This window comes from Schistocerca nitens, unplaced genomic scaffold (genome assembly GCF_023898315.1).
Source record: "Schistocerca nitens isolate TAMUIC-IGC-003100 unplaced genomic scaffold, iqSchNite1.1 HiC_scaffold_466, whole genome shotgun sequence".
NCBI classification, from domain to species: Eukaryota; Metazoa; Arthropoda; class Insecta; order Orthoptera; family Acrididae; genus Schistocerca; species Schistocerca nitens.
In genome coordinates, this window is record NW_026045999.1 from 3,363,725 (window position 1) to 3,652,082 (window position 288,358).

At 39.8% G+C, this 288,358-nt stretch overlaps 1 protein-coding gene and 1 long non-coding RNA gene across 11 annotated transcripts; both read left to right on the top strand.

Annotated features, from left to right (window-relative positions):
* The first annotated feature begins 11,664 nt into the window (after nt 1-11,664).
* Nucleotides 11,665-181,218, top strand: LOC126232185 (zinc finger protein 665-like). Of its 8 annotated transcripts, none has more exons than XM_049942484.1 (7): nt 11,665-11,790; nt 14,673-14,759; nt 38,455-38,541; nt 61,535-61,621; nt 101,600-101,692; nt 105,664-105,701; nt 181,146-181,218. In XM_049942484.1, exons 2-7 carry the CDS (start codon nt 14,691-14,693, stop codon nt 181,153-181,155), a joined length of 384 nt encoding a protein of 127 aa, XP_049798441.1. In that variant the 5' UTR covers nt 11,665-11,790; nt 14,673-14,690; the 3' UTR covers nt 181,156-181,218. The 8 variants fall into 8 exon arrangements, with proteins under 8 accessions (XP_049798441.1, XP_049798434.1, XP_049798438.1 ...); XM_049942477.1 differs by lacking the exon at nt 181,146-181,218 and adding an exon at nt 121,739-125,818; XM_049942478.1 differs by lacking the exons at nt 11,665-11,790; nt 181,146-181,218 and adding exons at nt 12,326-12,574; nt 121,739-125,818.
* On the top strand, nt 11,816-239,080 carry LOC126232187 (uncharacterized). 3 transcript variants are annotated; one of them, XR_007544690.1, is made up of 3 exons: nt 11,816-11,870; nt 224,064-224,150; nt 238,839-239,080. It is a non-coding gene; the product is annotated as an uncharacterized LOC126232187 (long non-coding RNA). The 3 variants fall into 3 exon arrangements; XR_007544691.1 differs by lacking the exon at nt 11,816-11,870 and adding an exon at nt 221,077-221,173; XR_007544689.1 differs by lacking the exon at nt 11,816-11,870 and adding an exon at nt 221,202-221,253.
* Nucleotides 239,081-288,358: the final 49,278 nt, after the last annotated feature.

Sequence of the window (288,358 nt, forward strand, 5' to 3'; positions counted from 1 at the left end):
ATGCTCAGTAATAACTGAAACATCTGGTTTATTAAAACATGCTACTATGTCCAAATCATTGTGCTTATTTCCTAGGCTCGTAAAGTTTTGGAGGATGATCTTGCTTTGCAGGTTGCATTGTATCCACATATTTATTTATTTATTTTTTGTAACCATAAATATCCCCATTAAGCAAATCAGATGTGCTTGTCAAACAGGGAAGAGGAAACAAAAAGCCAACACATGTACAAAATAATAATAAAAGGAAAGATTCCAAGAGTTCCTGACAGCAAAATGTAAAACTTAATTGTTTTTGGATATATAACTTCTTATATCCTTCATTCAAAAACTTAAGAAGGCTGTTAGTTTAGTGTCTTCAAGGCATAATGCTGTTTCATTGAGCATCGCAACAATCAAGTCTGAGATAGTAGTGTACTATGATACCACCTATGAAGAAATTCATGCACTGGATGTGAAGTGCACAGTTTAGTCTACCCAGCAGAAGATGGCCCTGCACTGTTCTATACCATCATGAATATACTTATACATTAGTGATATATTCATCACTGACAGAAAATTGAATAATCACATTTTTGCTTCAAGTTTCCGAAATGGCAGTTGATGAGATCATATCTGAAGAGACAGCTATCAACCCACACTTTCAGCATGAGGTAGGACTAGCAATTACCAGAATTCTGAAATGTGGATCTTGTAAACCTAGAGTTGCTCTAGGAAAACAAGTAAGATGTGACACGTGTTCCAGATCAAAGATGAGAAAGTAAAAGGTTGCTGTATTAGTTATAGCACACAAATATGCAGTGAATAAGAAGTGTGAAATGACTGTGTTCGCCGGCCACGGTGGCCGAGCGGTTCTAGGCGCTACAGCCTGGAACTGCGCGACCACTACGGTCGCAGGTTCGAATCCCGACTTGGGCACGGATGTGTGTGATGTCCTTAGGTTAGTTAGGTTTACGTAGTTCTAAGTTCTAGGGGACTGATGACCTCAGAAGTTAAATCCCATAGTGCTCAGAGCCATTTGAACCAACCATTTTTTGGCTGTGTTCAAAGCTATGTAGACTTGTTTAATTCCTGGTTTAAGTAATTCACATTATTTCATTGCTGTTTCCTGCTGTCATCCATTAATATGGTTCAAATGGCTCTGAGCACTATGGGACTCAACTGCTGTGGTCATAAGTCCCCTAGAACTTAGAACTAACTAACCTAAGGACATCACACACATCCATGCCCGAGGCAGGATTCGAACCTGCGACCGTAGCGGTCGTGCAGTTCCAGACTGTAGCGCCCTTAACTGCGCGGCCACTCCGGCCGGCCCCATCATCCATTAATACCTCAATGTCAACATCTACTTTGTTACTTTAAAACCTTCAACATGTTCACTGTGGCTGACACAAAGGTCAATAAGAGCTACTAACACCATGCTTTTAAGTGTCATCCACAGTGAATGTGCAAAACAAGAACATTTTTGCAATTTAATTGAAAGTCCTAATTCAGCTTCCTTTTTCAGGCATGTTTACTTTTAAATATTAAAACTGATGAGAGTTTCATTACTAGACCACTAATTTTGAAATCTGGATGACATCATTCCAGCACTGTAACAAAATGTGCACCATACACAACAGGTTAAATGCAATCTCTCCTCTCCACAAATTTGCACCTCAGATGTGTTGTATGTCATATAATACTACAGTTAATTGTCCATATATCTGAGCAAAACCAGTTCTTGCGTGTCCAAGTTTATCTCATCTAGGCATTGCACCTTTCCCTTAACTTTAGTGTGCTTTACAATAAAATTTGTATGAAAAGTTTTCTGTGCTCCTACACCTACAGCTAATGCTTGTATAACCCAGTGTGCCATTCAGGTGGTTTACTTGTGTGTCAATATAATTGTCAGGTTTGGTATGAAAGGGTGTCTTGAAATATATTTCCACATAAATTTTTTAGTATCTATTCTCAGTTGCAAAATATATTACGCACTGTCAGTGCCATTTCAATGCAAAAATTTTAAATCATGCTGGGGAATATACCAATAACACAGTTTCAGTACACCTCAGAAATTTGATTTTAGTTGCTTCAACCAATGAGAATTACGGACCAAGTCTTGCACTCCCCTGTTTTGTGTATTAACCCGTTGGCTGGCATGAATGTGCCGGTGGTCACAGCAGACTGCTCTGCTGGGACCAGCAGTGATATGGTAACAACCAGGTATCAGCAATTTTACACTTTTATCTTACTGAGGAAATATATTTACTTATATTTGATATTCCTTGCCATTTCCAGACTATTTTTGGGTGTGCAGTATTTTTATTTAAATGTCTTACAAACCCAAACGATTAAATGACTACAAAGTTATTCATGAATTCATTTTTAGATACATATTTAACTGTGTAAAGGATAATTCCTGTAACAGTAATTAGCATTCTAGCTGTTCTTTTTAGCCACAAATGCCTGCTTAACAAATTGACTACCATGCTGCTCACAGCAGAGCAGGACACTTAATGCTGTAGGCCTAACCTGGTGGTGAAACATCCATTACTAGTCATGCCAGGGTCAAAAAAGCAGACGATAATCTCTCAGGGAGTACTATAATCTAAAAACGTAAAATTATAACTAAAAAGGTCATTTCCAATTATGTCTACCAAGCAAATTATGCTTTCAGTCAGTGATTTCTTTTGCAATAAATGACTAGTGAACGCACATGCCAGAGGATGGTAAATATTCATACTTTGCCTCTGACAAGCAGCAAAGCCATTAGAAACAGCTATGCACATAGTCCAATTTATGTTGAAATTATCACCTGGCTATTTTAATTAAATTTGGTCTACTATAAGCAACATGATAAAGGAATCAAGAAACACACACACACACTGAATTAATTTCTTTATTAACAACGCTCGGATTTCCACATCACCATAGAGGTACCAAGCTTGATGCGTTACTCGTTTTTTTACATGGCGAGTTTCCCCAGTAGGCCTATAAACCATGAAACTGACAAAAAGCTACTTCTCGCTGTCTTCTCTTCTTTGGATTTTCACTTCAGAAACTGAAACATCCATTACAAAAACAGATTACATCACTCACAAATCTGGATTGAGTCATTGCAATTCATACCTATTCTACTGTAAAAAAATACTGACTATGATGAATGATGCAATTTTGAACATTCAAAAGTTTTCAAATGTGCAGGTTACTGACGTTAGAATACAGTTACTACACACTTTTTGATCAGTAAAAAGTTACGATGACTGCAACTTAAATACCGAAGCCATTTGTTATGAGAATACGCTATTACCACAAATAATCCACATAGATGCATTGAAAGAAACTTTACTGGGTAACATAATGCATCAGAATACTATAGGCAGAAAGAATGAAATTTCTGTAGATTTACCATACATTTTACTTTTCTTGAGCATTATAAGATTACTAACGGAAGTTACTTACCGTCCATTATCTGGAATATAAACTATCCGGGACTAGTGCAGCAGGGGATACAACCCGTCGGCTTTGAACAATGACGTCACAAGTCGCCAGAGAGCATGTATTACAGAGATGAAAGAGCTGACGAGAATGTTGAGAAACAAAGGAATGCGAGAGAGATAAACATTGATCTTGTCAAAAGCATAAGTGTTTTTTGACTTAAAAAAAAAAAATCTCACGAGATAGAATAAACTGATCCTACTTTATTAAGCAATATCTTGTCAAAAGCCGAGAAGCGATTGTTCTTAATGTTCTAGCTCCCTTCAGTACATAATAAGTGTTTTTTGACTTAAAAAAAATCTCACGAGATAGAATAAACTGATCCTACTTTATTAAGCAGCTCCCTTCAGTACCTAATAACTGTTTTTTGCCTTAAAAAAAAAAATCTCACGAGATAGAATAAACTGATCCTACTTTATTAGGCAATATCTTGTCAAAAGCCGAGAAGCGATTCTTCTTAGTGTTCTAGCTCCCTTCAGTACGTAATAAGAGTTTTTGGCTTTAAAAAAAAAAAAAATCTCACGAGATAGAATAAACTGATCCTACTTTATTAAGCAATAGAGTTTTTTGGCTTTTTTTAAAAAAAATCTCACGAGATAGAATAAATTGATCCTACTTTATTAAGCAATATCTTGTCAGAAGCCGAGAAGCGATTCTTCGTAGTGTTGTAGCTGCCTTCAGTAGCTGATAAGTGTTTTTTGGCTTTAAAAAAAAAATCTCACGAGATAGAATAAACTGATCCTACTTTATTAAGCAATCAGTAAAAAAACGAAATGGAAAGATAACAGCAAAAGCTGTTATGTTTTAGTTTAGTTTTTTTTATTGATTGCTGAATAAAGTAGGATCAGTTTATTCTATCTCGTGAGATTTTTTTTAAAAAAAAGCCAAAAAACACAATCCACATTACCTCAATATCATTACGAAAAATATTAAGTACCGGACGAATAAAAAACAAACAATTAAGTTAATTAAATCACACATTTAATGATGCACCGAATATCAAGCGATCGCTTTTAGATTAACATTCAATTATTTTAATGATAGTGCTTATTAGAACACAGAACTGCTTTATTATCTATGCCTCGAAGTGAAGACATTACGATCTATGACTAAGGAATGACGTCATTGTTCAAAGCCGACGGGTTGTATCCCCTGCTGCACTAGACCCAACTATCCTTTCTCCTCTGCAAACATCTGCTTTTGCAGCACGTATTATCAATTTTTTCCGTGATTGAAAAGCTTTAACGCACAGAAATCACAAAACCCGCCATTATACACACCCACCCACAATGCATTAGCATGTCATGTTCAAAGAATATCCGCGTTTCGAAAACTACCAGCGATATTGGCTAGCGTGAGAGACGACGTCATGTCATGATGTGACGTCATGATTCCTCGGGGCCCGCGAGACGCTTCTGGGTCTAGTGCAGCAGGGGATACAACCACCACCGGTGATACAACCCGTTGGCTTTGAACAATGACGTCACAAGTCGCCAGAGAGCATGTATTACAAAGATGAAAGAGCTGAGGAGAATGTTGAGAAACAAAGGAATGCGAGAGAGATAAACTTTATTTCACATATGTAAGGGCCAGTAGTATTTTCACGTTAACGATATCGCGTGTTTGTATCTTAGTATTTCTTCGCAAAATACAATGGAAAGAAATGAATGAAATTACTAGCAAAGAATACATCACGTTACATGTATGTCAGTCCTGGGGAGGTAGGTGGGTGTGAGTCGGAACTCCCGCACCCATTAGAAGATACAGATGCTTCAGTAGCTGATAAGTGTTTTTTGGCTTTAAAAAAAAAAATCTCATGAGATAGAATAAACTGATCCTAAGATACAGATGCTTCAGTAGCTGATAAGTGTTTTTTGGCTTTTTAAAAAGAAAAATCTCACGATATAGAATAAACTGATCCTACTTACGAATAGGTGGAAATACACGTACGTTACATTTGCAACCTGTTTCATTTTATATGTTTTGATTGTTTATTTAACCTTTGTGTTTCATTTGTCTTTTGCTGTTATGTTTTAGTTTAGTTTTTTTTATTGATTGCTTAATAAAGTAGGATCAGTTTATTCTATCTCGTGAGACTTTTTTAAAAAAAAAGCCAAAAAACTCTTATCAGCTACTGAAGCATCTGTATCTAATATCAAGCGATCGCTTTTAGATTCACATTCAATTATTTTAATGACAGCGCTTATTAGAACCATGGAGGTATAAGGAGGGGAGATGCCATGACGTCACAAACTTGAAGCCGACAGAAACCGAGCTCCGCCATTGCAGTTTGGTCAAAAGACTCGTTTCCGATTGTGCTACTGTGTAGAGCTGCGGAAGTTTTTTTCATTTTATAATGCCGGTTTGCGTTGTTTACGGGTGTACTAACCGTTGGAATAGTGCTACCAAGTTAAAAGGAATCACGTTCCATGCGTACGTGGCCCCGTTCGTAAAATATTTGTCGTTTATATTCGTGAGACGTGCGGCGTTGTTTACGTTTCGTGAAACTGTTTTCTTCTTATTTTATTTCAGATTTCCGATCAATGAAGCTCGTAGAGCTCTGTGGGTTCATATGGTAAGAAGGAAAGACTGGATACCTAACAAATGGAGCAAAATATGTTCCCAGCATTTTCGAGAAGAAGATATTGACCGAACTTCAGTTTCGAGTGTTCGGATCAGGGAAAATGCTGTACCATCAATTTTTCCTGCCTTTCCACCTCACTTACAAAAGGTAGTCTACGTGAAATCAGCATAATTATTCTGAATTCCTGTAAAACTAGGAAATAAACGTACAATGCCAGAAAGTATGAATGTTTTAATTAGGCCTCTAATTTCAGTTGTGTTTTTGTCTATAACCAATAACATGTGCGGATTACAGTGGAGTTATTCCATGTAACAATATTTTTATAGTTTTATCACATTTTTTGGCGTAAATTTCTATTTTTTTCATGAGAGTTTCTGTGTTTTGTGTAATTTTATTTCTGTGTAATAAGACTTCAGGCATTAAGTCAAGTTATAACTGCCATAATCTGCTCTTCCTCTTTGTCATATTTAATTTTACTTCTTTCGTCCGTTAATTACTTAATCATCCATTTTGGAAAATTTTAACAAGTTGAATCAGTATTCTTTGATAATAGTTTCACACCTGTAAGCATTGGTGTCTGTAGTGAAAGAACACTGCTTAAATGCCCCAGTAACAGCATTGCATTTACTCTTGTTATGGGCAGTGACAAATTATCATATTGGAAAAAAGTGCTTAATTGTGTAAGATAGTTTGTCTAATATATCATATGTTCAAGTGTATATTGCTACAATATCAAAACATACAGTGGATCAAAACCACCTAATTGGCACTTTCTTACTGCACTGAGAGTACATCGACACCCCCCCCCCCCAAATGCAGCTTTTCATAAAGGCAGGTTTCTTATCCCCTCACATCCACAGGTGTTTCTGTACTGTCATTGTAGTGCAAATAAATAGTAACAAGTCCAATCAGAATCTACAAATATTGTAAATGCATTATGGAATGCAAATAATTATAAGTAGGCTGTAAGGTGTAATTGAACAGTTTTTATTTGTTTTCTGTAGGAACAGAAGAAGAGACGACCACCAACACAAAGGCAGCAGACATCAAAATGTACAGTTAATTTAACTTCTACATGCAGAACTCAAGATGAAGCCACTACCAGTGGCTTTCAGGCTGAAGCTTCTCATCCTGCTAATCCCACCATACCATTGGATGTAAATCCGGAAGAAACACCAATAGTGAGGAATCTTAAGAGGGATGTGTCTGTGCTGCTGACAAAAAATGAAAATTATAGGAAGAAAGTCAAAGTTCTTCAGCAATCCAAGCGCCGTTTAATAAAAAAAGTGGCATGTTTGAGTACAGTGATGGAAGAACTGAGAAAAAAACATTTTGTGAATGAAGACAGTCTAAGTGTTATTGCAAGCATACCTGGAACGCACAAGCAGCTGTTGCAACGACAGGCAGCAAAGGCAAACTGTAAGAGTGTACCTAGAACTTCCAGCCCTGAGCTACGTTCGTTTGCTCTTACCTTAAACTTTTATTCCCCACAAGCATATAAATATGTTAGACGCTGCTACGACACGTGTCTGCCACATCCAAGAACACTAGCAAGGTCGTACCAGGGTGTGGATGGTGCTCCTGGCTTTACCACGGAGGCATTTGCCATTATTAAAGCAAAAGCTTCTCATCAGGACCAGACTAATAAAATTATATGTAGTTTGTTAATGGATGAAATTGCAATCAGGCAACACATAGAATTTGATGGAACACAGTATTATGGGTACATAGATATGGGGTCCTCTGTTTCTATGGATAGTTTACCTGTAGCTAAAGAGGCCTTTGTATTAATGTTAGTCGGAATTAATGGGTCATGGAAGTTACCAGTAGGGTATTTTTTGACATGTGGATTGACTGGGGAGCAGAAAACTCATTTGGTTAAACAATGCATTAGCCTTGCCAGTGCCTGTGGCATTCAAGTAGTGTCTCTCTCGTGTGACGGTTGTGCCTCCAATATGTCTATGGCCAAATGCTTGGGGTGCAATACTGACGTTGATGGATTAAAGATCACCTTTTTTGTTCAGGGTAACAATTTTGAAGTTGCATTTCTGTTAGATCCACCCCATATGCTAAAACTTGTAAGAAATGCATTAGGGGAGAGAAAACATTTTTGGGATGGGCAAGGTAATGTAATTTCATGGTACCTATTTGAACTACTGCATAAGTTACAAGTGAAAGAAGGTCTCCACTTAGGCAACAGCATTACGAGTAGCCACATCAATTTTGTGAATAACAAAATGAAAGTTAGGTTAGCAGCCCAGCTGCTCAGCACTTCTGTGGCAGACGCAATGCAGTACTGCTGCGATATGAAGATATCAGGCTTTGAAGATGCTTCTGCTACAATAAAATTTATAAGGATATTCAACTGCCTGTTTGATATATTAAATTCCAGAAGCCTTCTGCAGAATAAGTGGAAGCAGCCTTTGAATGTTCATAATTTCAAGGTTGTTAAAGAATTTTTAATGGAGGCTCAGACATACATCAAAACACTTACTGTGTGTCAGGGACAAGGAGTTGTGGACAGTAACAGGAAAACAGGTTTCATTGGCTTCCTAGTGTGTATTTCTACTGTCTTGCACCTCTATACAAAGCTTGGACCACAATCCTCTGCACCTTTGTTGAAGTTCCTCCCCATTTATAAGTGCTCCCAAGATCATTTGGAGATGTTTTTTAGTGCAATCCGTAGTCGTGGTGGGTGGAGTAACAATCCAACAGCTCGACAGTTCATATCTGCCTATAAGAGGCTCCTGATTCACAATGAAATTCGTGAATCAGACAGAGGCAATTGTATAGCCCTGGAAGAGATCCCTATTTTGACATACAGTGGTCAGACTATAGAACAACAAATCAATTTCACCACTGAACGTAGGCAATTATTAGAAATGGAAACCCATTTGGTGAGCCATGATCATGATTACGTTGAAACTGAAATGATTCTCTCTGAAGTGGCAACCCATATTGTTGTTTATATTTCAGGATTTGTGGTTCGTCACTTAGAGAGAACTTTACAGTCTGAAACATGCTTGTCAGTGTTGCGAGGGGAAGGGAGTCATACTGTCTGTTCTCTTATACACAGAAAGAGTAGAGGTGGTTTGATTTCACCATCTGAGGATGTTGTGGACATTTGTATGTGTTCTGAAAAAGGAATTTAGAAAATACAGTGCTGGAAATAGGAGGGTTCCTGTGAAAGATCTTAATACTAAATGTGTGTCAGAGATCCTTGGCACTTTTCTGTTCAACCTGTGTTTGAGGAATTGGGAGAGCACATGAAGGATCAGCACCCATTAGATAATCACTTGGTATTGCTGATCAAAGCTATTGCGAAAAGGTACCTGCTGACACGTCAGAAACATACTGCAAAATGTGTAAGAGATTCACTCCATGAAAAGAAATTGAGAACAGCATACACCAAATTAGTTGTTTTTAAAGGTCAATTAATTTGTGAACTTTGCTTTCCACACTTCTTTCCTCTGTTATTTAATTTTCCCTTTTAAAGCTGTGTTTGAGGGTACATATGAAGGCTTTACCCCCTTTTGGAGAACATTTCTGAAGTATTTTAATGAGGTAGTGTGTGCTTCTGGTGGCAGTGCATTAAACAGTTTCTTCTCCAGGGTATATATAGCCATTGTGAATTTTGTAAACGGCTGGACAATTTTTATTTGTGGTGTATTTTGATGATGAAATGATTACCTTAATTTGTAGCTACATGTAGTTTAAAGAGTACTGCATTTAGTAACGGAGTTCATTGTAATGAGAGTTTAGTGGTTTCAGAAGGAAAATTGTATTTCTTGACTTACACCACTATGGCTTTCAAGGGCTCATTTGTAAATTGATCCAGGAAATTGGACCACTCCTATGATACACAGCTGTGATCTGAAAGTGTTTTTTTTCACATTGTTCTGTGGGATTTTTTATCACCAATTCTAGCCATACTACATGTTCTGATAGATACATAATATTAAAAAGCCTATTCCATACTTATTTAATTTTACATTTGTTATAACACTGTCCAGATATAATTGTATTGTTGGCTTGTTATTGTCACAAAACATATTGTGTAACCTGAGGACATTGAACATAATGTAAGTGCTTTGTTGTAACCCAAATGTCAATATTAATATTGTACTATATCCCAAGAGATTAAAATGTTTCTCAACTACATTGTTTGACTTTCCCAAAAATTTTGTTAGTCTCACACTTCACATATGATCATATGGAATGTTAGTGGATAAGCTATAATGAGATTGAAACACTTACAATTTGATAATACAAGAACACAGCTTGATAATTTGTACTTTAAAATGTGTTTTAGTGAGATGAAATGTACAAAACATCATAGTATGCCATTTACTGTTTCTCTCCTATTTTATCCTTTACTTTTGCAACTTTATCCCATGGAAGTCTGTGGTATGTTACAGTAATTGTAAAAGGTGAGTGATAAAACATTATTGTGTAAATCTAATGCTAGTTTAAATGCTATGTGCAAGAAATGGTTCAAAGTGTAGCACTGGTTTAAGATATTTTGCTTGAGCCAACATTGAAGCATATAAAAAAAGAGGTAGGTTGAAACAGTCAAGGTGCCTCACTCTTTTCCATTATGTTTTACACATTGCAGTTAAATTTCAGACTATTTCACATAAGTACCTATCATCAGCAAGTGTTCAGCTTGATTTGCAGGTTGAAATTTGAGCATGCATGTTTGCAGGGCATCCTAATTTAACTATTGGTGATTTTAATAGCAGTGTTGTCCCTTACACAAATTTGTGTAATTGAGATTTGTTTAGCAGTTCATGATTAGCATCAAAACTGCTACTTAATGACGTATTGACTTATACACTAAAGGAAGGTTTCCTAATTATCATCTGACATATAGGCCTATTGTGCTATTAATAATCACACACAGAACAACAGTCGCGATTTCATAGTGTTCAGATGTTTAAACTACAATGGTACTGAAAACCCCATTGTGTGTACTTGTACAAGTTTGCTGTGTTGACATTCACAAAAGCACTATCATATGCTTATTCTTCTTGACGAAGCACAAACGATGTTTGTATTTACAAATGAAATTTTGTATAAGTGTGTAAACGAGGAAGAACATCCGGTATGTAAACTAGCATAGCTTTCGGGTTCTGCTTTCAGCTTACATCGACACAAATACAGTAAAAGGTGATTGAGTTTGAAAAGAGCTTTCTACACTTATTTTTCATCATTCTAAGTTCGTATCCAAAAGATACACTTGAGTTAACGAGACCAAATCAGTTGTATAGCTGGGGCAAAAACGCATTAAAAACAAAACGAAAACGCCTGAAAAAGCTATTCTGACGTTGTGTTATGCATGTAAACATTGTAACACTCAACATCATCTGAAATTATTTCGCAGACAAAACGTTAAATATGAAGAACACGCAATTCTAACAAGAGCCCTGTCACTGTTTTCACCAATCAAACATGGCGGCCGACCACGCCCACCGACTTCAAACAGACGTACAGCAGACGGCCATAGTGCCATCTCCCCTCCTTATACCTCCATGATTAGAACACAGAGCTGCTTTATTATCTATGCCTCGAAGTTAAGACATTACTATCTATGACTAAGGAATGACGTCATTGTTCAATGCCGACGGGTTGTATCCCCTGCTGCACTAGACTCTTATTTCAGGTTATGTTATCAGAACCAAGCACTTGTTATTTTCAGTGAGCCTGTGTTTCCGCATTTCTAACAGGAGGTGATTAGTGTTTAAACATACATAAGTGCATATTACGTACCTATTCTGCCCGTCAGTTACGAGAAATACCAGATCGATGTGTATGTACGTCATGTGCTTGCTGTTTACGTCCTGTCCGATAAAATTGCTAAATGTCTCGCGTGAGTTATCAAAAGAACCAGCTGAAATTTTGACATGTTGTCTGAAATTACCGGAAACGTTTCTGTAAACGGTATGGTAGTTAGAGAAAAGTGAAGGTCAGTGTGAAATACTTCGTGATTGACAGAAAAAAGGCACTTAATGAAGTTCGCACACCCGCTACATTAATATTGTTATATTGACTTGCGTTGTGCATGCGATGTTCGGTAAGAATATTAGTGAAGGGATGACTAGGAACGGTAATAGAGTTCATTGTAATCCGGTGCATAGCTCGTCCAGGTTGTAGCGCGAATAGTTGTATTGTCGATACATCCGATTCATTTGCCCACGTTAAGACAGAATTTCAGGGATTGATTATGATGGAATGAAAGAGAATGCTGTACAGGGAATTGATTGTGTTGCGTTTTCCGTGGGGTTTCAATGTGCCTATTTGCTCCATAGTTTAGCAAATAGTGTTAACTTCTTATTGTAGTAATGTGCACGTTGAAAACTATTTTTGTGAAAGAGTGGTGCATTACCTTTCTGGAAGGATATGGGAAATGTAATTGATTGTGTAAGGCGTAATGGGTATGTGTAATTGCCACTGCCAAAATCCGGCACACCACAACTCCACAGAAGATTGTCATGGATACTCTTACATCAGAAAGTAATTTCACTAAATCTTGTTAGAGGAATTTATCAGGTGTTAAATCTTGACAATAAAAAATCATTTACTTTTCTGTGCAACCTGCAGGCTGCAGTGTCTGATTTTGTAGTGCCTGGGTAAAGAGTCAGGTGTTGCTTTGAACTGGGTCGATAACAGATGACTGTATAAGGAAACAGTTGTTAAAAATACAAATTAAACTGACAAAAAAAAAAAAAAAAAAACTGTCTGTAGGGGTGGATCTTCGTGTTGTGCTTTTCTAAATACCATGAGCAAATATGGGTCTATAGATTAAGGATTGAAGGGGCACCAGTATGATTAAGAAATAATTCTCTTCTGCCCTTGCATACATTGCTGAGAATATAATTCTGAACATATTACATTATTCCATATATTAATGAATTTGCAGAATAGATTCTGATATACCTCAAGAGTGTAAGCTCCAGACTCAGTTTAATCTTTTGTTCTTCATTCTTAAAATAATTGTTGTCTATAGTAAATAGACATATTTGGTAAATTCACATTGTCTTAGTTGCTTCGCTTGACAGTTAGAAATTTATGTGAAGAAAGCAAGATATGTCAGTTACCGTGCTCAGAATGGAATTGTATACCACAAGCAAATGCTACTAAGTAACAGCAGCAACTGATAGTCTTGTATCTTTGTGAGTGTTTTTTTTTTCTGTGAAATTGAATTTTGTTTTTCATTAATGACAGTGAGACTTCAGTCTTCATAACCAGCAAGTTGTAAATCAGTTCTTTTCATCAGCCATTCGCTGCAGTCGACAGAAGCGTCCGATCTTTGACCCGTGGTGTAAGGGTGATGTCGTGTGTGACGTCATGACGGCGCGGAGTTTCGTTTGTGAGTGTGGCGTGTTTGTAGATGTCGTCGTGTTGTGCCCTCTGGTGGTATGTTCAGGGTTTTCGTTTGTGTGGTGTAATGGGCTCAATTTGCTTTTGTTCATTATCAAGAATTGTTCGCGTGTTGTCTATGTTTGTAGTGGAATTCGTTTAAGTGAGTTAACGATTTTGTATGAAGGTTAATTTAGTGTTGTTCGCTGTACATCGTGTGGTAATATTAGTAAAATTAATCGGTTGTTGTTTTTGTTCAGGAATGGATATGATGGATAAAATTAACAGTGCGCAGGTCAAGGGAAGTGTTCGATCCCAATGTGTGGCTGTGTATTGGTAGGGAGATGTTTTTGAGCTATATAGGCCAAGGGAAATGTTTGATCCTAATTTATGGGATCGGGAGCTGCTGTTGAGTTATATAGGTCAAGGGAAGTGTCCGATTCCAGATGATATTTTTAGTGGTATTTGGGGAGTTTTGTGATGTCGGGGTTTTTCGTAATTTTGTGTGGTTTTGTATGGGGGTGGGTGTCTAAATTTGTTTATATTTAGTTTGCCCCTACCAAAAAACAACACACACACTGAAGATTAGATGGGTAGACCACATAAACAATGATAAAGTATTGAATAGAATTGTGGAGAAGAGGAGTATGTGGCACAACTTGACAAAAAGAAGGAACCGGTTAGTAGGGCATGTTCTGAGGCATGAAGGGATCACCAATTTAGCATTGGAGGGCAGCGTGGAGGGTAAAAATCGTAGAGGGAGACCAAGAGTTGAATACACTAAGCAGATTCAGAAGGATGTAGGTTGCAGTAGGTACTGGGAGATGAAGAAGCTTGCACAGGATAGGGTAGCATGGAGAGCTGCATCAAACCAGTCTCACGACTGATGACCACAACAGCATCAACAACAACAATAACAACCACCCAAAAACACCCAATTTTCCGCACTTGTCTCGTTAGTGTCATTAGGATTTTTATGGAAAGTGCGTGTGTTTGTTTTTCGATGTATTTTCGTCCTCATAATGTATACGTACAGACTTTATATGCGTCATGTTGGAATCCTGGTTTATGGTCGTTTCCGCCATATTTGTGACGTAATGGGTCAAAGTATATGGGTGGGATCGGACGCTTCGGTAGTACCATTTTTCTTATACAATGACTCATTCGCTGCAGCCAGAAAATACTGCCTGTGCACCGTAATGAATAATAATAATGCAATGTATGTGACCGCTTCTTATTTCTTGTTCTTCAGTGGCTTACGAGGGCAATCATGGACTGCAAGGGATCTAATTGGCTGAAAAAAGAGAAGAATGAAGTATATGCTGAATCAGGCTCCTTGGTAAATAGCTTCATGTATTTGTTACCATTGTTTCATTAATTTTTATGTCCTATGTGGTGTGTAAACATGCAGATTACATGTCCTGTTGTTTTTCAAATGAAGCATTTGGTTGTTGGTTTTGATACGTGAGCTGACAAAGTTGTTCAACATATTTGAAATGGATTGGTGTCCTGTAGTATATGATGCGCTCTCTAGTATTTAATTTATTTCAAAATTTCTGTAGCATATTGTTTGAGTGTGATGTTGGCATGTCAGCAGTTAATGATTACAGGTCTGTTGTCTACTAGAAAATTCACGTGTTCTTAAATTATTGTGGTGTTAGCAATCAGTTGTTACAAATTAATTTTCTAATTCAAGATTGTTTGGTGTGTTGTTGAAGTCTAGATAGAAAGTGGTCTTATTAATGGATATGATGACGTAATATGTGGGTAGGACTTTACTTGCTAGAGTGCAGGTTATATGGCTAATACTGTAGATCAGTTGTATGGTCTGTTGGATGAACTGATCAGATGGTATATTTGTGGTCAATTTTTAAGTTGACCACAGTTGCTTACTCAGACAAGAGGGAGATATATGTGGATTTATTGCAAATACAATATTTGGCAGTCTACTCATCATGGTGCCTGGTGGAGTTATGACCCCTACAGTCTTGTTCTCTTGGTGTATTATTTTTGCTATTGCTCATGTAATTGGTTTTATACCCTCAAAGTTCTTGTGAGCAGTCTTAATATTCTTGATCGGTTTTTGTTTTGTCGGTAGGTATTCAGAATCTATTAAATGTAGGGAAGTGGTAGGTGGACCAAGAGCTGTTGTTGAAAGCATTTGAGTACCTTAAATACTATTAAATGAAAGTGTAGCTGGTGGTAGAATTTACAAGCTTAAGAAGGAAATGGTGGTAATGCTGATACTAAAAGACTAAAGGAGTGTTACAGTTGTAACTACAGAATGTTTGCAATACTGTTTAACCAGTAGATCTTCCCATTACCACTCTAAATATTAGGTATCATATAAATTACTTAAATGTTAATATAATCACAGAATTAAACTGCGTGGGCTACAATATGACACACCTGTAACACAAAAAATACACCTACGGATTTGATGCTCATAAAATAAGTAATTGTAGCAGAATGTCACTGTTACCTTCTGGCAAATTAAAACGTGCTAAAGTGAATGTTAGATCTCAATTCTTTATTCAGTTTCTCTGAAATTAGAAGGATTTTGAAGTTTCCTCTGTGTGGCTATCAATGTTTTATGGAAAATTCCCTCAGCATTGAGCTTGTTTTGAAAATATATCCTTTGTTTCTTTCTACATCAAAGTGCTGTAATTAAGTTGTTTTTTTAGCTAAATCAAAACACTCTTGTAACAAAGTAAAGATGAATGTCTCACATACCATTCTTTATGTGAACTTGGTGTCTGTATTGTTCTGCTCATTTTCAGGAAGTTCATCTTTCTAGTGGTATTGTAGGTCTTGCATTGGTCTCAAAACTTAAGTTGGTAAAGGAAAGTAGTTTTTCATTTAACACACCTGCCTTTGGCGGGGCAATCTTCTCTTATCATTTTTTTGGAACAACCACAGAAGTGAGGATTACATTGCACCTTTGTCTCATGTTAAATCTTTATTGTTAATGTATCTGTCTTTCATTAGCTCAAAGCTGTGTAACTGAGCAATTGCTGTTCCAGCTTTTCATGTGAGATTGTATCTGAAATGGTCCTATGATGACAGGCAAAACTCAGTTGCCTCAGTTATGTTTTCCAAAGAACAAAAAAAGTAAAATCAAACAAGGGAAATGTCAGGATAGAATTGAGGAGACCTTAGGTTGCAGGTGGGTAGAATGAATTGACTGCTAAATATTTAAGCTTTTTGACAGTCTTTCTTATGAAGTACAAAACAGACAGGCATGGCACTAGGGCATGACTGCATCTAATGTGAGTAGAAATCTGTTGAAGTGAGTGGTGGGGTAAAGAGGTGGCATGGGGTGGGGAGGTGAGGGATAGCAGGGTAGGGGTGGGGCTGATGCTGTGCTGCCTGTGGGATTGTGCAAGGACATGGGAGGGGGGAGGGGGACAGGATAGGGCTGCTAGGTGCAGTGTTGGGAGTCTGGAGGGGGGGGGGGGAGAGTTGAGCGAAGGTTAAGGCTAGGGGGCTTATGGGGATGAATGATATGTGGCAGGAAGAGTTCCCATTTGCACAATTTAGAAAATCTGGTTGTGGGTGTGCATTTTTTTATTTATTTATTTATTTATTTATTTATTTTTTGTGCTCCCAAAGATGTAATCTCCGTTCTTATGGGGCAACATCTTCAGCCTGTTGCAACCTACCCTACCACAAAAGACACCAATCATATCCTAGACTGAATCTCCACAGTTCCTGTTCCTTTACCACTCGGTACCCTGCTATGATTATATCCCCAACTCTCTTGTTACTGAACACCACTTTGCCCAATGTCTGACTGCCACCAAACCTACAGCCCCTTTTTGGTCACCATGACCAACTACATCCTCTCCTATAATTACTTCTCCTGTGAAGGCATGGCCTACAAACAAATCTGCAGTACATAAAAGGGCATTTGTATGGCATCATATTATGCCAATTTATTTATAGACCACCTAGAAGATACATTTCTAGCCACCCAGAATCGCAAACCCTTCACCAGATAAAGATTCATTTGACATCTTTCTGATCCTATTTGTTTGTTTAGTAAACCTGATCTGATTAGGTACATCAGGCACTCTATTAAATTGGACCACAGTTTCACATATACAGTACCCTTTTTATATAATATTTTCCTGGAGATAAGTTTTAATGACAAATAGTATTAAAATGATTTGAGTGTCTGAAGTAGCAGTGTGAGTAAATAATACTATGATCTAAAAGTTAATATTGGCAGTAGTTGTACTACTGCAGTTGCTGCCACTAGCGGTGCTGGTAGTGGTGGTGGTGAAAGAATTAGTAGGTGTGCAAGGTGTATTTTTTTTTCTGGTACAGTCAGTTATGGTGAAAGGAAATTTAAGGAGACTCCACCAGCTAAGAATACTGGGAAACAATGTGGTTTGAAGGAATATGCTAAGGGTCTGACTGAGGCATGCACAGCCTAAAATTTCCTTTCGAACATTTTACAGAAAGGGATCTCCCATGCCTTGTCTTGTCAGTCCCCTTCCATCTCCCTCATAACCACTGTTGGGCCATAAAGGAACACTCCCCTTGCAAATCAGTACCACCCAGGACGAGCAACTGAATCACATTCTCTGCCAGGATTTACACTACCTCTTGTGCCCCAAAATGAGAAATAATCTCTCCACCTTTCCCACAGTGTATTTTGTCACCAATTGAACTGATGAAATATCTGGGTCAAGGGAAGTGTTCGATTCCAGTTGATAATGTTTTTAATTGATTTTGGGAAGGTTGTGATCGTTTAATTTTATCGTTTGGTTAAGTGGCTTGTGTTCATTTTTAGTTTGTCCCCACTAAAAAACCCCCAGTTTCCCCCACTTGTCCCATTAGTTTCATAATATTTTTTGAGAAATGTGTTTTTGATGATTTTTAGATCTATTTTGGTGTTGGTTGTCATGTTTATGTAATGACGTCATAGCCGCGATATGGGAGTTGATGTGAATGGTCGTTTCCGCCATATGGGTGACATCATTGGTCAAAACAGATGGGTGGACTCCGATGTTTCTGTTAACCCCTACATGCAGGACATGCTTGATCCCTCCAGCCCTGTCGGACGTCTCCAACACAAAGGCAGGGCTACCTGTGAAAGGAACCATGTGATTGGCAACTACCAGCCTGCAACCACTGTGCTGTTTTCTACATAGGCATGACAACTAACACGCTCTATCTGCATGAGTGACCACTGTGGCCAAGAGAGAGCTGGACCACCCACTTGCTGAAAGTGCCCCCAGCATGTTGTGCTTCAGTTCAAAGACTGCTCCATAGCTGACAATATCTGGATTCTACCTTCTAACACAACCTATTATTTCATGTAACCCCTCTGGACTAACCTTGGCTAGTTCACGTCTATCTCTCCCTGCATCATGCCTCCTTATACCTCAACACCCACCCTAACAGATGGTTGCTCATGCCAGAAGCAGATGCTGTCATGTCACAGTGCCTCTGTGTTGTGTGTGTGTGTGTGTGTGTGTGTGTGTGTGTGTGTGTGTGTGTGTGTTTGTGTTTGTGTTTGTGTTTGTGTTTGTGTTTGTGTTTGTGTTTGTGTTTGTGTTTGTGTTTGTGTTTGTGTGTTTGTGTGTTTGTGTGTTTGTGTGTTTGTGTGTTTGTGTGTTTGTGTGTTTGTGTGTTTGTGTTTGTGTGTTTGTGTTTGTGTGTTTGTGTGTGTGTGTTTGTGTGTGTGTGTTTGTGTGTGTGTGTTTGTGTGTGTGTTTGTGTTTGTGTTTGTGTTTGTGTGTGTGTTTGTGTGTGTGTTTGTGTTTGTGTTTGTGTTTGTGTTTGTGTGTTTGTGTGTTTGTGTGTTTGTGTGTTTGTGTGTTTGTGTGTTTGTGTGTTTGTGTGTTTGTGTGTTTGTGTGTTTGTGTGTTTGTGTGTTTGTGTGTTTGTGTGTTTGTGTGTTTGTGTGTTTGTGTGTTTGTGTGTTTGTGTGTTTGTGTGTTTGTGTGTTTGTGTGTTTGTGTGTTTGTGTGTTTGTGTGTTTGTGTGTTTGTGTGTTTGTGTGTTTGTGTGTTTGTGTGTTTGTGTGTTTGTGTGTTTGTGTGTTTGTGTGTTTGTGTGTTTGTGTGTTTGTGTGTTTGTGTGTTTGTGTCCACATCCCAAGGCATAGGCTAGCAAGAAAAGGAAACTTTCACAAAGTAAATAGTCTCAAAAGTTTTATTTATTATTCTCTCCCTGCTTCATCCATGTCAAATTAAAATTTCAAAATAAAACTGTGCGAGTGGCTGACAGAGAATCCATGTTTCAATTAGAGTTGTATGATGTAGGCATTATTGATTTTAATATTAAAGATTGTAGTTGTACCCTGTGATTTCAATACACTACTGTTCTTTTCATATGATGAAGCACATTTCGTAAACAAACATTATAGGACTAGAAAATATGATTGAAAATAGCAGTGTAGGAAAATGCTGAAGTGCAAGGTGCTAATAAATTTTCGAATGTGTTGTCACTGATCATTCATATAACATTTAGATCACTACCATTGAAATGCACCTCACTGCCTGTCACTGAGGTTGTCACTTTCTGAAAAGAGCGAGTCATTTATTCTTTAGAAGTGACATAGACTTCAAAATGTGGTACTTTCTTGTAATATATCTAGAACTGTCTTCTTAATCTCCGACCGACTATCACCTCCTATATCCATTTGAAATTGCTTCTTGTCCTCATGCCAGTCTCCCTCTACACTTTTTACCCTCACATATCCCTCCGTACCAATTTGACTATTTCTAGAAGGATGTGTGCTATTAACAGGTCCCTTGCTTTAGTGAAATTGGTCCATATGTTTTTCTCTCATTTGTTGTTTTGACTACCCATCTAATCTTCAGCATCCTTCTGTAGTACGTTTCGAATGCTTCCATTCTCATCTTGTCTGAATTGCCTATCATTTATGTTTGACTTCCATACAAGACTGCACTGCAGATACCTTCAGAAAAGACTTCCTAACACACAAATTTATATTAGATGTGAACAGTCCTCTTCATTAGGCACACGTTCTTTGATATTGCTATTCTGCACTTTTTCTTTCTTACTTCGGCCATTGTCAGTTATTTTGTTGCCCAAATAGCAAAATTTGTCTACTACTTTTAGTGTCTCATTTTATAGCCTAAACTCCACATTACCTGATTTATTTCAGCTAGATTCCATTGCTTTGGTTGATGTTTGTCATACAATCTCTTTTCAAGATACTAACCAGTTTTACTGTTCCAATGCCTACCTCCCACACATCACTTCATTGACAATTTCAAGTTGCCTGTTGTGTTTGATAGAATTAAGTTGTCATTGGTAAACACAGAGTTTGTTTTCCTTTCCAAATTTGTCTAGATTTCATTCATGTCTTCCTCGTACAGAGTACATATCAGATGTAGGCTACAAGCCTGTCTCATTTCCTACTCAATGCTTCTCTGTCATGTCTTTCAACTCTTACAACTTGAGTCTGGTTTCTGTGAAAGTTGTAAACAAACGTTTGCTTCCTGTCTATTTACTCTGCTGCTGCCGAAATTCCAAAGAGTGCAGTCCAGTCCACATTCTCAAAAGTATTTCAGTAAATCTGCGAAAGCTGTAAACACAATTTTGTCTTTCTTTAACTCATCTTGTAAGGTAAGCCATAGGATCAGTATTGCCTCATGTGTTACATGTTTCTGGTACCAAAAGTGATCTTCTGTAAGGTTAACCCTCTACAAGTTTTTCCATTCTTGCAAGTATGACATATTAATCGGGTGGTCTGATAATATTCACATCTGTCAGCACCTGCCTTTTTTCGAATTTGAATTATTACATTCTTGTTGAAGTATGACTGTACCTCAGCTTTCTCATATCTTGCACAAAAGTGGAATAATTTCGACATGGATGGCTTTCTCAAGTATCTAAATAATTCTGAGGGAATGTCATCAGCTGCAATGGCCTTGTTACTACTTCACTCTTCCAGTGTTGTCTCAAATTTTGCTCATATTACCATATCTCCAATCTTATCTATACCTACTTCCTTTCCCCTTTCTAGAGCAAGTTCGTTCCCCTTTGTCTTACAACCATTCTTGTTTAGCCATATTCCATGTCCTGTCAACATTATTTCATAAATGTCTGTATTCCCTTTTGCCGGCTTAAATAACTGCATGTTTGTATTTTCTCTTCTCATCAATTAAATTCAGTATGTCAGGAGGTGCCAAGGTATTCATACTAGGTCTTACTTTTTACCTACGTTTCCTGGTGCCTTCACTGTTTCATCTCAAAGCTGCCTATTCATCATCTACTGTATTCCTTTCCTCTATTTATCACTTGTTGCCTAATGCTCATTTTTAAACCATCAGTGATTTTTGGTTCCTTTAATTTATCCAGACTCCATCTGCTTAAATTCTACTTCTACCATTTCTCAGTGTTATTTTGCAGTTAATAAAAACAACTCTAGCCAGTCCACATCTATTACTGGAAATATTTTGTAGTTTAAAATCTGGTTTTGAAATCCTTGTTTTTGCCTTTACATAATCTGTTTGAAATCTTTTGGTGTCTCCAGGTTATTCCACATACACAAACTACTTTCATGATATTAGAAACAAGTGTTTGCAGTGACTAATTCATGCAATGTGCAAAATTCTACCACGTGGCTTCCCCCTTTCATTCCTTTCTGCCATTGATTATTTTCCTGCTATTTCGCTTATTCTTCCTGTTCCTACTATTGAATTTCATTCCCTTCTAGAATTGGTTTTCATGTTCCTTAGCTACTGAATAATTTTTTCTCATCAAACTTTTCCCTTCTGCTGGTCTAGTTGCCATACAAATTTCTACCCTTGTATTTTCTTCATTCCGGTTTCAACTATGGCAGTTCATTGACATTGCTGTTGATAATGGCTTAGTAATGTTTCTATTTTCTTACTCATTACTAGGCCTGTCCCTAGATGACCCCTATTTGATTTTTTGTTGGAAACCCTGTACTGACCTGACTAGAAATCCTGTCCTTTCTGCCACTGCGCTTGAGATCTTATTACAACTGAGTACAACCTGTCCATTTTTCCTTTTTAAACTACCTAACCTTCCTACACTGTCATCGTCTTCTGCTTCTTCTTCAGTCCAGAGGCTGGTTTGGTGCAGCTCTCCATGCTACCCTATGCTTCGCAACCTTCGCCATCTCAAAGTACGTACTGCAACCTGCATCCTCCTGAATCTGCACAGTTTATTTATCTCTAGGTCTCCCTCTACGACTTTTACCCTCCAAGCTGTCGTCCTATACTAAATTGCGGTCCCTTGATGCCTCAGAACATGTCCTACCAACCGATCCCTTCTTCTAGTCAAGTTGGTCCACAAATTTCTCTTCTCCCCGTTTCTGTTAAGTATCTCCTCATTAGTTACATGATCTACCCATATAATCTTCAGCATTCTTCTATAACAGCACATTCGAAAGCCCCTATTCTCCTCCTGTCTAAACTATTTATCCTCCATGTTTCACTTCAATATGTGGCTACACTCTGTACAAACACTTTCAGAAATGACTTCCTGACACCTAAATCTATGCTCGACGTTAATGAATTTGTCTTCTCCAGATAGGCTTTCCTTGTTATTGCCAGTCTACATTTTGTATCCTCTCTACTTCGACCATCATCAGTTATTTTGCTCCCCAAATAGGAAAACTCATCTACTACTTTAAGTGTCCCATTTCCTAATCTAATTCCCTTGGCATCACTGATTTAATTCATTGCTGTTCCTCTTACATCCTCCTTTCAAGACACTGTTCATTTGGTTCAACTGTTCTTGCAGGTTCTTTGCTGTGTCTGACAGAATTACAATGTCATTGGCAACCCTTAAAGTTTTTATTTCTCCTCCATGGATTTTAATTCCTAATCCAACTTTTTCTTGTTTCCTGTACTGCTTGCTCAATATACAGGTTCAATAACATCAGGGATAGGCTACAACCCCGTCTCACTTCCTTCCCAACCACTGCTTCCCTTTCATGCCCCTTGGCCCTTATAACTGCCATCTGGTTTCTGTACGAATTGTAAATAGCCTTTCATTCCATGTGTTTGACCCCTACCACCTTCAGAATTTGAAAGAGAGTATTCCAGTCAACATTGTCAAAAGCCTTCTCTCAGTCTAAAAATGCCAGAAACATAGGTTTTCCTTTCCTTAATCTATCTTTGAAGGTAAGTTGTAGTGTCAGTATTGCCTTATGTGTTCAAACATTTCTATGGAATCCATACTGATCTTCCCCAAGGTCGGCTTCTACCAGTTTCTCCATTTGTCTGTAATGAATTCGTGTTAGTATTTTGTAGCCATGACGTATTAAACTGATAGTTTCGTTGAAACTTCCTGGCAGTTAAAAACTGTGTGCTGGACCGAGACTCGAACTCGGGACCTTTGCCTTTCGCGGGCAAGTGCTCTACCAACTGAGCTACCCAAGCACGACTCTCGCCCCGTCCTCACAGCTTCACTTCTGCCAGTACCTCGTCTCCTACCTTCCAAACTTTACAGAAGCTCTCCTGAGAACCTGCAGAACTAGCACTCCTGAAAGAGTGCTTCTTAAAGTTTGGAAGGTAGGAGACGAGGTACTGGCAGAAGTGAAGCTGTGAGGACAGGGCGTGAGTCGTGCTTGGGTAGCTCAGTTGGTAGAGCACTTACCCGCGAAAGGCGAAGGTCCCGAGTTCGAGTCTCGGTCCGGCACACAGTTTCAATCTGCCATGAAGATTCATATCAGCGCGTACTCTGCTGTAGAGTGAAAATTTCATTCTGATAGTTTGGTTATTTTCACATCTGTCAACACCTGCTTTCTTTGGGATTTGAATTTATATTCTTCAAGTCTGAGGATATTTCACCTGTTCCATACATCTTGCTCACCAGATGGTAGAGTTTTATCAGGGCTGGCTCTCCCAAGGCTGTTGGTAGTTCTAATGGAATGTTGTCTACTCCCTGTGCCTTGTTTAGACTCAGACCTTTTAGTGCTTTGTCAAACTCATAATGCAGTATTATTTCTCCCATTTCATCTTCTTCTATGTCCTCTTCCACTTCCATAATAGTGCCCTCCAGTACATCGCCCTTGGATAGAACCTCTATATACACAATCAACTTTTCTGCTTTCTCTTCTTGGCTTAGAACTTATTTTCCATCTGAGCTCTTGATTATCATACAAGTGGTTCTCTTTTCTCCAAAGGTCACTTTAATTTTCCCGTAGGCTGTCACAGAGTGATGTACTTCTCGCAAGTGAGAGACTGTTTGTTTACTCTTAGGACAATGTATCTTTGACTTGTTATATTGTATGTTCTGTGACTATGTAATAAAGTGTTGTTGGACTGCTAATCGCTGCTCTACTGTGATTCACGACATAAGAGTTTTGGTGCCGAAACCCGGGAGTAGACTTTGCCCGAGACAATTCCACGATTGTCGTAGTGAACCGAATTCTGGACACACGTCACGCGGCAATACTACGACGGGGTTTACTGCAGCGATTTGTTACACCATGCAGCAAGCTCTTCGACGACAACCTCCATCATCACACAGCTAAGTTCAATTGAATTATCACGCAACATGTTTTGTAGTGCCATTTGTAAAGGCAACTGATTACATTATTGCCGCTGTGTACTGCTATTGTAGCTGTTCGATTAGCGCTTTAACGAATTATCAGATCCTATGCTACGCCTGTAGATTGTTTGTGAATAGTGCTGCCATCTAGCGACCATCAATTGAACTACTTCGACTAGCGATCCAAAGATAACGCCTTACTAGGACCAGCTGATCGCTAGCCGACACTGCTTTAAACTTTCGAGTAATCTGACGGAATGGACGTGCCAGACCACAAACCAGAAGCGCAATTACACTCTCTAAAGAGAAAACGTATGAGAGAAAGAGCAAACATTACGCGACTCGTGGCGGAAGTTGCAAGGTTGCCCGACACATCGGAAATCGCGGATTATAAATATTACAATGACAGATTGGGAAGCGTTCTGGACCGCCTCGTTAAATTAGATGAGGATATTCACGAGTTGTTAGACGATGGCGAATATGAAGATGATGTTCCTAAATGCGAAGATTATATAGACACCGCGAAACTCACAATTTCCCAATTGTCTCACGAAATAGAGAAACAGCTTGCGAAATCGGTAGCAGACATAAAGATTCCCGACAATCCACCGGCACAATCTGTAACAATGAGTGTTCCCACAGCTTCAGTAAAACTTCTGCCGATCAAACTTGTGCCTTTTTCAGGCGATATTGAGACATGGGCGCGATTCTGGGAGCAGTTTGAGCAGTCGGTTGACAAAGATCCGATGGTAACTACAATTAATAAACACATTTTTCTTCGCGGCTATCTCTTGGGAGAACCAAAGCATTTAGTGGGCGGTATTGCGGTGACGGCCGAGACATACGCAGAAACGAAGAGGATTCTCCGAGCGCGTTATGGCAACAAGGATCGAATAATTCAAGCCCACTTAGATTATCTCGAAGCCATAAAACCAATTAAGCTGTCCACCCCAGAGGAACATAATTCAACATTCATTGAATGCCAGCGACGTATTCAAGCTCTCCGGGCACTTGGGGAAGACGTGAACGGATACGGTCGAGTCCTCGCGCCGAAAATTTTACGCGCTTTTCCGGATGATATATGCCGCCGCTGGATAATTCACGCCAAGCGTACAGGAATATCCGAAGGGGACATTTTGCAACTGATGGAGTTTCTGAACGAGGAAGTCGACGGGGCGCTTACCACGCAGAAGATACGCGGTGAATTTTCAAGCACTTCTAGTAACCTTCCCACAGCGTCCACACTTCACGTACACGCGAAATCTAAAAGATCGACTCCGAAGGATACCAGCGTAAAGGAACCATTCTGCGTCTTTTGTGAATCTGACGGTCATTGGGCGCAAGACTGTAAGAAGATCGTACGCGTTAATGATCGAATAGCTAAATTGAAACTAGCAAACAGATGCTTTCTTTGTCTTCAGCGTGGGCACAAAGTGTCAAATTGCAAAAAGAAAGAAAAGGCTCGGTGTGTTAACTGTAAAAGACTGCATCATGAGTCCATTTGTGAGGAACGAAAGGATATTAGGGGTCCTGCGGGTCAGACAAACGTTACTTCCGTTGGAAAGGTATCTGTCGCTCCCCACGGTTACACGTACCTTCAGACAGCCCAAGTATGCGTCTCAGGACCTACAGGATTGAGCACGACAACGCGATGTCTACTGGACGCAGGTAGTCAGTCCAGCTTCATAGCAAAGTCGCTGATTGATGATCTGAAACTGCAAATGGTAGACCGACAAGAACTAACCGTTTGTTCCTTTGAATCAAACCCTACATGCCCACGCCACCGCAGGCTTGTTCAGTTTAGTATGAAGGGGCTTTGGCAGAATTCTTCAGTGCCACTTACTGCCTTCGAAAGTACTCACGTTATTTCTCACCAGCCTTCAGTTCCACAACATATAAAGAGTTTACCAGATGCCCGTAAGATTACGCTAGCAGATCCGAAAACCGATTCAACAGATCTTCCCGTGGAGATTCTTGTAGGAGGTGATTTTTATTGGAAGATAGTGAAGCACAATTCACCCATACGCATCTCTGAAACCTTAGTGTTAGTTCCTTCTCTGTTTGGCTGGATACTTAGTGGTAACAAGTCACAAGCCTGTGTGCATGCAACCGTGGTAAATTTTGCTCAGACTGACCGATCTCCTCTGCACTCTGACAATGATGTAAGACGCTTTTGGGACTTGGAAACTATAGGGATTACTGCCGATCACGATCTACCTGTGAACAACAAGGATACGAGACTTCTTGAAGAGTTTAGAGCATCTTTCTCTATAAAGGATCATCGAGCAGTTGTTACACTTCCCAAAATGCAACATAAAGTGCTTTCGAGTAACAGACCTATCGCGGAAAAACGATTCAAGCACCTCAGGGAAAGATGTCAACGTCAAGAGACATTTAAGCAAATGTATTTCGATCTTATGCTAGACTACATTACGAAGGGGCAAGTAGAGGTCGCTCCCACCCCACTCTCAGGAAAGGAGCTATTTTATCTCCCTCATCGTGCAGTGAGGAAGGAGAAATACGGAACCACTAAGTGGAGAATAGTCTTTGATGCCTCATCTCACGAAAACAATGCACCTTCTCTGAATGAGGTATTAGAAGTAGGACCGAACCTATTACCAGAGATTCTGGAAATTTTACTGCGTTTCAGATTATATTCTACGGCTATCGTCGCGGACATCACACAAGCTTTCCTTCAATTAACCTTAAACGAAAAGGACAAAGACTTGACCAGATTTTTCTGGTTCAAGATTAGCCAGGATCAAACAGGAAATCTTCAAACGACGGATGAACTAACAGAATACCGTTTTAACAGACTCCCATTCGGCCTGACCTGCAGCCCATTTTTACTTTCTGCAACACTAAGAGAACTTGCCGACAAGTGTATGACAGCATTTCCCACCGTAGCGCCACTTATAAACAAGACTGCATACATGGACGATTTTGTGATCTCAGTAGAAGGTGATAATTTGGTGATAACTATATACTATGAACTTGTAACCCTAATGAAATTGATGAGTCTCCCCTTATCAAAATGGGCTACCAACTGTGAACAACTCCACACTATCTGGAGGGCAGAAGGGCGAGAACTCCACACCCAGACTCAAGTTTTAGGTGTAGACTGGAACACCGCAGGTGACTACTTCTGTATCGATCCTAGCGAAATCATCAGAAGGTCGTCAGAAGAGCCAGCCACCAAACGACTCCTTTTACAATGTACGGCTAAATTCTATGACCCACTCGGACTGTTTTCCTCAGTTTCTCTTGTTGGGAAATTGCTATTTCAGGACACATGGTGCCGAGGAATTGGCTGGGATGAACTTATGCCCTGGGACTTAGGGGCACGATGGCGCACTTGGATATCTAGCTTACCTTCATTGTCACATATACGTGTCCCTAGATGGATAGCTACAGCTCATGGAAGAGACTCTCAGCTGCACGTATTCTGTGACGCCTCGGAAAAGGCATATGGAGCAGCTGTGTACATTCATACTGTCTTAGATGATGACGTCGTAACCCATTTAGTCTGTAGCAAGAACAGACTTGCTCCTATTAAGAAGGTGACATTGCCTCGACTCGAACTTTTAGCAGCAGTAGTTGGGACCAGACTATTGTGTTACCTTTGCCGCGCAACAGACTTTAAAATTGCCGGTGCGATACTGTGGACGGATTCTACAATAACACTAAGTTGGATTTGCTGTGATCCTAACAAATGGAAGACCTTCGTTTGTAATCGTGTAACTGAGGTACAAACATACATGACTCCCACGCAATGGAAACACTGCCCAGGACTAGACAATCCTGCTGACCACCTCTCACGTGGACTCCTCGGCTACCAAATGAATTCTTTGGACATTTGGTGGCATGGGCCACCTTGGCTTACACGCCCCCCTGAACGCTGGCCAAACAACGATACTCCAACGATGGTACGACTTCCTCCCGAAGAAAAGAGGAAGAAAACGCAGAGCCAAGTTTTGTCGATATCTACGCCAACCAGCCTTTTGAACTTACTTAAATTCAGCTCATACTGGAAGCTCATTCGTATCACAGCATGGACTCTCCGTTTCCTACACAACATTCGTCAGAAGAATAAATCTTCAGGAGAACTTACTGCCACCGAATTATCAGCTGCCAAAATGTATTGGATTCAAGTGGGCCAGAGAGATTCCTTCCCCAACGAATTACATGCACTTCAGAATAACTTACCACTGCCAAGAGAGTCAAAAATCGCACGATACAATCCTTTCCTAGAAGATGGACTGATACGTCTAGGAGGTCGACTGCAGTGCACTAGCCTAAATAGTGAACAAAAACATCCTGTACTCCTTGACGGTTCCCACCACTTCACACAATTGGTTATTCGAGAGACTCACATCCGCCTTCATCACTTTGGTGTTCGTTCTGTACTATCCGAACTGCGAACCGAATTTTGGATCCTTAGAGCTCGTCAGGCCATCAAAAGAATCCTATACTCATGCCTCGCATGCAAGATCTTGAAGAATCCACGAGGGCAACAGATTGAAGCACCGCTGCCACCTGAACAAGTTTCACCTGCCAAACCATTTGCTGTAACCGGAATAGACTTTGCTGGCCCACTATTCATCAAAGTGGGGAAGGAAACGCACAAGTCATATATCACTCTTTTCACATGTGCTACCACACGAGCTGTACACCTCGAACTCTGTACAGACTTGTCAACGGACAAGTTTCTTATGGCACTTCAGCGATTCGCCGGAAGACGCGGACTACCCCACACGATATATACAGATAACGCGAAAACATTCCACGCCACGAATATGGAACTAGCCCAACTTTGGAAGGCATTAATCACCACAAAAACTTATCAGTTCCTCGCCCACCATGGTATTACTTGGAAATTCATTGTCTCCTGGGCGGCTTGGTGGGGAGGATGGTGGGAAAGAATGGTGGGCACTATAAAGCGTTGCTCACTGAGGAACAACTGAACACCACCTTGATCAGTATTGAAGCCGCGGTGAACTCCAGGCCCATCACACCAGGAGATGATTGTGATGCACTCACACCATCCCATTTTCTGGCGGGAGAATAACTTAAGACTATTCCGACGGGACCAGAGCCTTCAGCGAGCACGAATTTAACAAAGGAAGTCTGACTGAGACAGCAACTCTGTGACAGTTTTTGGAACCGTTGGGTTAAAGAATACCTATTGGAGCTCCGGAACTACCATGAAGTTAAATGCCCATCGGGACGAGTCATCCCCTTTCGCCCTGGCGACATCGTGCTGATCCAAGAGGACCTTCGTCCGCGACATATGTGGAAGAAGGCCAGGATAGAAAAGGTACTACCAGGAAGAGACGGCAGGGTAAGGACGATAATACTCCGGACACCAGAAGGTCACATCATTAGTCGTCCTGTGCAGCTGGCCGTACCTTTGGAGGTTGACCAGGGTGGGGAGGATGTCACAGAGTGATGTACTTCTCGCAAGTGAGAGACTGTTTGTTTACTCTTAGGACAATGTATCTTTGACTTGTTATATTGTATGTTCTGTGACTATGTAATAAAGTGTTGTTGGACTGCTAATCGCTGCTCTACTGTGATTCACGACATAGGCAGTAATTATCTTAACCCTAGTGACATATGCCTACCATACTATGATATCTAATACTCCACACTCTGACATATGGGCTGCCTGTCTTGCTTTTCCTGATAACATTCTCCTGGGTAGTCTCTGTCTGTAGATCTGAGTGGGGAATTTTTTTATCTCCAGAATGATCCTAAGATAATTTTGTACAGTAGAGATGCAAGATCTTGAGAACATAAACACACAGCTACAGTTTACCTTTACTTTAAGCCATTTCCAGTATTGGCAAAGGAAGTTTGTTAATGCTACAAGGCCAGGTCAATTGATCTTCCAGACCATTGCTCCAGCAACTACTGAAAAGGCTTTTACCCCCCCACCCCCTTGAGGAAGCATGGGTTAGCTTGATTTCTCCACAGATAATAATTATGGTTGCACATAACATACTGTTTTCAGTATCGTTGACATGCTAGCAACCCTACCTCGGTAATGTCCATGGTATGTTTGAGGTGGGGGCTGTATGCTATATTGTTTAAACTACTGTTTTTTGAGCAGGAGAAATAGTTGTAGCATACATATTTGTAGAATTACTTTCCTATCTGTATAAACATAAATAACAATTCTGAGAGACTTAATTGATACACATACAAAGAAAGATATGAAACTGTTGCTATGTCTCAGATTTAAGGCCGTAACTCCTGGTTTAAGGATCAGTTACTTTAACAATTACCCTAGCCAAGCATGCCTCCAGGCCTGCCAAGGGGACGTCACTTGTTTCCTCATAGATTTTCATCTTAGGTGAAGCAGTATGATACAGTTCTCCATGAAAGTAGAAACAAGGAACGCATTTGTGATTGGATGATTTCTGAGTGCTGGCAAGTATAAGAAATTTATTATGTAGTTGTCTGTAGCGGAGTGCATAGGTAATTCTATAATAATCATAAAGTTGGTGGTTCAGATCACACTAATAGCAACCAGTTCTTTTAGTTTTATTTAAATCCATATGTAAAACGAATGGCAATTTTTATTCATGCTGAATCAAAATTTATGAAAAAGTTAATTTAATTAAAAATTACATAAAAATGCAAGTATTGTTGAAAAATTAAATTTTGTTACAGAAATTGAAATAATCGGATAGAAAATAAAGTAATTTCCCATAAATGTATCAAAATCTTTGTTTTAAAATGTCATGTAGACCTAATGTAAAAAGATGTAATTTTTACTAAACCATTACATTTCAGTGTTTGTTAAATTTGCAATTTGTTAGTAGACATTGAATTTTTTTTAAAGTAGAAGTTCGTATTAGGAGATTTGAATGAGCAACTTTTACACTACTGCACTTTTATGCTATACTCTCAATTACCAGCAACTGTGTTAATAAGTAGGAAATATTTTGTAGTTGACAGCACTCAGAAATCTTCTGATTTTAAAAGTCAATTTTTTTTAGTTGTTTGGTAATGGCATAGTGCTGGTTTAGGAAAGTGATGGTCCAGCACTAAACTCTATATACTATGAATCTGAAGGAAATTGAAGAGGATGATCTGTAAGATCCCCTTTTCAGTCAAGTTCTTATTGTCACAGTGATGTGTCCATAATGGTTAAGGTGACAGCCCATAAAATGCAAGAAATCAAAGTTTATCTCATCAATGTGGCCCAAATAAATTTTTACATGTGTTACATAGAAGATTTTCTAATGTTAACCATTAATTAGATCACTTTGTGAGCATTCCTGATTAGCTGAAATCATCTGATATTCCAAATTGTATTGGCTGACTGCATTGCAGCAGCACTGTGAGTGAACAGAGCAATCAATGTTACTTAATCAATGACTGTAGGATCCATTTTTATTCTTGCAGAGGAACTGTTTCCTTTCCAAAATCATCATATCGGAGAAAAAATTATCTGATGTTTAGGTCTCTAGCTCCAAACATGTTTCCTGCGCCTTTTTACAAATGGAAATGACATGTGCATTTCTCTATTCCCTTGAGAAGCCATTGTTCCATAAAGTAACACTTCCATTGCCAGAGGTTGTTGTGCAACATCCAGGTGTTTTATTTAATCTGATGGCTGCCCCTTCAGGTCTAGCAGTCTACTCTGTGTAGATTAAGTTTGGTTTTACCTTCTCCCTCCTGTCGCCACCTTACTCAATTATATATCTGTCATTTTGGCATCCATGCTGTAGTCGAAAATGTGAAATGCATTGTAATTATGTCTTTTTGTTCCTGTCTTCTCTTTCGCTTCTGTGTACAACATTTTCAACAAGCATTTGTAGAGATGCCTTGGGTCCATTTTCCAACATTTTTGTTCAAAAGTTCTGGGATTTCGTTTTTTCATTTCATTTTTTCCAAGATATGGACTTGCTTATAGATTAATGGAACACTTCTTACATAAGCTGTGTCTTGATGGTTCTTATATGTTCAGTTTTGGTTTGCAATGGGAATCTAGTAGATTTGGCTTCATTTGAATCTATTACACAGATGCCTGCTGCCATGTAACTGTGTTATGTTGTTAAACAGATGCAGGTCCTCACTGTATTCCACAACATTCCCCATAGTTGGGTGGTTTGGCTATTATATAGTTTCTAATAACTTTAACAGGTTTGTTAGGCAGAAGTATATTCTTTTCTTTCAAAACTTGTTTTTAACAGTAGTGATCTGTGATGCTTTAGTAGTCTAGTGCTCAGGATCAAATATCTGTATTTAGAGAATTGATTATTTTGGGCATGTCTATTGCTAACACAAAAAACATTTTCCTGTTGTGTGGGTTTTCTAAGCAATTACACAGGCTAATTTTGGGAAAACATGTTTTGTAGATTTTCACAGGAATTTTTGTTCTCACAGCTGTGGCACTGTCACAGGACATGATTTTGAGATGAATGAGTTCAGATTGTCCTCTGGAAATTTAGATCTTCATTTTCTGTGAATTACCTAAATCTCTTCAAGGAAATGGAGGGACAGTTCCTGATGAAAGGGTGTGGCTCATGTTGTCTGTTTGCACAACCTCATATCATGTTGTTTTTCATTGACATAATTGTCCTCCACATCTTTTTCCCACTCTCAATGCATGCAATTCCAATTATGCAGTTCCCAGGTATATATAAAATCCTGTCACTGTGGTGTGATAGAGGAATTTGTATACATTATTTGCCAGACTATTTCTTAAGCATTAATCTGCTATGATGGGTGGAGGTTGGAACTCAAATGGTTATTCTTCCACCTCACACTTAAAAATTACTTTTTCCTCACATTTGATACTTAACTGCATGCAGATTATTTCAAATTTCAGTAACATGCAATGAGATAAATATAGATTTATCTCACTGCACATTACTGATCTTTCATGATGATAAATGTGTTACTGCCAGTGTTCTGTGGTGCATCTTTGTGGTGGGTCCTCTGTATGGAATATGAGATTTTGTAGCTAATTATTTCTAGTTTTCCTTCCAGTGTTTTGTGTACAGTGCTACTGTTAATGAAACTCTAGATCTTGTCTTGAATGTTTACACAAGAGTAAGACGATTGCTTATTGAATGTATAAGTGTGAGGCTACAAATTCAAGTGTTTTGGGTTAGGTCCCAAGTATAACCTGTCACTTTTTCATGTCTGGAAATTTTCTATGTGGAAAATGACAGTTTCCATTCCAGTGTGATGCTGTAGGTCCTCGTGTAACTTAGTGTGTTAGTGAGTTCAGAAGTTGGAGGAAGCCAGTGGCATACCACATCCAGTAAGACAGTGCATGCTAGAGCACTAATGTGTTACTACCTACCTCCAGTTTGATGAAAGCTTTATGTCTACTTTGGGTTTGCATTTAGTTTTTTGACATTTGGCGTGTATTTTATTCAGTACCAAAATTAGGTGATCCACACTTGATCTGCATTTACCTGCGTATTGTCTTTACAGGTGGTTTTCTAACCTAAAAAATGCATTCTGCATGTAACCTACTATTTGGTTAGCTTCTTCTTGACCATAGTGCCCTCATGGTCTTTAGAGGCATACCCTATCATCTTCCACCGAATAACACAGGTCAGAAAATAGGGAACTAAGATCATCATAAAATAAAATAAAAATGTTCTTATTGGAGCCTTCAACTTGGCACAGGCATAATAGTGATTGGGACAGGAAGATAAACATTGTTTTCTATAAAGTAAAGAAGTGTAGTTTGTGAGTGGAGTTCTACAAAACAAACATGAAATTTTGTTGTGCAACAACATTGTTTCATTGGTAGATTTGCTGATTGGCCAACCAAACTCACAGGAACATAATTTAGTTGCAGATGATAATCTATCAGTACATAAAAAAATATTGAGGATCATACATAACCCAGCCATGTAGAAAAATTAGGTAATGATAGAACACCACATCTCAGATGGAACCTTGGCGAACCCAAGGTGCTGATATGTCTCTTGTGCCATGTACATTTATACTCAATATATTTTGTTTCTCTAATCTTGTTACATAAATAACTTCTCGTTGCAAGTATCATTTGATGATGTAGAGATATGCATCACTTCTCTGTAGTGGTATGTATTGCCACATTTCTTCACAGTGGTGCGTATCACCACACAAGGCTGCTGTTTGCTTGAGAGTCTTGGATTTCCCAGTGATGAGCAACCCCTTACTGCTTGATTGGATGCTGCTAGGAGGTATTCTTCAGGCCCAACAGGTGAAGTGAGTTGTGTTGGTTTGGGTGTCCAATCAATAACACTCATCACATCTTGTCTCTTAATGAGGGAAACATGAATAATCTTGCAGCCAGTGTCCTCCCTTTCCTTTTAGCTGAAAAAAGTCAGCAATGTCAAGCACATTGGAAAGCTTATGGGCCTGTGGTATTTTGACTGGAACCCCAGGGGCTTCTGTTTCTTAGTCATTGCCATGGAGACCTGGTAAGTGCAGGTACTTCCGATGTAAGTATGTTACTTTGAAATGGCTTTAATGTGCCCATATTAATAACATAGTTCCTAAAGCCAACAATTCCTGTGGAGAAGTTTATTAGCTAAACTTTACAAATGATGGTCCACGTACTGCACTTGGTTATGGTAAAAAGTAGATATTTGTAAAATGTCTCTGAAGTGGTTTGGTGACAGGCAACGGGAGGATATTACCTCATAGAGAATGCACAACTGTTAACCAGCTCAGTCATGCTTTTAACATACAACATAATCAATTTTGTGTATGGCCTTTCCTTCACAGCATGCTTTTGACACATGCTGATGATTCTGTTAATGTTATATAATCATATATGTGTTTATACAGAACACATGTGCAACTTTTGATTTTGAAATTTTATTAATAATTATGTCTGGTATACAAATCTTGGATTTGGTAAGTGGTATTGTGTGGATAGTCCTGTCTTCATGTTCTTTTGCTGCTCACAAGAGGTTCTTGTATTGGGGTGTAGAGGAGTATTTCACTGCCTGTCTTCAAATATTATTAAGAGCTTTCTCTCATAGGTGGAATCTATGTTGTGACAGACTGATATATAGCCTACTCTGAGGTTTAGGTTAGCCTGGAAACTGACAGTTGTCTTTTCCATTATTTCCTGTTTTTGTACAGAGTCCTGCAGGATACAAATAAATATCAGAAACAAAAGAGCAAAAATAGTTGCTGAAAACCCAGTGTTACATTATGTGTTACATGTTTTTTTTTTTTTTTTTTTTTTTTTTGTTTGCCCCCTGCAAGCAGGGTTTTTCTTTGAAAATTCAGTTTGATCTCAATCTAGCACTTGATATGTCAAGGTAGTTGTTAGGTTGAATCCTGTGTTTGACTTGCCATTGAATCAAAAATATTATGTCATTGGCTACGCAAATTGGCTTTTCAGCCATCATAGTTTCCCATTACAGCCTGCAACATGTGTTACTAATATACACTTTGTGGTTAGAGGGGCAGGGGGATGGCCCATCAAAAAGTTGTACCAACTTTTGTTGGATTGTAATTTTGTTAGTGTTGCAGGTGCATAACTTCATTTCTTGTCTCAGGTGATTTTTAACTTTATGAATAAGAACTTTGCAAAGAACTTATTTGGCTTCCATGTGCAGAACATAAAGAAGTTTGATGCACTGAACTACCTTACTGCATCAGTGTTTCCGCATTCACACTTGGCAAAAACAAAGTGTCATCTTCAAACTTACATCTGTCAAAGCATATGCTTGCTGCACTCATGTACATTGCACTGTGACTCAACCCACACTGCTGATAATACTAGTTTTTTTATTATTGTGGTGGTGTGTGACATCATAACATGGTGTCAAATGACCCCTATGTCATAATTATAATCTGTTGTATGAATAAAATTAAATTTCATGTAATTTAAAGTTCTGGTGTTAGGCAATTGTAATGGATACATTCAAATGTCTAAATGACATTTGGAGCCCTCATAAACAGCCAGTTCTGTTTTCATGTAAATTTTATTTATAATATATTGATTGAACTACCCTGAAAGGGGGGCTGGAAGGACTGAAACCATACAAAAAAAAAAAGGTTAACTTAAATTCTGAGATAAAAATCAAGAAACGCTGTTGTGATGTATGTCAAGAGATTTGATGTGAATTCCATTTGAACTAGTTGTAGTTCTGACTTCCAATAAATATTTAGTAGTATCAGGTATAATATCTAAAAAGGAAACAAAAAGTGAATATTTGCAGTACATAGTGAGATCTGACATAGTAAAAATAATTTAAATAACAGGGTAGAGGAATAAATTTAAAGCAAATCAAATACTGTAACAAAAAGCTTGGGTTACATAGAATTTGCTTTTGTTTTGTAAGATTTTACGTTTTACTTTATGAAGGAGTTTCCATCTGAACCAGTCAGTCACATGTAACGAGAGAGCTTGCAGTTGATCTTGGACTCTGCATCACAAGATTGAAGCCATTGACCATACCACGCACTTCACCAAGCATTTTACAGACAATTGACCAGTTTCGCCTGCTCCTGTGCACTAGGAACATGAAAGGTTCTGGATTTGTCTTCATACATAAGGCATACAGTTCAGTTTAGTAATGTTACTGGAGTTTCTCAGTCATGCAATTGCAAATATATTAATAATAATTGATGTTGCCATCTACATAAACACTGCGAGTAATCAGCATCTTCCATTCATCAGCAAATATAGTGAATTTCTATGCACATAAATTTATCCAATTCCTCACAATAATGAATCAACTTTGCAGTGAAACAGTAGAAATTCTAAAAATTTGTCACATAATATGATGTATTCAATGATACAGAAATTTCTACCCGCTTACACAAATCCTGATGTGCGCAGTGGCCTGTGTCAATGCTGGTGACTGTGACCATCCCCAGCAGAAATGCCTCAAATAAAATTACAATGGTGGCACACTATTTAAATGTTCAAATAAAGCATGAAAATGGATGATAGTGGTACTGGTGAAAAGGAGAAAATTGTCATGATATTTTAGATAGTGTGTGGTGTGTAAGTTTGTCTTGAAATGAAATGGTATTATATTAGTGCATTTATCTGCATGAACTGTCTACCCACAATAACATGTCTCCCTTACAAAGTGAGGAAAATTTTAGTGGAGAAAACTAACAGTGTGTGTGTGTGTGTGTGTGTGTGTGTGTGTGTGTGTGTGTGTGTGTGTGTGTGTGTGTGTGTGTGTGTGTAGCAGCTGCTTGGTAAGGATAAAATGATTTCTGTTATTTGGTTGATATCTCTCTGATGTGTCTACCTCTAAATTAAACAGAGCTTTAGTTTCAAATGTTTGTCGTGTATGATTGTTGTGTATTATTGTTTCTCTGACATGTTCTGCATCCTGTAGGACCTCAGCAATATGGCTCAATTAGAACGAAAATAAATCTAATCTAATGTGACAGACATTTTCTTGTTACCTAAGGCCAGCAAGGGAATACATCTGACCACTAGCTTTTTAGCCCCGCATGTTTTGTAACCACCACTCAAGTGCAAGGGACAGATGCTTTGAATATGCCATCATTCTTTCTTTTTTCAGTTTCTTGAAGATCCACTAAAGATGCCTAGTCTTCATATAAAGCATGACCCAGAACTGAAACAGGATTTGGATGGCACTGAACATGATGTAAGTTTTCACAACAGTGATGCATTGTGCATGAAGTACAGTATTAATATCATGAAATGCAAATGGGTGCATGCAAATGGGGTGATCATAACTGATGAAACATTAAAACCTAGGATAGTAGCACTTCTCCAGAATTTTTATAGAATTTCAATTGACTGTAGGTGTGTTGTTCTCTTGTGTTTAATGGTATTTGAATAAAACTTGTAGGAAACTAAGTTTATTAACTGTAAACCATGGTAATTTTATTGTAAATGTAAATAATGAATGCCTCAAATTTGAACTTGGAACAAATGTACCAAAGAAGACTCTCCTTTGCAGCAGCTGTCAATTAATTTGTCTCTGTCACAGTTCTATAATAGAAAAAGTGTAAGAGGTAAAGCAATCAACCATAAGCAGTAAGTTATCAGCTAAGTGTTGTATTTGGCATACATTTCTATTTGCTGAAGTATTTAAAGAAAAACAGGCTGCATTACTGGAATAGTGTGTTTGCTCTGTGTAAGGGCTATGGGTTTATCCAGTACACATGGCATAAATTTACAGTGTAATGGAACATTGCTTTTCCCAAACATTTTGCAAAGAGAAAACATGATGATAGCAAGAATGTTTGTAAATAGCATTAATTTTAGTACATTATGGTGATAGTCAGTGAAATTCCATATTTATTTGATTAACGATCACCATAGTGTACTAAATTTAAGCTATTTACAAAAATTTGTAACACCTCTTGGATATCTATTTTTGGTGACAGTAACCAGCTCTGTGGAGTGAGATCAGTTGTGGTGAGTGTTGGTATTTTTACTAGGTAGACGTGATTGGAAAATGAAAAGAACTGAAACATTTGAGATGGCGCATTAGAAAATGCTGCTGAAAATTAGGTGAACTTAAGAGGAATATGGAGTCCTCAGCTGAACTTTCAATGAAATAAATGTATGGGAAAACTGATTAAAGGAAGGGACAGAATGATAGGATATGTGCTAAGACATCGGGGAATAAAGTAGTCAGGTGTGTTTCCATCTCACTTGGGGGGGAAAATGTTGCTATTACACATGTCAAATAAGAACTTTAAATGGAGTTTAGTTAATTTCTATGTTTGTTACTCAGTCAGTAGTGGAACCTTGTCAAGCACTGAAATGATCGTATGGCATCGTTGGCTGGGAGGCCCCTTGCGGGGAAGTTCGGGACAACTCGAAACTAGTAGATAAACATTGTGTTTTTTGAGAAGGGTATAGTGTACTTCAGTACATGGCATGATTTGGGCAATATACTATTTATTCCAATATATATCTTGAAAAATGATAGTAGCGACAAAATAGGAGGCATTAGTGCTAATATAGATGCTTTCTGGCGATTGTTGTTCCCAATCACCACCTTCAAATGGAATAGGAAAGCGTGAAGTAATGCACGTAGTGGTACCAGAAGTACCCTCTGGCATGCACCATTAGGTGACGTGTGTGTGTGTGTGTGTGTGTGTGTGGGTGTGGCCAGGGATACGTTCTATTATCACACATTTGTTATGGGACACATTTGGGAGAGGTTATGAGAGAATAAGGAACCCATTTCTTAAAGGTCACAGTACTTATAGGCAATGATTGCACAGCACAGAGTCTGTTGCAAAACAAGAAAGTTAGGTATAGTAAGCAGATGGGCAGGGACAATAGCAAAGGTGATAATGAGAGTGAGAGATTTACAGTAGATTTAGTGCACACACAAGTTTGGAGAAAGGTGGTGGTGGTGGTGGTGGTGGTGGTGGTGGTGGTGGTTGTCATCGTTGTCGTCGAAGTGCTTTCAACATAATACCTTGGAAATTAACAGTGATGTATCGAATGGGGCTTGGCACAGCCACAGCAAATTCCAAAGCTAAAATGGTTGTTTGTAGCATCCATGAAAGTTGGTCTGTAGAGCATTACCCGAGGAAACAGATACGGTGGTTCTTTCTTCTGGGGTGGTGCAGTGTGTGCCACTACACACTGAATTTCATGTTTGCCACCCTGGAGAACTGTTGACACATGGGTACAACGTACAGCTGAATATAAAGCACTAGAACCTTAGTACATCACTAAATTTGATAGTATGAAAATGATTGTGTGTAAAATCACAATCAGTACAAGTAAGGAAATTTGTTTGAAAGTAAGAAGAGCAGAACAAGAATACATCATCCAGAAATATGTGTCAAATGCCTGAACTCAGTTGAGCTAAAGCTGTGAGTGTGGAACAAGTTAACTTGATAAATGCGGGCAACAGTAGGCAAGCAAAGGCTGTAGATGAATGATAAGAGATGTGTGGATAGGAAAAGCACAACACTGCAACTCAAGGCAAACTGTTAGGTCACAGATGATGGTTAGGGTCAGTAGGTGCTGTGCTGTGAAGTATACAGTGTAGGAGAGAGCTGTTAGTGTCTCTGCAAAGAGCACAGTAAAATGTACGATAAGGTGTAATCATGGGAATGTGGGTTAGAAAGGCTGATCACCAAATTATGTCTTTTTATATACAGATTTGCACTAGCTGTATTAATTTGAATATTCTTTAATATACTTGAAGATCCATTGGAAGTATCTTGTCAGTGAGGATTGCAGACTAAATTTGGGGTAGGATGATCTTCAGAATATTGCAAGCATTCACATCACAAATATTGCATGTAGAATGAGAAAAGTCATTGGCTAATTGAAATAAACATAGATTGTGAATTTACTAGAGATCAGCAGTATATTAGTAACCGGCTGAGTACATAACATTGCCAGGGTAGCTATATATTCCAATCTGGTAGGCCATCGTCTCCGCCCACATTCATTACATCTCTCCTCCGTCACTCTTTCTTGCCCACTATTTTTCTGTCTCATTCTCGCCTGCTCTCTCTGGCTACATTGTCCTGGCCCTTTCACTCTGCCCCTCAACTCCTCCTTAAAGTGTGCAGTCCACCTACGAGCTACCTTGCAAACAGAATGACATTCCTGTCTAATTACGATGTTGTGCAGACATAGTATTGCAACTACCACGTTGAAAAATAAGGTAATGTATTAGTCAGCAATGTGAACCACATATCTGGCAGTAGTAGGAATCAACTATTTCTAATGAATATACACAGCCATGTTAAAGTTGTGCTCAATGCCATGGGACGGTGGAAACATGTTAAAAAAATTATTTTGTTGTTGTTGAGAAAGCAAAGGCACCACAGAGGCAAAGGGTGACACAATACACAAAGCAGATTTTAAATGTGCATTTTTATGTATGCAAGTTATGGCAAAAAGTATGCAATACTGAGATGAGTGGAATTGGAATACCTACGCCAAAGGAAAAAGAGCATCATGTACACAATATGAATGCCTGGGCAATGTGAAAAATGTGTTTTACGGCAGAAATTCTGTGGGGTTATGAAAATACAAAAAAATACCAACTTTGCTAGAGGTTGACAGCTTATTTTAAAGAGAAATGGACTTCAGAGCTAGTAAACAGTCTTGACACAGGGATAGGAGAACAGACTGATGCTGCTGTCATTTAAAGTGCTGGGTATCTCACCCCATAAACCATTTGTCATGGCGGCGTTTATTCCATGTATATCAACAAATTTAAACCTGTTGAAAAGATTTCACCTTGTGAAGTAGCGCAGAAGAGGTTTGTGGTTTTGATCCTACTCCACAATGAATTTTTCTTCTCTTTTCCTCTATACTTTCTGTACTGTCAAACTGGACGACAATTGATAGCGATCTTCAGTGTATGTCATGATAGGAAAATCAGTATCTTACTTTTCGTTGCACCATGAATGTTGCATGAAGGACAGCTTGCCACAGATGCGTTTAATTTTCAATAAATTTAAGAAACAACTTACATCAGGGACTTTCTGCATAATTTATTTTCTACATCAATTTTACAGCCATTAACCAGTATCAGATTCAAATTCAGCTTTCTTAACCCTTATTTTCAGTCATGTATGCCAACACATAATGTAAAAGTAAGTATGAAAGTAGCATCAAATGTACAAGCTATGGAGCCCCATTGTGATACTACAGCACTCTTAGCAGTGTTAGTGAATTTACTGGGCTGTGCAGGATAAGCCGAGTGGTCCAAGGCACTGCAGTCATGGATTGTGTGGCTGGTCCCGGTGGAGGTTCGAATCCTCCCTCGCGTGTGTGTGTGTGTGTGTGTGTGTGTGTGTGTGTGTCGGTGGAGGTTCGAATCCTCCCTCGTGTGTGTGTGTGTGTGTGTGTGTGTGTGTGTGTGTGTGTGTGTGTGTGTGTGTGTGTGTGTGTGTGTGTTTTTTTTTTAGGATAATGTAGGTTAAGTAGTATGTAAGCTCAAGGACTGATGACCTTAGCAAAGAAGTCCCATAAGATTTCACACACATTTGAACATTTTTGCATTTACTCTTGTAATAGGTGGTAGATAATTTCATCTCATGTGGTTACCATGCATGAAGTTGCTGCATGACACTCAACAGTGTGAACAGGTTTACTGTAAGATAGCTGGCAGCGTAAGACACATTACCATCCATTATTCTCCAACCCCAATATGATCCACGGCCTCCCATTCTGAGGAAAATTGTTCCATGAATGAAATTTGTTGTTACAGTGTACCGGTGTGAACAAATTATCATGCATAAACAAGGCAACACAGTTTCCAAACAGATGAATTACAATAGACTTTTATGAAAATATTAGGCATATTACCGAAATGGCAAATGGCTTACTTTGACAAAGTCTGGATTCATGTATATTGTTCTATGATTAACTACTGCTAGAGTGATATCATCCAAAGAACGTTGTCAAACAGTGCCTGTCTACATTTATTTTGTTGTGCAGTGATTGACATGCAGATGTGTAGGGTGTTGCATGCTTTGCTTTTCACAGATTCCACACTTTCACCATTATGTCCACACACTTCAGTTCATAAAGCATAAACGTGGCAGTACTATGGAACAGACTGTGACAGAACTAGATCACTCTTTTCTTAAGGTACAAGAGCTGTAGACACAATACCTGAGCAGCTGGTTGCAGACCAGTGAGTGACCGACATTGAACTTGGGATGACAGTATTATCAAAATGCAGTGCGACTGCAGTCTGCTGCAAACAAATAAGAATTGAATAGGGCAGCACACAGTAAGTGGACCAAACATTGAATATAAGATGACAGTTACTGGAAGATGTGTCATTGTCTGTTACGGATTAAACAAGATTTGCTCCCCAAATAGGAAAACTTATCTACTACTTTGTCTCATTTCCTAATCTAATTCCCTTGACATTGCTGATTTAATTCGACTACATTCTATTCTCTTCACTTTGCTTTTGTTGCTGCTCATCTTATATCCTCCTTTCAAGACACTGTTCATTTTGTTCAACTGTTCTTCCAGGTCCTTTGCTGTGTCTAACAGAATTATGATGTCATTGGCAAACCTCAGAGTTTTTATTTCTTCTCCATGGATTTTAATTCTCAATCCCAAATTTCTTGTGTTTCCTTTACTGCTTGCTCAATATACAGGTTCAATAACATCGGGAATAGGCTACAACCGTCTCACTTCCTTCCCAACCACTGCTTCCCTTTCATGCCCCTCGGCCCTTATAACCGCCATCTGGTTTCTGTACAAATTGTAAATAGCCTTTCATTCCCTATATTTGTCCCCTGCCTCCTTCAGAATTTGAAAGACAGTATTCCAGTCAACATTGTCAAAAGCTTTCTCTGAATCTACAAATGCTACAAATGTAGGTTTTCCTTTCCTTAATCTATCTTCGAAGGTAAGTTGTAGGGTTAGTATTGCCTCACGTGTTCCAACATTTCTACAGAATCCGAACTGATCTTCCTCCAGGTTGGCTTATGCCAGTTTTTCCATTTGTCTGTGAAGAATTCATGTTAGTATTTTGCAGCTGTGACTTATTAAACTGATAGTTTGGTGATTTTCACATCTGTCAACACCTGCTTTCTTAGGGATTGGAATTATTATAGTTTTCTTGAAGTCCGAGGGTATTTTGCCTCTCTCATACATCTTGCTCACCAGATGGTAGTTTTGGCAGGGCTAGCTCTCCCAAGGCTATCAATAGTTCTAATGGAATGTTGTCTACTCCCGGGGCCCTGCTTAGCTATTTTTCTCTTCCTTTTGATCTCATTTTTGAGACGTTTGTATTCCTTCTTGCCTGCTTCATTTAGTGCATTTTTATATTTTCTCCTTTCATCAATTAAATTCAATATTTCTTCTGTTACCCAAGGATTTCTACTAGCCCTCGTCTTTGTACCTACTTGGTCCTCTGCTGTCTTGACTATTTCATCTTTCAAAGCTACCCAGTCTTCTTCAATGTCTGGAATGAGGCTAACAACTCAAAGACCCTGCCAACTGCACCACAGTTCCTCGTGATTTCATGTACTGGAGATGGTCAGTCCTTCACAATGGTAAATCCGTTTCTAATTCAGGAAGGTGTTGATGCAGTTGCAACTGCTTGCTGCTTTGCTTCTCTATCACATCCTGTTTGTATTGAGGCCTATAGAACTCTGAATTCTTTCTGTGGTTGTGTTTACAATAGACTGCTCAATGGTCCGACAGAGGTTGAAATCCAAACATACCTCTCTGGCCAGGGTGCCATTGCCATCCAATGGGTGATGAAAAAGGTAGGTGCCTCCTTAGTATTCACACACACTCTTTTTGTCAGCTTTGATAGAATGGTGCTTCCGTCCAAGATCAAAGCAGGCTATGAAGTTACCACAGTCCAACCATATACTCAGAACCTGATGCACTGCTACCAGTGTCATCATTTCAACCACACTGGAATGTCTTGTAGACATCCAGCCAAATGTGTAACCTGTGGTGGGGATGCGCACAAGGGCAATTGTCTGCCTCCTCCTCCCTGCCATATTAACAGCATTGGTCACAGTGCCGCCACCTCTTGAAACTGTCCCATGTATCTTAATGAGAAGGCTGTCCAGGAGATCCAGTTAAAGGAAAAAGTTCCTCACTTGGTCGCTCAAGTTATTGGCCAGTCACAAACTCTGTCTTCTACTGTATGGTACTTGCAGTACCGTTCTTGCTATATCTCGCTCTACGAAGGACACAGCCACGCAGACATGATACCTGAAATTCATCTTTGAGATTGTGAAATCGCCCAGTGTCATGGGAGCATCATCATTCCCTCGTCCAGCTGTGCACCAAGCCACCAAACTCTTGCCTCACGGGGTGAAGTCACCAGCTACACAACTGGCAGGCTGGAAAGGACAGAAGGAATACTCCGTTGAAGACGTCATACGTTGCTCCAGCCAACCGCCATCTGAGTCTTCCTCTGCTAAGCAGAAAGATCTGAAGAAGGCCGACAAAGGCAAAAGGTCTTCTCCTTCGCCGACTCAAAGATCCTCTTCCGCGGTGTCACTACATGATACCTTGGCTGGCCAGCCTGTGCGTTGCCGGTCTGCACCACGAGCTATTTCTCTGTTTTGACTCTGCAGGCTGGCAGCGTAACAATGCCGACACTTCCGTAGACTAAATGGAACAGGATCCTCCTGGTTCGGTGCCCTGTAGCAGTGAGTAATTACAGGATGGCACTCGGCAGCCTCTGAGGTGACATCCATTCATTGTTTCCTTATCATGACACCTCCAATGGATGTTCGTGGCCTTCAATCCTACAAAGAGGATTTACGGTTGCTTTTAGAATTGCATTATCCACTTGTACTCTGCCCTCAGGAAACAAAATTATGTCCTCACGACTGCATTGAGGTTTTGCATTTCTTCGTGGGTTGTTTTGTCCTTCGCCCCAAGGTCAGCGTTCTATCTCATGGGGGAGTTATGCTGCTCATAAGGGAAGACGTTCATAGTAAACCCATCTCCCTTACAACCCGTCTTCAAGCAGTTTCAGCTCGCCGTTTCCTTCCTCACTTGACCTCCCTTTGTACCACTTCTATCTCTCCATCATTTGATGTCACCAGGCAGACTTCCTCGGCTTACTCAGCTTATCGGGCAGCTACCTCACCCATTCCTGCTGCTCAGCAGCTTCCATGCACACCATCCCTTTTGGGGTTCTCCCAGAACCTGTCAAAGAGGTGCCCACTTGGCTGACCTTAATCAACTTAATCTCTTTGGTCTTAACACAGGAGCACCTACATTTTTTCCGACTTCTCACACACCTATTTCTATTTGGACCTATACTTCTGCACTGCCCAGCTTGCCCATCATCTCGACTGGTTTGTCCTTTCTGACACTGACTTGAGTGACCATTTCCTGTGTGCTATCCATATGCTGACTCCTACCTCACCTGCATGCACACCCAAATGGCAGCTTACTAGGGCAGACAAACTTCACTCCTCCATGGTGACCTTTGATGAACAAGGTTTCCCCAGTAGTGATGACCAGGTGGAATACCTCACAACCGTTATCCTTACTGCTGCAGAACGTTCCATTCCTCGCACTTTCTCTTTACCACGCTGTATTCTGGTCCCTTGGTAAACAGAGGCATGTCAAAATGCAATTCGCATGTGGAGACGTGCTCTCTGTGTTTTCACCCATCATCCTAAGATGGCAAACTGCATTCATTGTACAGAGATGTGTGCACAGTGTCGTGTTCTTCGGGATAGCAAAAAAGCTTGCTGGATTTCATTCACAAGATCTTTTAAGAGTGGGTCAACCTCTCTGGGACCAAGATCCATTCTCCAATTTCCGGCCTGACAGTAGCAGATCAAACTATCGTGGACTCTATTGTGATTTTGTAACACCTTGGTCCGCCATCTTGTGGAAATTTCGAGCTTTTCCCACTATTCATCTTCTTTCCCCCATCGGAAACGAGCAGACGTGGCTAGGGCAATAGCCTTCTCTTCTCAAAATCGGGTGTGCTAGAATGCCGCCTTTAACATGAGGGAGCTAGTTCATGCTCTCACTTCATCCCGATCCTTCGCCTCAGGGCCAGAGGCTGTTCACATTCAGATATTGCAGCACCTTTGTCTTGCAGGCAAGCACTTGCTGCTTAATATGTACGACCACATCTGTGCAAAGGGTACATTTCACAGACACTGGTGTGAAGCCACTGTAATACCCATACCTAAGCCTGGTAAGGGCAAACACTTTCCTTCCAGCTACCACCCAATCTTTCTCACCAGCTGTGTTTGCAAGGTGCTGGAACGTATGATTCATGGGTGGCTGGTATGTTGGCATGAGTCTCGCAGTTGACTTACCACTGCACAGTATGAGTTTTGAGCGTGCCGTTCTATAGGTGACCATCTCGTCATTTTGTCCACCCATGTCGTAAATTGTTTTCTGCAGAAATCCCAAACTGTAGCTGTCTTTTTCAATTTGGAGAAAGCCTAAGAGACCTGCTGGAGGACTGTTATCCTCTGCATGTGGAGCTTCCATGGCCGCCTGCCCTATTTCCATGAGGAATTTTCAAAAGACAGAGTTTTCCAGGTACATGTGGGTTCTGTCTTGTAGAACACGTTTTTCCAGGAAAACGGTGTGCCTCAGGGTTCCATCCTGAGTGTCGTCCTCTTTGCTATTGGCATTAACCCTACAAGGCCTGTCTCCTACTAGGCACCTCCAGCTCCATTTTTGTTCAAGATTTTTCCACCCATTGCTGTTACCCATTGGCCAGTCTCATTGAGTTGTATCTTCGGCGATGTCTCGGTCGTTTTTTCTCATGGAGTGTTGACAATCGCTTTTGTTTTCCACTGACAACAGTTTGTATGAATTTTTAGCATGCAGTTGGTGTCTTCCATGGTATTTACATCTTGGCCCTGCTGCTCTTCTGTTAGTTGAAACTATGCAATTCCTGTGGCGCTTGTTCGACAGGAAACTTTCTTGGTACTCCTATGTGTCTTTCCTGCAGCCTGCTGTATGCAGCCCCTCAATGTCCTACGTGCCCTCAATGGTACTTCCTGGGGTGCAGACCACGGCACCCTCCTCGATTTCTACTGGTCCCTTGTCTGTTCGAAATTAGACTACAGGTGCTTTGTTTATACATCTGCACGCCCATCACTCTTACACCATTTCAATACTATCCACCAGCATGGCATCCATTCTGCCACTGGCACATTTTACACTAGCCCAATAGAGTGTCTGTATGCAGAAACTGCCGAACTGCTGTTGTCCTACTGCTGTGGCTTTCTCCTGAGCAGGTATGCATGCCATTTGTGTGCCATGTGTGGCCACCCATCCAGTATTCCTTCTTTGATGACTCATTTGATTGCCAGTATGGGTCGTGTTCCTCTGCTCTGTTACCTCCTGGAGTTCATTTTTGACTGTTGCTCTGGCAGCTTAACTTCACACTACCTGCAACTTTCCCAGTGTGTGTGAATCCTTCACCATCTTGGCTTTGTGTGGCGGCCCATGTTCACCTTGACCTTCATTCACTTCCTAGGGACACTACTCAAGCCTTGCTTTGTTGCCTTCAGTTTCATGACCCTCGTATGGTACGTCATGATAGTACCTTTGTGTGCACTGATGGTTCTCGGGCCGACCATGGTGTCAGTGCGCCTTCATCATTGGCAATGTTTTTCAGTATCGGTTTTCAGCACACTGCTCTGTAGCTACAGCAGAGCTCCTCGTCCTGTATCAAGTGCTGGAGTATGTTCAGTGACAGAGCCTTTTCGATTGTAATCTGCACACTCTGTCAGCGCCCTTCAAAGCCTCTGTGCACTATACATTGTCCATCCCTTAATGCAATGGGTCCAGGAAAACTTTCACTTGCTCACACTTGATGGAGCCATGGTGATGTCTATGTGGGTTCCTGGTCATGTCGGTCTGACAGGAAACATGGCTGCTGCTGCCAAGGCTGCAGTCTTCGTACCTCAGCCCACTAGTTTTTACATTCTCTCTGATGATCTCTGTGTTGCTGTCGGTCATTAGGTTGTGTCACTTCAGCAGTGTCATAGGACCTCCCTTTGTGGGAATAAGTGCCAGGTTATTAAGCATCAGCTTGGACAACCTCCTCTCAATCATCCTGCCTTGAGAAGGTCATTTTAACCACGTTGTGTATTGGGCACTGCCGTTTTAGCCATCAGCATTTGTTAAGTGGTGCTCCCCCACCACTTTGTGCACATTGCGCCCAACTTTCAACTGTCTGCCATTTCCAAAGGGAATGCCCTTCTTTAACCATTTACGTGGCCACTTGGTTTTGCAGTCTGAGTTATTGGCTGTTTTTTACTTAGCAGATGACGTGTACACTGTAGACTACATTTTACTTTCTATCCAGCACAGCAATATGGCAAAGGCCATTTAATTTAGACCTCTGTTTCTCTGTGGTGTATTTTGTAGTCCTTTCTCCATGACTTCTCTTCTGTCCATTGGGATTGATGTGTGGTCACTTTTATCTACTCTCTCTTTCCCCGTGTTTCACAGTTTTGATGAGGACACACATGACCCTAGTAGTTTTTGCACCCCAGAACAAAACAAAACACCAGCAAACATGTCTGTAAACAACCAAAACTTTATTTCACAACTTTATATTTTGAGATATTGATTGCATATTAGACTACCCTACACATACACTATGATCAAAAGTATCCACCCAAAAACTTACGGTTTTCATATTAGGTGCATTGTGCTGCCACCTACTGCTGGGTTCTCCATATCATCAACCTCAGTAGCTATTAGACATAGTGAGAGAGCAGAATGGGGTTCTCCGCAGAACTCACGGACTTTGGACATTGTCAGGTGATTGAGTGTCACTTGTGTCATAAATCTGTATGCGAGATTTCCACACTCGAAAACATCCCTAGGTCCACTGTTTCTGGTAAGGTAGTGAAGTGGAAACGTGAAGGGACACATACAGCACAATAGCATACAGGCCAACCTCACCTGTTGACTGACAGCAATCGCTGATAGTTGAAGAGGATCATAGTGTATAATAGTCTATTCAGATCATCACACAGGGATTGCAAACTGTTCAGGATCCTCTGCAAGTACTATGACAGGCATAAGGTGAGAACTTGGATTTCATGGTCGAGCGGCTGCTCATAAGCTGCAAATCATGCCGGTAAATGGTAAACCACGCCTTGCTTGGTGTAAGGAGTGTAAACATTGGATGATAGAACAGTGGAAAAAGTTGTGTGGAGTGATGAATCACGGTGCACAATTTGGCAGTTTGATGGCAGGGTGTGAGTATGGCGAATGCCCGGTGAACATCTTCTGCCATTGTGTGTAGTGCCAACAGTAAAATTCAGAGGTGGTGGTGTTGTTGTGGTGTGGTCGTGTTTTTATGGAGGGGGCTTGCACCCATTGTTGTTTGGCATGGCACTGTCACAGCACAGGCCTACATTGATGTCTTACGCATCTTCTTGCTTTCCACTGTTGAAGAGCAATTCGGGGTTGGTGATTACATCTTTCAACACGTTAGGGCACTGTTCATAGTGCACGGCGTGTGGCGGAGTCGTTAGACAACAATAACATCCCTGTAATGGACTGACCTGCACAGAGTCCTGACCGGAATCCTATAGAGCACCTCTGGGATGTTTGGAACACTGACTTCATGCCAGGCCTCACCGACCGACATCGATACCTCTCCTCAGTGCAGCACTCCATGAAGAATGGGCTGCCATTCCCTAAGAAACCTTCCAGTACCAGACTGAACATATGCCTGCGAGAGTGGACGCTGTCATCAAGGCTATAGGTGGGCCAACACCATATTGAATATGAGCATTGCCAATGGAGGACACAATGAACTTGTCATTTTCAGCCAGGTGTCCAGATACTTCTGATCACATAGTGTATCTTTTGTTTTGGTCTCATGTATCTGGGAGTCACTGTAAAGGTCTTCACCTCTTAGGTAGTTCCACACAAGCATGAAGTCATGTTCATATCACAGCCCACATTTTCTCACTACATGCAAAATATGGGACCCAGCTACTGGAACAAATGGTGGGTTCCTACGTTATGAAATACTTTCTAGAAAATGATCTATTGACACATAATGAGCAGAGACTCAGAATAGATTGTCTTTGTGAAACATGACTTGTTTCATATTCATATGTAGTGATGAATCCTAGTGTAGCGTATCTCAAGTTGATGCCATAATTTTAGATTTTTAGAAGGCTGTTAACATCATTTGTCATAAATAGCTTCCAGTCAGATTATGTGCCCACAGATTGTTGTCATAGTCATGGCACTAGATTTGTCATTTTCTGTTAGTAAGGTCACAGTTCGTAGGAACTGACGGGAAGTCTTCTAATGGGACTGAAGTAATCAGTTGGTTCCTCAAGGAAGTGTTATAGGGCATCTTTTGTTCCTAATTTATATAAATGAGATACGAGACAATCTGAGCTACTGTCTTTGTTTCCAGATGATGTTTAGTTTCTAGTGAATTCATCAGATGAAGACAAATTTCAAAATGATGTAGACAAGATATGTATGTATGTGGTGAAAAGAATGGAAACTTACCCTAAGCAATAAAAAAATTTGGTCCCCTACATGAGTTCTAAAAAACTCAAATTATGACTAAACAAAAGTTCGCCCAAATTTAAAGCCATTCAGATTGACAAAATTGTTGGGACTAAAGTTATAAGCAAATTCAATTATAAACATAATATGCAAAATGTTGGGAAGAAGGTAAATCGAAGATTACATTTCGTTGGCAGATATTTAGGATGAGCAACATACGTGAAGGACAGCCTACACTGCCCTCACAATGGGAAAGCTCAAGGAAGGGCAGCAAGCTTTGTATTATCACAAAGCATGGGAGATGGAAATGATATGTGAGCTGGGACAGCAATCAAAACAAAGAAGTTTTTACTTGTAGCATGATCTTTTGATGTCATTTAAATCACTAACTTTCTCTTCCAAATTCCAAAGCATTTTTTGACTCCCACCTACAAAGAGAAAAGTGACCATCATGATAGTATAAGAGAATACAGAACTTGCACAGGAAGATACTGTTCATAATCCCCCACATTGTTTTTGAGAGTAGAAGAGTAGAGAAATACTCTGAAAGTGATTCTATGAACTTTCACCAAACACTTGTGTGAATAGCAGAGGTATCATGTAGATGCAGATTTAGATGGACAAGCACTTGAACTACTTGCTTGCTGCACTGTTGGTCAAGGTCTAGTTTTTAGCATGTCCTTAATTCTGTCTCATGGTTCAAATAAACCAGTGTTCATTTGTGCTGCTCTTCATAGTATATGTTCAGTATCTCCTGTTAGTCCTGTTTGATACAAGAGCTCCATCCTTCGGCGTTATACTAGAATGGGTTGTAGGAGTTCGTAGGCAATCTCCTTTGAGGCTCGTAATGTTTTCTCTGTAGTCTGCCACTGAACTGATGTCTACTATTGGCTTTACCTGTAGCTAAGCCTTTGTGATTGTTGAATTTCAAATTCCTAAAAATTGCTACATCCAGATATTTTTATGAGTGAATCATTTCCAGCTGTGTCTCATTGATACTCTAGTAGTGGGATCCTACATTTTTTGTGAAGTGTAAAATTTTACATTCTGAACATTTACAGCAAGTTGACAATCTTAGCACTATGAAATCTGATCAAGATGTCACTACTTGTGGAGCACTTTCCTTGTATAGAGTGAGAAAATTTAAACTATGTCCTATTTGTAGGAGATAAGAATGAGCAAGCAACAAAAAAAAAAAATTAGAAATTCCTCGCTTTTTATTGAATGATTGAACTGTGCCACACTGATTTACCACTGGTGTGGTTTTCTCTGCCTTACCACAACATAACGTAAACATGAGAAGTAAATGGGAACAGTCTTGGCTTGCTCTGGGATAAGAAAATATTTGTTTTATACCGACAGCAAGTGCAGATTTTATGTTCTGAACAAAATGAATTCGTATGTAGTTCCATTTTTCCTTGCATGTGGTCAAAATTATGAGCTTGCTCCTAAATTAACAGACAGGAAAAATGAGTGAATTACGTCATATACAGCTTGTAGGCTTACGTTCAGTTAGAGATTTAAAGCAATCAACCACACCATGATGAAGGCACACTATTCTGCATCAATAATTACAGAGGAAGATTTCATGAATGATAGCTCTTTTGTTAATCTGTAACAAATGTAACCTTTAATATGCTGATAAATTAGACCATTCATTAAAAAAAACGAGGGGCAAACATTTAAGAAAAAAAGAATTTTTATCCACATGTTAACCAGAGGATGAACAGTAAATGGATGTGCATTGAAAATGTAATCATAAATATTCAGTATTGAAAATTTGTTCACTTGCCTTTACAAAAATGCCACATGATCTGCTGCAAGTCAGGAACTACAGTCACTGGCAACTGGCATGGCAAGTTACATGGAAATGGTTACAGGTGGACTGGTTACTCTTCATAATTGCCACTGTGTCTCAGGAAAGAATTACCTCCATTGGTATAATGAATGGCAACACGAGATGGATCACTATTTTTAAAAATTACCGATGACATGTTTTGATCTGACCAGCAGATAATTTTCATACCTAAATTGGGGAAAGGAAAAATGAGGCCTAACAACCCAAGAATGTGATGCTACAAGTAATAGAAACAGCAGTACTCCAAATAACATTAATACTTCATATACTCATTCACGTCCAGTGCTGTATGGTGTAGTTCGTTAGTGACAAGAATGAACATAAAACTATGAAAACAGTACAGAGGATGCAAGGGGAAAAGTTGCATCGTCAGTCACTTGAGGTCTGTACACATCAATACCCAGAACATTAATACAGTGTCAAGAAGATTCTTATAAAGAGGAAGTATGTTGATCTACTACATTTGTGTACAATTGACTACATGATTCTTCTTTTTGTTCTTCTCCCATGATGTGTTAGGTGATTTCACCTGTGCTGGTCAACATGTTCTAGCAATCTCTTCTGTTGTCTTCACCCCTTTCTTGTCCCTTGTGGTTTGTAATCAAGATTTAATTTTGGAAGTTGCTTTCAGGCATTCTATCTATATATTCCCACCATCTACTCCCATATCTTGTGCACTGAATCAACTTGCAATTCATTCCTACTGTCATCATTTCTGAAACTATCTTCCCGGCTTATATCCATATGATTCAATAGTAATTTAAGAAAATGAAGAGAATCTTCCAAGAGCTGTCCATCATCTTGATTTGTTGGCTTCTAAATGTAACATCAAAATCTCCACTAATAAAACAAGTGTTACGGTAGTCAATGGAAAATCATCTACCAGATCAAAAATAGTTATAAATAATGTAATACTGGAACAGGTAACTCACTTTCATGACATGGTTGTGGCATAAGATGAGATTTTTGCAATGACATTGATAGCAAGATACTGAAATTTGAAACATTGTGTCTCGCAAGATAAAAGTGAAACCATACATTTGACAACCAAATTGTATGTTTTTGTGTACATATAGGTATTTTGTGAGATAGAAATTATACTGGTAACACAAACATCAGATTTGTATTGTTCTGGTGCTTCATTTCTTAAAACAAAACTGGAAATACTTACCATTTGTAGAATGAAGGAGTCTTACTTGAAACTGATTTAAGTGGGAAACAGAATCTGGTTATAAAAACAGCCATGTTGTAGGAAGCAGTTACACTACGTATTGATTGAGTTGGAAGATAATAGTGATGGGAAACAGAATGGCCACAGAGATGTACCACATCCCACAGCAGGTTCTGTGACAAATGAGAAACCAGTGTGTTTAAGCAGGCCACAGTCTGCACCAACCACCATCTTGCCATGGCCGGCTGACATGAAAAAACATTCACGTTGAAAGGAGTAGTGAGCCACTGGGGATTGTACGTTTACTGGAGAATATTTTCATAAATACAATGTTCATCTTATATCCTCCTTTCAAGACACTGTCCATTCCGTTTAACTGGTCTTCCAAGTCTTTTGCTGTCTCTGGCAGAATTACAATGTCATCGATGAACTTCAAAGTTTTTATTTCTTGTCCATGGATTTTAATACCTACTCCGAATTTTTCTTTTGTTTCCTTTACTGCTTGCTCAATATACAAATTGAATAACATCAGGGAGAGGCTACAACCCTGTCTCACTCCCTTCCCAACCACTGCTTCCCTTTCATGTCCCTCGACTCTTATAACTGCCATCTGGTTTCTGTACAAATTGCAAATAGCGTTTCTCTCCCTGTGTTTTACCCCTGCTCGCTTTAGAATTTGAAAAGGAGTATTCCAGTCAACATTGTCAAAAGCTTTCTCTAAGTCTACAAATGCTACAAACGTAGGTTTGCCTTTCCTTAATCTTTCTTCTAAAATAAGTCGTAAGGTCAGTATTGCCTTACGTGTTCCCTCCATGGGAACCTCAAAATATTGCCTAGTTCCATTCACACAGGTCCCACTACCTGTGTAGCCACTTCCTGTTTATAGTGGACCCATGACCTATTTAGCAGAACCCAGAAACTCAACACCCTAAGGTGGAAGTCCAGGAATCTTCAGCCTACATGGTTGCAGAACCATCTGGACCCCTGATTTACACCATCCACTGACCCCTGTAACACAGTCAGTTTTGTAAATGATGCTACAGATGGTCAGCTCTGCCTTCATCTCGCAACCAAGACTTGGTCTTTACTTCTTCAGCTAGCCACTCAAAACCATAGAGAATCCCTTCCCATCAAATGCAACACACATTTTCGTTCAAACATGAGCCACCACCTGAACTTGGCAGCACCCTTTGTTCTTTATGGTATCTGGAAGCACCGATTTCCCATCTAGAACAATTCCTTGCAAAATACCTAGTGATACACTTTAACAGGTTTGTTAGGCAGAAGTATATTCTTTTCTTTCAAAACTTGTTTTTAACAGTAGTGATCTGTGATGCTTTAGTAGTCTAGTGCTCAGCATCAAATATCTGTATTTAGAGAATTGATTATTTTGGGCATGTCTATTGCTAACACAAAAATCATTTTCCTGTTGTGTGGGTTTTCTAAGCAATTACACAGGCTAATTTTGGGAAAACATGTTTTGTAGATTTTCACAGGAATTTTTGTTCTCACAGCTGTGGCACTGTCACTGGACATGATTTTGAGATGAATGAGTTCAGATTGTCCTCTGGAAATTTAGATCTTCATTTTCTGTGAATTACCTAAATCTCTTCAAGAAAATGGAGGGACAGTTCCTGATGAAAGGGTGTGGCTCATGTTGTCTGTTTGCACAACCTCATATCATGTTGTTTTTCATTGACATAATTGTCCTCCACATCTTTTTCCCACTCTCAATGCATGCAGTTCCAATTATGTAGTTCCCAGGTATATATAAAATCCTGTCACTGTGGTGTGATAGAGAAATCTGTATACATTATTTGCCAGACTATTTCTTAAGCATTAATCTGCTATGATGGGTGGAGGTTGGAACTCAAATGGTTATTCTTCCACCTCACACTTAAAAATTACTTTTTCCTCACATTTGATACTTAACTGCATGCAGATTATTTCAAATTTCAGTAACATGCAATGAGATAAATATAGATTTATCTCACTGCACATTACTGATTTTTCATGATGATAAATGTGTTACTGCCAGTGTTCTGTGGTGCATCTTTGTGGTGGGTCCTCTGTATGGAATATGAGATTTTGTAGCTAATTATTTCTAGTTTTCCTTCCAGTGTTTTGTGTACAGTGCTACTGTTAATGAAACTCTAGATCTTGTCTTGAATGTTTACACATTCGTCTAAGAGTAAGACGATTGCTTATTGAATGTATAAGTGTGAGGCTACAAATTAGTCCCAAGTATAACCTGTCACTTTTTCATGTCTGGAAATTTTCTATGTGGAAAATGACAATTTCCATTCCAGTGTGATGCTGTAGGTCCTCGTGTAACTTAGTGTGTTAGTGAGTTCAGAAGTTGGAGGAAGCCAGTGGCATACCACATCCAGTAAGACAGTGCATGCTAGAGCACTAATGTGTTACTACCTACCTCCAGTTTGATGAAAGCTTTATGTCTACTTTGGGTTTGCATTTAGTTTTTTGACATTTGGCGTGTATTTTATTCAGTACCAAAATTAGGTGATCCACACTTGATCTGCATTTACCTGCGTATTGTCTTTACAGGTGGTTTTCTAACCTAAAAAATGCATTCTGCATGTAACCTACTATTTGGTTAGCTTCTTCTTGACCATAGTGCCCTCATGGTCTTTAGAGGCATACCCTATCATCTTCCACCGAATAACACAGGTCAGAAAATAGGGAACTAAGATCATCATAAAATAAAATAAAAATGTTCTTATTGGAGCCTTCAACTTGGCACAGGCATAATAGTGATTGGGACAGGAAGATAAACATTGTTTTCTATAAAGTAAAGAAGTGTAGTTTGTGAGTGGAGTTCTACAAAACAAACATGAAATTTTGTTGTGCAACAACATTGTTTCATTGGTAGATTTGCTGATTGGCCAACCAAACTCACAGGAACATAATTTAGTTGCAGATGATAATCTATCAGTACATAAAAAAATATTGAGGATCATACATAACCCAGCCATGTAGAAAAATTAGGTAATGATAGAACACCACATCTCAGATGGAACCTTGGCGAACCCAAGGTGCTGATATGTCTCTTGTGCCATGTACATTTATACTCAATATATTTTGTTTCTCTAATCTTGTTACATAAATAACTTCTCGTTGCAAGTATCATTTGATGATGTAGAGATATGCATCACTTCTCTGTAGTGGTATGTATTGCCACATTTCTTCACAGTGGTGCGTATCACCACACAAGGCTGCTGTTTGCTTGAGAGTCTTGGATTTCCCAGTGATGAGCAACCCCTTACTGCTTGATTGGATGCTGCTAGGAGGTATTCTTCAGGCCCAACAGGTGAAGTGAGTTGTGTTGGTTTGGGTGTCCAATCAATAACACTCATCACATCTTGTCTCTTAATGAGGGAAACATGAATAATCTTGCAGCCAGTGTCCTCCCTTTCCTTTTAGCTGAAAAAAGTCAGCAATGTCAAGCACATTGGAAAGCTTATGGGCCTGTGGTATTTTGACTGGAACCCCAGGGGCTTCTGTTTCTTAGTCATTGCCATGGAGACCTGGTAAGTGCAGGTACTTCCGATGTAAGTATGTTACTTTGAAATGGCTTTAATGTGCCCATATTAATAACATAGTTCCTAAAGCCAACAATTCCTGTGGAGAAGTTTATTAGCTAAACTTTACAAATGATGGTCCACGTACTGCACTTGGTTATGGTAAAAAGTAGATATTTGTAAAATGTCTCTGAAGTGGTTTGGTGACAGGCAACGGGAGGATATTACCTCATAGAGAATGCACAACTGTTAACCAGCTCAGTCATGCTTTTAACATACAACATAATCAATTTTGTGTATGGCCTTTCCTTCACAGCATGCTTTTGACACATGCTGATGATTCTGTTAATGTTATATAATCATATATGTGTTTATACAGAACACATGTGCAACTTTTGATTTTGAAATTTTATTAATAATTATGTCTGGTATACAAATCTTGGATTTGGTAAGTGGTATTGTGTGGATAGTCCTGTCTTCATGTTCTTTTGCTGCTCACAAGAGGTTCTTGTATTGGGGTGTAGAGGAGTATTTCACTGCCTGTCTTCAAATATTATTAAGAGCTTTCTCTCATAGGTGGAATCTATGTTGTGACAGACTGATATATAGCCTACTCTGAGGTTTAGGTTAGCCTGGAAACTGACAGTTGTCTTTTCCATTATTTCCTGTTTTTGTACAGAGTCCTGCAGGATACAAATAAATATCAGAAACAAAAGAGCAAAAATAGTTGCTGAAAACCCAGTGTTACATTATGTGTTACATGTTTTTTTTTTTTTTTTTTTTTTTTTTTTTTGTTTGCCCCCTGCAAGCAGGGTTTTTCTTTGAAAATTCAGTTTGATCTCAATCTAGCACTTGATATGTCAAGGTAGTTGTTAGGTTGAATCCTGTGTTTGACTTGCCATTGAATCAAAAATATTATGTCATTGGCTACGCAAATTGGCTTTTCAGCCATCATAGTTTCCCATTACAGCCTGCAACATGTGTTACTAATATACACTTTGTGGTTAGAGGGGCAGGGGGATGGCCCATCAAAAAGTTGTACCAACTTTTGTTGGATTGTAATTTTGTTAGTGTTGCAGGTGCATAACTTCATTTCTTGTCTCAGGTGATTTTTAACTTTATGAATAAGAACTTTGCAAAGAACTTATTTGGCTTCCATGTGCAGAACATAAAGAAGTTTGATGCACTGAACTACCTTACTGCATCAGTGTTTCCGCATTCACACTTGGCAAAAACAAAGTGTCATCTTCAAACTTACATCTGTCAAAGCATATGCTTGCTGCACTCATGTACATTGCACTGTGACTCAACCCACACTGCTGATAATACTAGTTTTTTTATTATTGTGGTGGTGTGTGACATCATAACGTGGTGTCAAATGACCCCTATGTCATAATTATAATCTGTTGTATGAATAAAATTAAATTTCATGTAATTTAAAGTTCTGGTGTTAGGCAATTGTAATGGATACATTCAAATGTCTAAATGACATTTGGAGCCCTCATAAACAGCCAGTTCTGTTTTCATGTAAATTTTATTTATAATATATTGATTGAACTACCCTGAAAGGGGGGCTGGAAGGACTGAAACCATACAAAAAAAAAGGTTAACTTAAATTCTGAGATAAAAATCAAGAAACGCTGTTGTGATGTATGTCAAGAGATTTGATGTGAATTCCATTTGAACTAGTTGTAGTTCTGACTTCCAATAAATATTTAGTAGTATCAGGTATAATATCTAAAAAGGAAACAAAAAGTGAATATTTGCAGTACATAGTGAGATCTGACATAGTAAAAATAATTTAAATAACAGGGTAGAGGAATAAATTTAAAGCAAATCAAATACTGTAACAAAAAGCTTGGGTTACATAGAACTTGCTTTTGTTTTGTAAGATTTTACGTTTTACTTTATGAAGGAGTTTCCATCTGAACCAGTCAGTCACATGTAACGAGAGAGAGCTTGCAGTTGATCTTGGACTCGCGAAGAGAGTGGAGAGTTCAATGGAATTGCATCACAAGATTGAAGCCATTGACCATACCACGCACTTCACCAAGCATTTTACAGACAATTGACCAGTTTCGCCTGCTCCTGTGCACTAGGAACATGAAAGGTTCTGGATTTGTCTTCATACATAAGGCATACAGTTCAGTTTAGTAATGTTACTGGAGTTTCTCAGTCATGCAATTGCAAATATATTAATAATAATTGATGTTGCCATCTACATAAACACTGCGAGTAATCAGCATCTTCCATTCATCAGCAAATATAGTGAATTTCTATGCACATAAATTTATCCAATTCCTCACAATAATGAATCAACTTTGCAGTGAAACAGTAGAAATTCTAAAAATTTGTCCCATAATATGATGTATTCAATGATACAGAAATTTCTACCCGCTTACACAAATCCTGATGTGCGCAGTGGCCTGTGTCAATGCTGGTGACTGTGACCATCCCCAGCAGAAATGCCTCAAATAAAATTACAATGGTGGCACACTATTTAAATGTTCAAATAAAGCATGAAAATGGATGATAGTGGTACTGGTGAAAAGGAGAAAATTGTCATGATATTTTAGATAGTGTGTGGTGTGTAAGTTTGTCTTGAAATGAAATGGTATTATATTAGTGCATTTATCTGCATGAACTGTCTACCCACAATAACATGTCTCCCTTACAAAGTGAGGAAAATTTTAGTGGAGAAAACTAACAGTGTGTGTGTGTGTGTGTGTGTGTGTGTGTGTGTGTGTGTGTGTAGCAGCTGCTTGGTAAGGATAAAATGATTTCTGTTATTTGGTTGATATCTCTCTGATGTGTCTACCTCTAAATTAAACAGAGCTTTAGTTTCAAATGTTTGTCGTGTATGATTGTTGTGTATTATTGTTTCTCTGACATGTTCTGCATCCTGTAGGACCTCAGCAATATGGCTCAATTAGAACGAAAATAAATCTAATCTAATGTGACAGACATTTTCTTGTTACCTAAGGCCAGCAAGGGAATACATCTGACCACTAGCTTTTTAGCCCCGCATGTTTTGTAACCACCACTCAAGTGCAAGGGACAGATGCTTTGAATATGCCATCATTCTTTCTTTTTTCAGTTTCTTGAAGATCCACTAAAGATGCCTAGTCTTCATATAAAGCATGACCCAGAACTGAAACAGGATTTGGATGGCACTGAACATGATGTAAGTTTTCACAACAGTGATGCATTGTGCATGAAGTACAGTATTAATATCATGAAATGCAAATGGGTGCATGCAAATGGGGTGATCATAACTGATGAAACATTAAAACCTAGGATAGTAGCACTTCTCCAGAATTTTTATAGAATTTCAATTGACTGTAGGTGTGTTGTTCTCTTGTGTTTAATGGTATTTGAATAAAACTTGTAGGAAACTAAGTTTATTAACTGTAAACCATGGTAATTTTATTGTAAATGTAAATAATGAATGCCTCAAATTTGAACTTGGAACAAATGTACCAAAGAAGACTCTCCTTTGCAGCAGCTGTCAATTAATTTGTCTCTGTCACAGTTCTATAATAGAAAAAGTGTAAGAGGTAAAGCAATCAACCATAAGCAGTAAGTTATCAGCTAAGTGTTGTATTTGGCATACATTTCTATTTGCTGAAGTATTTAAAGAAAAACAGGCTGCATTACTGGAATAGTGTGTTTGCTCTGTGTAAGGGCTATGGGTTTATCCAGTACACATGGCATAAATTTACAGTGTAATGGAACATTGCTTTTCCCAAACATTTTGCAAAGAGAAAACATGATGATAGCAAGAATGTTTGTAAATAGCATTAATTTTAGTACATTATGGTGATAGTCAGTGAAATTCCATATTTATTTGATTAACGATCACCATAGTGTACTAAATTTAAGCTATTTACAAAAATTTGTAACACCTCTTGGATATCTATTTTTGGTGACAGTAACCAGCTCTGTGGAGTGAGATCAGTTGTGGTGAGTGTTGGTATTTTTACTAGGTAGACGTGATTGGAAAATGAAAAGAACTGAAACATTTGAGATGGCGCATTAGAAAATGCTGCTGAAAATTAGGTGAACTTAAGAGGAATATGGAGTCCTCAGCTGAACTTTCAATGAAATAAATGTATGGGAAAACTGATTAAAGGAAGGGACAGAATGATAGGATATGTGCTAAGACATCGGGGAATAAAGTAGTCAGGTGTGTTTCCATCTCACTTGGGGGGGAAAATGTTGCTATTACACATGTCAAATAAGAACTTTAAATGGAGTTTAGTTAATTTCTATGTTTGTTACTCAGTCAGTAGTGGAACCTTGTCAAGCACTGAAATGATCGTATGGCATCGTTGGCTGGGAGGCCCCTTGCGGGGAAGTTCGGGACAACTCGAAACTAGTAGATAAACATTGTGTTTTTTGAGAAGGGTATAGTGTACTTCAGTACATGGCATGATTTGGGCAATATACTATTTATTCCAATATATATCTTGAAAAATGATAGTAGCGACAAAATAGGAGGCATTAGTGCTAATATAGATGCTTTCTGGCGATTGTTGTTCCCAATCACCACCTTCAAATGGAATAGGAAAGCGTGAAGTAATGCACGTAGTGGTACCAGAAGTACCCTCTGGCATGCACCATTAGGTGACGTGTGTGTGTGTGTGTGTGTGTGGGTGTGGCCAGGGATACGTTCTATTATCACACATTTGTTATGGGACACATTTGGGAGAGGTTATGAGAGAATAAGGAACCCATTTCTTAAAGGTCACAGTACTTATAGGCAATGATTGCACAGCACAGAGTCTGTTGCAAAACAAGAAAGTTAGGTATAGTAAGCAGATGGGCAGGGACAATAGCAAAGGTGATAATGAGAGTGAGAGATTTACAGTAGATTTAGTGCACACACAAGTTTGGAGAAAGGTGGTGGTGGTGGTGGTGGTGGTGGTGGTGGTGGTGGTGGTGGTGGTGGTTGTCATCGTTGTCGTCGAAGTGCTTTCAACATAATACCTTGGAAATTAACAGTGATGTATCGAATGGGGCTTGGCACAGCCACAGCAAATTCCAAAGCTAAAATGGTTGTTTGTAGCATCCATGAAAGTTGGTCTGTAGAGCATTACCCGAGGAAACAGATACGGTGGTTCTTTCTTCTGGGGTGGTGCAGTGTGTGCCACTACACACTGAATTTCATGTTTGCCACCCTGGAGAACTGTTGACACATGGGTACAACGTACAGCTGAATATAAAGCACTAGAACCTTAGTACATCACTAAATTTGATAGTATGAAAATGATTGTGTGTAAAATCACAATCAGTACAAGTAAGGAAATTTGTTTGAAAGTAAGAAGAGCAGAACAAGAATACATCATCCAGAAATATGTGTCAAATGCCTGAACTCAGTTGAGCTAAAGCTGTGAGTGTGGAACAAGTTAACTTGATAAATGCGGGCAACAGTAGGCAAGCAAAGGCTGTAGATGAATGATAAGAGATGTGTGGATAGGAAAAGCACAACACTGCAACTCAAGGCAAACTGTTAGGTCACAGATGATGGTTAGGGTCAGTAGGTGCTGTGCTGTGAAGTATACAGTGTAGGAGAGAGCTGTTAGTGTCTCTGCAAAGAGCACAGTAAAATGTACGATAAGGTGTAATCATGGGAATGTGGGTTAGAAAGGCTGATCACCAAATTATGTCTTTTTATATACAGATTTGCACTAGCTGTATTAATTTGAATATTCTTTAATATACTTGAAGATCCATTGGAAGTATCTTGTCAGTGAGGATTGCAGACTAAATTTGGGGTAGGATGATCTTCAGAATATTGCAAGCATTCACATCACAAATATTGCATGTAGAATGAGAAAAGTCATTGGCTAATTGAAATAAACATAGATTGTGAATTTACTAGAGATCAGCAGTATATTAGTAACCGGCTGAGTACATAACATTGCCAGGGTAGCTATATATTCCAATCTGGTAGGCCATCGTCTCCGCCCACATTCATTACATCTCTCCTCCGTCACTCTTTCTTGCCCACTATTTTTCTGTCTCATTCTCGCCTGCTCTCTCTGGCTACATTGTCCTGGCCCTTTCACTCTGCCCCTCAACTCCTCCTTAAAGTGTGCAGTCCACCTACGAGCTACCTTGCAAACAGAATGACATTCCTGTCTAATTACGATGTTGTGCAGACATAGTATTGCAACTACCACGTTGAAAAATAAGGTAATGTATTAGTCAGCAATGTGAACCACATATCTGGCAGTAGTAGGAATCAACTATTTCTAATGAATATACACAGCCATGTTAAAGTTGTGCTCAATGCCATGGGACGGTGGAAACATGTTAAAAAAATTATTTTGTTGTTGTTGAGAAAGCAAAGGCATCACAGAGGCAAAGGGTGACACAATACACAAAGCAGATTTTAAATGTGCATTTTTATGTATGCAAGTTATGGCAAAAAGTATGCAATACTGAGATGAGTGGAATTGGAATACCTACGCCAAAGGAAAAAGAGCATCATGTACACAATATGAATGCCTGGGCAATGTGAAAAATGTGTTTTACGGCAGAAATTCTGTGGGGTTATGAAAATACAAAAAAATACCAACTTTGCTAGAGGTTGACAGCTTATTTTAAAGAGAAATGGACTTCAGAGCTAGTAAACAGTCTTGACACAGGGATAGGAGAACAGACTGATGCTGCTGTCATTTAAAGTGCTGGGTATCTCACCCCATAAACCATTTGTCATGGCGGCGTTTATTCCATGTATATCAACAAATTTAAACCTGTTGAAAAGATTTCACCTTGTGAAGTAGCGCAGAAGAGGTTTGTGGTTTTGATCCTACTCCACAATGAATTTTTCTTCTCTTTTCCTCTATACTTTCTGTACTGTCAAACTGGACGACAATTGATAGCGATCTTCAGTGTATGTCATGATAGGAAAATCAGTATCTTACTTTTCGTTGCACCATGAATGTTGCATGAAGGACAGCTTGCCACAGATGCGTTTAATTTTCAATAAATTTAAGAAACAACTTACATCAGGGACATTCTGCATAATTTATTTTCTACATCAATTTTACAGCCATTAACCAGTATCAGATTCAAATTCAGCTTTCTTAACCCTTATTTTCAGTCATGTATGCCAACACATAATGTAAAAGTAAGTATGAAAGTAGCATCAAATGTACAAGCTATGGAGCCCCATTGTGATACTACAGCACTCTTAGCAGTGTTAGTGAATTTACTGGGCTGTGCAGGATAAGCCGAGTGGTCCAAGGCACTGCAGTCATGGATTGTGTGGCTGGTCCCGGTGGAGGTTCGAATCCTCCCTCGTGTGTGTGTGTGTGTGTGTGTGTGTGTGTGTGTGTGTGTGTGTGTGTGTGTGTGTGTTAGGATAATGTAGGTTAAGTAGTATGTAAGCTCAAGGACTGATGACCTTAGCAAAGAAGTCCCATAAGATTTCACACACATTTGAACATTTTTGCATTTACTCTTGTGATAGGTGGTAGATAATTTCATCTAATGTGGTTACCATGCATGAAGTTGCTGCATGACACTCAACAGTGTGAACAGGTTTACTGTAAGATAGCTGGCAGCGTAAGACACATTACCATCCATTATTCTCCAACCCCAATATGATCCACGGCCTCCCATTCTGAGGAAAATTGTTCCATGAATGAAATTTGTTGTTACAGTGTACCGGTGTGAACAAATTATCATGCATAAACAAGGCAACACAGTTTCCAAACAGATGAATTACAATAGACTTTTATGAAAATATTAGGCATATTACCGAAATGGCAAATGGCTTACTTTGACAAAGTCTGGATTCATGTATATTGTTCTATGATTAACTACTGCTAGAGTGATATCATCCAAAGAACGTTGTCAAACAGTGCCTGTCTACATTTATTTTGTTGTGCAGTGATTGACATGCAGATGTGTAGGGTGTTGCATGCTTTGCTTTTCACAGATTCCACACTTTCACCATTATGTCCACACACTTCAGTTCATAAAGCATAAACGTGGCAGTACTATGGAACAGACTGTGACAGAACTAGATCACTCTTTTCTTAAGGTACAAGAGCTGTAGACACAATACCTGAGCAGCTGGTTGCAGACCAGTGAGTGACCGACATTGAACTTGGGATGACAGTATTATCAAAATGCAGTGCGACTGCAGTCTGCTGCAAACAAATAAGAATTGAATAGGGCAGCACACAGTAAGTGGACCAAACATTGAATATAAGATGACAGTTACTGGAAGATGTGTCATTGTCTGTTACGGATTAAACAAGATTTGCTCCCCAAATAGGAAAACTTATCTACTACTTTGTCTCATTTCCTAATCTAATTCCCTTGACATTGCTGATTTAATTCGACTACATTCTATTCTCTTCACTTTGCTTTTGTTGCTGCTCATCTTATATCCTCCTTTCAAGACACTGTTCATTTTGTTCAACTGTTCTTCCAGGTCCTTTGCTGTGTCTAACAGAATTATGATGTCATTGGCAAACCTCAGAGTTTTTATTTCTTCTCCATGGATTTTAATTCTCAATCCCAAATTTCTTGTGTTTCCTTTACTGCTTGCTCAATATACAGGTTCAATAACATCGGGAATAGGCTACAACCGTCTCACTTCCTTCCCAACCACTGCTTCCCTTTCATGCCCCTCGGCCCTTATAACCGCCATCTGGTTTCTGTACAAATTGTAAATAGCCTTTCATTCCCTATATTTGTCCCCTGCCTCCTTCAGAATTTGAAAGACAGTATTCCAGTCAACATTGTCAAAAGCTTTCTCTGAATCTACAAATGCTACAAATGTAGGTTTTCCTTTCCTTAATCTATCTTCGAAGGTAAGTTGTAGGGTTAGTATTGCCTCACGTGTTCCAACATTTCTACAGAATCCGAACTGATCTTCCTCCAGGTTGGCTTATGCCAGTTTTTCCATTTGTCTGTGAAGAATTCATGTTAGTATTTTGCAGCTGTGACTTATTAAACTGATAGTTTGGTGATTTTCACATCTGTCAACACCTGCTTTCTTAGGGATTGGAATTATTATAGTTTTCTTGAAGTCCGAGGGTATTTTGCCTCTCTCATACATCTTGCTCACCAGATGGTAGTTTTGGCAGGGCTAGCTCTCCCAAGGCTATCAATAGTTCTAATGGAATGTTGTCTACTCCCGGGGCCCTGCTTAGCTATTTTTCTCTTCCTTTTGATCTCATTTTTGAGACGTTTGTATTCCTTCTTGCCTGCTTCATTTAGTGCATTTTTATATTTTCTCCTTTCATCAATTAAATTCAATATTTCTTCTGTTACCCAAGGATTTCTACTAGCCCTCGTCTTTGTACCTACTTGGTCCTCTGCTGTCTTGACTATTTCATCTTTCAAAGCTACCCAGTCTTCTTCAATGTCTGGAATGAGGCTAACAACTCAAAGACCCTGCCAACTGCACCACAGTTCCTCGTGATTTCATGTACTGGAGATGGTCAGTCCTTCACAATGGTAAATCCGTTTCTAATTCAGGAAGGTGTTGATGCAGTTGCAACTGCTTGCTGCTTTGCTTCTCTATCACATCCTGTTTGTATTGAGGCCTATAGAACTCTGAATTCTTTCTGTGGTTGTGTTTACAATAGACTGCTCAATGGTCCGACAGAGGTTGAAATCCAAACATACCTCTCTGGCCAGGGTGCCATTGCCATCCAATGGGTGATGAAAAAGGTAGGTGCCTCCTTAGTATTCACACACACTCTTTTTGTCAGCTTTGATAGAATGGTGCTTCCGTCCAAGATCAAAGCAGGCTATGAAGTTACCACAGTCCAACCATATACTCAGAACCTGATGCACTGCTACCAGTGTCATCATTTCAACCACACTGGAATGTCTTGTAGACATCCAGCCAAATGTGTAACCTGTGGTGGGGATGCGCACAAGGGCAATTGTCTGCCTCCTCCTCCCTGCCATATTAACAGCATTGGTCACAGTGCCGCCACCTCTTGAAACTGTCCCATGTATCTTAATGAGAAGGCTGTCCAGGAGATCCAGTTAAAGGAAAAAGTTCCTCACTTGGTCGCTCAAGTTATTGGCCAGTCACAAACTCTGTCTTCTACTGTATGGTACTTGCAGTACCGTTCTTGCTATATCTCGCTCTACGAAGGACACAGCCACGCAGACATGATACCTGAAATTCATCTTTGAGATTGTGAAATCGCCCAGTGTCATGGGAGCATCATCATTCCCTCGTCCAGCTGTGCACCAAGCCACCAAACTCTTGCCTCACGGGGTGAAGTCACCAGCTACTCAACTGGCAGGCTGGAAAGGACAGAAGGAATACTCCGTTGAAGACGTCATACGTTGCTCCAGCCAACCGCCATCTGAGTCGTCCTCTGCTAAGCAGAAAGATCTGAAGAAGGCCAACAAAGGCAAAAGGTCTTCTCCTTCGCCGACTCAAAGATCCTCTTCCGCGGTGTCACTACATGATACCTTGGCTGGCCAGCCTGTGTGTTGCCGGTCTGCACCATGAGCTATTTCTCTGTTTTGACTCTGCAGGCTGGCAGCGTAACAATGCCGACACTTCCGTAGACTAAATGGAACAGGATCCTCCTGGTTCGGTGCCCTGTAGCAGTGAGTAATTACAGGATGGCACTCGGCAGCCTCTGAGGTGACATCCATTCATTGTTTCCTTATCATGACACCTCCAATGGATGTTCGTGGCCTTCAATCCTACAAAGAGGATTTACGGCTGCTTTTAGAATTGCATTATCCACTTGTACTCTGTCCTCAGGAAACAAAATTATGTCCTCACGACCGCATTGAGGTTTTGCATTTCTTCGTGGGTTGTTTTGTCCTTCGCCCCAAGGTCAGCGTTCTATCTCATGGGGGAGTTATGCTGCTCATAAGGGAAGACGTTCATAGTAAACCCATCTCCCTTACAACCCGTCTTCAAGCAGTTTCAGCTCGCCGTTTCCTTCCTCACTTGACCTCCCTTAGTACCACTTCTATCTCTCCATCATTTGATGTCACCAGGCAGACTTCCTCGGCTTACTCAGCTTATCGGGCAGCTACCTCACCCATTCCTGCTGCTCAGCAGCTTCCATGCACACCATCCCTTTTGGGGTTCTCCCAGAACCTGTCAAAGAGGTGCCCACTTGGCTGACCTTAATCAACTTAATCTCTTTGGTCTTAACACAGGAGCACCTACATTTTTTCCGACTTCTCACACACCTATTTCTATTTGGACCTATACTTCTGCACTGCCCAGCTTGCCCATCATCTCGACTGGTTTGTCCTTTCTGACACTGACTTGAGTGACCATTTCCTGTGTGCTATCCATATGCTGACTCCTACCTCACCTGCATGCACACCCAAATGGCAGCTTACTAGGGCAGACAAACTTCACTACTCCATGGTGACCTTTGATGAACAAGGTTTCCCCAGTTGTGATGACCAGGTGGAATACCTCACAACCGTTATCCTTACTGCTGCAGAACGTTCCATTCCTCGCACTTTCTCTTTACCACGCTGTATTCTGGTCCCTTGGTAAACAGAGGCATGTCAAAATGCAATTCGCATGTGGAGACGTGCTCTCTGTGTTTTCACCCATCATCCTAAGATGGCAAACTGCATTCATTGTACAGAGATGTGTGCACAGTGTCGTGTTCTTCGGGATAGCAAAAAAGCTTGCTGGATTTCATTCACAAGATCTTTTAAGAGTGGGTCAACCTCTCTGGGACCAAGATCCATTCTCCAATTTCCGGCCTGACAGTAGCAGATCAAACTATCGTGGACTCTATTGTGATTTTGTAACACCTTGGTCCGCCATCTTGTGGAAATTTCGAGCTTTTCCCACTATTCATCTTCTTTCCCCCATCGGAAATGAGCAGACGTGGCTAGGGCAATAGCCTTCTCTTCTCAAAATCGGGTGTGCTAGAATGCCGCCTTTAACATGAGGGAGCTAGTTCATGCTCTCACTTCATCCCGATCCTTCGCCTCAGGGCCAGAGGCTGTTCACATTCAGATATTGCAGCACCTTTGTCTTGCAGGCAAGCACTTGCTGCTTAATATGTACGACCACATCTGTGCAAAGGGTACATTTCACAGACACTGGTGTGAAGCCACTGTAATACCCATACCTAAGCCTGGTAAGGGCAAACACTTTCCTTCCAGCTACCACCCAATCTTTCTCACCAGCTGTGTTTGCAAGGTGCTGGAACGTATGATTCATGGGTGGCTGGTATGTTGGCATGAGTCTCGCAGTTGACTTACCACTGCACAGTATGAGTTTTGAGCGTGCTCTTCTGTAGGTGACCATCTCGTCATTTTGTCCACCCATGTCGTAAATTGTTTTCTGCAGAAAACCCAAACTGTAGCTGTCTTTTTCAATTTGGAGAAAGCCTACGAGACCTGCTGGAGGACGGTTATCCTCTGCATGTGGAGCTTCCATGGCCGCCTGCCCTATTTCCATGAGGAATTTTCAAAAGACAGAGTTTTCAAGGTACATGTGGGTTCTGTCTTGTAGAACACGTTTTTCCAGGAAAACGGTGTGCCTCAGGGTTCCGTCCTGAGTGTCGTCCTCTTTGCTATTGGCATTAACACTACAAGGCCTGTCTCCTACTAGGCACCTCCAGCTCCATTTTTGTTGAAGATTTTTCCATCCATTGCTGTTACCCATTGGCCAGTCTCACTGAGTTGGATGTTCGGTGATGTCTCGGTCGTTTTTTCTCATGGAGTGTTGATAATCGCTTTTGTTTTCCACTGACAACAGTTTGTATGAATTTTTAGCATGCAGTTGGTGTCTTCCATGGTATTTACATCTTGGCCCTGCTGCTCTTCTGTTAGTTGAAACTATGCAATTCCTGTGGCACTTGCTCGACAGGAAACTTTCTTGGTACTCCTATGTGTCTTTCCTGCAGCCCGCTGTATGCAGCCCGCTGTATGCAGCCCGCTGTATGCAGCCCGCTGTATGCAGCCCGCTGTATGCAGTCCCTCAATGTCCTACATGCCCTCAATGGTACTTCCTGGGGTGCAGACCACGGCACCCTCCTCGATTTCTACTGGTCCCTTGTCTGTTCGAAATTAGACTACAGGTGCTTTGTTTATACATCTGCACGCCCATCACTCTTACACCATTTCAATACTATCCACCAGCATGGCATCCATTCTGCCACTGGCACATTTTACACTAGCCCAATAGAGTGTCTATATGCAGAAACTGCCGAACTGCTGTTGTCCTACTGCTGTGGCTTTCTCCTGAGCAGGTATGCATTCCATTTGTGTGCCATGTGTGGCCACCCATCCAGTATTCCTTCTTTGATGACTCATTTGATTGCCAGTATGGGTCGCGTTCCTCTGCTCTGTTACCTCCTGGAGTTCGTTTTTTACTGTTGCTCTGGCAGCTTAACTTCACACTACCTGCAACTTTCCCAGTGTGTGTGAATCCTTCACCATCTTGGCTTTGTGTGGTGGCCCATGTTCACCTTGACCTTCATTCACTTCCTAGGGACACTACTCAAGCCTTGCTTTGTTGCCTTCAGTTTCATGACCCTCGTATGGTACGTCATGATAGTACCTTTGTGTGCACTGATGGTTCTCGGGCCGACCATGGTGTCAGTGCGCCTTCGTCATTGGCAATGTTTTTCAGTATCGGTTTTCAGCACACTGCTCTGTAGCTACAGCAGAGCTCCTCGCCCTGTATCAAGTGCTGGAGTATGTTCAGTGACAGAGCCTTTTCGATTGTAATCTGCACACTCTGTCAGCGTCCTTCAAAGCCTCTGTGCACTGTACATTGTCCATCCCTTAATGCAATGGGTCCAGGAAAACTGTCACTTGCTCACACTTGATGGAGCCATGGTGATGTCTATGTGGGTTCCTGGTCATGTCGGTCTGACAGGAAACATGGCTGCTGCTGCCAAGGCTGCAGTCTTCGTACCTCAGCCCCCTAGTTTTTATGTTCTCTCTGATGATCTCTGTGTTGCTGTCGGTCATTAGGTTGTGTCACTTCAGCAGTGTCATAGGACCTCCCTTTGTGGGAATAAGTGCCAGGTTATTAAGCATCAGCTTGGACAACCTCCTCTCAATCATCCTGCCTTGAGAAGGTCATTTTAACCACGTTGTGTATTGGGCACTGCCATTTTAGCCATCAGCATTTGTTAAGTGGTGCTCCCCCACCACTTTGTGCACATTGCGCCCAACTTTCAACTGTCTGCCATTTCCAAAGGGAATGCCCTTCTTTAACCATTTACGTGGCCACTTGGTTTTGCAGTCTGAGTTATTGGCTGTTTTTTACTTAGCAGATGACGTGTACACTGTAGACTACATTTTACTTTCTATCCAGCACAGCAATATGGCAAAGGCCATTTAATTTAGACCTCTGTTTCTCTGTGGTGTATTTTGTAGTCCTTTCTCCATGACTTCTCTTCTGTCCATTGGGATTGATGTGTGGTCACTTTTATCTACTCTCTCTTTCCCCGTGTTTCACAGTTTTGATGAGGACACACATGACCCCAGTAGTTTTTGCACCCCAGAACAAAACAAAACACCAGCAAACATGTCTGTAAACAACCAAAACTTTATTTCACAACTTTATATTTTGAGATATTGGTTGCATATTAGACTACCCTACACATACACTATGATCAAAAGTATCCACCCAAAAACTTACGGTTTTCATATTAGGTGCATTGTGCTGCCACCTACTGCTGGGTTCTCCATATCATCAACCTCAGTAGCTATTAGACATAGTGAGAGAGCAGAATGGGGTTCTCCGCAGAACTCATGGACTTTGGACATTGTCAGGTGATTGAGTGTCACTTGTCATAAATCTGTATGCGAGATTTCCACATTCGAAAACATCCCTAGGTCCACTGTTTCTGGTAAGGTAGTGAAGTGGAAACGTGAAGGGACACATACAGCACAATAGCATACAGGCCAACCTCACCTGTTGACTGATAGCGATCGCTGATAGTTGAAGAGGATCGTAGTGTATAATAGTCTATCCAGCTCATCACACAGGAATTGCAAACTGCTTCAGGATCCTCTGCAAGTACTATGACGGGCATAAGGTGAGAACTTGGATTTCATGGTCAAGCGGCTGCTCATAAGCTGCAAATCATGCCGGTAAATGGTAAACGACGCCTTGCTTGGTGTAAGGAATGTAAACATTGGATGATAGAACAGTGGAAAAAGTTGTGTGGAGTGATGAATCACGGTGCACAATTTGGCAGTTTGATGGCAGGGTGTGGGTATGGCGAATGCCCGGTGAACATCTTCTGCCATTGTGTGTAGTGCCAACAGTAAAATTCAGAGGTGGTGGTGTTGTTGTGGTGTGGTTGTGTTTTTATGGAGGGGGCTTGCACCCATTGTTGTTTGGCATGGCACTGTCACAGCACAGGCCTACATTGATGTCTTACGCATCTTCTTGCTTTCCACTGTTGAAGAGGGGGTTGGTGATTACATCTTTCAACACGTTAGGGCACTGTTCATAATGCACGGTGTGTGGCGGAGTCATTAGACAACAATAATATCCCTGTAATGGACTGACATGCACAGAGTCCTGACCGGAATCCTATAGAGCACCTCTGGGATGTTTGGAACACTGACTTCATGCCAGGCCTCGCCGACAGACATCGATACCTCTCCTCAGTGCAGCACTCCATGAAGAATGGGCTGCCATTCTCTAAGAAACCTTCCAGTACCTGACTGAACATATGCCTGCGAGAGTGGATGCTGTCATCAAGGCTATAGGTGGGCCAACACCATATTGAATATGAGCATTGCCAATGGAGGACACAATGAACTTGTCATTTTCAGCCAGGTGTCCCGATACTTCTGATCACATGGTGTATCTTTTGTTTTGGTCTCATGTATCTGGGAGTCACTGTAAAGGTCTTCACCTCTTAGGTAGTTCCACACAAGCATGAAGTCATGTTCATATCACAGCCCACATTTTCTCACTACATGCAAAATATGGGACCCAGCTACTGGAACAAGTGGTGGGTTCCTACATTATGAAATACTTTCTAGAAAATGATCTATTGACACATAATGAACAGAGACTCAGAATAGATTGTCTTTGTGAAACATGACTTGTTTCATATTCATATGTAGTGATGAATCCTAGTGTAGCGTATCTCAAGTTGATGCCATAATTTTAGATTTTTAGAAGGCTGTTAACATCATTTGTCATAAATAGCTTCCAGTCAGATTATGTGCCCACAGATTGTTGTCATAGTCATGGCACTAGATTTGTCATTTTCTGCTAGTAAGGTCACAGTTCGTAGGAACTGACGGGAAGTCTTCTAATGGAACTGAAGTAATCAGTTGGTTCCTCAAGGAAGTGTTATAGGGCATCTTTTGTTCCTAATTTATATAAATGAGATACGAGACAATCTGAGCTACTGTCTTTGTTTCCAGATGATGTTTAGTTTCTAGTGAATTCATCAGATGAAGACAAATTTCAAAATGATGTAGACAAGATATGTATGTATGTGGTGAAAAGAATGGAAACTTACCCTAAGCAATAAAAAAATTTGGTCCCCTACATGAGTTCTAAAAAACTCAAATTATGACTAAACAAAAGTTCGCCCAAATTTAAAGCCATTCAGATTGACAAAATTGTTGGGACTAACGTTATAAGCAAATTCAATTATAAACATAATATGCAAAATGTTGGGAAGAAGGTAAATCGAAGATTACATTTCGTTGGCAGATATTTAGGATGAGCAACATACGCGGAGGACAGCCTACACTGCCCTCACAATGGGAAAGCTCAAGGAAGGGCAGCAAGCTTTGTATTATCACAAAGCATGGGAGATGGAAATGATATGTGAGCTGGGACAGCAATCAAAACAAAGAAGTTTTTATATGTAGCATGATCTTTTGATGTCATTTCAATCACCAACTTTCTCTTCCAAATTCCAAAGCATTTTTTGACTCCCACCTACAAAGAGAAAAGTGACCATCATGATAGTATAAGAGAATACAGAGCTTGCACAGGAAGATACTGTTCATAATCCCCCACATTGTTTTTGAGAGTAGAAGAGTAGAGAAATATTCTGAAAGTGATTCTATGAACTTTCACCAAACACTTGTGTGAATAGCAGAGGTATCATGTAGATGCAGATTTAGATGGACAAGCACTTGAACTACTTGCTTGCTGCACTGTTGGTCAAGGTCTAGTTTTTAGCATGTCCTTAATTCTGTCTCATGGTTCAAATAAACCAGTGTTCATTTGTGCTGCTCTTCATAGTATATGTTCAGTATCTCCTGTTAGTCCTGTTTGATACAAGAGCTCCATCCTTCGGCGTTATACTAGAATGGGTTGTAGGAGTTCGTAGGCAATCTCCTTTGAGGCTCGTAATGTTTTCTCTGTAGTCTGCCACTGAACTGATGTCTACTATTGGCTTTACCTGTAGCTAAGCCTTTGTGATTGTTGAATTTCAAATTCCTAAAAATTGCTACATCCAGATATTTGTATGCGTGAACCATTTCCAGCTGTGTCTCATTGACACTCTAGTAGTGGGATCCTACATTTTTTGTGAAGTGTAAAATTTTACATTCTGAGCATTTACAGCAAGTTGACAATCTTAGCACTATGAAATCTGTTCAAGGTGTGACTACTTGTGGAGCACTTTCCTTGTATAGAGTGAGAAAATTTAAACTATGTCCTATTTGTAGTAGATAAGAATGTGCAAGCAACAAAAAAATTAGAAATTCCCCGCTTTTTATTGAATGATTGAACTGTGCCACACTGATTTACCACTGGTGTGGTTTTCTCTGCCTTACCACAGCATAACATAAACATGAGAAGTAAATGGGAACAGTCTTGGGTTGCTCTGGGATAAGAAAATATTTGTTTTATACCGACAGCAAGTGCAGATTTAATGTTCTGCACAAAATGAATTCGTATGTAGTTCCATTTTTCCTTGCATGTGGACAAAATTATGAGCTTGCCCCTAAAGTGACAGGAAAAATGAGTGAATTACGTCATATACAGCTTGTAGGCGTACGTTCAGTTAGAGATTTAAAGCAATCAACCACACCATGATGAAGGCACACTATTCTGGATCAATAATTACAGAGGAAGATTTAATGAATGATAGCTCTTTTGTTAATCTGTAACAAATGTAACCTTTAATATGCTGATAAATTAGGCCATTCATTAAAAAAACGAGGGGCAAACATTTAAGAAAAAAAGAATTTTTATCCACATGTTAACCAGAGGACGAACAGTAAATGGATGTGCATTGAAAATGTAATCATAAATATTCAGTATTGAAAATTTGTTCACTTGCCTTTACAAAAATGCCACATGATCTGCTGCAAGTCAGGAACTACAGCCACTGGCAACTGGCATGGCAAGTTACGTGGAAATGGTTACAGGTGGACTGGTTACTCTTCATAATTGCCACTGTGTCTCAGGAAAGAATTACCTCCATTGGTATAATGAATGGCAACACGAGATGGATCACTATTTTTAAAAATTACCGATGACATGTTTTGATCTGACCAGCAGATAATTTTCATACCTAAATTGGGGAAAGGAAAAATGAGGCCTAACAACCCAAGAATGTGATGCTACAAGTAATAGAATCAGCAGTACTCCAAATAACATTAATACTTCATATACTCATTCACATCCAGTGCTGTATGGTGTAGTTTGTTGGTGACAAGAATGAACATAAAACTATGAAAACAGTACAGAGGATGCGAGGGGAAAAGTTGCATAGTCAGTCACGTGAGGTCTGTACACATCAATACCCAGAACATTAATACAGTGTCAAGAAGATTCTTATAAAGAGGAAGTGTGTTGATCTACTACATTTGTGTACAATTGACTACATGATTCTTCTTTTTGTTCTTCTCCCATGATGTGTTAGGTGATTTCACCTGTGCTGGTCAACATGTTCTAGCAATCTCTTCTGTTGTCTTCACCCCTTTCTTGTCCCTTGTGGTTTGTAATCAAGATTTAATTTTGTAAGTTGCTTTTAGGCATTCTATCTATATATTCCCACCATCTGTCCCCATATCTTGTGCACTGAATCAACTTGCAATTCATTCCTAATGTCGTCATTCCTGAAACTATCTTCCCGGCTTATATCCATATTATCCAATAGTAATTTAAGAAAATGAAGAGAATCTTCCAAGAGCTGTTCATCATCTTGATTTGTTGGCTTCTACATGTAACATTAAAATCTCCACTAATAAAACAAGTGTTACGGTAGTCAATGGAAAATCATCTACCAGATCAAAAATAGTTATAAATAATTTAATACTGGAACAGGTAACTCACTTTCATGACATGGTTGTGGCATAAGGTGAGATTTTTGCAATGGCATTGATAGCAAGATACTGAAATTTGAAACATTGTGTCTCGCAAGATAAAAGTGAAACCATACATTTGACAACCAAATTGTATGTTTTTGTGTACATATAGGTATTTTGTGAGATAGAAATTGTACTGTTAACACAAACATCAGATTTGTATTGTTCTGGTGCTTCATTTCTTAAAACAAAACTGAAAATACTTACCATTTGTAGAATGAAGGAGTCTTACTTGAAACTCTGATTTAAGTGGGAAACAGAATCTGGTTATAAAAGCAGCCATGTTGTAGGAAGCAGTTAAACTACGTATTGATTGAGTTGGAAGGTAATAGTGATGGGAAACAGAATGGCCACAGAGATGTACCACATACCACAGCAGGTTCTGTGACAAATGAGAAACCAGTGCGTTTAAGCAGGCCACAGTCTGTGCCAATCACCATCTTGCCATGGCCGGCTGACATGAAAAAACATTTACGTTGAAAGGAGGAGTGAGCCACTGGGGGTTGTACGTTTACTGGAGAATATTTTCAGAAATATAAATAAGTGGTGTGCAAAAAGTCATTTTGTTTATTAATATTCTTTCATTTTCGAAGTACAACTTTGCTGCTCTTCAAGCAATCAAGATATTGCATCTTGTCAACTACATAAAATCACCATGTTGTTGTTGTCAATACTCGTCAATGTATGATTGTTGACAAATGTGTACGAAGTGCAGTTTTACTTTGTGTAGCATTATGTTTTATGTTACATTTTTATCACCCGTGACAAACTGCAGCTGGCTGCAACATGTACAAATAATTTCATGTTTTAATATCATTTGCAGTACCATTGTCAGTGTCAGCGTTATAGTGGTACACTCATATAATGTTTGGTGTTGTTTCACCTCATTCTTCCATACACCAACCTAGATCTGAAGATGACCTGCTTTTCAAACTGAAACTGGCCATTACTAAGAAAAAAATAATGATCCAGATAATGTTTTTCATTGATTAAAACAGCAATAACATTTGTTTATTATTATCAGTTTAGACTGTTAAAACCGTGCTCAAATTTTTTAGGCTCGCTATGGCTGGTGTTGTGCACGATAATAGTATCATGAAGAACTGAGCAGCTGCCAGCACCAGCCATAGGGGGCCTTAAGAGAGTTTGAACATGGCTTTAACAAAAGCCGAAACAGGTAATCATAAACAAATGTTAATGTGATCTCGACTGTTTTTTTGATCAAAGTTAGCACCAGATTGCTGTGCTCTATAGGCAATGCTGTCTAAATTTATAGTGGTTTTTAATCATTAGGTGAGTCATTAACAAACTCTACTGGTGGCGCCATGTCTGGTGACTCCTGACGGGGGGGATGCCAAATTGTGTCAGAAGTTATTTCCGTTTGAGTAGTCCCAGCTGCAGACCTCTTGAGAGTTTTGAGAGGGTTACAAGCCTACCTAGCTTCAATCCTGCTAGCTGAGGTTAAAAGCTCACAAATGTGATGCTTTTAGTAACTTTTTGGTAGAGTCCCCAAGTCTTGACATGTATCTACAACTAGATATATACTCCTTGAGCCAAGATACAGTGCGTGATGGAGGATACCTTATTTCACCACTGATAATTAACATTGTGTCCCACTCGCAGCTGGAGTGATGGAGAGTTGACTGGCTATATGCTTCCATAGGAGCCCTGATTTTTTTTATCCTGTCTTCTTAAGCCTTCTGAGATGTATGTTGGTGCCAATGTATTATTCTACAGCTGGTTATCTGAACTTTCTAACTAACAGATTGCAAGAAAATGTTCCCTCCATGTTGTTGTTATTGTTGTTGTGGTCTTCAGTCCAGACTGGTTTGATGCAGCTCTCCATGCTACCCTATCCTGTGCAAGCTTCTTCATCTCCCAGTACTTACTGCAACCTACATCCTTCTGAATCTGCTTAGTGTATTCATCTCTTGGTCTCCCTCTACGATTTTTACCCTCCACGCTGCCCTCCAATGCTCAATTTGTGATACCTTGATGCCTCAGAACATGTCCTACTAACTGGTCCCTTCTTTTTGTCAAGTTGTGCCACAAACTCCTTTTCTCCCCAATTCTATTGAATACTTCACCATTAGTTATGTGATCTACCCATCTAATCTTCAGCATTCTTCTGTAGCACCACATTTCGAAAGCTTCTATTCTCTTCTTGTCCAAACTATTTATCGTCCATGTTTCACTTCCATACATAGCTACACTCCATACAAATACTTTCAGAAACGACTTCCTGACACCTAAATGTATACTCGATGTTAACAAATTCTTCTTCTTCAGAAACCCTTTCCTTGCCGTTGCCAGTCTACATTTTATATCCTCTCTACTTCGACCATCATCAGTTATTTTGCTTCCCAAATAGCAAAACTCCTTTACTACTTTAAGTGTCTCATTTCCTAATCTAATTCCCTCAGCATCACCCGACTTAATTCGACTACATCCCATTATCCTCGTTTTGCTTTTGTTGATGTTCATCTTATATCCTTCTTTCAAGACATTGTCCATTCCGTTTAACTGGTCTTCCAAGTCCTTTGCTGTCTGTGACAGAATTACAATGTCATTGACGAACCTCAAAGTTTTTATTTCTTGTCCATGGATTTTAATACCTACTCCGAATTTTTCTTTTGTGTCCTTTACTGCTTGCTCAATATACAGATTGAATAACATCAGGGAGAGGCTACAGCCCTGTCTCACTCCCTTCCCAACCACTGCTTCCCTTTCATGTCCCTCGACTCTTATAACTGCCATCTGGTTTCTGTACAAATTGCAAATAGCCTTTCGCTCCCTGTATTTTACCCCTACTCGCTTTAGAATTTGAAAAAGAGTTTTCCAGTCAACATTGTCAAAAGCTTTCTCTAAGTCTACAAATGCTACAAATGTAGGTTTGCCTTTCCTTAATCTTTCTTCTAAAATAAGTCGTAAGGTCAGTATTGCCTTACGTGTTCCCTCCATGGGAACCTCAAAATACTTCCTAGTTCCATTCACACAGGTCCCACTACCTGTGTAGCCACTTCCTGTTTATAGTGGACCCCTGACCTATTTAGCAGAACCCAGAAACTCAACACCCTAAGGTGGAAGTCCAGGAATCTTCAGCCTACATGGTTGCAGAACCATCTGGACCCCTGATTTACGCCTTCCACTGGCCTCTGTAACAGTCAGTTTTGTAAACGATGCTACAGATGGTCAGCTCTGCCTTCATCTCACAACCAAGACTTGGTCTTCACTTCTTCAGCTAGCCACTCAAAACCATAGAGAATCTCATCCAATCAAATGCAACACACATTTTCATTCCAACATGAGCCACCACCTGAACTTGGCAGCACCCTTTATTCTTTAAGGTATCTGGAAGCACCGATTTCCCATCTAGAACAATTCCTTGCAAAATACCTAGTGATACACACACGGTGCACACTGGATTCCTTGCCCTCCTTGGCAGCCATATCCCCTAATGTTGGAACTTCCAACTACCAGTAAACCCACCCTCAGTGAATGCCCAGACCTTGTGGGATGAGAGGCTTGCTCTGGAAAAGAGGAGTACCTTCACCTGGCTCAGGGATTTCATAAGTCACAAATTGCACCCAGAAACTGTTTGTCATGCAGTCTGTGGTGGCACTCCGATCGGCCCCTAAGAAATTATTTTGTTGGGGCTACCAACCACTCGACCACAGGCGAGGGGTAAGCTTCAGTGCAGGCAGTACTGAGGAGGGCCACAGTAGTGGACCAGTTGGGGGATGTGTGGGACATGGTAGAAATATATTATCCCATAGTGATGCCCATTGGCAACAGCCTCAAGCTGTATGACCGAAGCCAACACCACCTGGAGCGGTTTGCTAATAGTCATCAACTTGGCTCACATCTGAATAGAGCAATCAGTCCTTATTCATACCAAAGATTCAAAACTGTACACTGCACAGTTATTAGGATGCTAGACTATGCCTGGTAAGTATTCAGACATGCAGGAAATTAGGAAGTAAACTGGATCCACACAGATAATTGAAAATATGTCGCTGCTGTTTGAGGCTTGTAAATAAAATTTGCAAACAAACAGTGTACTCAACTTTTCTGCTGCAGCAGATGAGATGGGCACTCTGGTGTTCCAGCCAAACTGACCCAATCAAAGCAAAGCAAAACCAAAAAATGCCATTGTGGTACAGGGATCAATAAAAGTGTCAGTACAAGTACTCCACAGCTCACTATGGAATGAACAGTTCTCATTAAACAACACAAGTGCTAGGCCTACCTGGGGCATGTGCCACATGGTCAGTTACAGCAACCATCAACTCCATCCAGATAGGACACCTCCCACTTCCAGGTGCTACACCAAGCTCACTCCTGTTTTAGAATTTCTTTATCATCTCCTTTAAACCATTTAATGACATTGGTCCTCACCTTGGGTCTTACTCTGTCAACGCAGCACTGTAATTCCTGCTCTTCACAGAAAGCAATTTCACTAACAGACTATGGTCTCAATTGACAGCCATACTGTACCCTCATATTATGGCGTGTCAATTGACAGCATGGATGTCATAGTGTCAGACAATCAGTGTGCATTGTACAGTGTCAGATTTTGCACCTGGTGTCCAAAGGTGGAAGTGATTTTTTTTTTTTCCAGTGAAAACCTGTTCCCCAGAAACACAGCTACAAAGTTCTGCTTTGATATGATGATTAATGTCCACACTGAACCAGTGAGAGTAGCTGCTCTTTAGTTACAACCACCTGGTGCTAAAGCCCCATATGTATAGCTCCCATTCGTGTCTTGTCAAAAGTAGATTTATTACAGCTTTCATGAAGGGATTTAAATAGTCATTCTTCCTGTGCTCCATATGTGAATAGTCTGGGGAAAAAGCCAGTGGGATGTTACCTCTGCCATGCACTGCACAGTGGTTTGCAGAGTTAAGATGTGAATGTAGACAGACCTCTTAAATCTATATATACTGTAAGTACCAATTCATTATTTTTACAATGAAGTGCCCACTGATACCTGTTGATTCAAACCGATATAATAAACATTCTTCATAGTTAGTATTACATACCATAACTGATTACTCTAACAATCCTTGTGGACCACAAAATGATTTGTTTATATTTTTTGTTACTTCCTCAATGTTTAAACCAACATTATTGATTGGCATTATCACAAATTACATTCAATTGCTACGCTTTTTTTCAAAAAAAGATGCTTAACTTTGGTTGATTTCTGTTAGCCCAATATGTACGGTTGTATAGGTGTCTCAGCACAGTCTTCAGTCCCGTATCAAAATATTGCTTTATTTTCTCCCTTTTATGTAGATTGCCATTTAGTGATGGTCTGGTACATGACATTTTGCTTTAACAATACGTAATGTAGTTACCTTAAATTCAATGACAGTTACAAACTCATTCATATGAAATGTAACCATGCATATATGGATTATATTAGATCCTGGTCAGTTTTTAATACATACAGTAACTGGCCATACCACAGCACTATGTTTTGAAATAAATAGGTAAGGAAACCATTTCAATCAATCAATTTCTTCAAATAAAATAAGTACTTCAGATTGGTAGCCTCCCAATCCAACCTACGAAGAGAACAGTGCATAGCAGTTTTGTTACTTTATGATCCAACATACAAGTGCAACAGCTCAGCAAATCTTTCATTCGTTGCTTTATATTGATTCTCCAAAGACCTACAATCCATTAAAATTCCTATATTGCAAAACATCTCAGTTTTAGATAATACTGTAAATACACACCATTTATTGATTTCACCATAATGTTTCCACTGAAAACATGTTGCTTCCAAACTATGTAATGAAAATTCTTCATACTTTTATGAAATACAGTCATTGATTTCTCTAATAATCCTTAATCATAAAATGCTTTGCTTTTACCCTATGTTATTTCCTCAATGTATAAATTAATGTCGGTGATGTATACCGTCAGCTTTTGGAATAAAGAGACCTGGCAAGGAGTTAGTAATCACTTGACTTACATTCAGTTGGCAATAAACAGCTCTGTGCTGATCGTTGCCATGAAATCTGCAGAAAGTGGCAGTTGACCCTGAACAATAGAAAACTGTGAGGTCCTCCACATCAGAATGGTAAAACTCCACTAAATTTGGGTTTACGTAATAAAACATACAGATTTAATGGTTGTAGATCCAACAAAATACTCAGACTCAGGGACTACAATTACAAAAACCTTAACTTCACATAAAAAATGTTGGGGGGAAGGTGAACTAAACAGTGAGTTTTATTGGCAGTCCAATTAGAAGGAGCAACAAATCTTGTAGACTATCTATGCTATGCTTGTCTGCTGTCTTCTGGAGTATTGCTGTACAGTATGGCATTCTTATCAGGTAGGATTAATGGAGGGGACCGAGAAAGTTCAAAGGAGGACAGCATGTTCTGTATTATTGCAAAATAAAGAATAAAGTGTAATGTATGGTATGAGTTGGGGTGGCAAACAGAAGAAAGGCATTTTTCTTTGTATTGAGTTCATGTCTTAAAATTTCAATCGCAGAGTTTTTTCCTCCAAATGACAAAATACTTTTTGACGTCCACCTACATCAGGAAAAATGATTATAAAATAAGGAGTCAGGGCATACACAAAGCGAATTGTTGACTAATGTGCCTAGATAATCTCAGCACTGCTAGATTAGTATCAGGCTGGCCATCCATATACATGCAAGTAGTCTCAAGGGGCAGAATTAGTCTATGCCATTATTCTAAAGGGACAGCAACTGCACACACTATACACACATTGTTTCATAACACACGCACATCCGCGTGTGCTCACACACATACACTGGTGGTCTCTGGGCCATTTTCTGTACTGCAACTTCCCATTTGCTATCCTGAAGAATTGAGTCAGCATCCCTCCAGAATGATTGAGATGTTGAGCTCAGAAAGAGGAAAAGGTATTAGTACTGTGCCATGCATAGCTTGGGGGTAAGTATTTGTAGAAATGGAAAAAAAGGAGGAAAAAACGTAAAGTGAAGGTGTTATGTGGAATGTTGGGTATTTTATAATCATTGTTATTATTATTTATTTGTACTACATTTTTTATCGAACTCCTACTCTGTTTTAGCTAAGTAATCCTTCAATGTATAAAATGTATAACATAACATGAAGAGGGGCAGCAGCCTTTTCAGTAGTGGCAGGGGCAACAGTCCGGATGATTGACTGATCTGGCCTTGTAACAGTAACCAAAACGCCCTTCTGTGCTGGTACTGCGAACTGCTGAAAGCAAGGGGAAACTACAGCCACAATTTTCCCGAGGGCATGCAGCTTTACTGTATGATTAAATGATGATGGCGTCCTCTTGGGTAAAATATTCCGAAGGTAAAATAGTCTCCCATTCGGATCTCCGGGCGGGGACTACTCAGGAGGATGTCGTTATCAGGAGAAAGAAAACTGGCATTCTACAGGTTGGAGTGTGGAATGCCCGATCCCTTAATCAGGCAGGTAGGTTAGAAAATTTAAAAAGGGAAATGGATAAGTTAAAGTTAGATATAGTGGGAATTAGTGAAGTTCGGTGGCAGGAGGAACAAGACTTTTGGTCAGGTGAATACAGGGTTATACATACAAAATGAAATAGGGGTAATGCAGGAGTAGGTTTAATAATGAATAAAAAAAATAGCAGTATGGGTAAGCTACTACAAACAGCATAGTGAACCCATCACTGTGGCCAAGATAGACACGAAGCCCACGTCTACTACAGTAGTAGAAGTTCATATACCAACTAGCTCTGCAGATGATGAAGAAATTGATGAAATACATGATGACATAAAAGAAATTATTGAGGTAGTGAAGGGAGTCGAAAATTTAATAGTCATAGGCGACTGGAATTCGAGAGTAGGAAAAGGGAGAGAAGGAAACATAGTAGGTGAATATGGACTGGGGCTAAGAAATGAAAGAGGAAGCCGCCTGGTAGAATTTTGTGCAGAGCATAACTTACTCATAGCTGACAGTTGGCTCAAGAATCATGACAGAATGTTGAATACATGGAAGAATCCTGGAGATACTGACAAGATTCAGATAGATTATATAATGGTAAGACAGAGATTTAGGAACCAGGTTTTAAATTGTAAGACATTTCCAGGGGCAGATGCGGACTGTGACCACAATCTATTGGTTATGAACTGTAGAGTAAAACTGAAGAAACAGCAAAAAGCTGGGCATTTAAGGAGATGGGACCTGGATATACTGAAAGAACCAGAGGTTGTACATGGTTTCAGGGAGAGCATGAGGGAACAATTGACAGGAATGGGGGAAAAAAGTGTAGTAGAAGAAGAATGGATAGCTTTGAGGGATGAAGTAGTGAAGGCAGCAGAGGATCAAGTAGGTAAAAAGACGAGGGCTAGTAGAAATCCTTGGGTAACAGAAGAAATATTGAATTTAATTGATGAAAGGAGAAAATATAAAAATGCAGTAAATGAAGCAGGCAAAAAGGAATACAAACGCCTCAAAAATGAGATCGACAGGAAGTGCAAAATGGCTAAGCAGGGATGGCTAGAGGACAAATGTAGGGATGTAGAGGCTTATCACACTAGGGGTAAGATAGATACTGCCTACAGGAATATTAAAGAGACCTTTGGAGAAAGGAGAACCACTTGCATGAATATCAAGAGCTTTGATGGAAACCCAGTTCTAAGCAAAGAAGGGAAAGCAGAAAGGTGGGAGTATATAGAGGGTCTATACAAGGGCGATGTACTTGAAGACAATATTATGGAAATGGAAGAGGATGTAGATGAAGATGAAATGGGAGATATGATACTGCGTGAAGAGTTTGACAGAGCACTGAAAGACCTGAGTCGAAACAAGGTCCCCGGAGCAGACAACATTCCATTAGAACTACTGACAGCCCAGGGAGAGCCAGTCCTGACAAAACTCTACCAACTGGTGAGCAAGATGTATGAGGCAGGCGAAATACCCTCAGACTTCAAGAAAAATACAATAATTCCAATCCCAAAGAAAGCAGGTGTTGACAGATCTGAAAATTACAGAACTGTGAGTTTAATAAGTCACAGCTGCAAAATACTAACACGAATTCTTTACAGACGAATGGAAAAACTGGTAGAAGCTGACCTCGGGGAAGATCAGTTTGGATTCCGTAGGATTTTTGGAACTTGGGAGACAATACTGACCCTACGACTTATCTTAGAAGAAAGATTAAGGAAAGGCAAACCTACGTGTCTAGCATTTGTGGACTTGAAGAAAGCTTTTGACAATGTTGACTGGAATACTCTCTTTCAGCCGGCCGCGGTGGCCGTGCGGTTCTAGGTGCTCCAGTCTGGAGCCGCGCTGCTGCTATGGTTGCAGGTTCGAATCCTGCCTCGGGCATGGATGTGTGTGATGTCCTTAGGTTTGTTACGTTTAAGTAGTTCTAAGTTCTAGGGGACTGATGACCACAGCAGTTGAGTCCCACAGTGCTCAGAGCCATTTCAACCATACTCTTTCAAATTCTCAAGGTGGCAGGGGTAAAATACAGGGAGCGAAAGGCTATTTACAATTTGTACAGAAAGCAGATGGCAGTTATAAGTGCCGAGGTGCATGAAAGGGAAGCAGTGGTTGGGAAGGGAGTGAGACAGGGTTGTAGCCTCTCCCCGATGTTATTCAATTAGTATATTGAGCAAGCAATAAAGGAAACAAAAGAAAAGTTCAAAGAAGGTATTAAAGTCCATGGACAAGAAATAAAAACTTTGAGGTTCGTCAATGACATTGTAAGTCTGTCAGAGACAGCAAAAGACTTGGAAGAGCAGTTGAACGGAATGGACAGTGTCTTGAAAGGAGGGTATAAGATGAACATCAACAAAAGCAAAACGAGGATAATGGAATGTAGTCGAATTAAGTCGGGTGACGCTGAGAGAATTAGATTAGGAAATTAGGTACTTAAAGTAGTAAAGGAGTTTTGCTATTTGGGGAGCAAAATAACTGACGATGGTTGAAGTAGAGAGGATATAAAATGTAGACTGCCAATGGCAAGAAAAGCATTTCTGAAGAAGAAAAATTTGTTAACATCGAGTATAGATTTAAATGTCAGGAAGTCGTTTCTGAAAGTATTTGTACAGAGTGTAGCCATGTATGGAAGTGAAACATGGACGATAAATAGTTTAGACAAGAAGAGAATAGAAGCTTTCGAAATGTGGTGCTACAGAAGAATGCTGAAGATTAAATGGGTAGATCACTTAACTAATGAGGAGGTATTGAGTAGGATTGGGGGGAAGAGAAGTTTGTGGCACAACTTGACTAGAAGAATGGGTCGGTTGGTAGGACATGTTCTGAGACATCGAGGGATCACCAATTTAGTATTGGAGGGCAGCGTGGAGGGAAAAAATCTTACAGGGAGACCACCAGATGAATACACTAAGCAGATTCAGAAGGATGTAGGCTGCAGTAGGTGCTGGGAGATGAAGCAGCTTGCACAGGATGGAGTAGCATGGAGAGCTGCATGAAACCATTCTCAGGACTGAAGACCAGAACAACATGACCTTTTTGGCTGCCTTTTTAAATAAGTGTATTTTTGCAATTTCTTTGATCTCTTTTGGTAATTAATTGTACAGTGTTATTCCTTGGTAGAAATGCTGCTCTTAGTTTTATGTTTATTTTTTCTTGCTAAATGTAAGTTGAGTCTCTCTTGTTGCATGGTCATGGACAGAGCTGTTTGTGCAGTAATTACCAATGTTATTTTTCATGTGTATATCTGACTGGTAAATGTATTAACATGGAGCAGTTAAATCCCCAGGTTCAGAATAGCTCTTTATAATGATCTTGACCAGTATTTTTGGTTATTATTCTTATGCCTCTTTTCTGGAGTTAGAAAACGGAGTTCATATTTTGTGCATTTGTTCCCCCAAAACAATGCCATAGCTAAGAATTCAGTGTACATATGTATAATATGTAACTAAAAGACACTGCATGTTAACACTGATAATAGGATTCTAAGGGCATAACATGCTGATGACATTTGGTTGCAAGTACTTTCGTGTGTTCGCACCACTTCAACTGAGAATCAATATTCATTCCTTTCTTGTATTCGTTACAGTCTATAGAAGTGCCATCTACATTTAACTTAACATTGCCGTTTTTCCTCTTCAAACTGAAATTCATTGCATTAGTTTTCTTTATGTTCATTGTCACTTTATTACTTATCGACCAATCATAAACTTCCTTGAGATTTTCATTTGCTTTGTCAGCAAGGAGTTCTCTTGTTTTCTCAGTGACTACAATATTGCTGTCATCAGCAGAGAGGATTTTTTCACCATGAGTAATGCTACTGGGAAAATCATTGATGTATATCAGGAACAATATTGGTCCTAATATGCTACCTTGCGGAACCCCTATAATAATGTATTTTGGTACTGATAAGTGTTTTACTAAATGTTGAGATTTATTTGAAGTATGTGTTATCTCTGCTCTTTGTACCCTATCTGTGAGGTATGACCGAAACCAGTCATTAGCTACCTTCTTAATACTAATGCTTCTAATTTATTTAATGGAATCTTGTGGTCAACTGTATCAAATGCCTTAGAAAGACCCAAAAATATGCCTGTGACACACTCATCTTTATCAAGAGCATCAAGTACTACTTTTGTGAATTCTACTACGGCTGACTCGTATTTTTGCCACTTTGGAAACCAAACTGTGATTCACTTAAAAGATTATGTTGATTCAGGCAATTCATAAATCTGTCTTTCATAATTGCTTCTATTATTTTTGAGAATGCTTACAGCAGGGAAATGGGCCAGTGATTTTCTGTCTTCTGCATCACCTTTCTTAAGCAAAGGTACAACTCTCGCCTGTCTTAACAGCTCTGGAAGAATCCCTGATGTGAAAGATTCATTTAATATATTTGTTAACGAGCCTTGTATAATCCCTATGCATTGTATCAGTACACGCACTGGTACTTCATCTGAGCCTACTGACTTCTTATTTTATATTTTTTTAACTGTTTTTCTCACTTCATTCTCTGTGCTTGGGAGTAACATCATTGTATTTAGCGCAACATTATTTACAGGTGTTGTATTTGTTTGAGGGAATTTTTGCTGTAATTTCTATGCAATACTCGCAAAATGCTCATTCACACAGTTCGCTAAATGCTGTGGATGATTTATTACTTTATCCCCCTCCCTTAGCAGTACGTTATTCTGTGTTCGTTTGCCTCTCCCCATTTCCTTTTTTATAACATTCCATACTGCTTTGCTTTTATTCTCTGAATTGTCTATTATTTTGTCATTAAATGACTTTTTGCAGCAATCAGCACCTTCCTATAGATCTTTTTGTATCTATGATAGAAATTCAAGAATTATGGATCATTGCGAATCCTTTTCATGGCACTGAGGTGTTTAAGTGTTAGGGAGGACTTTTTAATATCTGCTGTTATCCATTTATTTTTGTAAGATGTTGATACAGACATGCATACTTTTGGAAGTGCATTTTCCAAGTCCAGTTTAAACAATGTGGAGAATTTAGAGAATTTCATATTCACATTGGTTTCCTTATACAATTCATCCATTGCTTTTCTAGTTCGTTTGAAAAATTTTATTTTGATTTCTGATAGATGTCGTTTGTAGGCTTGTAGTTCAGGGAATCATTAGACGCGTGACTTTACTGTTGTTATTTGACAAGGATGGTCTGATAGTCAGAGATCTTTTGCAGCTACATCACATTTTTACCTGTCCATATTTGTGGCCACATGGTCAATTACTGATGAGGTCATCGTTGTAACCCTTGTTGCACTATTGACCAATAGGGACATGCCAAATCTTTGAATAATGTTCATGGAGGTGCTGCTGGATTCATTTATGATGATAGTGCTGATGTTAATGTCGCCACACATAATTATGTTGACCTCTGTACTGGAGACTTTATCTAGAACTTCTGATAACGTATTGAAAAAAGTGTCCACACTATAACTGGGAGATCTATACACACACAAAATGATTAACTCTTGGTGATATCAAGCCCTGTCAATTCAATAGCTGGTATTTCGAAGTGTTTGTCTTCACTTACAGTACTGAGGTCATATCTTGCTTTGAACTGTGTTCCTTTTCTGATATAAATGCATGATCCTCCACCCCTTGAAGTAGTTCTGCAGTAAGTGTTTGCCTTTTCATACAATGATAACACTACATGTTGGATTTCTGTGTCTCTACACCAGTGCTCAGTGATACAAACTACTGTGCAGTTCAAAGACTGGAACTCAACTTCTAATAGTTGTATTTTATTTTTTACTGATTACATGATTTGATGGAGGATTGTTAAGTCTGTGAAATGCCCCATGTTACTCTTTCCTGCGGTTTGTTTTTCTTAGTGACATCTGGTATATGTAACATTTGAGGTGTTAAAATCTGTTTTGTGAGTGATTGTTTCAGCATTTTTAGAGTGCTGGAGATACATACTCTTCAGGCAGGGGAACCTGTTGTCCAGATTTATCCTAAAGACCTACTTTTCATACCTATGACAACACGTATTTGACCATGTGTCGCCTGAGATCCACCCCCTATACTTTCATGAATGAGTTGCACCAATTTTCCCTTACCAGTCCTATTTAGGTGTAGGCCATGCCTAGTGAAGCCCCATCTGTTGATAGTCCTGACGGGCACCCGGGAAACACGAGCAAAGTTGGATGTCCTCAGACCCATCGCTAACCGCACATTGATTTGCCTCACAGCTCCATCAAGGTGTGGTTCATCATGACGCTGGAACAGCTCAACAAAGTGTACGTTGGTGCCATGAGTCAGGGAAGCTATCTTGTCCAGGTCACCACCTATGTCATATGCCCCATCCCTGTCCAAACTGTTTCATGCCCCACCCATTATCACTACATTGCCCTCATTTGTAAAGTCCTTACATAAAGACCCTAGGTCCTCTATCACAAGACTTAGCCCTGCATTTGACTTGAATATACTGGTGGCCTGGTACGCTGCCCCTAAATTTTCCTGTAACTGAGGGCCTACACCTCGCCCATGGCTACTACCTAGCAGCAGCACTTTCTTCTTCCTAACACTTTGTACATTCCTAGGGTTCTTGGCCTCGGTTGAAGTGCGCTGCACGTTTCCTGCTCCTCGTTCTACCTGGGGCTCTTCTCCACTTAACTCTGGCAGTGGTAGATACTGTTTGTGGTTTTGTTGATAAAACTGTCAGATTACGTTCTCTTTCCTCCTATTCTCCTACCAGCTGCCAGTTCCCAACCACCCTCTTCCTCCTTATCTCCCCTGATCTTTATGAGTTCATTCCTTGCTTCCTCCAACTGTGCCTGAAGGGGACAGATTTTCCTTTCCTGTTCCCCAATCAAAATGTTCCTACTGCATACTCTGCAGTTCCAGGAGAGAGCCTCTTCTGATCTCCCAAATTTCTCCGAACTGCATTGCATCCCCCCCCCCCTCTCACCCCCCCCCTCCTCCCTGTGAAAATATTTCCTACATGATTGGTAACAAATCCCTCCACACACTACACTAGAACAGCTCCCACATTTCTCACTCATTGTCAGTTTCAAAAGAATAATAATTAAGTTTAAAGAATACACGAGATTGACAAAAAACGACACAGAGGTCTTATGTGCAGTGGTTGTTTTTCTTTTTGTACTGATTTGGAGATACAATGACAGAAGAATTAATTTGTAATTAATTTGCTTTGAGAGAGTTTACGTCATTAGGCGTGTTTGGATAGGCCTTTAAACGTTTATGAGTCTGAAAATTGAGGCCTAGATCGCATCTATCTAATTAGTAAACAATACAAAATGTGTTAGTTGAATACAATTTAGAAACGTTTAACAACACTTTTATGGTGACAATAGACACTGGTGAAACTAGTAGCAGTCTTTTTAGGCGAATTTTACACTATCAATAAAACTTGAATATAATTTCTTTGTGTTTGTCACGCAAAATTTCGGGTTACGTCGCGATTGTCGGGGCTTCAGCTAAAGAAAGTTTTTTCAAGAACAAGTGCTGATGGGACGCTAATATTCAGTTGTGTGACAAGAACGGACACTACAGCAAGTATACAAAACAAAGAAAATTTAAATTTGACACTATTTCCTCTTAAATAAATTCTTTTAGCGGACGAAGAAAATACATGTGATCTCACTCGGCGGCCATCTTGGTTCTGACATCCTACTGTATCAGTAATTAGGGATTCTTCGATTCGATTCAGATATTGAGTGTAGAAAAATGACTGTGCATGCTGTAATTATTCAAGTCTTGTGTTTATGCTCCCTGGGGAAGTGATACGTAGCGGGGTGTAATATATTTCTAGATTCATCACTTATAACTAGTTCTTAATTCTGTGAAATAGGTTTTCCTAGGATAGATGCAAACGATCTTCAAGCATCTGTGTGTCTAGTTTCTTAGCATCTCTGTGAAACTGTCTCTTGGGTGAAACAAACAAGTGAATATTTGTGCTGCTCATCTTTGTATACGCTGAGTATTCTGTGTTAATCATATGTGGTGCGGGTGCCTCACACCTGAGCAGGCTTGTAGGATGGATTGTACAAATATCTTATAAGCAATCTCCTTTGGGACTGGTTGCAATTTCCCAGTATTTTACCAGTGAACCAAAGTCTGTTATACAAGTGCAGGTATACATTTCTGAACAGACTGATGACCTCAGCAGTTTGGTCTCTTAGGAATACACACACACACACACACACACACACACACACACACACACACACACACACACACATTTCTGAACATTTACAGTAAGTTGACTATCTCTGCACAACTTAGAATCCTTATCAAGATATGACTGGCCATTCATGCAATATAAACAGCATTATGAATGACCTGCAACAAATTCGAATTCTTCGCTTGTATGCAATAAGTAAACTGTACCATCACGATCCAGTACAGGTGAGTTTCTTCTGCCTTAACACTGCATAATATAAACATGAGAGAACTACAGAGGATTGTATTTGATACCATGAGAGACAGGAAAATGCTGATTTGTTTAATACACACAGGAAGCTTGTGTAGCTTTCATGTTCTGAACAAGAAATTTCTTAACTACTGACTGATGACCTCAGCAGTTAAGTCTAATAGTGCTCAGAGCCAGCCTTAACTATTGCAGTGTTTCCTCGCATTTGGACGAAAACATGAGCTCAGTCCTAGAAACTACAAAAGAAAACGTCAGTGAATTATACCATCAACAAAAAGTTAATTTATAAAAAGTGGAGCAATTAATGTGAGAGAGGGAGAAACACTCAGTTATTTGATAATAATTTTTAACCGCAGGTTAATGAGGGGGAAGAAGAATGGGATGTGTTTGGAATGTCATAAGAAATATCTAATATAGGAAAATTTTTTCACTTCTAACAAAAATCTCGCGTGATTTGTAAGTTAGAAACTTCAATCACTGGGAACTGGTTGCAGATCAACCAGATACTTTCTTCATAATCGTTTGCACCTCATGAAAGCATTATCACCATTGGTATATTGAATGGAAACCACCATCTGAATCACTATTTTCTGTAATAAAGATGGACAGTTTTCACAGTACTAGCAGATCAGCTCCGTATAACAGTTAGAAAAGAGAAAATGAGAGAATAAATAAATAGTATGTGGATGTAATACTTTAAAAATAGTCATAATGTTACAACAAAAAGTATTAAATCAGACTCACTCATATCCAGTGCTGTTGGCTGCAAATTGTTAATAATGGTAATATTTTACAGAAAACTATTTAAAAATTAAACAGGATGCAATATATGGACTGAAAAGGTGCAGTGACAGAGAAAGAAATTATGATGATCTGTACAGTGGAGTTATTTTCAGTTTATTACGGGAGTACTTCTTTAAGTTCTTTGGTGAGCTATTATGTAAAAAAAGCTCAACAGTTGGAGCTCTGTTGTCTGCACACAGACAGCTTGTCCAAACTGTAACAATATGCCAATGTATATCTGACAATATCAATTTCTTTGTCTCTATTATCCCTTTCTGGAATATTTTTCATGGAATGAGGAATATCAAAATGCACCTCTCCAGCTTTTGCTTACCCAACATTTGAAGAGATCCAGAGTTTTGAATGGCATTTCTCTACAACTCAGGTTGGTAACCTAGGTGTTACAGTACTTCAGCATAAGACAAGCAATGCATTACAGCACATTACTGTTCCAGTTGGAACATGATCAGTCCCATTCCATCAGACATAGTCACACCCATCTTGGAAGATATACTATGGATGTATGGTAAGTGGGTCCATTGAGTGCAGCCCATTTGACAACTTCCAGTTAGTTCCAGTAATTCCAAGTGTAATAGATGTATGCAACCTATCAGTAACACAGTTTATAGTGAGAGATATGCAGTAACTCTGATGATTCATTAATTCACCAAACGACAATAACAATTTTACAGCTTTACAACATGCTTTCAACGATAGACAGCAACAGGGTGACACATTTACCAATCCAGTCCCTTTCCCATCAACACTATCACATTTACAAATTAAGTACTTCTCAGCCCCGGTTACAGGTTTGTATTTTATACAATGGCTCACATAATACATTCAGTAAGTATTGATTTTAATATTTTGAAAATGACACCACTGCATAGGGTGATTTTTTTTTTTTCCCACCATTTAGAAACTCCAGGGATTGACTGATGAGAGGATACAAAGCAGAAAAGTTACGTCTGGAAATGCATAATTTCCATGCTAGATACCATTGATTCAATCGTACATTGTTACAGAGGCTGTGGTCTAATATGTACTGTACCATCCAGCCACAGTTACTGTATGCATGGTTTCCTTCTAGAGGGTGCTACTGCTTCTCTTACATTATGTGCTAGCACCTTCGCCTGCCATAGTAATTGATAATGTTGTCCGATTCACTTCTCTTGTTGACTCACCTTTTAGTAGATGTGATAAAGCATTGTACACAATGTTCAGTATTCGAATTGACAGCTTGCCATCATGGTGTTTACTTACAGAAAGCCAGATGAGAAATGGAGAGGGGTAACAGGGTTGTATCAGGAGACCTCTTCCACCAATAACAACCACAGCATTCAATGTTTGCAGTAGTGTTTCGCTGTTTGCCTAAGACAGGGTCGTTTCAGGAAGCAGGAAATCATGGACGTACCCAAAGTATGAGGACACCAGACGAGCAAAATGTGACAATTTTTACTGGACGTTACTGGACTCACTATGGCAGTGAGTTGCATGGTCTGCTGAACCCCGATACCTTCTTCATGCCAGTGGGAGGGCGCAAATCTGTCTTCTTCTATGAGAACTGTTCCTTGCCTAGAAATCTGTGCTATGGGACAGACGAACTGGTGGTGGCTCCTTTATGCTCTTTGGATCATTCATGTGGCCATCCATGGGTCCAATGGAACTCAGGCAAGGCACAGTGATGGCCAAGGGGTATTATACACTTGTTGCAGACCACATACACCTCTTCATAAGTCATGTTTCGTGACAGCACTGACATTTTTCAACCAGATAATCCACCATGTCACAAGGCCAGGAATGTGATGGAGTGGTTCAAACACCACAGTGGCGAGTTTCAGTTGATGTGCTGGCTCCCTCTCCCCCAACATGCGAGATCTGAACCCAATCGAATACATCTGGGATGTGATTGAACATAGCTTCCGAGCTCATTCGCCACCTTCCCCATAATTTTTGGGAATTAGGTGACTTGAGAATGCAGATGTGGTCAGACTCCCTTCAACGACCTACCAAGGCCTCATCACTTCCAGGCCACAATGCCTTGCTGCTGTTTTCTGTGGCGAAAGTGGACATACTAGCTATTACATAGGTGGTCATAATGTTCTGTATGATAACTGTGTATCTTTGTGTTTTTAGTAATAGTATCTAGCTTTGTAAAACAAGAACACCTAGGATCATTACTGCATAGATGCAGGTTGAAAACAGAAAATAAGTTAACTGAACCATCTCATATGTTTTATTACAAAAGACAGATCAAAATTGAACTGATATGGTTGGGAATAAGGAGGTTCTACATAGAATTACCTAAAAAACGCACTTATGGAAAACACCGACGAGATGGGACATTATAATAGGATGTGTATATGAAGATGAAAGAGAATAATTTGCATGGTACCAGAGGGAGCTGTAGAGGGCAAAAACTGTAGGGAATACACATTGGAATGTACCCAACAAGTAATTGAAGATGTTGGATACCATTGCTACTTTGAGATGAAGAGTTTGGCACAGGATCTCGAGTCATGAAAGGCCACGTCAAACCAGTCAAAAGTATCGTCCCCTCCTATGGCAACAGAATACCAATTTTAATGTTATGTATGTCAATTAGGCACTGTAAATGGAGTGTAATTAGTGTGTGTGTGGTGCATAGTGGATCCGCATGAAGCAGTACAGAGGAGGAGGCACCAAAGTGGTAGATAATGTGTTTCTTTTGAGAACCATATGCCATACATTCATCCGTACAGGACTTTGTAAGAAGAGTGTGATATAATATTTATTGCAGTATCACACAACATGAAAGGTGTCTAAATGACACTTGCTTCCTGACACTTGTTCATACCAAGCACCACATTCACAAATACCTGAATTACAAAACTGTTTTTGTAATCGTCAGATGTTTCTACAATATTGTCTCTGTGTTGTGGGTTACTGGAAAAAAATAGTTGTAGTGGTATCACAAATACTCTGAAACACGCTATAAAGTGGCTTGCACAGTTTAACAGTAGAAGCAGTTGGTGGTTAGTAAGCAACGATATGAACTGTAAATCACTTTTATGAGGGCATGTTGAAAAGTAATGCCACCAAATTTATGTAAAAACTCAGATTTCTGAATAAAACCTTATAAACATTCTACACCTTTTTTTCTTCATCTCCACATATTTATGTTGCAGGAAAGCGACACTGGAAATGAAAGCATTTCTACCAGCGAATGACCAGTTCTTCTAGTGTCACTGTGGACTGTTCAGCTTTGTTGATGGAGCCACAGCCTGACCTCTACTTGCACCACTTCATCACTATAGGACTGAATTCCTCAAAGATGTCTTTACGATTTGGCGAATGCAGCTGCCCACTTTGAGCTGAGGTTAGCAGCTCTGTTTGATTTATTATGAACAGGAACAACTGAATGTTGGACAACACTGATATTGATATAGTCAATACCATGCACTGCTTTCATTCTTCTATGGATTCTATCGAAGGCACATTTCCTGCAGTCACAAACTTGACTGCAGCCCAGTTTCTCATGCTCTAACGTAGTTCCATTACACACTGCAATGTTACTTGATACAATTCAAAGTTGTATAGTAGTAGTTTCTTTCAACTTGTCAGTGAAATGGGAATTCGACCATGTAATGTGCATGATAAGTAATACCTCAATTGATATTGAGAATGGAATAAAAGATTTCGGCAGCATTACTTTTCAGCAAGCCTCCATATTATGACTCTAGGAGAAGTTCAACAAATTTAAGGGACACATTTCTTTGGTGTTCATACATTTTTTCAATCATAGGACAATAGTCACAGACAGAGGTTCACAACAGTGGTAGGGAGTGTTCGAATCCAAGAAAATTAGTGGGTGTAGTGGACGATGGACAGGGACAAGAGGATAGGTACAAATATATGAGATAGAGAGATGAGCTGTATGTTTAAAATGTGTACAGATTTGGGACGAGATTATACATGTCACCATAAATGTTCAACGTAATATTTGACAGGTTAATGGAAATAGGGATGCCAACTTGATAGGGCACATGACATAACAATGAGGTTTTTAGTCTAAAACGCAAAGAAGACAGATGTGTTTATTATTCCTTGAGGATTGGTGCAGAGTGACCCAATGCAAACTGGTAATTTTAGATTTATCACCCTAGAGAAGGATTGTTGTGTGGGCACAAACATATTACTGTATGTTGAATGAGGCAACATTAGTACATTAAGAACTGTGAAACTATGAAAATGATTGTGAATGAACATAGTATCTCCAGCAATACTGAAGTTTAGACTTAAAACTCAGTTACAGCCCAGTGTTGGTTTATAAACAGTTCTTGAGTATTGTAAACACAACTGAGAAAAAATCTCATCTGTTTTTTTGGTCCATTCCAAAACTCTGAAGACATCAGGACAGAGAAAAAACAAGAAGTGTTGGAAATGAAGCAAAAACGTGACATTGTTGGAAACAAGTCTCATATGGCAGAAAATATTCAAACCAGACCTGTGAGCATGAGAATATGTTCAGCTGATCAATTCAGTCAGCAATAAATAGGCAGGTGATATAATTAAAAATTAAGGACAAGTTGTTGTATGAGTGGAGGGAGAAAACAACACTGATACTGTTGGCAAACCATAGCGAGTAGAAGAGGAAATGTGCTGACTCCCCTAGTTCAGTGGTTCTGTCGTGAGATGTCAGTTGGTCTGCTTGTGACCCACTGAAGTGTGTGTTACAACAACAAAAAGCAGCAGACTGACTTTACTGTGGATTAGCTTGAGCCTTTATAATATTATGTGAATACAAATGGCTTTTTAAAGTGTGTTTTCTGCTCCAAAACTCTGAATTGGTTATTTTTTTGCAAATATCCATCTAAAATCCGCATTTGTCTTATGTATGACATCAACGAAAATTCACATTTGTGCTCAGTTTTTGCAAGAGATAGTGAAAGTCTTATAGGCATGTACTGGCAAACAGATAGTAACTTGTTCAAGCAGAAGTAGTCTGTTACTGCCAGGTGACCATTGAAACTTGGAGAGCATATGCTACAGGAGTGACGCTGCTGGTGGGAGAGAAATGAAACATCTTTTCCATAAGTATCTAGGTATTTCTAAGGTACTGTTAGTAGTTACTCTTAGTGGTTCTAGAGTTCGTTCAGGAGCAAAGCTTTTACTTTACTACTGGGAATGTTTCTCTATTTCATAAACCTTTTGTGAGCCTCTGTGTTTTGTACAAACCATAATCAAGCAAATAAGTGTGTGCACTAAGTTGTTCACCTATCTGATGAATGATCTCGTTTATTCTGCAGAACTATCATGTCGATAAAAACTGTAGTTGATGATTCCATCATTAACAAGTACACCAGTTTTATCTCACCAACCATTTCTTACGCAGTTTATAACATGAATAGCACATATGAAAATGCTTATATTTTTCTTGTCTTGTCAACTGCATTTGATATTGAGCAAGCAACATTACTTTTTATGCTAATAATTCGTAGACACTGCTGGACCTTTTTATTCTGTTGTGTACTGTACCATACGAAGTAAATACAACAAGTCTCATTCCAACTTGCTTTAGCTGGATAATTACTTGAATCAATAGATGCTAGACTCCACTAAGAGTGGCGTTGCGACTCGGGTACACCAGAATAGGGTGAATATGTTAATGCATGTGAACAAGAAATACGAACACCAGAGCAATGACAGGCAAAGTTATTACGCCAATCGCCTGAAGTATATTCACATAAATTGACGAAACCATCTTTCAGCAAAGTGTTATTTCTTGGGCTTTACTTCATCAAAAATCAGTATACCTTTGTTTTCATTTTGTCCTTCCCGAAAATAATCATTAATTGCTCTACAGCCTCTTTGTTAATTGCGCATGAGCATTTGAGATCATTTACAAAATTTGGGAGATGTTTTCAGAAGGTTGTTGCAACAAGGCGTGCTTTAAACAAATTGTATCCATTGAGCTACTAATTTTCAAGAGCACGCCATCCAGAATAAATTCCTTGTCACACCACATAATGCATTCTCTTGCTTTTAAATTGGCATTTCTTTAATGTAGTGGCAACTATGATTTTCTGTTTTTACTATCAAATGATGACTGAGCCATCTCATGGTTTTCATCTGAGACTTGATTTCGGAGGAAATTGATTTCGTGATTTGCAGTCCTTTATTTTTCACGTAATCGCACAATTTCCTGTTCCTGGCACTTCAACATTGTTTCAATGTAATTACTCCTTCGTTCTGTACTGATCCGCTCCCTACATTTTCCTCAAGAAGCAGCACTGGCAGGCATCGAAACTGCAGCTTGTTTACTGTCTTCTTCTTAGAGATTTCCTTTAGCGAGTGCTTTACTGACTGTTCTCTTTAGTTTAATATTTTCGACAGATATTTCAGTGAACCTGGAAATATACAAGGAACTGCTGAGCTGCTCCAGGCTCAAAAGAGACCACCCTTGTCTTGGAATTACAACTTGTTTACCGATGATAACGATTTGTTGTTCCTCACTGAAATGTGTATCACACACAAAACAGCTCTGAGTGAGATTGTCTTTGAGGAATTGCTCTCAACCATTTTGAAATTGTACTTTAGTTTTTGGAGACCTACAAAATATTTACCTTTTGTTTCTCTTCACCCAAGTCAGTACACTGGATCGAAAAACGTGGGAATTTTTTTTCATTTCTTTCTATAAATACCTGTAACTATAACTCTCAACGCCTCTTTATAATCGCAACCTTCAACTCTTAGATACTCACTCACAACTCTATAAACAAAGTCTCAAAATCCGTTGAGGCACAAGCAACAAATGCCATCCGATCACATGTCAACTTGAGTCTCAAGTGACAGTGCTAATCGTAGTTCTTGGGCTCGCCACCTTTCCTATTCTACTGTGTTAATGCATGGGAAGTAATTACTTTATCTTCTTCTTGCTATGGGCAAACTGTGAGGTTACCAAATGAATGACAAGGGTCAGTAAGCACCTTGAATACAGCATGTAATGACTGATTACATGTAAAATTAGTACAGTATGGCTGTTTGAAATTGTAGTGATCTGTGTTGGCAGAATAGCTGCTCAATAAATTTTTTTTTTATCTTTCGTGTACAAATGATACAAATCTCTGAAAAGTTGTGTGATATTTATAAAAAAAGAAATGTTGGGACCAATGTCATAAGTACAGAAGGGTACGAACAGTTTTAACTGAGAGATTTTCTCTTTCTTTCAGTTTCTTGAAGATGACTTGGGAATCTCTCGGTCAAATGATTTTATCAAGAAGGATCCTGAACTAAATTTGAAGGTGGATGAAATTGAGAATACTGTAAGCACTCACATCCCTGATTTATTGCATGTAGTGTGATAAAAACGTATTTGTTTTATTGCTTAATGTAAATAATGCAGTACTGTGGGACAGGCACAGACTGAGAGTTTTCTGAAACTAAGTGCAATTCCTCATTTTCCAGTGCTCTCGTACTATTCCACTTGATGTGGATTATCAACTGTTATTTGCATACTGTTTTGAATAGAATCAAAACAGAATTAGTAACAATGTTTAATCATATTTTCAGTGACCCTTATGGATGTTAAATATTTTGTACAAGTTTAAACTTGGGGAATGTAGATCATTTGAAAAAAAAATGGCTCCTTTCAATAATTTATGATTAATGGAATGCGGAAGAATACATTGGACATTTTCGTCTTTTCTGTGAATCATTGATATTTGCGAGTTTGTACCAATAATTTTCAAAGGTGCCTAAGGTATGAAATGTGATAATACACTCCTGGAAATGGAAAAAAGAACACATTGACACCGGTGTGTCAGACCCACCATACTTGCTCCGGACACTGCGAGAGGGCTGTACAAGCAATGATCACACGCACGGCACAGCGGACACACCAGGAACCGCGGTGTTGGCCGTCGAATGGCGCTAGCTGCGCAGCATCTGTGCACCGCCGCCGTCAGTGTCAGCCAGTTTGCCGTGGCATACGGAGCTCCATCGCAGTCTGTAACACTGGTAGCATGCCGCGACAGCGTGGACGTGAACCGTATGTGCAGTTGACGGACTTTGAGCGAGGGCGTATAGTGGGCATGCGGGAGGCCGGTTGGACGTACCGCCGAATTGCTCAACACGTGGGGCGTGAGGTCTCCACAGTACATCGATGTTGTCGCCAGTGGTCGGCGGAAGGTGCACGTGCCCGTCGACCTGGGACCGGACCGCAGCGACGCACGGATGCACGCCAAGACCGTAGGATCCTACGCAGTGCCGTAGGGGACCGCACCGCCACTTCCCAGCAAATTAGGGACACTGTTGCTCCTGGGGTATCGGCGAGGACCATTCGCAACCGTCTCCATGAAACTGGGCTACGGTCCCGCACATCGTTAGGCCGTCTTCCGCTCACGCCCCAACATCGTGCAGCCCGCCTCCAGTGGTGTCGCGACAGGCGTGAATGGAGGGACGAATGGAGACGTGTCGTCTTCAGCGATGAGAGTCGCTTCTGCCTTGGTGCCAATGATGGTCGTATGCGTGTTTGGCGCCGTGCAGGTGAGCGCCACAATCAGGACTGCATACGACCGAGGCACACAGGGCCAACACCCGGCATTATGGTGTGGGGAGCGATCTCCTACACTGGCCGTACACCACTGGTGATCGTCGAGGGGACACTGAATAGTGCACGGTACATCCAAACCGTCATCGAACCCATCGTTCTACCATTCCTAGACCGGCAAGGGAACTAGCTGTTCCAACAGGACAATGCACGTCCGCATGTATCCCGTGCCACCCAACGTGCTCTAGAAGGTGTAAGTCAACTACCCTCGCCAGCAAGATCTCCGGATCTGTCCCCCATTGAGCATGTTTGGGACTGGATGAAGCATCGTCTCACGCGGTCTGCACGTCCAGCACGAACGCTGGTCCAACTGAGGCGCCAGGTGGAAATGGCATGGCAAGCCGTTCCACAGGACTACATCCAGCATCTCTACGATCGTCTCCATGGGAGAATAGCAGCCTGCATTGCGGCGAAAGGTGGATATACACTGTACTAGTGCCGACATTGTGCATGCTCTGTTGCCTGTGTCTATGTGCCTGTGGTTCTGTCAGTGTGATCATGTGATGTATCTGACCCCAGGAATGTGTCAATAAAGTTTCCCCTTCGTGGGACAATGAATTCACGGTGTTCTTATTTCAATTTCCAGGAGTGTATTTGTATGTGATGGATCACCCTTGATACATTAATCTTAAAATTTTTATAATATGGCTACCTCAATGGTATATGTTGAATTACTTATAGGTTTGTCAGCCACAGAAAAAAATTTTGGACCTGCGCAGATAAATTCGTGTATTACCTCGCCATTGAAGTCGTAGGTGAACGAAACAAATTATCTTCTTGGCACACCCTACACATTTTTTAAGGTGTGCTTCTGTGAAGCTTAAAATTTAACCCAGTAAACTAAAATGTTGTGGTATAATTTTGTCTGTCTTGCGTAAGAGAAAGCGTATGGTTAGATTCTTAAACTGCTCACAGGAATAAAACCTAACTAATGTTGGGGAATATAAGATAGAGGACTGAAAAACCCAAATCTAAACACATATTACACAAGACACTGTATGGTGCATTGCGGTGAGTATGGTTCCACCACTATTAGTCATTTCCTTCCCTTTTCCACTTGCAAATAGAGTGAAGAAAAAGCAACTGCCTGTTGCCTCCACACAAGCCATAATTTCTCTTGTCTTCGTCGTGTCCACCATGCATGCAACAAATATTGAGGCAATAGACTTGTCCCATACTTACTGAAGCACATTTGGAGCTACTGTGATCAAAGTTGTTTCTTTAGCTATCCCCAAGTTGTAGGATGGCACGGCAAATAGATGGAGCCTTTGACAAACCCCAACAAAAAATTACATACTGCAAGATCAGAGAGAATTAAAGGTCAGCAACTGAATGTGAGATCGTGTATGCCCTTTATGGCTGATAGTTCAGAAGTGCTCTTTCATGCAGGTGAAAGTGTGGTGATGCTCTATCCTGTTGAAAAATGATTTTTTTCTGGATAGTTTCCTTTGCATCTATTTCCAAACCTTTTATTATTTCTATTTATATCAACATTTCATTTGTTGCAAAGCTCCTTACTGTACTGATCGTATTCCTCATTAATATCACTAAAGTTCTGCTTCATTAAATTACATAATTTGAATAAGAAATCATGACGACTACCAAGAAATTGTTTTTCCTGTTGTGCAATGCATTACACTTATCTTAGTTATTATTAATTTTCAGTGCAGTTGTTTTTAAACAAAAATTAGCTGTTTTACTTAACTTAATTGAAGTTGCTGTCAGAGATGACTCAGTCTGTACTTTTAATGCACACTAGTTTGTTTAATCGGACAAGTTTCACAAAATGCGATCATCTCTGGGATTGATGACTGAATTTCTGGATTCTCCTTGATGTTAAAGGTCTTCTCCTAGGCTCCAGTAACAGACTCGTTTTACTGCTATTATAGTCGTCCACATTGTGAGTGCTTCTTCATGTATATTCATTGTATACTGGCTCCTTATAATCCTCCACCTGAATTTATCAGCAGTTGTATTAATCCCTCCCCTCCTGCGAAATGTGTGAATGCATATTCATTCATTGGAAGAGGTCACTGTCCTTATGTTGACCATGTTGTTCATTTCCTATTCATAATAATACATGAATCTTTTTCATCTATATTCCTATAAAACAACACTTCATGTAATAATTCCTATTGCTTTTATGTCATGCTGTACTCCTAAATTTCCTCTGTGAATGAAACTGATGTGACATTTAATGATTTTGATGTTCCATGCAGTGAGCTATCTCAAGAGAATGGAATAATATTCATTACTGTAGTTGTGAAAAAATACATTTAATAGCATTTCAGATATTTTTCAGTTTTTTCTTTACGTGTTTCATCATTAAATCGGACCATTTTTTACGTTTTCTCTGGTATTTCGCATTATAGGTGAAAGATGTTTCAGGACACAATTATGTTTCAAGTATCAAGTAGGAAATTTGTATTCAAAAGAATCAATGTTTTTATAGTTATTTACACAGCTCAAATCAAAAAGTTGTAATGAAGTGTTGATTCTTGCTTTTGCTTTTACTTTATTTTTTACTTTTTCTTCAATTACTGCTACCGTTATGTAGTGTCCCTTTGTTAATACTATTTCCAAGTATTGTTTGGAACAATCACATGTTAGTGAGTGTTAATACAATTTTATTTATTTACTGTTTCATCAATTTTAAATCACCAGTAATTCTTTGTAATATTTCAGGTGGCAGCCTCAATAAGAACCGCATCTGATAGTACAAGGTACGTTTTTATTATTCACTGCACAATTTTTGGAGAATTATAAATTTTTAGTTAGTCCATGTAAAATCAAAGTAAACAATGACCCCAGGGACCAAAATACCAGAAGTTGTTTATGAAAAGTTCCAATTTTGGAGTTCCATTTTCTGCATGTTAACCATTTATAGTATACATTATATATGTACTACAGCGATATTATGCATGTTATTAGTGAAAACACTACTGTGTCCACTATTCTGTTATTGCAGAACATTAAAAAGAAGCTTTACAATATTGTGAGGCACATCAGTCCCATTAATGACATTGTGTGCAATATCAACACAAACAGCAAATGAGAACCAAAACCCTTACATTAAATACTTTACTGTAATTTGAAGAATTATACACTCAAATAATTTTGTAATGGCGAAAATCTAGTATATTGTGCTGTCAGAGAAACAAGCAAAAATGCTGCTAACTGCATGGCCAGCTGTAGAAACTTGTGTAAAACTAATTATCATTTTTTTGTTTTTTTAGCGTAATTTTCTAATGTGTCCAAGCCATTTAACACTTCAAGGTGGGTAGGCAGAATGGCCTTGTCCTTACATTCTTATCATGCATTTTGCACCTGAGACAGAAATGTTTGTACATCTGTATCAGGACTAACTGCAGGTTTTGAAATGTCTTGCAAAATATACCATTCTTAGGTGAAGTGATTGTGACCATTTAACTTGCAACATATCTCCAGGCATTCCTAAATCAGTTCAGCATGTGTTGTGATGGAACTGATTCCCCATTTGTATTGCATCCAGTGCAATCCAAATTGGCATTTCAATCTCGTTTTCAGCAATACAGATTGTACAAGTAGCTTGCAATACAATGTCTTCATAGCAGCAGTAGTGCCTTGATTCAAAGGCTGAAGGCAACTGAATGTATTTGGAGGTAAAAAGTTAACCTTTACCTCAGTTCTGATTAAAACAAAAAAAGCCATTTAAGATTAGCTGTCAATTGAAGCTTTCCAATAGTGGCAGCAGATGCAAGGAAAAACATCAATTTCATGTTCTTAAAACAATTTGGTGTCTCAGATTTACTGATCATGCAAGAATGTTGTTTATCCATGTCATATGAACTACAGACAAGTACAACATTAAACATTGTTTACTGTTGGCCCCACCATGGCACATGTCATCTTTTTTTGTGGTTTGACTTGGCGGAAGTTGTAGAGAAATCCTAGTTTTGTCTGATTTGCAGATGTAAGATATAGCAAACTTTTCTTTCACTTGGTCAAATTCGTGCAACCAGTCCGTGCCCCGCCTTCATCAATTTTAATCATTTCACTGCCAATAACTGAGCATGAAATTATGCCACTGTTTTGGAACTTATACAGCCAACAAGCAAAAACGCTGAAGTCTATTTTAAATGTCTAAAGTTTTTGCCATCTCATTTGTTGCTGACTGAATTATAGTTCCACTATAGGTACATTGGAAGTGTACATATAGCTGAACCATTGTAAAAGTAAAAGTTCAGCAACTTCGTACATAACACTGTGAAGTCACTTAGATTTGCACCTGGAATCCAGTGCTGCAGAGTTAAGAACTTTTCATTTAAGTAATGTGATTAACATAGATTTGCTGAGTCTAAACTTTCTGCCAGTTGTGCTGTTGCTCAATACACCACGGAATGCTTCCTGCAGAATTTTTAGTTTTACTTGCTGATCTAGGCTTTCTGCTTCCCATTGATGTGACTATCCTTTTACTACTTGGAACTGAATGTTACGAATACTGGCTCCATTTAAAGACCATAAAAGCACATCTCAACATAGAATTTCACTTATTGAAGGAATCTAGATTTTCACAGTGTTGGTGTCATGATGGTTTACATTGATGATGATTGTTGAGCAATGTTATGCACAAAAGTCAGCTAGAGAAACATTAAGGGAAAAAAGTTTGTAGTTCTTGCTGACTGAAATTTGTTTAACCAGTAAAACTCTGTATAATATCATGTACATCACTGCCTGGACTTTTCTTTTGCTGGTGTTAACCAAATGTTCCCCTTACGTGAGTTCACATTAAGCATGATGCTTGAAATATACAAGATTCTTCATTATTATCGATAAGTAAAAATAATACAAAGCAGTATGGTTAGTAACACATTCTATAAAACAGCTGGTTTGTGTTTCTGTTCCTTAATAAAAAGAGTGTACTTCTTTTATACAAAAAAGAAAAAGAAAGTGCAGGTGAAGTGTCAGCAGCTGTATAGTGCCAACTATTGTAATTGAATATGACATGGAAGTCACAGAAATTCAACATGGTGGGTACAAGCTAATGTTGTACTATGTAGAACAAGTAAGAGGAAAGAGTGAGGGGTTATAAATGCAAATACTGCAGTCTTAGTTCTTTCAGATTAATGAATGTCGTGGTGAACAGCTCTTTGAACACTGTGTCATGAATGTGAATTTGGAAACCTAAGCTTGTTGTATTGATAGTTTACAGACCACCATCATGATCTTAAATTTCATAAATCAGCTGTAGGCAGCCTTAGTAAGGCCATGTAGACTTGACTTGTGAGTGGTTATTTTTTGTGACTTTAATGTTGATTTTCTGTGACAAGCTAGAAATCGAGGACACCTGGAATTCCCAATGTCTGAATTTGGGAAATCTAACACAGTACAATTCTCCTCAAGGACTTAATGGGCACACCACGAGCTTGGCTGATTTGGGAGCAAAACTGATAGTGATTTATCTGACCATGACAGTAAAATGACTATTAATCAGTTGTGCTCAGGTCCACTGCAAGTATTTTCATAACAGAATCACAGTAATTAGAGTGAAACTTCTTGATGAATGTTATCAACAGGTGTATAAGGTACACCGTTTGGTTGGACAATTAAACTTTGCGTTAATTATCTTCCTAGTCTTCTTATTCTCTAAAAAAACGATAATACTGAATGGAAGTGAGAGCAAGTGACGAATAACTTCTTAGACTTCAATATCTTGTGCAAGGTAGAGAGAGCTCTACCTAATTGAGAAGGCAACAAATCGCAAATAGTGAAATATTCAGCTGTACTGCCTGTAGTGCACTATCAGATCTTCCTTCGTGTTCAGTAAAGCTCTTTTTTCCTGGCACAAGATGTTCCCATCCCAAATAGTAGCCATGCTTTATTGGTGCTAGAACTGTAGTTGATGCTTGACCTGTTGTATAGGAATGCTGGACTCGAGAGATTTTCAAATAATGTTTATGAAATAATTGAATTCCACATTTACTGTGTATATCTATGATAAACGTTTTACATGGTTCACATAGTAAATGCTCACAGATGAGTGTGACTGCTATGCCTGGATACACATCCATTCTTTGCAAAGCAATGTGAAGTAAAAGCTTAATATCTCTCTTATTTGATGTGTGCCATACACACTTCAGAAATATTCTGAGGCAAGTCTTACAGTTGTTGTGAAAGCATCACGTTTATAGCATGACTGGATTTCTCTGGTATCAAAGCTGCTGAACCAATGTGGTATCTCCATATATTGCTACACTCAAAAATTAATGGGAGTTGTGATAGGATACTATATTTCTCCTTTCTTTGAACTACACTTTGTTTAGTCTGAATATTTAACGGTAGTTGCCAATTGTTGCACAATTTCAAAATTTTATCTAGGTACGAGTTGATAGATTCTTTTAATTACTTCATAATTGGCAGAGCTAGTAATTATGTGCTTGTACAGTTATGGATAGTTTTGCCTCCTTATCTGTTTTGGCTATGGTACTGAGTCCACAATACTGTTCATAATAGTTTACTTCGATTTCTCTATTCTTATTTAAAATTACTTCTACTCATGCATTACTCCTGTTTCATTTTGTGTTGATAACTCTGTACTCACCTGACCAGAAATGTTGTTCCTCCTCCCTCTGCACCACACTAATTACCACCATATCAAACTTAAACTTATCCATTTCTCATTTCATGTTCTCTTCCACACCTAATCAATCAACCGACTTAACATTCCACACTCTGACTTGTAGCCATATTGTTCTTTTCCCTGATGATGATATCGGCCAGAGTAGCCACCTCCCAGAGATCTGTCATTATCATTGAACTATTCAGTAGGGCTGCATGTCCTTACTGATTATAACAGGTGTAGTTCCTTTGCTTTTAACTGTTCACAGTACCAACATTGCAAGGCCATGTTGGCTAATGGTACAAACTGTTCTGCATCTACATCTACATAGATACTCCGTAAGCCATCATACAGTATTGTGACAGCTGGTACCTGTACTACAAGAAAAATCTGTCATCCATATTCAGTAACCACATGTTAGTGTCTTAATCTCCCTAGATATCCTTCCATTGCAGTTTTATGTACTGTATGTCTGTTTCCTTAAGTCGGGCAAATCACCTCACTTTTGCAGGATGTATACACTATGTGATCAAAAGTATCCGGACACCCCCAAAGACGTGAGATTTTCATATTAGGTGCACTCTGCTGCCACTTACGGCCATGTACTCCATACCAGCGACCTCGGTAGTCATTAGACATCGTGAGAGAGCACAATGGGGTGCTCTGTGGAACTTACAGACTTCGAACATGGTCGGTGAATGGGTGTCACTCGTGTCATACGTTGCTACGCGAGATTTTCATACTCCTAAACATCTTTAGCTCCACTGTTTCCGATGTGATAGTGGAGTGGAAACATGAAGGAACATGCACAGTACAAAAACTTAAAGGTTGACCTCATCTGCTTTTTTTTTTTTTTTATTTTGGTTTTAGGGCGCAAAACTGCTATGGTCATTAGCGCCCGGTCCGTGACTGAGGAAATAATAAAAACTGAAAATGGAAAACAGCAAAAATGGGAACGAAACTCAAAAAATTGGACACTAAAAGCAGAAACAAGGCTTAAAAGTCCACTACAGAAAGGGGTTGATGGTCCCCGATAAAACTTCAAATGACTGACGTCATTTCACTGTCACTAATAAACTGGAGAACGCGGTCGTCTGAGCGCGTGTCATCTGCTAAAATCGACGATAGATCAGGCGATAGCTGTAGACGGGAGCGTAATGGATTAAAATAGGGGCATTCAATTAAAAGGTGTCTTACCGTCCACAGCTGAGAGCAGTGGGGACAGAGTGGGGGAGGATCGCCGCTTAAAAGATGTCGATGGCTAAAAAGACAGTGCCCTATCCGGAGTCTAGCTAAAATTACCTCCTCCCGACGACGCGTTCGGGAGGAAGAGGTCCAAGCGCAAGGAAGGGCTTTCACTTCCCGCAGTTTATTGCGGGGAAGTGTTGACCAATGCACATGCCATAAATGAGCAACTTTGCGACATAAACCGCTCCGTAGATCGGTGAAGGGAAGCGACTGAATAGCTGGCCGAGGAAGAGAAACTGCAGCCTTGGCTGCTATATCAGCCACCTCATTCCCACAGATACCAGCGTGTCCCGGGAGCCAGAGGAACGCCACTGAGACGCCCCCCAGGTGGAGCAAGCGCAGACAGTCCTGAATCCGGTGGACCAGAGGGTGCACAGGGTAAAGAGCTTTGAGACTGAGGAGAGAGCTGAGAGAATCTGAGCAGATTACGTACTGTATCCGCTGATGTCGGCGGATGTAGTGGACAGCCTGAAGAACAGCGAAAAGCTCCGCAGTATAAACCGAACACTGGTCGGGAAGCCGAAAGTGATTTGGGGCGTCGCCAACAATATAGGCACTCCCTACACCCAACGATGTTTTCGAGCCGTCGGTGTAAATAAAGGTGGCGTCCGTCATTTGTGCACATAGAGCAGCAAATGCCCGACGATAAACAAGTGAAGGTGTACCATCCTTGGGAAATTGACAAAGATCACGGAGCAGACAGATCCGGGGACGGAGCCAAGGCGGTGCTGTACCCCAAGTTGTCAAGAAGGTTTTAGGAAAGCGGAAGGAAAGAGAATGGAGCAGTTCACGGAAGCGGACTCCCGGGGGTAGTAGGGAGGAGGAGCGGCCGGCATACCCTACATCAAAGGAGGCGTCGGAAAAAGGGTCATGGGCAGGATTAGCAGGCATGGAAGACAGATGGCTAGCATAATGGCTCAGAAGGACCGCTCGCCGATTGGACAGCGGAGGTTCAGCAGTCTCAGCATAAAGGCTTTCCACAGGGCTAGTGTAAAAAGCTCCAGACGCTAAATGTAATCTACGGTGGTGGATAGAGTCGAGACGCCGAAGAATAGACGGCCGAGCAGAGGAGTAGACTATGCTTCCATAGTCCAATTTCGAGCGCACTAAGGCGCGATACAGGCGGAGAAGGACCACTCGGTCCGCTCCCCAGGAGGTACCATTCAGGACACGGAGCGTGTTGAGCGTTCGCAGACAGCGAGCCGAAAGATAGGAAACGTGGGAGGACCAGCACAGTTTTCTGTCAAACATAAGACCCAAGAATTTAGTGACGTCTGAAAACGGAAGGTTGACAGGACCTAGATGTAAGGAGGGCGGAAGAAACTACTTACGTCGCCAAAAATTAATACAAACGGTCTTACTGGGAGAAAAACGGAAGCTGGTTTCGAGGCTCCAAGAGTGGAGGCGATAGAGACATCCTTGAAGACGTCGTTCAAGAAGGCTGGTCCGTTGAGAGCTGTAGTAGATCGCAAAATCGTCCACAAATAGGGAGCCCGAGACGTCAGGAAGGAGACAATCCGTAATTGGATTTATAGCGATGGCAAACAGGACAACACTCAGCACGGAGCCCTGGGGTACCCCGTTTTCTTGAGAGAAAGTACGGGAGAGAGTAGCGTTCACCCGCACCCTAAATGTTCGCTCTGCCATAAATTCGCGAAGAAAAAGGGGCAGCCGGCCTCGAAAGCCCCAAGAGAACAGTGTGCGGAGGATACCTGTCCTCCAACAGGTATCGTATGCTCTCTCCAGATCAAAAAATATTGCTACCGTTTGGCGTTTCCGGAGAAAATTGTTCATGATATAAGTGGAGAGAGCAACAAGATGGTCAACTGCAGAGCGATGCTTTCGGAATCCGCATTGGGCAGGTGTTAAAAGACCGCGTGATTCCAGCCACCAAGCTAAACGGTAATTCATCATACGCTCCAAAATCTTACAGACACTACTCGTAAGAGAAATGGGGCGATAGCTAGAGTGGAGATGTTTGTCCTTTCCAGGTTTCGGAATGGGAACGACGATAGCTTCCCGCCATCGTCTGGGAAAAGTACTGTCGGTCCAAATTCGATTATAAAGGCGAAGGAGGTAACGCAGACTATGGGTTGATAAATGCAGCAACATTTGGACATGGATACCATCCAATCCTGGGGCGGAGGAGCGAGAAGAAGAGAGGGCATGTTGGAGTTCCCGCATGGAGAAAACAGTATTGTAGCTTTCGTGATTTTGAGAGGAGAAAGAAAGATGTCGCACTTCTGCTGCACGTTTCTTCGGGAGAAACGCTGGCGGGTAATTTGAAGAGCTCGAGATCTCAGCAAAGTGCTGACCCAATGAGTTAGAAATTGCGACGGGGTCCACTAAGGTATCATGCGCGACAGTGAGCCCAGAGACCGGGGAGAAACTAGGCGCACCTGAGAACCGTTGAAGCCGACTCCAAACTTCCGAGGAGGGAGTGAAGGTGTTAAAGGAGCTAATAAAGAATTGCCTTCTTGCTATCGCGGATGACGCGACGGCATCGCGCACGGAGCTGCTTATAGCGGATACAGTTTGTCAAAGTAGGATGGTGACGGAAAATGCGAAGAGCACGTCGCCGCTCACGTATTGCGTCACGGCGTGCCTCGTTCCACCAAGGAACTGGGGGGCGCCGGGGCAATTCGGAGGTGCATGGTATTGAATGTTCCGCAGCTGTAAGAATAACGTCGGTAATATGTGTGACCTCATCGTCGACGCTGGGAAAGCGACGGTCATCGAATGTCGCTAGAGACGAAAAAAGTGTCCAATCGGCTTGGGCAAACTTCCAGCGTCGCGGGCGCATATATGGCAGTTGAGGCTGCAGCCTAAGGACACATGGAAAGTGGTCACTCGAGTGTGTATCATCAAGGGCGAACCATTCGAAGCGCCGAGCTAGCGGAACAGTACCGATCGCAAGGTCCAAATGAGATAAATTTGTCGTGGAGGCAGACAAAAACGTGGGGACTGCAGTGTTGAGGCAAACTAGATCCGCTTGGTGGAAGACGTCTAGCAATAGGGAGCCACGTGGACAAGGATGTGGAGATCCCCAAAGCGGGTGGTGGGCATTGAAGTCCCCAACCAGCAAATAGGGGGGTGGAAGCTGACCAAGAAGATGGAGATCAGCTCGTGCCATTGGTGTGGACGATGGAATGTATACAGTACAAAGAGAGAACGTGTATCCAGAAAGGGAAAGACGGACGGCGACAGCTTGGAAGGAACTGTCTAAGGGGATTGGATGATAATGGAGAGTATCATGGAGAAGAATCATGAGTCCTCCATGGGCTGGAGTGCCTTCCACAGAGGGGAGGTCATATCGGACGGACTGAAATTGAGGGAGAACAAAGCGGTCATTAGGACGCAGCTTTGTTTCCTGAAGACAGAAGATGACTGGCGAGTAGGATCGTAAGAGGATCGACAATTCATCCCGATTGGCTCGAATGCTGCGGATATTCCAGTGGATAATGGACATAGGGTGAACAGAAAATGGAGGAATGTGACCAAGGGTGCTGTCAACTCAACGACTGCTCAGAGCTTCCGACTGACAGCATGGAATGGCATTCAGCCGAAGGCAGAAGATCCTGATCCATAGGTTGGTCAGGAGCAGCTCCTGCCACCAGCGATCGGCCGGTTGACCGGCCGCCAGCAGTGCGCCTCGGCGACACAGAAGATGGCCGAGGGCGATTTCCGCCAGGTGGCGCTGTGGATGGGACACGCCTTGGCGGAGAAGGAGAGGAACTGGGTTTCTTTGTAGCCTTCTTGGAGGTATGAGGTTTAGAGGAAGGAGGAACCGATGGTGGTGAAGTTGCCGTACGTAAAAACTCTTCACGAGTATGCTCTTTCTTCGAAGACTTGGTGTCTGACTTTTGGGCTCGAGATTTAGCAGAACCCGACGAAGGGTGAGCCAAAGAGTGGGCAGGCGAAAGTGGTGAAGTTGAACGGGCGATCTTTGCGCTGGCCGATCGGACGACCGTGGCACTAAAGGTGAGGTCGCAAGTCTGCGTGGCCGCCTCCTTTGTTGGCCGAGGAGAAGCAAGGACAGTGCTGTATTTGCCTATCTGAGGCACGGTGGGCTGTCGACTGGCGAATAATTTTCGAGCAGCAAAGGTCGACACCTTTTCCTTCACTCTTATTTCCTGGATGAGCTTTTCGTCCTTAAAAACTGGGCAATCTCTAGAGGAAGCAGCGTGGTCACCCATACAGTTGATGCAGCGAGGGGATGGAGGTGGACAAGCACCCTCATGGGCATCCCTGCCACACGTAACACATTTGGCCGGATTAGAACAGGACTGGCTGGTGTGATTGAATCGCTGGCACCGATAGCAACGCGTAGGGTTTGGGACGTAAGGACGAACGGAAATTATCTCATAGCCTGCTTTGATTTTCGATGGGAGTTGCACTTTGTCAAATGTCAAAAAGACAGTGCGGGTTGGAATGATCTTCGTGTCAACCCTTTTCATAACCCTATGAACAGCCGTTACGCCCTGGTCTGACAGGTAGTGCTGAATTTCTTCGTCAGACAGTCCATCGAGGGAGCGTGTATGAACGACTCCACGCGAGGAATTTAAGGTACGGTGCGGTTCCACCCGGACAGGGAAAGTGTGTAGTAGTGAGGTACGCAGCAATTTTTGTGCCTGGAGGGCACTGTGTGTTTCTAACAACAGGGTGCCATTCCGTAATCTGGAACAAGACTACAGGACCTGCAATTGCGTCGACACCTTTCTGAATAATGAAAGGGTTGACTGTGGAGAAGTCGTGACCTTCGTCAGACCGAGAAACAACAAGGAACTGTGGCAACGATGGAAGAACTGACTGTGGTTGAGACTCAGTGAACTTACGTTTGTGAGCAGACATAGTGGAAGGTGAGGAAACCATTGCGGAAGAATCCCCCATGATTACCGGCGTCTCCGATGGCGCGCTCCTCCCTTGTGGGGGCCCTCTCTGAGGGCACTCCCGCCTTAGGTGATTGTTCACACCTCAGGTCACACCTCCCGACAAACGGACGGAGGGACCAATCGGCACTTTCGGAAGGTATCAGCTCGGGTAATCACCCCTCCCTGGGCCTGGCCGTTACCAGGGGGTACGTACGTGTCCTACCTGTCTACCCGGGGCGGGGAATTACGCGTTACCCCGTCACCGGCTACGCATGGAATTGCGTGGGTCGGCCTTCAGACACGCACAGGGAGGAAGAAAGAGAAAGGGAAAGGGAAAGGAAAGAAGAGGTCTCAAACGCCGCAGCGGAGAAAAGGGTAGAGAGAAGAGGTAAGGAAAAGAGAAGGACAAAGGAAGGACGAAGCCTTACAAGTAAGGAAGGCGAAGAATGTGGTACATTTACAAGCGTCCGTCTCCGGACGTAGGCACAAACCATTCCCCCAGAGGGGGAGAAAAGGATGGAAAGAGCCAGAGGTGAGGGGGGGGGCGAAGATGGGGGATGGGGAAGGATGCGGAAAGGGAAGGTATGCAGCCCGGAAAGGAAGGAAGGCCACATCAGCTCGGGGTCCCGTGCTCGCTACGCACGTATCCACAAAAGAGTTGTGGATCCCCTGGGGGGGACCTCATCTGCTGACAAATGAAGACGATCCTATTGTGTAATAGGCAGACATCTATCCAGACCATCACACAGGAACTCCTAACTGCATTAGGATCCACTGCAAGTACTATAACAGTTAGGCAGGAGGTCAGAAAACATTGATTTCATGGTCAAGTGGCCGCTCACAAGCCACACATCATCCTGGTAAATGCCAAACAACACCTCACTTGTTGTAAGAGGCATAAACATTGGACGATTGAACAGTGGGAAAACATTATGTGGTGTGACGAGTTGTGGTACTCAATGTGGCAGTCCGATGGCAGGGTGTGGGTATGGCGAATGCTTGGTGAACATCTGTCAGGGTGTGTGGTACCAACAGTGACATTTGGACGTGGTGGTGTTGTGGTGTGGTCGTGTTTTTCATGGAGGGGTCTTGCAGCCTTTGTTGTTCTGCATGGCACTATCACAGCACAGGCTTACACTAATGTTTTAAGCACCTTCTTGCTTCCCATTGCTGAAGAGCAATTCAGGGATGGCCCTTTCAACACGATCGATCACCTGTTCGGAATGCACGGACTGTGGCGGAGTGGTTACATGACAGTAACATCCCTGTAATGGACTGGCCTGCACAGAGTCCTGACCTGAGTCCTGTAGAACACCTTTGGGATATTTTGGAACACCAACTTACATTGATACCTCTCCTCAGTGTGGCACTCTGTGAAGAATTGGCTGCCATTCCCCAAGAAACATTCCAGTACCTGATGGAATGTAAACCTGTGAGAGTGGAAGCTGTCATAAAGAGTAAGGGTGGGCCAACACCATACTGAATTCCAGCATTACTGATGGAGGGTGCCACAAACCTGTAAGTCATTTTCGGCCAGGATTCCAGATAGGTTTGCTCACGTAGTGTTCATGTGGGAAATGGGTGCTACAAAACTGAAACACATGAAATAACTTAGCTATTACCAAAAACGTCACAAAATTAGGAAGACATGACATTGTGCCATGGAAGATGATAATAGACTTTAATTGTACAATTGATATCATAGATTCCCATAACCTACTTAAGTGAGTTATTGTTTCTCATAAGTAATTTTTTGGAAGCTACCCAACAATTAAGAATGGCTGGTAGAAATGAGGTAGCACTTATTTGAGGAAAATTATGAATAACTAAAATGGTAATCCACAGATAACAGACACTTAATATTAAATTCAAGTCCATAAGGGTTAACAGCATGTGTAACTGCTCATGTAATGTCATGAGATGATGCCAAAGTCCCTAATATCACGAGCTTTGTTGTGGGATTTCAAAGGACAAGAACTGTATGAGAAATACTGGAAAGCTTCACATGAATCAGGAACATAGTGTTGCAACAACTGTACCATCTTGAGCCATGACTATCCAGCATGGAATGAGGATATTTGCTGTCTCATTCGCTTTGTTATGGGAGGGTTGTTCCAATGAGACATCTTAATTCACTAGCAAAGTCTTCAAGAACACATTTGTTGGTGACTCGTGGGCTGTGGCAGTAGATGGGGGTGTTACTTAATGCTCTACTCTATCCCAACAGACAAAGATAGAAAACACTTGAAACCTAAAGCCACCACCATAATCACTGGGGAAAAGACATACAGGAACTAACAACTGTCAAAATAGCAAGACTTGAAGCTTTCAGAGCATCAGCTACAACTACCTCATACCATGAATCACAGGTGGACTCAGCCAGCTAGATGTAAACATTGATGATGGTTTCAAGATGGAACCACAAATTTCCACAGCAAAAACCCTCAAATTGTCATCTCCCTACTCCCTTCTAATAATTGTACACGAGCTTATTGTTGGTTTAATTACTCCTATACTGCAATGGAACATTCATAGTTTGATAGCACATGTAGAGTAACTGAAACTTTATATTTGAAGAAGATCACTGTATTTCACTTCAGTGACTTTGTAAATCTTTCAGTAGTCCCATGCTGTCAGGGCACAGTATCTGACTCCTTCCCACTGGGGGAAGGACTGCTTGATGGACAACCTGTGTTACTCGTCTGTGAGGCATAAGTGAGGACTGAGATCAGACACTAGCTGTATGAATACGAACAGCAGTTTCTCAATGTTATTAGATTTTGTTTTCATTTGCCAGGAACCTCTTTGCAAGAAGCATTGCCAATATTGATATGAAATTTTGACAGCCATTTCGTTTGTAGGAGATAATGATGTCAGTAATATGCAGGGGTAATGCCAGCATCTCCTGGTGGGTCGTGAGATGGACTATGTCTCCTGAATACAGGTGGTAGAATTTGCTGCAACACAGTTATTTGATTTCTTACAACTGATCTCTAATCCTGCTTCATTGTAATTGTAACCTCCACACACAGGCATCTCAAAAGGAGGTCATTGAAGTTGGTACCACAGAGAGCAAACAGAGGATTGGTTTAGCGTCTGGTGATTTTCGAAACTGCTTACATCTTGCATTCTAAGATTATTCTAAGGTAAATTCACCACACTGTTGATGCACTTGTCATGTTGTGGAAGAAATTGTCAGCCCACTGTATTCACCTTCTGCAATTCCAATGTTGCTCATCTCCAGAGCACACTTGTACAGTGAATATTTAGCTGAGAACAGCTGTCTACAACATTTCTTTTGTAAGTTTGCTCAACAAAAATGCGAGTAGTACCAGGAGTATCCATTGTTATTTTAATAGCCCATAAAACTGCTATATCAGGCAGAGACAATCTATACACCAGATGGGAGACAGTGAGATAGCTCAGGCAGTGCAAATGTGGTGCCTCAAAGAACCTAGATATCACTTTTTATTTTCAAGTAGTACTACATAATAGCTGAACTGCTAGGAACCATTTATCTTTATGAAAGAAAGCAGTCTTGCCTCTTCTACTGAACCCAGGGGAAAAAGATACATTGCACAAAATCACTTTAATGTTGCCCTCACCAATTGTAAGCCAAATTAGTAGAAAAGTTCGATTGGCATGTGGCATACCTGGTCTGTAGAATTCAAGAAAGAATGTACTAACATCCAGCCTACATTTGTAGGATATTTCTGATCCCTGAGCTTGTGGATGGCTGGAATACACTGCCTTTCCCTAATCCAATAATATATCGAAACAGTGTGTCGTCATGGTATATGTGTTTGTATGACAGTTCAGGGAAAGTCGGCGCCTGCCATCTATGCCATATGTAAGCTGTGAAAGTGAGAGGTGTTTCCAGCCACTTTGATTTTGGGCATACCAGGCATATACCCTTATTACATTGCCTGTGTGGAAGGAGCTGTATAAGAAACACACCTACATAGGACGTACACAAAAGGTGTGTTCTTTTTAATGCAGAATACAATACTGTAGTCAGTGCGATATAATATTATACTTTAACTTAGAGGTGTTAGACAGGATCCCATTTTACTGCGAGTTTCTCTTAAAGAACAATATCTGGTGTATAACATTAGTGACACTGTATAACTGTTACCTGCAATGGAGTGATTAACTGTAAAGATTTCATTTAATCACATAGAAAACAAGTTTTAATGTAATCTGATTAAAACTACTTGACAGTTGACATGTCACTTGGCACTGCAGCGTTGCTACATCCAATGCCAGCTATGGCTCGGTTATAGGCAACACATAAACACAGTGGGTCACTTCACAAATGCTGTTAATATGTAATGCACAGCATGACAGAAATTGGATTTGCTCTGTTGGAGCTGATTTTAAGTGATCTGTTACTAATTGTGGTAGATGACAGGTTTTGTAGCCGTTAATTTAAACTCGTGTCCTAACCTTACCACAACCGTGTGATGCGCAGTAAACCGAGAAAACAGCGATCAGATAATCTGCAGCACAATTAAGATCTTGATCATTTTGTGCCGAAGTTTTAAGTCTAACCACTCTCAGAAAACTCAAGAGAGAATTTGTCTTATGTTTGTTAGCGTAGCCATATTCTGCAGCATAATTTCAGTTGTTGAGGAAAGCAAACTGTAATTTTCACCGTCATTGGTTAACTTAAACTATATACCCACCAAAAAGCAAAACAGTCAAAAGCAACAATCTGGCCGGTGTGGCCGAGCGGTTCTAGGAGGTTCAGTCTGGAACCGCGCGACCGCTACGTCACAGGTTCGAATCCTGCCTTGGGCATGGATGTGTGTGATGTCCTTAGGTTAGTTAGGTATAAGTAGATCTAAGTTCTAGGGGACTGATGACTTCAGATGTGAAGTCCCATAGTGCTCAGAGGCATTTGAACCATTCAAAAGCAACAATCAGGATAAATTAAGAATAATATCACGGAAATGTGTGCATGCTCCTACACATCCACAGCCATATCCACACTCAAATGAATTCATTGGGAAGCTCAAAAATTTCCATTCTGATGGAATGGGGTACCTGCAGGTGGAATGATTGGACCCAGATATCACACAGATAGACCATGCACCTACTGCCATTACTTGCTCTCAGAAGACAATGATAGGCTGTACAGTGTGACTTGTGCTGACGTCACTACTGACACGTGTGTTTGATTCAGCCAAGGATGTTTTGGAATTCCTGGTGACCAAATGTTGACCAAGTATTTTTGATTGGGTAGCTGTAACTGCATTGGCATTCTTTCTGCCAGAGGGCTACACATAAGCTGTGCTGCTAACAACACACACCTTATGTTAGAACAATGTCTGTGTCATTCACATTTGTTCATCAGTCTGGAAGTTTATGTATGTGTTCCTTCATGTATTGACCTGACGTTATTTCCTATATGTGCACAGATGTTTTCCACATGGTTGACGGCCTTATTATAAGCCAATAAAAAAGTTTGTTTGTGGTAGTTGTTGATTCATTTAGAATCAAGTAAAAAACCATGCTTTATTGTTTTGTGAAATGAATTAATCATTTGTGGTGTTACGAATTTCTACCCATAGCTGAAAGTGCTCTCCAAAACAAAGAAAGAGCCACTTGGGAAAATTTACTTTTATTTTAAAATCATTGATTACTCTTATTTTTCGTTTCCTTTTATCTTTGAGTGGAAACTCCTATGTACAAAACTGGAGGATATTATATCTAATAAATGTAGTATTTTATAAAGTTGTGACACATTTAAATACCGGTACCTACTAGAAAATTTGGAAACGTAGTCAGCACTGAATGAGATTGGTCGTTATTGAATTTCCTGTGATGGTTTGCTTTATGAAAATGTTTCAGTGTCGCAAAATTCTATCGTTCTAGTAGAATCTCATGACAGTTTTTAATCACTTACATTTACTGAATAAGTTATCTGTGACACACACACGTTTTTATCTTTCGGTTGATAGTCCCTGATTTTGTGTGTGCTAAAATATTGTTTTTTGTGTCTTGTAAATCAACATTTCACATCTCTTTCTTCATTCCGCAGTTTCATTCGAAGTGCTGGTGAGAACTGTGACACTTCGTTTCAAGAAATATTACACCAAGGAGTAGTCAACGACAAGCTGGAGATAGATTCAGAGAAGTCAACAGGTTTCACTGTGTGCGGTAGCTATACCAAAATACCGATTTCACAAGAAGATAGCTTATTCAGCATGAGATGCAGTCGTAGCATTAGGGAAAAGGATTTTCACAAGTTTAACTGTAATTTCTGCCTAAAGAGCTTCCCTTCCAAATACACACTCATAATGCATGTCTTCAACCACATTGATGGTGTGCAGGCACCTGCATGTGTGTGTAAGTCATGTGGTGAGGTATTGCCCACTGATGACCACTTGAAAAAACATTTGAGAATGAGTGAGGGTGACCAAGCATTATCTGCTGCCAACAGTGGGATATATGACTGCAGTGATGGCCATGAAAACAATATCTCCTTGGAGAGTGTACAAGAAGGAAGCATGGAACAGACCGTGAAGCAGTCTTCATCCAAGGAAAGTAGGAAAACTTCCAAGAAATCCTTTAATGATATACGTGATACACATACTCTGACACAAGCTGCCGAGAAACCCGAAAGATGTAATGATGATGGAAATTTATCTACAAGTGATAATGTCAATGTCCACAGCGTGCTAAGTGCAAAGAGGTGTCACAGATGTGATGTTTGTGCTAAATTGTTTACTTTGTTAAGTGCTCTTAGGAGACATCAATTGATACACACTGGTAAGCGACCCCACAATTGCGACGTTTGTGGCATATCTTTTACACGCTCGAATTATCTTATGAGGCATGAGTTAATACACACTGGAAAGAGACCCTATAAATGTAGTGTTTGTGAAAAATCGTTTACTGAATCGGGCAATCTGAAGAAACATCAACTAATACACACTGGAAAGAGACCATATAAATGTAATGTTTGTGAAAAATCGTTTAATCAATTGGGCAATCTGAAGACACATGAATTAATACACACTGGAGAGAGGCCATATAAATGTAGTGTTTGTGAAAAATCGTTTACTGAATTGGGCAAACTGAAGAGCCACAATTTAATACACAGTGGAAAGAAACCCTATAAATGTAGTGTTTGTGAAAAATCGTTTACTGAATTGGGCAAACTGAAGAGACACAAATTAATACACACTGGAAAGAAACCCTTTAAATGTAGTGTTTGTGAAAAATCGTTTACTGAATTGGGCAATCTGAATAAACACAAATTAATACACACTGGAAAGAGCCCCTACAAATGCAGTGTTTGTGGAAAATCGTTTACTCGATTGGTCCATCTGAAGAGACACGTATTAATACACACTGGAGAGAGACCATATAAATGTAGTGTTTGTGAAAAATCTTTTACTCAATTGGGCAATCTGAAGAGACACGAATTCATACACACAGGAAATGGACCCCACAAATGTAATACTTGCGGTAAATCCTTTAGTGTAGTGTACAATCTCACGACCCACGTCTTCATACACAATGGAGAGAGACCCTACAAATGTAGTGTATGTGGAAAATCGTTTAAACAGTTGGGCAATCTGAAGACACATGAAACCATACACACAGGAAAGAGACCCTACAAATGTGATACTTGTGGCAAGTCTTTTAATGCGAAGTCTATTCTCAGGTCCCATGTCTTGATCCACACTGGAGAGAGACCCTACAAATGTAGTGTTTGTGGAAAATCGTTTACTCAACCAAGCCATCTGAAGAGACATCAATTAGTACACATTTAACAGAGAATACACAAATGCAATGTGTGCGATAAATCTTTTTCACAACTGGGTCACCTAGAGACACAAAGATTAATACACGCAGGGAAGAGTCCCCACAAATGTGATACTTGTGGAAAGTGTTTTACTTACGTGGGTAATCTCAAGAAACCTACAATAGTACATACTGGCGAACGACCGTATAAATGCAGTACTTGTGGAAAATAGTTTAACCAATCGAGTAATTTCTAGACACAAGAATTACTTCACAATAAAATAGGTTACACAGATATATTTGTGGGAAATCTTATACTTAGGTTGATCGTCTTGAGAAGCATGCTATAATACACACTTAGTAGAGGCTATTCAAAGCATTGTCGAGGTTTATAGCGTTACACGTGTGTTACGAAAATTGTTTGCATCTGCTAGAGAGAGGTCATAGAAATTGACGAATCTGCTGCTTGATGTTTCAAGAAGATGCATACTAAATACTACATATGAATCACATGGTTGCGATTTTTTTGTGATAAATGCTCCATGCCTTAATGAACTGGCTACCAGAAATTTGTGCATTGAGAATACCTTTTACTCGTTTGGGTAGGAGTTCCAAGTGGTAATAAGGACCCCATCTTCACCATGTGAATGGAACAGTATGTTGCCAATTTTTTGAAAGATACTGTGAATTCAAGATTCATGAAGCTGTATGCACTTGCCAGGTGACAGCGAAATGTTCTTATTATACATTCTTCACTCAGACTATTTATCTGAACAATGGAGAAAGATACAAAAATCTCCTGATTATGCACACATTTTACTGAGGTATGCTTCCTTAATAGTTGCTATTTGTGTAGTTAATAATGTGCACACATGCGACTCCTCCATTAGGAAATAACTGATGGTGGCGAGTATGCAGTGATAATCCAAAAATTTCAATCGTTTGCCTAGTAGCCTTTTGATTCACCTTCAGAAAGCAATACAAAAGCTCTTCTGCATGTAGTGCATTGGTCTACATGTCTACACATAGCTCACACAGTAGCCATAAATTGTAGGCTGTTGATCTGTTGCTGTGTAGACAGTGTGCAATAGCATCCCATATTCATTCCATCATGATCTAATGGGTTGAACAAGGTGGGCAAGACAAGTGTGAGATATCATGCTGTTCAAACCATTGTAGTGTGATTATGGCCCTGTGACTTGGACAGTTATCCTGCTGCAAGATGATGCCACTGTCAGGGAAGTGATAAAGAGGTTGCAATAATGTTTGTATTGTCCACAGCTGTCATGATGCTTTTTCTTGTATCTCATATGAATATACCCCATAGCATGACATTGGCTTCATCTTCCTGCCTCTGTTGTGTGGTACATGTTTGAATAACCATTCATCTGGATAATGGCATATCTGGGCACTACCATTGACCTGGTCGAACAAGAAATGTCACTTATCCCCACATGTGACACATCTTTATAGGTATGCAGTCCAATCTCAATTATCGCATTTCCACTGCTGCCGTAACTGACAATGTTGTTAGATCAACATGGGAATACAGAGGGGTTATGTAACTTGGGGCCTCATGCTCAACAATGTCTGCAGAATTGCTTGAGTCTTGAGCATGCTCAAGCATTATCTCCTTTCTTCAGATTGTCATCGACACCACTTTCCAGAGTAGCTAGGCTCTGATCTCCCATTCTCTAGGTAAATCACAAGGATCCTACACCTTTTTGTCAACTTGTGGTTTCACCATCTTTCAACGATGTTCCATAGAGGCTAACAATTGGAGCACATGAGCAGCCAACCAGATTCGCTGTTAGTGAGATTCAATTACCCAGGCACCAGGCAAAACCATCTGCTCTTTGGCAAAGTTATTTGTCTGTGGTTTGTCACATACTTTCACTAGAATGATTACCCATTCGCATCAGCTTATACAGTTTCATTACTGTGTAATGAATGCCACTGGGCAGCATACAGCTGTCTTATGGAAGTTGATATAATGATTTGGATCAACAGTGTATATTCACACAAAAGGGTCATTTGGTAAATTGTGTAGTCATTCAAATTTTCATGCTTTGTTAAATTTTATATCAATACACTACTGGCAGTTTGAGCTGTATTTCTTGTGAAATATTTTTGTGTAGTACAAAGCACTGTACATAAATCTGAGTTCATGAAGAGTAGTTATATGCATGAAGTCTTTAATTATTTGTCTGTTTTTAATCGTCATGTAACTGCTGAACTAACATACGTGGGAAAACTATATCAGATTATAATTACAATTGTATAAAACACAAGGACAATTGAAACAGCACAAAGTGTGATTACTAGAATATAAATTTAATCCAAATGCATAATTTTTATTGTAATAAGTAAATATAGCAAACGTGCTTTCTTTCTAATTGCTTTGTTTTAATTTTATTTCTTTTTAGTTGTCTTCGTTCATCTACTTTAAACATGATTTCATAGTGTGTATTTTCCTTTATTTCTCTAATAAATGTGAGGTATCAGAAATCTGTACTAATGCTTTGTCTCATATTTCATAATGTTTGTTTTTGGTCAGTTTTTTCGATTTTCTACCTATTTCTTTTTGGTTTTTATGTTTTGTCATACTGGTAATAACTTGAGGTAATTGTTAAGTGGTAGGCATTTGTGAGTTTTGTGACAGTTTCAGCTTTGTGGCTTCTATCTGAAATGAGAATGTATCTGTCATGATGGTTCTTGAAACATAATACTGTGCTGCTATCTGGTCTGTAATACTGCAGTGGCTTTTAAATATTTAGGCAATGGTGATATATTTGCAGTTCGTGGACTACTATTCTTCATAGACACTTGATAAGGAGTTCTGGTTGTGACTTGGAATGAAATTGCAAGGATTTAAATTATATCTTTATCCATATAGCAGTGTTGTTACACTATTCTGTCCAGCTATTTAGTTGCATATTTTTGCTTCACTTCCTTTTGTTACTGCGCTTTTTGTGGATGGTCTATTTTAATCGTAAGAGAAAAATATTTTTTCTCTTAGTATTTCTTGCTGAGACAAATATTATTACAATTCTTATTCAAGTAAGGACAGAGCCCTAAATTCACAAACTTACAATGCTTCTGCTCACATGAAGCTTAAATCCTGGCTCATAGCTGTTCTATTTTAATAGTCTCATCACTGAAAATGAGATTATGATGATTCTGAATAGAAATTAAGTAAAGTAACCCACATTAACATATTAAAATAGTATTTCAAATGACAGAAAGAATGGGAAATATTGGCAATATCACTTTGTCAAAATACAGTGCCATTAATTGTTGTAGTGTGGTATTTAATCATAAGACCAACACAAATATCATTATTAGTAACTGGTTATTACTGCCATCATCATATGATGTTCCTGACCACTTTTAGATGTATTATGTTGAAATATATCTGACAAATGCCATAAAGGCTGTAATGACCATCTTCATAGCATCACCTTTGCCCATCAAACCAATATGGGTGGCATTTTCCACCCAAAACGTTCTTATAAAAATCATTTAGAGACGATAATTGTTGCCATTTCTGTTTTGTAGGTGAGCTCAGCAACAACTTGCACTTTTGTCCCAAATGATTCATTTAAAACCTGAATTGTTGGACATCTGTCAAAAGACAAACATTGGCGATCACTTGAGTCCAAAATGAATCATAAATCAAGAAAGTGTGATTATAAAATTGTCGTTTGCAGAATTGCAGTAATTTCTTGTTTGAAATTACTTGAGTGAATGGAGTTTGTTGGAAGATGATGCAGGATTCATTTAAAGCAAAAAAACTTACGTTTCACATAAGTATATAATTGTGAACCCTCCCAGGGGACACCACATTATTGTGGGCACCTTCAGTGCTTGGTGGGAGGGTTTGCGTGCTCTGACGAAGTCGAGAGCTGTCCTGGAGGTAGTGTAGCTACTTTGAATCCAACACACCTAGGGGAGTAAACCCTAAAAAAATTCAGGTCCTCCAAGTCAGTGGTTAGGCATGAGGGTAACAACCCCATGCTGGAAAAAAGTGCTGTTGTGGATACTATACAGATGCCTCAGAATGGAAAGGATTGCCTCTTATGATCCGGCGAGAAAAACGGTTAAAGAGAAGGAACACAGATATTTAAAGAGCCACCTGGAATGGAGGACACTCAAGAGGCCTGGCAAGATACAAGAAATAGGGAGTGAACTATATGAAGTGAAAATAGCAGAAATACAAGAAACTAGATGGAAAGGGCAAGGAATGATAGCATCGGGGGAACATACAGGCATTTATGGCACTGATTTCCTTCTACACAGATCTATGAAGGCTAACGTAATTTGTCTTACGGCAGTAAGTGACAGTGTGTTATTTAAGAATAAGGACAAAATTTTTTAACGTTACAATAATGAATGTCTATGCCCCTACTGAGGAGGCAGATGAAGATGCAAAGGATATATTTTATGCCAAATTGGAAAAAGAAATTGGTAACATTGAAAGGCACAGTGTGAAAATAATACTCGGAGACATAAATGCAAAAATAGAGAAAGAAGAGGTATATAGAAGTATAATAGGAAAGGAAAGCCTACACAATGACAGTAATGATAATTGGCTCAGACTGATAGACTTCGCCAGCAGGAAGAACAGCATAATAAAAAGCACCTATCACCCAAGGAAAGATATTAAGAAATCTACATGGGTATCACTCGATGGAAACAAAAAACCTAGTAGATCATATACTCATAGACAAAAGGCATGCATCAGATGATATGGAAATTAGCAGCTACAGAGGGGCAGATGGAGACACAGACCACTAGTTAGTATGAATTAGATATAGGCAGAAGATAGATTTGGTAAGAAACCAAAGTAATAAGATAAGAATGAAACACGATATAAAAAGATTCCAAACGAAGGAAACACAGAAAGAAACTAGAACAGATATTGGAAGCAGATAGAAACAGTGGGAATGAAGATAATTTGAAAACTAAATGGGAGTCGTTGAAAACTGCCATTAGTGTAGCTGCAGAAGAGATTCTGGGGAACAAAACGCATCAATTAAACAATCAGAGGAAAACAAAATCGTAAGACAGCCACCAGAAGCAGCACAAATAGAACAGGAAGTGACACACATGTTAGATATAGAAGAAAAATTTCAGTTGACATATATAGAATACAAAGACACAAATACAGACATTAGACCATTCTTACATAGACCACCAAATAACCCACAAGTCGAAACAACAATAACAACTATCATCACAATCATACACAACAAAGTAAATGAAAATACAACTATGGAAGAGTTACAACTACTGGTTTATGTAGGAGCACTCACTACACAAAATATACACACTAGGCAGCGATCAGAACCAACCAACACACAGAAGAAACCCACAAAACCAGCATGGCAACACAGGCTACAGATCAGAATAGAAAAACTGAGAAAAGACATCGGACAGCTAACACAATTTATAAGAAATGAAATATCAGACAAAAAACGAAAAAGGTTAGGTAAAATCTCACAACAAGAGGCAATAGAGCAATTAGATGAAAAGAAGCAGAAATTACAAGCATTGGCCAAACGACTTAGAAGATACAAAAAAGTGAAAATAGAAGGGAACAAAACCAAACATTCAACACAAACCAAAAGAAATTTTACCAAACAATAGATAACACACACATTAAAATAGACAATCCACCAAACATAACAGACATGGAACACTTCTGGAGCAACATATGGTCAAACCTGGTACAACATAACAGGCATGCACGGTGGTTACAAGCAGAAACACTCATACAAGATGATACCACAAATGCCTGAAGTGATAATTTTGCAACATGAAGTCGCCCGAGCAATTAATTCTACGCACAATTGGAAAGCCCCTGGAAATGATAAAATAGCAAATTTCTGGCTAAAGAAGTTCACCTCAACACATTCACATCTAACTAAATTATTTAACAGTTACATTGCAGACCCATACACATTCCCTGATACACTTACACATGGAATAACTTATCTGAAACATAAAGATCGAGCAGACACAGCAAACCCAGCTAAATATCGCCCCATAACGTGCCTACCAACAATATACAAAATATTGACTTCAGTCATTACACAGAAATTAATGACACACACAACACAGAACAAAATTTTAAACGAAGAACAAAAAGGCTGTTGCAAAGGAGCACGAGGATGTAAATAGCAACTGATAATAGACGCAGAGGTGACATATCAAGCTAAAACTAAACAAAGGTCGCTACACTACGCATACATTGATTACCTAAAAGCTTTTGATAGTGTACCCCACTCATGGTTACTACAGATATTGGAAATATACAAAGTAGATCCTAAATTGATACAGTTCCTAAACATAGTAATGAAAAACTGGAAAACCACACTTAATATCCAAACAAATTCAGATAATATCACATCACAGCCAATACAGATGAAGCGTGGAATATACCAAGGAGACTCATTAAGTCCTTTCTGGTTCTGCCTTGCTCTGAAACCACTATCCAACATGCTAAATAATACAAATTATGGATATGTTACTGGAACATACCCACACAAAATCACACATTTGCTATACATGGATGATCTAAAACTACTGGCAGCAACCAATCAACAACTCAACCAATTACTAAAGATAACAGAAGTATTCAGCAATGATATAAATATGGCGTTTGGAACAGTCAAATGTAAGAAAAATAGCATAGTCAAGGGAAAACACATTAAACAAGAAGATTACATATTGAATAACCACAGTGACTCCATAGAAGCGATAGAAAAAACAGATGCCTACAAATATCTAGGATACAGACAAAAAATAGGAATAGATAATACAAATATTAAAGAAGAACTGAAAGAAAAATATAGACAAAGACTAACAAAAATACTGAAAACAGAATTGACAGCAAGAAACAAGACAAAAGCTATAAATACTTATGCTATACCAATATTGACCTACTCATTTGGAGTAGTGAAATGGAGTAACACAGACCTAGAAGCACTCAATACATTTACACGTTCACAATGCCACAAATATAGAATACATCACATACATTCAGCAACAGAAAGATTCACATTAAGCAGAAAGGAAGGAGGAAGGGGATTTATTGACATAAAAAACCTCCATTATGGACAGGTAGACAATTTAAGAAAATTCTTTCTAGAACGAGCAGAAACTAGCAAAATACACAAAGCAATCACTCATATAAATACATCGGCTACACCACTGCAATTGCATAACCACTTCTACAACCCTTTAGATCACATAACATCAACAGATATGAAGAAGGTAAATTGGAAAAAGAAAACACTACATGGTAAGCACCAGTATCATCTAACACAGCCACACATTGATCAAGACGCATCCAACACATGGCTAAGAAAAGGCAATATATACAGTGAGACGGAAGGATTCATGATTGCAATACAGGATCAAACAATAAACACCAGATATTACAGCAAGCATATTATTAAAGATCCCAATACCACAAGAGATAAATGCAGACTTTGCAGACAACAAATAGAAACAGTAGATCACATCACAAGTGGATGTACAATACTAGCAAATACAGAATACCCCAGAAGACATGACAATATAGCAAAAATAATACATCAACAACTTGCTATAAAACATAAACTAATAAAACAACACGTTCCCACATACAAGTATGCACCACAAAATGTACTGGAGAATGATGAATACAAATTATACTGGAACAGAACCATTATAACAGATAAAACACCACCACATAACAAACCTGACATCATACTCACCAATAAAAAGAAGAAATTAACACAACTAATCGAAATATCTGTACCCAATACAACAAATACACAGAAGAAAACAGGAGAAAAAATTGAAAAATACATCCAACTGGCTGAGGAAGTCAAGGACATGTGGCATCAGGATAAAGTTGACATTATACCAATTATACTATCAACTACAGGAGTCATACCACACAATATCCACCAGTACATCAATGCAATACAGCTACATCCAAACTTATATAACTACAGAAATCCGTAATTATTGATACATGTTCAATTGCCCAAAAGTTCCTAAATTCAATATAACATTTACAGTGCTGTTAAAAGGAAGTCACGCTTGATCAAGTTCCGCATCACTTTCCATTTTTAACCAGACATAGCGTCTGAGAAAAGAAATAATAATAATAATACAAATAGGGCCAATGGCTTTTGTAGTTTGGTCTGTTGAACCCCACCAACCAACCACAACCAATAATACAAACAAAAAGGCTGTGTTGATACTGAGGATAAATGTGGTATGCAATAATTATTTAACTGTAGGAATCAAAATTAATTAGAAGTACAAAGTGCCAATACATTTACCATGAATAGAATGATCCTCACTGTGTAGAAATTACAATATTTTTAAAAATGGGAGAAATTGGAAGATTTTGACCCAGTTGGTAGTCCACAACACAATAACATGAAAGTAGAAAATACAGTAAATGGGGACAAAGTGAAAAACAAGTATGCACAGCCGTTAAAAACAAGTATTCCATATTGTGAGAGGCAGTAGTGTGTATCAAAACAAGAAAAACTGCCTAGCAGACATGGGCTCTAAAATATATACTTTAAGGGGGGATGTAACAGATAAAGTAAACATTTATTTAAAAAATGGTTGCAGCCATATTTATTAACGCAGTAATCTAAATTTTTGCAAGTGTAAAGCACAAAAGCTGTGCTTGGTTGTCTTGTCTCTTTTTCCACCGGGGTTTGAATTATTGTTTGGGTTGTTGTAACGTTTGTGACAGCAGGTGACTGTGTACCCATCCTAATGCCACCATTCCCCCCCGTATGGCGTCTGTTTATTCTCTCTGTCTGCATCTAGGGTATATTTCATGTGCAATTCTGAGAAAATTTTGTTTTAAATTTTTGTGTAGGGAGGATCTGAGGTAGGACATCGCTAACTGCCCTGTATTTACGTAGTTGGTTTTGGGAAATTACCTAAAAACCACACCCTGGCTCACGTTCCCTCCATGAGGCTTATTCGAACTAGTGCTAGCTCGCCTTCCCAAATCCTGTATGTGGTACATGAACGTGTGTGGCTATCTCGACAAGTTGCTTAATCAGAGTTATATAAATAACAAATAATGTAACGCAATAAAGGTGTGAAGCAAATGGCAGGACCTACAGCAGCAGACATAGAAGAAACTGTAATCATTCATTTTCACACATAATAAAAGAAATACTGTGTTGTTTTGCTGTTTCCAAAAATAACCATACAGAATTATAATGGCGGTAGCTTGTTTGTCAAGACCAAAGACATCCATGATTTTAATTGGGAACTTCTGTGAAAGAAAAATAAATCACATGAGAATGGATGGTCAGGAGGCCTGTAGTACATTGCTGTAGGCAGTGTTGCAGTGACATGATGCGTAGATACCAGTTGTTGTCTTAACATTTCGTGATGGAAGAGAATTGTTAACAGTTCCTTTTATTCCATAACAAACAACAACACTCGTGACGCTCCTGGAAGGAGGGCAACGTCCTCAAGTCACAGGACAGACTCACAGTGACAGCATGCTTGCCTCAGCAATGGCGTGTTATATTTGACAGTATGTAGAGTCAGGTGAAGCGCTGTGGTCAGCACAGTAGCACAGATGCTGATTTAGACAGCGAGTGACAGCCAGCAACAAAGATCAGACGGACTTGACACTGTTACACAGCTTGGACTGGAGTGCGCCAGAATGTGCAGAATGAGACTGTAGACTCAGTATGGATGGCAGCGATTCACAGCGATGGTGAGTGCCAACACAGACGATGGAAGACAAGTGCTGTGTTTGCCCACATGAGAAGGTAATTGACAACATTGTTTACCTGATCAGTTGAGTGCAGCTTGGTTCCGGATCACAGATCACCAGGTTAGGCGACAGTTAGTGGTCAGTGGTTTGTTAATGGGTGACCGAATGGTCAGAAGGTCCCAAGTCAGCAGCATTCAGATGCAGTACAAGTAGCAGGCCCACACTTGGGGGAAGCAGAGTCTGACAGTGGCAGCTTTCTATATATTTCGTGGCCTGGAGTGGACATCCCCTCTTAACTAACTGGTGAGTACTGATAATACCTTTCGAAATTAGGCGGTATATATGCAAGCTGATGTGCTGTGGTTTGGAAATGGTAGCACTCCTGATCTGTAATTAATAACAGGATCGAGACTGACCACAGAGCAATCATGACATCACTGCTCCATCTTGCCTGTCATGTTAGAAACTTCACATCACTGACAGTGCTGTAATGATGTAACTTCTTTCAAAAGTCCAGGGCAGTGTCACCACCTCCCTGATTACAGCTTCTTTCCCAAGAATATTCATTCATTCTGGTTGCTGAGACTTCTTGCATCACCCCTGCTGTGAAGTTGCCTGTTAAGCTGGCCACAAGCTCTGTGCATCACTCCAGGCAAGGCTGTGGTGCAAGTGCAATGTGCAATCAAGTAGCCACAAAGCTGATAATTAAAAGAGAGGAAAATATCAATTTCTTACAACACAAAAAAATAACACTTTGATACCTAATTCCATTTACAGGAGACCTGTCTCCCATACGACAACCACTAACTTTACAACGATTTGCAACTGTGTTTGACGTAAATAAGACAACATTCTGAGATGCTTTTTGCGTAAAGTCATATTGAACAGGAGACTCAAGACGATGCCAACTGTCTTCGATATCCGTTACCTGTATAGAAATCGCAATAGAAACGTACCAAATCTACAAATGTTTCATTGTGGGGAAGTGCTAAGCAGTGTTACAATGGTTCAAATGGCTTTAAGCACTATGGGACTTAACATCAGAGATCATGAATACCCCAGACTTAGAACTACTTAAACCTTACTAACCTAAGGACATCACACACATCCATGCCCGAGGCAGAATTCGAATCTGCGATCATAGCATTCGCTCGGCCAGTGTGTTAGAGAATAGATCTAATGGAATTTCGGGTACAATAGTGCCCCCTGGTTGAAGTGGGCAGTGCAGGATTAGACGTGAATTTCACTGAACACAGACGTTGGAATGGTAACATTGGTGTGGCCTTTACAAAGAAACATTCAGTGGTGACTTATGCAAGAGCATGAGGGCATGTGAACACCCTTACTTTTGACACCTTCCGGAGTTATTGGTGATTCTTCTTTGGATGCTGTTAACATTAATGTGCAAGCGATAATCGGAAATACACGGCGCTAAATCTATTGCGCTGCATTGCTACTCCTCTAGAGTCTGTGAAACTTGGTTTCACGGTCGCGAGCACACCTTCAGTTGTGCACAATTTAAGGGGCTTTTGAGCGTGTGCTACTGGCGTGACATAATTGATTCATGGGCCAAATACGTACGAATTTGATAAACAACGTGCACAGTTCGTGGTGTTCACAGCTAGCTCTTCCTATTCAACTACAAGTTCACATCAGTGCCACCAGCTGGTGCCAGAATGCAGCAGACTCTCTTCGCTGTTAGCTTCTCATGAATCCCACTAGACCATTGCACACTCCTCAGATACGCCAATTCATTCACTATATAGTAAAATTAGATCGGATACCAATACATGTGATATTTACACTGACAGAGAAACATATTTTGTGGGCTTATGAATGAGATGTATTAAGCATTGGATTTTATCATACAGTAACCCGTCTGAGGCGCTGAGAACTATTAAGTACGTCATTGTCAATTGTGAGACTGCAGCATGTATTCATGCTTCAGATATATGTTGATCTTATGGTGGATCAGGTTTATGAGAATGGTTCAAATGGCTCTGAGCACTATGGGACTTAACATCTATGGTCATCGGTCCCCTAGAACTTTGAACTACTTAAACCTAACTAACCTAAGTACATCACACAACACCCAGTCATCACGAGGCAGAGAAAATCCCTGACCCCGCCGGGAATTGATTCCGGGTACCCGGACGCGGGAAGCGAGAACGCTACCGCACGACCACGAGCTGCGGACAGGTTTATCTGTGGTGTAGGCCCACATTTTGTATATGAACATTCACAAAACGCTCTATCACTGGTTTCTTTGATATTTAGTTAAATCTGTGATCGATGATTGTGTGCTTCTGGTCCATATGGTTCTCAGCGCCTCATCTCTATTCTGGTCAAGTGATCATGTTGGAAGGCATTACTACATGAATATAATCATGTGTTTGTCTGGAGTAGGTTGTTTAGTGTGCTAGAATCTGGTTTTTGTGTGTAGTGTCAGCATGAACTGTGTTGAATATGTTTTAAATGCTAACAGACAAGAAAATTACCAGGAAAAGTTAGCTGCAAAGGAATTAGGGCTTGACTGAGAAAGTGACTACAACCGAACAATGTGAACAAAGTGTGTAATAAGTGTAAGATTTTGTGTGGGTGTAATATAACAATGTCTGATTATCTGTCCACAAGTGAATTCGTTTGCTAATACGTGTGTTAGAGATCTTGTACATTTGTCAGAAAAAAAAGCATAAAGACTGCCATTTGCACGAAAATGCGATACGGAGTGTAACTGAAGCTTACACATTATTTCGTTCTTGCCCTAATCTGTACTTAATTATGTAAAAAATAACAAAATCACCCAAAACAACTATCTTTTCAGCAAGTTGTGCATATTCTTATTATTATTACTACTGTTCTTATTATTGGCAGCGGCCGTAGTTGTGTAAATATGTTGATAAGCATAACTGTTCTATAGAAGATGCTATTGATTTCATACTCTCACTATATATCTGAGTTAATAAATTTGTGAACACACAGTGTATGATCACGAGCCACTACTGGCAACACCGGTGGGAAACAGTTGTTCACTCAAACAACCTCACTGCACTTTAAAACTGAAAATATGTGATTATTTTCACTTTTTACATGAGATACTTTGACACAAGAATAGGAAAATATGTCTCAGAATCGAAGACACTGTGTGTTTAATTTTAGAGGAATGGAGCTTTTGCAATCACCAAAAGATTCTGAGTGTGTCAGGTGCAGTTGGTGCTGAGATGTTAGTACATGTTTCTCAAATAGAACAATTGTTTAGGTATACTGAGTCCACTTTGCATACCACGCAAATAAACGAAATAACGAAGGGAAATTGTGATACTCTGCACAGAAAATATCGATATTCCTCTGACAAGCAAACTCGTTATGAGAACTGCTGCACGCCTATGGTGGACGGTGGAGTATTGGTGTAGATATGCATGACATTGAACTGTCATCCTTCGAGCCTGCTCCCAGATGAATGGCAGATTTAAAAAAGGAATAGATTGCAAGGCAAACTTGACACGTCATTTTCTCTCCCAAAGAGTGCTTTATAAAATAAATACAACAAATCTGAGGACTAATACTGATAACCAGAAAAAAGGCAAACTACAATTCCGACAGAGAATTTACAAATAGTTGACAGTTCCTGCCGACATTGGCGTAAACATATTAGGCTTCTAGTACAAAAGGCTTTTCAGTAAAGATCTCGCCAGAAGAACAAAGATATAAAATACAAAGAAACGACTGCCCTGTTATAAAACACCTTCAGCTTAGACGAAAACGAATTTTTTACCAACAAACACAGTGCAAAGCATATAAATTGAAACAAAGAATTTATAGCTTTTATTGAAACACATCTAGCTCTTTATTCACGTGAAGAGATGAATGCTATTGACAGGACTTCTCAAAATGATTCCATATTTCTAGATTTCCAGGAACTTTTCATACGATTCCTCAGAAGACACTTCTAATCAAACTGCGTGCCTATGGAATATTGCCTTAGTTATGCGAATGGATTCATGATTTTTCTGCCACAAAGACAACAGTATCTAGTAATCAAGTGAAATCATTGAGTCAGATGATGCTGTTATTTACTGTGGAGTAGAATGATGAGATCAAAACCAATTGCAAAATAATTCAGACAAAATATCTGTATGATGCGAAAAGTGTGAGGTCATCCTCATGAGTACGAAAAGAAATCCATTAAATTTTGGTTACATGATAAATCACTCAGGTCCAGGATCTGTCAATTCAGCTAAATAACTAGGAATTACATTTACGAACAACTTAAATTGGAACGATTACGTTGATAATGTTGAAGGAAAGGCCAACTAAAGACAGCATTTTATTGGCAGAGGCTCTGAAGGTGCACGGAATTTCAATCAGTAACATTCTCCCATGCATGAGGAAATATTTTATTGTCGCCAACGTACATAGGTGGAAATGATCATCGGAAAATATAAGAGAAATCACAGAACATATAGAGGTACTTTACTACGCGCTGTTAGAGGGTGGAATGCTATAGCAATAGTCTGAAGGTGGTTCGAATAACCGTCTGCCAGGCACTTTGTTTGACTTGCAGAGTAATCATACAGATGTTGAGGTATTTCTTCCGTATCCATTGTAATAAAAGAAATAATCTTTCTACCAACAAGGGTACAGTTTACACCCACAAAATTCTTATTTAATTGAAACCTAAGAAACAAGTATTTTGAAAGCGATGCCTGAAGTGTTTAGCTGTTACTTACCGCTGTTTCCCAGGAACAATTTGTAATAATTAAAAACATGGTTCATCATCTACATATACATCTACATCCATATCGACAAACTACTGCGAAGTGCATGACAAAGGTTCGTCCTACCCGTTATCAGTGTTTCTTCACGTCCCATTCACATATGGATCGTGTGACGAATGATTGTTTGAACACCTGTGTGAATGCTGTAACTGTTCTAATCCTATAGGCCTACTACTGTCAAAAATTTTAAAAGATCACAATTGAGTTTAAGCCTAGAATTAACAATAACAGTAGGAGTTTACTGTTACACACGCGAATGTTCGAATTTCACAATAGACCACAATATAAACGGGTAATTATACAATCGATAAAAGGTTATGCAGAAGTGACATCGTCAGTAAAATATGTGAATCTAGAATATCAACTCAGCCCATGCAGTCTCGAACAAAGAAAAATTCCAAAGTCGACTTTTACATACAAATAAGCATGCAAATTGCACAGATATTTTAGTTAGCTGTACCTGTGCCAACTTCTACGCTAGCGTGCTGAACAAGAACACTGCAGCATTTGTTATCAGTTGAAAGATAGAAAAATTTGCAGCACCAACAGAGCACATCTTCAGCTTCTTGCAGCTAGCTAGATATCTGAAAGTGCAATATGAGTAATGTTTTTCGAAACAGCAAAGGGGATAAATATGCTAATCTTAATATTCGTAACAAATTCGTTAACATTTTAAAAACTTTAATTATTATCAACATTGTCATAATCGTTACAAAACTCCTACAACAACATAAATTTGTATCAAAGCTAAAAATATCGTCAAAATGTTAATCGACATAAAACTTTCATTGCAAATCCCATTCCTTCCAATCTACAATATTCGCTTTAAGAGTGACAAAAAAACGGCATAAATTTTATATTTTCAACTCAGGCATGCTGCTGATTACCAGGTGCGCAATGCTACATTTGAGTCTGCCCACTTACTGTCAAATGCATTTAGCCTCAATGTAATATCGAATGATATTGAGAAATGTAGAATGACGAATTGGACATAATCTAGTGTGATATCAGGAAGAGTGAAAATCGAAGAAGCCCCCCACTGAACTAATATACTTTGTGGTCGTTAGACACACTGTCATAAAGGTCGACTCACACATGACAGAACAGAACATCAAAAGCATTTCACAAAGCATTCACACAGTGCATGAATGGGACGAAAGACAATATCAATGTCAAGGTTTCTTGAGAATAAAGACTTGACACTTGTGGAGGGGGAGGGGATGACGACGAAGACGTTATCATCATCTGCTAACACCACAAGTTAATCTACATTCGCCATGCTTCACTCATGTTACTGTAGTGGATTTCATATATTTGCATATTATTAGTTTTTATTTTATTATTATGTTTTGTTTTCTTGGCACATTGCTAACTTTCTATGGCAAGCTTTCTATTTTTTATAGAATGTTCTTCCATAAGAGTGGCTAGATGTACGAGTGTGTGTGTGTGTGTGTGTGTGTGTGTGTGTGTGTGTGTGTGTGTGTGTGTGTGTGTGTAAATAAGAACCACAATTTACGAAGCAATTTTTTGACAGTGAAACAGTCAGCTCTATTGAAGAATTAAATTGTGTTATTTCTTACATTACTTAGTACAGAGAAAGAAAAGATACAGTGGGTAAGGTGAAAAGACTCTGCATAGTATTACAGTTTTGTTATACATGTTTCTACATGTATAATTTCTTTAGAAGATATTAGTGTCGATGTACAGAAATTTTTGGGCCACACTTTTGCTAATGATTCCGTTCCTAGTGGTTTAGCATGCAAACATTGTAAATAACATCCTTTATGAATTTTGCTTTGGCCATTAATAACCTTTATCATTGCTTGGTTCTTCATTCTGACACTATATTCCGATTTTTTGAATTATGGAGGGGACAACTTCACTTTCGCCATTCAGTACTGTAACAAGAAAAGTGATATCATGTTGATGTTCAATCTAGTGTGAAGATGGCACCATTTGACCATTGCATTGCCAGCCACTATTTTACATTCTATTGATGTCTAGTGTTATCCATGCTAAGCTATCAACTCTTGAAAGACAAATAAAGCTTCTACCAAGGTATTGTCTCACAAGGGAACATTATTGACTGCTCTGTGCACCTCCATTTTCTTCATATTAATGGACTGAAGCTCAGACGTCAGTTTCCTAAAACAATATGATTCAAATTTGAAAGAATCTCTTTTGAAGAGTAGAATATTTCCAAATGCTCTCAAGTGCAAAACATCTGAATTTTATTAAAGTAGCCATTGATGACTGTGAGAATAGTGTGGAAGTTCGTTAAATGCAAAGTTTCTGTTTCGAATGTCAATTTCTTTCTTTTTCATTTAAATCTGTGTTTATATAGAAATAAAAGTGTTAAGTAAAAAAAATTGATTTACGATTTCCTTAAAAATAACATTTTTCATTTTTATTACTAAATGTGTGAAAATGTCAATATTCTTAATAAATAAGAATCTGGTGTAAAAATGCAAAATGTCAAGTAGAAAATAAGACTTTTTTTCTGGAGATTGCGCAGTATTGTTGCTAAATATACATTTTCAACAATAAGGGATTTTGCTTGCCTCTCAGCTTTTAATTTACTTGCTACTTTAGATGTTCTAACAAGCTACTTTACAGTTATCAGACGTTTGTACTAAGCAATCAACTACTGCTGATTCTGTTAATCTACTCCACGTTTTACACATGACTGCATGGAAATCTTCTACTCTTCAGAAGCAGTTATTTCAAGTTTGTTTCAGAATTGTGTCATACTCCTTTTAGAAACTGTTGTCCAGTCCTACAAGTGTAGAGGAAAACGTAAGAGGTTAGAGCAGTCTGTAAGGCCCCCTTGTTAGCTAAATAGCAGCAGCTTCACATACTGTAGTAAACACCCATTATAAAATGTACATCTGACAAATAGTGCACCGAGTGAGGTGGATCTGTAGTTAGCACACTGGACTCAGATCTGAGAGGACAATGGCTAAAACCCTCATCTGACTGTCCTGATTTTTTTCCATGATTTCCCTTAATCGCCTCAGACAAATGTCAGGTTGGTTCCTGTGAAAGAGCACAGCTGACTTCCTTCCCCATCCTTTCCTAATCACATGGGACTGAGGACCGTTGTTTCGTCCCATCCCCCAAATCAATCAACCAACCATCAAATAATACAGCCCTGTAGCAATGTTTTTGAATGCACAGGAGACAGCACTTGAAAGGAAATATAAGTGAGACATACAATAAATCATATTTTTGTGCAAAGCTACTCTTCACCATCAGCTGCAACAAACAATGGCATCTACTAGATGGGGATTTCTGCTGCGTACCCAGTTCCCAACAGGCTAAACACAAGCAGCGTAACACTTATTCCAGAATGAGATATTCACTCTGCAGCGGAGTGTGCGCTGATATGAAACTTCCTGGCAGATTGTGTGCCCAACCGAGACTCGAAATAGGGACCTTTGCCTCTGCAGCTACAGAGTGAAAATCTCATTCTGGAAACATCCCCCAGGCTGTGGCTAAGCCATGTCTCCGCAGTATCCTTTCTTTAAGGAGTGCTAGTTCTGCAAGGTTCGCAAGAGAGCTTCTGTAAAGTTTGGAAGGTAGGAGACGAGGTACTGGCAGAAGTAAAGCTGTGAGGACCGCGCGTGAGTCGTGCTTCGGTAGCTCAGATGGTAGAGCACTTGCCCGCGATAGGCAAAGGTCCTCAGTTCGAGTCTCGGTCGGGCACACAGTTTTAATCTGCCAGGAAGTTTCGTAACACTTATTGTTTTAGGCTTCCAGTGCCCATAGATTTGGCTATTACACAGTGTAGCAGTCTCTGATGCAAAAGCTTAGGTGGTGGCGACAGCACATGGAAAACTGTGTGGCAATTGTTATCTTTGACACTTCAATCACGGTGGCATCAGAAGGCAAAGTGGAGCTGACTGCAGTGCCATCATGTGCAGTGGCAACTCATCAGTAACAAACTCTTAACCTAAAGCCTTATTTACAGTGGCGCAAACGCGAGCAGAAGAAGGAACATGCATTTGCAGACAATTCAACAGTGTTTCCTAATATTTGTTTATGCATGTTCTAACCACTGTCTATTATATCGATAATAGTGAACTCACGAAAAAACGCCTTTATATAGCAGTCTAAATGTAAAAAATGAAGGTAATTTTATAGTAGTGGTAACAGGAAGTAATATGGTATTACTTTTGTATCAAATGTCTGGTATTTTCCAGTAATCAGATCCATATCAAGACTTAAACATTATTCATGCAAAGATATATATTTAAATATTTACAATGATTTTTAAATAGTGTCAACAAAAATAGTACTCATGTATCACATGCTCTCTTATAAATTATTCCTGCATTGCAAAATATGATTTTATATAGTTTTATGTCTACTGGATGTAAAAAATATCAGAATGACTTATTCTCTGGAGTATACATAGTTAGTTACAGCGTACCCATTATTAATATTATATTTAAAGAGGATACAGAAATAGTAACAACTAAAAAGTGTCCTAATAAACCAAGCTCCCAGCAGAAACCAATAACTGCACAAATATGACCATAAGTGGTACCACACACACACACACACACACACACACACACACACACACACACACACACACACACACACACACACACACACACACACACACACACACACACACACACACACACACACACACATATATATATGGAAACTGCCATTGTAGATTGTTTTGATCAGAGGCTATCAGCCTTGTCACCCTCACAGAATGTCATGCATAGCTCATATATGACATTTTTGTCCCCCATGGAGATACGAATTGTGCAGAAGCAGGGTCATCCTGTATAATTATGAAAGCAAAGTTTTCAAAAATTCAAGTGTCTTTGTCGTAAGAAGTCTTGAGGTAAGCAGCTATTGTTATTGAGAAGTGTGACAAAACAGCATTCAATCATACATCATGTTACAAAGTGAACAATAGTGTTCTTAACGAAACAAAATTTCTGGATTTCATCAGTGTGTTGTAATTAGACATGTGACTGGTCGTGAAAACAAAAGCAAAATATAGAAGTTACATATCTGATAGCACAAAGACAAAGTGTGTATAAAATGACTACATTATTTTTGAAATTGATGTTAGATGTGGAAAAGATGTAGTTTGTATGAGTGTGTACATTATCCAGAAGTGACAAAAGTTAATACTTATCAAAGGTTACTTGTAAATAAAACCAAGATCAATAAATGATTTCAAAGTTAATCCAACTTTGGGTTAATGAATCATATGGACTGAATTTACAACAAATTTTCGACAAAGTTCACAAAACTGTGACGTTAAGCAGAATGTGTTACTGATATTTGACAACTATAGAATCTTATATTGCCTTCCTGAAATAAGATTAATGCAAATGACTGAATATGTATTGTGGTAGACTTGAAATGAAAGGTGCAATTACAAATTCATGGCAAAGAATAATTAATGCTTTTCTTTGGCAGAGGTAGGTTTTAAACCAATTTGCACCCTTTTATTAGTTGGAAATAAAAGCCCGGAATAATGAAATTACAAAAATACTTTCACAAAACTCATGAAAGTGCAATCAGTACACTAGGGTGACACGCCAGCAAGGGAAAGATACTGAAAAATAAGAATCATACATATATGATTTTGGTTGAAAGTTGTATGTCAAGGGCAGGGTACCAATAATCAAGTGTTAATATATATTAGCAAAATAATGTAACAACTATTCATTGGAAAATTTTAAAAGAAAACATTTTTCTTTGGTACAGTGAGTAATTTGTCTCGTGACATCAAAGAAATACGAATATAAATTTGATTTTATCCATACTGGATGAGAGGTCGTGGTTGTGAATGTCAATGTTAAAAAAGATATCGGCTCAACCACTTGTTTATAGTGTAAAACACTAAGATTGACGCGTTTCGGAAGTCAAGCTTCCATCATCAGAATAATGAAAAGTAAAAGAACCTGTTAAAACTCGCTAAAATGGAACATGCACCAGGCACAGTACAACTGATAAAATTAAAACATCGTGGCTACTTCCCTTGTTGCAGCCGTGTCTTCCAAGGTGCATCTCCACATAGTCGTCAAAATATAAAAAACTCTAAAATGGTGTCGCCTATGGAGTTCAACATCTAAGCACATGGCTCTCTCCTCTATCGTCGTAAACCGCCCGTGCGTCTTCGTTGATATCACACACCACATAGGCAAACACGACACTGAAACGCGAGTGAGCTCATGCGCAAGTAAACAAGGAAGTCACAGAGATGTCTATACAAACAGATAACGTATACATATTCCAAGGACCTCAAACAATGATGGTATCCTGCCAACTGCTAAAAATGTAGTTACTAAAAGAAACCAGTGAAATGTTTGAAAAAGTTATTTGTACCACCAGTTAGCTGTTCATTCAGTGTGTTCTGATTATCCACGCTTTGAGCGTAATTTCCAGTTGTTCTAGTAGATCCAGCTTTTTGCCTTTGTCCTGTCTGTGTAAAATAACGAGATCCTGATCTATTCCCAACATGGGGTGTCCCGTTTCCCAAATATGCGTGGTTACAGCTGACTTTTCGAAATTATTAAGCCAGAAAGCATCGCTATGTTCTTTGTAACCTACTTTAAAGGACTTACCAGTTTGACCTACATAGCTTCCCTTGCACGTGTTACACCGAATTTTATAGACCCCAGCTCTCTCATACTTATCGCTTCCCTGCTGTAAATTATTTCTTAGTTTAAAAAAAATGGCTCTGAGCACTATGGGACTCAACTGCTGAGGTCATTAGTCCCCTAGAACTTAGAACTAGTTAAACCTAACTAACCTAAGGACATCACAGATATCCACGCCCGAGGCAGGATTCGAACCTGCGACCGTAGCGGTCTAGCGGTTCCAGACTGCAGCGCCTTTAACCGCACGGCCACTTCGGCCGGCTCTTAGTTTAAACCGCAGCGTATTATTGGTCTGAAAGGGCCACGGAATGTTGTAAACGTAAGTCTGCTATAATAATTTAACTATGTAAAACGCTCATTTTACGCTACTGTTAGTATCAATGTTTTTATTATTTGAAATAGACCCTGCCAAAAGTACGAATTTAAGAGAAAAGTGCTGTGGGTGGCGAAAGTATAACATTTCTGCTGTGGACAAAAGTAACACTCTTACTTTCGTTCCTGTCACTGAGAAAACACTATTAGGGACACAGAGCCCCTGCTTTTTCTCATTAGCGTCAGTAAATTACGTATAATACTGTTAGGAGATTTTGCTACAATGTTTTACTCAACAAATCTTTAATTTACTTAGTTATTTTACTACAGGAAAGAAAACTAGTTAGGACGACTACAAGAAGACTAACTGTTACACCTATGTATCAAATTGCGGCAGATGATGTTAAAAATTTTAGCGTAAGTGTTACAGCAGCAGTAAAAAAACACAATATGTGCCATGCGACTTTGCATCGGTACATCAAAAAGAGAGAGAAGTGTGTGTGTGATGGCAGCACCCGACCTCACGTCGGGGATAGAAGTGTAAAACAAGTGTTCTCTGACGAAGAAGGAAAAGTAATAGCGGAATATGTAATTAATGCATCAGCGATATTTTACTGACTTTGTCCTAAGGATATCCGTAAATTAGCTCACGAACTGGCAACAATAAACATTATTTAAATGCCATCGACTTGGGTAGATAACCAAACTGCAGGTCCCGACTGGTTTTTAACATTCATGAAGACGAATCCGCAGTTGGCTATTCCGTCGCCTCAAGTCGCAAGTATCGCTCGAGCAACAAGGTTTAATCTAACAAATGTGAATGCCTTTTTTAACATCTTGGCTAATGTTATGGAGAGATACAAGTTCTAGCCCAAGGACATCTGGAATATGGACGATACAGGTATCACCACTATCCAGAAGCCAAACAGGATTTTCGCTAAATGTGGAATAAAGCAGATAGGAGCCATCACTTTGGCTGAAAGGGGCACCATTGTCACAGTTTCTGTTGCTGTCAATACTCAGGGAAGCAGAACTACCCCTCTCTTTGTATTCCCTTGCTTAAGGTATCATGACCATTTTGTTTGAGATGATCCCGCTGGTTGCACTGGAAAAGGTAATGCAAGTGGTTGGATGTGGAATGAGGAATTCTTGGTGTTCTTGCACCACTTTGCAAAATTTGCTACACCAACTCCCAAGCACAAATGTTTGCTGCTTCTTGACAATTACCAATGTCATATATCCATAGAAGCCCAAATTTTTGAAAAAGCGATGGGGTAGTTATGTTGTCATCCCCACCACACTGTACGCACAGGATGCAGCCTCTAGACCGTTCAGTTTTATGATCATTTAAAAATACGGTCAATGCTTTTGTCTAGAGCTGGATCAGGAATCTCCAGGAAAGACCATGTCAATTTTCGAAATCCCTTCAATTGTAAGGGAAACACAACCACTTGCTGTAACTCCCAGAAACATTGCAGCAGGCTTTCATTGCACAGGCATAGTACCATGCAATCGGAGTGTGCACAGTGAAACTGATTTTGCGCCATCTGCTGTCGCCGATCGCCTAGCGCCACAAGCTTCTGATCATGAACAGCAAACTGTGTCCTTGGCAGAGCCATTAGCGATTTTCGGCTGACCATCTGAAACTGTGAGCATATCTAATACCGATCCAGCATGAACACATAAGGTTTGCCTTGTTCATTTAAATTACAACCGTACACTTTCCTAATATTATTCCAATTTCAACATCCTCCATTTTATTTCATCAATTTTCTATTTCTATGCTCAGTTTTACATTGTTTTTATCTCTAATGTGTCAGACAATTTTGGCAAAATCGTAATCAGGTGTAACTTATCTGTAGTCAGCTACAACATTAATTTATTCTACACTTCAGACATATAACAATCGTAACTTCCTTATCCAGGACACATACCATTATTTCAAACCTGCTAACTGAGATGCACTTACTGCAGCACCACCAGAGTCACAAATAACATATTACCAAACTGTCTTAGCATTGACAGACAAAATATCACAAGTGACAGCACAAAATCAACTTATATTCTGCCCAGAACATGCACTAAATTGACACAGTGTACACCACCATTGTCATCATCTCCATCAAAATGACGATTGCAAACCATTACTTCAAATCTTGCCACCATATAAACATATCCCACATAATATATTCACACAACTCAACAAAACTCCATGACCCTCAAAATAATATATAAATTACAAAGTGTTTTGGTCATAGCTTCCATACCACATTCATGATGGCATAGCACTTACACCAAACAACCATATCAACTCTTCTTCAAGATTCTAACATAAGTAGCAATATAACAAATCATTTTCCAATTTTTCTTTGAAGATGTGGTGACAAGTAAGTACTTTCCACAAATTAACACTTATCTCTAATTGCCACAGGGATAAGAAACAGAATTGACACAATTTGCAAAACTGAAGCTCAAAGAGATCCATAATCAAGCTCCTGATTAATATGTCAGATGTTTCTTCAGTAACCACGTTTATTGCTGAGTACACTCACAATATTACTCTGTTGTTGTTGTGGTCTTCAGTCCTGAGACTGGTTTGATGCAGCTCTCCATGCTACTCTATCCTGTGCAAGCTGCTTCATCTCCCAGTACCTACTGCAACCTACATCCTTCTGAATCTGCTTAGTGTATTCATCTCTTGGTCTCCCCCTACGATTTTTACCCTCCACACTGCCCTCCAATACTAAATTGGTGATCCCTTGATGCCTCAGAACATGTCCTACCAACCGATCCCTTCTTCTGGTCAAGTTGTGCCACAAACTCCTCTTCTCCCCAATCCTATTCAGTACCTCCTCATTAGTTATGTGATCTACCCATCTAATCTTCAGCATTCTTCTGTAGCACCACATTTCGAAAGCTTCTATTCTCTTCCTGTCCAAACTATTTACCGTCCATGTTTCGCTTCCATACATGGCTACACTCCACACAAATACTTTCAGAAATGACTTCCTGACACTTAAATCTATACTCGATGTTAACAAATTTCTCTTCTTCAGAAACGCTTTCCTTGCCATTGCCAGTCTACATTTAATATCCTCTCTACTTCGACCATCATCAGTTATTTTGCTCCCCAAATAGCAAAACTCCTTTACTACTTTAAGTGTCTCATTTCCTAATCTAATACCCTCAACATCACCCGACTTAATTCGTCTACATTCCATTATCCTCGTTTTGCTTTTGTTGATGTTCATCTTATATCCTCCCTTCAAGGCACAATCCATTCCGTTCAACTGCTCTTCCAAGTCCTTTGCTGTCTCTGACAGAATTACAATGTCATCGGCGAACCTCAAAGTTTTTATTTCTTCTCCATGGATTTTAATACCCACTCCGAATTTTTCTTTTGTTTCCTTTACTGCTTGCTCAATATGCAGATTGAATAACATCGGGGAGAGGCTACAACCCTGTCTTACTCCCTTCCCAACCACTGCTTCCCTTTCATGTCCCTAGACTCTTATAACTGCCATCTGGTTTCTGTACAAATTGTAAATAGCCTTTCGCTCCCTGTATTTTACCCCTGCCACCTTTAGAATTTGAAAGAGAGTATTCCAGTCAACATTGTTAAAAGCTTTCTCTAAGTCTACAAATGCTAGAAACGTAGGTTTGCCTTTCCTTAATCTTTCTTCTAAGATAAGTCGTAAGGTCAGTATTGCCTCACATGTTCTAGTATTTCTACGGAATCCAAACTGATCTTCCCCGAGGTCGGCTTCTACTAGTTTTTCCATTTGTCTGTAAAGAATTCGCGTTAGTATTTTGCAGCTGTGGCTTACTAAACTGATTGTTCGGTAATTCTCCCATCTGTCAACACCTGCTTTCTTTGGGATTGGAATTATTATATTCTTCTTGAAGTCTGGTGGTATTTCGCCTGTTTCATACATATTGCTCACCAGATGGTAGAGTTTTGTCAGGACTGGCTCTCCCAAAGCCGTCAGTAGTTCCAATGGAATGTTGTCTACTCCGGGGGCCTTGTTTCGACTCAGGTCTTTCAGTGCTCTGTCAAACTCTTGACGCAGTATCGTATCTCCCATTTCATCTTCATCTACATCCTCTTCCATTTCCGTAATATTGTCCTCAAGTACATCGCCGTTGTATAGACCCTCTATATACTCCTTCCACCTTTCTGCTTTCACTTCTTTTCTTAGAACTGGGTTTCCATCTGAGCTCCTGATGTTCATACAAGTGGTTCTCTTATCTCCAAAGGTCTCTTTAATTTTCCTGTAGGCAGTATCTATCTTACCCCTAGTGAGATAAGCCTCTACATCCTTACATTTGTCCTCTAGCCATCCCTGCTTAGCCATTTTGCACTTTCTGTCGATCTCATTTTTGAGACGTTTGTATTCCTTTTTGCCTGCTTCATTTACTGCATTTTTATATTTTCCCCTTTCATCAATTAAATTCAATAGATCTTCTGTTACCCAAGGATTTCTACTAGCCCTCGTCTTTTTACCTACTTGATCCTCTGCTGCCTTCACTACTTCATCCCTCAAAGCTACCCATTCTTCTACTACTGTATTTCTTTCCCCCATTCCTGTCAATTGTTCCCTTATACTCTCCCTGAAACTCTCTACAACCTCTGGTTCTTTCAGTTTATCCAGGTCCCATCTCCTTAAATTCCCACCTTTTTGCAGTTTCTTCAGTTTTAATCTACAGGTCATAACCAATAGATTGTGGTCAGAGTCCGCATCTGCCCCTGGAAATTCTTACAATTTAAAACCTGGTTCCTAAATCTCTGTCTTACCATTATATAATCTATCTGATACCTTTTAGTATCTCCAGGGTTCTTCCATGTATACATACTTCTATCTATATTACTCTAAGACAGTAATATGTCTGAAATTCCATCTTTCAGCAAATAGTTCAGCAGAAAATCAGTTTCAAGAAAAATGGACAATAGTTCCGTAACAAGGGTCAATAATTATGCACATTTTCATCTATTTACTCAAACAGTTTCAAAAACATGTAAGATCTTCTCTGCCAGTAAGTTATTCACAGCAAATACAAAATCATTCTGAAAATGTAAATATTTACCCAAATCCACTCACACTTCCTTGAAATAGTATGAATACACTCTGGCTCATCTAATATTTCATCAACTTTTCTTTAATATGGTAATCATTTTGTCTTATACATCCTTGGCTTCAGAAAAAAAATATAGAAATACATAAAATTATTAATTTATACAGCACCCTTTTCAGACACATATAATAAGAACATTCCCTTTCCACAAATATCAGTTTATTTCGCATTAAGCAAACGCGATATGTAAGTAATTTTTTCCCTGTGCTGTAAGATTACTTTTTAATTTTAACCATTCTTAATCTCTAGTAAAGATGATTCTTAGCTAAGAGTTATTGAAGTAGAAGATAACATTTAAAGCTGAACAGATGAGTAGGAGAAAAAGTGCAGCAGAAAAGGAAGAAAACTTCAGAAGTAATGCTGCTTTGTCTGGGGCAATGCAATTTTCACACTCGTGTCATAGTCACAGTTCCATGACTCAGTGGGAACAGAATCATCAATGTTCACCCATAGCATCACTTGTCACTACAGCTTCTGCTTCAATCTCTGTTATGACTCTAATAGAGAAAGTGAGTTTTAACACTTCCTATTCCATATCTTTGCAACATACTGCAGAAAAATAAACGCTAGCTTTCTTTTGACTTTATCCTTTGCAGGCTTGCACGTAAATGTAACATCGTCTCCCATAAATGCCTCTATGACACAGTTTTCAGCATTTTCAAACTATCATCACAATAAATGTTATGGAAAGCGCTATAATCAGCCTAAACTTTGTTAACATGAGTCAACACATAAATATTTTTGTCTTTTATTCTACAGATATTTTAAAAAAAATATAACGCTGCATATTCCTAACATTTGTTTCAGAAAATCTTCTTTGTTAAAGTTCTGCAAATTCCATGTAATATCTTGCTAGTTTGGACAAGAGGTTCAAACTGATGAGAATGTGTTTAAGGCATTATACTAAAAATTGCGTCTTGTTCGACAGAATTACTATTGGTTACTTCAACTGAATTTTCTCCTCTAAAAATAAAACAGTCGTCACTGCCATTACTATTAGTGTTCCTAACTCTTGCATGATTGAATCCGATTTCGATACATTCATTCAAATTTAATATTTCCAAATTATAAATTTCAATTTCACTAACTTTTTTTCTTAGTCTTTGATTGCTTACATTCCTATACACTAATACTTTATCTTGTTTCTTACTAACTTCAGCTCCAATTGTCCACTGATTTTTACAAAGCAAGGCGGCGCATTTCTTAGCACACTGGACACATGTTTGGGAGGAAATCAGATTTGCATGGATCCATCCAGATTTAACTTTTCCTTTATTTCCCTAAATCGCAGCAGGCAGATGCTGCAATGCTTTCTCTGAAAGGGCATCCTTATCCTTGAAAAATTTTCAATGTGTGCTATATCAGTTACGACCTCAACGTCGATGGACATTAAACCCTTTTCTTCCTTCCTTCCAACCTTCATTGCCTTCTTTAAGTTTTGCGTGTGATTTTAGAACTATTTGGTCCACAGCTCGTGGTCGTGCGGTAGCGTCCTTGCTTCCCACACCTGGGTTCCCAGCTTCGATTCCCGGCGGGGTCAGGGATTGTCTCTGCCTCGTGATGACTGGGTGTTGTGTGATGCCCTTAGGTTAGTTAGGTTTAAGTAGTTCTAAGTTGTAGGGGACTTATGACCTTAGATGTTAAGTCCCATAGTGCTCAGAGCCATTTGAACCACTTTTTTAGTACTATTTGAATGTTGTTTTCTTAAAGTTTGAAATGTAATTTTTCGCTAGCATCTTGCATTAATATTGCTTTCATCTTTTCCAACTGAACTATTAACGTTCTCATTATTTCTTCTGAACCTTGAGTCTTTACCTCTTCTAGACCCAATCGATTTTCTACATCTGTCGCCATCCCACTGTTTCTGAGAGTACCTTTCCACCATAGATTTCGTCATGAGTGTTTCCTATTGTTTCCCACGGATAAAATAATGTCGAATTAGGTATATTGAAAACACTGAACTATGTAACAAGTGTTGTTGGCTGCACTCATCTTCACGTGCTACAGTTCAGTTCAGCAACTGTTTTCGACAGTGCGCTCTGTTCTCAATTTTTCAAGAAATTTATGGGATCCAGGTACCTCGTTATCCTGCATTTGTCATCCACCATTCTTTACACATTTTGGACACTGCTTTACTGCTGAAAAATGTAACAATAATTAATATTTCAGTCTGTGGTTTTACATCTTGGCTTAAAGCAATTAATTAGTATCAGTGAGAGAACGTAAAGTAATTGTATTACTAATCTTCAGTGAGAGAACGTAAAGTAATTGTGTTACTCATCTTCTACCTGGCAAGGGTGTCTATAGTCTCCAATAGTGCATATCAGTTTTCCTACAGTCAGGTCTGGGTTGTCGATCGAGACTGAAATACCAATTATATAGTGCATTTTTATATTTATTTCCACTTTTTTTTTAAAATTTTATAACGGCATTGACTGTTCAGTTTCTACAATTACAGAGAAGATATCACACATCTTGTAATTTAGCCCCAGAACAGTTACACCACGATTAACTCATTTCAACTAACTAACTGGTTACCAGCATGCCATTATTTCACCATCACAGATCCAAAGACGTTTCTGTAGCAGAGATATACAGAGTGTAATAAAAATGTATGGCACAAAGTGCAGGACACATTCCTCACACACAGATGAAGAAATTACATTGTATGAACATCGGTCTGGAAATCCTTTGTTTCCATGTTATAACTCCTTTTCACCAACTCCTTAATCATGGAATACACAAGAGTACAGAACGTTAGAATCATGGGGAATATGAGCTCTTGGTGACATCTGGTTACATTTTGCATCACCAGTGTTTTGTTGCACGTGTCGCTGTTTCCATGCAACATGCGTCATTGCTTGTTTACAGGTAACAAGTATTGCAGAGATCAGTACAACCGCTGCAAACACACTGTTTGCTACTTAATCACAGACTTGGTTCATGCAGTAGCAGCGTACCCAAATGCCCCATTTGATGTATGGACTAACTCATGCCAATGGCGCTTGCGCTCAATATTTGTAGTGGGAGAGTTTCTCAGGAAAAAGGTGCCCCAACAGAAAACGTTTGAAGCCATTGATCGTCATCTTAGGGAAAATGGGACATTTAAGCCTGATACTCGCGATGGGAGGAGGCCTAGAAGGATGAGGACGCTGCTACGGTTGGTGTCAATTCTTCATGCAGTTGACAACAACTTTAGATTCAGGACAAGACATATAGCTGCAACACTGAATGTTGGCCACTTGACTGTCTGGCGAGTGTTACACGAGGACCAGCTTAATCCATACCATTTACAGACACTATCATTAGCTGATTTTCCTACAAAGATATCCTTCTGAAAATGGTTTTCAACATAGAGTCAACTCTAATTTTAGTGCAATGGCGCCGTTCACAGACGAGGCGTCTTTTCAAATATATTGTAAATTTTCACAATCGGCGTGTATGGGCAAATGCCAATCCTCATGCAATCGTAGAAGCAAGTCATCAACGAAGATTTTTTTGTCATTGCTGGGCCAGCATTGTTGGTGACTGGGACCACCTCATTTTCTTTCACCCAGGTTCAACAGACAGAGTTATCATAATTTTGTAGAGAATGTTCTATCTAATGTGTTAGTAGATGTGCCTTTAGCTGTGTGACAGAACATATACTGCATGCACGATGGAGCACTTCCTCATTTTGTGTTAATGTCCGCTGGCTTCTACGTAACAGATTTGGAGACAGATGGTTAGGTAGTAACATGGCCTCCATGCTCTCCAGACCTAAATCCACTGAACTTTTATTTGTGGGGACATTTGAATGAACGCTCTTAGCTCTTGTGAATGGAACCTGAGTGCAATATGATCAAAGTCTCCGTGCCTGTTTATGGAAGGCTGTCAAACCTGATGCAATACTCCAGGGATACATCAATGCATCTAAGGTATTACGGTATATTGATAATTTTTACTTATGGACCGTCTGACAGCAACTGAATAAAACACAATTTTAGTGCCATGCGCGTATGGCACTAAAATTGTGTTTTATTCAGTTGCTGTCAGACGGTCCATAAGTAAAAATTATCAATATACCGTAATATTACACGCAACTGAGGAAGACAGGACTACAAAAGTTGAAGATGCATCTAAGATACACTACAGTGGGGGGTTGGTGCATGTTTTAATGTCCATGGAGGGCATATTAAACATGTCCTATGAGAAAGAGTAGCATACAGTAGGCTAGTGTGTTCTGTTCATGCCTGTTTCTCATGATTAATTAGTTGGAGAAAATGAGTTGTAACATGGAAACAAAGCTTTTGCAGACCCATGTTTATATAACATAGTTTCTTCATCTACGTGTGAGCAATGTGTCCTGCAATTTCTGCCATACATTATTGTTACACCTTGTATATTTAAGTTCTTTCAACGCAAATGTTTACTGAGTTTTTCAAACCAGGACTGCTGTGTTAATTTGTCACATTTAAATTATTTCTACCTCACACAAGTGATTTGACTTATTTTTATGTAAACAGGATGACTAACTCTCTCAGGTATACATATTCTTACATTTATAACATACTGAATGTTCTTATTATATTCAAATAGGATAAATAAAAAGTAACAACCGAAAATTACGTTAATAAACAAAGCTCCCCAGCAAAAAACCGAGAATCATTTAAATCCAAATAAAACTGGAGTTAGACGCAAAAATAGGAAAGTTGGCATAATGAGATTTTATTTATATCACAGACTGTCAACCATGGGTCGTTACACTGTGTAGAAACAGTTACACTGAAGGAAACAGAATCAAACACAAGAGGCACAGCATACCAAATCCAAATATGCTGCATTATTGTTGTTTGAGCACTAGTAACCTCCACACAGTTTTCACTAGACACATAACTAGTTATAGCCATGACAGAAAACTATGATATTGTGAGAGTATTATTTTACAGGGCAAGTGTGCTGATTTTGATGGAGCAAACAACCTTCATTGGAATTATTCCAAAACTTCGTACTTATACTGGTGTGCAAAACTTTTGGACGAAACCCACTTTTGCATGGTGTGTCACAGCCGAGTAACATAGCTTGAGGGAAGACCTACACCTACATCTACATCTATATCCATACTCCGTAAGCCACCTGACGGTGTGTGGCGGAGGGTACCTTGAGTACCTCTATCGGTTCTCCCTTCTATTCCAGTCTCGTATTGTTCATGGAAAGAAAGATTGTCGGTATTCCTCTGTGTGGGCTCTAATCTCTCCGATTTTATTCTCATGGTCTCTTCGCGAGATATACATAGGAGGGAACAATATAATGCTTGACTCCTCGGTGAAGGTATGTTCTCGAAACTTCAACAAAAGCTTGTACCGAGCTACTGCGCGTCTCTCTTAAAGTGTCTTCCACTGTAGTTGATCTATCAGCTCCGTAACACTTTCGTGATTACTAAATGATCCTGTAACGAAGCGCGCTGCTCGCTGTTGGATCTTCTCTATCACTTTTACCAACCCTATCTGGTTCAGATCCCACACTGGTGAGCAGTATTCAAGCAGTGGGCGAACAAGTGTACTGTAACCTACTTCCTTTGTTTTCGGACTGCATTTCCTTAGGACTCTTCCAATGAATCTCAGTCTCGCATCTGCTTTACCGATGGTTAATTTTATATGCTCATTCCATTTTAAATTACTCCTAATGCCTACTCCCAGATAATTTATGGAATTAACTGCTTCCACTTGCTGACCTGCTATATTGTAGCAAAATGATAAAGGATCTTTCTTTCTATGATGAACCACACAGAGGCAAAACTGCGAGAGTTTGGTACTGAAAGTAACTGAAAGAAATACAGAATGAGATGAACAGATATGACACTTTTGTTCATAGACAATAATTACCCTGAAGTCACTACGATTAATGGTGGTCCCTGGACAATGCGAAGGTAAGACATCATTCTTAATAGGGTGTTTGATCACCTCAGATGGCAGTTCATGCTCTGCAGAGTGCTAACATGCTGGCCAAAATGTTGGCAAGGAGTGGCTGGTGTCACACACAGTACAGGTTTCTTGTTATTGATAAATCAAGAAAACCGATTCATGGTAGTTATAGACAGAATTTTTAGGAGTTTCTGTATACAGGGTGAATCACCTAACGTTACTGCTGGATATATTTCGTAAACAACATCAAATACTGACGAACCGATTCCACAGACCGAACGTGAGGAGAGGGGCTAGTGTAATTGTTTAATACAAACCATAAAAAAATGCACGGAAGTATGTTTTTTAACACAAACCTACGTTTTTTAAATGGAACCCCGTTAGTTTTGTTAGCACATCTGAACATATAAACAAATACGTAATCAGTGCCGTTTGTTGCATTGTAAAATGTTAATTACATCCGGAGATATTGTAACCTAAAGTTGACGCTTGAGTACCACTCCTCCGCTGTTCAATCGTGTGTATCAGAGAGCACCGAATTACGTAGGGATCCAAAGGGAACGGTGATGGACCTTAGGTACAGAAGAGACTGCAACAGCACGTTACGTCCACATGCTAACACCTTTTATTGGTCTTTTTCACTGACGCACATGTACATTACCATGAGGGGTGAGGTACACGTACACACGTGGTTTCCGTCTTCAATTACGGAGTGGAATAGAGTGTGTCTCGACATGGCAGATGATTCCATATCAAGGCCACTGTGGTTCCAAACAGTATGTAAGACGAAAACCAAATCCAATTGGCATTAAAGTGTTTGTTTTGCTCAATCCCAATGCAACAGTATGTGATTTTGACTGTTACCAAGGCAAAACATCATTTCCTCAGAAGCTGCTTCTACATGTCATTTGTACTGCTTCTATCTTGTTGCTCACAAAATCATTACATCATGGCCTTATGATATAACATGACAGATTATTTACATCTGTTAAATTAGCTGATTTGCTGCTTGAGAAAGATCTAGCATCTACAAGGATCATTATGAATAAGAGAATTCCAAAGCAGACCCAGCTAAAGCCAGATAAGGATCTGCAGAAAGAAGGATGAGGCTCATAAGACATGCTGGTCAGAAGTGATCAAAAGTTGGCAGTTACAAAATGGATGGACAACAAAAGTGTTGTGATGCTGTTGACCGCACAATGTATTGAACTTAGTGACACGTGCTGGAGGTGGTCCAAGAAAGAGAGCAAATATTTACATATTGAGAAACACAGTGTAATAAAAAATCATAATCAGAACATGGGTGTTGTGGATATGGCAGATCCGCTCAATTCCTACTGCCCAATGGGTGCAAGGACCAAGAAGTGGACACTAAGAACAGTATGCCATTTCACAGACGTTGCAGTTTGTAATTCTTGGCTTCAGTTAAAAGAGGAACAGAAGGAATCCAACACTCCAACGAAGGAGAGCTAACAACTGAGATCTTTTAAGATGATACTTGCACAACAGCTTCTGAATCGAAACAAAACAGTAGGTAATCAAGAGCAACAAGAGACTCATAATGACAAGACAAGAAGAACCTGAGACAAGTGCACCAAAAACAAGTAAACCAGTAACACTGCAACCTCCAGAACCCGAAAGCAAACAGAGCACATGCCGGAGATAATTGAGACAAAAGTATTTCAAAAATGTCATAGAAAGAATTGTAAAAAGCATTGGAGAGTAAAACATGTAACTTGCAAAGTGTTTTTATGCTTAAATGCACAGCGAAACTGCTTAGCTGCATTTCATAACAGTTCATATGTGTATTTGTGGAACTTGTACTTTGTAATTTACCATCAAAATAATGCAATAAAAACTACTATATTCCTTCTACATGGTGTTAAAAATTGTTTTCCACTGTTATAAATGAAATGTATCAGTAACAACATCCTTAATCTACATATTACAATTTATGAATAGCTTTGACCCAAAGTATAATATCCCATACTTTCATTTATGCCAAAATGACCAATATACAATTTTTTTACTATTTTTCTCAAATTCAGTGATTTTTTCCCACACGTTTCACATATGTTGTTTTTAAAATATTTAAAAAAATATCTCAGGACTCGGGAGGTGAAACCATACAAGAAAGGACAAGGTCTCTTCATAGATAAAAAAAAAACCCTTAACTATGCTACCAAATGGCCCGCTTACAAATATAGATCTGCTCAAGTTTCTCAGGAAAAAATTCTACATTCCAAGATTCATAGGTGTTTTTATGCGCGACACATTACCAAAGACTAGTGGAAACCAGGAGAACGTAGAATTGTGGATTTCGATGTTGCTTGGGGGGGACTAGAAACCCATTGGGTGGCATATGTTAAGAAAAATACAAATAACGTCTACTATTTCGTCTCATATGCAGACTTGCAACCACCAGAAGAGATACAACGATACTTCACCGGCAGAAGACGTGTGTTCTACAATTTTCATCGCTACCGGCAGAAGACGTGTGCAACCATTCTATTTGTGGTGTCACCGCCAGACACCACACTTGCTAGGTGGTAGCCTTTAAATCGGCTGCGGTCCATTAGTATACGTTGGACCCGCGTGTCGCCACTGTCAGTGATTGCAGACCGAGCGCCACCACACGGCAGGTCTAGAGAGACTTCCTAGCACTCGCCCCAGTTGTACAGCCGACTTTGTTAGGAAAGGTTCACTGACAAATACGCTCTCATTTGCCGAGACGATAGTTAGCATAGCCTTCAGCTACGTCATTTGCTACGACCTAGCAAGGCACCATTACCAGTTAATATTGAAATTATAAAACATGTACCGTCAAGAGCGATGTTCTCCAATTGTGGATTACAGTTAAGTATTCCAAGAACTACGTTATTTTCTTTATAGGATAATTACTTTACGTTGTTCTAGACCTCACGCCAATCTGCGTGAGCCTAAAAGCGTGCATTTCGGCCTCCTCTAGCAACACGGTGTTGGCTCTTCTGCCAACACTTCACTATTCATTTTGTTATCTTCCATGTTAAACTTCACCTTCATGTTCAGAACTAATGTAATTTGTCTACTGTGTATCCTTTATATACACAACGAAATAGGGGATATCTTTTTTTGTAAATAACAACAACGAAGTTATACGATAACGAATTTTTTCATTTATTCAGTTTACACACATACAATAAGATTTTTGAGATACAGTTCAGTTCTTGAGATACAGTTTAGTTCTTGAGTTACAGTTCAGCTCTGGAGACACAATTTGACTCTGATATTTCAGTGCAGAGATACTTTTAACTTACACACTAATACTAATAACTAGGGAAGAAAACCCCCCAACTGCGACACTAGTTGAGAATATTTTTACAATGTTCCAGTAGCACTGGATGTGAATATTTACAATATGATTACTCTTTACCTCTCAGTAGAACTAATTCTCCTTGCATGTCAAAATTATTGTAGTTATTTTATGTTTTTTTATGTATTGTTATGAGACTAGATATATGACAGTGACTAATAAGAGTATTTTGTCGCGAAATATGGCTTAGCGCGAAAATTACGGCGATCGCCATAATTGCTTGCGTTCTTACCAATAACGTAAAGGCTGCTATTCCCATATTGGTGCATTTCCTGACGTGAGCTGGAATTATAAATGTCAGCTGTCAAATCACGTAGGGACTGTTAACCCAGTAATAAAAGTTTTTGATATTGTATTGCTACGAGTCGTAGTATTAGGAGACACTGGTTATACTCAAAAGTGGGTAGACGTATGGTGAAACCCCCCAGCGTTCAGGCGATTATTAACAGTATTGTGTGGCTCACGAAATTTTGTCACTTTTTCTAATTCCTTTCAGATATTGTCTTACATGTCTTTGAAGTTTCAGAGAATATATACACAATTTTGTCGGTTCAGGTTTATTTCAGAGCAGTTTCTCGTGAATATTAGAGTTTTCAGTTCATAAACAAAGTGAGATCGTGGCCAATTGAGAAATATAACAAAGAGTGTGGTTTTCCAAGTAGAATTTTGGATGACTTCACAGTTCAGATTTTGATAATTATTTTTCCTGTGGGTTGAGGTCATCACAAACTGCTGTTTGTGTATGAGAAATCGGCTGGAAAATTTCCTCATGTCATCACGTTGTAGGTGTCGCCACCGGCGCCAACCTCGTGTGAATGCTCTGAAAAGCTAATCATTTGCATATCACAGCATCTTCTTCCTGTCGGTTAAATTTCGCCTCTGTAGCACGTCATCTTCGTGGTGTAGCAATTTTAATAGCCAGTAGTGTAACTTCCTGCCTTTCTTTGTATTCCTTTTTACAGCTGCATTCAGTGATGCTGTAACCGCCTTGTGATCATGGATACCCTTTCCTACACTAACCGCAAAAAAATTTTGGATCCGTTTGTAACTTGCAGGTCCAAGACGTTATCTTCATGCGTCCATTCTCTGATCAATTGCTCAAGGTAATTTTCCAGTAAAGCACTTTGAATAATTTAACATCATTCTTTGTCTGTGTCAACCATCCTAATCCAATCTGTTGCTGGGGAGTTAAAATCTCCACCAAAAACTACAACATAAAAACCAAACTAAACTTGTCCTGAACAGGGCATGAAGGCCCAACTGTACCAACCGTCCGCCGTGTCATCCTCAGCCCATATGTGTCACTGGATGTGGGTATGGAGAAGCATGTGGTCATTGTACTTCTCCCCCAGCCGTATGTCAGTTTCCGAGACTGGAGCCGCTACTTCTCAATCAAGTAGCTCCTCAGTTTGCCTCACAAGGGCTGACTGCACCCCGCTCGCGAACAGCGCTCGGTATACTGGATGGTCACCCATCCAAGTGTTTGCCTAGCCCGACAGCCCGACTTTGGTGATTTGATGGGAACCGGTGGTACCACTGTGGCGAGGCCGTAAAAACAATAATATGGTGATACTATATTTGAGATGATGTGCATGCAGAGAAACAAGGCAGTTAGTGGATACAATAAACCCCTCATTGGTGTCTATTTACATCAGTCAGTTCAAATGGCTCTGAGCACTATGGGACTTAACATATGTGGTCATCAGTCCCCTAGAACTTAGAACTACTTAAACCTAACTAACCTAAGGACATCACACACATCCATGCCCGAGGCAGTATTGGAACCTGCGACCGTAGCAGTCGCGCGGTTCCGGACTGCGCGCCTAGAACCGCTGGACCACCGCGGCTGGCACATCAGTCAGTATTCAATGCTGTTAGGATGATGGTTCAAATGGTTCAAATGGCTCTGAGCACTATGGGACTCAACTGCTGAGGTCATTAGTCCCCTAGAACTTAGAACTACTTAAACCTAACTAACCTAAGGACATCACAAACATCCATGCCCAAGGCAGGATTCGAACCTGCGACCGTAGCGGTCTTGCGGTTCCAGACTGCAGCGCCTTTAACCGCACGGCCACTTCGGCCGGCTGTTAGGATGATGCCACATCGACTCCTGGTGTGTTGATCTCAATGCTGTGTGTTGCCAATGCACAGCCAGGCAGCCAGGCATCGAGTGCCTGAATGATCGGGTGGCGGTCGAAGGTTTGAAGCCTGACGGCGGTGGTGGCAGTCGCTTCGTCGTCTCAGGGTTAACTGGCACTGACTGGGCGTCACAGTATAGCCCAGTAGTTCAACAGTGAGAGGCTGTACTCGGGGTGTTTAGTACTCGGACGCGTGAGTGGCTGCGAACGCAAAAATACGTGAGAGGGCTCTGTATGTCCCCTACCTTGAAACAAGAGTTAAATTATGTTATTAAAGGATATATTAGCAGAATTTTGAGGGATTAGTGATGCAGAATTAATAAGAAAGTATTGATTTTTATTTTATGACCTATAATTAATATGGTATGAAATACAGTACTACCAATAACATTATAAAATCCTTGTAACCCTACAATTATCTGTCAGTTTTACTTACGCCCAGTAGAAGATCTTTTCACTGAAAGTAAGCTGGCCGCTGTGGCCGTGCGGTTCTAGGTGCTTCAGTTTGGAAATGCGTGACTGCTACAGTCGCAGGTTCGAATCCTGCCTCGGGCATGGGTTTGTGTGATGTCTTTAGGTTAGTTAGGTTTAAGTAGTTATACGTTCTAGGGGACTAATGACCTCAGATGTTGAGTCCCATAGTGCTCAGAGCCATTTGAATCATTTTTGATTGAAAGCAATGAACCTACCACATAATTTCACTACAGTCATTACAAATAGTTTTTGTGCATTTGCAGAATAATTAGCAACTTGTTATGTCCAGTCAGTGTGGGTATACAAACATCTTCTTTCGATGATCTGGATTCTGAAATCGTAATCTGTTGGCGACTAATTTGATATGGATGTGGGAGAAGGTGACTGTTCTCGCTACATGAGAAAAAATTCCTTTTATCAGATCTGCTTTCCATGTGGCTTGTGATGTTGGAACGTCCCCTTAGAAAAATTTATACAAGACTGTGCTTATCCTGACACACAATATTTTTAGCGCAACGCAATCTGACTTTCAAAAATCCCTACAAAAGAATGGCCCTGACTAACATTAACCTATACGTTTCACAAATCACTTACCTCACAAAACTCTTCGTTACTCGAATTACTGCAATACAGCGAGCGCCACTACAGCCAGCTAAATAAAAGATTCAAACTACTGAAGGCACTAACTTCTGATAGGCATAGTTAGCAAATGAAAGATTTTAATAGAGAACAAACAAGGTATTTACCTTAATAGTCATAATATATATAGCAGTTCATGACATCCAGTCTTACAAATTTCTAAACTCCGCCATTTCTCTCCCCACATGCACCACTGCTGGCGGCTCACCTCCAACTGCCCAACGCTATGCGCTGTTAACATCCAGCTGCCCAACACTACAATGGCAGACAACAATGCAAACTAGCCACAGACTGCACACAGCACAGCCAGTGATTTTCATACAGAGCGCTACGTGGCGTTACCAATAAGAAAACCTAAACAGACTACTTACATAGCCCCCATGCTCCCCACAAAAAATTTTACAATTTTTTTTTGGCACTGGCCAATACATATTTGTTAAAATTTTGTTCACAATTACAATAACAAAGAAATCAAATGCACACACTTATTGATACAATGTTGGTCAAAAGCTAAAATTTTCTCACAGTCCATAAAGACAGTTCTGATAGTTCATCACAGTAAAATTGCAGTGTTTTTCTCAAAGTCTGAGCAGTAAAAGAAAATGCACACGGAAGTAGTGGATTTCCTTGCAGTCTTGAAGAAGTAGTGTTGTCCTTCCAACGGAAAGACAGTGCTGACTCTCGACATGCAGACAGGTAATGGGCCACAACAGAGCAAACCCACAGCAGAGTCATCCGAAGTTTTGAAGAATATTGGTAGGTAGGTCATCACAGAGTAGACCCACTGTAGTCCTGGTAGAGATTACGGTATTGGTGGGCCATCAAAGGTGCAGACCCACTGCTGTCCTTGTAGAAATAATGGTATTGATGGATCATCAAAGATGTAGACCCACTGTAGTCCTTGTAGAGATAATGGTACTGGTGGGTCATCAAAGATGCAGACCCACTGTAGTCCTTGTGGAAATAATGATATTGGTGGGTCATCAAAGGTGCAGACCCACTGCAGTCCTTGTAGAAATAATGACACTTAAATCTATACTCGATGTTAACAAATTTCTCTTCTTCAGAAACGATTTCCTTGCCATTGCCAGTCTACATTTTATATCCTCTCTACTTCGACCATCATCAGTTATTTTACTCCCTAAATAGCAAAACTCCTTTACTACTTTAAGTGTCTCATTTCCTAATCTAATTCCCTCAGCATCACCCGATTTAATTTGACTATATTCCATTATCCTCGTTTTGCTTTTGTTGATGTTCATCTTATATCCTCCTTTCAAGACACTGTCCATTCCGTTCAACAGCTCTTCCAAGTCCTTTGCTGTCTCTGACAGAATTACAATGTCATCGGCGAACCTCAAAGTTTTTACTTCTTCTCCATGAATTTTAATACCTACTCCGAATTTTTCTTTTGTTTCCTTTACTGCTTGCTCAATATACAGATTGAATAACATCGGGGAGAGGCTACAACCCTGTCTCACTCCTTTCCCAACCACTGCTTCCCTTTCATGCTCCTCGACTCTTATAACTGCCATCTGGTTTCTGTACAAATTGTAAATAGCCTTTCGCTCCCTGTATTTTACCCCTGCCACCTTCAGAATTTGAAAGAGAGTATTCCAGTTAACATTGTCAAAAGCTTTCTCTAAGTCTACAAATGCTAGAAACGAAGGTTTGCCTTTTCTTAATCTTTCTTCTAAGGTAAGTCGTAAGGTTAGTATTGCCTCACGTGTTCCAACATTTCTACGGAATCCAAACTGATCTTCCCCGAGGTCCGCTTCTACTAGTTTTTCCATTCGTCTGTAAAGAATTCGCGTTAGTATTTTGCAGCTGTGACTTATTAAACTGATAGTTCGGTAATTTTCACATCTGTCAACACCTGCTTTCTTTGGGATTGGAAGTATTATATTCTTCTTGAAGTCTGAGGGTATTTCGCCTGTCTCATACATCTTGCTCACCAGATGGTAGAGTTTTGTCATGACTGGCTCTCCCAAGGCTGTCAGTAGTTCTAATGGAATGTTGTCTACTCCCGGGGCCTTGTTTCGACTCAGGTCTTTCAGTGCTCTGTCAAACTCTTGACGCAGTATCTTATCTCCCATTTCATCTTCATCTACATCCTCTTCCATTTCCATAATATTGTCCTCAAGTACATTGCCCTTGTATAAACCCTCTATATACTCCTTCCATCTTTCTGCCTTCCCTTCTTTGCTTAGAACTGGGTTGCCATCTGAGCTCTTGATGTTCATACAAGTGGTTCTCTTCTCTCCAAAGGTCTCTTTAATTTTCCTGTAGGCAGTATCTATCTTACCCCTAGTGAGACAAGCCTCTTCATCCTTACATTTGTCCTCTAGCCATCCCTGCTTAGCCATTTTGCACTTCCTGTCGATCTCATTTTTGAGACGTTTGTATTCCTTTTTGCCTGCTTCATTTACTGAATTTTTATATTTTCTCCTTTCATCAATTAAATTCAATATTTCTTCTGTTACCCAAGAATTTCTATTAGCCCTCGTCTTTTTACCTACTTGATCGTCTGCTGCCTTCACTACTTCATCCCTCAGAGCTACCCATTCTTCTTCTACTGTATTTCTTTCCCCCATTCCTGTCAATTGTTCCCTTATGCTCTCCCTGAAACTCTCTACAACATCTGGTACTTTCAGTTTATCCAGGTCCCATCTCCTTAAATTCCCACCTTTTTGCAGTTTCTTCAGTTTCAATCTGCAGTTCATAACCAATAGATTGTGGTCAGAATCCACATCTGCCCCAGGAAATGTCTTACAATTTAAAACTTGGTTCCTAAATCTCTGTCTTACCATTATATAATCTATCTGATACCTTTTAGTATCTCCAGGATTCTTCCAGGTATACAACCTTCTTTTTTCATTTCAGTAAATATCATAAATTAAGAACTCTACAGTGTAATCATGTTTTCATTAATCACTCAAATATGTGTACTGTAGCGCTAAACTGTGCATCATGTTGTAAGATAATCTCTGTGGAAGTCTCGTAGTTATCGTCCTCCGAAAGCTAAGTTCTGCAGAAGTCAGTGTACTTACCTCATGATAAACAAAAGTGAAATGCTTTGCGTATCGATAACTTAGTTATTACGCTTATTGCCGCGATGAAGAAAGTACTATAATGTAACATATTGTTGTGCTACAGAAAATGTTGTCTCATTGTAGCTATAGCACAAAAGTTACTACTAAAAGATGTTTTACTTTCCAGAATAATGCATAAAAACTGTGCACATATAAAACAGAAACACTGCAAAAGCAACGTTGTAAATTGTCACTCATTAGTAACGTCGTGATATAATCGTGTAGCTGTCACATAAACTAACCACTGTGTCATCTGATATCTCACAGAAAGTACTTTAAATCCAGAATGTATCTTCAAGTAAAGCAAAATGTTGCATTAAAATCTCATTAGCAGTACTGGTAAATGTTCTAAGTATTTGAGCCTTATAGTCATTACGTAATCGTGCAACTAACAAGCAAGAATGTACACACACAATAACACTGTGTCGTCTGTTCACAATAACAATGCATTCGTAATTTCTGTTTAAATAAGTTCTCTTGGTTCTTGATTGGATATTTAACTTCAAACATTGTTGCATGTTAACAGATTCTAAGTCAGACAAAGCATACTAGTAATGTAAAGTGAAAAGTTATATTGCAAAGACAAAGTTAAAAAGCAGATTATCTTTCAATAAACGGTTTTACATGTGAAATGTGGTGTAAACCTTTACTCTTCCTAGTACACAGCGTTTCAGTTTCAATGCAATTATCATGTGGTATACGTCGGTAAGGAACACTGGAATTTTTCTCAAGGTTAGCTTATGTTATTTTTCTCAAGCCCAGCCGGCGCCTGCGGCTGCCTGCGGTGCGAGTCATTGTCTGTCTCTTTGTTGGCGTACGTCGTTATTGGGATTAGGAGACCTAACTTCTACAAATTCACCTTGTCGAGAGGGTCCTGCTCTGTTTGAATCCCGCCAGTTCTGATACAATTCAGGTCTGTCGTTACGATCATATCGTCTGTCGTCATGTCGGTAGATTCCAAAGTTTCTTTCACGTCGGTCACGTGGTGGAGAATTTCTCCCTGAATCGTAACTGCGTGCTGGACTGTTGCATCTAAAGTTATTCTTTCTCCCTTGATAATAATTATTTTGGTTCCCATATTGTCTGTTTCTCTGATTGTTTCTGTGATAGTTACTACCACGGAGAGGTGATCTTTCCCTGTAATTATTACTACTCTGCCAACGGTTGTCATACGGGTGGTGTCTGTTTTGGTCACGATTTACGTTGTAAGAATAGCCTTGTCGTGTATTATTTCTGTCATCGCGGAATTGCGACGGATGTGACCTGTAATTGTTGTGTTTCTGTTTTCGCGTTCCGCGATTGTCAGTGTCAATTTCCAGTTCTTGTAACAGTCCCTGAAAAGCTTCAATGTCGTCTTTGCAACGTCCTGCTAAAATAATATGTCGTAAATGTTCAGGCAATTTGATTAAGCAAATGCGGATGAGTTCTGAGGGGCTGTATGGGTTTGAAAGATACTGATTCTTGTGCAACATGTCTTCAAAATATTTGACAAGACTGGAAAATTCAGATTGTTCAAAGTGTTTCATCATCATGATGCTATGTTTTACTCGGTCTTGTGTAGCTTGAGACCAATATGCTGAGAGGAAGGCATGATAAAATTCTCCTTCACTGTGACAATTGTGAATGACCGATCGCATTCTTACAGCTGGTTCATTCTCCAAGTAGCCACACATAAATTCTAACCTGTGCTCCAATGACCAGTTGGGAGGAAAACAATAAGAGATTTGATGAAGCCATGCTTGTGGATGAATGTCGTTGTCAGAATTCTTAAATGTTGTGAATTTACATGTAGTAAAGAACAGCTTATAGTCAAAATCATCGTGTCGGCGAGTCGCACATCGCTCATTGTTACTTCGTTTCGGCGGTTCCATCTCAAAATCCAAAGCGCCTTGCCAATTTCTTTCATAATTTCCGAAGTGTCTTGTGTTATTATTTTGTGGTTTTTCCGTATTTCTATGTCCCTCTTCCCATACTCGAGCGCGAGTGTCCTCTGAAATATGTAATTCTTGTATTACTTGTGCCAACTGATGTTGTACTTCCCGGATTTCTCTTTTTGATTTTGATTTTGTTTGAATTTTCTAATTTGTTCATACTCTTCAGTGTCCATGAAGGCTACAGGTGTTGTGTCATTCAGATCATCACCTACCTTTGTAGATAAGTTAGTGAACTGATCTGAAAGTTCGGCTACTTTATCCGATAGTGAAATTATTCGCTCCGTGTGTTTTCCTGAACCAAGTTTCAGAGTGTCCATTTGTGTTGAAATCTTATCTACTGTGTCCTTTAAGTTTTCCTGAGGTTTTCCAAGTTGCGTAACCGGATCAGTAGATGCTACTGAGTCAATTTTAGCTTGCAAGGTGTCATGATTTTCATGAACAATAGTTTGCAGTTCTTTTATGTCTTCTTCGTGATTCTGTAATGCATTTTCATGACGCGAAAAAATAGGTTGGAAAAGCTCACAAATTTGTGTTTTTACGTCATTACAGACTTTTTGACATTTCTATTCGATTTTAAGTAACTCAGCAGTAAACCTTCACGTGTTTGTTCAAGCGTGGTGTCTAACTTTTGAAGATTTTATTCCATTATGTCTAACTTTTGTAGCTTTTGTCTCATTTGTTGCATTAATTGTAATAACAATGCACTGGTGTCTGAAACATTTTCCTCAGTGCTATTCGGCAATGCATTTGAACCGGCAATATTCGCAGTTTGAAAAGCAGAAAATGTGTATTGACTTATTTGAGAAAACGGTGAGGACGCAAAACCTGAATCTACAGTATTTGCAAGATTGTGTCCTGTCATTTGGGATTCCTGAGGCAAGCTGTTGCTGACCGATCGATCGATAATGCTTCCCTGTTCACTAATTGTTTCACTGTTTACACCATTGTTTGCAGCCCGCTCCATTTCCCTATGCACAATTACCAAATCACTACTCTGAACATTAGTTAATTCATTACTCGGTGGCGCTAACACACTGCTTTCGTCTTCACTGTCATTTCTCAGTTTACTTTGGAGCCTAGTATTACGTTTTTCACACGCCATTATTGTCACAATATTTCACACGATAACACAGAAAAGCACAATTTGAAGAGCAAAAATAAGAGTACACATTAACGTAGCACTGAAAATAATATCTCTTTAATTGCAAGCGCAGCTGCGAAATAATTGCTGCAAATCTACATGCATGCCACAACTGTTTTACTGTACAACAACGAAAAACTACAACTACAAAGGAAATTCTCTCTATAATTACGCGCTAGCAATAAACAAAAGCTACACTAATTACACAAACTACAAGAAAAAATCAGAAGATTCCAGTGAGGTATCCTGGGCTAAGGGTCGACATATGGAACGTCCCCTTAGAAAAATTTATACAAGACTGTGCTTATCCTGACACACAATATTTTTAGCGCAACGCAATCTGACTTTCAAAACTCCCTACAAAAGAATGGCCCTGACTAACATTAACCTATACGTTTCACAAATCACTTACCTCACAAAACTCTTCGTTACTCGAATTACTGCAATACAGCGAGCGCCACTACTGCCAGCTAAATAAAAGATTCAAACTACTGAAGGCACTAACTACTGAGAGGCATAGTTAGCAAATGAAAGATTTTAATAGAGAACAAACAATGTATTTACCGTAATAGTCATAATATATATAGCAGTTCATGACATCCAGTCTTACAAATTTCTAAACTCCGCCATCTCTCTCCCCACATCCACCACTGCTGGCGGCTCACCTCCAACTGCCCAACGCTATGCGCTGTTAACATCCAGCTGCCCAACACTACAATGGCAGACAACAATGCAAACTAGCCACAGACTGCACACAGCACAGCCAGTGATTTTCATACAGAGTGCTATATGGCGTTACCAAAAAGAGAACCTAAACCGCCTACTTACAATGTTCTACAAATGAACTCAAGACTTCTATTGCTACTACAGCCAATAAATTAGTCTTTCTGACTGTCATTCTCAGCTACACATGCCCTCTGATCAAGAGGATCAATTCCTGATTTACATTTGTCATAGAATAAAGATTTCTCTCACATGCTTGTTTTTAGTTTCTTCACCTACAGAGGTGCAATGATGCAGTGAACTTTCGCAATGTCACACATTTTCTTTTGACCACGCAAAGTACAACTGTCAAATAGCATTTCAAATCAAAATAATAATTATAAAACTTCTCTGGACATGGAAACCTTCATTTCGAGTAGACTGTTCTATTTGTTTTGTTACCATACCTCTCACTGGAAGAGGAGGACTTTTGATGATATTGTGAACACACAGGTGACAATGATTTACTCTGTTGAGTTCCATCATGACTGAAATCAGCAGTTCTGTACTAGGTATCGTCTAATTCATCAACTTGCTTCACTTTGGACGCTGGAAGACGTGGTTTCGTTACTGTGGAAACTATTAATATCCTGATCTCTGCTGTCTCCTTTATCAAGGACAGCTTCAACATCAAGTCACTCAGTAGCAGTTGATTCAAAATATCAATCACTTTGCAGACATCAAATGATACTGGTAGTATGGTACCCATGTTCTAAGTAAGTAATAAAAGTTGCTTACATAGTTATTCTGCTTACAAATGGAACTTACTCTGATTAGTCAAATAATATGCCCACTGCTCACAGCAACGTTGGACGCTGCTTGGTGGCGTTGTGGGCACGTGACGTGGTAGCAAAAGTATGTAAGCGGAGCAGACACGGACGGGGGATCACTCTAGCGAAGATATGGGCTGAAAATGGGGAAATCCGTTAAGATTTGACAAAGAGCAGATGCCTATTACACAGACCCTGCAAACGAGTACCTCGAAAACGGCGAAGCTGGTCTAATGTACACGTGCTACTATTGTGAGCATCTGTCGAAAGGGGTAGAAGAACAGTGAAACACCACTAGATGCTAAATGGTTGGACGTCCACTTTCTTCACAGCATGTGCGGTTCAGAGGCTTGTCTGCCCTGCAAATTGGGATAATTCTGCCGAAAGAGCACGACGCAGATGCTCGCACAAGTGTTTTGGAGCACACCGTTCATTGTGTGTTGTTGAACATGGAGCTCCAAAGCTGACCACCCCAACCAACATGTTCACATATTGTGTGAAGCTTAATAACGATTTCAGGATCATTTTGCCAGATAAATACTCAAAATTTATTACTGGTTGGAACTTTCGGCTTTTTGATGATGTTAGTCTTGAACTGATATATAAAGGAATGAAGAAGTTTGAAAATAATGGTAACGAGTTGCATGATCTGAAATTTCTACTGAGAATCGGAGTATGCATTACTTTACTTTGAAAGTATAATTTCAGCTACCTTATTAAATTTGCGTTCATATGATGGCATGAGCGTCTAAATTGAATTTTGGCAGTTATTTATATATGAAAATGTCGTTTTCTGTGTGTGTTTTGCCTTTTAATTTATTTAAAAAATAGGGCTTTTCATTTTTACGTTATTTGTGTACAAAATGTCTCTATCTGTAACACCGCTCTCGTGTCCCAATATACATCTATTCACAGGCGTTCATAGCCAGCAACAAGAGTCGTGAGATCTCCTGTGAATGACCTTGCAGCAAAACATCACTATAATCAATTGGAAGTATAAGTGTTTATACAAGCTCCTTTTTGAGATAAAGGGGAACTAGGTGCTCAGATTTTTGTCTATTATTGCTGCTAGAATCTTTGCTGAAGGAGATAAGTTGATATTTGTGAAATTAAGGATTTCCGATATTTCGGCCTAATGAGCCTAGAAGACAGTCAGTTCCACTTGGTTTTCGGATTGGCTGAAGTTTAACCTTATATTCTGTGCCCATTTTGAAAGTGCACACATGTCGATATTTAAATTTTCCAAAGCTGTTTTCTAGTTTACATGCATGTGGTATTTTCAGCACAACAAAAGTGATCATACATCATTGACATACAATGAAACGAATACAGGGCCTAACGCAAAGCTAGGGGGAATACCTGTTATTACCTGTCTCCATCGTCTCATTATGGTGCTGATCACGACACTTTTGGTGTGCGAGAAATGACTACACTGCACTGGGCCATGAAATTAACCACTGAGTTTGGCAAACAAAATGCTGATGACGAGATCGTCAAAGGCTTTTCTGAAGTCTAATAAGCGCATGAGAGTCGCCTCTTGTCTATTTTTGGCAAGCTCCATATCGTCTGTTCTTTATTAAGTGAGATGACATGCTGTGATATATATGAAAACATGATTGGTATTCGACTAGAATGTTGTTTGTAGTTGTGTAGAGGGTTAACTGGTTACGGACTGTACAGTGTCAAGTAGTAAACAGTGTTAGAAGGATTCAAATTGGTCAGTAATGAGAGGCTGCTGTGGCAATGTTCTTTGTAGGTAGTGGCTTTTCTAGTCACTGTTACCACACCTCAGGGGAAACACATATGGTTAAGGAATGGTTGAAGGTATGTAGTGGGTAGTAGTGGATAGTCATTTGGCACATGATACCATGGTATCCAGTGGATGCTGATCTGATGCATGATGGCTTTTTTGATAATATTGCAAAGAACATGCTTCAGGCAGAATTTTCATTGCTAGTCATTTATCCCCATGAAGCAATCAGTAAGTAACATTTTCGTTTGGGGTTAAGAAATCGCCATTCTTCTTTTCTTCAACTCGATTTTCGACTTGGGAAATAGTGACCAGGAGACAAGGAGACTACTATTCTTTTTTTAAAAAAATGGTTCGAATGGTTCTGAGCACTGTGGGACAACTGCTGTGGTCATCAGTCCCCTAGAACTTAGAGCTAATTAAACCTAACTAACCTAAGGACACCACACACATCCATGCCCGAGGCAGGATTCCAACCTGCGACCGTAGCGGTCGCGTGGTTCCAGACTGTAGCGCTTAGAACCGCTCGGCCACTCTGGCCGGCCTATTCTTTTCGCTAAGCAGTTAAAGTCAGTTGATGTACTGGCGAGGTCTATATTTTCTCCAATTATACAATTTATGGGACTTTTAATCCAGATATTTGGGGTTTCACTATGCTTTCACACCTCACAGCTCACAAAATTATATTCAATGCACCAGCACAAATTTACAACTCATCTTAGACAATGGAAAACTGAGATATACTTTTATTTACTGCCCACAACACTGTCACGGTGTACAGATTAGCTGAATTTCATGACAGTGCACTATAGAGACCTTCGTGCTCAAATGTGATGCTAATTTGCAGTAGTGATTATAAAATGAATGAAGTGGAGACAGCTGTAGAATAATTACTGAATGAGTGTAACCTCCATTAGATCATATAGGTTGGTCATAGTTTGAATGATGTCTTCCTACTTCTACTGAAAATTACTCTTGAGCTGCCACACAGTACATTTGAAGACTTCGCAAACAGAAATCTAACACAATATGCTAATTTAAGTGAGCGCCTAAGAGCGGTAGGCCATTATTTGAATTTTGAAGAAGTAAGCTTTTGTCGAATACGTTTCCTTGCGCAACTGCTTTATTCAATAAATATCAACTTGAGGTTTATGAATATGTGCATTCCAAGTGACGTGAAAAACTGGGAGATTGACTTACCCATACACTAGAAAGACATTTCCGAGGCGGAACTCTTAAAATCAGTGATAGTGACATAGTCTATATTAAACGTCCTTTTCAGTGGGGTGGTGTACACATATAGGTTAGTAGTTTCATAATTCATACGATCAGTAAGTTCATCTCACTGTATTATAGCTCATTAATATCGCCCAGTCTTTGTTCATATGTCGCTAGACTGTATCAGCACATGTAAATAAATTCATGGTTCATCTGCTTAGCTCCATTATAGCGTCACTTAATGTTGTTACCTTGTACATGTTATAGGACCTGAAATGAACATATCGATATTGTACCAAATTGAATGTTTATTTGTGAAATATCATGTGCTGATTCTTTGAATTCGGTTTTAAAACTACAGGTAAATATCAAAGTGCAAACTCCAGTTGTTCAACAAATGCTAAAAGATTTCCTAACTATTAGCATTCACTCACCTTCAAGAACCTCTGAATTCTATCATCCACTTTAATAGCTCTGAGATGGTTAAACAAACAGTTTTCGTACACAGTGTGAAGGACAATGTACAATCAGAGATAGTGACGTAGTCTATATTAAACTGAGTGAAAGTCCTTCAAGTCGTATCTCCATATACTGTAGAATGAAACTACACAAGCAAAAGCGCTAATAGCCAACATAACCTACTGAACAAAGTACACAGTAAACCGATGTACTCACAAAACTAATAGTCCATGTGCCACTAATTCCAGGGTACAAGTGTGGATAAAAACATATCATTTTCCGGTAAAAACTTGGCTGAAACAGCAGATGGGCATCCGATCCAAACCATGCAAGATCAGTAATATACTCGAAAACACATTAAAAAAAAGGAACCTGGGCAGCACAAGACAATCTTCATATGATAGGATGAAACGTATGAGCACAAAACATTGCAGAATTAACGTAATGTAAATTAAAACACAGGTCATAGTGTCTGTATACTATGAAAGAGGAGATATCTATTATCGTCAAAATCTGTGGGGGGAAATGAATTGAAAGACACACAATCCATGCGAGTCGTCAGCTGTACATACGATTAATGTCCAACGTAGCTAACCTCATTCCTGCTGGAACCTTCAAACCTAAAAGCTCAAAAACCACATGGATAATATTACATAACGATAAATCAGAATGGTGAACATAATATCTTTTTAAATACTGCACAGTCAACTTCTCTGAGTGGTAGCCTACACCATTCCTAGTGTTCAATATGGGACGTTCCAGGAAGTTATCCTTATGGACCTTTATAATAGCCCTGATCCACGGTGCATCCAGTTTCATAGGCGTCAACAACTTTCATTGATAGGTACTTGGAAAAATAGATGTAGACTTTAGATGTTGCTTTAGATGTGCGACATATTTTGCTGTCGTATCGTATCTGCAACACTTGATGTTTTGGTGATGGAAGAAATCATGAACTATAGCCCCTTATTGCCGTCCCTTGGTAACAACAACAGCCTTCCTCTTATGGGAGCTGAGAATAACAATCAAACTCGTCAAGTTTCTTACTGATATTCTGAAGCAATACATTATCACCAGTCAGTAGTGATTTAGTACCCAGTCTCGAATTCTGGCTACCTTGGCCCTTGGTGATTTTACTAATATCGACGATCGTGTGAAGTTAGCACCATTTTCTCGAGAAATATACATTTTTTTCACAGTTCTTGTTAGATGTGCCATAGTTCTAGAGTTCTTTGCACAAAATTTCAATAGTTCTGCAGAATGTAATGAAGAAAACAACAAGGCTCGAAAAAAATTCGGAATCGAAAACATTCTTTGTCAATTTCCGCATAATGTAAATAAGTACAAGAGTTCTGAGCACAGTTCTGAACAGAACTCCAAGAGTTCTATCTGTTCAGGATTCTTGATAGATAAGTCATAGTTCTAGAGTTCTTTGCACAAAATTTCAATAGTTCTGCAGAATTTAGCGAAGAAAACAACAGTACTCGTAAAAATTGTGGTATAGAAACCATTTTTTGTCGATTTTCGCAAAAAGTAAATTCGTACAACAGTTCTGAAGACAGTTATGAACAGAGCCCAAATAGTTCTATCGAAAATCGAAATATCATTTCTTTCTGCAGCTAATAGTTTACGAGATAATTGCAATTTAAGGAGAAAATCTTTTCACTTACTGTGAAGTTGGCACCCTTTTTTTCAGAAATGTATATTTTTTCAGAGTTCTTGATAGATATTGCATAGTTCTAGAGTTATTTGTACAAAATTTGAATAGTTCTGCAGAATTTAGCAAAGAAAACAACAATACTCGAAAAAATTTTCGTATCGAAAACATTGTTTGTCAATTTTCGCAGAAATTAAACTTGTACAACAGTTCTGAGGACAGTTCTGAACAGAATCCCAAGAGCTCTATCGAAGATCCCAATAACATTTTTCTATGGCGATAATAGTTTGAGATAATTTGATTTAATGTGGGACACACTTTCTCTACAGAAAATATAAATATATTCGTACAACAGTTCTGATGACAGTTCTGGACACTACGTGAAGAGTTCTATCGAAAAACCTAGTAGCATTTTTTTGTGCAGGTAATAGATTAAGAGGTAATTGCAACTTAATTAAGAACTCCATCAGAGCTCCTACTGTGAAGCTGGCGCCCTTTTTTTTTCAGAAATATATATATTTTTCAGGATACTTGATAGATAAGTCATAGTTCTAGAGTTCTTTGCACAAAATTTCAATAGTTCTGCAGAATTTAGCGAAGAAAACAACAGTACTCGTAAAAGTTGTGGTATAGAAACCATTTTTTGTCGATTTTCGCAAAAAGTAAATTCGTACAACAGTTCTGAAGATAGTTATGAACAGAGCCCAAATAGTTCTATGGAAAATCGAAATATCATTTTTTTGTGCAGCTAATAGTTTGCGAGATAATTGTAATTTAAGGAGAAAGTCTTTTCACTTACTGTGAAGTTGGCAACTTTGTTTTCAGAAATGTATATTTTTTCAGAGTTCTTGATAGATATGGTATAGTTCTAGAGTTCTTTGTACAAAATTTGAATAGTTCTGCAGAATATAGCGAAGAAAACAACAATGTATAACATAGCTGATTCAGGAACCCTTTCCTTCTGATACAATTCTTACTGTTGCCACAAAAAATGACTTGTGGATAGATTAAAACCGTATTGATCATTACAAAAATATAACCATTGACTAGCGGCGCACATTTCTTGCAGCGTTGTACAAAGCATTCAGCTTATCCGCTGTTAAAATACGACACTTAACGCTATTGTAACATTTTCGATGGATGGCTTCCATTTATCTACAGTGTCGGCATCTATCGAATTATCTTCATGCAAACGTGATGCCAGGATCACACACTTCCCCTTTTTAGGTACGGAGGAAACTAGAGTTCAGTCTTATGGAAGCCAAAAAAGGAACTGTGGGCAGCCCTTCTTTTACTGATAGCAAACTCTAGAGAAATCTCACGCCTGTTTTTCTTCATCGTGCCAACAAAAGAAAAATTCTCCCTTCATAGCTCTATTATCATCCAGTACTAGTGAACCAGTTGTCCGCTTGCACATTTTGACCTGACTGATATGTAGGTTTACACAGTCACAGAACAACATCAAAATGTTTATTGCTCAGTTGGTAAATCCTTCTGGTTGCAACATAGCGTATATTTCCAAATTGTACAGGTAAAAGTCTTAAGAATCCACAAAAGCATAGATTTTAAATCCATACTTGTTTGTTTTGATAGGTACATATTGGCAAAAACTGTACCTTCCACAGAATTCTTCCAGCTTCTTGTCTACTGTAACATTTTCTCCAAGGGTATAAGGTTTGTGGTAGTTGCGTACAAACACAGTAAATATTTCCTGAATCGCTGTTAGCTTGTCTAATTGTCTCCTTTCATCACGAATAGCGCGACTGTAAAATCTAAGGCACCCCACAATAAATTTGAAACGTTTTATGTTCATTTGCGAGGTGAAATTTTTCAGTGCCATCCAGATCTTCTAGGCTTTATCTGTTGCTTTTGTTAACAACAATTAAATACAAGAGACTGATTAAGGTTTCAGTTCAATAATATCTATTGATTTTACCCGTCTCTTATGCTGAAATGAAGCTTTAATGCTCTCAAAATGCTGATTGAAATACAAAACTACAATAGACAAATATCATCTATGAGGCAATTACAGCATGACAAAGGCTACTTTGGCTGCGCCTATCGGTCCAGGTAAACTTCAAATAATATTATCCTCTTCCAACTATATGCCCTGGATTTCTTCAGCATGATCAAGTACATCACACTTAAATTAATAAAATTCCTATAAAATAACGCAACCAGGCACAGTGTATTAATTTGATATTTGACGTTCAGACAGCGGACACTGACGGTTAAACAGTTCAAACAGAATTTCAGTGCATTTTACATTCTGGATTAGCTTTGTACTACTTACTACGTTGATAAACAAATAAATTAATTGCTGAAATGAAATACGAAATGGCACAGTGGATAAAAACGAGCAATCGGCTCATATCTCATCAAGAGAGGATTAGCGTCGATACTGAATCATACAACAATGAAAGGCATACAGAGAAAGGAAGCTATAACGAGAGGGCACCATTGCTACCAGTTGTTGACAAGTAATTTGCAGAATCACACAATGAAAAGCATATGGAGAAGGGAAGCTATTAACGAGAAGGCGCCAATACTGTAAATTGTTGAAAAGTAATTTACAGAAAATTTCTACATGTATCAATTTGAACAGATGGGGCCGTTGGAAGGATAATGAAAACTATGATACGTCCCTGAGACCTCTCAAGCCCAAAAAATAATAAACAAAGCACAGCAACAATGCAAAGGTCGAGGCACTACATCTGGAAACAATGAACACTTGAACTGCGTCTTTTAAACAATCGGCAAGGTACGTCAGCGTAGCAGTTACAATAGAGGTAGCATCAAAGCTTCTCGCGGTAGCATCAAAGCTAATGACAACAACAGCTGCACTTTTTGGGTGGCACGCGCCGCGTCGTGTGAAGCCGCCCGCCTGCGCTGAATTTCGCTCCTTGATCTGCCCCTAATGACTAAACGTAACAATACTACTCACACTCATGGAAATAATAATTATGCTCGTGCAGTCAGAGCTCTTGTGCAGTCGGTGCTTGTTGTGCAGTCGCTGCTGCTGTGTAAGCGATATTTAGGACTGTAATACTCATAAAAATGTACAATCTACCAGAATTGAAACGTCTTCTCAGCATGGAGGAATTTAAAGTAATCGATGATAGAGGCATTCAGTTTACTCCGTCTGATCCGGTCTTCCAAAAACTGTCTGATGCCATGGCCGACATCGGCTCGAAAATGTCTTCAAACATATTTACACAACAATTAAAGAAGATCGTCATGATCTGCTTACTTTTGTTAGAAACACTTTCAGGCTGGAATGTTTCGTTGAAGAAAAAGACGACGACAGCAAAGATGAGTCGAGGAATGTTTTTGGTTTTTCGTGCTACAAGGACATGACAAAGCAATTCGACTTACTACTGACAGCAGAAAAATGGTCTACCATAAAACCAACAAAGAGGAAACTGGGAAAGCCTTCAAAACTGGAAATAGGGAAATGGACCGATTTGATGGCTAATAAAATTTATCAACATCACAAAATTCCATATGCCTTTTCTTTCAAATACGCGAAAGTGAGTGAAAGTTCAAGTTCAAAGTACTTCTTGAAGATCAAAGGAAGATGTACAGAATGTGGAGCCACTTTCGAAGGGATTGCTCTGAAGATGCAAAAAAAGGACAACGACATTATTCTGAACTGCAGACTTTCAAACATTTCAGACGATAGAAATCACCTGAAAAGAAGACAACTTCGTGGCACGAGAAGACAACAGGTAGCTGCTAAATTGGTTGATAACAGGATTCCTGCAGCTCTTTGGCGAAATTATGAAGCGAAAAATATGTCTTTCGGAGACATGATTCCTCCAAATTTACCAAATGCTGATGTCTTGAGAGAGGCTAAAGAAGAGGAAAGGGACAAACGATTTGGTATAATAACTAGTATGCCTGTTGAAAACCTGCAAATCGCAAAACATACAACCCATCGGGACGAAATTTACGCAATCAGATTCGACCCATTCTTCTGTATATATTGGCTGAAAGATCAAAGTCAGTTGCACAAATACTGTCATCAAATCAATAGCAGTGTATGCGATTCAGTAGATGCTACAGGTGGTGTTGCATTTCGAGTTATTTCACGATTTGAGGATCTGTCAAACAGGGCTGACTGTGTGGAAATTAAGTCAAACTACATATACCTGTACCAGTACATGTGCATCCGCGAAGTAAACGTCATTAGTAAAGATCCAAATATCGTCAATGGATCATCAATCAGTTGCCCAACTTATCAGATGATATCCTCTAGGCATGACGCATCATTCTTGTCATTTTTCTTTATGCAAATCGTCAGATCTGGAGCTCCCAGACCAAAAATCATGGTAACTGATTTTGGTAAGGCTTTGTTGGTTGCCATTTCTAGAGCAATAGCCAATTGCTCGGACTTAACAGATTAATTGAATAGGTGTTATAGTCATATTGTTTTGCATGAAAGAGTAATTCAACCCTCGTGTTGTTTGAGGATAGATTTAAACCATTTTATGGTCATGATTTCGAGGTGGAAATGCTTCTCAAGAGGTAAATCACAAGTGAAACAACTTTATCTTTGAGTTTTGGCCCATATTTACATGATGACAGATTTTCGTGATATTGAAAGTGCTTTGCGCTCACTTTTGGCTGTTGCGTTGAGTGAACATCTTGGTACTGATGAGTGCAGTCAAGAATATTCATCAATGGAACATCAGTACCACCTTGATAACATTATCAGAGGTGGTCCACGTCATTCATATATTGAAGAAAAGAAAGATGATGACAAGAAAACTGATGATGTTGAAAACAATGATGACTGTGTTTTGGAATCAATTTTGAACTCTAAGGAAACTACTGCAAACGCGTGGATTGATAGGGCAAAACGTATCTACAATGAAGGTGAAGTCATCGCGAATCAGACTAAGGATGACAATCTCCTTGATGTGAATCTGTACAACATTCCTAATGCTGCAGAGATGCTGAAAGAGTTGATGTACTATATACCACTGTGGACAGCTGTGATGTATCCTTCTTTCCATATTCCTCTATCTATTCGTTCGTCAGCAGCGACTGAAGGATAATTTTCAAAATTAAAGACAATGGGCTTTGACTTGGTTATAATTTCATGCAAGAGGCTGTAGATGCAACAAATGGAGGTCTAAAGACCATCATAAAATGTAAGGAATGTAAAGGAGAAGCAGTCGAAGAAAAGAGATTTGTATGCTACTTGATGATGCATACTAGTACAACAACTTGCCCACTAACTGAAGATCAGTTTCCTGCAAATCAAAGGAAGAAATGTGTGTTGCAAACGATCACGAAAGAAATCTTGTTGGTGCCATTCATTATAATAGCTCCATCAAACACTACACGGTGTATGTCTTTGATGGAACCTACTGGAAGCAGTAAGATGACTTGTATAAAGATGTACAGAGAGTTTCAAAAGAAACGATAATTTCTCCACGCCTGTTCATGTATGTCAAGACAGGAAAGTTTTCAAATGGTAGCTACAAGACCGACGAGACGAAACAAGTAGTTCCTATATAGGAACTTTGCTTGATAAGGCAAGTAATTGCTAAAAGTTGATATCTAAATATTACAAATACAGCTCTTATGTTAATTCTTAGTATCTTTGTTTCTGGAACCACAGCCCTCCTGTTTTAGTTACTAGAACAAGAGCATTTTATGCCCTAAATTTCACGTATATATTTTTTGTACTTATTTTTCTTAGTTGCTTCATACCTCATAAATTCTATGCTTATTTATTACTGAATTCCCTACATATGTATTTCCTTCTGGGTTCTAGTGTATTCTGAAGAAGAGCTGTTAAGGGGACCTGTACCTCACGGCCTGTAGTTTTTACTGGTACTTTGAAATTTAATAATGCAAGACTGTCAATAGATTCAGGAATGAAACTTTTACCAAAGAATAGATATATAGTGAGCTCTAGGTGAAATACATTGTAAATCTGTGGAATACATTGTGCAGTGAATATTGATGTTTTTCTTACATACTGAATTACACATAATTGTTATTTTAGGTTCAATGTACTTACACACTATTTCAAATAAAAGATAAAAAACAAATTTTGTTCTTTGAATTATTACCTTGTTGAAACAGCAAATCAGTAATATTTACCAGTTTCATGTTTTAATTATTTTAAAAACAATGTATTTTAATAGTCAATTTTTTGTCCTAATAATTTAAGAACATAATATGACATACTGCAGCTTAAAATATTTAATCCATTGTCGAATAATGTGTAGGCAAGCACTTTATTATTATTCATCCATAGCTTTGTTTGTGTAGCTTTAATAGTGGATGAGATACTGGTAACGGTATCTCTGTATGCAAAGACGTTGATTACAGAAAATTGAAACTAAAGATTTTCTTCTCAATGACGACATTGCAAACAATTCCTGCTCCATAATCTTGTTGTTATCTTTCATGTCCTTTTCATTTTCTTTAGTTTTGCTTCTTTTCTTTGTTATTCTGGCCTTCTTTTCCATGCTTTCAGCTGCTTTTTCAGTTTGTGTGACATGTTGCCTGTCCGCCCATACCAGCACAATTTTCACGTTGTTCCTAGTTTTGATGCCTCTTCTGCTCATTGTTTTTAATCTTTACTCCATCAGGCTGGCCGGAGTGGCTGAGCGGTTCTAGGCGCTACAGTTTGGAACCGTACGACCGCTTCGGTCGCAGGTTCGAATACTGCCTCGGGCATGGATGAGTGTGGTGTCCTTAGGTTAGTTAGGTTTAAGTAGTTCTAAGTTCTTGGGGACTGATGGCCTCAGAAGTTAAGTCCCATAGTACTCAGATGCATTTGAACCATTTCTACTCCACCATTAAAACATATTGCAACTGTTGAAACGCATTCTGATTTTGTTTTATGCCATGTAAACATTTTTCCTGCACATACGACGGTCGGCAGGTTCTTCAACGATATTACATAAATGAAGTTCTACAGAAACTGCGGCGCCCAAATTAAATGTTCAAATGTTTAAGAGTGTGTGAAATCTTATGGGACTTAATTGCTAAAGTCATCAGTCCCTAAGCTTACGCACTACTTAACCTAAATTATCCTTAGGACAAACACACACACCCATGCCCGAGGGAGGACTCGAACCTCTGCCGGGACCAGCCGCACCATCCATGACTGCAGCGCGTAAGACCGCTCGGCTAATCCGCGCGGCGCGCCCAAATTAAACAAAGTGACATTTAAGCACGAGAATGACGAGGTACTGTACATGAAGTGTATATTTTTAGAATCAGGAAGAACCAGATGAATTTTATTACGTAATACAGTAACTGTTTTGAGCTCTAATGACATCCAGGATCCACTAAGAGCTAAAAATTGCCCAGGACCCTCATGGATGAAAGTTACGTGGCAACATCAACAGACGCTAGGATACATAAAAACATGTGCTGTGTGTAATGAATAAATTTGAAATTTCTGTTGTTAATATTGTTGCAAACATTTGTTCTAGTTAGAAAGGATGTGTGGAAGTTTGATGTGTTACACTACAGCGAGAGTCAAAAGTCTTTACAATGTATAGAAATGTAAGTATATTTAAATGAATATATTGTACAAACGAACTAAGTAGTACGTTTAAATCCTAATTCAGTACATGACTGATAGGGGTGTTATTATGTTGAGGGGATACAGTATTAACGTTAATACGGAGTTCGACATTTGTAAACAAGAATCTCGCTTATTGGGTCCTCACTAATCCGGATTTCCGGTTTATCCCGATTCATATTTTGTGTCCCTCTTTATTTTTCTCTTTTTTCCTTATAACACGAAGGTATGTAGTCGGTGAGGTACATAGGCTGCTTATCACTAGGCCGGTCATTTAGTCTAGTACTGAGTGATAAAGGACTCAGTGTGTGTGAATGACATTGTTTCTCAAGTATTGTAGCTTAATATAACGGTGTATTGGTGCCCATCAAGTAAGTTCCATAGTAACCACGCCAACAGCACTCCACCACAGCTCATTGTACCTCTGGTGCGCTTCTCAACAGGTGTGACACCATCTGGTTAGTGGCGCGGGTGAATGTATCTGCTCTCTCAGCCATCTGTTTGTTTTGCACTGACGAGCCTTCTCTCTTTGAATCATCTAAGCGTGCACAGCCCACGCTTCCACCTACAGTTACTACAGTCAGTCTTAAGAAGGTGTACTGGCATTTGTACAGTTCTGAACATTTAAACTTTTTGTATTTAGTAGAATATAAATCCGGATTTTCGGTTTCCGGTTTTCCAAAATAAAAGTGAAAATTTACGATCCGTCCTCATAGCTGTACTTCCAGCGGTACCTCATCTCCTGCGTTCCCAATTTCGAAGAAGTTGTCCAACGAAAATTGCAGAAGTAGCACTCCTGGAAGGAAGGATATTGTGACAATATTCCTTCGTCACAGCCTGGGGTTAGAGACCCGGTCCGGCACACAGTTTTTATCTGCCAGTAAGTTTCACATCGGCGCACACCCACTGCAGAGTGAACACACAATCTATTTCATAATCTATTGGCACCATAAAAATGTTATGAGGTATAATGTAGACTAAGTGCGTGATATTATCTCATTAACTGTTATCCCCACAAAAAATGTTATTACAGTTTTCGGTAGAACTCTTAGGGTCCTATTAAGAAATGCCATCAGACCTTTTGTACGAATTTATTACTCTTACATGACAAAAGTGAGTCCCACATTAATTATCTCATATGTCATCGTCACAAAAAATGTTATTATAGTTTTTGGTAGAACTCTGTGGGTGCTATTCAGAACTGTCATCAGAACTATTCTACGAATTTTGCCTTCGTAGAGAAAGTGAGTATCAGATTAAAACAATTATTGTATAAACTACTATCGCCATAAAAATGTTCTTATCATGTTCAATACAACTCTTCAGGTGCTATCCAGAACTGCCAACAGAACAGTTATACAAATTCATTTTTCCCAAACTGATAAATAATTTTTTACTGTACCAATATTTTGCCGAGTTATTATTTTCTTCCCGAAATTCTAGAGAACTATTCGTGTTCTGAGCAGGGAAATCTAGAACTATTGCATACGTATCAAGAACTATGAAAAAAATGTATATTTCCCATAAAAGGGGTGCAAACTTCACGGGAAAGGCTCATAAGCATCCCTTATTAAATGCAGTTACTACGTAAACAATTACCTGCACAGAACATGTTACTAGTATTTTAGACAGAACTCTTACAATGCTATCCAGAGCTGTCATCAGAACATACGAACAGACATAATTTTTTTGTAGCGTAAGTGAGCCCCACATTTAATCAATTATCTTACAGACTATTATAACCACAAAAATTGTTATTATGATTATCGATATAAGTCTTGGGGTGTTATCCAGAACTGTTCATCAAAACTATTGTACGAATTTATTTTTTTCTGTGGAGACAGTGGGTCTAACATCAAATCAGTTACCGTATAAAGTATCATCGCCACAAAAAGATGTTATTAGGATTTTCGATAGAGCTGTTGGTGTTCTGTTCAGAACTGTTGTACGAATTTACTTTTTGCCAACATTGACAAAGAATGTTTTCGATACGAAAATTTTTTCGAGTATTGTTGTTTTCTTCGCTAAATTCAGCAGGACTGTTAAAATTTTGTGTAAAGAACTCTAGAACTACGGCATTTCTATCAAGAACTCTGAAAAAAAAATATATTTTTGAGAAAAAAGGGTGCCAACTTCACAGTAAGTGAAGAGGTTTTCTCTTTAAATTTCAATTATCTCGTAACCTATTAGCTGCACAAAAAACTGTTACTAGGATATTCGATAGAACTATTGGGGCTCTGTTCAGAACTGCCCTCGGGACTGTTGAACGAATTTAGTTTTTGGAAAAATTAATAAAGAATGTTTGCTGTACGAAATTTTTTTCGAGTATTGTTGTTTTCTTCATTAAATTCTGCAGAACTATTCAAATTTTGTACAAAGAACTCTAGAACAATACCATATCTATTAAGAACTCTGAAAAAATATACATTTCTGAAAAAAAGGGTGCCAACTTCACAGTAAGTGAAAAGATTTTCTCCTTAAATTGCAATTACCTCTTAAACTATTAGCTGCACAAAAAATGCTACTAGGATATTCGATAGAACTCTTCACGTGTTATCCATAACTGTCATCAGAACTGTTGTACGAATATATTTATATTTTCTGTAGAGAAAATGTGTCCCACATTAAATCAATTTATCTCATAAACTATTATCGCCATAGAGAAATATTGTTGTGATTTTCGATAGAGCTCTTGCGGTTCTGTTCGGAACTGTCCTCAGAACTGTTCTACGAGTTTAAGTTTTGCGAAAATTGACAAAGAATGTTTTCGATACGAAAATTTTTTCGAGTATTGTTGTTTTCTTTGCTAAATTCTGCAGAACTATTGAAATTTTGTACAAAGAACTCTAGAACTATGGCATATCTATCAAAAACTCTGAAAAAATTACTATTTCTGAAAAAAAGGGTGCCAACTTCACAGTAAGTGAAAAGATTTTCTCATTAAACGCAATTATCTCGTAAACTATTAGCTGCACATTAAAATGTTACTGACATTTTCGATAGAACTCTTGGAGCTCTGTTGAGAACTGTGCTCAGAACTCTTGTACTTATTTATATTTTGCGGAAATCGACAAAGAATTTTTTCGATAGGATAGTTTTTTCGAATATCGTTGTTTTTTTCGCTAAATTCTGTAGAACTATTTAAATTTTGTACAGAGAACTCTAGAACTATGGCACATCTATCAAGAACTATGAAAAAAATGTATATTTCTTGAAAAAGGGGTGCTAACTTCACATGACTCTCGTTACGCTAGCCATGGTAAGCAAAACATTATTTAACGCAAATTATAATGAGCAACAGAGAAATCCAAATGTTGTTGAGTCGGTGGCTGACAATACTATAAGTTAGATTTTTAACTAGAAGATACCAAGTCAAATTAACTTTCCTCAGAGCAAACTGAAAAGCAGGGCTAGGAGGTGGGGGAAGCCGATGTCTGACAGGGTCTGATAATAGGTCACCTAATTTCTTAGCATGATTATGATGCAAACATTCCCTCAACTTATTGATACATTCATTTTTATGTTCGTTTACTGAATCAAAAACCAATGGACATACATAACCAGTTAAATCGAAATTAATCATGTATAAGGCTTTGTTAACCCTGGCCTTCTTCTCAAACTACAAACTTCCTCCTGTAAGCAGAATATCATAATGCATCTGCTTGCTTTGGGGGAAAAAGATCTGTAAAATTAGCAATACTTCTTATGTACTTAGGAAAGACTTTTAGTGAGGCAAGTCTTATTGAACTGAATATTCATGAAAATTCTGAGCATAGCTTTTCCAAGACATAAAAATATGTAAAATGCTCTTTTAGCCATGTTAGGCAGTGTACTACAAATAATCTTATAGGTCGGGCAACAACAGGCAAAAAATTTTAACACATTTTGAAGGACAATCAAATAATTTAAAATCAGAAGTGGACAAATAGTCTATATTAAACTGAGTGAAAGTCAAATCAGCAATAGCTGTTTATTTTATTTTCGTTATATGATAACCAGATTCATACCTTAGGGGTATACCTGAATATAGAATGAAAGTACACAGGTGAAAGCGCTAGTAGCTAACATAACTGACCCAACAAAGTGCACAGTAAAGCGATGTACTCACAAAACAAGTAGTTCGTATGCCATGAATTCCAAGATGAAAGTGTGCATAAAAACATGTCACTCCTGAGTAAAACCATTGATGAAACAGCAGATGGGCATCTGACTTAAAAACCATGCAATGTCAGTAATACACTTCTGACACAGTCAAATGAGGAACCTGGACAGCACATGACAATCTTCATGTGATAGGATGAAGCCTGTGAGCACAAAACATTGCAGAATGAACATAATGTGAATTAAAACAGAGCTCGCAGTGTCAGTAGAGTATAAGAGAGGAGAAACCTGCCAACATCAAAACCCTTGGAAAAAACAAAGAAGTAAATGAGAGACAATCCTTGGAACTCGTCAACATATAGAATATGTTGGCAAGTGTCAAATGAAACTACACGTTACAGCACTAGCCCTGCACTAAATACTGTGAAGGCAAAGACACGCCATCCCATTGCACCTTGAAGCTCGTGACATCTAGCGGTAGAAACCAAAACTAAAAGGATACATAGACTGGACCTTGGAAATCACAATAACAAAAGATACTCACTGTTAAATAACAATCCTCTACAAGTGACAGAAAATGTTAACTATTACAGTTATGAAAAGTAAGATACACTTAAAACTGCTTACAGATAAGGAAACTAAACTACCTGGTTACAGCCACAACAAGATAACACAACCCAACTGAAGTCCTAGTCCTTGATAGCAAAATATATTAAACTAATAAAAATATAAAAAATATATATAAAATACATAAAAATATAAGAAATATAAACACAAAACAACTAAAATGATGCTAAGTTGTGCTAGACTAGGTTAACATAAAAATCGGCCCCTACCCTTTTTTATTTGTGCCCACTGTAAGAATGGATTATTTTTGGCATAGCTGAGGTTAGTCTACCAGGGGCCTAACGGTGGTCAGTTTGAGTATCTTAAAATAAAATAACTCTGAGAGGGCAAGTGACACCTATAGCCACCAGCATAAGGTTAACAGTTCTGCACTACATGGGAGATTTAAACACTTGCATTGGAAAGATAGGAAAGACATGGAAGCCTAATCAACATTCACGCATTTGTTCAGTGTGATGTGTCCACTACTAGCGATGCCTATAACGCAACACTGGATACCAACACGATTGAATATTCCAGAGTATAGGAAGTCATACAGCATCTCATACCATTTACATCCATTGTTGGAGGAATTCATCTACCAGCAATTAGTTGATGTAATCATTGAACACTATGATATCCCTGAGGTGTTAGCATTGTCATCACGCTCAAATATCATCGGATGGTACCAAGAACTATAGACTCTGTTGTGAGCGTGACTTCCTAAATGCAAGGACTGTCCGTGATGCATATCCATAAAATAAGTAAACATTCGACAATTTGGATCAATGTAGACACTTCTCAACCATGACTTTGAAGAGTGGCTGCCACCAACCTAAGGTAGTTCGAAAATATTGGCCAAAACCTGCCTTTTCATGGAGGAATTGCCAGTATCATAGAATGCCATGGCTGGCTGCATCAAACCAGTCAGAAGAATTATGTAAAAAGGATGGAGTAGGAGTTGGCCAACAGGAAGTTCTTTAATTCACTCTGAAACCGATTTGATCACATACAAGACCTTTGATATGCTCTCACAAGTTATTGATTTTATGAGTACCCATATATTTGACTCCTTTTTGTACTAATGATAAGATTTTATAGTCATACAGATTGTTTTTGGTTCTGGTACTATAATCATGTTCTGCACTATTTTGTGTGAAAAGAGACTTGTTGGAAATGACGAATGACATCAATGAGTATAAGTACTTAGAAGTAGTGACAGCAGTAGGAAATTAGTATATTCTGACGACACTAGCCACTTTTCCCAGTTTGTGGCAATGGTAGTAATTTCGGACTAGTGAGCAAGCACATTAGGAAACGGATAGTTACCAATTGGATATAAACATTTGGCATACCCAATGCTATAATTGCAGATCAGTGTATAAATTCTGTGTCAGATCTGTTGAAGCAGCTGTTTTGCCAGATTAACATCAGAAAACTGTGCCTGAGCTCTTTTCATCCACAACAAATTGACATACTGAGAGAGTTCACAACATAGTTTTTAAAATTTTGAGTCATTATGTAAAGAATGTGTCTTCAATACGTCTCCTCTGCGTAAAATTCTGAAGTACACACATTACAGGTCTTTTACCACTCGAGGTAGTATGTGATAGGAAGATGCCATCTCCTTTGGGGATATAAAACCTAAAGTAGGTTCTCGAGAAGAATCGGTGAACAAGGTCGTAAAACAGTTAAGAGAGGTTTGGCAGAAGACCAAATGAACGAAAAGAAAGGCACTCGAACATCAATAATGGATGGAGAAACTTACTGGCAAGTTGCTGATATATTGAATGGGGCAGTGGGTTTTAGTGACAAACCCTTACACACCAAAGTGCAGAACAAAGACGTTTTTAGCTATCATAGTCTATACCAAGTGATAGAGCTGATAAACTGGTGAATGTGAAGATGCAGCTTCCGACGAAGACATCTATTATTCAAACCACCCAAGTCAAACCCCTGAGTGGAGCGATAGATGATTTGCTGCAGATTCCATCACTGCAGGGGGTGCGGAATAAAGTGTCCATGAGGGCAAAGAAGCCAGTAATATAGAATGATCAGGTTACATGTATCGTGTCGGATACACTAAGACTGCATGATAGGTAAAGAGTATTTAATTTCATTAGTCGCGAAATGTATTTTTGTCTTGTTGTTTCTGAAAAACATTAACTTATCACTACATCAAATTCGAGTTTAATGCTACAAAATTCCAGGGCATACACTGTACTGCTAAAATGTATGTAGAGATAATTGTTGCTTGCTACTTCACTGTATTGTTACTGATCGTCATTCTGCCATATTTCTAACATTACTTTTCAAAGATTTCTTAATACTGTTGTATTTCAAGCTATTATGGATTGAATGTATTATGTAAGTTTCGTGATGGACTAAGGTTTCCGCTTTGTTTTTGTTTGTTGTGTGTCAGTCATTTGTAGATGAACATAGGAGAAAATTGGAGGAAATTTTTTTGGGCTGCAGCGGAATGTAAGGAGTATAATAATCATGTGTGATTTAAGGTTGTGTGTAATAATTACCTATTATTTTATTATTTACGGTTGTTCAAAACAGATCCGGCAGAAAAATACGTTAAGTTTTATTTTAGGTTGTGTGAAGATTTTAGAGACTTTGACGCATTAGGCCACAATATCCCGAAGCAGTCACAGTCGAATATGGAGACCGATGACCAGCAGAATTTGCGCAGCAGCAGCCAGCACTTTGACAGATCAACAACCGAGCAGATGGATAATGCCTCCAAGAAGAATAACAACCAGCGCAGTTCTCACAACAGCGGTCAATGTTCCAGGAACTTTCAACATAGTGAAGTCATGTGCATGACATATCTGGCAATGCAGAAGAGGACGACAGGGCAAGGCCCGACCACATCAGCATAGAGGTAAAACAAGGAAAGCCAGCATGTGTGTCAACATTGGTCACGCTACCGTCCAACGTGAGAAGCATAGATCAACGACCAAACAGTCAGTCACCGACCTAGAAACTTTGCGACACTGGCAAAAACACCAAACAAATACCTCCGACAAATGGGCATGAGGGGATTGTTTGATGGGAGAGAGAAGAGAGGAAGAAACATCACCTGGACAGATGAACTGATGATTAGTCAGCGGACGCCATACTTCACTGCAATTGCTTAGTGGCGACACTGCTCGACAGAGGAACATGTTGGTACTGCACCAATAGGTCAACGTAGAAGATGCCATCCGAGATATTACCAAAAAGAAGTTTGCGTTGTACTTACCCAGGTGAGGGCGAAGGGACTGTGGCCTCACCAAATGGGTCACGTGTGAATCTAGAGGCTGATGATCTCTGCCAGAAGACGCTGACCCCGAGGGTCGCTGGTTCGATTTCGGGATGGAGCATGCCACGCCACGTGGTAGTAGCTTGTTAAGAACGCAACGAGCGAATTCTCAAGGAGAAGACCGAGTCGCCGCCACAGAGTGTCACGGACGTGATACTGAGGTAGGAATACACCACCTGGTACTCCGATGCAACACGAGCTGTCACCGTGTCAGCGGTCACTGGAATCTGCATGCTCCGACCCTGCGCCGCTCTGCTGCCGCGAGGAATTGAGTGAGTCAGAACACAATGTATTATTCTTGTTTAAAGGGTCTTAGGTCTCAATAAATGACTGACAGTGGAACCACCAATGTTTCACTCTCACCTCAACCAGTGAGTCAAGGAAAGGGCCCATCCACCGCCAACAAAGTGTCGCTTTCCCTCCCGCCATCCCTGACAAAATAATGACCTCTGCTTCCCTCTGTCACAGGTGCTCTATACCTCGTGTAACAAAACCCCAACCTGCTATAGTAGTAAGGTCACATAGTTTAGCAGGCATGACTAGCCACTCATAATAAAAGATGGAAAAGGACACGAATATAATAGTTGCCACATGTTCATTATAACTGCTAATGTGTCATGAAGAAAAACGGTTGGAAGGGACCACAGACAGAGAGAAGAGAGTATGTGAAGGAGAGAACAATTTGTCTGAAGAAGCCGACCGAGCAGAGAACTGTAAATACCGCAGTCAACTGTTTGGTGCATTCTACACAAAAGTCTACATGTAAAGGGGTATTAGAAGATGATCCGCCACAGACAGCACAAGTCTAGCGTCACAGCCATCTGGCGGTAGAACGGATAGAAATGAGAGAACTAGCAGACACATTATCTGCGCTCAGAGGGAGAGGGCAGTTCTAAACTCCTGTGAATTGTGCTTGCACAAATATGGACATGTACACTAGATGGCAAAAACTTGCACACACTCAGAAGGGAGTACTCAGAGTATTAGTAGGCCTATGCTTTCTGCTTGTTATTGTTTATGGTCTGCTGTTGTCGATATACGTGACCAGCAGCTATAGTGCATTTAAAATTAGTTGCGACTTCAGATGTTTGGCTGAGTGGAGGGGGAACGTGACGTCCTTGCCCAGTGCCCAGGTGACACCAATGGCGATCCAGCTTTCCCTACCATGCCGCCAGCGGTTCGGCTGGTAAAGCGTCACTGTTGCCACACCATGAATACACGATGTCACGCATTAGATATATCAACGTTTCTCAGCTCTCCTTCTAAAGTCTTATATCCTGGTGTGGAAGTGTTCTGTAGTCGTGTGGTACTGTGAACAAGTCTTTAATGTTGGCACCGCATTGATAACAACAATGGAGTATTTCTGAACACGTGATTTGAAGTAAACATATCACCCAAGAACACGTTCACTGGTTGGGCAAATAACGTTCTGCTGCGGAGTTTAGACATATTCATCTCACTAACGTTCAAATATGGTTCAGTAATGGCGTCAAAAAAAAAAAAAAAAAAAAAAAAGAAAAGGCCCTGGGCTTGCAAACATTGAGGCAGAAGATTAGTTTATCTTGGGTATATAGTTGAGAATATGCTGAATCATCCAAGTTTTCGATCTTCAAAACTCTCTGGACAACCTTCTCTGGAAAAAAAAGAAATTTGGTACTTCTTTTCAGATTTTTACCAATTAAGGCAAAATTATGCATCCTACTGAAAATGTTATTACGATAATGAAAGAGCATTAAATTTTTCGTCGAATGGCTGCTTAAATGTCAAAATCAGTGAAGCCGTTTGGCCCCAATGAGTTGTCAAATTTCGGTCATATTTTTACCACGTTGGTTCAAAAGCCGGCTCCAACGAATGCAGCTCAAAAACAGCCACTCCAAATTAAAAATATCTAATTATTTAAGTTGTAGAGCATGAAATTTCATGTTACAAAAGCATCCAGTTTTTCAGTTTTATACACTATTAATCATCTCGGGGTTCAAACGGAGCAATAGCAGCCATTTTGTAAGGGTTAAGCGCACCTGGGGCATTAGTTTGCTAGCAGCGTGTAGTCATTCGAGTCCAGTATCTTTTAATTCAAGTTTCATCTCTTTATGAACAATATTTCGCTTTGCATAGGGAAGTCTGCTAAGGTTCTCCCAATGAGCGTCAGTTTCCTCACCACAACAAAAGCATTGTTTATTAAAATCAGATACCTTCTTCTATGATCAAAGATTCGAAGCTGACTGAAAATGAAGTTCGCAGCGCTTGTCAGGAGAAGCACAAGAATGCAAAGATGACTAGATCGTCTTTGACAATATAAAAAAACAAAAGGTCCTGCAACTTTACCCCCACGGGATACTCACTTTGGAAGACCGAATGGATGCTGCTGAATTAAACAAATTTACATATCAAGGCTACTTCACCATTAGGCGAAATGTTAAAAATTTTGGTGTCGTGTCTGGTCCGATATGATGAGGGTAATAAAATCGAAAGGTGGCTCAACTCACAGATGTGATTTTTCAGATTCTTTGCTCACAAATTGGACTTCAGGGATGGAATTCTTACAGGATATTTGTAAAAAAATGAAAAATTCTGTGGTATATCATAAGGAACAAGCGAGCGACATGTAGATTTAACAACTTCACGCACAGATCAAAATGTAGCGGATAGTGACAATGAATAATTGGCTGTTAAAACCTCCATCTTTTCCAAAATGTAATGTGATTATGTCAATAAACAATGGAGTAATTGGTGATGAATCGGTAAACTTTCATGAGTCATTAGTAGAATGTTAAATGGATCACCTGAATTAAAAGAGAGAACTTTAAAAAGTCTCATTTCAACGCAACACCAAGGTTACAGCACTTGCAACCTGCACTATAGCATTCAAGATACGGAAGAAGATTTCTACCACAAACCCATTAACATTGTTTCACAGACAGTGTGTTATCAAGCAATCTCAGAAAAATGTGAAGTTCTGTTCCTCATTTGAACTCTCCCCATACCCCATGTCGTTGTTCCCAGAAGATGGTCTCAATAAGGGTACAAAATCATATCCGTATAATGCATTCGTATCTCTCCAACAGAATGAAGTACCCAAAATAGAAAGCTTTGTTGTGGGTGGTGGTCACCACCTCCATAAGGTTGCTTGGCACATCAAAGAATATTTTGGGGTCAACTGTATGAAATATGAAACCTATTTGAGAAAGTACCATTGATCCAAAACCACAATTATATTCTATGGCTACCCAATTGATGCTTAGCAAAGATCTCGACGTTAAAAAACACCAGAGAAATGGTGCACCCGCAAAGGAGAAGTTTCTCGCTAATGAGAGCAACAAGAACCGCTTGATTTTGATGCTCGTGCAGGAATTTGAGGACGTAGATATTCAAGTGCTACAGGCAGAAGAAGATGCGGATTCATTAATTGTGAAAACGGCTGTTTCCCAAGTTGTTGAGTCTGGCAGTGTGGCAGTCGTGAGCGAGGACAGTGACGTGCTTGCTCTCCTAATGGGTCAACAAACAACAACAACAACAACTTTTACTTCCATAAACGGGGACGAGGGAAATCAGCAGGAGTGCAGTACTCCAGTAATTCTTTCACTTTGTATTCTGCATTTGTCTTTTCAACCATGACTTACGAGGTGCAATACCACATCCTCTTTTTTTTCTTTTTGGCCAAGGAAAATGGAAATTACTAAGCCTTATCGAACAACAGCCACACATCAAAGTGCAAGGTGCTGAATTCGTTAAACCCTAGTGTCTCAAGACGTTATAGCACATGCAGAAGAACAGCTGACATCAGCACTGTTAGGGAATTCCAACTGCGTCACTTTCTATGAGCTTTTTGTGAAGTCTGCCCAGAGAAAATCTTTCAAACTTGAAAGGCTACTGGTATGAGGGCAGTTCAATTAGTAATGCAACACATTTTTTTTCTGAAACAGGGGTTGTTTTACTCAGCATTGAAATACACCAGGTTATTCCCCAATCTTTTAGCTACACAACACTATTTTCCACGTAATCTCCATTCAATGCTACGGCCTTACGCCACCTTGAAATGAGGGCCTGTATGCCTGCACGGTACCATTCCACTGGTCGATGTCGGAGCCAACGTCGTACTGCATCAATAACTTCATCATCATCCGCGTAGTGCGTCCCACGGATTGCGTCCTTCATTGGGCCAAACATATGGAAATCCGACGGTGCGAGATCGGGGCTGTAGGGTGCATGAGGAAGAACAGTCCACTGAAGTTTTGTGAGCTCCTCTCGGGTGCGAAGACTTGTGTGAGGTCATGCGTTGTCACGAAGAAGGAGAAGTTCGTTCTGATTTTTGTGCCTACGAACACGCTGAAGTCGTTTCTTCAATTTCTGAAGAGTAGCACAATACACTTCAGAGTTGATCGTTTGACCGTGGGGAAGGACATCGAACAGAATAACCCCTTCAGCGTCCCAGAAGACTCTAACCGTGACTTTACCGGCTGAGGGTATGGCTTTAAACTTTTTCTTGGTAGGGGAGTGGGTGTGGCGCCACTCCATTGATTGCCGTTTTGTTTCAGGTTCGAAGTGATGAACCCACTTTTCATCGCCTGTAACAATCTTTGACAAGAAATTGTCACCCTCAAGCCACATGACGAGCAAGCAATTCCGCACAGATGGTTCTCCTTTGCTCTTTATGGTGTTCGGTTAGACAACGAGGGACCCAGCGGGAACAAACCTTTGAATATCCCAACTGGTGAACAATTGTGACAGCACTACCGACAGAGATGTCAAGTTGAGCACTAAGTTGTTTGATGGTGATCCGTCGATCATCTCGAACGAGTGTGTTCGCACGCTCCGCCATTGCAGGAGTCACAGCTGTGCACGGTCGGCCCGCACGCGGGAGATCAGACAGTCTCGCTTGACCTTGCGCCGATGATGACACACGCTTTGCCCAACGACTCACTGTGCTTTTGTCCACTGCCAGATCACCGTAGACATTCTGCAAGCGCCTATGAATATCTGAGATGCCCTGGTTTTCCGCCAAAAGAAACTCGATCACTGCCCATTGTTTGCAACGCACATCCGTTACAGACGCCATTTTAACAGCTCCGTACAGCGCTGCCACCTGTCGGAAGTCAATGAAACTATACGAGACGAAGCGGGAATGTTTGAAAATATTCCACAAGAAATTTCCGGTTTTTTCAACCAAAATTGGCCGAGAAAAAAAATGTGTTGCATTACTTATTGAACTGCCCTCGTAGCATCGGACGCAGCAAGGCAGCACTCATTGCGATCCCACGATCAGGTGCAATCTTGGCTGGGGAATAAAACTGATCCATGGCAGTTGGGCTGGAAGAAAAACTTATCGGGCTTGTTTCCCGTGGCGATTGCGAAAGATGCGGCAGCACTCACACTACTGAATATGGTTTCCTGCACTTGCGAAACAGGATGCACAGCAGTACGTGAATGTCGCAAATCTTCACTGAGCTGCTCCTCAACATGCAAATACTGTTGTGGCTTATCTTGCGTGAATGCACCAAGAATTGTGTTCGACGAGCAAGAGGAAAGAGATCGAAGCTATCTTACGGGACAAGGAAGTGCCGTAATGGATCCTGAAGATCGGACGCTGGAATGGTACCTGCTGCAGTCTCCCAAACGACCTCGATGGAATTGCAATATGACACAAGGTGAATCTCTGTTATTTAATTCTGCTTCTTTTGATACTCTGATGGCCTTTTATTTGTTCATTTGTACATACTTTTGTATTACTCGCACATAAACACATACTGGCCATTACTACGTGCTTGGTTTTCATTTTATCAGCCCACTGTTACCAATAATGTAATGGATAAAAATGAATAAAAATACACATGAACGAAGAAAAATGAAAATATGTACGTAGAAGCCGTCTTCACACTGGAAATTCATTTCTGTGAATACTTTTGACTTGTAAAAATAAAAAAAAGCTTTGGCTTTCAGTAGTATGAAGGCTTTATAGTGCCTAAAACTGAAAAACCAGATGCTTTAGTAACATGAAATTTCATGCTCTAAAACTTTGATAAATTGACGTTTTCCATTTGCAGTAGGCATTTTTAGAGTTACAGGCGTTGAAGACTCCTTTTTAGATGAGCTGCTGAAAATGAACGAAATTTGACAACTTACTGCGTTTTACATGGTGTCTGCCCGAGTAATAGATGGAATCCCTAAAAAAGTACCAACATTTTATGGTTATTTGGCCACAAAAAGGTGTCCTGAGGGCTTTGGAGGTCGAAACCTTGGAGTCTACATACTCTCAACTATATGCGAAAGATGAACAATTAAATCTTCTACCTCGGCTTTTGCAGGCAAAAGCACCCCTGTACACTAATACAGTTGAAACTGCAGCAGAATACTGAGATAGTGGATTATTAAACTAACAAGTAATTGCAAGTCAGGTCAATAGTTTGTGAAATAGTCGAGTCTCAATACAGAAATAAACTTGTAACTTGTTTACTTGTACTGTTACGAAACCTACAGCTGTTTTAGTTTCACAAGTTATCGATGGTTCTCAGTAATTATTTCATTGAAAAAAACTGGAGTCGCTTGAATATCGAGGTAGAAATGGAAGTTGAACATGTTAATCATATGCCAAAGCACTCTCGTGTTATCATTTGCCAAAATCTTGTTTCAATATCTCAAACATTTTATGTGATACGACGGAATTTTGAATATTTCGGTCTAGTTTTTTCACTAATGCTCGAGTTCGTGATGGAGCGCTTTACATACATTCTACTTTCTCAAGACTGGGAACAGACAGCGATATCGTTCAAAATTTAAAGAATGATTCAATATGTTATCTACATTTAATACGCATCTGTAGTAACACTGTTCACGTTTACGTCGCACTTCACTTAGCGTAGACCGGGACTGTGTCCTAGGCATGCCCGATGTTAACTGACTGGGCACGGCCCGTGTTGCCGGAGTTGTTGTTGTTGTTGTTGTTATGCCGGCAGAGGTCGCGTCCGAATTCTCGCGTGCCCTCTCCTGGACGGGACTCTACTTGCAGCAACTACTGTCCGTGACGCGCCGTGCCAATGTGCGCCTCCCGCAATCTTTCTGGTGGCTACAGCACTCCTCCTCCTTCAGGGGGTGAAGCCACTGTCATCCACTGCGTCGGAAGGTGGAGCATCGGGCAGGAGCGATGACCTCCACATACATTGGATGGCCGGAGTCGAGAGGATCTGCCAACCCTCGAGCCGGAACCTTCGAATACAGCTGGAAGTGACCCACACGAAGAGGCCCCCGTCGTCCCACAACCGGAGCCCGGGACAGAACGGGCGACAAGCTGTCGAACGCCGGATCCTGTTCCACCTCGGGAGGGGCAAGACCCAGAGGCGGGGACGAAGGGGAAGGGTCGACCACAGGTGAACCATCCTCCTGAGAAACCGGGCCGGCTAGGGGGGGCCGGCTCTCGCTGGGGCATCTCGAACAATGGCGATGCCGGAGCTGGAGCTACTGGAAGCTGCCAAGGCTGAGAACCATCGCAGTGCGGCAGAGTCACAGCGGGGAGAGGAGGTAACGTCCCCTGTGAAACCAACACAGGTGCCGGAAATGGGGAAGCCGGTGTCCGAGAGGTCGGAGGGTGGGTGCCCGAATGTGGACGTAGCTGATTTTGGTAATGACGTACCACCCAGTCCCCCGCCTGCAAGGTATAGAGCTGGCGGCCATGTCGGCGCAGGACCACCGCCGGTATCCAACGTGGATTGCGACCAAACCCACGGCCCCAGACCGACATACCCAGTGGAAAGCCAGGCACTCCGTTTTGTGAAGACTGGCGAGGACCAGGCCGGAGGAGATGCAGCAGAGTCCTAGGTTGACGCACATGGAGGAGCTCTGCGGGGCTGCGTTCTCCAATTGGTGTGGTCCGGTATGCCGTCAAGAAAAATGTCAATGCTTCCTCCACAGGAAATTCGTGCACATATTTTTCCATCTGCGTCTTAAATGTGCGCACCATGTGCTCGGCTTCCCCATTCGATTGTGGATGGAAGGGGGGAGAGCAAACGTGCCGAATACCGAAGCGCCTACAAAAATCCTGGAAGGTCTGCGAAATAAACTGCGGTCCATTGTCCGAGACCAGGGTGATTGGCAGACCTTCCACAGAAAAGATTTTTGCTAGTGCCTGGATTGCAACTTCTGAAGTGGTTGAGGAGCAGCGAACCACATATGGGAATTGGGAATAAGCATCAATGACAATGAGCCAAAAGCCATTGAGAAACGGGCCCGCAAAATCGATGTGAACACGTTCCCATGCTTGGGTTGCCGGCGGCCATGAAGAGAACGCTGCCCTGGGAGATGCCTGTTGGTTCGCACACTGGGAACAGGCGGCCACCAAGTACTCAATTTCTCTGTCAATACCGGGCCAGTACACATGTCTGCAAGCCAAGGTTTTAGTACGGGAAACACCCCAGTGCCCCGCATGTAATAACGTGAGGACCTCCCTTCGTAAACTTGCAGGAACAACCACGCGAGGAGCTGTATCATCGGTAGCCAGAAGGAGAACTCCTTCCAAGACCGAGAGGCGGTCTCGTAGAAGAAAATAATTACGAAGAGGGTCCGAGGCCCGGCCCGGAAGGCGGGATGACCACCCCTGCTGAATGAGGCGAACTACTTGACGGAGAACTGGGTCAGCCGCCGTTTCCCTGGCGACTCGAGAACTAGTGATCGGGAAGCCATCAACTGCTTGGCGGGATGCCACATCCAAATGAAAACACATAATCTCCTCTCGATCAAACGTAGGATCCGGGCCCACCGGAAGACGGGTAAGAGCGTCGGCGTTGGCATGCTGTCCTGTAGGGCGAAAATGAATGTCATAATGGTACTTAGAGAGGAACAAGTCCCAGCGCTGTAGTCTGTGGGCCGCCCTATCCGGAATCTGAGAGGCGGGGCCAAATAACGATATTAATGGCTTATGGTCACTGATTAACTGAAACTTCGTGCCATACAAGAAAGGGTGAAACTTGGTAACAGCGTAGACAATGGCCAAAGCCTCTTTTTCCTCCTGGGAGTAATGGGCCTGCGCGGGACTAAGCGTTTTAGACGCAAACGCCAGTGGTTGCTCGGAACCATCTGCGTTGCGATGGGCCAGGACCGCCCCCACCCCATACTGCGAAGCATCCGTAGCCAGGACCAACGGCTTATGGGGATCAAAAGTAGCCAAACAAGGGGCTGACGTGAGGAGGCCCTTCAACGAGGTGAACGCTCGCTCGCATGCAGGCAACCAATCAAAAGGAACACCCTTGTGCAGAAGGCAGTACAGGGGGTGGGCTATAGTGGAAGCCCTGGGAATGAACCAGTGGTAATAGGCTATCTTGCCTAAAAAAGCTTGTAACACTTTCAGCGAAGCGGGCCGAGGAAGGTTGTCGATACCTTGGACCAAACTTCCTAGTGGCTGGATGCCGTGCCGAGATATGGTGTAGCCCACATACTCAATGGACGGTTGGAAGAAGGTTGACTTATGCAGGTTGCAACGCAAGCCCACAGACCTGAATTTGAGAAAGAGGGTGCGAAGGTTGTGCAAGTGTTCCTTCGTGCTGCGGCCTGTGACAATTATGTCATCCAGGTAATTAATACAATGAGGGATTGTCGACGTGACATGCTCAAGATAACGCTGGAATATCGCCGGGGCACTGGATATTCCAAAGGCCAACCGCTGGTATTGGTAAAGGCCAAACGGGGTGTTGACGACCGCCAGCTGTTAGGAGTCCTCATCAAGTGGTATCTGGTGATAAGCCTCCGACAGATCGATTTTCGAAAAATATTGGCCTCCCGCCACGGCGGAGAACAATTCATCACCACGAGGTAAAGGATAGGTGTCCACCACCAATTGTGGATTAATGGTGGCCCTGAAATCGCCACAAAGACGTAATTTTCCCGAGGGCTTCCTTACAATAACGAGGGGCGAAGCCCACTCACTGGAAGAAATGGGAAGAACGACCCCTAGGGCTGTCAGCCGGTCTAGCTCTTCCTTTACCTGAGAGCAGAGAGCCAAGGGGATCTGCCTCGCGCGTAGAAAACGCGGGCGAGCCGACGCCTTCAACGTTAAGTGAGCTTCAAAATCTGAAACACGCCCCAGGCCCTCAAAAATATCTGGAAAGTCTGAGATCAAAGATTCCAATGATTGATAGGGACCGTCTTCGGAGACCAATTGGTGTCAGCGATAGAAAAACCGAAAGCTTGAAAGGCATCCAGGCCAAAAAGGTTAGCGGAGTTCGCATCACTGACAACAATAAAAGTAATAGGCCGAGTGACTGATTTGTAAGTCACGTCGGTAGTGAATTGACCCAGCAGGGGAATGAACTGTTTACCATAACCGCGTAGACGCCGGTAAACTGGCGCCAACGGGGGCGATCCCAGGTCGGAATAAGTTTGTGCATTCAACAACGAAACTGCCGCGCCCGTATCTACTTGCAGTTGTAACCGGTGCGACCGAACCGACACCTCGATAAAGAGTTTGCGTGCCGATGCGTCGGGAGCCTGGCCCGATGAAACTTCCTGAATGTCAACGTCCATGTCCGCTGTACTTGCTTCCTTCGATGCTTTTGAGGCTGAGCGGCAAACTTTAGCAATGTGACCTTTTTTATTACATTTGCGACAAACGGCCCAACGCTGGGGGCACTCTGACCGATCATGATGTATATAGCACGACGCACAGGACGGCAACAGGGGCCGGCGGCCGGAATTCTGTTTACGCGCCGTGCGGGAGCAGCCGTAACGGCCGGATTGTACCGCTCGGACGTCGTCCACCCCGGACACTGTGGACGCGGCCGCGCCGCCCTGAACCTCCGCCACGTCGCACCACACTTCCAGCTGTTGACCTGCTGCGTGAGAGACTTCATACGATTGAGCAATGGACAGGACTTCCTCGAGGGAAGGGTCTTCTAACTGCAGGGCCCGTTGCCGGACCTCCCTATCAGGGGCCGAACGAACAATGACGTCACGTACCATAACGTGGGCATACGACTCTCGCGACTGCTCCGTGACAAAATGACACTTGCGACTAAGACCGTGCAGGGTAGCTGCCCACGCCCGGTAAGACTGATGGGGCTGTTTTTTGCATTGATAGAACTCGACCCTAGCCGCCACAACATGCGTGCGGCGGCGATAATATGAAGACAGCAATGAACACAATGCGTCAAAAGACAAGGACGAGGGTTCCTGCAACGGCGCTAGCTGCCGCAAAACGTGATACAACGAGGGAGATATCCAAGACAAGAAGAGAGCACGACATACCTCCGCATCGGCAACATGAAACGCCTGGAAATGCTGCCGAAGGCGATGTTCATATGAGTCCCAATTCTCCGCCGTCTCGTCATACGGGGGAAGGGGAGGAGGGAACTGCGCCGGAGCAGACGGCGTGGAGAGCAACGCCGGAAGCACTTGTTTCATGGTGGCCATGAGCTCGGTCTGCTGCGCAACCAAAACCCGCACCAAATCCTCCATGCCGTGGAGAAGCTGCGAAACCGGAACAACGACACAACACGCGAAAGAACGACTCGACTCGTCGCCAACTGTGTAGTAACACTGTTCACGTTTACGTCGCACTTCACTTAGCGTAGACCGGGACTGTGTCCTAGGCATGCCCGATGTTAACTGACTGGGCACGGCCCGTGCTGCCGGAGTTGTTGTTGTTGTTATGCCGGCAGAGGTCGCGTCCGAATTCTCGCGTGCCCTCTCGTGGACGGGACTCTACTTGCAGCAACTACCGTCCGTGACGCGCCGTGCCAATGTGCGCCTCCCGCGATCTTTCTGGTGGCTACAGAAGCATCAACATCTAATCTAACAGGAACCAAACACAGATGCATAGCGGTACCTATTTTTCACTACAAACTATTTCTTGCATAGTTTACCTACTATCGAAACATCACAATAAATATGACCATTAACGAAATGATAGACGGATCATCATGAAGCTGGCGAATTAAACTATAAGACGCTCGAGAATGAGTTTTTATTACTGAGTAGTTTCTTTGAAATCATTTCAGAAATTTCGCAGACTGGCCGGCTTGCTGTTCATGCAGTTAAGCGAGCCTGACTGGTTCTGCACCGAGTGGGCCTTTACTGGCGTTACACTGCGGTCACCTGCTCACCCGCCCAGCACACACTGGCAAACTGCACTTCCCTCCACTCGCTGCATACTGAACTATCAAGAGTCGCAACTTATTTTAAACACACTTAAACTTCAGGTTTCCGTATTGTAAATTTTCCATATTTTACAGCGATTAAATTTTCATAAATGTAATAATGAAACAAAAGCGATCTTTTTGCCAACAAACTTTCTCTACACAAACTGTTACCAGAAAACATTCTTTGTACTTATTGTTTCGTATCCTACAAATGGAAAGGAATAGACAAGCATTAAGCGGCCTAATTCATGCATTTTGTGAGGAAGGCTGTCTGTATGGTCATCACGACCAACTGTATGATAATAAAGTACGTCAGCAAACGTTTAGTTCTGAGTAATAATGCATGTAACATTATATCTGTACTTTCCATTTCTATATGTAGTGCCACAATTGACGAAAGGTCACATTTGATTTGATTTTATCTTTGGTATATTTCAACATGCCAGGAAGGAGAAACTGACAATACTAGGTGAGAGCGCTCAATTACAAAATTAGTAAACAAATTGTTTAAGTCTTACTTCTGACTAGATGAAAGTGTCTCTAACATTACTGTACCACTTGGGTGAATTCCTTCCTGTATAAAAAGTTCCAGAATTCCTGCAGATCTGCATCAGTTTCTTCATCAATAGGGAATACATGCCATCACCTTCCTCCCTTTTTCACAGCCTAGTTTGAACCCAACAATATCTGGCTTGTGCTCATCATTATAGTGCCCTAATCCTAAGAGTGACAAACACTGCCTGTCCAGTTGCTCCAAAAACAACTGCATCCTCCATGTCCATAATGCTGCAACAGCGCAGTTCATATAAAAATATTCTTGTGATACCATATGTCATAACTTAAAACAAACAGTTGAGCCCATAATTCAGAACAGAAATAATATAGTTCCATGATAGCTGCATAAGAGAACAACAATTACTTAATAAATAATAATAACAATTAATTAATAAATAGAAACTTTGAGTTCTCAGATATTTTTAATTTTCATGAACATCTTTACAAGAAGTCAGGCAGCCTACTTCAAGATTTGCACAGAATTACCATCTAGTGTGAATGCATGGATTTACACCAGGAATATTCTGCCTGCATCATGTAATCATGTGACGTTAACCAAAGTGCGGTTCCAAACATGTATGCTTGTGGCTCTGCTCCATAGGCCTACGACTACATCTTATTTACATCATGTAATACGGGGCTTAAAGCGACTACTAGTGGAAGGCAATTTCTGACAGTGTTGGTTTTCAGTGACGAAGCTACGTTTCGTGTGTCTCGAAAGGTGAATCATCATATTGCGTGTTTGGGGCACAGACCATCCACACGAGATTATAGAACAAATTCGGGGTTCACTCAACATTAATGTCTTTTGTGCCTTGTCGTCTTCAAAAGTTTAAAGACTAGTTTTCTTCCTGGAGAAAACTGAGACTGGTTTCGTGTACATACACACACTGCAGCAGTGACTTATGCAACAAGAACAGCAAACAAGTGAAGACTTTATTTTGCAACAAGGCAATGCTCCACCTTAGTTTTTTTTCAGACATTTACGATTATCTCGATGCCAAACTGCCTCGGCGTCGAACTGCACATGCATCCCATCGTGACCCTCTTCTCCAGGGCCCCCACGGTCACCTGTTTGAACTTCATATGATGTCTTCTTATGGAGTTAAGTCAAAAATCACCGAGTTCCTGCTTCAATTGCCACTTAATTTGAAAGAGTTGAAAGCAAGGACTAATATGGTCGCAGACAATGTAATTGGTAATATACAGAGAAACTGTCTTGAACAGATCTAGAAGCACTAGACAATATAACATTATGGCCTTAAATAGGAAATTCAGTTTCCAGCTCTTCAGAAAGATGAGAAATGCACTGACCTCTTCCTCAGATTGACATAAAAAACGTGAGAAACCAATTAAAAGAAATGCATTGGGTTGTATGCTGCACAGTGATAAAAATTTCTCTGTATTCCTGTATGGTAGTAAATAAATAGCAGTGATGTGTATACCTGACACTGAAAAATTTCACACGAGTATTAGTCATGAGTAGCATGACACCAGTAACTGGTATACTCGAGAACTAGACATCCTTAGGGTACTGTTAATTATTTTGAGCAGCTCGAGATAATATGAAGAGGCCAACACATTTTTATTCTTTCATTTTTCTATAGTGAGTTTGTGGAGAAAGACGTATTGCCCTGGGTGTCATATGGCAGCGACCAAATGAACTAGTTGTGACATGTTTACCACAAGCCATAGATGCTACACAGAACTATGAATTTCGAGTCAAAAGGTTCGAAGTGGCATAAATGTGCACTTTTACTATACGTTATGAATTTTGACAACTGACAAGCATGAAAAGACTGCTGTGTAGACATGACAAGTTCCACATGGTGCATTTTAGCTGTGTATGTTTTTACTTGTGACAAATCTATTTGTAATGACCTTTTTGATAAACCTGTGTGGAATGTGCAAACCTATCTCCCCTCGGATGTTAATATCACATGAGTGGTGAATGCACAATGGAACATGATGTAGAACCGAACAAATTTTTAAAGATCTGGAGCTGAAAATCTTAGCTGTCGAAACCGGTCAATAAAAACAGTTTAGATTGCAATCTAGCCCATAGACTGTTTCTTTAAAGTACATAGAGATCGCTGATTCTCATTTGTCATTATAAGAAACTTCATTGAAGTTATTTGCCAGTTTAAGTTTAGGGAACAGATCTATAATGAACAGGTTGCTGGAAATATGGGGTGAAATATCGCAGAGGTGCCATCGGAAAACAAATTTGGTGAACAAGCAAAACAAAATAAAAATTTTCACACCTGCTTGATGTGTATTTACGTAGAAATCGGTAACTGGCTGTATTACCTTTCCAGTATAAGGAAATTTTTGAAAGTGGAGTCTTTTTAATTGACAATAGCAAATTAGAACAAAAAGTGATTGATGAACTTTTCTCATAGACTTTCTTTTACCAGTATAAAGCTTACAGTAGACACTCAAGTTAACAAAACACACAGACTCAGAGAGGAACAAAGCAAAAACTGAGTGTGACTTTTTGGATTCCTTTTTGGATTCCTTTTTGGACTCTATTTCTAAACTAATTTGTAGTAAAAATGTGAAATGGAACAGTTAAATATTAAAATAATGCACTTTGGCCATTTCTTTAACACAATTATTTTCTTTCAACATTCTAACGTGTTCTGTCATTGTTAGCACTTTTTTAAAGACTACATTTAAGTTTCATTTGTCTTCTTATTTTTGTCCTGAGGCTCGCAGTTCCATGTGACTTTTCAATATAAATGTGTACATCACTTGTAACAATTATTAACAAAGGTTTACATGAAATAATTGCATTTCAAATGCTATTAATCGCTTTCTGAAGCAAAATTGAATCAGTCCAACAATAATATTATTTACCAACAGACGAAACTGCATACAGTTTCTGTTATGACAATTGCTGTGGTGTCACTTTGGTTGCAAGTCACTCCTGCACCCCATATCAGTTAAATAAGACCAGATATTAAAGTTACTCTATAACAAATTTGGAATTATGCTTCGTGCTAGTGTACTTAAGGACAGTCTAACACAATTCACTTGCATTGTTAAGAACTACACTTGATCTCCCTAATAACGTTGATTTCCTTTTTTAAAGGCTATATTTAATCTGAAGTTATAGTGACACGAGAAACCTCCTTACTTCCTTCCTCAAATCCACTAGGTCAGTGTCTAACGCTTTTTATTCTGTAATGGAGACACAGGGCACCTGTGTAGACTCATATTTAAATCGCCACCACCTGCTGGCGAATGCGCCACAGAGAATTGCATAAGCCTCTTCGTCACTGACCAACAATTAGGGTATACATTAAAACAAGAAGTGCACCTTCATGTAAGCATATTTACATAGGCATTACAATACAAAACTTTTCACTGTGTGATATATTTTGAAACTCTTCAGGGTGGACTGACCCCATTATCATTTTAATCAAACAGTTTACAAATGAGTAAATGTCATTATAAAGACCATTGTCATGGAAATCATTGCTGTTCTAGTTTTCACTTAGAGATATCTGTAAAAAATCTCCATTTTCTGCCTGAGAACGGATTGTATATGAAGAACTAGCCGTTTCGCACTTACTTACTTGAATGTAGTAATTACAACTTTTCTCTCAACATTATGGCCATAGTTCGTCACTGAGTTAACACACACTTCCATGAATGGCAATAATATGCAGCATTGAGGGCTAGTTCCAGAATGGGGCATGTAAGAGGTACGAAAAACAATATTTGGAATATCAAGTGCCACTGGGCATTGGAGAGGGAAGGATTGAGAACATTGAATCTGTCTGTCCTAGAATCCAAATAAACTGCCAGTATTATATTCAGTTTCACCATTTGTAGAATTGAGTAAGCTGATGTGAAACTACAAATCACCTTCCACTAACTATCCAATAATACTTGCTTACTCAGACAGAAATCTTAACTGTGGATCATATAATGGGATCATCAATATAATGTAAATTAACAATGATACGCTCAAAACTGCAGTGGCAAAACATTTTATTACTAGCAACCCTAAATATAGAAAGTTAATATTATATTACTGTTAAAATACACACCATATAGTCATAGTCAGGACACATGCTGTTTGGATTAAAAACACACATGATGTTTTCAAAGTTGTTTGGTACTCACCAATAATGAAATCATGCTCCACATCGTTTTTTCTCTTTATTGGCTTAAGTATGGTAACATTATTATTGTGATCAAACTTTCACAACCATCTCTCAGCATTTCAAAGAATATGTAGGATCTTTTTATAAATGCACATGAAATTAACGACTATTTCTTTTAAGTAGGCTCTAATAAAACTTATTTACAACTATACAGTTGCTACATAATTTTTAGAAATCAATCTTTATGGGTGCCAGTTGAACTCTCAGACACGCAACGTCCTGCGACTGTAGCACAACAAACAGTACTAAAACCGACACTTTTTGTAGAGATCTTTGATATGGTGGAGCACTGAAACTGCATATTATCCGAATACACAGGTATAACTATCAGAGCTACCAATACTGCATATTAGCATTAAAACCATGATGGCAATTGCTCAATTTGCTTTCAACACTAATCAGTGTGAGTGAAGGAAAGTGGAGCCATATACACTCCTGGAAATTGAAATAAGAACACCGTGAATTCATTGTCCCAGGAAGGGGAAACTTTATTGACACATTCCTGGGGTCAGATACATCACATGATCACACTGACAGAACCACAGGCACATAGACACAGGCAACAGAGCATGCACAATGTCGGCACTAGTACAGTGTATATCCACCTTTCGCATCAATGCAGGCTGGTATTCTCCCATGGAGACGATCGTAGAGATGCTGGATGTAGTCCTGTGGAACGGCTTGCCATGCCATTTCCACCTGGCGCCTCAGTTGGACCAGCGTTCATGCTGGACGTGCAGACCGCGTGAGACGACGCTTCATCCAGTCCCAAACATGCTCAATGGGGGACAGATCCGGAGATCTTGCTGGCCAGGGTAGTTGACTTACACCTTCTAGAGCACGTTGGGTGGCACGGGATACATGCGGACGTGCATTGTCCTGTTGGAACAGCAAGTTCCCTTGCCGGTCTAGGAATGGTAGAACGATGGGTTCGATGACAGTTTGGATGTACCGTGCACTATTCAGTGTCCCCTCGACGATCACCAGTGGTGTACGGCCAGTGTAGGAGATCGCTCCCCACACCATGATGCCGGGTGTTGGCCCTGTGTGCCTCGGTCGTATGCAGTCCTGATTGTGGCGCTCACCTGCACGGCGCCAAACACGCATACGACCATCATTGGCACCAAGGCAAAAGCGACTCTCATCGCTGAAGACGACACGTCTCCATTCGTCCCTCCATTCACGCCTGTCGCGACACCACTGGAGGCGGGCTGCACGATGTTGGGGCGTGAGCGGAAGACGGCCTAACGGTGTGCGGGACCGTAGCCCAGCTTCATGGAGACGGTTGCGAATGGTCCTCGCCGATACCCCAGGAGCAACAGTGTCCCTAATTTGCTGGGAAGTGGCGGTGCGGTCCCCTACGGCACTGCGTAGGATCCTACGGTCTTGGCGTGCATCCGTGCGTCGCTGCGGTCCGGTCCCAGGTCGACGGGCACGTGCACCTTCCGCCGACCACTGGCGACAACATCGATGTACTGTGGAGACCTCACGCCCCACGTGTTGAGCAATTCGGCGGTACGTCCACCCGGCCTCCCGCATGCCCACTATACGCCCTCGCTCAAAGTCCGTCAACTGCACATACGGTTCACGTCCACGCTGTCGCGGCATGCTACCAGTGTTAAAGACTGCGATGGAGCTCCGTATGCCACGGCAAACTGGCTGACACTGACGGTGGCGGTGCACAAATGCTGCGCAGCTAGCGCCATTCGACGGCCAGCACCGCGGTTCCTGGTGTGTCCGCTGTGCCGTGCGTGTGATCATTGCTTGTACAGCCCTCTCGCAGTGTCCGGAGCAAGTATGGTGGGTCTGACACACCGGTGTCAATGTGTTCTTTTTTCCATTTCCAGGAGTGTAGTTAAAAATACTTTATCTTTTATGACATGGCTAAAAGTGGTGTCACCTGTGTGACGCCACAGTAATCTGGGTGTTGCAGTTTCAACATAGTTATACAGTTTTCTGCATGATTCAAGCAGATATTATGTATTAGTACAGAGTGTGGCATTCTAATTGAGTCAAGAATTAATTACACACAAAAGAGAATGCAAAGGATATCAAAATGGATTACAGACTGGAATCAAATGGAAATTACAAATACACCTTTAAAAGAATTACCATTCAAACATGAAAATAGTTTTATAAATCATTTCCGAATTGCAAAACAAATTTAGAATATTTTTTGAATCATGTATCGGGCTCCATTCAAAGATCAGGAACACAAATTTTGGATGCAATCCCAGTTTGCCTGAAACTACAGGTGGTAGATACGGCATGTCAGTGCTACAGTGTATCTACAGCGTCCTCAAAAGTACAGTTTTAGTGTTCTTATACGAGATGCTGGATGCTGTTTACAAATGTAGCATTCATAATAAATCTTCTATGCGTGAATCGCTTTCGAATAACAAGAAAAAATGTTGAGTAGTTGTAGAGCTGCATATTGGACACTTTTAAAAATTCCAATACTCATATTAAAGATACAGTATTAGCTCGAGTGAAACTACAAATGACACTTCGATATTTGACATCTGGCATTTACCTGTCACCTCTCCAATATTTATACCATGTCTCCAAATACAAAGTTTTAAATTCCAGTATTGAATGCCTCTGCATGTGCTGTAATTGTATTAATCTTACACTCATTATACCTATGTGAGCGATACATAAGGGTTGTAATATATTCGTAGAATCATCATTCAAAGTCGCTTCTGGAAATTTTGTTAGTGGCCTTTCTCAGGATAGTTTGTCTATCTTCAAAGTCTGCAGTTCAGCTTCTTCAGCATCTCTGTGAAAGGACAAACAAACCTGTGACCATTCATGCTGCCCTTCACTGTATACTTTCAATATCTCCTGGTATGGATCCCACACACTTGAGCAATATGTTAGAACCAATCACATGACTAATTTGTTAGCAACTTCCATTGTAGGCTGATTGCACTTCCCCAGTATTTTACCAATAAACTGGAGTCTACCCCTATGCTTTACCCACAACTGAACCTGAGTGATCATTCCACCGCATATCCCAACGAAGTGTTACACCTAGGTATTTGTATTAGCTGGCTGATTCTAACTGTGGCTCATTTGTATTAGGATTCTACGTTTTTTTCGTTTTGAAGTGCAGAGTTTTACATTTCTAAACATTTAAAGCAAGTTGCCAGTCCTTGCATCCGTTTGAAGTCTTATCATGATCTGACTGAATGTTTACACAGCTTCATTATGGATGACTGCATCATTTACAAAAAGTCTGAAGTTACTATTAATATTGGTTGCAAGCTCATTAATATGCAACATAAACAGCAAGGATCCTAGCGCACTTCCCTGGGGCACACCTGAGGTTATTACTGCATCTAACAATGACTCTCCATCCAAAATAGCGTGCTGCATCCTCCCTACGAAAAATTCCTCAATCCAGTCGCAAAATTCAGTTAACACCCCATATGACCGCACTTTTGACAACAAGCACAGGTGTGGTAATGACTCAAATGTTTCTCGAAAATCAATAAATAATGCATCTACCAGACTGCTTTGATCCTAGTATTTTAGTGTATTTTCGTATGCCATGTGAGAAAAGAATGAGCTGGGTTTCACATGATTGCTACAGTATTTCCGGAATTCATACTGGTTGGCATGGAGGAGGTAATTCTGTTCGAGATACCTCATCATGTTTGAGCTCAGAATATGTTGTAAGATACTACAACAAATCGATATCAAGGATATTTTACTCTGCTACCCTCTTATAGAAGGGCGTGACCTGTGCTTTCTTCCAACTACTAGGCACAATTTTTTTGAGACATCTGTGACAGATTACAGTTAGAAGAGGGGCTAAATCAGCTGTAAATTCGGTATAAAATCTGAAAGGGATTCCATTGGGCTCTGAAGCTTTGTTCAATTTCAACGATTTCAGCTGTTTCTCAACACCACTGACACTGATACTTATTTCCCTCATCTTTTCAGTGTTGTTGTTGTTGTTGCTGTGGTCTTCAGTCCTGAGACTGGTATGATGCAGCTCTCCATGCTACTCCATTCTGTGGAAGCTTTTTCATCTCCCAGTACCTACTGAAGCCTACATCCTTCTGAATCTGCTTAGTGTATTCATCTCTTGGTCTCCCTCTACGATTTTTACCCTCCACACTGCCCTCCAGTACTAAATTGGTGATCCCTTGATGCCTGAGAACATGTCCTACCAACCGATCCGTTCTTCTAGTCAAGTTGTGCCACAAACTCCTCTTCTCCCCAATTCTATTCAATACCTCCTCATTAGTTATGTGCTCTACCCGTCTAATCTTCATTATTCTTCTGTAGCACCACATTTCGAAAGCTTCTATTCTCTTCTTGTCCAAACTATTTATCGTCCATGTTTCACTTCCATACATGGCTACACTCCATACAAATACTTTCAGAAACGACTTCCTGACACTTAAATCAATACTCGATGTTAACAAATTTCTCCTCTTCAGAAACGCTTTCCTTGCCATTGCCATTCTACATTTTATATCCTCTCTACTTCGACCATCATCAGTTATTTTGCTCCCCAAGTAACAAAACTCCTTTACTACTTTAAGTGTCTCATTTCCTAATCTAATTCCCGACTTAATTCGCCTACATTCCATTATCCTCGTTTATCTTTTGTTGATGTTCATCTTATACTCTCCTTTTCAGTGTTATGAGGATTAAATTGCGGCAGTTCTCCTGAATTTTTCTTTGTAATGGAAAAACTGAAAACAAAGTTAAGCATTTCAGCTTTTGCTTTGCCATCCTCAATGTCAGTTCCTGTTTCATTCGCTAGGGACTGGACACTAACTATTGTGCCGCTAACAGCCTTTACGTACAACCAGAATTGCTTTGGGTTTTGTCAAATATCATTTGACAACAATTCTCGACAATTCCTGCCCACCAGTACATGAGGTGTGCCTGGCCTCGGTTAGCTTGGTTTATTCCTCCACATCTCCAATTCACCGTCACAGCATCGATTGTCGACATGGGCAGCTGACAGACCATCTGACAATGCTCTGCTATGGCATTCATTGGAAGCCTCACACATTGATCTCTAGACAGACAAACGCGTTTTGTTCAGCAGTTCTCTATCTACAGTGCTATGCTTTGTTTTACATCTGTAATGCGGTAGTCTCTGTTTCTTTAGTAGTTTCTTTAAGTGAGGGGTCCTTCTATTATGAACGGTTCTGCTGGGTACACATCTATCCAGTGCGTGTTCAGCTACACTTTTAAACTTGAACCAGAGTTCGTCTACATGCTGCTGCCTTGTGCTTAAACTTTCAGTTCCTCATTGAGTTACGACACTTCTGATTTTTATCTAATTTACTAAACATATATATATTTATGATTGTTTCAGTTATGCTTTGTACTCTGTTAATCATTGTTGCCACAGCCGTATCATGGTCACTGATGTGGACATCCTCAAGGAGGTCAGGTCTATTTGTTGCCATTACATCCAATATCTTTTCATCATGAGCAAGGTTACTAACTACCTGTTCTAGTTAGTTTTCAGAGAAGGCATATAGTAATGTTTCACAGGGTGTCTTACCTCCCCCGTCACTAACAAAACTGTAATTTTCTCCCGATTAATGGATTACTTAAGTTCCACCAATGATTACAGTATGATTTGGAAACTTTTGTTCAAGCGAAACATTCTCACATGCAGCTTCAATTGCTATCATGATGGATTTGAGTTTTTTGTCTATTGCAAGGATTATGCCACCTTCATTTCTCATTAGTCTATCCATATACACTTAAATTTTCCCCAGAGATCTCAATGCCATTAATTTCAGGCTCAACCATCCATAATTTTAAGCAACCTTGATGTCTAAACTTCTGCATTTTTAGTGATGGTTTTTGTACGTCCAGGAAAAGATCGTTCCATACAGTTCAAGACTGTGTAATAATGTTGCTAACGACAGGTTTTTAAACGTTGTTGGTACTCCAGAACACACATCACACACAAGACAAATTTACTAAATGGAAACCAAATTACAGCGATAGTGCTTTGAAATACATTCAAAAGGACACAGCCAAACGATGCTATTCAGTGGTGGGAATGGTAAGTGGAGTCACAAAATAAAATGGAGTTGAACATTTTGTCACAAGATAAATGTTGCATAACTTGTGTCATGTAACTGAAAACTGTGTGTTTACACATGCATCTGCGGTGTCACTGCAGTATGCTATCATTTTTCGCAATATTATTTTAGTTGAAGCTTTGTTATATTGCTGATTGGGTAAATAATGCTCCTTTTTAATTTGTGTGACCATAGTATCTATAAATACTGTACAATTATTTATAGATTTGAAAACGATATTTGCAACTATTAAAAAAATTAATAAAGAAACATATAGTTTCCCTAACGACTTACATGACCGAGCGTGGTGGCGCAGTTATAGCAAAAAGAACTCGCATTCCAGAGGACTACGGTTCAAACCCGCGTCCCGCCCCCCTTATTAGGTTTTCAGTGACTTCCCTAAATCGCTTCAGGCAAATGCCCGGACGGATCCTTTAAAGGGCACAGCCGATTTCCTTTCCCACCCTTCCCTAATCCAACCGGACTGATGACCTCGCTGCTTTGACCCCTCCTGCAAATCAACCAACCAACAACTTAAATTTTTCTTTCTAGCAGAAGTGCAGCTCTGATTCCAAGAAGGTTAGAATGATCTCTGTTGAAGGTTCTTTTTTCCGCATTTATTGACTTAGACCACCACATTGGCAGTTGGCTGTAGAATAGTGATGGGCTAAACTCGATTTTCCGATATCAGTGATTTCTTGAATGCTACTTTTCAGTATCTGTTATTCTTAACTGTGATTTGTCACAGTTAAGGAACCTAGGTCGTGTATCCCTCCGCCACTGCTATTTCTGCGATTTCTGATACTTCCGTGATTTCTGCGACTTATGACTTACCACCGTATGAAAAAGTTACATCTGTCCACTCAGAAAGTTGCATCTCAACAAACCTGTCATTGGTAAGTATGTTTTACGTTTGTTCTTACGTGGCTTTAATTTTGTATTAAAGAAGCAACAGTGAAAATATTAATAGTGTAATTAATATGTAAGTAGCCATACAGTACCGTAACAGTTCGTGTTTAGAAAATGAATTCTAACATATTGTTATGTTCACAGGTACCCGAACTACATTTGAGTCACTCAGTAAAGTGATAACTCAAAATATCATTGTCAACAGATCTGGAGAAATTGCCACTGCGTCGTTATGCAGTTTTCGTCAGACGAGAGGTTAGTTTCTAAGTGTTTCGATGGACTTAATTACTTCAGTGAGATCGTTCTTGCAAATGTGAAATATACCCCATTGAGTGGCTTTCATTACAGCAAATATTAGCAATCTACACTGTCAATCATATTGCTTGTAATTAGTGACAGCAAAAATTGTTTAATAAGCCTTGTGATTTTGCAGACACAGTTCTGACTGATTATTGGTTGCTGTACGTATCTATCCACATCAAGGCTGTTGAGAGAGACTGGTGAAGATTCAAGACAACTCTTAGAGGATTTGCAGTTTAAAAGTGACATAATTGTGAAATAAGTGTGCAGATGAGTGATTAAACTGTGTTTTATTGAAGTTGTTGTGCGATTTTAAAGGAATAATAAATATTAAATTCAGTGAGTGAATAATGAAAATCTCATTTTCCACATGTTAAGCCGTCCTATACTCGTAATTTTCCGCCACTTATTTATTGGTAAACACTTGCTGGAGAGTAGTGGTGGGCAGGAAATCGCGTATCTGTTAGAAATCACAGTGACTGAGAAGTCACAGATATCACAGTAGCAACTTTACAGAATCTAAGTGCGATTTCAGTCACAGTTAGCAGTTGCAAGTAGTATTTCACATTCAAAGACGTAAGCCATCTATTGGTCGAATTTAGCACTGCTTTCAACGATTTCAGTGACAAGTCGCAACTAAGAGTCGCAAGTAGCAACTAAAAAGCGCGGTTGACAGTGGCATCTGTTGGCCAAAGTTCGTACTACGTCCATCTCTGCGGTACGCTATGGAGTCCAACTGCGATTTCCGTGACAAGTCGCAACTAAGAGTCGCAAGTAGCAACTAAAAAGCGCAGTTAACAGTGCCATCTGTTGGCCAAAGTTCGTACTACGTCCATCTCTGCGATACGGTATCGAGTCTAACTGCGATTTCCGTGACAAGTCGCAACTAAGAGTCGCAAGTAGCAACTAGAAAGCGCAGTTAACAGTGCCATCTGTTGGCCAAAGTTCGTACTACGTCCATCTCTGAGATACGGTATCGAGTCTAACTGCAATTTCCGTGACAAGTCGCAACTAAGAGTCGCAAGTAGCAACTAGAAAGCGCGGTTAACAGTGCCATCTGTGGGTCAAAGTTCGTACTACGCCCATCTCTGCGATACACTATTGAGTCCAACTGCGATTTCCGTGACAAGTCGCAACTAAGAGTCGCAAGTAGCAACTAAAAAGCACAGTTAGCACTGCCATCTGTTGAGCAAAGTTCATACTACACTATTCGCTACCGAGTCAAACTGCGATTTCTGTGACAAATCGCAACTAAGAGTCGCAAGTAGCAACTAAAAAGCGCAGTTAACATACTTTTCCTAGTGTCATCTGTTGACCGACGTACGTACTTCGTTATGAGAGCCTTGTGCCTCACGAGATCGATGTGCTGTGTGTGCATATGAAGGGCTTATTTCAATAGTGGTACAAGTCAATTTTTGTTCATTTTGAGATACAGAATCGTAAAGTTAAATGAGCGCTGAAAAATCTGCAGTTGAGATACCAGAAATATTCAAGCATATGGCTTCTTGCTAGAGATGAACCTTTATTTATGTTTGTTTGGATCATTAATTTCAGAAGCACTATAGACAGAGAAGTGGAGGTAATAGACTTGTACCACTATTGAAATAAGCCCTTCATATTATATGATGACATGCACATTCAGCATCAGTTATGGTTGGTCAAATACTGCCGTGACTCTGAATGTATTATATTAATAAGAAGCAACATTGCCTTTTTCTCCTGAAAATATCAAGTAACGTAACAAATGTGTTTGATTCTGCTTCCAATATGACAGTTTTGATTAATACTCCACATGCCTACAGGACTTTGCAATGTTATTACAGCAGAACTCAGACACCTGTCTAAGTGTAGAGAAATGAAAACAGTCATATGAATGCCTCACTTTTGTTCCGACACAGTTCAAGACTCGGGAGAAAAGTTTTACACCTGGTGTTCTACATGGCAACTTCACACACAAGAACTTTTTGCCGACACTACTACCACCTACATAAGTAAGCTTTTCCTGTGTTACTTTCAAGTAATGCACTTAAGCTATTCCTGATTTAACTGGAAGATCTGTACTTCCCACTTTCATATCAACAGCCTCAAAATGCATATTCGAGACTTTGGGATATGTTACAGGTCAGTGTCACACCAAGATTGTGGAGAAGGGGGGGGGGGGGGCGACATGTGATTCTCCAACTAGTGTTTACCAGTAAATAAGTGGCGGAAAATTACGGGTATAGGACTGCTTAAACATGTGGAAAATGAGATTTTGATTACTCACTCACTGTATTTGACATTTATTATTCCTTTAAAATCGCACAACAACTTCAATAAAACACAGTTTAATCATTCATACACTTATTTATTCACTTTTTAACTGCAAACTCTTCTAAGAGCTGTCTTGAATCTTCACGAGTCTCTCTCAACAGCCTTGATGTAGATAGATACGTACAGCAACCAGCAACCAAAATCAGAACTGTGTCTGCAAAATCACAAGGATTATTAAACAATTTTTGCTGTCACTAATTACAAGCAATATAATTGACAGAGTAGATTGCTAAAATTTGCTCTAATGAAAGCCACTCAATGGGGTATATTTCACATTCGAAAGAACGATCTCACTGAAGTAATTAAGTCCACCGAAACACATAGAAACTAACCTCTCGTCTGACGAAAACGGTCTAAAGATGCAGTGGCAATTTCTCCAGATCTGTTGACAATGATATTTTGAGTTATCACTTTACTGAGTGACTGAACTGTAGTTCACGTACCTGCGAACATAACAATATGTTAGAATTCATTTTATAAATACGAACTATTACGGTACTGTATGGCTACTTACATATTAATTAAACTATTAATATTTTCACAGTTGTTTCTTTAATACAAAATTAAAGCCACGGAAGATCAAACGTAAAACATACTTACCAATGACAGGTCTGTTGAGATGCAATTTTCTGTGTGGACAGATGTAACTTTTTCATATGGTGGTAAGTCGCAGAAATCGCAGGAGTCACAGAAATCGCAGAAGTAGCAGAAATCGCAGAAGTCGCAGAAGTAGCAGAAGTCACAGAAATCGCGGAAGTAGCAGAAGTCACAGAAATCGCGGAAGTAGCAGAAATCGCAGTGGCGGAGGGATACACGACCTAGGTTCCTTAACTGCGACTCTTATCTGCGACAAATCACAAAGAATAACAGATACTGAAAAGTAGCATTCACAGAAATCACTGATATCGGAAAATCGCAAATTAGCCCATCACTACTGGAGAGTGACATGCCGCCCCTCCCCCCCCCCCCTTTCTCCACAGTCTTGGTGTGACACTGACCTGTAACATATTACGAAGTCTACAATATGCATTTTGAGACTGTTGATATGAAAGTGGGAAGTACAAATGTTCCAGTTAAATCAGGAATAGCTTAAGTGCATTACTTGAAAGTAACACAGGAAAAGCTTACTTATGTAGGTGGTAGTAGTGTCGGCAAAAAGGTCTTGTGTGTGAAGTTGCCATGTAGAACATCAGGTGTAAAACTTTTCTCCCGAGTCTTGAACTGTGTCGGAACAAAAGTGAGGCATTCATATGACTGTTTTCATTTCTCTACACTTATACAGGTGTCTGAGTTCTGCTGTGTTAACATTGCAAAGTCCTGTAGGCATGTGGAGTATTAACCAAAGCTGTCATATTGGAAGCAGAATCAAACACATTTGTTACGTTATGTGATATTTTCAGGAAAAAAGGCAATGTTGCTTCTTATTAATATAATTCATTCAGAGTCACAGCTGTGTTTGACCAACCATAACTGATGCTGAATGTGCATGTCGTCATATAATATGAAGGGCTTGTGTCAATAGTGGTACAAGTCCATCACCTCCACTTTTCTGTCTATAATGCTTGTGAAATTAATGATCCAAACAAACATAAATAAATGTTCATCTCTAGCAAGAAGCCATATGCTTGAATATTTCTGGTATCTCAACTGCAGATTTTTCAGCGCTCATTTAACTTTACGACTCTGTATCTCAAAATGAACAAAAATGGACTTGTACCACTATTGAAATAAGCCCTTCATATGCACACACAGCACATCGACCTCGTGAGGCACAAGGCTCTCATAATGAAGTACGTATGTTGGTCAACAGATGGCACTAGGAAAAGAATGTAACTGCGCTTTTTAGTTGCGATTTGTCACAGAAATCGCAGTTTGACTCGGTAGCGAATAGCGTAGTATGAACTTTGCTCAACAGATGGCAGTGCTAACTGCGCTTTTTAGTTGCTACTTGCGACTCTTAGTTGCGACTTGTCACAGAAATCGCAGTTGGACTCGATAGCGTGTCGCAGAGATGAGCGTAGTACGAACTTTGGCCAACAGATGGCACTGTTAACTGCGTTTTTTAGTTGCTACTTGCGACTTCTAGCCGCGACTTGTCACTGAAATCGTAAGCCTGGTCCACACGCAACGATCTGTCTGCACAGACATCGGCGCAGATGTCTGTACATGCAAAAGATCGCTGCAAATGTGGTGTGTTCACACGACACAAACCCCAATCTACTACTCGCCCGCTATCTGTCGGTGTAGAAAAGAAATATCAGTGGCAAGCGACTACGCTCCCCGTAAATGTCAAAAATTTAATTCAGTTATTTTGAAATATAGAAATGGGAAAAATTCTGTTGTGGTCTGTGTTCGCAACTTTTGTTGGAAAAAACATTCAGACCAACCGCAGGAAACAGATAAAGCGGTCAAAATGGTGTAGACAGTGGCTGCTAACGCGAAAGCAGTTTTCTCACGTAAATTTACTGCGAGAGTTGCTGGGCAAACCTAACGACTGGCGAAATTATTTGCGGATGGATGTCGAGCTTACAATTATCTCTTAAAGCTTGTAACCCCTCATATTATGAGAAAAAATACTTATATGAGAAGGACACTTTCTCTTCACGAACGGCTGGCCAAGCAGATCAAAATACCATAACGTTGTCTGGTATAATTGATCTACTCCTACAAGAGATCTTCTAGATTTCTGAACTTTGGATAACTCTTTTCGGTAAACAGTTCGCAACGAATTTTTTTAAAATATATATTACTGTTTTTCTGTTTGCCGAGGCGTCAACTGCCCGCAATTTTTCAATTAGAACGTTGTATGCTGCTGTCTTTTTGTCTCGGTCACTATATTCTTTACTTTTAATCTTCCACAAATATGGGTGGTTTCTATATATTTCAATGAATTCACTTACAAACTCTCGAGAACACTAAAGAGTATCAGCCATTTTAATGCCCTGTGCGCACAAATACAAACACTAGACTGAGCAAACAGCTGTTTCGCGCCAGATTTGCGGCGATCTCCTGTCCACACGCTCCAACTTGTCTGCGCAATGTGGTTTGAACCCACAGATTTGAGAGGTTTCGCTCAAACCTCCAACTCCAACTTCCAGGTTTGCACACACCTCAGGTTGGTGCAAATCTTCTGTCCACACGCAACATTACATGTGCGCAGACATTTGCACAGACAGATCGTTGCGTGTGGACGGGCCTGTAGAAAGCAGTACGGAATTCGGTCAACAGATCGCTCACGGCGTTGAATGTGAAATGCTACTTGCGACTGCTAAACGTGACTGAAATCGCAGTTACATTTTGTAAAGTTGTTATTGTGATATCAGTGACTTCTCAATCACTGTGATTTCTAACAGATAGGCGATTTCCTGCCCACCACTACTGTAGAATTTAGAAGCTCGTATCATAAGTTTGTACGGAATTTCGTTGCATTTTCAATGTAATAATGAAATGATTAGGTGGTAGAGACATTAAATTACGGAACGACACATATTGAGTCTGGAACTAAGTCAATACATAATTTTAATTATTTTCACAGCTAACTACCACGAATGAAATAGTTTGCCAATACCTGTAATGATGCTGTGGTAACTGTTCGTACAACCATTGTGTTGGTTTACTTTCATTTATTGGGCGCATTTGAACCATAAATTTTTTCCACTTTTAATTCTTGCATTATCTTTGACGTCTCTGGTTATAATTTGGAATGCCTTTGAATGTCATAAGTAATTATTTCAGGTTATGTTATCAGAACCAAGCACTTGTTATTTTCAGTGACCCTGTGTTTCCGCATTTCTAACAGGAGGTGATTAGTATTTAAACATACATAAGTCCATATTATGTACCTATTCTGTCCGTCAGTTACGAGAAATACCAGATCGATGTGTATGTACGTCATGTGTTTGCTGTTTACGTCCTGTCCGATAAAATTGCTAAATGTCTCGCGTGAGTTATCAAAAGAACTGGCCGAAATTTTGACATGTTGTCTGAAATTACCGGAAACGTTTCTGTAAACGGTATGGTAGTTAGAGAAAAGTGAAGGTCAGTGTGAAATACTTCGTGATTGACAGAAAAAAGGCACTTAATGAAGTTCGCACACCCGCTACATTAATATTGTTATATTGACTTGCGTTGTGCATGCGATGTTCGGTAAGAATATTAGTGAAGGGATGACTAGGAACGGTAATCGTTCATTGTAATCCGGTGCGTAGCTCGTCCAGGTTGTAGCACGAACAGTTGTATTGTCGATACATCAGATTCATTTGCCCACGTTAAGACAGAATTTCAGGGATTGATTATGATGGAATGAAAGAGAATGCTGTACAGGGAATTGATTGTGTTGCGTTTTTCGTGGGGTTTCAATGTGCCTATTTGCTCCATAGTTTAGCAAATAGTGTTAACTTCTTATTGTAGTAATGTGCATGTTGAAAACTAGCTTTGTGAAAGAGTAGTGCATCGCCTTTCTGGAAGGATATGGGAAATGTAATTGTGTAGGGCCTAATGGGTATGTGTAATTGCTACTGCCAAAATCCGGCACACCACAACTCCACAGAAGATTGTCATGGATACTCTTACATCAGAAAGTAATTTCACTAAATCTTGTTAGAGGAATTTATTAGGTGTTAAACCTTGACAATAAAAAATCATTTACTTTTCTGTGCAACCTGCAGGCTGCAGTGTCTGTTTTTGTAGTGCCTGGGTAAAGAGTCAAGTGTTGCTTTGAACTGGGTTGATAACAGATGACTGTATGAGGAAACAGTTGTTAAAAATACATATTAAACTGACAAAAAAAAAAAAAAACTGTCTGTAGGGGTGGATCTTCGTGTTGTGCTTTTCTAAATACCATGAGCAAATATGGGTCTATAGATTAAGGATTGAAAGAGCACCAGTATGATTAAGAAACAATTCTCTTCTGCCTTTGCATACATTGCTGAGAATATAATTCTGAACATATTACATTATTCTATATATTAATGAATTTGCAGAATAGATCCTGATATACCTCAAGAGTGTAAGCTCCAGACTCATTTTAATCTTTTGTTCTTCATTCTTAAAATAATTGTTGTCTATAGTAAATAGACATATTTGGTAAATTCACATTGTCTTAGTTGCTTCGCTTGACAGTTAGAAATTTATGTGAAGAAAGCAAGATATGTCAGTTACCGTGCTCAGAATGGAATTGTATACCACAAGCAAATGCTACTAAGTAACAGCAGCAACTGATAGTCTTGTATCTTTGTGAGTGTTTTTTTTCTGTGAAATTGAGTTTTGTTTTCCATTAATGACAGTGAGACTTCAGAGTCTTCATAACCAGCAAGTTGTAAAATCAGTTCTTTTCATCAGCCATTCGCTGCAGTCGACAGAAGCGTCCGATCCCAAGCCTCGTCTTTGACCCGTGATGTAAGGGTGATGTCGTGTGTGACGTCATGACGGCGCGGAGTTTCGTTTGTGAATGTGGCGTGTTTGTAGACGTCGTCGTGTTGTGCCCTCTGGTGGTATGTTCAGGGTTTTCGTTTGTGTGGTGTAATGGGCTCAATTTGCTTTCGTTCATTATCAAGAATTGTTAGAGTGTCGTCTGTATTTGTAGTGGAATTCGTTTAAGTGAGTTAACGATTTTGTATGAAGGTTAATTTAGTGTTGGTCGCTGTACATCGTGTGGTAATATTAGTAAAATTAATCGGTTGTTGTTTTTGTTCAGGAATGGATATGATGGGTAAAATTAGCAGTGCGCAGGTCAAGGGAAGTGTTCGATCCCAATGTGTGGCTGTGTATTGGTATTGGGAGATGTTTTTGAGCTATCTAGGCCAAGGGAAATGTTTGATCCTAATTTATGGGATCGGGAGCTGCTGTTGAGTTATATAGGTCAAGGGAAGTGTCCGATTCCAGATGATATTTTTAGTGGTATTTGGGGAGTTTTGTGATGTCGGGGTTTTTCGTCATTTTGTGTGGTTTTGTATGGGGGTGGGTGTCTAAATTTGTTTATATTTAGTTTGCCCCTACCCGAAAACAACACACACACTGAAGATTAGATGGGTAGACCACATAAACAATGATAAAGTATTGAACAGAATTTGGGAGAAGAGGAGTATGTGGCACAACTTGACAAAAAGAAGGGACCAGTTAGTAGGACATGTTCTGAGGCATGAAGGGATCACCAATTTAGCATTGGAGGGCAGCGTGGAGGGTAAAAATCGTAGAGGGAGACCAAGAGTTGAATACACTAAGCAGATTCAGAAGGATGTAGATTGCAGTAGGTACTGGGAGATGAAGAAGCTTGCACAGGATAGGGTAGCATGGAGAGCTGCATCAAACCAGTCTCACGACTGAAGACCACAACAGCAGCAAAAACAACAACAACCACCACCCAAAAACACCCCATTTTCCGCACTTGTCTCGTTAGTGTCATTAGGATTTTTATGGAAAGTGCGTGTGTTTGTTTTTCGATGTATTTTCGTCCTCATAATGTATACGTACAGACTTTATATGCGTCATGTTGGAATCCTGGTTTATGGTCGTTTCCGCCATATTTGTGACGTAATGGGTCAAAGTATACGGGCTGGATCGGACGCTTCGGTATTACCATTTTTCTTATACACTGACTCATTTGCTGCAGCCAGAAAATACCGCCTGTGCACTGTAATGAATAATAATAATAATGCAAAGTATGTGACCGCTTCTTATTTCTTGTTCTTCAGTGGCTTACGAGGGCAATCATGGACTGCAAGGGATCTAATTGGCTGAAAAAAGAGAAGAATGAAGTATATGCTGAATCAGGCTCCTTGGTAAATAGCTTCATGTATTTGTTACCATTGTTTCATTAATTTTTATGTCCTATGTGGTGTGTAAACAAGCAGATTACATGTCCTGTTGTTTGTCAAATGAAGCATTTGATATTGGCTGTTGGTTTTGATACATGAGCTGACAAAGTTGTTCAACATATTTGAAATGGATTGGTGTCCTGTAGTATATGATGCTGCTCTCTAGTATTTAATTTATTTCAAAATTTCTGTAGCATATTGTTTGAGTGTGATGTTGGCATGTCAGCAGTTAATGATTACAGATCTGTTGTCTACTAGAAAATTCATGTGTTCTTAAATTATTGTGGTGTTAGCAATCAGTTGTTACAAATTAATTTTCTAATTCAAGATTGTTTGGTGTGTTGTTGAAGTCTAGATAGAAAGTGGTCTTAATAATGGATATGATGAAGTAATATGTGGGTAGGACTTTACTTGCTAGAGTGCAGGTGATATGGCTAATACTGAAGATCAGTTGTATGGTCTGTTGGATGAACTGATCAGATGCTATATTTGTGGTCAATTTTTAAGTTGACCACAGTTGCTTTCTCAGACAAGAGGGAGATATATGTGGATTTATTGCAAATACAATATTTGGCAGTCTACTCATCATGGTGTCTGGTGGAGTTATGACCCCTACAGTCTTGTTCTCTTGGTGTATTATTTTTGCTATTGCTCATGTAATTGGTTTTATACCCTCAAAGTTCTTGTGAGCAGTCTTAATATTCTTGATCGGTTTTTGTTTTGTCGGTATGTATTCAGAATCTATTAAATGTAGGGAAATGGTAGGTGGACCAAGAGCTGTTGTTGAAAGCATTTGAGTACCTTAAATACTATTAAATGAAAGTGTAGCTGGTAGTAGAATTTACAAGCTTAAGAAGGAAATGGTGGTAATGCTGATACTAAAAGACTAAAGGAATGTTACAGTTGTAACTACAGAATGTTTGCAATGCTGTTTAACCAGTAGATCTTCCCATTACCACTCTAAATATTAGGTATCATATAAATTACTTAAATGTTAATATAATCACAGAATCAAACTGCATGGGCTACAATATGACACACCTGTAACACAAAAAATACACCTACGGATTTGATGCTCATAAAATAAGTAATTGTAGCAGAATGTCACTGTTACCTTCTGGCAAATTAAAACGTGCTAAAGTGAACGTTAGATCTCAATTCTTTATTCAGTTTCTCTGAAATTAGAAGGATTTTGAAGTTTCCTCTGTGTGGCTATCAATGTTTTATGGAAAATTCCCTCAGCATTGAGCTTGTTTTGAAAATATATCCTTTGTTTCTTTCTACATCAAAGTGCTGTAATTAAGTTGTTTTTTAGCTAAATCAAAACACTCTTGTAACAAAGTAAAGATGAATGTCTCACATACCATTCTTTATGTGAACTTGGTGTCTATATTGTTTTGCTCATTTTCAGGAAGTTCATCTTTCTAGTGGTATTGTAGGTCTTGCATTGGTCTCAAAACTTAAGTTGGTAAAGGCAAGTAGTTTATCATTTAACACACCTGCCTTTGGCAGGACAATCTTCTCTTATCATTTTTTTGAAACAACCACAGAAGTGAGGATTGCATTGCACCTTTGTCTCATGTTACATCTTTATTGTTAATGTATCTGTCTTTCATTAGCTCAAAGCTGTGTAACTGAGCAATTGCTGTTCCAGCTTTTCATGTGAGATTGTATCTGAAATGGTCCTATGATGACAGGCAAAACTCAGTTGCCTCAGTTATGTTTTCCAAAGAACAAAGAAAGTAAAATCAAACAAGGGAAATGTCAGGATAGAATTGAGGAGACCTTAGGTTGCAGGTGGGTAGAATGAATTGACTGCTAAATATTTAAGCTTTTTGACAGTCTTTCTTATGAAGTACAAAACAGACAGGCATGGCACTAGGGCATGACTGCATCTAATGTGAGTAGAAATCTGTTGAAGTGAGTGGTGGGGTAAAGAGGTGGCATGGGGTGGGGAGGTGAGGGATAGCAGGGTAGGGGTGGGGCTGATGCTGTGCTGCCTGTGGGATTGTGCAAGGACATGGGAGGGGGGAGGGGGACAGGATAGGGCTGCTAGGTGCAGTGTTGGGAGTCTGGAGGGGGGGGGGGGGAGAGTTGAGCGAAGGTTAAGGCTAGGGGGATTATGGGGATGAATGATATGTGGCAGGAAGAGCTCCCATTTGCACAATTTAGAAAATCTGGTTGTGGGTGTGCATTTTTTTTAATGTGCTTCCAAAGATGGAATCTCTGCTCTAATGGGGCAACATATTCAGCCTGTTACAACTTACCCTACCACAAAAGACACCAATCATTTCCTACACTGAATCTCCACAGTTCCTGTTCCTTTACCACTCGGCACCCTGCTCTGATTACATCCCCAACACTCATGGCCTTCTGTTAATGAACACTACTTTGCCCAATGTCTGACTGCCACCAAACCTACAGCCCCTTTTTTGTCACCATGACCAACTACATCCTCACCTATAATTACTTCTCCTTGGAAGGCATGGCCTACAAACAAATCTGCAGTACATAAAAGGGCATTTGTATGGCATCATATTATGCCAATTTATTTATAGGCCACCTAGAAGATATATTTCTAGCCACCCAGAATCGCAAACCCTTCACCAGATAAAGATTCATTTATGACATCTTTCTGATCCTATTGGTTTGTTTAGTAAACCTGATCTGATTAGGTCCATCAGGCCCTCTATTAAATTGGACCACAGTTTCACATATACAGTACCCTTTTTATATCATATTTTCCTGAAGATAAGTTTTAATATGACAAATAGTATCAAAATGATTTGAGTGTCTGAAGTAGCAGTGTGAGTAAATAATACTATGATCTAAAAGTTAATATTGGCAGTAGTTGTACTACTGCAGTTGCTGCCACTAGCGGTGCTGGTAGTGGTGGTGGTGATGAAAGAATTAGTAGGTGTGCAAGGTGTATTTTTTTTCTGGTACAGTGAGTTATGGTGAAAGGAAATTTAAGGAGACTCCACCAGCTAAGAATACTGGGAAACAATGTGGTTTGAAGGAATATGCTAAGGGTCTGACTGAGGCATGCACAGCCTAAAATTTCCTTTCAAACATTTTACAGAAAGGGATCTCCCATGCCTTGTCTTGTCAGTTACCTACCATCTCCCACATAACCACTGTTGGGCCATAAAGGAACACTCCCCTTGCAAATCAGTACCACCCAGGACGAGCAACTGAATCACATTCTCTGCGAGGATTTACACTACCTCTTGTGCCCCAAAATGAGAAATAATCTCTCCACCTTTCCCACAGTTGTATTTTGTCACCAATTGAACTGATGAAATATCTGGGTCAAGGGAAGTGTTCGATTCCAGTTGATAATGTTTTTAATTGATTTTGGGAAGGTTGTGATCGTTTAATTTTATCGTTTGGTTAAGTGGCTTGTGTTCATTTTTAGTTTGTCCCCGCTAAAAAACCCCCAGTTTCCCCCACTTGTCCCATTAGTTTCATAATATTTTTTGAGAAATGTGTTTTTGATGATTTTTAGATCTATTTTGGTGTTGGTTGTCATGTTTATGTAATGACGTCATAGCCGCGATATGGGAGTTGATGTGAATGGTCGTTTCCGCCATATGGGTGACGTCATTGGTCAAAACAGACGGGTGGACTCCGATGTTTCTGTTAACCACTACATGCAGGATATGCTTGATCCCTCCAGCCCTGTCGGACATCTCAAACACAAAGGCAGGGCTACCTGTGAAAGGAACCATGTGATTGGCAACTACCAGCTTGCAACCACTGTGCTGTTTTCTACATAGCCATGACAACTGACACGCTCTATCTGCATGAGTGACCACTGTGGCCAAGAGAGAGCTGGACCACCCGCTTGCTGAAAGTGGCCCCCAGCATGTTGTGCTTCAGTTCAAAGACTGCTCCATAGCTGGCAATATCTGGATTCTACCTTCTAACACAACCTAACCAAACTAAAAGCAGCATTTCTACCAAGGAATAACACTGTACAATTAATTACCAAAAGAGATAAAAGAAATTGCAAAAATACACTTATTTAAAAAGGCAGGCAAAAAGGTCATGTTGTTGTTCTGGTTTTCAGTCCAGAGACTGGTTTGGTGCAGCTCTCCATGCTGCCCTATCCTTTGCAACCTTCTTCATCTCAAAGTACGTACTGCAACCTGCATCCTCCTGAATCTGTGTAGTGTATTGATCTCTTTGTCTCCCTCTAAGACTTTCACCCTCCAAGCTGTTGTCCTATACTAAATTGCGGTCCCTTGATGCCTCAGAACATGTCCTACCAACCGATCCCTTCTTCTAGTCAAGTTGGTCCACAAATTTCTCTTCTCCCCGTTTCAGTTAAGTATCTCCTCATTAGTTACATGATCTACCCATATAATCTTCAGCATTCTTCTATAACAGCACATTTCGAAAGCCCCTATTCTCCTCCTGTCTAAACTATTTATCCTCCATGTTTCACTTCAATATGTGGCTACACTCTGTACAAACACTTTCAGAAATGACTTCCTGAAACCTAAATCTATGCTCGACGTTAACGAATTTGTCATCTCCAGAAAGGCTTTCCTTGTTATTGCCAGTCTACATTTTGTATCCTCTCTACTTCGACCATCATCAGTTATTTTGCTCCCCAAATAGGACAACTCATCTACTACTTTAAGTGTCCCATTTCCTAATCTAATTCCCTTGGCATCACTGATTTAATTCATCGCTGTTCCTCTTACATGCTCCTTTCAAGACACTGTTCACTCGGTTCAACTGTTCTTGCAGGTTCTTTGCTGTGTCTGACAGAATTACAATGTCATTGGCAACCCATAAAGTTTTTATTTCTCCTCCATGGATTTTAATTCCTAATCCAAATTTTTCTTGTTTCCTTTACTGCTTGCTCAATATACAGGTTCAATAACATCAAGGGATAGGCTACAACCCCGTCTCACTTCCTTCCCAACCACTGCTTCCCTTTCATGCCCCTTGGCCCTTATAACTGCCATCTGGTTTCTGTATGAATTGTAAATAGCCTTTCATTCCATGTGTTTGACCCCTGCCACCTTCAGAATTTGAAAGAGAGTATTCCAGTCAACATTGTCAAAAGCCTTCTCTCAGTTTAAAAATGCCAGAAACGTAGGTTTTCCTTTCCTTAATCTATCTTCGAGGGTAAGTTGTAGTGTCAGTATTGCCTTATGCGTTCAGACATTTCTATGGAATCCATACTGATCTTCCCCAAGGTCGGCTTCTACCAGTTTCTCCATTTGTATGTAATGAATTTCTGTTAGTATTTTGTAGCCATGACGTATTAAACTGATAGTTCCGTAGAAACTTCCTGGCAGTTAAAAACTGTGTGCTGGACTGAGACTCGAACTCGGGACCTTTGTCTTTCGCGGGCAAGTGCTCCACCAACTGAGCTACCCAAGCACGACTCTCGCCCCGTCCTCACAGCTTCACTTCTGCCAGTACCTCGTCTCCTACCTTCCAAACTTTACAGAAGCTCTCCTGAGAACCTGCAGAACTAGCACTCCTGAAAGAGTGCTTCTTAAAGTTTGGAAGGTAGGAGACGAGGTACTGGCAGAAGTGAAGCTGTGAGGACGGGGCGTGAGTCGAGCTTGGGTAGCTCAGTTGGTAGAGCACTTACCCGCGAAAGGCGAAGGTCCCGAGTTCGAGTCTCGGTCCGGCACACAGTTTTAATCTGCCATGAAGATTCATATCAGCGCACACTCTGCTGTAGAGTGAAAATTTCATTCTGATAGTTTGGTTATTTTCACATCTGTCAACACCTGCTTTCTTTGGGATTTGAATTTATATTCTTCAAGTCTGAGGATATTTCACGTGTTCCATACATCTTGCTCACCAGATGGTAGAGTTTTATCAGGGCTGGCTCTCCCAAGGCTGTTGGTAGTTCTAATGGAATGTTGTCTACTCCCTGTGCCTTGTTTAGGCTCAGACCTTTTAGTGCTTTGTCAAACTCATAATGCAGTATTATTTCTCCCATTTCATCTTCTTCTATGTCCTCTTCCACTTCCATGATAGTGCCCTCCAGTACATCGCCCTTGGATAGAACCTCTATATACACAATCAAATTTTCTGCTTTCTCTTCTTGGCTTAGAACTTGTTTTCCATCTGAGCTCTTGATTATCATACAAGTGGTTCTCTTTTCTCCAAAGGTCACTTTAATTTTCCCGTAGGCAGTATTTACCTTAACCCTAGTGATAATGCCTACCATACTAAGATATCTAATACTCCACACTCTGACATATGGGCTGCCTGTCTTGCTTTTCCTGATAACATTCTCCTGGGTAGTCTCTGTCTGTAGATCTGAATGGGGAATTTTTTTATCTCCAGAATGATCCTAAGATAATTTTGTACAGTATAGATGCATGATCTTGAGAACATAAACACACAGCTACAGTTTACCTTTACTTTCAGCCATTTCCAGTATTGGCAAAGGAAGTTTGTTAATGCTGCAAGGCCATGTCAGTTGATCTTCCAGACCATTGCTCCAGCATCTACTGAAAAGGCTTTTTACACCTCCCCTCCCCCCCCCCCCCCGCCTTGAGGAAGCATGGGTTAGCTTGATTTCTCCACAGATAATACTTCATTATGGTTGCACATAACATACTGTTTTCAGTATCGTTGACATGCTAGCAACCCTACCTCGGTATTGTCCATGGTATGTTTGAGGTGGGGGCTGTATGCTATATTGTTAAACTACTGTCTTTGAGCAGGAGAAATAGTTGTAGCATACATATTTGTAGAATTACTTTCCTATCTGTATAAACATAAATAACAGTTCTGAGAGACTTAATTGATACACATACAAAGAAAGATATGAAAACTGTTGCTATGTCTCAGATTTAAGGCCGTAACTCCTGGTTTAATGATCAGTTACTTTAACAATTACCCTAACCAAGCATGCCTCCAGGCCTGCCAAGGGGACGTCACTTGTTTCCTCATAGATTTTCATCTTAGGTGAAGCAGTATGACACAGTTCTCCATGAAAGTAGAAACAAGGAATGCATTTGTGATTGGGTGATTTCTGGCAAGTATAAGAAATTTATTATGTAGTTGTCTGTAGCGGAGTGCATAGGTAATTCTATAATAAGCATAAAGTTGGTGGTTCAGATCACACTAATAGCAACCAGTTCTTTTAGTTTTATTTAAATTCCATATGTAAAACGAATGGCAATTTTTATTCATACTGAATCAAAATTTATGAAATAGTTAATTTAATTAAAAATTACATAAAAATGCAAGTATTGTTGAAAAATTAAATTTTGGTACAGAAATTGAAATAATCGGATAGAAAATAAAGTAATTTCCCATAAATGTATCAAAATCTATGTTTTAAAATGTCATGTAGACCTAATGTAAAAAGATCTAATTTTTACTAAACCATTACAATTCAGTGTTTGTTAAATTTGCAATTTGTTAGTAGACATTGAATTTTTTAAAAGTAGAAGTAGTTCATATTAGGAGATTTGAACGAGCAACTTTTACACTACTGCACTTTTATGCTATACTCTCAATTACCAGCAACTGTGTTAATAAGTAGGAAATATTTTGTAGTTGACAGCACTCAGAAATCTTCTGATTTTAAAAGTCAATTTTTTTAGTTGTTTGATAATGGCATAGTGCTGGTTTAGGAAAGTGATGGTCCAGTACTAAACTCCATATACTATGAATCTGAAGGAAATTGAGGAGGATGATCTGTAAGATCCCCTTTTCAGTCAAGTTCTTATTGTCACAGTGATGTGTCCATAATGGTTAAGGTGACAGCCCATAAAACGTAAGAAATACAAGTTTATCTCATCAATGTGGCCCAAATAAATTTTTACATGTGTTACGTAGAAGATTTTCTAATGTTAACCATTAATTAGATCACTTTGTGGGCGTTCCTGATTAGCTGAAATCATCTGGTATTCAAAATTGTATTGGCTGACTGCATTGCAGCAGCACTGTGAGTGAACAGAGCAATCAATGTTACTTAATCAATGACTGTAGGATCCATTTTTATTCTTGCAGAGAAACTGTTTCCTTTCCAAAATCATCATATCGGAGAAAAAATTATGTGATGTTTAGGTCTCTAGCTCCAAACATGTTTCCTGCGCCTCTTTTTACAAATGGAAATGACATGTGCATTTCTCTATTCCCTTGAGAAGCCATTGTTCCATAACACTTCCATTGCCAGAGGTTGTTGTGCAACATCCAGGTGTTTTATTTAATCTGATGGCTGCCCCTTCAGGTCTAGCGGTCTACTCTGTGTAGATTAAATTTGGTTTTACCTTCTCCCTCCTGTCGCCACCTTAGTCAATTATATATCTGTCATTTTGGCATCCATGCTGTAGTCGAAAATGTGAAATGCTTTGTTATGTTCTCAGGTAAAGCATTGTAATTATGTCTTTTTGTTCCTGTCTTCTCTTTCGCTTCTGTGTACAACATTGTCAACAAGCATTTGTAGAGATGCCTTGGGTCCATTTTCCAACATTTTTGTTCAAAAGTTCTGGAATTTCGTTTTTTCATTTCATTTTTTCCAAGATATGGACTTGCTTATAGATTAATGGAACACTTCTTACATAAGCTGTGTCTTGATGGTTCTTATATGTTCAGTTTTGGTTTGCAATGGGAATCTAGTAGATTTGGCTTCATTTGAATCTATTACACAGATGCCTGCTGCCATGTAACTGTGTTATGTTGTTAAACAGATGCAGGTCCTCACTGTATTCCACAACATTCCCCATAGTTGGGTGGTTTGGCTATTATATAGTTTCTAATAACTTTAACAGGTTTGTTAGGCAGAAGTATATTCTTTTCTTTCAAAACTTGTTTTTAACAGTAGTGATCTGTCATGCTTTAGTAGTCTAGTGCTCAGGATCAAATATCTGTATTTAGAGAATTGATTATTTTGGGCATGTCTATTGCTAACACAAAAAACATTTTCCTGTTGTGTGGGTTTTCTAAGCAATTACACAGGCTAATTTTGGGAAAACATGTTTTGTAGATTTTCACAGGAATTTTTGTTCTCACAGCTGTGGCACTGTCACAGGACATGATTTTGAGATGAATGAGTTCAGATTGTCCTCTGGAAATTTAGATCTTCATTTTCTGTGAATTACCTAAATCTCTTGAAGGAAATGGAGGGACAGTTCCTGATGAAAGGGTGTGGCTCATGTTGTCTGTTTGCACAACCTCATATCATGTTGTTTTTCATTGACATAATTGTCCTCCACATCTTTTTCCCACACTCAATGCATGCATTTCCAATTATGTAGTTCCCAGGTATATATAAAATCCTGTCACTGTGGTGTGATAGAGGAATTTGTATACATTATTTGCTAGACTATTTCTTAAGCATTAATCTGCTATGATGGGTGGAGGTTGGAACTCAAATGGTTATTCTTCCACCTCACACTTAAAAATTACTTTTTCCTCACATTTGATACTTAACTGCATGCAGATTTCAAATTTCAGTAACATGCAATGAGATAAATATAGATTTATCTCATTGCACATTACTGATTTTTCATGATGATAAATGGAGTACTGCCAGTGTTGTGTGGTGCATCTTTGTGGTGGGTCCTCTGTATGGAATATGAGATTTTGTAGCTAATTATTTCTAGTTTTCCGTCCAGTGTTGTGTGTACAGTGCTACTGTTAATGAAACTCTAGATCTTGTCTTGAATGCTTACACATTTTTCTAAGAGTAAGACGATTGCTTATTGAATGTATAAGTGTGAGGCTACAAATTCAAGTGTTTTGGGTTACGTCCCAAGTATAACCTGTCACTTTTTCATGTCTGGAAATTTTCTATGTGGAAAATGACAATTTCCATTCCAGTGTGATGCTGTAGGTCCTCGTGTAACTTACTGTGTTAGTGAGTTCAGAGGTTGGAGGAAGCCAGTGGCATACGACATCCAGTAAGACAGTGCATGCTAGAGCACTAATGTGTTACTAACTACGTCCAGTTTGATGGAAAGCTTTACGTCTACTTTGGGTTTGCATTTAGATTTTGTGACATTTGACGTGTATTTTATTCAGTACCAAAATTAGGTGATCCACACTTGATCTGCATTTACCTGCGTATTGTCTTTACAGGTGGTTTTCTAACCTAAAAAATGCATTCTGCATGTAACCTACTATTTGGTTAGCTTCTTCTTGACCATAGTGCCCTCATGGTCTTTAGAGGCATACCCTATCATCTTCTGCCGAATAACACAGGTCAGAAAATAGGGAACTAAGATCATCATAAAATAAAATAAAATAAAAATGTTCTTATTGGAGCCTTCAACTTGGCACAGGCATAATAGATAGTGATTGGGACAGGAAGATAAACATTGTTTTCTATAAAGTAAAGAAGTGTAGTTTGTGAGTGGAGTTCTACAAAATGAACAAGAAATTTTGTTGTGCAACAACATTGTTTCATTGGTAGATTTGCTGATTGGCCAACCAAACTCACAGGAACATAATTTAGTTGCAGATGATAATCTATCAGTACATAGAAAAATATTGAGGATCATACATAACCCAGCCATGTAGAAAAATTAGGTAATGATAGAACACCACATCTCAGATGGAACCTTGGCGAACACAAGATGCTGATATGTCTCTTGTGCCATGTACATTTATACTCAATATATTTTGTTTCTCTTATCTTGTTACATAAATAACTTCTCCATGCAAGTATCATTTGATGATGTAGAGATATGAATCACTTCTCTGTAGTGGTATGTATTGCCACATTTCTTCACAGTGGTGCGTATCACCACACAAGGCTGCTGTTTGCTTGAGAGTCTTGGATTTCCCAGTGATGAGCAACGCCTCACTGCTTGATTGGATGCTGCTAGGAGGTATTCTTCAGGCCCAACAGGTGAAGTGAGTTGTGTTGGTTTGGGTGTCCAATCAATAACACTCATCACATCTTGTCTCTTAATGAGGGAAACATGAATTCTTATTGGAGCCTTCAACTTGGCACAGGCATAATAGATAGTGATTGGGACAGGAAGATAAACATTGTTTTCTATAAAGTAAAGAAGTGTAGTTTGTGAGTGGAGTTCTACAAAATGAACAAGAAATTTTGTTGTGCAACAACATTGTTTCATTGGTAGATTTGCTGATTGGCCAACCAAACTCACAGGAACATAATTTAGTTGCAGATGATAATCTATCAGTACATAGAAAAATATTGAGGATCATACATAACCCAGCCATGTAGAAAAATTAGGTAATGATAGAACACCACATCTCAGATGGAACCTTGGCGAACACAAGATGCTGATATGTCTCTTGTGCCATGTACATTTATACTCAATATATTTTGTTTCTCTTATCTTGTTACATAAATAACTTCTCCATGCAAGTATCATTTGATGATGTAGAGATATGAATCACTTCTCTGTAGTGGTATGTATTGCCACATTTCTTCACAGTGGTGCGTATCACCACACAAGGCTGCTGTTTGCTTGAGAGTCTTGGATTTCCCAGTGATGAGCAACGCCTCACTGCTTGATTGGATGCTGCTAGGAGGTATTCTTCAGGCCCAACAGGTGAAGTGAGTTGTGTTGGTTTGGGTGTCCAATCAATAACACTCATCACATCTTGTCTCTTAATGAGGGAAACATGAATAATCTTGCAGCCAGTGTCCTCCCTTTCCTTTTAGCTGAAAAAAAGTCAGCAATGTCAAGCACATTGGAAAGCTTATGGTCCTGTGGTATTTTGACTGGAACCCCAGGGGCTTCTGTTGTTTCTTAGTCATTGCCATGGAGACCTGGTAAGTGGAGGTACTTCCGATGTACGTATGTTACTTTGAAATGGCTTTAATGTGCCCATATTAATAACATAGTTCATAAAGCCAACAACTCCTGTGGAGAGGTTTATTAGCTAAACTTTACAAATGATGGTCCACGTACTGCACTTGGTTATGGTAAAAAGTAGATATTTGTAAAATGTCTCTGAAGTGGTTTGGTGACAGGCAATGGGAGGATATTACATCATAGAGAATGCACAACTGTTAACCAGCTCAGTCATGCTTTTAACATACAACATAATCAATTTTGTGTATGGCCTTTCCTTCACAGCATGCTTTTGACACATGCTGATGATTCTGTTAATGTTATATAATCATATATGTGTTTATACAGAACACATGTGCAACTTTTGATTTTGAAATTTTATTAATAATTATGTCTGGTATACAAATCTTGGATTTGGTAAGTGGTATTGTGTGGATAGTCCTGTCTTCATGTTCTTTTGCTGCTCACAAGAGGTTCTTGTATTGGGGTGTAGAGCAGTATTTCACTGCCTGTCTTCAAATATTATTAAGAGCTTTCTCTCATAGGTGGAATCTATGTTGTGACAGACTGATATATAGCCTACTCTGAGGTTTAGGTTAGCCTGGAAACTGACAGTTATCTTTTCCACTATTTCCTGTTTTTGTACAGAGTCCTGCAGGATACAAATAAATATCAGAAACAAAAGAGCAAAAATAGTTGCTGAAAACCCAGTGTTACATTATGTGTTAAATGTTTTTTTTTGTTTGCCCCCTGCAAGCAGGGTTTTTCTTTGAAAATTCAGTTTGATCTCAATCTAGCACTTGATATGTCAAGGTAGTTGTTAGGTTGAATCCTGTGTTTGACTTGCCATTGAATCAAAAATATTATGTCATTGGCTACACAAATTGGCTTTTCAGCCATCATAGTTTCCCATTACAGCCTGCAACATGTGTTACTAATATACACTTTGTGGTTAGAGGGGCAGGGGGATGGCCCATCAAAAAGTTGTACCAACTTTTGTTGGATTGTAATTTTGTTAGTGTTGCAGGTGCATAACTTCATTTCTTGTCTCAGGTGATTTTTAACTTTATGAATAAGAACTTTGCAAAGAACTTATTTGGCTTCCATGTGCAGAACATAAAGAAGTTTGATGCACTGAACTACCTTACTGCATCAGTGTTTCCGCATTCACACTTGGCAAAAACAAAGTGCCATCTTCAAACTTACATCTGTCAAAGCATATGCTTGCTGCACTCATGTACATTGTACTGTGACTCAACCCACACTGCTGTTAATACTAGTTTTTTTTTATTGTGGTGGTGTGTGACATCATAACATGGTGTCAAATGACCCCTATGTCATAATTATAATCTGTTGTATGAATAAAATTAAATTTCATGTAATTTAAAGTTCTGGTGTTAGGCAATTGTAATGGATACATCAAAATGTCTAAATGACATTTGGAGCCCTCATAAACAGCCAGTTCTGTTTTCATGTAAATTTTATTTATAATATATTGATTGAACTAGCCTGAAAGGGGGGCTGGAAGGACTGAAACCACACAAAAAAGAAGTTAACTTAAATTCTGAGATAAAAATCAAGAAATGCTGTTGTGATGTATGTCAAGAGATTTGATGTGAATTCCATTTGAACTAGTTGTAGTTCTGACTTCCAGTAAATATTAGTAGTATCAGGTATAATATCTAAAAAGGAAACGAAAAGTGAATATTTGCAGTACATAGTGAGATCTGACATAGTAAAAATAATTGAAATAACAGGGTAGAGGAATAAATTTAAAGCAAATCAAATACTGTAACAAAAAGCTTGGGTTACATAGAACTTGCTTTTGTTTTGTAAGATTTTACGTTTTACTTTATGAAGGAGTTTCCATCTGAACCAGTCAATCACATGTAACGAGAGAGAGCTTGCAGTTGATCTTGGACTTGCGAAGAGAGTGGAGAGTTCAATGGAATTGCATCACAAGATTGAAGCCATTGACCATACCACACACTTCACCAAGCATTTTACAGACAATAGACCAGTTTCGCCTGCTCCTGTGCACTAGGAACATGAAAGTTTCTGGATTTGTCTTCATACATAAGGCATACAGTTCAGTTTAGTAATGTTACTGGAGTTTCTCAGTCATGCAATTGCAAATATATTAATAATAATTGATGTTGCCATCTACATAAACACTGCGAGTAATCAGCATCTTCCATTCATCAGCAAATAAAGTGAATTTCTATGCACATAAATTTATCCAATTCCTCACAATAATGAATCAACTTTGCAGTGAAACAGTAGAAATTCTAAAAATTTGTCACATAATATGATTTATTCAATGATACAGAAATTTCTACCCGCTTACACAAATCCTGATGTGCGCAGTGGCCTGTGTCAATGCTGGTGACTGTGACCATCCCCAGCAGAAATGCCTCAAATAAAATTACAATGGTGGCACACTATTTAAATGTTCAAATAAAGCATGAAAATGGATGATAGTGGTACTGGTGAAAAGGAGAAAATTGTCATGATATTTTAGATAGTGTGTGGTGTGTAAGTTTGTCTTGAAATGAAATGGTATTATATTAGTGCATTTATCTGCATGAACTGTCTACCCACAATAACATGTCTAAAACAGAGCTTTAGTTTCAAATGTTTGTCGTGTATGATTGTTGTGTATTATTGTTTTTCTGACATGTTCTGCATCCTGTAGGACCTCAGCAATATGGCTCAATTAGAATGAAAATAAATCTAATCTAATGTGACAGACATTTTCTTGTTACCTAAGGCCAGATAGGGAATACATCTGACCACTAGCTTTTTAGCCCCGCATGTTTTGTAACCACTACTCAAGTGCAAGTGACAGATGCTTTGAATATGCCATCATTCTTTCTTTTTTCAGTTTCTTGAAGATCCACTAAAGATGCCTAGTCTTCATATAAAGCATGACCCAGAACTGAAACAGGATTTGGATGGCACTGAACATGATGTAAGTTTTCACAACAGTGATGCATTGTGCATGAAGTACAGTATTAATATCATGAAATGCAAATGGGTGCATGCAAATGGGGTGATCATAACTGATGAAACATTAAAACCTAGGATAGTAGCACTTCTCCAGAATTTTTATAGAATTTCAATTGACTGTAGGTATGATGTTCTCTTGTGTTTAATGGTATTTGAATAAAACTTGTAGGAAACTAAGTTTATTAACTGTAAACCATGGTAATTTTATTGTAAATGTAAATAATGAATGCCTCAAATTTGAACTTGGAACAAATGTACCAAAGAAGACTCTCCTTTGCAGCAGCTGTCAATTAATTTGTCTCTGTCACAGTTCTATAATAGAAAAAGTGTAAGAGGTAAAGCAATCAACCATAAGCAGTAAGTTATCAGCTAAATGTTGTATTTGGCATACATTTCTATTTGCTGAAGTATTTAAAGAAAAACAGCCTGCATTACTGGAATAGTGTGTTTGCTCTGTGTAAGGGCTATGGGTTTATCCAGTACACATGGCATAAATTTACAGTGTAATGGAACATTGCTTTTCCCAAACATTTTGCAAAGTGAAAACATGATGATAGCAAGAATGTTTGTAAATAGCATTAATTTTAGTACATTATGGTGATAGTCAGTGAAATTCCATATTTATTTGATTAACGATCACCATAGTGTACTAAATTTAAGCTATTTACAAAAATTTGTAACACCTCTTGGATATCTATTTTTGGTGACAGTAACCAGCTCTGTGGAGTGAGATCAGTTGTGGTGAGTGTTGGTATTTTTACTAGGTAGACGTGATTGGAAAATGAAAAGAACGGAAACATTTGAGATGGCGCATTAGAAAATGCTGCTGAAAATTAGGTGAACTTAAGAGGAATATGGAGTCCTCAGCTGAACTTTCAATGAAATAAATGTATGGGAAAACTGATTAAAGGAAGGGACAGAATGATAGGATATGTGCTAAGACATCAGGGAATAAAGTAGTCAGGTGTGTTTCCATCTCACTTGGGGGGGGGGGGGGAAATGTTGCTATTACACATGTCAAATAAGAACTTTAAATGGAGTGTAGTTAATTTCTATGTTTGTTACTCAGTCAGTAGTGGAAGCTTGTCAAGCACTGACAACTCGAAACTAGTAGATAAACATTGTGTTTTTTTGAGAAGGGTATAGTGTACTTCAGTACATGGCATGATTTGGGCAATATACTATTTATTCCAATATATATCTTGCAAAATGATAGTAGCAACAAAATAGGAGGCATTAGTGCTAATATAGATGCTTTCTGGCGATTGTTGTTCCCAATCACCACCTTCAAATGGAATAGGAAAGCGTGAAGTAATGCATGTAGTGGTACCAGAAGTACCCTCTGGCATGCACCATTAGGTGACGTGTGTGTGTGTGTGTGTGTGTGTGTGTGTGTGTGTGTGTGTGTGTGTGTGTGTGTGATTGTTCCATGAATGAAATTTGTTTTTACAGTGTACCTGTGTGAACATATTATCATGCATAAACAAGGCAACACAGTTTCCAAACAGATGAATTACAATAGATTTTTATGAAAATATTAGGCATACTACCGAAATGGCAAATGGCTTACTTTGACAAAGTCTGGATTCATGTATATTGTTCTATGATTAACTACTGCTAGAGTGATATCATCCAAAGAACGTTGTCAAACAGTGCCTGTCTACATTTATTTTGTTGTGCAGTGATTGACATGCAGATGTGTAGGGTGTTGCATGCTTTGCTTTTCACAGATTCCACACTTTCACCATTATGTCCACACACTTCAGTTCTTAAAGTATAAACGTGGCAGTACTATGGAACAGACTGTGACACAACTAGATCACTCTTTTCTTAAGGTACAAGAGCTGTAGACACAATACCTGAGCAGCTGGTTGCAGACCAGTGAGTGACCGACACTGAACTTGGGATGACAGTATTATCAAAATGCAGTGCGACTGCAGTCTGCTGCAAACAAATAAGAATTGAATAGGGCAGTACACAGTAAGTGGACCAAACATTGAATATAAGATGACAGTTACTGGAAGATGTGTCATTGTCTGTTATGGATTAAACAAGATTTGCTCCCCAAATAGGAAAACTTATCTACTACTTTGTCTCATTTCCTAATCTAATTCCCTCGACATTGCTGATTTAATTCGACTACATTCTATTCTCTTCACTTTGCTTTTGTTGCTGCTCATCTTATATCCTCCTTTCAAGACACTGTTCATTTTGTTCAACTGTTCTTCCAGGTCCTTTGCTGTGTCTAACAGAATTATGATGTCATTGGCAAACCTCAGAGTTTTTATTTCTTCTCCATGGATTTTAATTCTCAATCCCAAATTTCTTGTGTTTCCTTTACTGCTTGCTCAATATACAGGTTCAATAACATCGGGAATAGGCTACAACCGTCTCACTTCCTTCCCAACCACTGCTTCCCTTTCATGCCCCTCGGCCCTTATAACTGCCATCTGGTTTCTGTACAAATTGTAAATAGCCTTTCCATTCCCTGTATTTGTCCCCTGCCTCCTTCAGAATTTGAAAGACAGTATTCCAGTCAACATTGTCAAAAGCTTTCTCTGAATCTACAAATGCCAAAAATGTAGGTTTTCCTTTCCTTAATCTATCTTCGAAGGTAAGTTGTAGGGTTAGTATTGCCTCACGTGTTCCAACATTTCTACAGAATCCGAACTGATCTTCCTCCAGGTTGGCTTATGCCAGTTTTTCCATTTGTCTGTGAAGAATTCATGTTAGTATTTTGCAGCTGTGACTTATTAAACTGATAGTTTGGTGATTTTCACATCTGTCAACACCTGCTTTCTTAGGGATTGGAATTATTATAGTTTTCTTGAAGTCCGAGGGTATTTTGCCTCTCTCATACATCTTGCTCACCAGATGGTAGTTTTGGCAGGGCTAGCTCTCCCAAGGCTATCAATAGTTCTAATGGAATGTTGTCTACTCCCGGGGCCCTGCTTAGCTATTTTTCTCTTCCTTTTGATCTCATTTTTGAGACGTTTGTATTCCTTCTTGCCTGCTTCATTTAGTGCATTTTTATATTTTCTCCTTTCATCAATTAAATTCAATATTTCTTCTGTTACCCAAGGATTTCTACTAGCCCTCGTCTTTGTACCTACTTGGTCCTCTGCTGTCTTGACTATTTCATCTTTCAAAGCTACCCAGTCTTCTTCAATGTCTGGAATGAGGCTAACAACTCAAAGACCCTGCCAACTGCACCACAGTTCCTCGTGATTTCATGTACTGGAGATGGTCAGTCCTTCACAATGGTAAATCCGTTTCTAATTCAGGAAGGTGTTGATGCAGTTGCAACTGCTTGCTGCTTTGCTTCTCTATCACATCCTGTTTGTGTTGAGGCCTATGGAACTCTGAATTCTTTCTGTGGTTGTGTTTACAGTAGACTGCTCAATTGTCCGACAGAGGTTGAAATCCAAACATACCTCTCTGACCAGGGTGTCATTGCCATCCAATGGGTGATGAAAAAGGTAGGTGCCTCCTTAGTACCCACACACACTCTTTTTGTCAGCTTTGATAGAATGGTGCTTCCGTCCAAGATCAAAGCAGGCTATGAAGTTACCACAGTCCAACCATATACTCAGAACCTGATGCACTGCTACCAGTGGCATCATTTCAACCACACTGGAATGTCTTGTAGACATCCAGCCAAATGTGTAACCTGTGGTGGGGATGCACACAAGGGCAATTGTCTGCCTTCTTCTCCCTGCCATATCAACAGCAGTGGTCACAGTGCCGCCACCTCTTGAAACTGTCCCATGTATCTTAATGAGAAGGCTGTCCAGGAGATCCAGTTAAAGGAAAAAGTTCCTCACTTGGTCGCTCAAAAGTTATTGGCCAGTCACAAACTCTATCTTCTACCGTATGGTACTTGCAGTACCGTTCTTGCTATATCTTGCTCTACGAAGGACACAGCCACGCAGACATGATACCTGAAATTCATCTTTGAGATTGTGAAATTGCCCAGTGTCATGGGAGCATCGTCATTCCCTCGTCCAGCTGTGCACCAAGCCACCAAACTCTTGCCTCACGGGGTGAAGTCACCAGCTACACAACTGGCGGGCTGGAAAGGATAGAAGGAATACTCTGTTGAAGACGTCATACGTTGCTCCAGCCAACCGCCATCTGAGTCTTCCTCTGCTAAGCAGAAAGATCTGAAGAAGACCAACAAAGGCAAAAGGTCTTCTCCTTCGCCGACTCAAAGATCCTCTTCAGTGGTGTCACTACATGATACCTTGGCTGGCCAGCCTGTGTGTTGCCGGTGTGCACCACCAGCTATTTCTCTGTTTTGACTCTGCAGGCTGGCAGCGTAACAATGCCGACACTTCCGTAGACTAAATGGAAGAGGATCCTCCTGGTTTGGTGCCCTGTAGCAGTGAGTAATTACAGGATGGCACTCGGTAGCCTCTGAGGTGACATCCATTCATTGTTTCCTTATCATGACATCTCCAATGGATGTTCGTGGCCTTCAATCCTACAAAGAGGATTTATGGCTGCTTTTAGAATTGCATTATCCACTTGTACTCTGCCCTCAGGAAACAAAAAATTATGTCATCACGACCGCATTGAGGTTTTGCATTTCTTCGTGGGTTGTTTTGACCTTCGCCCCAAGGTCAGCGTTCTATCTCATGGGGGAGTTATGCTGCTCATAAGGGAAGACGTTCATAGTAAACCCATCTCCCTTACAACCCGTCTTCAAGCAGTTTCAGCTCGCCGTTTCCTTCCTCACTTGACCTCCCTTTGTACCACTTCTATCTCTCCATCATTTGATGTCACCAGGGCAGACTTCCTCGGCTTACTCAGCTTATCGGGCAGCTACCTCACCCATTCCTGCTGCTCAGCAGCTTCCATGCACACCATCCCTTTTGGGGTTCTCCCAGAACCTGTCAAAGAGGTGCCCACTTGGCTGACCTTAATCAACTAAATCTCTTTGGTCTTAACACAGGAGCACCTACATTTTTTCCGACTTCTCACACACCTATTTCTATTTGGACCTATACTTCTGCACTGCCCAGCTTGCCCATCATCTCGACTGGTTTGTCCTTTCTGACACTGACTTGAGTGACCATTTCCTGTGTGCTATCCATATGCTGACTCCTACCTCACCTGCATGCACACCCAAATGGCAGCTTACTAAGGCAGACAAACTTCACTCCTCCATGGTGACCTTTGATGAACAAGGTTTCCCCAGTTGTGATGACCAGGTGGAATACCTCACAACCGTTATCCTTACTGCTGCAGAACGTTCCATTCCTCGCACTTTCTCTTTACCACGCTGTATTTTGGTCCCTTGGTAGACAGAGGCATGTCAAAATGCAATTCGCATGTGGAGACGTGCTCTCCGTGTTTTCACCCATCATCCTAAGATGGCAAACTGCATTCATTGTACAGAGATGTGTGCACAGTGTCGTGTTCTTCGGGATAGCAAAAAAAGCTTGCTGGATTTCATTCACAAGATCTTTTAAGAGTGGGTCAACTTCTCTGGGACAAAGATCCATTCTCCAATTTCCGGCCTGACAGTAGCAGATCAAACTATCGTGGACTCTATTGTGATTTTGTAACACCTTGGTCCGCCATCTTGCGGAAATTTCGAGCTTTTCCCACTATTCATCTTCTTTCCCCCATCGGAAACGAGCAGACGTGGCTAGGGCAATAGCCTTCTCTTCTCAAAATCGGGTGTGCTAGAATGCCGCCTTTAACATGAGGGAACTAGTTCATGCTCTCACTTCATCCCGATCCTTCGCCTCAGGGCAAGAGGCTGTTCACATTCAGATATTGCAGCACCTTTGTCTTGCAGGCAAGCACTTGCTGCTTAATATGTACGACCACATCTGTGCAAAGGGCACATTTCACAGACACTGGTGTGAAGCCACTGTAATACCCATACCTAAGCCTGGTAAGGGCAAACACTTTCCTTCCAGCTACCACCCAATCTTTCTCACCAGCTGTGTTTGCAAGGTGGTGGAATGTATGATTCATGGGTGGCTGGTATGTTGGCACGAGTCTCGCAGTTGACTTACCACTGCACAGTATGAGTTTTGAGCGTGCTCTTCTGTAGGTGACCATCTCGTCATTTTGTCCACCCATGTTGTAAATTTTTTTCTGCAGAAAACCCAAACTGTAGCTGTCTTTTTCAATTTGGAGAAAGCCTACAAGACCTGCTGGAGGACTGTTATCCTCTGCATGTGGAGCTTCCATGGCCGCCTGCCCTATTTCCATGAGGAATTTTCAAAAGACAGAGTTTTCAAGGTACATGTGGGTTCTGTCTTGTAGAACACGTTTTTCCAGGAAAACGGTGTGCCTCAGGGTTCCATCCTGAGTGTCGTCCTCTTTGCTATTGGCATTAACCCTACAAGGCCTGTCTCCTACAAGGCACCTCCAGCTCCATTTTTGTTGAAGATTTTTCCACCCATTGCTGTTACCCATTGGCCAGTCTCATTGAGTTGGATCTTCGGCGATGTCTCGGTCGATTTTTCTCATGGAGTGTTGACAATCGCTTTTGTTTTCCACTGACAACAGTTTGTATGAATTTTTAGCATGCAGTTGGTGTCTTCCATGGTATTTACATCTTGGCCCTGCTGCTCTTCTGTTAGTTGAAACTATGCAATTCCTGTGGCACTTGTTCGACAGGAAACTTTCTTGGTACTCCTATGTGTCTTTCCTGCAGACCGCTGTATGCAGCCCGCTGTATGCAGCCCCTCAATGTCCTTTGTGCCCTCAATGGTACTTCCTGGGGTGCAGACCACGGCACCCTCCTCGATTTCTACTGGTCCCTTGTCTGTTCGAAATTAGACTACAGGTGCTTTGTTTATACATCTGCACGCCCATCACTCTTACACCATTTCAATACTATCCACCAGCATGGCATCCATTCTGCCACTGGCACATTTTACACTAGCCCAATAGTGTCTGTATGCAGAAACTGCCGAACTGCTGTTGTCCTACTGCTGTGGCTTTCTCCTGAGCAGGTATGCATGCCATTTGTGTGCCATGTGTGGCCACCCATCCAGTATTCCTTCTTTGATGACTCATTTGATTGCCAGTATGGGTCGCGTTCCTCTGCTCTGTTACCTCCTGGAGTTCGTTTCTTACTGTTGCTCTGGCAGCTTAACTTCACACTACCTGCAACTTTCCCAGTGTGTGTGAATCCTTCACCATCTTGGCTTTGTGTGGCGGCCCATGTTCACCTTGACCTTCATTCACTTCCTAGGGACACTACTCAAGCCTTGCTTTGTTGCCTTCAGTTTCATGACCCTCGTATGGTACGTCATGATAGTACCTTTGTGTGCACTGATGGTTCTCGGGCCGACCATGGTGTCAGTGCGCCTTCATCATTGGCAATGTTTTTCAGTATCGGTTTTCAGCACACTGCTCTGTAGCTACAGCAGAGCTCCTCGCCCTGTATCAAGTGCTGGAGTATATTCAGTGACAGAGCCTTTTCGATTGTAATCTGCACACTCTGTCAGCGTCCTTCAAAGCCTCTGTGCACTGTACATTGTCCATCCCTTAATGCAATGGGTCCAGGAAAACTGTCACTTGCTCACACTTGATGGAGCCATGGTAATGTCTATGTGGGTTCCTGGTCATGTCGGTCTGACAGGAAACATGGCTGCTGCTGCCAAGGCTGCAGTCTTCGTACCTCAGCCCCCTAGTTTTTACGTTCTCTCTGATGATCTCTGTGTTGCTGTCTGTCATTAGGTTGTGTCACTTCAGCAGTGTCATAGGACCTCCCTTCGTGGGAATAAGCGCCAGGTTATTAAGCATCAGCTTGGACAACCTCCTCTCAATCATCCTGAGAAGGTCATTTTAACCACGTTGTGTATTGGGCACTGCCGTTTTAGCCATCAGCATTTGTTAAGTGGTGCTCCCCCACCACTTTGTGCACATTGCGCCCAACTTTCAACTGTCTGCCATTTCCCAAGGGAATGCCCTTCTTCAACCATTTACGTGCCCACTTGGTTTTGCAATCTGAGTTATTGGCTGTTTTTTACTTAGCAGATGACGTGTACACTGTCGACTACATTTTACTTTCTATCCAGCATAGCAATATGGCAAAGGCCATTTAATTTAGACCTCTGTTTCTCTGTGGTGTATTTTGTAGTCCTTTCTCCATGACTTCTCTTCTGTCCATTGGGATTGATGTGTGGTCACTTTTATCTACTCTCTCTTTCTCAGTGTTTCACAGTTTTGATGAGGACACACATGACCCCAGTAGTTTTTGCACCCCAGAACAAAACAAAACACCAGCAAACATGTCTGTAAACAACCAAAACTTTATTTCACAACTTTATATTTTGAGATATTGATTGCATATTAGACTACCCTACACATACACTATGATCCACCCAAAAACTTACGGTTTTCATATTAGGTGCATTGTGCTGCCACCTACTGCTGGGTTCTCCATATCATCAACCTCAGTAGCTATTAGACATAGTGAGAGAGCAGAATGGGGTTCTCCGCAGAATTCACGGACTTTGGACATTGTCAGGTGATTGTCACTTGTGTCATAAATCTGTGTGCGAGATTTCCACACTCGAAAACATCCCTAGGTCCACTGTTTCTGGTAAGGTAGTGAAGTGGAAACGTGAAGGGACACATACAGCACAATAGCATACAGGCCAACCTCACCTGTTGACTGACAGCGATCGCTGATAGTTGAACAGGATCGTAGTGTATAATAGTCTATCCAGATCATCCCACAGGAATTGCAAACTGCTTCAGGATCCTCTGCAAGTACTATGACAGGCATAAGGTGAGAACTTGGATTTCATGGTCGAGCGGCTGCTCATAAGGTGCAAATCATGCCGGTAAATGGTAAACGACGCCTTGCTTGGTGTAAGGAGTGTAAACATTGGATGATAGAACAGTGGAAAAAGTTGTGTGGAGTGATGAATCACGGTGCACAATTTGGCAGTTTGATGGCAGGGTGTGGGTATGGCAAATGCCCGGTGAACATCTTCTGCCATTGTGTGTAGTGCCAACAGTAAAATTCAGAGGTGGTGTTGTTGTGGTGTGGTCGTGTTTCTATGGAGGGGGCTTGCACCCATTGTTGTTTGGCATGGCACTGTCACAGCACAGGCCTACATTGATGTCTTACGCATCTTCTTGCTTTCCACTGTTGAAGAGCAATTCGGGGTTGGTGATTATATCTTTCAACACGTTAGGGCACTGTTCATAATGCACGGCGTGTGGTGGAGTCGTTAGACAACAATAACATCCCTGTAATGGACTGACCTGCACAGAGTCCTGACCGGAATCCTATAGAGCACCTCTGGGATGTTTGGAACACTGACTTCATGCCAGGCCTCACCGACAGACATCGCTACCTCTCCTCAGAGCAGCACTCCATGAAGAATGAGCTGCCATTCCCTAAGAAACCTTCCAGTACCTGACTGAACATATGCCTGCGGGAGTGGATGCTGTCATCAAGGCTATAGGTGGGCCAACACCATATTGAATACGAGCATTACCAATGGAGGGCACAATGAACTTGTCATTTTCAGCCAGGTGTCCCGATACTTCTGATCACACAGTGTATCTTTTGTTTTGGTCTCATGTATCTGGGAGTCACTCTAAAGGTCTTCACCTCTTAGGTAGTTCCACACAAGCATGAAGTCATGTTCATATCACAGCCCACATTTTCTCACTACATGCAAAATATGGGACCCAGCTACTGGAACAAGTGGTGGGTTCCTACATTATGAAATACTTTCTAGAAAATGATCTATTGACACATAATGAGCAGAGACTCAGAATAGATTGTCTTTGTGAAACATGACTTGTTTCATATTCATATGTAGTGATGAATCCTAGTGTAGCGTATCTCAAGTTGATGCCATAATTTTAGATTTCAGAACGCTGTTAACATCATTTGTCATAAATAGCTTCCAGTCAGATTATGTGCCCATAGATTGTTGTCATAGTCATGGCACTAGATTTGTCATTTTCTGTTAGTAAGGTCACAGTTCGTAGGAACTGACGGGAAGTCTTCTAATGGGACTGAAGTAATCAGTTGGTTCCTCAAGGAAGTGTTATAGGGCATCTTTTGTTCCTAATTTATATAAATGAGATACGAGACAATCTGAGCTACTGCCTTTGTTTCCAGATGATGTTTAGTTTCTAGTGAATTCATCAGATGAAGACAAATTTCAAAATGATGTAGACAAGATATGTATGTGGTGAAAAGAGTGGAAACTTACCCTAAGCAATAAAAAAGTTTGGTCCCCTACATGAGTTCTAAAAAACTCAAATTATGACTAAACAAAAGTTCGCCCAAATTTAAAGCCATTCAGATTGACAAAATTGTTGGGACTAAAGTTATAAGCAAATTCAATTACAAACATAATATGCAAAATGTTGGGAAGAAGGTAAATCGAAGATTACATTTCGTTGGCAGATATTTAGGATGAGCAACATACGCGGAGGACAGCCTACACTGCCCTCACAATGGGAAAGCTCAAGGAAGGGCAGCAAGCTTTGTATTATCACAAAGCATGGGAGATGGAAATGATATGTGAGCTGGGACAGCAATCAAAACAAAGAAGTTTTTATATGTAGCATGATCTTTTGATGTCATTTCAATCACCAACTTTCTCTTCCAAATTCCAAAGCATTTTTTGACTCCCACCTACAAAGAGAAAAGTGACCATCATGATAGTATAAGAGAATACAAAGCTTGCACAGGAAGATACTGTTCATAATCCTCCACATTGTTTTTGAGAGTAGAAGAGTAGAGAAATATTCTGAAAGTGATTCTATGAACTTTCACCAAACACTTGTGTGAATAGCAGAGGTATCATGTAGATGCAGATTTAGATGGACAAGCACTTGAACTACTTGCTTGCTGCACTGTTGGTCAAGGTCTAGTTTTTAGCATGTCCTTAATTCTGTCTCATGGTTCAAATAAACCAGTGTTCATTTGTGCTGCTCTTCATAGTATATGTTCAGTATCTCCTGTTAGTCCTGTTTGATACAAGAGCTAAATGCTTCGGCGTTATACTAGAATGGGTTGTAAGAGTTCGTAGGCAATCTCCTTTGAGGCTCATAATGTTTTCTCTGTAGTCTGCCACTGAACTGATGTCTACTATTGGCTTTACCTGTAGCTAAGCGTTTGTGATTGTTGAATTTCAAATTCCTAAAAATTGCTACATCCAGATATTTGTATGAGTGAACCATTTCCAGCTGTGTCTCATTGACACTCTAGTAGTGGGATCCTACATTTTTTGTGAAGTGTAAAATTTTACATTGTGAACATTTTACAGCAAGTTGACAATCTTAGCACTATGAAATCTGATCAAGATGTGACTACTTGTGGAGCACTTTCCTTGTATAGAGTGAGAAAATTTAAACTATGTCCTATTTGTAGTAGATAAGAATGTGCAAGCAACAAAAAAATTAGAAATTCCTCGCTTTTTATTGAATGATTGAACTGTGCCACACTGATTTACAACTGGTGTGGTTTTCTCTGCCTTACCACAGCATAACATAAACATGGGAAGTAAATGGGAACAGTCTTGGGTTGCTCTGGGATAAGAAAATATTTGTTTTATACCGACAGCAAGTGCAGATTTAATGTTCTGAACAAAATGAATTCGTATGTAGTTCCATTTTTCCTTGCATGTGGACAAAATTATGAGCTTGCTCCTAAAGTAACAGACAGGAAAAATGAGTGAATTACATCATATACAGCTTGTAGGCTTACGTTCAGTTAGAGATTTAAAGCAATCAACCACACCATGATGAACGCACACTATTCTGGATCAATAATTACAGAGGAAGATTTCATGAATGATAGCTCTTTTGTTAATCTGTAACATATGTAACCTTTAATATGCTGATAAATTAGACCATTCATTAAAAAAACGAGGGGCAAACATTTAAGAAAAAAAGAATTTTTATCCACATGTTAACCAGAGGACGAACAGTAAATGGATGTGCATTGAAAATGTAATCATAAATATTAAGTATTGAAAGTTTGTTCACTTGCCTTTACAAAACTGCCACATGATCTGCTGGAAGTCAGGAACTACAGTCACTGGCAACTGGCATGGCAAGTTACATGGAAATGGTTACAGGTGGACTGGTTACTCTTCATAATTGCCACTGTCTCAGGAAAGAATTACCTCCATTGGTATAATGAATGGCAACACCAGATGGATCACTATTTTTAAAAATTACCGATAACATGTTTTGATCTGACCAGCAGATAATTTTCAGACCTAAATTGGGGAAAGGAAAAATGAGGCCTAACAACCCAAGAATGTGATGCTACAAGTAATAGAAACAGCAGTACTCCAAATAACATTAATACTTCATATACTCATTCACGTCCAGTGCTGTATGGTGTAGTTCGTTAGTGACAAGAATGAACATAAAACTATGAAAACAGTACAGAGGATGTGAGGGGAAAGTTGCATAGTCAGTCACATGAGGTCTGTACACATCAACACCCAGAACATTAATACAGTGTCAAGAAGATTCTTATAAAGAGGAAGTGTGTTGATCTACTACATTTGTGTACAATTGACTACATGATTCTTCTTTTTGTTCTTCTCCCATGATGTGTTAGGTGATTTCACCTGTGCTGGTCAACATGTTCTAGCAATCTCTTCTTTTGTCTTCACCCCTTTCTTGTCCCTTGTGGTTTGTAATCAAGATTTAATTTTGTAGGTTGCTTTTAGGCATTCTATCTATATATTCCCACCATCTGTCCCCATATCTTGTGCACTGAATCAACTTGCAATTCATTCCTAATGTCGTCATTCCTGAAACTATCTTCCCGGCTTATATCCATATGATCCAATAGTAATTTAAGAAAATGAAGAGAATCTTCCAAGAGCTGTCCATCATCTTGATTTGTTGGCTTCTAAATGTAACATTAAAATCTCCACCAATAAAACAAGTGTTACAGTAGTCAATGGAAAATCATCTACCAGATCAAAAATAGTTATAAATAATTTAATACTGGAACAGGTAACTCACTTTCATGACATGGTTGTGGCATAAGGTGAGATTTTTGCAATGACATTGATAGCAAGATACTGAAATTTGAAACATTGTGTCTCGCAAGATAAAAGTGAAACCATACATTTGACAACCAAATTGTATGTTTTTGTGTACATATAGGTATTTTGTGAGATAGAAATTGTACTGTTAACACACACATCAGATTTGTATTGTTCTGGTGCTTCATTTCTTAAAACAAAACTGGAAATACTTACCATTTGTAGAATGAAGGAGTCTTACTTGAAACTCTGATTTAAGTGGGAAACAGAATCTGGTTATAGAAACAGCCATGTTGTAGGAAGCAGTTAAACTACGTATTGATTGAGTTGGAAGATAATAGTGATGGGAAACAGAATGGCCACAGAGATGTACCACATACCACAGCAGGTTCTGTGACAAATGAGAAACCAATGCGTTTAAGCAGGCCACAGTCTGCACCAATCACCATCTTGCCATGGTCGGCTGACATGAAAAAACATCCACGTTGAAAGGAGGAGTGAGCCACTGGGGATTGTACGTTTACTGGAGAATATTTTCATAAATATAAATAAGTGGTGTGCAAAAAGTCATTTTGTTTATTAATATTCTTTCATTTTCGAAGTACAACTTTGCTGCTCTTCAAGCAATCAACATATTGCGTCTTGTCAACTACATAAAATCACCATGTTGTTGTTGTCAATACTCGTCAATGTATGATTGTTGACAAATGTGTACAAAGTGCAGTTTTACTTTGTGTAGCATTATGTTTTATGTTACATTTTTATCACCAGTGACAAACTGCAGCTGGCTGCAACATGTACAAATAATTTCATGTTTTAATATCATTTGCAGTACCATTGTCAGTGTCAGCGTTATAGTGGTACACTCATATAATGTTTGGTGTCGTTTCACCTCATTCTTCCATACACCAACCTAGATCTGAAGATGACCTGATTTTCAAACTGAAACTGGCCGTTACTAAGAAAAAAATAGTGATCCAGATAATGTTTTTCATTGATTAAAACAGCAATAACATTTGTTTATTATTATCAGTTTAGACTGTTAAAGCCATGCTCAAATTTATTTGGCTCGCTATGGCTGGTGTTGTGCACGATCATAGTATCATGAAGAAGTGAGCAGCTGCCAGCACCAGCCATAGGGGGCCTTAAGAGAGTTTGAACATGGCTTTAACAAAAGCCGAAACAGGTAATCATAAACAAATGTTAATGTGATCTCAACTGTTTTTTTGATCAAAGTTAGCACCAGATTGCTGTGCTCTATAGACAATGCTGTCTAAATTTATAGTGGTTTTTAATCATTAGGTGAGTTATTAACAAACTCAACTGGTGGCGCCATGTCTGGTGACTCCTGACTGGGGGGATGCCAAATTGTGTCAGAAGTTATTTCCGTTTGAGTAGTCCCAGCTGCAGACCTCTTGAGAGTTTTGAGAGGGTTACAAGCCTACCTAGCTTCAATCCTGCTAGCTGAGGTTAAAAGCTCACAAATGTGATGCTTTTAGTAACTTTTTGGTAGAGTCCCCAAGTCTTGACATGTATCTACAACTAGATATATACTCCTTGAGCCAAGATACAGTGCGTGATGGAGGATACCTTATTTCACCACTGATAATTAACATTGTGTCCCACTCGCAGCTGGAGTGATGGCGAGTTGACTGGCTATATGCTTCCATAGGAGCCCTGATTTTTTTATCCTGTCTTCTTAAGCCTTCTGAGATGTATGTTGGTGGCAATGTATTATTCTACAGCTGGTTATCTGAACTTTCTAACTAACAGATTGCAAGAAAATGTTCCCTCCATGTTGTTGTTGTTATTGTTGTTGTGGTCTTCAGTCCAGACTGGTTTGATGCAGCTCTCCATGCTACTCTATCCTGTGCAAGCTTCATCATCTCCCAGTACTTACTGCAACCTACATCCTTCTGAATCTGCTTAGTGTATTCATCTCTTGGTCTCCCTCTACGATTTTTACCCTCCACGCTGCCCTCCAATGCTAAATTTGTGATACCTTGATGCCTCAGAACATGTCCTACTAACTGGTCCCTTCTTTTTGTCAAGTTGTGCCACAAACTCCTTTTCTCCCCAATTCTATTGAATACTTCACCATTAGTTATGTGATCTACCCATCTAATCTTCAGCATTCTTCTGTAGCACCACATTTCGAAAGCTTCTATTATCTTCTTGTCCAAACTATTTATCGTCCATGTTTCACTTCCATACATAGCTGCACTCCATACAAATACTTCCTGACACTCCATACAAATACTTCCTGACTTCCTGACACTTAAATCTATACTCGATGTTAACAAATTCCTCTTCTTCAGAAACCCTTTCCTTGCCGTTGCCAGTCTACATTTTATATCCTCTCTACTTCGACCATCATCAGTTATTTTGCTTCCCAAATAGCAAAACTCCTTTACTACTTTAAGTGTCTCATTTCCTAATCTAATTCCCTCAGCATCACCCGACTTAATTCAACTACATCCCATTATCCTCGTTTTGCTTTTGTTGATGTTCATCTTATATCCTTCTTTCAAGACATTGTCCATTCCGTTTAACTGGTCTTGCAAGTCCTTTGCTGTCTGTGACAGAATTACAATGTCATTGACGAACCTCAAAGTTTTTATTTCTTGTCCATGGATTTTAATACCTACTCTGAATTTTTCTTTTGTTTCCTTTACTGCTTGCTCAATATACAGATTGAATAACATCAGGGAGAGGCTACAACCCTGTCTCACTCCCTTCCCAACCACTGCTTCCCTTTCATGTCCCTCGACTCTTATAACTGCCATCTGGTTTCTGTACAAATTGCAAATAGCGTTTCGCTCCCTGTGTTTTACCCCTGCTCGCTTTAGAATTTGAAAAAGAGTATTCCAGTCAACATTGTCAAAAGCTTTCTCTAAGTCTACAAATGCTACAAACGTAGGTTTGCCTTTCCTTAATCTTTCTTCTAAAATACACTCCTGGAAATGGAAAAAAGAACACATTGACACCGGTGTGTCAGACCCACCATACTTGCTCCGGACACTGCGAGAGGGCTGCACAAGCAATGATCACACGCACGGCACAGCTGACACACCAGGAACCGCGGTGTTGGCCGTCGAATGGCGCTAGCTGCGCACCATTTGTGCACCGCCGCCGTCAGTGTCAGCCAGTTTGCCGTGGCATACGGAGCTCCATCGCAGTCTTTAACACTGGTAGCATGCCGCGACAGCGTGGACGTGAACCGTATGTGCAGTTGACGGACTTTGAGCGAGGGCGTATAGTGGGCATGCGGGAGGCCGGGTGGACGTACCGCCGAATTGCTCAACACGTGGGGCGTGAGGTCTCCACAGTACATCGATGTTGTCGCCAGTGGTCGGCGGAAGGTGCACGTGCCCGTAGACCTGGGACCGGACCGCAGCGACGCACGGATGCACGCCAAGACCGTAGGATCCTACGCAGTGCCGTAGGGGACCGCACCGCCACTTCCCAGCAAATTAGGGACACTGTTGCTCCTGGGGTATCGGCGAGGACCATTCGAAACCGTCTCCATGAAGCTGGGCTACGGTCCCGCACACCGTTAGGCCGTCTTCCGCTCACGCCCCAACATCGTGCAGCCCGCCTCCAGTGGTGTCGCGACAGGCGTGAATGGAGGGACGAATGGAGACGAGTCGTCTTCAGCGATGAGAGTCGCTTCTGCCTTGGTGCCAATGATGGTCGTATGCGTGTTTGGCGCCGTGCAGGTGAGCGCCACAATCAGGACTGCATACGACCGAGGCACACAGGGCCAACACCCGGCATCATGGTGTGGGGAGCGATCTCCTACACTGGCCGTACACCACTGGTGATCGTCGAGGGGACACTGAATAGTGCACGGTACATCCAAACCGTCATCGAACCCATCGTTCTACCATTCCTAGACCGGCAAGGGAACTTGCTGTTCCAACAGGACAATGCACGTCCGCATGTATCCCGTGCCACCCAACGTGCTCTAGAAGGTGTAAGTCAACTACCCTGGCCAGCAAGATCTCCGGATCTGTCCCCCATTGAGCATGTTTGGGACTGGATGAAGCGTCGTCTCACGCGGTCTGCACGTCCAGCACGAACGCTGGTCCAACTGAGGCGCCAGGTGGAAATGGCATGGCAAGCCGTTCCACAGGACTACATCCAGCATCTCTACGATCGTCTCCATGGGAGAATAGCAGCCTGCATTGCTGCGAAAGGTGGATATACACTGTACTAGTGCCGACATTTTGCATGCTCTGTTGCCTGTGTCTATGTGCCTGTGGTTCTGTCAGTGTGATCATGTGATGTATCTGACCCCAGGAATGTGTCAATAAAGTTTCCCCTTCCTGGGACAATGAATTCACGGTGTTCTTATTTCAATTTCCAGGACTGTAAGTCATAAGGTCAGTATTGCCTTATGTGTTCCCTCCATGGGAACCTCAAAATACTGCCTAGTTCCATTCACACAGGTCCCACTACCTGTGTAGCCACATCCTGTTTATAGTGGACCCCTGACCTATTTATCAGAACCCAGAAACTCAACACCCTAAGGTGGAAGTCCAGGAATCTTCAGCCTACATGGTTGCAGAACCATCTGGACCCCTGATTTACGTCATCCACTGGCCTCTGTAACACAGTCAGTTTTGTAAACGATGCTACAGATGGTCAGCTCTGCCTTTATCTCACAACCAAGACTTGGTCTTTACTTCTTCAGCTAGCCACTCAAAACCATAGAGAATCTCATCCAATCAAATGCAACACACATTTTCATTCCAACATGAGCCACCACCTGAACTTGGCAGCACCCTTTGTTCTTTATGGTATCTGGAAGCACCGATTTCCCATCTAGAACAATTCCTTGCAAAATACCTAGTGATACACACACGGTGCACACTGGATTCCTTGCCCTCCTTGGCAGCCATATCCCCTAATGTTGGAACTTCCAACTACCAGTAAACCCACCCTCAGTGAATGCCCAGACCTTGTGGGATGAGAGGCTTGCTTTGGAAAAGAGGAGTACCTTCACCTGGCTCAGGGATTTCATAAGTCACAAATTGCACCCAGAAACTGTTTGTCATGCAGTCTGTGGTGGCACTCCGATCGGCCCCTCAGAAATTATTTTGTTGGAGCTACCAACCACTCGACCACAGGCTAGGGGTAAGCTTCAGTGCAGGCAGTACTGAGGAGGGCCACAGTAGTGGACCAGTTGGGGGATGTGTGGGACATGGTAGAAATATATTATCCCATAGTGATGCCCATTGGCAACAGCCTCAAGCTGTATGACCGAAGCCAACACCACCTGGAGCTCTTCGCTAAGAGTCATCAACTTGGCTCACATCTGAATAGAGCAATCAGTCCTTATTCATACCAAAGATTCAAAACTGTACACTGCACAGTTATTAGGATGCTAGACTATGCCTGGTAAGTATTCAGACATGCAGTAAATTAGGAAGTAAACTGGATCCACACAGATAATTGAAAATATGTCGCTGCTGTTTGAGGCTTGTAAATAAAATTTGCAAACAAACAGTGTACTCAACTTTTCTGCTGCAGCAGATGAGATGGGCACTCTGGTGTTCCAGCCAAACTGACCCAATCAAAGCAAAGCAAAACCAAAAAATGATATTGTGATACAGGGATCAATAAAAGTGTCAGTACAAGTACTCCACAGCTCACTGTGGAATGAACAGTTCTCATGAAACAACACAAGTGCTAGGCCTACCTGGGGCATGTGCCACATGGTCAGTTGCAGCAACCATCAACTCTATCCAGATAGGACACCTCCCACTTCCAGGTGCTACACCAAGCTCACTCCTGTTTTAGAATTTCTTTATATCATCTCCTTTAAACCATTTAATGACATTGGTCCTCACCTTGGGTCTTACTCTGTCAACGCAGCACTGTAATTCCTGCTCTTCACAGAAAGCAATTTCACTAACAGACCATGGTCTCACTTGACAGCCATACTGTACCCTCATATTATGGCGTGTCAATTGACAGCATGGATGTCATAGTGTCAGACAATCAGTGTGCATTGTACAGTGTCAGATTTTGCACCTGGTGTCCAAAGGTGAAAGTGATTTTTTTTTTCCAGTGAAAACCTCTTCCCCAGAAACGCAGCTACAAAGTTCTGCTTTGATATGATGATTAATGTCCACACTGAACCTGTGCGTGTAGCTGCTCTTTAATTACAACCACCTGGTGCTAAAGCCCCATATGTATAGCTCCCATTCGTGTCTTGTCAAAAGTAGATTTATTACAGCTTTCATGAAGGGATTTAAATAGTCATTCTTTCTGTGCTCCATATGTGAATAGTATGGGGAAAAAGCCAGTGGGATGTTACCTCTACCATGCACTGCACAGTGGTTTGCAGAGTTAAGATGTGAATGTAGACAGACCTCTCAGCTCTATATATACTGTAAGTACCAATTCATTATTTTTATAATGAAGTGCCCACTGATACCTGTTGATTCAAACCGATATAATAAACATTCTTCATAGTTAGTATTACATGCCATAATTGATTACTCTAACAATCCTTGTGGACCACAAAATGATTTGTTTATATTTTTTTTTACTTCCTCAGTGTTTAAACCAACATTATTGATTGGCATTATCACAAATTACATTCAATTGCTTACGCTTTTTTCCAAAAAAAGATGCTTAACTTTGGTTGATTTCTGTTAGCCCAATATGTACTGTTGTATAGGTGTCTCAGCACAGTCTTCATTCCCATATCAAAATATTGCTTTATTTTCTCCCTTTTATGTAGATTGCCATTTAGTGATGGACTGGTACATGGCATTTTACTTTAACAATACGTAATGTAGTTACCTTAAATTCAATGACAGTTACAAACTCATTCATATGAAATGTAACCATGCATATATGGATTATATTAGATCCTCGTCAGATTTTAATACATACAGTAACTGGCCATACCACAGCACTATGTTTTGAAATAAATAGGTAAGGAAACCATTTCAATCAATCAATTTCTTCAAATAAAATAAGTACTTCAGATTGGTAGCCTCCCAATCCAACCTACGAAGAGAACAGTGCATAGCAGTTCTGTTACTTTATGATCCAACATACAAGTGCAACAGCTCAGCAAATCTTTCATTCGTTGCTTTATATTGATTCTCCAAAGACCTACAATCCATTAAAATTCCTATATTGCAAAACATCTGTTTTAGATAATACTGTAAATACACACCATTTATTGATTTCACCATAATGTTTCCACTGAAAACATGTCGCTTCCAAACTATGTAATGAAAATTCTTCATACTTTTATGAAATACAGTCATTGATTTCTCTAATAATCCTTAATCATAAAATGCTTTGCTTTTATCCTATGTTATTTCCTCAATGTATAAATTAATGTCGGTGATGTATACCGTCAGCTTTTGGAATAAAGAGACCTGGCAAGGAGTTAGTAATCACTTGACTTACATTCAGCTGGCAATAAACAGCTCTGTGCTGATCGTTGCCATGAAGTCTGCGGAAAGTGGCAGTTGACCCTGAACAATAGAAACTGTGAGGTCCTCCACATCAGAATGGTAAAACTTCACTAAATTTGGGTTTACGTAATAAAACATACAGATTTAATGGTTGTAGATCCAACAAAATACTCAGACTCAGGGACTACAATTACAAAAACCTTAACTTCACATAAAAAATGTTGTGGGGAAGGTGAACTGAACAGTGAGTTTTATTGGCAGTCCAATTAGAAGGAGCAACAAATGTAGTAGACTATCTATGCTATGCTTGTCTGCTGTCTTCTGGAGTATTGCTGTACAGTATGGAATTCTTATCAGGTAGGATTAATGGAGGGGACCGAGAAAGCTCAAAGGAGGACAGCATGTTCTGTATTATTGCAAAATAAGGAGTAAAGTGTAATGTATGGTATGAGTTGGGGTAGCAAACAGAAGAAAGGCATTTTTCTTTGTGTTGAGTTCATGTCTTAAAATTTCAATCGCAGAGTTTTTTCCTCCAAATGACAAAATACTTTTTGATGTCCACCTACATCAGGAAAGATGATGATAAAATAAGGAGTCAGGGCATACACAAAGTGAATTGTTGACTAATGTGCCTAGATAATCTCAGCACTGCTAGATTAGTATCAGGCTGGCCATCCATATACATGCAAGTAGTCTCAAGGGGCAGAATTAGTCTATGCCATTACTCTAAAGGGACAGGAACTGTAGAGAGAGAGAGAGAGAGAGAGAGAGAGAGAGAGAGAGAGAGAGAGAGAGAGAGAGAGAGAGAGAGAGAGTGTGTGTGTGTGTGTGTGTGTGTGTGTGTGTGTGTGTGTGTGTGTGTGTGTGTGTGTGTGTGTGTGTGTGTGTGTGTAGATTCTAAGTTATTAAGTAATGTAATGCCACATTGTTCACTCATGTCTCACTATCAGTCACTGCACACACTATACACACATTGTTTCATAATCTCTGGGCCATTTTCTGTACTGCAACTCCCCATTTGCTATCCTGAAAAATTGAGTCAGCATACCCTCCAGAATGATTGAGATGTTGAGCTCAGAAAGAGGAAAAGGTGTTAGTACTGTGCCATGCATAGCTTGGGGGTAAGTATTTGTAGAAATGGAAAAAAAGGAGGAAAAAACGTAAAGTGAAGGTGTTATGTGGAATGTTAGTTTTTTATAATCATTGTTATTATTATTTATTTGTACAACATTTTTTTATCGAACTCCTACTCTGTTTTAGCTAAGTAATCCTTCAATGTATAAAATGTGTAACATAACATGAAAAGGGGCAGCAGCCTTTTCAGTAGTGGCAGTGGCAACAGTCCGGATGATTGACTGATCTGGCCTTGTAACACTAACCAAAACGCCCTTCTGTGCTGGCACTGCGAACTGCTGAAAGCAAGGGGAAACTACAGCCATAATTTTTCCCGGGGGCATGCAGCTTTACTGTATGATTAAATGATGATGGCGTCCTCTTGGGTAAAATATTCCGAAGGTAAAATAGTCTCCCATTCGGATCTCCGGGCGGGGACTACTCAGGAGGACGTCGTTATCAGGAAAAAGAAAACTGGCATTCTACGGGTTGGAGTGTGGAATGCCCGATCCCTTAATCAGGCAGGTAGGTTAGAAAATTTAAAAAGTGAAATGGATAAGTTAAAGTTAGATATAGTGGGAATTAGTGAAGTTCGGTGGCAGGAGGAACAAGACTTTTGGTCAGGTGAATACAGGGTTATACATACAAAATCAAATAGGGGTAATGCAGGAGTAGGTTTAATAATGAATAAAAAAAATAGCAGTATGGGTAAGCTACTACAAACAGCATAGTGAACCCATCACTGTGGCCAAGATAGACACGAAGCCCACATCTACTACAGTAGTAGAAGTTCATATGCCAACTAGCTCTGCAGATGACGAAGAAATTGATGAAATATATGATGACATAAAAGAAATTATTCAGGTAGTGAAGGGAGTCGAAGATTAATAGTCATAGGTGACTGGAATTCGAGAGTAGGAAAAGGGAGAGAAGGAAACATAGTAGGTGGAGAGCATAACTTACTCATAGCTGACAGTTGGTTCAAGAATCATGAAAGAATGTTGAATACATGGAAGAATCCTGGAGATACTGACAGGATTCAGATAGATTGTATAATGGTAAGACAGAGATTTAGGAACCAGGTTTTAAGTTGTAAGACATTTGCAGGGGCAGATGCGGACTCTGACCACAATCTATTGGTTATGAACTGTAGAGTAAAACTGAATAAACAGCAAAAAGCTGGGCATTTAAGGAGATGGGACCTGGATATACTGAAAGAACTAGAGATTGTACATGGTTTCAGGGAGAGCATGAGGGAACAATTGACAGGAATGGGGGAAAGAAGTACAGTAGAAGAAGAATGGATAGCTTTGAGGGATGAAGTAGTGAAGGCAGCAGAGGATAAAGTAGGTAAAAAGACGAGGGCTAGTAGAAATCCTTGGGTAACAGAAGAAATATTGAATTTAATTGATGAAAGGAGAAAATATAAAAATGCAGTAAATGAAGCAGGCAAAAAGGAATACAAACGTCTCAAAAATGAGATCGATAGGAAGTGCAAAATGGCTAAGCAGGGATGGCTAGAGGACAAATGTAAGGATGTAGAGGCTTATCTCACTAGGGGTAAGATAGATACTGCCTACAGGAATATTAAAGAGACCTTTGGAGGAAGGAGAACCACTTGCATGAATATCAAGAGCTTTGATGGAAACACAGTTCTAAACAAAGAAGGGAAAGCAGAAAGGTGGAAGGAGAATATAGAGGGTCTATACAAGGGCGATGTACTTGAAAATATTATGGAAATGGAAGAGGATGTAGATGAAGATGAAATGGGAGATATGATACTGTGTGAAGAGTTTGACAGAGCACTGAAAGACCTGAGTCGAAACAAGGTCCCCGGTGCAGACAACATTCCATTAGAACTACTGACAGCCCAGGGAGAGCCAGTCCTGACAAAACTCTATCAACTGGTGAGCAAGATGTATGAGACAGGCGAAATACCCTCAGACTTCAAGAAAAATACAATAATTCCAATCCCAAAGAAAGCAGGTGTTGACAGATGTGAAAATTACAGAACTGTGAGTTTAATAAGTCACAGCTGCAAAATACTAACGCGAATTCCTTACAGACGAATGGAAAAACTGATAGAAGCCGACCTCGGGGAAGGTCAGTTTGGATTCCGTAGGAATTTTGGATTCCGTAGGAATTTTGGAACACGGGAGACAATACTGACCCTACGACTTATCTTAGAAGAAAGATTAAGGAAAGGCAAACCTACGTGTCTAGCATTTGTGGACTTTAAGAAAACTTTTGACAATGTTGACTGGAATACTCTCTTTCAGCCGGCCGCGGTGGCCGTGCGGTTCTAGGCGCTCCAGTCTGGAGCCGCGCTGCTGCTACGGTTGCAGGTTCGAATCCTGCCTCGGGCATGGATGTGTGTGATGTCCTTAGGTTAGTTACGTTTAAGTAGTTCTAAGTTCTAGGGGACTGATGACCACAGCAGTTGAGTCCCATAGTGCTCAGAGCCATTTGAACCATACTCTCTTTCAAATTCTCAAGGTGGCAGGGGTAAAATACAAGGAGCGAAAGGCTATTTACAATTTGTACAGAAACCAGATGGCAGTTATAAGTGTCGAGGTGCATGAAAGGGAAGCAGTGGTTGGGAAGGGAGTGAGACAGGGTTGTAGCCTCTCCCCGATGTTATTCAATTAGTATATTGAGCAAGCAATAAAGGAAACAAAAGAAAAGTTCAAAGTAGGTATTAAAGTCCATGGACAAGAAATAAAAACTTTGAGGTTCGTCAATGACATTGTAATTCTGTCAGAGACAGCAAAGGACTTGGAAGAGCAGTTGAACGGAATGGACAGTGTCTTGAAAGGAGGGTATAAGATGAACATCAACAAAAGCAAAACGAGGATAATGGAATGTAGTCGAATTAAGTCGGGTGACGCTGAGAGAATTAGATTAGGAAATTAGGTACTTAAAGTAGTAAAGGAGTTTTGCTATTTGGGGAGCAAAATAACTGACGATGGTTAAAGTAGAGAGGATATAAAATGTAGACTGGCAATGGCAAGAAAAGCATTTCTGAAGAAGAAAAATTTGTTAACATCGAGTATAGATTTAAATGTCAGGATGTCGTTTCTGAAAGTATTTGTACGGAGTGTAGCCATGTATGGAAGTGAAAGATGGCCGATAAATAGACAACAAGAGAATAGAAGCTTTCGAAATGTGGTGCTACAGAAGAATGCTGAAGATAAGGTGGGTAGATCATGTAACTAATGAGGAGGTATTGAATAGGATTGGGGAGAAGAGAAGTTTGTGGCACAACTTGACTAGAAGAATGGGTCGGTTGGTAGGACATGTTCTGAGACATCGAGGGATCACCAATTTAGTATTGGAGGGCAGCGTGGAGGGAAAAAATCTTACAGGGAGACCACCAGATGAATACACTAAGCAGATTAAGAAGGATGTAGGCTGCAGTAGGTGCTGGGAGATGAAGCAGCTTGCACAGGATGGAGAGCTGCATGAAACCAGTCTCAGGACTGAAGACCAGAACAAAAACATGACCTTTTTGGCTGCCTTTTTAAATAAGTGTATTTTTGCAATTTCTTTGATCTCTTTTGGTAATTAATTGTACAGTGTTATTCCTTGGTAGAAATGCTGCTTTTAGTTTTATGTTTATTTTTTCTTGCTAAATGTAAGTTGAGTCTCTCTTGTTGCATGGTCATGGACAGAGCTGTTTGTGCAGTAATTACCAATGTTATTTTTCATGTGTACATCTGACTGGTAAATTTATTAACATGGAGCAGTTAAATCCCCAGGTTCAGAACAGCTCTTTATAATGATCTTGACCAGTATTTTTGGTTATTATTCTTATGCCTCTTTTCTGGAGTTAGAAAACTGAGTTCACATTTTGTGCATTTGTTCCCCCAAAACAATGCCATAGCTAAGAATTCAGTGTACATATGTATAATATGTAACTAAAAGACACTGCATGTTAACACTGATAATAGGATTCTAATGGCATAACATGCTGATGACATTTGGTTGCAAGTACTTTCGTGTGTTCGCACCACTTCAACTGAGAATCAATATTCATTCCTTTCTTGTATTCGTTACAGTCTATAGAAGTGCCATCTACATTTAACTTAACGTTGCCGTTTTTCCTCTTCAAACTGAAATTCATTGCATTAGTTTTCTTTATGTTCATTGTCACTTTATTACTTATCGACCAATCATAAACTTCCTTGAGATTTTCATTTGCTTTGTCAGCAAGGAGTTCTCTTGTTTTCTCAGTGACTACAATATTGCTGTCATCAGCAAAGAGGATTTTTTCGCCATGAGTAACGCTACTGGGAAAATCATTGATGTATATCAGGAACAATATTGGTCCTAATATGCTACCTTGCGGAACCCCTATAATAATGTATTTTGGTACTGATAAGTGTTTTACTAAATGTTGAGATTTATTTGAAGTATGTGTTATCTCTGCTCTTTGTACCCTATCTGTGAGGTATGATCGAAACCAGTCATTAGCTACCTTCTTAATACTAATGCTTCTAGTTTATTTAATGGAATCTTGTGGTCAACTGTATCAAATGCCTTAGAAAGACCCAAAAATATGCCTGTGACACACTCATCTTTATCAAGAGCATCAAGTACTACTTTTGTGAATTCTACTACGGCTGACTCGTATTTTTGCCACTTCGGAAACCAAACTGTGATTCACTTAAAAGATTATGTTGATTCAGGCAATTCATTAATCTGTCTTTCATAATTGCTTCTATTATTTTTGAGAATTCTTACAGCAGGGAAATGGGCGAGTGATTTTCTATGTCTTCTGCATCACCTTTCTTAAGCAAAGGTACAACTCTCGCCTGTCTTAACAGCTCTGGAAGAATCCTTGATGTGAAGGATTCATTTATTATATTTGTTAACGAGCCTTGTATAATCCCTATGCATTGTATTAGTACACGCACTGGTACTTCATCTGAGCCTACTGACTTCTTATTTTATATTTTTTTAACTGTTTTTCTCACTTCATTCTCTGTGCTTGGAAGTAACATCATTGTATTTAGCGCAACATTATTTACAGGTGTTGTATTTGTTTGAGGGAATTTTTGCTGTAATTTCTCTGCAATACTCGCAAAATGCTCATTTACACAGTTCGCTAAATGCTGTGGATGATTTATTACTTTATCCCCCTCCCTTAGCAGTACGTTATTCTGTGTTCGTTTGCCTCTCCCCATTTCCTTTTTTATAACATTCCATACTGCTTTGCTTTTATTCTCTGAATTGTCTATTATTTTGTCATTAAATGACTTTTTGCAGCAATCAGCACCTTCCTATAGATCTTTTTGTATCTATGATAGAAATTCAAGAATTATGGATCATTGCGAATCCTTTTCATGGCACTGAGGTGTTTAAGTGTTAGGGAGGACTTTTTAATATCTGCTGTTATCCATTTATTTTTGTAAGATGTTGATACAGACATGCATACTTTTGGAAGTGCCTTTTCCAAGTCCAGTTTAAACAATGTGGAGAATTTAGAGAATTTCATATTCACATTGGTTTCCTTATACAATTCATCCATTGCTTTTCTAGTTCTTTTGAAAAATTTTATTTTGATTTCTGATAGATGTCGTTTGTAGGCTTGTAGTTCAGGGAATGATTAGACACGTGACTTTACTGTTTTTATTTGACAAGGATGGTCTGATAGTCCGAGATCTTTTGCAGCTACATCACATTTTTGCCTGTCCATATTTGTGGCCACATGGTCAATTACTGATAAGGTCATCGTTGTAACCCTTGTTGCACTATTGACCAATAGGGACATGCCAAAACTTTGAAGAATGATCATGAAGGTGCTGCTGGATTCATTTATGATGATAGTGCAGATGTTAATGTCCCTATACAGAATTATGTTGACCCTTGTACTTGACACTTTATCTAGAACTTCTGTTAACTTATTGAAAAAAGTGTCCACAGTATCACTGGGAGATCTATACACACACAAAATGATTGACTTCTTGGTGATATCAAGCCCTGTTAATTCAATAGCTGGTATTTCGAAGTGTTTGTCTTCACTTACAGTACTGAGGTCATGTCTTGCTTTGAACTGTGTTCCTTTTCTGATATAAATGCATGATCCTCCACCCCTTGAAGTAGTTCTGCAGTAAGTGTTTGCCTTTTCATACAATGATAACACTATATGTTGGATTTCTGTGTCTCTACACCAGTGCTCAGTAATACAAACTACTGTGCAGTTCAAAGACTGGAACTCAACTTCTAATAGTTGTATTTTATTTTTTACTGATTACATGATTTGATGGAGGATTGTTAAGTCTGTGAAATGCCCCATGTTACTCTTTCCTGCGGTTTGTTTTTCTTAGTGACATCTGGTATATGTAACATTTGAGGTGTTAAAATCTGTCTTGTGAGTGATTGTTTCAGCATTTTTAGAGTGCTGGAGATACTCTTTAGGCAGGGGAACCTGTTGTCCAGATTTATCCTAAAAAAGACCTACTTTTCATACCTATGACAACACGTATTTGACCATGTGTGGCCTGAGATCCACCCCCTATACTTTCATGAATGAGCTGCACCAATTTTGCCTTACCAGTCCTATTTAGGTGTAGGCCATGCCTAGTGAAGCCCCATCTGTTGATAGTCCTGACGGGCACCAGGCAAACACGAGCAAAGTTGGCTGTCCTCAGACCCATCGCTAACCGCACATTGATTTGCCTCACAGCTCCATCAAGGTGTGGTTCATCATGACGCTGGAACAGCTCAACAAAGTGTACGTTGGTGCCATGAGTCAGGGAAGCTATCTCGTCCAGATCACCACCTATGTCATATGCCCCATCCCTGTCCAAACTGTTTCATGCCCCACCCATTATCACTACATTGCCCTCATTTGTAAATTCCTTACATAAAGACCCTAGGTCCTCTATCACAAGACTTAGCCATGCATTTGACTTGAATATACTGGTCGCCTGGTACGCTGCCCTAAATTTTCCTGTAACTGAGGGCCTACACCTCGCCCATGGCTACTACCTAGCAGCAGCACTTTCTTCTTCCTAACACTTTGTACATTCCTAGGCTTCTTGGCCTCGGTTGAAGTGCGCTGCACGTTTCCTGCTCCTCGTTCTACCTGAGGCTCTTCTCCACTTAACTCTGGCAGTGGTAGATACCGTTTGTGGTTTTGTTGATAAAACTGTCAGATTACGTTCTCTTTCCTCCTATTCTCCTACCAGCTGCCAGTTCCCAACCACCCTCTTCCTCCTTATCTCCCCTGATCTTTATGAGTTCATTCCTTGCTTCCTCCAACTGTGCCTGAAGGGGACAGATTTTCCTTTCCTGTTCCCCAATCAAAATGTTCCTACTGCATACTCTGTGCAGTTCCAGGAGAGAGCCTCTTCTGATCTCCCAAATATTTCCTACATGATTGGTAACAAATCCCTCGACACACTACACAAGAACAGCTCCCACATTTCTCACTCATGGTCAGTTTCAAAAGAATAATAATTAAGTTTAAAGAATACACGAGATTGAAAAAAAAAAACGACACAGAGGTCTTATGTGCAGTGGTTGTTTTTCTTTTTGTACTGATTTAGAGATACAATGACAGAAGAATTAATTTGTAATTAATTTGCTTTGAGAGAGTTTACGTCATTAGGCGTGTTTGGATAGGCCTTTAAACGTTTATGAGTCTGAAAATTGAGGCCTAGATCGCGTCTATCTAATTAGTAAACAATACGAAATGTGTTAGTTGAATACAATTTAGAAACGTTTAACAACACTTTTATGGTGACAATAGACACTGGTGAAACTAGTAGCAGTCTTTTTAAGCGAATTTTACACTATCAATAAAACTTGAATATAATTTCTTTGTGTTTGTCATGCAAAATTTCGGATTATGTCGCGATTATCGGGGCTTCAGCTAAAGAAAGTTTTTTCAAGAACAAGCGCTGATGGGACGCTAATATTCAGTTGTGTGACAAGAACGGACCCTAGAGCAAGTATACAAAACAAAGAAAATTTAAATTTGACACTATTTCCTCTTAAATAAATTCTTTTAGCGGACGAAGAAAATACATGTGATCTCACTCGGCGGCCATCTTGGTTCTGACATCCTATTGTATCAGTAATTAGGGTTTCTTCGATTCGATTCAGATATTGAGTGCAGAAAAATGACTGTGCATGCTGTAATTATTCAAGTCTTGTGTTTATGCTCCCTGGGGAAGTGATATGTAGCGGGGTGTAGTATATTTCTAGATTCATCACTTATAACTAGTTCTTAATTCTGTGAAATAGGTTTTCCTAGGATAGATGCAAACGATCTTCAAGCATCTGTGTGTCTAGTTTCTTAGCATCTCTGTGAAACTGTCACTTGGGTCAAACAAACAAGTGAATATTTGTGATGCTCATCTTTGTATACGCTGAGTATTCTGTGTTAATCATATGTGGTGCAGGTGCCTCACACCTGAGCAGGCTTGTAGGATGGATTGTACAAATATCTTATAAGCAATCTCCTTTGGGACGTTGCAATTTCCCAGTTTGGTCTCTTAGGAATACACACACACACACACACACACACACACACACACACACACACACACACACACACACACACACACACACACACACATTTTGAACATTTACAGTAAGTTGACCATTTCTGCACCACTTAGAATCCTTATCAAGATATGACTGGCCATTCATGCAATATAAACAGCATTATGAATGAACTGCAACAAATTCGAATTCTTCGCTTGTATGCAATAAGTAAACTGTACCATCACGATCCAGTACAGGTGAGTTTCTTCTGCCTTAACACTGCATAATAAAAACATGAGAGAACTACAGAGGATTGTATTTGATACCTTGAGAGACAAGAAAATGCTGATTTGTTTAATACGCACAGGAAGCTTGTGTAGCTTTCATGTTCTGAACAAGAAATTTCTTAACTACTGACTGATGACCTCAGCAGTTAAGTCTAATAGTGCTCAGAGCCAGCCTTAACTATTGCAGTGTTTCCTCGCATTTGGACGAAAACATGAGCTCAGTCCTAGAAACCACAAAAGAAAACGTCAGTGAATTATACCATCAACAAAAAGTTACTTTATATATTAGTGGAGCAATTAATGTGAGAGAGGGAGAAACACTCAGTTATTTGATAATAATTTTTAACCGCAGGTTAATGAGGGGAAGAAGAATGGGATGTGTTTGGAATGTCATAAGAAATATCTAATATAGGAAAATTTTTTCACTTCTAACAAAAATCTCGCGTGATTTGTAAGTTAGAAACTTCAATCACTGGGAACTGGTTGCAGATCAACCAGATACTTTCTTCATAATCGTTTGCACCTCATGAAAGCATTATCACCATTGGTATATTGAATGGAAACCACCATCTGAATCACTATTTTCTGTAATAAAGATGGGCAGTTTTCATAGTACTAGCAGATCAGCTCCGTATAACAGTTAGAAAAGAGAAAATGAGAGAATAAATAAATAGTATGTGGATGTAATACTTTAAAAATAGTCATAATGTTACAACAAAAAATATTAAATCATAGACTCACTCATATCCAGTGCTGTTGGCTGCAAATAATAATGGTAATATTTTACAGAAAACTATTTAAAAAGTTAACAGGATGCAATATATGGACTGAAAAGGTGCAGTGACAGAGAAAGAAATTATGATAATCTGTACAGTGGAGTTATTTTCAGTCTATTAAGGGAGTACTTCTTTAAGTTCTTTGGTGAGCTATTATGTAAAAAAAGCTCAACAGTTGGAGCTCTGTTGTCTGCTGTTGTCTGCTTAATTGTCCAAACTGTAACAATATGCCAATGTATATCTGACAATATCAATTTCTTTGTCTCTATTATCCCTTTCTGGAATATTTTTTATGGCATGAGGAATATCAAAATGCACCTCTCCAGCTTTTGCTTACCCAACATTTGAAGAGATCCAGAGTTTTGAATGGCATTTCTCTACAACTCAGGTTGGTAGCCTAGGTGTTACAGTACTTCAGCATAAGACAAGCAATGCATTACAGCACATTACTGTTCCAGTTGGAACATGATCAGTCCCATTCCATCAGACATAGTCACACCCATCTTGGAAGATATACTATGGATGTACGGTAAGTGGGTCCATTCAGTGCAGCCCATTTGACAACTTCCAGTTAGTTCCAGTAATTCCAAATGTAATAGATGTATGCAACCTATCAGTAACACAGTTTATAGTGAGAGACATGCAGTAACTCTGATGATTCATTAATTAACCAAACGACAATAACAATTTTACAGCTTTACAACATGCTTTCAACGATAGACAGCAACAGGGTGACACATTTACCAATCCAGTCCCTTTCCCATCAACACTATCACATTTACAAATTAAGTACTTCTCAGCCCTGGTTACAGGTTTGTATTTTATACAATGGCTCACATAATACATGCAGTAAGTATTGATTTTAATGTTTTGAAAATGACACCACTGCATAGGGTGATTTTTTTTTTTCCCCACCATTTAGAAACTCCAGGGATTGACTGATGAGAGGATACAAAGCAGAAAAGTTACGTCTAGAAATGCATCATTTCCATGCTAGATACCATTGATTCAATCGTACATTGTTACAGAGGCTGTGGTCTAATATGTACTGTACCATCCAGCCACAGTTACTGTATGCATGGTTTCCTTCTAGAGGGTGGTACTGCTTCTCTTACATTATGTGCTAGCACCTTCACCTGCCATAGTAATTGATAATGTTGTCCGATTCACTTCTCTTGTTGACTCACCTTTTATTAGATGTGATAAAGCATTGTACACAATGTTCAGTATTCGAATTGACAGCTTGCCATCATGGTGTTTACTTACAGAAAGCCAAATGAGAAATGGAGAGGGGTAACAGGGTTGTATCAGGAGACCTCTCCCCACCAATAACAACCACAGCATTCAATGTTTGCAGTAGTGTTTCGCTGTTTGCCTAAGACAGGGTCGTTTCAGGAAGCAGGAAATCATGGACATAGCCAAAGTATGAGGACACCAGACGTGGAGCAAAATGTGACAGTTGTTACTGGACGTTACTGGACTCACTGTGGCAGTGAGTTGCATGGTCTGCTGAACCCCGATACCTTCATCATGCCAGTGGGAGGGCGCAGATCTGTCTTCTTCTATGAGAACTGTTCCTTGTCTTGAAATCTGTGCTATGGGACAGACGAACTGGTGGTGGCTCCTTTATGCTCTTTGGATCATTCATGTGGCCATCCATGGGTCCAATGGAACTCAGGCAAGGCACAGTGATGGCCAAGGGGTATTATACACTTGTTGCAGACCACATACACCTCTTCATAAGTCATGTTTCGTGACAGCACTGACATTTTTCAACCAGATAATCCACCATGTCACAAGGCCAGGAGTGTGATGGAGTGGTTCAAACAGCACAGTGGCGAGTTTCAGTTGATGTGCTGGCTCCCTCCCCCCCAACATGCGAGATCTGAACCCAATCGAATACATCTGGGATGTGACTGAACATAGCTTCAGAGCTCATTCGCCCCCTTTCCCATAATGTTTGGGAATTAAGTGGCTTGAGAATGCAGATGTGGTCAGACTCCCTTCAACGACCTACCAAGGCCTCATCACTTCCAGGCCACGATGCCTTGCTGCTGTTTTCTGTGGCGAAAGTGGACATACTAGCTATTACGTAGGTGGTCATAATGTTCTGTATGATAACTGTGTATCTTCGTGTTTTTAGTAATAGTATCTAGCTTTGTAAAACAAGAACACCTAGGATCATTACTGCATAGATGCAGGTTGAAAACAGAAAATAAGTTAACTGAACCATCTCATATGTTTTATTACAAAAGACAGATCAAAATTGAACTGGTATGATTGAGAATAAGGAGGTTCTACATAGAATTACCGAAAAAACGCACTTACGGAAAACACCGAGATGGGACGTTATAATAGGATGTGTATATGAAGATGACAGAGAATAATTTGCATGGTACCAGAGGGACCTGTAGAGGGCAAAAACTAGGGAATACACATTGGAATATACCCAACAAGTAATTGAAGATGTTGGATACCATTGATACTTTGAGATGAAGAGTTTGGCACAGGATCTTGAGTCATGAAAGGCCACGTCAAACCAGTCAAAAGTATCGTCCCCTCCTATGGCCACAGAATACCAATTTTAATGTTATGTATGTCAATTAGGCACTGTAAATGGAGTGTAATTAGAGTGTGTGTGTGTGTGTGTGTGTGTGTGTGTGTGTGTGTGTGTGTGTGTGTGTGTGTGTGTGTGTGTGTGTGTGTGTTTGTGGTGCATAGTGGATCCGCATGAAGCAGTACAGAGGAGGCACCAAAGTGGTAGATAATGTGTTCCTTTTGAGAACCATATGCCATACATTCATCCGTACAGGACTTTGTAAGAAGAGTGTGATATAATATTTATTGCAGTATCACACAACATGAAAGGTGTCTAAATGACACTTGCTTCCTGACACTTGTTCATACCAAGCACCACATTCACAAATACCTGAATTACAAAACTGTTTTTGTAATCGTCAGATGTTTCTACAATATTGTCTCTGTGTTGTGGGTTACTGGAAAAAAATAGTTGTAGTGGTATCACAAATACTCTGAAACACGCTATAAAGTGGCTTGCACAGTTTAACAGTAGAAGCAGTTGGTGGTTAGTAAGCAACGATATGAACTGCAAATCACTTTTATGAGGGCATGTTGAAAAGTAATGCCACCAAATTTATGTGAAAACTCAGATTTCTGAATAAAACCTTATAAACATTATACACCTTTTTTTCTTCATCTCCACATATTTATGTTGCAGCAAAGCGGCACTGGAAATGAAAACATTTCTACCAGCGAATGACCAGTTCTTCTAGTGTCACTGTGGACTGTTCAGCTTTGTTGATGGAGCCACAGCCTGACCTCTACTTGCACCACTTCATCACTATAGGACTGAATTCCTCAAAGATGTCTTTACGATTTGGCGAATGCAGCTGTCCACTTTGAGCTGAGGTTAGCAGCTCTGTTTGATTTATTATGAACAGGAACAACTGAATGTTGGACAACACTGATATTGATATAGTCAACACCATGCACTGCTTTCATTCTTCTATGGATTCTATCGAAGGCACATTTCCTGCAGTCACAAACTTGACTGCAGCTCAGTTTCTCATGCTCTAACATAGTTTCATTACACACTGCAATGTTACTTGATACAATTCAAAGTTGTATAGTAGTAGTTTCTTTCAACTTGTCAGTGAAATGGGAATTCGACCATGTAATGTGCATGATAAGTAATACCTCAATTGATATTGAGAACGGAATAAAAGATTTCGGCAGCATTACTTTTCAGCAAGCCTCCATATTATGACTCTAGGAGAAGTTCAACAAATTTAAGGGACACATTTCTTTGGTGTTCATACATTTTTCAATCATAGGACAATAGTCACAGACAGAGGTTCACAACAGTGGTAGGGAGTGTTCGAATCCAAGAAAATTAGTGGGTGTAGTGGAAGATGGACAGGGACAAGAGGATAGGTACAAATATATGAGATAGAGAGATGAGCTGTATGTTTAAAATGTGTACAGATTTGGGACGAAATTATACATGTCACCATAAATGTTCAACGTAATATTTGACAGGTTAATGGAAATAGGGATGCCAACTTGATATGGCACATGACATAACAATGAGGTTTTTAGTCTAAAACGCAAAGAAGACAGATGTGTTTATTATTCCTTGAGGATTGGTGCAGAGTGACCCAATGCAAACTGGTAATTTTAGATTTATCACCCTAGAGAAGGATTGTTGTGTGGGCACAAACATATTACTGTATGTTGAATGAGGCAACATTAGTACATTAAGAACTGTGAAACTATGAAAATGATTGTGACTGAACATAGTATCTCCAGCAATACTGAAGTTTAGACTTATAACACAGTTACAGCCCCAGTGTTGGTTTATAAACAGAGTTCTTGAGTATATCTAAACACAACTGAGAAAAAATCTCATCTGTTTTTTTGGTCCATTCCAAAACTCTGAAGACATCAGGACAGAGAAAAAACAAGAAGTGTTGGAAATGAAGCAAAAACGTGACATTGTTGGAAACAAGTCTCATATGGCAGAAAATATTCTAACCAGACCTGTGAGCATGAGAATATGTTCAGCTGATAAATTCAGTCAGCAATAAATAGGCAGGTGATATAATTAAAAAATAAGGGGAAGTTGTTGTATGAGTGGAGGGAGAAAACAACACTGATACTGTTGGCAAACCATAGCGAGTAGAAGAGGAAATGTGCTGACTCCCCTAGTTCAGTGGTTCTGTCGTGAGATGTTAGTTGGTCTGCTTGTGACCCACTGAAGTATGTGTTACAACAAAAAGCAGCAGACTGACTTTACTGTGGATTAGCTTGAGCCTTTATAATATTATGTGAATACAAATGGCTTTTTAAAGTGTTTTCTGCTCCAAAACTCTGAATTAGTTTTTTTTTTTTTTTTGCAAATATCCATCTAAAATCCGCATTTGTCTTACGTATGATATCAACGAAAATTCACATTTGCGCTCAGTTTTTGCAAGAGATAGTGAAAGTCTTACAGGAATGTACTGGCAAACAGATAGTAACTTGTTCAAGCAGAAGTAGTCTGTTACTGACAGGTGACCATTGAAACTTGGAGACCATATGCTACAGGAGTGACGCTGCTGGTGGGAGAGAAATGAAACATCTTTTCCATAAGTATTTAGGTATTTCTAAGGTACTGTTAGTAGTTACTCTTAGTGTCTCTAGAGTTCGTTCAGAAGCAAAGCTTTTACTTTACTAGTGGGAATGCTTCTCTATTTCATAAACGTTTTGTGAGCCTCTGTGTTTTGTACAAACCATAATCAAGCAAATAAGTGTGTCCGCTAAGTTGTTCACCTATCTGATGAATGATCTCGTTTATTCTGCAGAACTATCATGTCGATAAAAACTGTAGTTGATGATTCCATCATTAACAAGCACACCAGTTTTATCACACCAACCATTTCTTACGCAATTTATAACATGAATAGCACACATGAAAATGCTTATATTTTTCTTGTCTTGTCAACTGCATTTGCTATTGAGCAAGCAACTTTACTTTTTATGCTAATAATTCGTAGACACTGCTAGACCTTTTTATTCTGTTGTGGACTGTACCATACGAAGTAAATACAACAAGTCTCATTCCAACTTGCTTTAGCTGGATAATTACTTGAATCAATAGATGCTAGACTCCACTAAGAGTGGCTTTGCGACTCGGGTACACCAGAATAGGGTGAATATGATAATGCATGCGAGCAAGAAATATGAACACCAGAGCAATGACAGGCAAAGTTATTACGCCAATCGCCTGAAGTATATTCACATAAATTGACGAAACCATCTTTCAGCAAAGTGTTATTTCTTCGGCTTTACTTCATCAAAAATCAGTATACCTTTGTTTTCATTTTGTCCTTCCCGAAAATAATTATTAATTGCTCTACAGCCTCTTTGTTAATTGCGCATGAGCATTTGAGATCATTTACAAATTTTGGGAGATGTTTTCAGAAGGTTGTTGCAACAAGGCGTGCTTTAAACAAATTGTATCCATTGAGCTACTAATTTTCAAGAGCACGCCATCCAGAATAAATTCGTTGTCACACCACATAATGCATTCTCTTGTTTTTAAATTGGCATTTCTTTAATGTAGTGGCAACTATGATTTTCTGTTTTTACTGAGTATCAAATGATCTAGGACATTTGACTGAACCATCTCATGGTTTTCATCTGAGACTTGATTTCGGAAGAAATTGATTTCGGAATTTGCAGTCCTTTATTTTTCACGTAATCACACAATTTCCTGTTCCTGGCACTTCAACATTGTTTCAATGTAATTACTCCTTCGTTCTGTACTGAACTGCTCCCTACATTTTCCTCAAGAAGCAGCACTGGCAGGCATCGAAACTGCTTGTTTACTGTCTTCTTCTTAGAGATTTCCTTTAGCGAGTGCTTTACTGTCTGTTCTCTTTCGTTTAATATTTTCGACAGATATTTCAGTGAACCTAGAAATATACAAGGAACCGCTGAGTTGCTCCAGGCTCAAAAGAGACCACCCTTGTCTTGGAATTACAACTTGTTTATCGATGATAACGATTTGTTGTTCCTCACTGAAATGTGTATCACACACAAAACAGCTCTGAGTGAGATTGTCTTTGAGGAATTGCTCTCAACCATTTTGAAATTGTACTTTAGTTTTTGGAGACCTACAAAATATTTACCTTTTGTTTCTCTTCACCCAAGTCAGTACACTGGATCGAAAAACGTGGGAATTTTTTTTCATTTCTTTCTATAAATACCTGTAACTATAACTCTCAACGCCTCTTTATAATCGCAACCTTCAACTCTTAGATACTCACTCACAACTCTATAAACAAAGTCTCAAAATCCGTTGAGGCACAAGCAACAAATGCCATCCGATCACATGTCAACTTGAGTCTCAAGTGACAGTGCTAATCGTAGTTCTTGGGCTCGCCACCTTTCCTATTCTACTGTGTTAATGCATGGGAAGTAATTACTTTATCTTCTTCTTGCTATGGGCAAACTGTGAGGTTACCAAATGAATGACAAGGGTCAGTAAGCACCTTGAATACAGCATGTAATGACTGATTACATGTAAAATTAGTACAGTATGGCTGTTTGAAATTGTAGTGATCTGTGTTGGCAGAATAGCTGCTCAATAAATTTTTTTTTTATCTTTCGTGTACAAATGATACAAATCTCTGAAAAGTTGTGTGATATTTATAAAAAAAGAAATGTTGGGACCAATGTCATAAGTACAGAAGGGTACGAACAGTTTTAACTGAGAGATTTTCTCTTTCTTTCAGTTTCTTGAAGATGACTTGGGAATCTCTCGGTCAAATGATTTTATCAAGAAGGATCCTGAACTAAATTTGAAGGTGGATGAAATTGAGAATACTGTAAGCACTCACATCCCTGATTTATTGCATGTAGTGTGATAAAAACGTATTTGTTTTATTGCTTAATGTAAATAATGCAGTACTGTGGGACAGGCACAGACTGAGAGTTTTCTGAAACTAAGTGCAATTCCTCATTTTCCAGTGCTCTCGTACTATTCCACTTGATATGGATTATCAACTGTTATTTGCATACTGTTCTGAATAGAATCAAAACAGAATTAGTAACAATGTTTAATCATATTTTCAGTGACCCTTATGGATGTTAAATATTTTGTATAAGTTTAAACCTGGGGAATGTAGATCATTTGAAAACAAAATGGCTCCTTTCAATAATTTATGATTAATGGAATGCGGAAGAATACATTGGACATTTTCGTCTTTTCTGTGAATCATTGATATTTGTGAGTTTATACCAATAATTTTCAAAGGTGCCTAAGGTATGAAATGTGAGAATATTTGCATGTGATAGATCACCCTTGATACATTAATCTTAAAATTTTATAATATGGCTACCTCAGTGGTATATGTTGAATTACTTATAGGTTTGTCAGTCACAGAAAAAAATCTTGGACCTGCGCAGATAAATTCGTGTATTACCTCGCCATTGAAGTCGTAGGTGAACGAAACAAATTATGTTCTTGGCACACCCTACAGCTTTTTTAAGGTGTGCTTGTGTGAAGCTTAAAATTTAACCCAGTAAACTAAAATGTTGTGGTATAATTTTGTCTGTCTTGCGTAAGAGAAAGCGTATGGTTAGATTCGTAAACTGCTCACAGGAATAGAACCTAACTAATGTTGGGGAATATAAGATAGAGGACTGAAAAACCCAAATCTAAAGACATATTACACAAGACACTGTATGGTGCATTGCTGTGAGTATGGTTCCACCACTATTAGTCATTTCCTTCCCTTTTCCACTTGCAAATAGAGTGAAGAAAAAGCAACTGCCTGTTGCCTCCACACAAGCCATAATTTCTCTTGTCTTCGTCGTGTCCACCAGGCATGCAACAAATATTGAGGCAATAGACTTGTCCCATACTTACTGAAGCACATTTGGAGCTACTGTGATCAAAGTTGTTTCTTTAGCTATCCCCAAGTTGTAGGATGGCACGGCAAATAGATGGAGCCTTTGACAAACCCCAACAAAAAAATTACATACTGCAAGATCAGAGAGAATTAAAGGTCAGCAACTGAATGTGAGATCGTGTATGCCCTTTATGGCTGATAGTTCAGAAGTGCTCTTTCATGCAGGTGACAGTGTGGTGATGCTCTATCCTGTTGAAAAATGATTTTTTTCTGGATAGTTTCCTTTGCATCTATTTCCAAACCTTTTATTATTTCTATTTATATCAACATTTCATTTGTTGCAAAGCTCCTTACTGTACTGATCGTATTCCTCATTAATATCACTAAAGTTCTGCTTCATTAAATTACATAATATGAATAAGAAATCATGACGACTACCAAGAAATTGTTTTTCCTGTTGTGCAATGCATTACACTTATCTTAGTTATTATTAATTTTCAGTGCAGTTGTTGTTTTTAAACAAAAATTAGCTGTTTTACTTAATTGTAGTTGCTGTCAGAGATGACTCAGTCTGTACTTTTAATGCACACTAGTTTGTTTAATCGGACAAGTTTCACAAAATGCGATCATCTCTGGGATTGATGACTGAATTTCTGGATTCTCCTTGATGTTAAAGGTCTTCTCCTAGGCTCCAGTAACAGACTCGTTTTACTGCTATTATAGTCGTCCACATTCTGAGTGCTTCTTCATGTATATTCATTGTATACTGGCTCCTTATAATCCTCCACCTGAATTTATCAGCAGTTGTATTAATCCCTCCCCTCCTGCGAAATGTGTGAATGCATATTCATTCATTGGAATTATGTTGACCATGTTGTTCATTTCCTATTCATAATAATACATGAATCTTTTTCATCTATATTCCTATAAAACAACAACATTTCATGTAATAATTCCTATTGCTTTTATGTCATGCTGTACTCCTAAATTTCCTCTGTGAATGAAACTGATGTGACATTTAATGATTTTGATGTTCCATGCAGTGAGCTATCTCAAGAGAATGGAATAATATTCATTACTGTAGTTGTGAAAAAATACATTTAATAGCATTTCAGATATTTTTTTCAGTTTTTTCTTTACGTGTTTCATCATTAAATCGGACCATTTTTTACGTTTTTCTCTGGTATTTCGCATTATAGGTGAAAGATGTTTCAGGACACAATTATGTTTCAAGTATCAAGTAGGAAATTTGTATTCAAAAGAATCAATGTTTTTATAGTTATTTACACAGCTCAAAACAAAGTGTTGATTCTTGCTTTTGGTTTTACTTTATTTTTTACTTTTTCTTCAATTACTGCTTCAGTTATGTAGTGTCCCTTTGTTAATACTATTTCCAAGTATTGTTTGGAACAATCACATGTTAGTGAGTGTTAATACAATTTTATTTATTTACTGTTTCATCAATTTTAAATCGCCAGTAATTCTTTTAATATTTCAGGTGGCAGACTCAATAAGAACTGCATCTGATAGTACAAGGTACGTTTTTATTATTCACTGCACAATTTTTGGAGCAGTATAAATTTTAAGTTAGTCCATGCGAAATCAAAATAAACAATGACCCCTAGGGACCTAAATACCAGAAGTTGTTTATGAAAAGTTCTATTTTTGGAGTTCCATTTTCTGCATGTTAACCATTTATAGTATACATTATATATGTACTACAGCGATATTATGCATGTTATTAGTGAAAACACTACTGTGTCCACTATTGTTATTGCAGAACATTAAAAAGAAGCTTTACAATATTGTGAGGTACATCAGTCCAATTAATGACATTGTGTGCAAGAACAACACAAACAGCAAACATGAGAACAAAAACCCTTTCATTAAATACTGTACTGTAATTTGAAGAATTATACACTCAAATAATTTTGTAATGGCGAAAAGCTAGTATATTGTGCTGTCAGAGAAACAAGCAAAAATGCTGCTAACTGCATGGCCAGCTGTAGAAACTTGTGTAAAACTAATTATCATTTTTTTGTTTTTTTTTATCGTAATTTTCTAATGTGTCCAAGCCATTTAACACTTCAAGGTGGGTAGGCAGAATGGCCTTGTCCTTACATTCTTATCATGCATTTTGCACCTGAGACAGAAATGTTTGTACATCTGTATCAGGTCTAACTGCAGGTTTTGAAATGTCTTGCAAAATATACCATTCTTAGGTGAAGTGATTTTGACCATTTAACTTGCAACATACCTCCAGGCATTCCTAAATCAGTTCAGCATGTGTTGTGATGGAACTGATTCCCCATTTGTATTGCATCCAGTGCAATCCAAATTGGCATTTCAATCTCGTTTTCAGCAATACAGACTGCACAAGTGGCTTGCAATACAATGTCTTCGTAGCAGCAGTAATGCCTTGATTCAAAGGCTGAAGGCAACTGAATGTATTTGGAGGTAAAAAGTTAACCTTTACCTCAGTTCTGATTAAAACAAAAAAGCCATTTAAGATTAGCTGTCAATTGAAGCTTTCCAATAGTGACAGCAGATGCAAGGAAAAACATCAATTTCATGTTCTTAAAACAATTTGGTTTCTCAGATTTACTGATCATGCAAGAATGTTGTTTATCCATGTCATATGAACTACAGACAAGTACAACATTAAACATTGTTTACTGTTGGCACCACCATGGCACATGTCATCTTTTTTTGTGGTTTGACTTGGCGGAAGTTGAAGAGAAATCCTAGTTTTGTCTGCATTGCAGATATAAGATATAGCAAACTTTTATTTCACTTGGTCAAATTCGTGCAACCAGTCCGTGCCCCGCCTTCATCAATTTTAATCATTTCACTGCCAATAACTGAGCATGAAATTATGCCACTGTTTTGGAACCTATACAGCCAACAAGCAAAAACGCAAAGTCTATTTTAAATGTCTAAAGTTTTTGCCATCTCATTTGTTGCTGACTGAATTATAGTTCCACTATAGGTACATTGGAAGTGTACATATAGCTGAACCATTGTAAAAGTAAAAGTTCAGCAACTTCGTACATAACACCGTGAAGTCACTTAGATTTGCACCTGGAATCCAGTGCTGCAGAGTTAAGAACTTTTCATTTAAGTAGTGTGATTAACATAGATTTGCTGAGTCTAAACTTTCTGCCAGTTGTGCTGTTGCTCAATACACCACGGAATGCTTCCTGCAGAATTTTTAGTTTTACTTGCTGATCTAGGCTTTCTGCTTCCCATTGATGTGACTATCCTTTTACTACTTGGAACTGAATGTTACGAATACTGGCTCCATTTAAAGACCATAAAAGCACATCTCAACATAGAATTTCACTTATTGAAGGAATCTAGATTTTCACAGTGTTGGTGTCATGATGGTTTACATTGATGATGATTGTTGAGCAATGTTATGCACAAAAGTCAGCTAGAGAAACATTAAGGGAAAAAAGTTTGTAGTTCTTGCTGACTGAAATTTGTTTAACCAGTAAAACTCTGTATAATATCATGTACATCACTGCCTGGACTTTTCTTTTGCTGGTGTTAACCAAATGTTCCCCTTACGTGAGTTCACATTAAGCATGATGCTTGAAATATACAAGATTCTTCATTATTATCGATAAGTAAAAATAATACAAAGCAGTATGGTTAGTAACACATTCTATAAAACAGCTGGTTTGTGTTTCTGTTCCTTAATAAAAAGAGTGTACTTCTTTTATACAAAAAAGAAAAAGAAAGTGCAGGTGAAGTGTCAGCAGCTGTATAGTGCCAACTATTGTAATTGAATATGACATGGAAGTCAGAAATTCAACATGGTGGGTACAAGGTAATGTTGTACTATGTAGAACAAGTAAGAGGAAAGGGTGAGGGGTTATAAATGCAAATACTGCAGTCTTAGTTCTTTCAGATTAATGAATGTCGTGGTGAACAGCTCTTTGAACACTGTGTCATGAATGTGAATTTGGAAACCTAAGCTTGTTGTATTGATAGTTTACAGACCACCATCATGATCTTAAATTTCATAAATCAGCTGTAGGCAGCCTTAGTAAGGCCATGTAGACTTGACTTGTGAGTGGTTATTTTTTGTGACTTTAATGTTGATTTTCTGTGACAAGCTAGAAATCGAGGACACCTGGAATTCCCAATGTCTGAATTTGGGAAATCTAACACAGTACAATTCTCCTCAAGGACTTAATGGGCACACCACGAGCTTGGCTGATTTGGGAGCAAAACTGATAGTGATTTATCTGACCATGACAGTAAAATGACTATTAATCAGTTGTGCTCAGGTCCACTGCAAGTATTTTCATAACAGAATCACAGTAATTAGAGTGAAACTTCTTGATGAATGTTATCAACAGGTGTATAAGGTACACCGTTTGGTTGGACAATTAAACTTTGCGTTAATTATCTTCCTAGTCTTTTTATTCTCTAAAAAAACGATAATACTGAATGGAAGTGAGAGCAAGTGACGAATAACTTCTTAGACTTCAATATCTTGTGCAAGGTAGAGAGAGCTCTACCTAATTGAGAAGGCAACAAATCGCAAATAGTGAAATATTCAGCTGTACTGCCTGTAGTGCACTATCAGATCTTCCTTTGTGTTCAGTAAAGCTCTTTTTTCCTGGCACAAGATGTTCCCATCCCAAATAGTAGCCATGCTTTATTGGTGCTAGAACTGTAGTTGATGCTTGACCTGTTGTATAGGAATGCTGGACTCGAGAGATTTTCAAATAATGTTTATGAAATAATTGAATTCCACATTTACTGTGTATATCTATGATAAACGTTTTACATGGTTCACATAGTAAATGCTCACAGATGAGTGTGACTGCTATGCCTGGATACACATCCATTCTTTGCAAAGCAATGTGAAGTAAAAGCTTAATATCTCTCTTATTTGATGTGTGCCATACACACTTCAGAAATATTCTGAGGCAAGTCTTACAGTTGTTGTGAAAGCATCACGTTTATAGCATGACTGGATTTCTCTGGTATCAAAGCTGCTGAACCAATGTGGTATCTCCATATATTGCTACACTCAAAAATTAATGGGAGTTGTGATAGGATACTATATTTCTCCTTTCTTTGAACTACACTTTGTTTAGTCTGAATATTTAATGGTAGTTGCCAATTGTTGCACAATTTCAAAATTTTATCTAGGTACGAGTTGATAGATTCTTTTAATTACTTCATAATTGGCAGAGCTAGTAATTATGTGCTTGTACAGTTATGGATAGTTTTGCCTCCTTATCTGTTTTGGCTATGGTACTGAGTCCACAATACTGTTCATAATAGTTTACTTCGATTTCTCTATTCTTATTTAAAATTACTTCTACTCATGCATTACTCCTGTTTCATTTTGTGTTGATAACTCTGTACTCACCTGACCAGAAATGTTGTTCCTCCTCCCTCTGCACCACACTAATTACCACCATATCAAACTTAAACTTATCCATTTCTCATTTCATGTTCTCTTCCACACCTAATCAATCAACCGACTTAACATTCCACACTCTGACTTGTAGCCATATTGTTCTTTTCCCTGATGATGATATCGGCCAGAGTAGCCACCTCCCAGAGATCTGTCATTATCATTGAACTATTCAGTAGGGCTGCATGTCCTTACTGATTATAACAGGTGTAGTTCCTTTGCTTTTAACTGTTCACAGTACCAACATTGCAAGGCCATGTTGGCTAATGGTACAAACTGTTCTGCATCTACATCTACATCTACATAGATACTCCGTAAGCCATCATACAGTATTGTGACAGCTGGTACCTGTACTACAAGAAAAATCTGCCATCCATATTCATTAACCACATGTTAGTGTCTTAATCTCCCTAGATATCCTTCCATTGCAGTTTTATGTACTGTATGTCTGTTTCCTTAAGTCGGGCAAATCACTTCACTTTTGCAGGATGTATACACTACGTGATCAAAAGTATCCGGACACCCCCAAAGACGTGAGTTTTTCATATTAGGTGCACTCTGCTGCTACTTACGGCCATGTATTCCATACCAGCGACCTCGGTAGTCATTAGACATCGTGAGAGAGCACAATGGGGTGCTCTGTGGAACTTACAGACTTCGAACATGGTCGGTGATTGGGTGTCACTCGCGTCATACGTCGCTACGCGAGATTTTCATACTCCTAAACATCTTTAGCTCCACTGTTTCCGATGTGATAGTGGAGTGGAAACATGAAGGAACATGCACAGTACAAAAACTTAAAGGTTGACCTCATCTGCTGACAAATGAAGACGATCCTATTGTGTAATAGGCAGACATCTATCCAGACTATCACACAGGAACTCCTAACTGCATTAGGATCCACTGCAAGTACTATAACAGTTAGGCAGGAGGTGAGAAAACACAGATTTCATGGTCGAGTGGCCGCTCACAAGCCACACATCATCCTGGTAAATGCCAAACACCTCGCTTGTTGTAAGAGGCATAAACATTGGACGATTGAACAGTGGGAAAACATTATGTGGTGTGACGAATCATGGTACTCAATGTGGCAGTCCGATGGCAGGGTGTGGGTATGGCGAATGCTTGGTGAACATCTGTCAGGGTGTGTGGTACCAACAGTAACATTTGGACGTGGTGGTGTTGTGGTGTGGTTGTGTTTTTCATGGAGGGGGCTTGCATCCTTTGTTGTTCTCCATGGCACTATCACAGCACAGGCTTACACTAATGTTTTAAGCACCTTCTTGCTTCCCATTGCTGAAGAGCAATTCAGGGATGGCTCTTTCAACACGATCGAGCACCTGTTCGGAATGCACGGACTGTGGCGGAGTGGTTACATGACAGTAACATCCCTGTAATGGACTGGCCTGCACAGAGTCCTGACCTGAGTCCTGTAGAACACCTTTGGGATATTTTGGAACACCAACTTACATTGATACCTCTCCTCAGTGCGGCACTCTGTGAAGAATGGGCTGCCATTCCCCAAGAAACATTCCAGTACCTGATTGAATGTAAACCTGTGAGAGTGGAAGCTGTCATAAAGAGTAAGGGTGGGCCAACACTATACTGAATTCCAGCATTACTGATGGAGGGTGCCACAAACCTGTAAGTCATTTTCGGCCAGGATTCCAGATAGGTTTGCTCACGTAGTGTTCATGTGGGAAATGGGTGCTACAAAACTGAAACACATGAAATAACTTAGCTATTACCAAAAACGTCACAAAATTAGGAAGACATGACATTGTGCCATGGAAGATGATAATAGACTTTAATTGTACCATTGATATCATAGATTCCCGTAACCTACTTAAGTGTGTTATTGTTTCTCATAAGTAATTTTTTGGAAGCTACCCAACAATTAAGAATGGCTGGTAGAAATGAGGTAGCACATATTTGAGGAAAATTATGAATAACTAAAATGGTAATCCACAGATAACAGACATATAATATTAAATTCAAGTCCATAAGGGTTAACAGCATGTGTAACTGCTCATGTAATGTCATGAGATGATGCCACAAGTCCCTAATATCACGAGCTTTGTTGTGGGATTTCAAAGGACAAGAACTCTATGAGAAATACTGGAAAGCTTCACATGAATCAGGAACATAGTGTTGCAACAACTGTACCATCTTGAGCCATAACTTTCCAGCAGGGAATGAGGATATTTGCTGTCTCATTCGCTTTGTTATGGGAGGGTAGTTCCAATGAGACATCTTAAATCACAAGCAAAGTCTTCAAGAACACATTTGGTGGTGACTCGTGGGCTGTGGCAGTAGATGGGGGTGTTACTTAATGCTCTACTCTATCCCAACAGACAAAGATAGAAAACACTTGAAACCTAAAGCCACCACCATAATCACTGGGGAAAAGACATACAGGATTTAACAACTGTCAAAATAGCAAGACTTGAAGCTTTCAGAGCATCAGCTACAATTACCTCATACCATGAATCACAGGTAGACTCAGCCAACTAGATGTAAACATTGATGATGGTTTCAAGATGGAACCACAAAATTCCACAGCAAAAACCCTCAAATTGTCATCTCCCTACTCCCTTCTAGTAATTTATACACGAGCTTATTGTTGGTTTAATTACTCCTATACTGAAATGGAACATTCATAGTTTGATAGCACATGTAGAATAACTGAAACTTTATATTTGAAGAAGATCACTGTATTTCACTTCAGTGTCTTTGTAAATCCTTCAGTAGTTGCATGCTGTCAGGGCACAGTATCTGACTCCTTCCCACTGGGTGAAGGACTGCTTGATGGACAACCTGTGTTACTCGTCTGTGAGGCATAAGTGAGGACTGAGATCAGACACTAGCTGTATGAATACGAACAGCAGTTTCTCAATATTATTAGATTTTGTTTTCATTTGCCAGGAACCTCTTTGCAAGAAGCATTGCCAATATTGACCTAAAATTTTGACAGACATTTCGTTTGTAGGAGATGATAATGTCAGTAATATGCAGGGGTAATGACAGCATCTCCTGGTGGGTCGTGAGATGAGTTATGTCTCTGGAATACAGGTGGCAGAATTTTCTGCAGCACAGTTATTTGATTTCTTACAACTGATCTCTAATCCTGCTTCATTGTAATTGTAAACTCCACACACATGCATCTCAAAAGGAGGTCATTGAAGTTGGTACCACAGAGAGCATACAGAGGATTGGTTTAGCGTCTGGTGATTTTCGAAACTGCTTAAATCTTGCATTCTAAGATTATTCTAAGGTAAATTCACCACACTGTTGGTGCACTTGTTTTGTTGTGGAAGAAATTGTCAGCCCACTGTATTCACCTTCTGCAATTCCAATGTTGCTCATCTCCAGAGCACACTTGTACAGTGAATATTTAGCTGAGAACAGCTGTCTACAACATTTCTTTTGTAAGTTTGCTCAACAAAAATGCGAGTAGTACCAGGAGTATCCATTGTTATTTTAATAGCCCATAAAACTGCTATATCAGGCAGAGACAATCTATACACCAGATGGGAGACAGTGAGATAGCTCAGGCAGTGCAAATGTGGTGCCTCAAAGAACCTAGATATCACTTTTTATTTTCAAGTAGTACTACATAATAGCTGAACTGCTAGGAACCATTTATCTTTATGAAAGAAAGCAGTCTTGCCTCTTCTACTGAACCCAGGGGAAAAAGATACATTGCACAAAATCACTTTAATGTTGCCCTCACCAATTGTAAGCCAAATTACTAGAAAAGTTCGATCGGCATGTGGCATACCTGGTCTGTAGAATTCAAGAAAGAATGTATTAACATCCAGCCTACATTTGTAGGATATTTCTGATCCCTGAGCTTGTGGATGGCTGGAATACACTGCCTTTCCCTAATCCAATAATATATCGAAACAGTGTGTCGTCATCGTATATGTGTTTGTATGACAGTTCAAGGAAAGTCGCCGCCTGCCATCTATGCCATATGTAAGCTGTGAAAGTGAGAGGTGTTTCCAGCCACTTCGATTATGGGCATACCAGGCATATACCCTTATTACATTGCCTGTGTGGAAGGAGCTGTATAAGAAACACCTACATAGGACATACACAAAAGGTGTGTGCTTTTTAATGCAGAATACAATACTGTAGTCAGTGCGATATAATATTATACTTTAACTTAGAGGTGTTAGACAGGATCCCATTTTACTGCGAGTTTCTCTTAAAGAACAATATCTGATGTATAACATTAGTGACACTGTATAACTGTTACCTGCAATGGAGTGATTAACTGTAAAGATTTCATTTAATCACATAGAAAATAAGTTTTAATGTAATCTGATTAAAACTACTTGACAGTTCACGTGTGTCACTTGGCACTGCAGCGTTGCTACATCCAATGCCAGCTACGGCTCGG

What these genes read in the sequence shown, in the direction of transcription:
- LOC126232185 (XM_049942477.1), top strand. Translation starts at nt 14,691, where the DNA reads ATGGACTGCAAGGGATCTAATTGGCTGAAAAAAGAGAAGAATGAAGTA. An exon ending in ATGCTGAATCAGGCTCCTTG is followed by an intron (nt 14,760 to 38,454) that starts GTAAATAGCTTC and finishes TTCTTTTTTCAG; the next exon opens with TTTCTTGAAGATCCACTAAA. An exon ending in TGGATGGCACTGAACATGAT is followed by an intron (nt 61,622 to 101,599) that starts GTAAGTTTTCAC and finishes TCTTTCTTTCAG; the next exon opens with TTTCTTGAAGATGACTTGGG.